Source organism: Macaca thibetana, chromosome 6 (assembly GCF_024542745.1).
Source record: "Macaca thibetana thibetana isolate TM-01 chromosome 6, ASM2454274v1, whole genome shotgun sequence".
In the NCBI taxonomy this organism is placed as follows: domain Eukaryota; kingdom Metazoa; phylum Chordata; class Mammalia; order Primates; family Cercopithecidae; genus Macaca; species Macaca thibetana.
The window spans coordinates 123,899,049-124,142,841 of record NC_065583.1 but is presented as its reverse complement, the minus strand read 5'-3'; the positions used below and the strand labels follow the sequence as shown (position 1 = coordinate 124,142,841).

At 41.9% G+C, this 243,793-nt stretch overlaps 2 protein-coding genes and 1 pseudogene across 4 annotated transcripts; 1 reads left to right on the top strand and 2 right to left on the bottom strand.

Moving 5' to 3' along the window:
* Positions 1–764: 764 nt before the first annotated feature.
* Positions 765–1,984, bottom strand: LOC126956309 (heterogeneous nuclear ribonucleoprotein H-like; annotated as a pseudogene). Its single transcript, XR_007726298.1, has one exon. The product of XR_007726298.1 is annotated as a heterogeneous nuclear ribonucleoprotein H-like (transcript).
* A 98-nt stretch (positions 1,985–2,082) lies between these two features.
* IL31RA (interleukin 31 receptor A) lies at positions 2,083–82,200 on the top strand. The gene is made up of 17 exons (XM_050793150.1): positions 2,083–2,619; positions 6,362–6,628; positions 15,436–15,677; positions 22,359–22,436; positions 31,207–31,324; positions 34,600–34,781; positions 45,656–45,807; positions 52,969–53,134; positions 59,060–59,139; positions 62,352–62,568; positions 65,781–65,963; positions 67,036–67,137; positions 67,946–68,092; positions 69,864–70,004; positions 72,836–72,929; positions 74,200–74,281; positions 75,998–82,200. The coding sequence occupies exons 4-17, from the start codon at positions 22,364–22,366 to the stop codon at positions 76,481–76,483; spliced, it is 2,223 nt and encodes a 740-aa protein (XP_050649107.1). The 5' UTR covers positions 2,083–2,619; positions 6,362–6,628; positions 15,436–15,677; positions 22,359–22,363; the 3' UTR covers positions 76,484–82,200.
* A 13,714-nt stretch (positions 82,201–95,914) lies between these two features.
* Positions 95,915–154,421, bottom strand: IL6ST (interleukin 6 cytokine family signal transducer). 2 transcript variants are annotated; one of them, XM_050795574.1, is made up of 17 exons: positions 154,212–154,421; positions 142,342–142,429; positions 135,527–135,605; positions 128,854–129,159; positions 127,561–127,681; positions 123,566–123,732; positions 122,764–122,918; positions 119,893–120,052; positions 116,686–116,768; positions 115,506–115,716; positions 114,283–114,465; positions 111,751–111,852; positions 111,431–111,577; positions 110,960–111,100; positions 106,653–106,749; positions 101,865–101,946; positions 95,915–101,041 (listed from the first exon to the last, which is right to left on the bottom strand). In XM_050795574.1, the coding sequence occupies exons 3-17, from the start codon at positions 135,588–135,590 to the stop codon at positions 100,304–100,306; spliced, it is 2,757 nt and encodes a 918-aa protein (XP_050651531.1). In that variant the 5' UTR covers positions 135,591–135,605; positions 142,342–142,429; positions 154,212–154,421; the 3' UTR covers positions 95,915–100,303. The 2 variants fall into 2 exon arrangements, with proteins under 2 accessions (XP_050651531.1, XP_050651532.1); XM_050795575.1 differs by lacking the exons at positions 122,764–122,918; positions 123,566–123,732; positions 127,561–127,681; ... (2 more) ...; positions 142,342–142,429; positions 154,212–154,421 and adding an exon at positions 119,120–119,165 and having other exon boundaries at positions 119,893–119,952.
* Positions 154,422–243,793: the final 89,372 nt, after the last annotated feature.

Below are 243,793 nucleotides of genomic sequence, written 5' to 3'. Positions count from 1 at the left end.
ATCCTAAAGTATTGGTATTGCATCTCAAATTTTTCCCATTAATTAAAAAAAAAAAATCCTAAATTTACATGCCTTACAGGTTATTAAATAAAACTAGAATTAACAAAGATGCCAAAATGTTTCACTTTAATTGTAGACAGACACACACACACACACAAAACCACGTCTTTCAGCATGCATCTACACAGTGTACAATGTAGCAAAGGGCAACAGTGAACATAATTCAACTCCTTTTACCTCAATACACTTTCTGCTTAAGAACATCCTAGGCCGGGCGCGGTGGCTCACGCCTGTAATCCCAGCACTTTGGGAGGCCGAGACGGGCGGATCACGAGGTCAGGAGATCGAGACCATCCTGGCTAACACGGTGAAACCCCGTCTCTACTAAAAAAAAATACAAAAAACTAGCCGGGCGAGGTGGTGGGCACCTATAGTCCCAGCTACTGGGGAGGCTGAGGCAGGAGAATGGCGTGAACCCGGGGGGCGGAGCTTGCAGTGAACTGAGATCCGGCCACTGCACTCCAGCCTGGGTGACAGAGCGAGACTCCGTCTCAAAAAAAAAAAAAGAACATCCTATAATATAACTAACTTGAGCAAAGCTGGAACTTGTTTAACAGTTATAGTTTACTCAGCTTCACTGTTACATCCTAGATGAGTATTGTGTTAAAAAATACTGAGCCTTAAGTCTTCGTAACAATACTGATTTCCACTTAGAGAGTAAGCATAACTCATAAGCTTGTGTTGCAGAAACTGTTAAACTGAAGTTTTGGGTTTTTCTTTAAAAAAAATTGAGCAAGAGTCAGTGATCAATTATATTCCCCATCCACCACTCATAATGGACATGGTAGACATCCCTCCCATTCCATTCATGCCTATAGATGCACGGCTTCCATTACTGTAGTAGCTGCTGTTCATTGCTCCTTGGCTGCCTATGCAATGTCTGAGAAAATCACATAAGTTTTCCTGTAAAACTTGGTCATATCCACTCATGCTGCTGTGGCCACCACAGCCACCTCCATAACCACCTCTCAGCTGCTGGCTGGCTGGGCCACCATAACTGGACTGGATTGACAAGCCCATGCCCCCCATCATTTGGCTACCGTAAGCACTACTGCTGGCTCCTGCTGTAGAATTCAAGAAGGGTTCTACATCGCTGTGTTGCATATTTGCTTTGTCTTTTGACATAGCTGCCACAGCATCTTCATGAGTTGCAAACTCAACATCTGCTTCACCAGTTACTGTGCCATCAGGACTAGTTTCAATGTGTACCCTCACAGGATTGAACAGTGAAAAAAAATTACAAATGTCATTCTCAGTAGCTCTGTAAGGTAATCCACACATGTGTACACTGCGTCCTGTTGTGCTCTGGAAAGTAGAGCCACCATCCCCATATTTGTGATCAGACATTCCTGAAAAACAATAATTGAGGTCTTTTCCAAATCTATCTGACCCAAATCCATAGCCATAGCCATTATAATTATCATTGGCTCTATATCCTTCACTATAAGTAAGCACCATGCCTCATCCTCTCAAAGCCAGCTCCTCTGCCAATGCTGTTAAACCCTCTGCCAGACCCAGGTCTATCATGGGACCTGGCCTCTGCATGGCCATAAGCTTTTATGGTGGATTGTAGTGAGTTCTAACTTCAGTCCTGCTGCTCTTAAAGATTTCAATATACTTGTGCCCTGTTATTTCCTTGTGTTTCTTTAGAGAGCCTTTTCAGTTATTTCCTGTGAAGCAGACTGCACGAAGGCCTCCCCTGTACTCCTCCCCTGGAGTCCACCGGCAGTGTTAACCCATTTGGCACGATTTCCAACCTTGAGAAGAACTGAGCAATTTCTTCCTTGCTGCATTCAAAGGGAAGTCCTCTAAGCTGTACAAAGCCATCATTGGCTTTGTCAGGACTATTTGGACCAGTATGCTTCAACACCCAATCCATTTCAACGTTGTTTGACTTGAATGCTTCAACAAAACTGTGTCCCATAGTTTCTCTGTCTTTTTTTCAGGGCCAATTTGACTTCATCTTCTGATTCAAGTTCAACAAAAGCCTTGCCACCCAGCCTGCCTTCTCTGGTGTAGATGAAATGAATACCTTGAGCCTCATTTTGGATTTTGCAGTCAGAAAAAAAAAACAAAATGCTGCACTTAATCAGCTGAGCAAGACCAGGGCAGGCCATGGACCTTCACCATAAATCCCTCTCTACCTTCAGTGCACAACATCATTGTCTCTTACATGGTCTGGTGTCAAAACAGACCAGACACTCGACTTTGGCAGGGCTAAAAAGAAATGGCCCACTTCTTAATTATTTTAGTAGACTTTACTAATATCTATGCTCCTGAGATTATGGCTGTTGCATCTGTGTGGCGGAAATACTACATAATGGTGTGTACTACTGTTCATCTCTTTCCAACTCAGCAGTCACACTGGTAGACTGAAATTGGCCATAGTGGGAGTACTTACATCACAGAAATCAGCAAAGGCAACAAATTGGAACTTTTGAAAATTTTTCTGGAGAACCTGTTGTTAAACATTTACCAGCACACTACTGCCTGGAAGCCAAGAGAAGATAGAGTGTCAAGGGGAGAGGAATCAATTGTGTCAAATGCTGCTAAGATGAGGTTAGTAATATAAGATTTGGGAATTGAACACTGGATTAAGCTCCATGGATTTCACAGGGACTAAAAAAGACAAAATCACCACCTTTGTGGAACTTACATTCTGATGATTGACTTGGAAATTTAATAGCAAATAGAACAGAAAAGAAAAAAGTCCTGCCTTCATGGATTGGGATGTAGTAGGCATTTCGAAGGACCTGCTGTTCTTGGAGTAGGAAATTTCATTTTCTCCACCTTCTAGGCTTTGTATGTTCTCTGTGTTTAGACTGCCCTTTGCTGTCTTATTCCGCTGGTGTACATCTGTCTACTCATTTCTTTAGGATTCAGCTCAAATGTATATTCCTTTGAGTAGCTGTCTCTGAACTTTGTAGGCAAAATTAAATGCTTGCCCTGAACATTCCTGTGTTTTTCTTATGCCTGTATTTTTCTCACAGCTGTGATGATGGCCCGTTTCTACATCTTTCCTTGATGAGCCCACCGACTGATAGTGGCTGGGATCTTCATCTTCGTATCTCAGGGCCTGCCACCATCCTTGGCACATAGTTCATGCTATGTGTCTCTACATCTTTAGAGACTGAAGGAATCCATTAATTAATCTGGGATTAAGATATTGAGACCTGATCCAAGGCAGAGGGACCACAAGACCTACTCCATGGGGGGGATGTAAATGGTTTTCAGTAGAACTGTGCTTGTTTCTGTCTCTGGACCATTTGATACTCTCTCTTTATCATTCTCCTGATTTGAAGATCTAATCTGGAGCTTGAAACAATCAATGTGCTATATTATAAAATAAAACTTGCTTGTTTTTCTATTCAGAGACCTTTTATTGCTAAAATTTTCCACTTGCTACCTTTTCTTTCTCAATCATCAATTTACACTTGAATTTATTCATTTGTTAAGCAATTTCCATTTTATTTTCACCTCCTCATGGTTTCTTAAAACTAAGTTACTTCTTAGCATCATGGTTATATCAGGGATCATTTGGTTGCAAGGAACAAAAACATGTTCAAGCTACTTTAATAAGCAGCATTTTACTGCATTGATATAATAGGCAATGTCATGGGCATCCATAGGCAGGGACTTAATACAATAGGGTCTCATGTGTTCCACATGAGCACCCATACTGAACTGTCAGTCATCACATGGACTCTCACCCTTGCTTCTCTCTTTGCTTTTTTTCACTCTTCTCTTGGCCATCTTTCTTTTCTCGTATGTCTAAAACAGGGCTGCCAGAACCCATCACCTGATAGCTCCACTCAGCTGACTTTGTTTCACATTCCCAGGTGAGAGGATCCAGTGACTTAGCCAGGTCTATGGACCACATGTAACCTGGGATCCTATCTTGATGAAAGGGTGTATTCTTCATTTCCTAGGGATGTTGTAGCAAATTACCACAAACTTGGTGGCTAAAAACAACAGAAATTTATTCTCTCACAGTTCTGGAGAACAAAAGTCCAAAATCAAGATGTCAGCAGGGTTCTTTCTGGAGTCTCTGAGGGAGAATCTGTTCCATGTTTTTCTTTATAAAAAAATTTTTTTAAAAGAGATGGTCTTGCTATGTTGCCCAAGCTGGTGTTGAACTCCTGGCCTCAAGCAATCCTCCCACATCAGCCTCCTAAAATGCTGGGATTACAGGTATGAGGCACTGCCCCTGACCTTATTTCATGCCTCTCCTTCTCCTAGCTTGTGGTGGCTCCAGCAGTCCTTGGTGCTTCTTGATTTGTAGACACAACATGCCAATCTCTACTTAGTCATGTGGCTTTTTCCTTGTGCCTTTCTGTGTCTGTCTCTTCTGTTTCTTACAAGGACACTGGTTATTAGATTAAGGGCCACACTAATCCAGAATGATCACATTTCAAGATCTTAATTACCTTAATTATATCAGCAAAGACTCAATTCCAAGTAAGGTCATATTAGGGTACCAGGTAGACATATCTTCTGTGGGCCACTGTTGGACCCACTGTGGGAGGTGTATGGGACTATATGCGAGGTATAGTCAAAGGCTACCAGCATGGCTTTGAGGCCCCATTGCAGGTGCCAGTAAATGCCTAGTTGTTCCACACCTCTACCAGGAATACTTGTCACTTTATCATTTTGAACATTTACTTTCAATTAACATAGTCTGCTGAAATGTCCCTTTCTCTAAGTAACTTTCAGGGACTCACATCACTTAGGGTGGAATTAATGACTTCCCTTTCCCATTTCCCATAGCATTTTATACACACCTCTGACAGCACTTGCCATTTTCATTTATAGCACTTTGTTTACATGTCCTTTTTCCCACTTAAGTTGTGGACTTTTCCTAGGTGGGGCCTGTTCCTTACTCAGTTTTGCTTCCACGGTGTCAAGCACAGGATCCAACTTTGAGTTATGTTTGTGGAATTGCATTGAAAGTCTGGGCTTCGTGGATTGAATCTCTCCCCTTCCAGCCTTAGTGTTACTTGATTCAATTGTGTTAATTGTCCATTCCAGCCAGATTCGTCTGCGATTGTACCCTGTTGTGTTCTCTGTTACATGCTCAGCTCTGCCCCACCTTGCTGCTGCCACAACCTATGTTAGCCCTCATCAGCATGTTTCTGCAGCCCAGCTTCTTTAGGCCCTGCATTCTCAAGTTGTCCCCACCACCCGTTCTGTTCAGGTTAATCTTCCCTTTTGCATGCATGTGCCCACACATGGGGATCCACTTTACATGTTTATCTTAGCCATGGTTGGTGCAGTTAGGATTCCCAAATTACATTATCAGTACCAAATTAGATTTGAAAAAGGAGAGGGAGCATTTATTTCTATAGCAATCTTATCACAGTGTTTCCTGTGGTCCCAGAAATCATGGTGGAAAGAAAATTGGGATTTCAGAAAACATTGCTTGATTCTGCAGGAAGTGAACAACGTTTTCTAATGATTTCCAGAAAGAGAAACATGTCATATTTTTCTGGAGTGCTTTAGAAGGAAGTAGTGCAGTCAGTGGTGGGAAATATGTCCTCCACTCCCTGTTAAGTTCTCTGTGGCAGATCTTACATATTGCCGGTGAGTTCCTGCTCTTATTTACAGAATGAAGATAATGATATTCTGCAGCTATGAATTTTGAGTTCAACTATGTAGTTGCTGATCTTCTGCCTATTGGGTTGGTCCACTTCCAATAGAGGGATGTCAATATCTTCACCTGTCATAGTGAATTCTTCTATTTTCCATTGTAGTTCTGTCAGTTTTTGCCTCATGTATTTTGATGCTCTGTTGTTAGATGCATACAAATTAAGGACTGTTATGTCTTCTTGGAGAACTGGCCCCTTTACCATTATATAATGTCCCTCTTTATCCCTGATAACTTTTCTTGCTCTGGAGTCTGCTTTTTCTGAAATTAAGGCAGCTATTTCAACTTTCTTTTGATTAGTGTTAGCATGATATCTCTTTCTCTATCCATTTATATTTAATCTATATGTGTCTTTATATTTAAAGCGGGTTTCTTTTATTTCCTTTTGTTTGTGTGTGTGAAATGCAGTCTTCCTTCTGCAGCTTTCTTTATTGAAGTGTTTGGTATATATTTGGTGCAAGCATGGCCATTGCTAATTCATGATTTTTTTTTTTTTGCTTTATTTATTTGTAATTTCAACTTTTAGTTTAGAATCATGGGGTACATGTGCAAGTTTGTTACATGGTATATTGTGTGATGCTGAGGAGCCAGAGGGGGAAATAAACCACCTTTCCTATAAAGGCATAAATAAAATAATTACATCCAATGTCTCCTCAGAAATCATATACGGAGGAAGAAAGTAGAATGAAATATTTAACGTGTTAAGAGAAAAACAACCCCACCAACCTAGAATTGTTTATCCTATGAAATTATCCTTCAAAGTGAAGGAGGAATAAAAACTCAAATAAAAATTGAGATAATTTGTTGCCGGTAGACCTGCCTTGCAAGAAACGTTAAAAGTTCTTCCAAGAGAGATAAATAATATGAGTCAGAAACTCAGATCTACATAAGGAAAAGAAGAGATCACAGAAGAAATAAGTGAAGGTAAAAGAAACACTTCTATTTTTCTTATTGTGACTTGACCTAACAGATAGCAGTTTGTTTAAAGTAATAATAATTATAACAATGTATCTGATTAATATTGTTTATGTGTAAGTGAAAAACAGTAGTTTTATTTTTCATTTTCTACAGTTTTAATGATATACCTAGGTGTAGTTTTTCTGGAATTTATCCCACTTGGTGTTCTCTGAGTTTATTGGATCCTTGGTTTGTTGTCTGATGTTAATTTGGGAAAATCTCTGTTTTTACTGCTTTAAATATTGTTTCTGTTCTTTTTTCTTTCTTCCCTTTCTGGTATTCCCATTATGAGTCTGTTACACCTTTTGCAGTTGTCCTGCAATTCTTAGACACTGTTGTTTGTTTATTTTTAGTTTTTTTCTCTTTGCTTTTCCACTTTGCAAGTTTCCATTGTCACATCCTCAAACTCAGAAATTATTTCTTCAGCTATGTCCAGTCTACCTATGACCCTAATAAAGGCAGTCTTCATTTTTGTTATAGTGTTTTTAACCTCTAGCATCTCTTTTTTATGCTTACTTAGAATTTCCACTCTGTGCTTATGATATCCATCTGTTCTTGCAAATTGTCTACTTTTTCCACTCACCCTTAGCATATTAATCATAGTTATTTTATATTTATAGTCTGATAATTCCAACATCCCTACCATATCAGGGTCTGTTTGTGATTCTTGCTTTGTCTCTTTAAACTGTGTTTTTTACCTTTTAGTATGCCTTATAACATTTTGTTGAAAGGTGAACATGATGTACTAGGTAAAAGGAACTGGGGTAAACAGACCTTTAGTGAGGTAATGGTAAGATGTGAAGGGAGAGGAAGTATTTGACAGCCCTATGATTAGGTCTCAGTCTTTTAGTGAGCCTGTGCCTCTGGACTGTGAACTTCACAAATGATCCTCAGTTTTTCTTTTTTTCTCTACTGCCTTAGGTGGTACAGGATGGCAAGAGGGGGCTATAGTGGAGTATTTTCTTTCCCATTAGGTTAGCCTCTTGTAAAATAGTTTCTCTTGAGGGCAGGTAATATGGTTTGGCTGCGTCCCCACCCAAAATCTCATCTTGAATTGTGATCCCTGTAATCCCCACGTGTCAAGGGCAGGGCCAGGTGGAGGTAATTGGAACACGGGGGCTATTTCCCTCATGCTGTTCTCATGATAATGAGTGAGTCCATCCTGTTGCCCTGTGAAGAAGGTGCCTACTTCTCCTTTGCCTTCTGCCATGATTGTAAGTTTCCTGAGCCCTCCTGAGCCATGTGGAATTTATAAAGGAAACCTCTTTCCATTATAAATTACCCAGTCTTGGGTATTTCTTCATAGCAGTGTGAGAACGGACTAATACAGCAGGCCTTGTTAAGAAGAACAAAATGTTCTAGTGTATTTCACAATGTTTACTCCCCTCTGTCCCTCTGCTACCTGCTATTTTTCTCTAATCTTTGCTATGAGAACTTGGTGGTTCTCATACGAGCTCCTGGAAGTAAAACTCACAAAGTGTGAGGGCCTCTTTACGACTTGGCCTCCCTGGAGTTTTTGACTCTTATACTTTTCCACACTGAACCTTGAGTGATTTAACAATGATAGTTCAGGTTTTCCTACCCTGGTACTGGTTCCTGTGGAAATGGGTTTGTGTTCTGGTGAGCTGTGATTCTCTGTATATCCACCTGTCTGTCTCTCCAATTTTGGGGACAGTGGTTTTTCTAGTGACCTCACTTCTCTGATGGATCTAAGAAGAATTGTTGATTTTCAGTTTAACTTTTTACTTGTTGTTAGGACAGAGTTACGCTGTTTAAGCTCCTTACATGGGGAACCAGAACCTGGAAGTCCCAGCTGTAAATATTGAAGGCATAATGATTTCTTAACTTTTTTATTCTGATTCCTATTGTTTGGTTCTCTGCCTCTCCAAAATAGGAATTGACCCCATAGTATTTCTGTACATTTTAACTGGGAACGTTAAGACCTGGATAAATTCTAATCTTGGCTCTGCTGCTAATGATTTACCTTGGGCAAATCAGAGACTGAGTTTTCTCATCTATAAAAGTGAAGGGTGCAGACTCATTTCTAAGTCTCCTTCTAGCTTTAAAATTCTGAGGTGGGTGGATCACGAGGTCAGGAGTTCAAGACCAGCCTGGCCAACATGTCTCTAGTAGAAACTCCGTCTCTACTAAAAATACAAAAATTAACCAGGTGTGGTGTCATGCGCCTGTAATCCCAGATACTTGGGAGGCTGAAATAGGAGAATTGCTTGAACCTAGGCAGAGTTCAGTGAGCCGAGATCATGCCGCTGCACTCCACCCTGGGTGACAGAGCAAGACTCCATCTTGGAAAAAAAAATCTATATTTATGATGTTACAAAATATTCTCTGATTTTGAATACTAGTACCAGTACTCTGGGTAACCTGTGTGCTCAAGCAGGTGACCTATTATACTTTCTGGAATTTAAAAATAAACTTTTTATTTTGGAATAAACTTAGATTTATAGAAAAGTTGTTGGCTGGACATGCTGGCTCACACCTGTAATCCCAGCACTTTGGGAGGCTGAGGCAGGTGGATCACGAGGTCAGGAGTTTGAGACCAGCCTGGCCAACATAGTGAAATCCCATCTCTACTAAAAATACAGAAATTAGCTGGGCATGGTGGTGTGCACCTGTAATCCCAGCTACTTGGGAGGCTGAGGCAGGAGAATCACTTGAACCTGGGAGGCAGAGGTTGTGGGGAGCCGAGATCGCGCCACTGCATTCCAGACTAAGTGACAGAAACAACAACAACAACAACAAAGAAAAGTTGCAAAGATAGGGCTGGGCGCAGTGGCTCACACCTGTAATCCCAGCACTTTTGGAGGCCAAAAGGTGGGTGGATTACTTGGAGACCAGCCTGGCCACCATGGTGAAACCTTGTCTCTACTAAAAATACAAAAATTAGCCGCGCATGGTGGTGCATGCCTGTAATCCCAGCTACTCTGGAGGCTGAGACAGGAGAATCGCTTGAACCCAGGAGGCGGAAGTTGCAGTGAGCCAAGATCGCACCACTACACTCCAGCCTGGGTGACAGAGCGAGACTCTGACCCCCTACCCCACCAAAAAAAAAAGTTGCAAAGATAATACAGAGAGTTCCTGAATACCCCTTACTGTTTTCCCCATGGCAACATTTTATATTATTATGGTACATTTGTCAAAACTAAAAAGCAGATCATGAATGGTACATTACTATTAGCCAAACTCTAGACTTATATTTGGATTTCACCAGTTTTTCCACTAATGTCCTTTTTCTGTTCCAGGATCCAATGCAAGCTATCATATTACACTGAGTCATCATATCTTCCCAGTCTCCTCTGGTCTGTGACAGTTTCTCGGTCTTTCCTTGGTTTTCATGACCTTGACGGTTTTGAAGAGTGTTGACTAGATATCCTGTAAAATGTCCTCAAACTTGGGTTTTTCTGATGTTTTCTTCATTGCGAGACTGGGCTTGTGGGTTTTTGGAAAGAAACCACAAAGATGAAATACCTTTCTTGTCACATCATATCAGGGGTTGGTTATATCTATATAACATCACTGGTGATACTAACTTTCATTAATTGGTTAAGGTGGTGTTTGCCAGGTTTCTCCACTGTAAAATACTATTTTTGTCTTTCCCAACTCTGTTCTTTGGAAGTGAGTCATTAAGTCTAGCATACCCTGAAGGTGGGAGAAGAGAGGGAGTTAAGCTTCATTCACTTCTTAAAGAGAGCAGCATCTACAGATCACTTAGAATGTGTCTGTAAGGAAAATTAGTCTCTTCTTCCACATTTATTTATTCAATCATTTATTAATATTAATATGAAGTAATGTATATTTATTTTATACTTTGGATTATAATCCAGTATACATTGTTTACTTTTTTGCTTAAATTGTTCTGGCTTTGACTGTAAGTTCTTTCAGATTGGTTCCTGTGTCCCTTTGATATGCTCTATCCTTTTGCTTTTTCAACATTTCCTTACTTTCTGGTACTACAAAGATACTCCAGGTACATTCTGTATTTTCCTTTTTCAAGTCCTCAAATCAACCATTTCTCCAAAAAGCTCTGGGTTTTAAAACAAATGACAATTTATCTGTTTTGGTATTTATAAGCATTGTCATGGTGACCATCCTTGATGATATATCTCTGGAAAACTCCATGATTATGTCTTTTAGATAAATGTCTAAAAGTGGAATTCCTGGATCAAAGGCATCTAAAATGCTTTTACTATGTTTTCCACTAACAAGGCATGAGATGGGGGGCTGCCTCAGGGGCTGCACCTCAAAGCCCACTTCAAATGGGAAACACTATCCATCCATCAACCAATTTATCTGTCTTAGAACTCTCTTTCTATGACTTTCTTATTTTCAAAACAAACAAGGAATAAAGAAAGAACAAAATGAAACGAACAAAAGACCTCATCTAGACTCTCTCACCACACAACAAATCACAACATTGCTCCTCATGGGAGGAAATGGTTGAGGTGTCAGACTGAGAATGACATCTGTTTCCCTTCATGGGGAGAGCACTTGTTAATTCACCTATTAATTCACTTTTAAAATATAATTTTACATTTTATCAAAGTAATACGTGTACATAGTTTAAACATTCAAGTGGCACTCCAAGACTTAAAATGAGTAACAGCAATACAGTGCTACATCCCTTCCCATTGCTAAACTTTCTTCACAGAAAAAATCACTTTCAATTCTTTTAGCTTTTTTTTTTTTTCTGGGGTTTATTTCCATATCTATAAAGAACATGCTTATACTGCAATTTTAAAATTTTTTCAATTTTAGACATTATCTATTGACTTCTTACTTACTATGGAAGATAAAGACTGAAGTCTCTTACCAATCCTATACACAAACACACATACATGTGCATCCTTTCCTAACCCCATCCTTTCAATATAGTTATAACTTTTGTTAAATCCATTAATGTTTTCGTTGTTGTGATTCTGTAGTTATTCATAGCTGAGCCACATATTGGACTTTAAATATATTTTCTTATATAACATTGTCTTTTTCCTGGAATTAATAATTATGCCATTGTTTGGTTTCCTTAATTTACTAAGCCTATTACTCATCCTTCTCCAAACTTTCCAAGAGCGCTGCAAAACTTTTCAAGTTTCAAGTTCCAACATCTGTCACATCCATTGGGTCCTCTCCATGTATTTTCTCATTGGAAATATCCCTCCTTGAGCCTGGCGCCTGCCCCTCACTTGGGCTAGTTGCTCTCCAAGCCTGCTGCATTCTTGTCATCTTGGGATCTCCCTTGGCCACCATTCTTGGAGTTCTCTCTCTTATATTTGAAATTTCCTGTTTTCGGGAGCCCATTTTTCCTTTTTGTTTTGGCTTATGCTCTTGTTTTGGTAGTCACTTTTTTCACTAACATCTCAAAAACATGGGAGATAAACATGTTGGAAAATGCAAAGTTCCAAGAACTTTATTTTACCTTTCTTTCTGACGGATTATTTTGATGGGTAGAGCATCCTAGGTGATAAATAATTTTCCATTAGAGTTATAAAGGAATTGATCCATTGCTTTCTAGCTTCTGATTTTGTTATTAAGTCTAAAGCCATTCTCATCCTTGATCCTTTATATATGACTTACTTTTTTTCCTATCTGGAAACATTTTTTTCTGTTTATTCTTGATATTCTGAAACTTCACTGTTTTGTACTTCAGTGTAGATTTATTTTCATTTATTATGCTGTTTACAGTGGGCCCTTTCAATGTGGAAACAAATGCTCCTCAATTCTTGGGAATTTTATTGTATCACTTCTTTCATTATTTCTCCCCCTCCGTTCCTCTGTTCTGTGTTTCTGGACTGCTAGTAGTCAGATGTTGGCTATTCTTCATCTCTTCGTCTTTTCTTCTATCTTCTGGAAGATTTCCTCAACTTTATTTTCTAGCCTTTAGACTTCAGCTCTCATATTTTGAATCTCCAAGAGTTCTTGTTCTCTAATTAGGCCTTTATCATAGTATCCTATTTATATTTTGTGGATACAACATTTTTTCTTATTTTCTATGAAGGTTTAAGTAATAGTTTCTTTTAAAAAAATATTCTGCTTTCTGCATTGCCTTTCTTTCAGGTTTTTTCCCCCCATCTGCTGTTGGGATGGGAGAAATTTAATGAATTTGGCTTTGTGGGGTTAGGATTAGGTAGTCTGTTTCTTTATCAGATTTTCAACCAATCTTATGATTTTTGTTTCAGAGGTACAGTCAATTCTCATTATTCCTGGCAATTATGTTCAATAAAGTCGCCACAAACACTGAATTTGAAAATACTGCCCGGCGTGGTGGTTCACGCCTGTAATCCCAGCACTTTGGGAGGCCGAGGTGGGTGGATCACCTGAGGTCAGGAGTTCAAGACCAGCCTGACCAACATGGAGAAACCCCATCTCTACTAAAAATACAAAATCAGCCGGGCGTGGTGGTGCATGCCTCTAATCCCAGCTACTAGGGAGGCTGACCTGAGGCAGGAGAATCACTTGAACCCAGGAGGTGGAGGTTGCGGTGAGCCGAGATGGTACCACTGCACTCCAGCCTAAGCAACAAGAGCAAAACTCCATCTCAGGAAAAAAAAAAAAAAGAAAGAAAGAAAGAAAATACTGAATTATTCTCTGTAGGGGAAATATAGAGTTAGGTGCCTGTGAGCCTCTGGTCACAACATTTTTGTCAACTAATCAATACATAACCTTGTTTTGTGTGTGTTTCTGTTTAAAGACACCTTAATTAATATACATTGTTGATTCATCAACATTGAACTCATGGCCAATAACAGTACTATGCCTCATGCCTGAATAGACCTTATTTAACATGTATTTTCTCCATGAGGTACAGCCTTCTTGTGCTTAGGAACACCAGACAGCACTCCAGCACTCTGCTTGGGGGGCATTTGAAACAGCAAAGTCACTTATAAGAGGCAAAAAATTGCAAAAAAAAAAAAAAATAACCAGCATGGCACTAAATAGACCATGAAAAGACTTGTGCATGCAGTATGAAAATTGAGACAGGAAGGCAGAGCGTCAGCTTGTTCCACCTCAGCTAGGAATGTGCATCAGGCAACTCAAGTTTTTCACCACGGCATGTGTCTGTGAATGACCGCAAAACATTGTGAGTATTGATTTGGGAGTTACAAATAATTCCTAGCAAGTAAGTGAATTCACAAATAAGGAAGTTGTGAGTAATGAGGTTTGATTGTACCTACCTAGTGTTTCCAATTCCTGAGCCATATGAGATTCCGTGGCAAAATTATGTTTGCTTCTTGTTGGCAACCTTATTAGGCATTTTTAGGTTTCTGCTTTCTCATCTTTACCAGTTCAGTTATGGCTTGATTCATTTCTCATTTTCCAAAGATTTGTTGACATCTCTTATTTGCTGTTGTCTCTTCCCATTTGTTTTGTCTTGCGGTTCTATATCTTTACTATATTTTTTGTGGAGTTTCCTGAGAGAGTGGAGACAAATGTATATGCTCAATTGGTCATGTCTTAACCAGAATTCTATTTAATACACAACACCTTTAGTGAAGTGTTATGCATGTAATAGGTGTTTACTAGGTATTGGTTGAATAAATTAAAGAAATGCTTGCTATTTTTATGCTAGCATTTAGCTTTTCTATAGAGTATGTTATAATAGAATTTTATTTTATTTATTTATTTTTTGAGATAGAGTTTCGCTCTTGTTGCCCAGGTTGAAGTACAATGGCGTGATCTTGGCTCACTGCAACCTCTGCCTCCTGGGTTCAAGCGGTTCTCCTGCCTCAGCCTCCCAAGTAGCTGGGATTACAGGTGCCTTACACCATACCCAGCTAATTTTTTTGTATTTTTAGTAGAGATGGGGTTTTGCTATGTTGGCCAGGCTGGTCTCGAAGTCTTGACATCAGGTGATCCACCTGCCTCAGCCTCCTAAAGTGCTGGGATTACAGGCGTGAGCCACCACGCCTGGCCAGAATTTTAAATATCTCATAATTATAATCTGCTAAGTAAAAGACTAGCTCTCTTTCTCCCCCTTGTTCCTCCTGCTTAGTGAAACATTGCCTAAGGAAGATGCGGGATGGGTTAAGAATTAAAATGTGGGGCTGGAAACCATAGCTTGTTTTAAAGCTTAGTTTTCTTTCCTTTTGCATCATAATCTCTTCCCTAGTCTATTTATTTCTTTGTGGTTTTGTCAGTCTGTTACAAAAGGTTGCAAAATTGTGGTACTAGAAGGGATCCTAGAAATAATCTAATTTAAACCTTTGATTGCTAGGAAACTGAGAGTCAGGCTACCTTGGTTCAAGTCCTGGCTCCACCACCCATGTAGGACAAGTGGCTTATTGTTTTGACCTCAGTTTCCTTGCCTGTGAAGTGGGAATAAAAATACTCCTGATGTTATAGGATTGTTGTGAAGATTAAAAGAGATAATTAATGTGAAGTTGTTAGTACTATGCCTGACACACAGTAATTATTAATTATTAATTATGATGATTATTAGTGGTTAAGCTCGAGCTCCTGTTTCTCAGTTCAGTGTTTTTCCTTTATATATAAATAAGAATTTGTAAGCCTCTTTTTTGAATCAGCTACCATTATTTTCTTTCCTTCATCTCCTTCATTGTCTAAAGACAGTTATATGATTGCATATTTCTCATTTCAAGCTAAAGATGCTCTCAATGTTTCAGCTATTACCACATTTGTAAGGACTTCCTGAAGAGAAAATTTAAAAGTTACTCACTTCTTTTAGCTATTTCTGGTCTTTCAGATGATACTTTTTTTTTTTCTGTAAAGTTGAGTGTTTTTGTTTTTGCTTTTGTTTTTAGTTAACAATAATGCAATCCATTTCCCAGCATAAGTGGGTAAGTGCCACTCTGACTTGGGCTGGGCTTAAAAGCACAAGAAGAGCTCCCAGACAGAGTGGAAACACTCCCAAATCTTAGTGTGGATAAATTAAAGTCCAGATTGTTCTTCCTGTCCTGACTCGTGCTGTGGGAGTTGGAGTTGCCTTTGATGCAGATCCTTTAAGCCAGCAGAACATCTGTGGAACATCCCCTGGTATGTGAAGGTGAGTGCCAAAGCATTCAGAGAGTGATCATTTAAATCATCTTTTTCTACTCTGTATAAGTCTTTTTCTGTTTTCTTCAGTGAAATTATGGGTCGGACCCATCACATGAACTCCTTGAACTGGTTGTTGATAGTTAAGGGAATCTAATCTTTTGGCAGGCATATCTATTTTAAAATGCTGAGATCAGAATGGAGAATCATGAGTGTTGGAGGTGAAGGATTGGGGAATATCTGAAATAATGGATTTATCTTTCAGGAAACTCTAGGCTAGAGAAAATTAGACCTAGAGGATTCAGAGGAAAACCCTTGCGTGTACTGGTATTTCATGGCAGGAGAGCTGAGAGAGAGTAAATCACTAATAGCTACCACATGATTTTAGTGGAACGAGTTCAGGTTTGGAATCAGACAGTCGTGAGTTTGAATCTCATTTATGCTGCTTACAAACTATTATTTTTGGACCATTTACATGATATCTCTTGGCCTCCGATTCTATATCCGTAATCTAGAGATGAGTAATACAAAGCCTACAGGGATTTTTAGAAGTACAGGATGTAATTTGTATAGTGTAATTAGCACTTTACAGGCTCTCACTGTTCCATCATGATAGTGCTTTTGCCAGTCTCACTGCTGGCTGTCTCAGAATGTTCTTTAAATGAAGGCAGCCCACAACCCAAATGGGTTTATAGACTTTGAACCTGGAGGTAGTCATCTGACAGCTCATAATCTCATCTTGGGCAATGTATATATAATCAATATCCTCATCCAAAAAGTAAGGATGTCATTATTTTATTAGGCTGAAATTGCCAATATTTAACTGTTTTTGACTTAATAAAAATAGCAATTTCATTTGGTTTAACCTAAAACATAATATAGAAATAAAATTTAAAATATGCAGGCCGGGTGCAGTGGCTCACACCTGTAATCCCAACACTTTGGGAGGCCAAGGCAGGTGGATCACCTGAGGTCAGAAATTTGAGACCAGCCTGGACAACATGGCAAAACTCTGTCTCTACTAAAAATACAAAAATTACCTGGGCGTGTTGGCGGGTGCCTGTAGTCCCAGCTACTCAGGAGGCTGAGGCAGGAGAATTGCTTGAACCCGGGAGGCAGAGGTTTCAGTGAGCCGAGATTGCACCACTGCACTCCAGTCTGGGTGACAGAGTGAGACTCTGTCTCCAGAAAAATAAATAAATAAATAAATAAAATATAAAATATGCAACTATAAATAGAAAATATAAAAATATGTCTCATTTACCTGAAGGGTGACAAGAATATAAGGAGATAATATACATGAAAGTGCTTGTAAATCTAAGGCCATTATTATTGTGACTATTATATTATCATTACTGCAAGCTCCAAATAAATATTTAAAAGAGACTGAGAACAGGGTACCCTTCTACTTGATCAGTGAAAGTAAAACTATAAACCAAGTCCTGTGGGTCTCGAGGAATTCTGAGGCACTGAGGGAGGCTGGGCAGCTCATCGCTTGGCTATCTCCCTCTCAGTGTTATGAGTCTACAGGTGCTTGAACTTATGGCCATAGTGCTGGCCCTAGAAGTTACTCCCTCTTCTTTTCCATTTTTTATTTTTTTATTTGAGACAGAGTCTCCCTCTGCTGCCCAGGCTGGAGTGCAGTGGTATGATCATAGCTCATTGCAGCTTCAAACTCCTGGGCTCAAGTGATTGTCCCACCTCAACCTCCCGAGTAGCTTGGACTACAGGTGCACCATGACGCTCAGATAATTAAAAAAAAAATGTTTTTAGAGACAGAGTCTTGCTATGTTGCCCAGACTAGTCTTGAACTCCTGGGTTGCCATTCTTTAAAAACCCAGTTCTGTACTGCAGGAGATAGTGTTTGGCACAAAATGCGAATCAACAAATAATAGTTGAGTGAACATATGGATGAATGAACCAAAGGAAGGCAAGCCCTAGGAAAATCGCGTAGTGGTACATTCTTGTACAAGTGAAATGAGATGAAGCTCAGCATCCAGGACACAGCCTTGAATGGGAACTGAATGGCCAAAGAGCACCCTGTGAGGTATCCATTTGATGAGGGATTGCAAGGGAGTAAAACAGCCACATTCTATTTCCTTTTCTTTGGTCCTGTGAGGCAGGATGTGGGGAGGCAGGGATAATTTAACATGCTGAAATGTGTAGCGTTTCCCAGCAGAGGCAGTAGCTCCCGTCTTTGCTTTCTTCTCGTGGTGTTCCCAGCCACTGCTGGTAACCAGTAATAAGTGGTTGGATTTGTTTGCAGTCATTTGTCTCCAAACAGTAGCTGCTACTAGGTTTATATCTTTTTTGTTGTTGTTTTGTATTGTTTGTTTGTTTGTTTGTTTTCAGATAGAGTCTTGGTCTGTAACCCAGGCTGGAGTGCAGTGGCACAACCTTGGCTCACTGCAACCTCTGCCTCCTGAGTTCAAGCAGTTCTCCTGCTGTAGCCTCCTGAGTAGCTGGGATTACAAGTGTGGGTTACCTTGCTCAGCTAATTTTTGTATTTTTCATTCGGATGGGGTTTTGCCATACTGGCCAGGCTGATCTCAAACTCCTGACATCAAGTGATCTGCCTGCCTTGGCCTCCCAAAGTGCTGGGATTACAGGCGTGAACCACCATGCCTGGCCAACATCTTTAAACATAGGACACCACTAGTTACTTAAGTGGCATCACTGTATATTCTAAGAGTCCTTTAGTTCAGTATGGCATATTTGTAGTGTTGTTGGAAGATTTTAAAGCTCTGCTAAATGCTGTACTCAAATGAGATCCCACCAATGTGAGATTGTTTCTAGGAAATGACCTCTTTTTGAAGACCAGTTATTCAAAACTGCTGCATTTCAAAGTTAAGGCTGATGACCCAGGGATGCAGGAAATGGTTGATGGTTCTCCTCAAGAGCACAGCAGAATCTTTGGGAATTTCTTATGGCCCAGATTTGGGGAGGCTGATTCACCTCATTTAAGTCTTCAAGAGACTGATACATTGAAACCAATAAGAAATCGTCTTTCTAATGCCTGGAAGGCTCCTATTCTTTGTTCAGAGCCTCCTTCCGTTAAATTAGTAATCAGAGAGGGCATCAGAGAATCAGAGCAATCAGAAAGAGGGATTCGGGGTTTTGAAGTATCTTTCATCAGGTTTGTGGTGAGGTCTTGTGGCTGCCCTGTCAGAGTCTTTTGCTCCAGTGACAGGAAATTTCATAATTTCCTTTCATAGATAGTACTGGATAAAAACTGCCAGCTTCTGTCTTTTTTAACCATCAATGTTTTACATTCTAAGCTGACCTTTCCTTTCTGTCCTCAAAGTCTTCTGTTTAGGATACAATTAGTTGAGTAGATTCCTGCAACTAAATGACAGTGAAGGTTTTCCAAATCCAACTCTTTGAGATTACACACAGATTTCTTTGACTGGAGTCCTGAATGAACTCAAGCTTATCAACTGCACATCTACCCACCACAGATAACTAGAATCACCTTGAACTCTCAACTGGACTTATTTCTAAGCCCCTGGGAGGCATCTCACCTTTTTGCATTTTTTTTTTGAGACAGGGTCTCACTTTGTTGCCCAGGCTGGAGTACAGTGATGAGATCACAGTTCACTGCTGCCTCGACCTCCTGGGCTCAAGCCATCCTCCCATCTTAGCCTCCCAAATAACTGAGACTATAGGCACATGCCACCATGCCCAGCTAATTTTATTGTGTGTTTTGTAGAGATGGGGTTTCACCATGTTGCTCAGGCTGGTCTTGAACTCCTGACCTCAACTGATCTACCCACCTCAGCCTCCTAAAGTCCTGGGATTACAGGTTGTGAGCCAGTGCACCCAGCATTTGTTCACTTTTTTTTTTTTTTGAGACGGAGTCTCGCTCTGTCGCCCGGGCTGGACTGCAGTGGCCGGATCTCAGCTCACTGCAAGCTCTGCCTCCCGGGTTTACGCCATTCTCCTGCCTCAGCCTCCCAAGTAGCTGGGACTACAGGTGCCCACCACCACGTCCCGCTAGTTTTTTGTATTTTTTAGTAGAGATGGGGTTTCACCATGTTAGCCAGGATGGTCTCGATTTCCTGACCTTGTGATCCGCCCGTCTCGGCCTCCCAAAGTGCTGGGATTACAGGCTTGAGCCACTGCGCCTGGCCTTTGTTCACATTTTTTACCAGCAAGCAGTCCTTTTTGTGGTGGTTCTCTAGTGTGAGAGGAGAAAGTGGGAAAGGCTGTGGAGGACAAGCAAGCATTAGAATGAGAGATTTCATCCTAATGGCAAGGCTTGTTGACTTCCCACAGTCATTAGCTCATTTCTGTTTTTGGATGCTCTTTGTGCTCATTGCACTATTGTAACTACAGCACTTACTATATGATATGTGAGACTACTGTCTAGGCTTCTGTCTCTGCAAGTGGACCAGTGGTTCTCAACCCATTTCTGTTCAAACCCACTGCAGAAATATGACATGAAAGTCCTCGGTAACAGCAGCTCACTCTGAAATTGGTAGTTTCCAAAAATATCACTGCCATCCTCTCCATCCTTTTCCCCCTTCCCATTGTTAAAAATCACTGAACTTGAATATGAGCTTTTTGAGGTCAGAGATGTGCTCTTCCTTGATTCCAGGCATCTAACACATGGCTGGGACAGTGCTGAAAGCATAGAAGAATGCCTGAGGTCACCAGTTTGTTTGTGAGAGGGCCAGGACCACAACTCGGACAGTCTCAATTTCTAGAATGCTACACTCTTCAACTACTGTAACTTTTCCAGTTTTGTCTCTGGGATGATTTAGTACTGTTGATTTTTTTCTAAGGTTTTTTTTTTTTAATTTCACAAATAATAGCTGAATATTTTTATTGTAAAGGAGTCAAGCAATAATTACCATTAACTTAAAAATATTTTAATATTTTATTCAGCATTTAATATTGATAGGATTTTAAATGCAAAACCACTTGCCAGAATAACAGTTTCAGTTTAGCATCCATCATTATTCATTGATTCACTTATTAAGACTGCCAGCATCTTGGCTTTCATAGTCTTCCTTTTTAATGTGCCTTTAGGACTTGTAAATAATGTGAGCTAGAACTAAAGGCGTGTCTTCTGCCTCACAGATGGAGAAAATTAAGACAACATCCTGAATAATTAGACACAAAAAAGAATGTTCTTAGGGTCATAGTTATTTTTAAAGACACATTTTTTCTTAATTGAAAAATTAAAATGTTTCCCTTTGAGTTATATACCCATTTAAATCAAAATGGCTATCTCTTGAGAGGAAAACTACTGCTACTGAGTGATACCAGCACTTGCTGCTGTGTGACCAGTCTTTTATTATTTCATCATGGTGTTTTTATTATTGTGGCTCCAAGTTCTCACTCTGCTTTATTATCTTAGGCATTTCCAATTTGCTAAGGATTTCAGTTGGTTCGAGTGTAAGAAAACGTTATCTCTGTAATTTTCTCCAGAAATCCTGCATGCACATTTTTCTAAAGTAACTTATTTTGTAAAGAACCCTTTTCTTTTTTTTTTTCTATAATCATTTGGCAGATGAAAATATAACATCATTTATTTCTTCCTGAAATGAATGACTGGTTTTACATTTGCTTTATTCTTAGACTATCCCACCATCTCATCTTAGATGAGATGAAGAACTAGCATTCTTTTTGTTCCAATAAACAAGTAAATGCCACAAACAGTATTGTCTACCAGGTACCAGGCACTGCCTTAGATACCAAGGCTTCGAAGAGGAAGAAGAGAGGTTCCACTCTTAAGAAGGTCCCTGTAGGTAGGAAAGTCGTCAGGTAAATTGCTGATCACCATTCTTGTGGCAGATGCTGTAGGACACATGATATAGTGGAGCATGGGGCACAAAGGAGGGACTGACTGGCAACTCCGTGTGGGAATTCAGAGAGGGCGTCTTAGGGAAGGAGAGCTTTGAAATGAGTCTGGAAAGATGATTACTTTGTCAGAAATAAGGGGAAAGGAGCACCGTGGGCATGCACAGAGCATGGAGATGTGAGATAGCATGGTGCTTGAGGAAACTGTGAGTTGTTCCATTTGGCTGGAGGGCCTAGGCACTGAGGCAGGGGCCAGAGGATGGCCTCAGAGCTGCACAGACTCATTTTTTTCTGGAGCATATTCTTGGTAGTTGGCATACTTTTCATAAGACATAGCCGAGGCCGGGCACGGTGGCTCAAGCCTGTAATCCCAGCACTTTGGGAGGCCGAGACGGGTGGATCACAAGGTCAGGAGATCGAGACCATCCTGGCTAACACGGTGAAACCCCGTCTCTACTAAAAAAATACAAAAAATTAGCCGGGCGTGGCGGCAGGCGCCTGTAGTCCCAGCTACTCGGGAGGCTGAGGCAGGAGAATGGCATAAACCCGGGAGGCGGAGTTTACAGTGAGCTGAGAGCCGGCCACTGCACTCCAGCCTGGGCGACAGAGCGAGACTCCGTCTCAAAAAAAAAAAAAAAAAGACATAGCCTAGTGGACTATGGATGAAGGAAAACATGTTGTAATTGCAAATCTTTAAAATGTTGACTGGGGTTGATGGAGTAATTATGAAGGATCTAGGTGATGATAGTCAACAAAATAAAATAAAATAGGCTCCTTCCTCCCTCCAAAATCCCCCGAATCTATTTGCCACTGGAAATAGACCTTTTGAAAAGAGAGATGAAGCAAACCAACTCTTGACTGATGTCATTTTCTGTTCTCTCCCCAGCCTTCATGGTTAACCTGGGGATGATGTGGACCTGGGCACTGTGGATTTTCCCTTTACTCTGCAAATTCAACCTGGCAGGTAGGTTGGCCTGGGCCCTTTTACGGGTCATGTGATTATTATTGCCTTCTTTGGACAAGCGTTGTTAACTTTAAAACGACACTGGACTATGGACATCCACAGATAGAAAAGGGGACTTGTGAACACCCTGAATTTGCATGTGTGTCTGTGTGTGCACACATGCATGGAGTTTCACATATACTCATGCATTTGCAAATGTGGCAAGATGGCTTACCATATTTTCAAAGGGAGATACGACCCCAAAAGTGCTGACATCTACTGTTTTAGAATAGAGTAGTCTCCCCTTATCTGTGGGGGAATATGTTCCAAGATCCTCAGTGGATGCCTGAAACTGTGGATAGTACCAAACCCTATATATACTATATTTTTTCCTTCACATACATACCTCTGATGAAGTTTAGGCACGTTTGGGCATGAAGAGATTAAAACACTAACTAATAATAAAATAGAGCCATTATAATAATTTAGTATAATAAAAGTTAGGTGAGGTCGGGCACAGTGGCTCACACCTGTAATCCCAGCACTTTGGCAGGCGGAGGCGGGCAGATTATTTGAGGTCAGGAGTTTGAGAGCAACCTGGCCAACATGGTAAAACCCCATCTCTACTAAAAATACAAAAATTAACCAAGTGTGGTGGCTCATGCTTGTAATCCCAGCTACTTGGGAGGCTGAGGTGGGAAGATCACTTGAACCTGGGAGGCGGAGGTTGCAATGAGCCGAGATCATGCCACTGCACTCCAGCCTGGGCCAGAGCAAGACCCTGTCTCAAAAAAAAAAAAAAGTTATGTGAATGTGGTCTCCCTCTCTCTAAATATCTCATTGTACTGTACTCACCCATTTTCAGATGGCGTTGATCACTAGTAACTGAAACCACAGAAAGTAAACCCACAGAAAGAGGGAACTACTATGATAGGAAGTGCTTAGCTCCATAGTTTTTGTGTTGTTGCTATGGCTTCATATAATACACATATATAAATACAAAAATAATCAGTTTTCATACTATTTGCCATAAATTCCAAGGATATAAAGGGAAATAATGAAACAACATATTTCTAGAGTGTTCCAACTCAAGACTACAGGCCTAATATCCATACAATGGCTTGTAGATCTAAGATCCATTAGTTTGATTATATCTTATGTTTAAAAAAACATTCAGAGCAGAGACACTGGTCTGGTAGTGGGAAGGTGGGGAAGGCGTCATGTAGCATATTCATGTGCTTAGGCTGACATAACAAAATACCTCAGACTGGGTGGCTTAAGCAACAGAAATTTATTTTCTCACAGTTCTGGAGGCTGGAAGTCCAGTGTCAAGGTGGCAGCTGAGCTGGTTTGCAGGTGGCCATCCTTTTGCTGCCTCTTTACATGGTCATCCCTCTGTGCCCACACAACTCTTGTGTCTCTCCTCCTCCTAGGGATGCCAGTCAGATTGGATTAGGGCCCATTGTAATCATCCCATTTTAACTTAGTTACATCTTTAAGTGCTCTATCTCCAAATACAGTCACATTTTGAGGGACTGGGGGTTAGGGCTTCATTATATGATTTTGGAGAGACATTATTTAGCCTATAACATGTACTAATTGGAGTCACCAAGAGGCCAGTCATGACCCAGAGATAATGAGAATGCCTTCAGACTTCTGTCCTGGCATGGCCTGCCTTAGCCCCCTGGGGTTACACCTGTGGCACTCAGGAGCTTGATAGACCAGGGGTCCCCAACCCCCAGGCTGCAGACTGTGTTAAGAACTGGGCTACACAGCAGAAAATGAGCTGCTGGTGAGCCGGAGTTACTGCCTGAGCTCTGCCTCCTGTCAAATCAGCAGCTGCATGAGAGTCTCATAGGAACACGAACCCTATTGTGAACTATGCATGTGAGGGATCTATTGATAGATTGCGTGCTCCTTATGAGAAGCTAATGCCTGATGATCTGAGGTGGAACAGTTTCATCCCGAAACCATCCGTACCCCAGGTCCATGGAAAAATTATCTTCCACAAAACTGGTCCCTGGTGCCAAAAGGTAGGGGACTGTTGTGATAGAAAATAGATGATACAGGCAGACAGGACTGTTGCTCTCCCTCTCATCAGCAATTGCTCCCAGTTATCCAATCTAAACTTCTAATTACAGATACTGTGGCTCCTATCAAGTCACCCTTTCCCTCAACTTGTCTTTTTCTGTCTTCTATCTCTGTTTTCCACTCTTCTTATGTTGCACATATACCAGCTCCTACAAAACTGGCTCCAATATCCACCATTGTTTTCATCTAGAATATCCTTCCCTTGGTCCTGCTTAGCTTTGCTTTTCTTCTAGGTCAAGATATTTTTCAAAACACTGACTTTGCAACAGCACCAAAGTGATATGAGTATAGAGGGAAGGAGGGAGATGGAGAACATCTTTATAATTTTGGAAAACGTTCTTCTTGCATACGGGAAATTCTCTGATAAGCAAGAACATTCTCCCAATTTTTCTTAGAGGAAAGTGATGAATGTTTTTTCCCTTATTTCTAGAAATAGGGGGATATTGCTATGGTTTGTATTTTGAGGGTGTAGGGAAAGATAGATGGGAGTGACCAGCATCTGAGATGGAGTCTCGCTCTGTCACGCTGGCTGGAGTGCAGTGGCACAATCTCAGCTCACTGCAATCTCTGCCTCCTGGGTTCAAGCGATTGTCCTGCTTCAGCCTCTTGAGTAGATAGGATTACAGGCGTGTGCCACCATGCCCGGCTAATTTTTGTATTTTTAGTAGAGATGGGGTTTCACCATGTTGGCCAGGCTGGTCTCCAACTCCTAACCTTATGATCTGTCCATCTTGGCCTCCCAATGTTGGGATTACAGGCATGAGCCACTATGCCCAGCCTGAATGATTTCTTTGTATTCCAGAATCCAATTTAGGGTACCATATTGCATTGAATTGTCATGTCTCCTTGGTCTCTGCTGGTCTATGACAAATTCATAGTCTTTCCGTACTATTCATGACCGTGGCAGTCTTAAGGAATACTGACAAGTATTTCTGGGTTTAGGGGGGAAAATACAACAGAGGTGAAGTGTTCTTCATTGTGCATCACAGTTTTACTCATGTTTGTGACAATCTTCTGATGGAGAATTGAGTAAGACTTAAAATAGGCATACTGATTGCCAACAAGGAGGAAGGCAGGACAACAGATGTGTAGGCTCTGCCAGCCAAGGCAGTTCTAGTACATAGAGCCAAGGTTGTTCAGCTATGTGGAATCACTCTAGATAACTGAAACTGGAAATGGTAAAGAAAAGCAGGAAAGTAGAAGTGAAGTCTAACGTTGATTTGGTTCAGTTTTTATTCCAGTTCCCCTCAACCCCCTAATCTGTGACAAAATGAATCTGAAATCCTCATATGCAGAATTAAAATGTCACGAGGACACAAAACTAGGGAAAACTACTGTTAAGTTCCTCCTGCAAGTCTGAGAATACTGGAGAGAGCAGGCTATTTAGATATTAGTCAGGGAGAGTTGTTTATGCTGTAATAATAAACAAGCCTAAAATATTAGTATTTAAAACAGCAAACTACATGTCCGCCACAGGTAAGTAGGGACCCAGGCTGGTGGGGCTCTGCTGTCCTCACACACACCATGTCAGCATGCGTTTTCAAGGTGTGCAGTGACAGGAGGAGGAGAGAGAAGAGAGTCATACACCAGCCCTTGGACGCTTCCTCTCACATGACAAAGGCCAAGGCAAATCCCATGGCCACCCTATGGAGGAGCACTGGAAATATTGGTGAGCATTCATTTTATCTACCACAGATCTATTTCGTAACACCAATGTCAAGAGAGCCTTTGTAAGACTATTGCTGTCTCTCACCATATGCCACCCAGTAAGGGAAAAACAAGTGTAGTCTCATAAAAACAGCCTGGGTTGAGTGGAAAATCATTTTGGGAGCCACCTCCTCTTCTCCTGGTGGCTCCAAAAATCATTGACACCTGGTGACACTTTTAATGGTTCTGAAAAACAGATATTTGACTCTCTTTTTGGCTGATGGCTTCTAATATATGTTACCAAAGCTTTTGAAGAAGCTTGGGAGAGGTATTTAAGGAAGAACAGGAAAGAGCAGGATTCACTTAGGTTTGACTGGGGTGTATTTAGATCTATGAGGATCTATTCCTACACTGATATCTTGGTGGCTGGCTTTGGATTCAACCAACACAAGGGAGAGCAAGAAGGAAATAAAATAAAATATGACCACAGGAGGCCATAATGAGAATAGTATAAGACTAAGACTATTCTGGGGAAACAGGGAAAGGCTTCTTGTTTCCTTGTTCTCTGGCCAAGAATCAACTTTGAAATCCTCCTGAGAGTTAGTGTGACGAGTATGAGTGAAATGGGGGTGGGGCAGGCTACCTCTGTGTGAATATGTGTAAGAAACTTGGCCAGGGACTAAGGATAGACCCACATATATACACACAGACACACACACACCACACATACCGCACATATACATCGCACACACCACACTACACACACCACACATACCACACATATACATCACACACACCACACACACACCACATACCACACATATACATCACACACACCACACTACACACACCACACATACCACACATATACATCACACACACCACACACACACCACATACCACACATATACATCACACACACCACACTACACACACCACACATACCACACATATACATCACACACACCACACACACACCATAAACATACTACACACAGCACACTACACACACACTATAAACACATTACACACACTACACATGCCACACATATGTCACACATACCACACAAACATGTCACACCACACACACATCGTAAACATACCACACACACCACACATATGTCACATATATCACACAAACATATCACACTTACCACACACACATCATTTACATACCATATACACCACACACACACCAACACACACACTTCAGCAGACACACACTATACACACATTATAAACACATCACACACACTACACACATACTGCACATACACCACACATACCCTGCACACACTACACACACACCCCACATACACATCCACACTACACACATACCACACACACTACACACTCATACCATTCACACATATACTATGCACACATACTACACATACCACACACACATCACACACATTATACACATCACATACACACCACACACTACACTCCCCCCCATACACACACATGCACTGTGCACGCACTGCCCTTATCTTGAGCCATGGAGACAGGGAGTGAGTGGGACAGTGTGTGAGTTATTCCTCCTGGGTTGCGAGCTAACGCTTGGTTCACCTCTTGTAGGACTTTGCACTTCCTCCTGACAGTTGGGAGGCATGGGGTCTGTTAACATTCTGCTTGTTGACCCCAAAAATCCCCAGGGAGTGTTCCAAGCTGCATGGGCTGTTTGAGAAATGTGTTAATGGTGTAGCTTTCAATCTCTATGTAACATGCAGTATTATTTGATTCAGGTCCAGTTAACTTTGGTCCTTTTAAGCATTTGGATCTGGAGATCACTGGCTTTGTCATGGTTTTCAGCGTGGAAGTAGTAAAGATAGAAAGCCTTTGAACTGCTTGTTGGATGGGTGCTGTGGGTGCCGGGCTCATGTGCAGGACTAGGAGGAAGGCAGCTTCTCTGGAGAGAGCTAGAAATGTTGACACAACAGGAAGCCATTTAGCTCTCCCTCACCCTCATTTGTCATTCTCAGTGGCTCCTTTACACATGTAGACAATGCTTAGTTCATAGACCAAATGCATGAATGTATATACAAACACACATTTACAGCCCTTTTAAAATCCCAAACGTAAACAAAACAATGAATGCCACCCATTCTGGAACCCCTTTATACCACCTTCGTGTTATAGGGTAACACCTCTGACAGAGTTGAAATATATATAATATTATTCAGATATGCAGAGAAATGGAGCATCCCTATTTTCTATGATCAAACAAATCAATTTCTAAAGTCCCCTTACCACTGGAAAGTCAGGCAAGGGTGAGAAAGAGGAGGGTGTGGGTAGCACTTAAATTTGTTAACATTGTGTCATTTCTTCTGGTTTAAGATGTCTTTGGCTAACTCAGTCTCTTGGGGTTCCTGTCTTGCTCTCTGCTCCTCCTTAAGATGGTGTCTGAATAGATGAGCAAGGCTTATGTGACTGCAGTCTTGGATGTGTGGGAAGAAGTCTTTGTGTTGCCCTCTGTCTTTCCTGAACTGTCTGGTGTGGTCTGATCCCCCTCTGCCATCTGCCATGGGACAGCTGGCTTTGGCTGTGCTTTGAGCCATAGCTTATGCGCCAGTTGTTTGCCCATGGTCCTGAAGTTCCTCTGTGGATAGAAGCTGCTTCATCCTCATCCCAGGCCTGGTCCGGTCTCACAGCTGTATCCTCGCCCCCCACTCTGAGGGCACAGGGAAATTTCTGGATCCCTGTGTGCTACATTCACCTGCATGGAGCTCACGTGAAGAGTTGCACCAGGCCACCCTCTGCCAGCACATTGTTAGGACTTCCATGCCACTGTAGAGTTGGTGCTTAGTGGAACATGAGGCTTCCCCTAGACTAGTGGTTCCTAGCCTTTTTGGCACCAGGGACCAGTTTCATGGAAGACAATTTTTCCATGGACAGGGGGTGGGGTTGGGAGTCAGGGAATGGTTTTGGGATGAAACTGTTCTACCTCATATCATCAGGCATTAGTTAGATTCTCATACGGAGCGAGCAACCTAGATCCCTCGCATGCGCAGTTCACAGTAGGGTTCAGCTCCTATAAGAATCTAATGCTGCTGCTGTTCTGAGGTAGGGGTGGGGGTGGGGGTGGGGAGCTCAGCTGGTAATGCTCACTCAACTGCTGTTCACCTCCTGCTGTGTGGCCCCGTTCCTAACAGGCCAAGGACCCATACTTTGCCCAGCGATTGAGGAATCCTACTAGACTACAGCCTGGCAATCTTCCCCAGGCTTGCTGTACCCGGTGAAATAGGCTACCAGCCAGATGACCTTGGTGCATGGAACCCATCCGCTTGTTTGTACCGCTCTATCAAGAACACTGACATCAGAATTCTTTCTTTTACCTTCCTTTCATTCCCTCCCCATCCCTGCCCCCATATTTACTTGTTAGAAGTGATCAGCTTTTTCCTACTTCTTATCTGGTAGAGACTTCCTTCCTAGGAAGCACTAGAGCTTCCTTTGATATGTAATTTAAGAAGTTGCCCTCCTCTCTCAAAAATGCCTGCTTCTTAAGACTATGATCTTGCCAAAGGTTCAACAAAGAATTGAGTGTAAGCCTCAGAGCTGAACATGGCCCTTTGTCTAAAATTGCTCTTAGTTCTTAGTTGTGCGTGTGTGTGTGTGTGTGTGTGTGTGTTTATGATCAACCCCTTGGTCATCTAGTGAAGTCTGTGGGCTAATTCTCAAAACAATGTTTGTAAATGCACAAATAAAATAAATAGCATTACAAAGATACCAAAATATACTGAAATGAAATCATCAAAATATTAAAGAAACAAATTTGTGATCTGGTAATATGTGGTCTTCATTATTAACACATTAAATAAGAAGACCTAATAATTGCCTTAATTTAGATCTAATATTAATAATTACCTTAATTCAGAAATAGTGATAATTTTTTCAAATCGTATTAGTCCATTTTCACACTGCTGATAAAGACATACCGGAAACTAGGAAGAAAAAGAGGTTTAATTAGACTTACAGTTCCACATGGCTGGGGAAGCCTCAGAATCATGGCAGGAGGCAAAAGGCACTTCTTACATGGCAGCAGCAAGAGAAAATGAGAAAGAAGTAAAAGCGTAAACCCCTGATAAACCCATCAGATCTAATGAGACTTATTCACTACAATGAGAATAGCACAGGAAAAACCAGCTTCCATTATTCAATTACCTCCCCCTGGGTCCTCCCACAACACATGGGAATTCTAGGAGATACAATTCGAGTTGAGATTTGGGTGGGGACACAACCAAACCATATAAATATTTTAAGGTACCTGCAGCAACCAAAATATGATATGAAAATATTTGTGATTTATAATGGTGACAAAGTCACAGGCAATGATGCTATTACTGTGGTTTGCTGATTACACTTATGATGGAAGAAAATTCTAAATTTCAACAGTAGGTTAGTGAAAATTAAAAATGTAAATTTTCCCCATTTAAGTTCATGGACCCCTGAATTCTACCCATGAACCCTTAAAGGTCTAAGTCCCTGTTCTAGATGGTAGTATCTGGTTTCCCTATGAAAGTGTGGATGCTATGGAGTGGGGAGCTCTCAGGAGCAAGATTTCTAAGATATGGAGATACAGTTGAAGATATTTCATAAATTACTGTACAGTCTTCTGGAAAAGAAAATTGTTGATACACATGGGTGAAGTGTGGCATGGTCGTATTCTTGCTTATGCCCTCATCATCTGTTACCCATGGGTTATCCAGGGTGATTCTACCATTTGATGCTTTACTGAGTATATCACAAATACTTTGTATGTATTTCTTGGTGTTTTAAAAATGCTTGCTTCTCCAGTGTTACTTTTAAGTAAGAATGTAAAAAAGGATTTCTTAAAAAAGTAGAAATCTAGCTCTTCAAAGGGAATAATTAAAGAGATGAAGTTAGATTCTTTCCATTGAACCTAATTGAAAGAACCCATTACATCTAGCCACTAACCAAAAAAATCTAGCTTTTGATCAGCATATTTTCCATTAAAAATGTTCAATGCTGGCAATATTTATTGTATACTGAAATTTTTGTGTTTGTGTGTGTATGTTTTTAATTTATTTAGCTCTGCCAGCTAAGCCTGAGAACATTTCCTGTGTCTACTACTATAGGAAAAATTTAACCTGCACTTGGAGTCCAGGAAAGGAAACTAGTTATACCCAGTACACAGCTAAGAGAACTTAGTAAGTACAGGAGCTTGTGTTTTATCAGTTGGGGCATGGGGGAGGCAGAGGCTCCTGATTCATTCATGATTCACATCCCAGATGAAGCAAAAAAGTTTCCTCAGTGACAGCTTCTGGGTGATCTCTGTGTGCATCCAGTGGCTTGTGGACGGGATCTGGAGCTGCAGAGGGAGGGGAGGCATAGCCAGTGGTGACCTCCTCCTGGATTCCCCATTGGCTGAGATCAGTCACAGTGGAAAAATCTGTTTATTTACTCCACCCAACTATACCCTGCCTCTTCCCAGAATGTGTTATAAAACTGTTCATTCTTTCTGGATCCAGATATAGTAAGTAGGGTTGTAATCCCAGAACCAAGAGGCAATTGACCATGGTCTGCCACTAATTTGCTGTGTGACCTCTGTCAAGCAGTGTTCCACAGGACAATGATTCCCCAATTTTTTTTTTTTACTACCTTAAGCATCCCTCTTTATTCCAATTCTGTAGAATGAAAATTTTATAATTTTTAATTATAATTCTAGCCAAAAGTTAGATGTTTTAAGTAAATATTTGCAGGTTAAAAAAAATTTTTTTCTTTTTTTGAGACAATCTCACTCTGTCACCCAGGCTAGAGTGCAGTGGCGTGATCTCAGCTCACTGCAACCTCCATCTCCCAGGTTCAAGTGATTCTCCTGCCTCAGCCTCCCAAGTTGCTGGAATTACGGGTGCACACCACCATACCTGGCTAACATTTGTATTTTTAGTAGAGACGGGGTTTCACCACGTTGGCCAGGCTGGTCTCCAACTCCTGACTTCAAGTGATCTGCCCACCTCAGCCCCCAAAAGTGCTGGGATTACAGGCATGAGCCACCGTGCCTGTCCTTTTTAACAAAACTTTTTAACATAGCTCATTACTTCCTTCTTGTGAATAATGAATAAGGGGGCCCATGTTGGGAAGCATTGTAAGATGATCTTTAGTCTGTGATTGCAAATTCTTTGTTTTTAAGCAAAATCTCATGTTGCAAGGGAAGTCCACTTTATGTTTTCAGTGGAAAAAATGAAAAAAAAAAAAAAAACAAGCAGTATTCTCTGCAGCACTGATATAGCTATGAGCACCTATGTCAGAGAGATGCTTTAAAATAGGAGTCAGCAAACTTCTCCTGTAAAGGGCCACATGGTAAATATAGTAATATTCAGAAGGAGATCGGTCTCTGTCAGAACTTTTCAACACTACTGCTATAGCACTCACACAGCTATAGGCAATATATAAACCAATAGGCATGGCTGCTTTCCAATAAAACTTTATCCATTGACACTGAAATATGAATTTTATGTAATTTTCACATGCCCCAAAGTATTTTTCTTCGTTTTATTTATTTTTCAACCATTAACAACATGTAAATAGTCTTAAGCCTACAGGCTGTGCGAGAGCAAGAGATGGGCTATATTTGACCTACAGACTGTCATTTGCTCATCCCTGTTTTAGAAAATAAGAATGATAGAGGCCTAATAACCCGTGATCCAAATGACTTTTCTTCCAGATTTGTCAGTTCTAGTCCCAGTGTTGAATAATCTGGGCACCTTTATAGGTTTACTCCTATTTTTCTGTCTTATAGAAATATTTCCCCTCTTCCTCCATCTTTCCCTTTGGGTTGTCATTATTATCACCAGTTGGACATGGAGAAATAGAAAACACCTGGGCGTCCCCAGGCCTATACACAGCTCCCCTTGATGGCCTCAGGCCAGCTAGGCTCTCCAGAACTCCTAGACTGCTTGCATTTTTGCAAGAGGATCTCTTCCAGGCAAAGTGGAAGGGTTTCCCTGTGGATGGCCTACCTGGGAGCACTTTTCAGTGGGTCATGTTTCTGATGTCCAGAAACAATAGGAAATAATTTTTCCTGGGGAAAAAAGGAGGAGTTGGGGATGCCTTCATGGAGATAGTGATTTTTGAACTGAGGCTGAAAGGAGGTCTAGAGGTGTGGAAAAGGAGAGAAAGGTCATTTCTCAAAGGTCACAGCATGAATAAATGCAGAAGCATTCAACTACAATAACAGTAGTAACAGCTCACATGTATTGACTCTGTGCTGGACATTTTAAAAGTGCCTTATGTGTATTAGCTCATTTCATCCTCATAACCCTATGCTATAGATATATTACTGTCTTCATTTTACAGATGAGAAAACTAAGGCACAGAGAGGTTAAAGAACCTGCCCAAGTCACACAGTTAATAGGGGCAAAGCCATGATTCAAACCTGGTCTGATTCTAGAACCTGTGCTTATAACCATGACACATTGCCCTGGAGGCCATTTTTGTGCTGTAAAATAACCATCAACCACTCTTGAGGTCCATTCTAGTTTCAAAATTCCATGATTCTATGTGACTATGTTTTCCTGTATGACTTCTTCCTGCACACCAGCAAACACTGGTACCTTGCAAGGTGGGCCTTCTTTTCTGTTCTCAGCCTGCTTTATCTCCTCCACAATCCCCAGAACCATGTGGACTATAGCTAGAACCACCCATCTGATTCCCACTAATATGTGTATTTGTTTTCGTTAAGTTACAGCTTGATAGTATATATCTAATCTATCATCAATCTATCTGTTTTAAAGATTTGTCTGAAAACAATATATACTAATGTTCAAAAATTCAACCTGAAAAATTATAAAGAATGTAAAAAGTTACCCAGAATCCCACTGCCAAAGGTAACAACTTGAACATTTTGATGATCTCTCTAGATATCTCTACAAATAGTTATGTAAATATCTTTATATTTATGTAACTATGATCGTTCTATACATGATATGCATCCTACTTTTTTCACCAGCAATAGATGCATCTTTCCATATCAATCAATATAGTATGTTAAAAACCATCATTTTAAATTCTATTTATGTATCTACCGTAATGTATTTAACAAATCCTTATATATATAAATATATTTTTACATACATATGTAAAAGAATAAATTTTTAAGGCTAGAATCTGGCTTTTTCAGGAACCTACCCATGATTTCTTGCCAATAGGACATACACTGCAACTGTAACTTTTCATGACTTACAGGGATCCAAAGAGGTTTTCATGGCTCCTAAAGCATCTCAGGTGGCAGAAAGCAGGTAACCTTTACCTTTCCTTGGAGGTGAGGAAGGAAGTTGGAAAGAGGACAACCAAATATCCTGGACTATACAGTTCTCAAGAAAAACCCAGAGAAAAACTAACAAATACTGCTTAATACATTAAATATGGCTAAGTTTCCAAACCATTGTACTAAACTCATGTTGAATAACTTTTTCCTTCAAAGCGCTTTTGGAAAAAAACATGATAATTGTACAACCAGTAGTTCTACAAGTGAAAATCGTGCTTCGTGCTCTTTTTTCCTTCCAAGAATAACGATCCCAGATAATTATACCATTGAGGTGGAAGCTGAAAATGGAGATGGTGTAATTAAATCTGATATGACATGTTGGAGATTAGAGGACATAGGTAAGTGTTATTTGATATTTTATATACTCTTTATTAAATGTTTACCTCCTTCTTTGTTAAAGAGGTATCTGTGAACTCAAAAGTAGGCTCATCAAGTTCAAGGATATAATACGTGTTGTGGGTATACAGAAAGTTCATCTTCTAATTAAAGAAGAAAGGAAGTGGGGGAGGGAGGGAGGGAGGGAGGAAAGGAAGGAAGGGAGGAAGGAAGGGATTCACCAAATGAGAAAAAAGGAATGAGAAACAAGAGCTATTTTGTGGGCCACTGGTTTCCTCTTGTAGTTTGTAATTGCACTCAAAGAAACAAAAAGGTCTCTCCCCACCACCTCACCCTGCCAATGTCATTGCTCATAAAGGAAAAGAGCATAAAATTATTCGTTTTTAAAATGCCTCACTACTTCTGACTTAAAAAAAATATTTTCCAGCTGGGCGCGGTGGCTCACGCCTGTAATCCCAGCACTTTGGGAGGCCGAGGTGGGCGGATCACAAGGTCAGGAGATCGAGACCACGGTGAAACCCCGTCTCTACTAAAAATACAAAAAATTAGCCAGGCGCAGTAGTGGGCACCTGTAGTCCCAGCTACTCAGGAGGCTGAGGCAGGAGAATGGCGTGAACCCGGGAGGCGAAGCTTGCAGTGAGCCGAGATGGCGCCACTGCACTCCAGCCTGGGGGACACAGCGAGACTCCGTCTCCAAAAAAATATATATATATATATTTTCCAAAGACTCATTTTCACCACTTTTAAAATTATAACTGTATTGAGATATAATTCACATTATGTAAATTTCACCTTTTTAAAGTGTATAGTTCAGTGGTTTTTATTGTATTCACAAAGTTGTACAAATGTCACCACTAATTCCAGAACATTTTTATTGCCCTCAAAAGAAAATTCATACTCATTAGCAGTCAGTCCCCAATCCTTTGTTTTCTCTTTCCTTCATTCCCTGGCAACCACTAATCTATTTTCTGTCTGTATGGATTTGCCTATACATTTTATAAAAATATAATGATAAAATATGTGGTCTTTTGTATCTAATTTCTTTCACTTAGCATAATGCTTTCAAAGTTCATCAATGTTGCAGCATGTATTAGTGCTTTATTTCTTTTTATAGCTAAATAATATTCCACTGGATGGATATACCACATTTTGTTTACCTGTACATCAGTTTATGGACATTTGGCTTGTTGTTACCTTTTGATTATTATGAATAATGTTGCTGTGAATATTTGTGTACAGTTTTTTGTGTGGACATGTTTCAATTCTCTTAGATATATACCTAGTGAAATTGCTGAGTCACATGGTAACTCAATGTTCAACTTTTGGTAGAACAGCTAAACTTTATCAAAGTGGCTGTGCCATTTAACATTCCCACTGGCAATTCATAAAGGTTATGATTTCTGCATACCCTCACCAACACTTGTTATTGTCCATCTTTTTATAATTATAGCCATCCTAGTAGGTGTGAAGTGATACCTTGTTATGGTTCTGATTTGTATTTATCCAATGTCCAATGATGTTGAACATTTTTCATGTGTTTATTGGCCATTTGTATATATTCTCTGGAGAAATGTTTATTCAAATCCTTTGCCTACTTATAATTGAGTTGTCTTTATTGTTGAATTTTAATAATTCTTTATATATTCTTGGCACAAGTTCCTTATCAGATATGTAATTTGCAAATATTTCCTCCCTGTTTGTGGGTTTTCTTTTACTTTTTACATGGTTAAGGTAGAAAAATATTTATATGAAGTCAAAAATGTATATTTTTTTCTTTGATTGTTTGTACTTTAGGTGTCATATCTAAGAAACCATTGCCTAACCTGAGGTCAGAAAGATTTACTGCTGTAGTTTTTTTCTAAGAGTTTTAAAGTCTTAGTTCCTACATTTGAATTGTTGATCCATTTTGAGTTAATTTTTGTGTATGGTGTTAAATAGGGGTCTAACTTTATTCTTTTGCATGTGGATATCCAGTTATCCCAGAACCGTTTGTTGAAAAGATGACTTCTGCCCCTACACACCCCCCACCATGTTGTTGAATTGTCTTGGCACCCTTGTAAAAATCAATTCATTCACCATAAATGTAAGGTATTTTTCAGGGTTCTCAATTTTATTCCATTGAACTATATTTTTGTCATTAGGTCAATAGCATACTGTCTTGATTACTGTAGCCTAATGATAAATTTTGAAATTGGGAAAGTGGGTCCTCCAACTGTGTTCTTTTTCAAGATTATTTTAGCTGTTGGGTCCCTTGCATTTCCATATAAATTTTAGTATTAGCCTGTCAATTTCTGCAGAGAAGGCAGCTGCAATTTCAATACGGATACTGTAATCTTCAGAATATACAGTCTTCCAATCCATGAACATGGGATATCTTTCCATTTATTTAGGCTGCCTTCAGTTTCTTTCATTAATTTATTACAGTTTTCAGTGTAGAAGTCGTACACTTATTTGGTTCAATTTATTCCAAAGTACTATATTCTTTTAAATGCTATTGTAAATGGAATTGCTTTCTTAATTTATTTTCAGATTGTTCATTGTTAGTGTATATAAATACAATTGATTTTTGTATATTGATTTGGTAATTGGATGTTGAACTTGTTTATTGGTTCTAAAAGGTTTTTCAGGTGGATTCCTTAGGACTGTCTGTATACAAGGTAATGTCATCTGCAAACATAATTCTGTTTTTTCCTTTATGATCTGGATACATTTTATTTTTCTTGTCTAGTTGCTTTGTCTAGAACTTTTAGTATAGCATTGAATAAAAGTGTTGAAAGCAGACATCCTTTTCTTGTTCCTGATCTTAGGGGGAAAGCATCTAGTGTTTCATCATTTAAGTTTGATGTTAGCTATGGATTTTGTAGATACCCATTGCATTGAGAAAATTTCCTTCCATTCATAGTTTGTTGAGTGTTTCCTTATCGTGAATAGGTGTGGGATCTTGTCACATGCCTTTTCTTTATCTGGTGGGATGGTCATGTGGTTTTGTCTTTTATTAAAATGGTGTCTTACATTGAATGATTTTCATAAGTTAAACAAACCTTGTATTTCTGTAATAAGTACCACTTAGTTGTGGTGTATAATTCTTTTTATATGTTGCTGAATTTGGATTCCTAGTTTTTTGTTGAGGATTTTTGCTTCTATATTCAACATGGATATGGTGTGTAACTTTCTTGTGATATCTTTGTTTTTGGTATCAGGGTAATATTGGCCTCATAGAATGAGCTAGTAAGTGTTTCCTCATCTTCTATTTTTTGGAAAAGTCTGTGAAAGACTAGTGTTAATTATTTTTAAATCTGTCATAGATTTCCTCAGTGAAGCCATTTATGCCTGGGCTTTCTTTGTGGGTAGTTTTTGACTTGGTTTCTTTATAAAACTTTTTTTAAGAACTCCCTTTGGAAGACACTCCACACTGTAAACATTGTTGTTAATTCACGGTGATGGGCCTGGAAAGGGACAAGATTATTTACTTTTTCTCAAAAACCTTATTATTATTTTTACTTTCTTAAAATAAGTGTATTATTACTTTAGCAATTAAAATATTAAAAAACAAATTCAGTTACAAAGAAAATGCAAAACAAAACAAACTTTCTAGTCCCTCTTTCAACCAGATTTAGTATCTATTTAAATATTCTGTAATTGGCACTGCTTAAAACTTTGAGGAGGAATTTTGGCCTAAATTGATACAATACTGGAATTACAAAATTAACCTCTGAAGAAACTCTGTTTTTATTATATGTTTCTAGGACCTGGCAAAGTGTTGCTAAGTACTAAGATTTTTTTTTTGGAATCCTTTAATAAAAGCATATAATATCAGAATAATAAGCATAATAATTTTATAATTTTTAGGTTAGTACAAAAGTAATTGTGGTTTTTGCCATTACTTTCACTAGAACTTTTCTAATTTAAATTCAAGTGGATAGAACTATGACAGTACTTTTAAGAGCAATTAGAAATATTTTGGGCCAGGTGCGGTGGCTCATGCCTGTAATCTCAGCACTTTGGGAGGCCAAGGTGGGCGAATCATGAGGTCAATAGATTGAGACCATCCTGGCCAACATGGTGAAAGGCCGTGTATACTAAAAATACAAAAATTAGCTGGGCGTGGTGGTGCGCACCTATAGTCCCAGCTACTCAGGAGGCTGAGGTAGGAGAATCGCTTGAACTCGGGAGGCAGAGGTTGCAGTGAGCCAAGATCACACCATTGCACTCCAGCCTGGTGACAGAGTGAGATTCCATCTTTATATATATATATATATATATTTGATTTCTAATTGAAATATGTCCCCCCTACCCCCAATTTACAGTGGTAATTTGCTTAAACCTTTTTTCACAGATAATGCCAGGGGTTACTTTGGTCCAGTCTCTGACACAAATTATTATAATTAGTGGTACCTAAATGAATAAACTTTTGCTATGTTTGATATGCATCAGTTTTTGACTTAAAATCTATTCTGTCTGATTTTAGTATGCCCACTCTGCTCTCTTTTGGTTACTATTTGCATGGAACATCTTTTTTCATCCTTTCACTTTCAATCTATTTGTATTTTCAGATCTAAAGTTAGTCTTTGTAGATAGCATATAGTTAGATCTTTTTTTTACATTTAAAAATTTTATCTTATTTTTTATAGAGACTTGCTATGTTACCCAGGCTAGTCTTGAACCCCCGGCCTCAAATGAACCCTCTGCTTTGGCCCCCCAAAATGTTGGGATTACCAGCATGAGCCTTTGTGCCCAGACAGTTGGATTTTTTTTTTTTTTTAATTATTTGCTAATCTGTGTATTTGGGCTAGAGAGTTTAACCTATTTACATTTAAAGTAATTATTGATAAGGAAGGACTTACTTTTGACATTTTAAAAGTTTTCTTTATACTTTATAGTTTTTTATCCCTCATTTTTTTCATTATTGTCTTCTTTTGTGTTTAGTTGATTTTTTATGGTGACATGTTTTGACTTCCTTTTGAGGATTTTCTGTAGATACTTTCTTTGAGAGTACCATGGGGACTACAAATAGCATCTAAAGTTGTAACAATCTAATTTGAAATGATATTAACTTAACTTCAATTGCATATAGAACTCTACTGCTACACAGCTTCATTCCCCACCTCCACTTTATGTCATTGATGTCACAAATTATATCTGTATCCATTGTATACCATAAAGCTGTAATTGTTTTTTATGCATTAATCTTTTAAATTCTTTGGAAAATTAAAAGAGGAATTATAAACCATAATTACAATAATACTCGCTTTTATATTTGCTCATGTATTTATACTGGAGATCTTTATATCTTCATCTGATTCCAAGTCAATGTCTAGTGTCCTTTCATTTCTACCTGAAAGACTCCTTTTAGCATTCCTTATAGGGCAGGCCTATTGGTAATGAACTCTCTCAACTTTTATTTATCTTGGAATGTCTTAATTTCTCCCTCATTTTTGAAGAACAGTTTTGCCAGGTGTATAATTCTCATTTGACAATTCTTTTTCTCTTTCAGCACTTTAAATGTATTAGCCCACTGCCTTCTGGGCTCTAAGGTTTTTGCTGAGAAATTAGTTGATATTATTATTGAAGATCCATTGTATGTAATGAGTTGTATCTCTCTTGCTGCTTCCAAGAGACTGACTTTCTCTTTCTGGGGTTTGGTTGTAATGTGTCTTAGTGTGGGTCTCTTTGGGTTTATCCTACTTAGTATTCACTGGGATTCTTGGATTTGTAGATTTGTTTATTTCATCGAATCTGGGGACTTTTTAGCTAGTATTTCTTCAAATAATCTCTCCACCACTTCCTCTCTTCTCTTTCAGAAACTCCAAAAATGTGTTTATTGGTTGGCTTGATCCTGTTCCACAGGTCACTTAGACTCTGTTTATTTTTCCTTATTCTTTTTTCTTTCTGTTCCTGAGACTCAATACTTTCAGTTGTTCTATCTTCACCTTTACTGATTGTTTCTTATGCCTGCTTAAATTTACTGCTGAACCCCTGTAGTGAATTTATATTTCAGGTATTATGATTTTCAACTTCAGAGTTTTTGTTTGCTTCTTTTTTTAAAAAAATTTCTGTATCTTTGTTGATATTCTCATTTTGTTCATGTATCATTTTCCTGATTTCCTTTAGTTCTTTGTCCGTGTTTAACTTTAGCTCTTTGAACATATTTAAGATGTTCATTTTAGGGTCTTGGTCTAGAAATTCTGATTGCTGGGCTTCCTCAGGGACAGTTTCTGTGGTTTTATTTTGTTTACTTAAACGGGCCATGTTGTCCTGTTTCTTTGTATGCCTTGCAATTTTTGTTGTTGTTAAAAATTAGGCATTGGAAAAAACAGCTACCTCTTCAAGTCTTTGCAGACTGACTCTGTTCTGGGGCTGTTCTTCATAGATTTGTTGGGCTTACTCTGAGCCTAGGGATTAGCCCTAGGTGAAAACTTAAAGTCTTCTCAGTTCTTTTCTGAGTATACATCTTGCCTAGGTCTGGATGGTGCTTTCTCAGTCACACTATGTATACACACAGCTGCTTTTTTTCTTCGTTTTTTGAGACAGGGTCTGGCTCTGTTGCCCAGGCTGGAGTTTAGTGATGTCATCATAGCTCATTGCAACCTCCCTTTCCTGGTCTCAAGCCATTCTCTCACCTCAGCCTCCCAAGTAACTGGGACTAAGGTACACACCACACCCAGCTAATTTTTATATTTTTTTGTAGAGGTGGATTTCACCGTGTTGCCCAGGCCAGTTTCAAACTCCTGAGCTCAAGCGATCTGCTTGCCTCGGCCTTTCAAAGTGTTGGGATTACAGGTGTGAGATGCTGTGCCCGGCCATAGCCGCTTTTGAATGTCTTAATTTTCCAAAGAGTCTTACCCAGTTTCTCCTTATGATTTTATATAATTTATTGTATGTCTCCTTATATAATCTCTTGCCCCAGGCTTCCACGAATCCGTAGTCTCCCTGTAGCTTTTATGAGCACTGCCTGGCTCTTTTCCTGCCTAAGATTAAAGTTAGGCAAAACAGAGACCAGTCGTTTAGTCTGCCCTCCAACAGGCTGGAATGTAAATAAGTATTCTTTGTTCTCTCCAGTTGGTAGAAGGGAAATAAGAGCAGAGATGCCACCTTCTCCAAACCAAGACCACTGATGTTTCAGGCAGAGGGTGGGGCAAGGGCAAGTAAGACAGCCACAAAACTATTTTCCTGCCACTTTGAAGGTGACTTTGTCTTTATTTGGTGTTTATTATGGTTATAAACCTTGGGTTGATTTCCAGAGCTCCTACAAGTTTAGTTCAGCCAGTGTGTGTCCCTTTTTTTTTTTTTTTCCTGAGACAGAGTCTTGCTCTATCTCCCAGGCTGGAGTGCAGTGGCACAATCTCAGCTTACTGCAACCTCTGCTTCCCAGGTTCAAGTGATTCTCCTGCCTCAGCCTCCCAGGCAGCTGGGACTACAGGCACGCACCACTTTACGTGGCTAATTTTTGTATTTTTAGTAGAAACAGGGTTTCACCATGTTGGCCAGGATGGTCTTTTTCTCCTGACATTGTGATCCACCCGCCTTGGCCTCCCAAAGTGCTGGGATTACAGGCATGAGCCACCACTCTCGGCCCTGTCTTTTTTTTTTTTTTTTTTTTTTTTAATCTTTTCATGGAAGAATAAGAACGTAGAGCTACCTAGTCTGCCATTTTGCTGATGTCACTTGATATAAATCAGTTCTTAATGAGGTATTCTGAGAGCCATTTTTATTCAGAGGAGTAACTAATACTTTCTATCTTCTTGGTGACAGAGTGTTAGAGTTAAGTGGAACTACACTAGGTATTTGTGTTTATTCTGACTGGAGGTAGTTTAGTGTAATGAGTAAGGGCAGGAACTTTGGTGTGGATACAAATGAGCCTTAGATTGGCTTCTTATTAGAAAGTTATTTTCCCTTTTCCAATACCAGTTTTATCTTCTGTAGAATGAATATAATAAATGTTAGGTGGTTGAAAGGATTCAACAAAATGATTCACCTAAAAAAATACTTATCAAGTGCTCAATACATATCAATAATTTTATGGAAATATTTAATATGTTTATTGTATACAGCTCTACTTACTAGTGGCCACACGGATTGATGATCACCCTTTAGTCCAGGCATCAGTACAAATTATTTTTTGAGTAGCTAACAAGAGCTTTCTGAATATTTTTACCCAGTTAATGTTTTAAAGTCCATGTCTCTAAGTAGGGATTTTGCTTTCCAAAACTCTTCAAGAATTACAAAGACCCCATTCTCCATGATGTGATTATTTTACATTGCATAAAACAGCTCATATGCTCCATAAATATATACACCAATTACGTACTCACAAAAATTAAAAATTTTAAAAATTAAAAAAACAGTATTACAAAGACTGAAAAGATAATACTATTCAATTCTAGCCAGCAAGAGTGTGGTGAATGGGTATTCATACAATGTTGATGGAAACTGAAATTAGTATAACCTTTCTGGTAAGCAAAATGGCACTGTGTGACAGCAGCCCTAAAAACGGTCATGCCCTTTTACCCAGTCAGCTAGTGCTAAGGGGTCTAAGGAAACCATCAGAGATGTAAAGGGAAATTCAACTATCATCCATTTACTCATTCACTTAACAAATACTTGATACCTGCTAAATGTCAGGTGTTAATTCTAGACTCTGTGATCAAGTCCAGCCTTTGTCCTTAAGAAGTTTTAAATGAAAAATTAGAAACACTATTGTTAGTGGTGGAAGTTATCTGAGTTACCTGCAGCAAATCCAAATGGGTCTGCAGTAACCTCAGTTCTTGCCTCCTCAGAAGAAAGAATTCAACTGAGGGGCATAGGACAGAAGGAGAAACCGACACATGTTTTACAGCAGGAGTGGAAGTTTATTAAAAAGCTTTAGAGGCCGGGTGCAGTAGCTCACACCTGTAATCCCAGCACTTTGGGAGGCCAAGGTGGGCGGATCGTGAGGTCAGGAGATCGAGACCGTCCTGGCTGACACGGTAAAACCCTGTCCCTATTGAAAATACAAAAAAATAGCCAGACATGGTGGTGGGCGCCTGTAGTCCCAGCTACTTGGGAGACTGAGGGAGGATAATGGTGTGAACCTGGGAAGTGGAGCTCGTAGGGAGCCGAGATCGCGCCACTGCACTCCAGCCTGGGTGACAGAGCGAGACTCCATCTCAAAAAAAAAGAAAAAAAGAAAAGAAGTTTTAGAGCAGGAATGGAAAAAAGGTAAACAGCCCTTGGAAGAGGGCTAAGTGGGCGTCTTGGCAGTCAGGTGCCCCATTTAACCTTGGACTTAGGGTTTTCCATGCTGGCCTACTTCTGGCATCTTGTGTCCCATTTCCCTTGATTCTTCCCTTACGGTGATCTGCCCACTTGCACGTTGGCCAGCTGGCACTTAGGAAGTGAGCATGCGCAGTGTGTTTACTGGAGTCGTACGCATGCTCACCTGAGGTGTTCTTCCCTTTTCCAATGGAATGCCCCCAGAAGCTCATATACCAGTTAAACTCTGCCATTTTGCCTCTTAATGCCCATGCTTGAGCCTACTCGCCCAATTCCTGAGTTTTTGTTTTGTTTTTTTTTTTTGAAATGGAGTCTCGCTGTGTCGCCCAGGCTGGAGTGCTGTGGTCCAATCTCAGCTCACTGCAGCCTCCACCTACTGGGTTCAAGTGATTTTCCTGCCTCAGCCTCCTGTAGCTGGGATTACAGGCACCTGCCACCACGCCTGGCTAATTTTTGTATTCTTAGTAGAGATGGGGTTTCACTGTGTTGGCCAGACTGATCTTGAACTCCTGACCTCTTGATCCGCCTGCCTCAGCCTCCCACAGTGCTGGGATTGTGAGCCACTGCGTCCAGCCCAATTCTTGAGATCTTATTTTGGAGCTGCCAATCACTAGTTACAGATGTTTTTATTTATTGGGAAACTGCCTTTCCCTGTTGCTGGCTGCAGCCAATTATTAGGTTTGCAAGGCAGCGTGACAACTGTCTGAGCATCACCTGATGGTCACCTGACTTTCCTGGTGGTGTGTAGGGGGAGCCCTCTCCTGTCCTGCTCATGCCTGATTAGCTACCTACTGTAATACTGTGAATGTGCAATAATAGAACATAAGTCAAAAAATTATGTTAATCCATAAAGTAGAATATTATGAACCTTAAAAATCATGTTTTGAAGAACTATTAATAGAAGGTGATATATGCTGATTGCATATTTTAAAAAAACAAAAGCTTTATTTAGCATATCAATTTTGTTTAAAGGATAATGCAAATAATTACGCAGAAAACAGCTGAAAGGAAATATACCAAAATGGTAATAAGGGTTATCTCTGGTTGGTGGGATAATGGATGATTTTTAGTTTTTCTTGGTATTTTCTACACTTAAAAAATGTTGTATAATGAGCATATGCTACTTTTATAACTAGAAAAATGCATATTTTCAAAGAGAGAAATTTGGGGTTAGAATGTTTGCAGTGTGGAAGGAAAATGAGAGTTATTTGATAGTGTTTATAGTGGGTATTCCATCATCCTGGAGGTCAAGGAAGGAGAGGCCTAGGGGAGGTCAGAGTAAATAAGAGAGACAGCCTATTTTCTGGTTCTGTGGTCTCTTTTTACCTCCTTTCTGCTTGGCATAGCATATGATGACCCAATCAATAAGAGGCTGATTTGTTGAAAAATCACAGGAATGCATCCTTTTTTCACTGGGTATTCCTTTTTCAGAGGTGTTGGGGTTGGGGGTGGGGGCGACATTCCTTTTGTACTGCCTTGCAAATGCCATCTGCATTCATATAGCAGACCACAAAGCACTATCATTTCCTTTCTAAGGTTTTTTCTTTTTTCAATTTTGGATGGATGCTGTTAGCAAATTCTTATCTTTTTGCAAATATGAGAGTTGTATGATTTTTATTTTCAGCGAAAACTGAACCACCTGAGATTTTCAGTGTGAAACCAGTTTTGGGCATCAAACGAATGATTCAGATTGAATGGATAAAGCCTGAGTTGGCACCTGTTTCATCTGATTTAAAATATGCACTTCGATTCAGGACAGTCAATAGTACCAGCTGGGTAAGTTATGCCGTTATAATAATGTTCCTATTAGAGGCCCAGAGGAAAAGAATCATTGACAACTATTGTTGACCTGGAATCATTATTTCACTTTTTACATTGAAAATAGAAGAGAGACACTAGGAAGTATTTCTCTTCCTAGTGTTCCATTTTTCCTTCTGGACCTTTTAGATTGGAAGAGTGTTCTACAATAGGCATTTTTGCCTTCTGAGCACAGGGACACAATAAAGAGTGAGAAATTTACTTCTGCATTATATCCAAGTTTGCGTCTGGCTGTGTGGCTACCAGAGAGTCTATGGTTTGGCCATTTTATTTTTTATTTTTCTGACCCTTTATAAAATCATGAGGTATAACATACATTTGGAAAGGTGAACAAAACATAAATATTGCATTTAACAAATTACTAAGTCAGTGCTCATGTAGAAACCACTGCAGTCAAGAACAGAACATCTCCAGGATGCCAGAGCCCTCTGCTTGCCCTTTGCTCATGACCTCCGTGAGAGCTAACTATTGCCCTGATTTTCATGGTAATCTTCTTTGCTTTCATTTTTTTACCATTTAAGCCTGCATCACTGAAGAACATAGTTTAAAAGACTATGCCCTCTTTCCTTGAGCCCTCCTCCTTCATCCTGAAGGAGCGCCCAGTAGAAATAGAGGAGCATATAAAGGGAATCCATACATTTTGTATTTTCTAATGTTTGGCTTCTCTCTCTCAATATTGTGCTTTTAAGACTTATTCATGCTATATAATGCTGTAGTTTATAAATCTTCATTGCTGTGTGGTATCCCATAGTCTGAACATGATGGAATGGTGACTTTAATTTGCATTTACTTGACTTTTAATGAAGTTACACACCTTTTCATATGTTTATTGGCCCTTTGGATTCCTTCTTCTGGAAGTGCTGATTTAAGCCTTTTGCATGTTTTCTCTACTGGCTGGTCTGCCTGATTTTTCAACTGCTTTGTAGGCATTCCTTATATATTCTGTTTATGAGTCTTATTTGCTACGTGTATGGCACACATCTTTCACTATGTGGCATGACGTTTCACTCTCTTAATGGTGACTTTTGAGGAACAGTCACTGAATTTTAATATGGTTAAATTTTATCTGTCTTTATCTTTATGCTTATGCCTTTTGTGTCTTAGGAAATGTTTTCTTACCTCAAAGTTCAGAAAATTCTGCAGTTTCCATCAATGCAGCCTGAAATTGTATCACCTTTTTGTAATCATCTCATATTTATTGCCTTTTTATAAATTTTAGACAGGGTCTCACTCCGTTACCCAGGCTGGAGTGCAGTGGTGTGATCGCAGCTCATTGCAGCCTTGAACTCTTGGACTCAGATGATCCTCCTGCCTCAGCCTTTCGAGTAGCTGAAACTACAGGCATGTGCCACCATGCCTGGCTGATTTTTAATTTGTTTTTGTAGTGTTGCCCAAGTTGGTCTTGAGCTCTTGGTCTTAAGTGATCCTCCTCCCTCAGCCTCCCAAAGTACTGAGATGACAGGTGTGAGCCATCGTGAGCAGCCACATTATTGACTTCTAATCAACTATTGGCTAATTAAACCTTTAAGACTTTTTACCTCCTGAAGACTTGCTAGTAAAACATACCTCTACTATCTTATCGTTTGTTGATTTTTAACCTAAGTTCAGGTGTTTTATTTATTCTTACTGAATTTCTTCATTTTGGTCTTATCTATCATTCCAGCCTATTTAGAATCCTGTTTGGTCCAAAACTTATGATTAACTTTTTACTTTTTAACTTTTCAGTATCTCCAGATTTGATAACACTTCCTTCTATACCTTTATCTAATTATTAATAAAAATGGTGACTACATCAGAGCCCTGTGGTAAACCAGTAGAAACCATCCAGAGGATCAACCCTTCTTTTGGATATGGTCATTTATTCAGGGTTCTATGAATATACCTAATTACCACTATCGTCATTCAGGCTACTTTTTTTATCTTGTCCAGGAGGCTATCATGCGACCCTTTCCCTTGTGGAAACCCATAGACACCCTATTTACTGCAGCATCGTCTCCTTGTCTGGAACTCTTTCAGTAAAGCATTATTTGTCCTATTGATGCAGAATTTTTGAGCCTTAGATCAGCTAAATCCGGGTTCTTGTGTCACCAAGAAAAATTAGGCACGCGGACACATTGAAGGGTGAGGAGAGAGGAATTTATTGGGTGAAAAGGAAACGAGAAAAAAACTCTCAGCAAAGCAAGATGGGCTCCTACTAACAGGCTACCATCTCACAGATTGAATACCAGGCCACCATACAGGAGCTGAAGAGTCCAGGCTCCTTCTCCCTGCACAAGGTGTGAACTTCCCGTGGCTCCACCCCATTCTCCCAGTGCACAGACGGATCCCCAGTCCATTGTGGGCATGCGTGGACAAGACCCTGGGCAGCTTTCCCCATCTGCACAAAAGCATCTGATGTAAACACTTGTGGGGCGGGTCGGAGATTCTCTGGGAACCCCCCTTATCTGCCTTCTGCCTCTATCACTATGTTCAGAGAGATGGTAGTGGCCACTTCTCCCCCCAGCTTCCTTTCTAAGCCAGCTCTGGAACCATTCTCTTTGAACCTGCCTACGTGGAACATTAGATTCAATAATCGTAGTTTGGGGAACCCCTAAGTGGGGCAGTCCCTGGTACAGCACAAGCTCCTCTTCATACCACATGTCATGGTCTCCGTGAACCTGAGAAACTTCTGGGATAATCTACTGGCTATAAACCCTTAATTCCTTCTATTTGACGAGCTCAGAGTCACTACAGCTGCTGGGATAGGATTCAACAAGAAAAATAAACCAGGACTAGAGTCCCTCTGGAAAATTACTATACCACATACAACACTAAGTGAGGGCAACAAGTATAAACTACCCAACCTTTGGCAGCCTGTACGCTGTCTCTTTGACAAACTCACCTACATCTGTACTCTTCTTCTACATCTGCTTCCTTCCTTCCAGTCCCCAAGGTAAAATGTCCTGCCTCCTGTTTTCCTGGAGGATGCAGGAAGGAAGGTGGAAGTCTGTACTACTCTTTCTCTCTCCTTGGATTTCTTTCTTTCTTTCTTTCTTTTTTTTGTTTTGAGATGGAGTTTCACTCTTGTTGCCCAGGCTGGAGTGAATGACTGAATGGCACAATCTTGGCTCACTGCAACCTCCACCTCCGGGGTTCAAGTGATTCTCCTGCTTCAGCCTCCCAAGTAGCTGGAATTACAGGCTTGTGCCACCACACCTGGTTAATTTTTTGTATTTTGAGTAGAGATGGGGTTTCACCATGTTGGTCAGGCTGGTCTCAAACTCCTGACCTCAGGTGATCCACCTGCCTCGGCCTCCCAAAGTGTTGGGATTATGGGTGTGAGCCACCATGCCTGGTCTTCTCCTTAGCTTTCAAATACATGCAGTTATCCTCAGTTGTAATCCCAGCTAAACCCAACTCAGCTCTTCCCAACCTTCTATCAAAGATTTCCATTGTTGATGGAAAAGGGTCCAAATTGTTAACCCTGTGAGACCTGGCTTCTACTGACCCCTTCACGCTCTCTCTCTTGCCTCTCTGGTCATTCTGAATTGCTTGTTTCCCTTGCATCATGTTCTCTCACTCTTTCTGTGCCTCTTCCTAGAACACCCTCTGCTTTTGCATCTCTTCTCCTACCCCAGTTTCTTCACCTTTCAGAACTCAGGACTGACATATTTCCTTCTGAGGACCTGGGCCTGGTCCCTCCTCTGCATGCTTCTGTCATTGCACTTAACAACAACGCATTTCAACTTTCTCTTCCAGTTAGACTGTAAGTTCTTCAAATGCAGGAATCTTTGCTTTCATCTGTTTTCCCTTTGCCTGGTACATGCCTGTGCTCAATAAATATTTGTTTAAGTGTAGCCGTGTAAAACTAATGCTAAAATTCCAACATGTCCATATAACAAGACCCATATTTGTATGATATGTGAGTAACAAAGAGCTTCCTTATACTCCAAATTATTGAATCCTTGCAAATATCCTGTAATTGAGGCCTTGCTATCCCCATTTTTGCAGATTAGGATATTAAGATGTTGAAAACTTAAATGATCTATTCAAGATCACAGGGCTTGTCAGTTGCAAACCTAAGCTCAGGTTTTCTGTCTCCCAGGTTTGCCATCCATGTGACCATACCTCAGCAGCCTCCAGATTCTTTTGTGGCCCTAGTTTAAAGGGTTTGCACCTTTATATAATAAAGCCATGTGAGCCTCTTAGAAAGGGATCTCAAAACTGTTTTAAGAATTTGATGTATGGACTGGGTGCAGTGGCTCACGCCTGTAATCCCAGCACTTTGGGAGGCTGAGGCGGGTGGGTAATTGAGGTCAGGAGTTAGGGACCAGCCTGGCCAACATGGTGAAACCCTGTCTGTACTAAAAATACAAAAAAATTAGCCAGATGTGGCTGGGCGCGGTGGCTCATGCCTGTAATCCCAACACTTTGGGAGGCCAAGGTGGGCGGATCACGAGGTCAGGAGATCGAGACTATCCTGGCCAACACAGTGAAACCCTGTCTCTACTAAAAATACAAAAAATTAGCCGGGCATGGTGGCAGGTGCCTGTAGGCCCAGCTACACGGAAGGCTGAGGCAGGAGAATGGCAAGAACCCAGGAGGCGGAGCTTGCAGTGAGCCGAGATCACTGCACGCCAGCCTGGGTGACACAGTGAGACCCTGTCTCAAAAAAAAAAAAAAATTAGCTGGACATGGTTGTGCGGACCTGTAGCCCCAGTTACTGGGGAGGCTGAGGCAGGAGAATCGCTTGAACCCAGGAGGCAGAGGTTGCAGTTAGCCAAGATCGTGCCACTGCACTCCAGCCTGGGCAACAGAGTGAGAAACACATACACACACACACACACACACACATACACACACACACATATACACACACACAGAATTTGATTTAGGTTTTGTATCAGAACTTCTGACTCATCTATTAAGACAAACACTTTGGGTGAGTTAGGATTTGGCACAAAGCATAGATTGTTAACAATGAACCTGATGAAGCTAATTAGTGTTTTGGTAGGGTTCCATTGCCTGTGCAGAGTTGGGGAAGTTTTAGATCTAAGCCTGTATATAAAGGATCAGTTGATAGAGGATCTTGGCTGGACAAAATAACAAAGTAAAGGAGCCTTACAGGCACCTTGTTTAAAAGACTGAGCAGTGGTTTCATCTCCTCTGAGGCTCAGGCTGGGAGGAAGAGGCTTCCGTGGCTACATTAGGCAGAACTTTCTGAGCATGAACATGGTAAGAACCACCACACAGGCTGAGCATGTGCTAAGGGTACAAAAAAGCAGGAGGAAAAATTGAAAGATTAGAAAGAATATTATGTATTTTTTAAAGTGTGAAAAGTAAAATAGAGCTTTATTAGACTTCCTTACACTTGCTGTATGGATTAGTATTTGTATTTTAAATCACGTATGGAGGGCACCATGTGGTTGGGCCTTTCCTGGCAGTCTTAATCCTTTTCTAACTGGATCCCTAACTAACAACAGGTTGTCCCAAGTTATGCTCCCCACAACCCTAGTCTGCCGTCACAGCATCTCCAGGGCCTGTTTGAAGAGGATGCTCAGGGAACCTGGGATTTAGCCCCCAAAGTGTCATTGCCTCTTCTTGTTCCACCCCCATCTCACCAGACTGGGAGTTCCAAAGACCGTCTGCAGCTGGACAGAGTTCCAAAGTCCATCTGCAGTTGTCAGCTTTCTGCCATAGACACATATCCTCCTTCTGCCCAATTTCCTTAAAGCACAGGAGCTGCAATTAGGTACTAATTTTCACAGCTGGGACATAGATGTAGTAGTATCAGGACTTCCTTCTCTTGCAGGATCCCATGGGACTATGCTGTGTGCATAGTAGTTAAATAGACATGTCTATTAGTGCAGTTTATTTTATTAATTAATTAATTTATTTATTTATTTAGAGACAGAGTCTCTCTCTGTAGCCCAGGCTGGGGTGCAATGGCGCGATCTCGGCTCACTGCAAGCTCCACCTCCCAGGTTCATACCATTCTCCTGCCTCAGCCTCCCGAGTAGCTGGGATTACAAGTGCCCACCACCACGCCCGGCTAATTTTTTTTTTTTTTTTTTTTTTTTTGTATTTTTAGTAGAGACGGGGTTTCACCATGTTAGCCAGGATGGTCTCAATCTCCTGACCTCGTGATCCGCCCACCTCAGCCTCCCAAAGTGCTGGGATTACAGGTGTGAGCCACTGCGCCCAGCCAGTGAAGGTTATTTTTTATTAATCAGCTCAAAATAAGCTATATAAACCTTTAGGTTTTGGGTTTTATAACTTTAGGTTTATAAAGCTTATATTGAGCTAAATGTTTATATTGAACTAAAGGTTTATATTGCAGCAACAATGACTGTGTTCAGAAAAGGAATAACTAAATGTTTAGTTTCTCTTGGAGAGCTGAGTCCCAGAAATTGCATAAAGCAACACCTTCACTTTACCAATCAGAAGCTGACATCTAGAGAAAAGAACTGATTTATTTACCTCTTCCCTCCCCAAGAGAGTATCAAAATCAATTTATACATTCAGGCTGTTGAGACTTTCAGCAGCTTGACTGGTCACCCAAAGACCAATGCTTTGAAATGAAAGATTTGGGTAAAATGAAAAAGCCTAGGGGTGAAGAAATCTATGTTCCGGTCCTATTCTGCAGATCTTCTAACTTTCATTTAAATGGTTATTTAACTTTCCTGGGTCTCATGCATGACGTGAGTGCAGCTAAGGTCTCTGTTCCTGCAGTTCCATGAGGCAGTATCTCTAGGTGTTGGAGTCACCTCCTAGGCTCAGGTTGCCCTGGATCTTGAGGCTTGCATCTTCTAGAACAGCAAGCAGCAGAGCTCTGCTCATTCAGACAGGCCAGAGGCAGGAATCTCTGCCCCATAAGCTTAGATACAGGAAATGGGGAGGGAGGTGGTGGTTCACGGAGATGTTCATATCTATGTAGGTACCAATTGTTCCCAGGCACATATGAAAGTCTGTTAATGAAAATGATGTATTTTAAAATTTGATTTAGAGTGTTACTAGTTCTAAAAATGTAAGAGTAAAGAGTAGTAGTTCTAAAAATGTAAAACCTGGGTAGTGAAGAGGAAAATGGGAGGATAACATGTGTGGTCTCCATTTCAGTTTAGAACTGTCTCTGTCTTGTAGATGGAAGTCAACTTCGCTAAGAACCGTAAAGATACAAACCAAACCTACAACCTTATGGGGCTGCAGGCTTTTACAGAGTATGTCGTAGCTCTGCGATGTGCGGTCAAGGAGTCAAAGTTCTGGAGTGACTGGAGCCAAGAAAAAATGGGAATGACTGAGGAAGAAGGCAAGCTGCTCCCTGCGATTCCCTTCCTGTCTGCTCTGGCGTAGGGCTGCTTTGGGCTAGACTTGGTGGGGTTTGTCAAGTGTCCTGGTTGGGAATCATGGAATCTCATGACCCCAGGGGGCCCCTGTACCCTCCAAGAGTGAGCCTGCACAACTTTGTGCCTCAAAGGCAAAGGGTCACATTTTAATACTCATAAGATTCTTGTACTATACATGAAAGGGTATCATTTGTTTTGTTTTGTTTTGTTTTGTTTTTGAGATGGACTCTCGCTCTGTCACCCAGGATGGAGTGCAGTGGTGTGATCTCGGCTCACTGCCACCACCACCTCCCGGGTTCAAGAAATTCTTGTGCCTCAGACTCCCAAGTAGCTGGGATTATAGGGGCCCACCACCACACCCGACTAATTTTTGTATTTTTTGTAGAGACGTGCTATCACCATGTTGGCCAGGCTAGTCTTGAACTCCTGACCTCAGGTGATCCGCCCAGCTTGGCCTCCCAAAGTGCTGGGATTACAGGCGTGAGCCACTGCGCCCCGCCAGTATCATATCATTTGAAGGTATCCTGTGATAAATTAAAGATATATATTGTGAACCCTGGAGCTACTACTCAAAATAAAGGTGTAACTAATACAAAAAAAAAAAAAAAAAAAAATCACATCTTTAATGACAGTGAGGAAAGGAAAGAGGCGTGGATTGCTGGTTGATCAAGCGCTTACTAAGTGTCAGTATGGTCATTAAGAGCAATGCTTCCCGTCAGTGGGCTTGGCTTGAATCCCAAGCCAGGTATCTTTGGGCAAGACACCTAATCTCTCAGTCCATTCTCAGAAGTTTCCTCACATTTGTTCCCCTTTTCTATATTGAAATATAAGATGTAAGTTAAGTTTGTAGTAGTACCTATTTTTTTAGCATTATTTTAAAGATTAAATGAAATAATGTGTTTAGCCCATAGTAGATATTCACTAACTGCTAGATTTCCTATTCTTATTATTTATCCTACTATTATTATTTTTAATCCTCCTAAAAGCACAATAAAATATGTAGAGTCATTCCCATTTTGGAAATGAGGAAACTGAGTTTCAGAGATGCTAATAAATGGCTCAGGGTCACTCAGCATGTGTTACTTTTCTCAAGAGTCTTGCCCAGAGTCTGACCCTCAGTAGGTGATCAATAAATGTGTGATGAATGTATCAGTTTTCTATTGCTGCTGTAACAATACAAATTTAGTGGCTTAATGCAACACAAATGTATTCTTTCATAGCTCTGGAAGTCAGATGTCCAAAATCAGTTTCACTGGGCTAAAGTAAAGATGTCAGCAGGGTTGTTTCCTTCTGAGACTCTGAGTGGAGAATCTGTTTCCTTGCCTTTTCCAGCTTCTAGTGGCTGCCTGTATTCTTTCTTGTGGTCCTTCCTCCATCTATAAAACTTATCCCCCCCATCATCACATCACCTTTCCCCGCTCTTGTGTGTCAGACCTCTTTGCCTCCCTCTTATAAGGACTTTTGTGATCACAGTTAGGACCCACCTGGCTAATCCAAGATCATGTCCCCATCTCAAGATCCTTAACTTAATCACATCTGCAAAGTGCCTTTTACCATATAAGGAAACATTTACATGTTCCAGGGATTTGGACGAGATATTTTGGGGCCATTTTTCAGCCTAACACAGTAAATGAATGATTAATTGGATACACACCCAGTGATGGCCACACTTCTTCTTCTGAATTATGGACAAGAAATTTTAAAATGCCCACCCTTCTAACCTTCCTCTGAGGCTTTAACCTTATTTATTTATAAGGGATGTGAGTTTTAGAATATGAATTCCCCCATTGCCATGATTTAAGGCCTCATGATTTCAGGTGGTTTAGGGATACCCATATTGTAATAGAAAATGAGATTTCAGTCTCATACCCAAGTTGCAGACTAGTCTCAGATAACATCTGGGGTCAACTTCTGTGCTACCTCATCCACACAATAATGATTTGTTCCTTTGGATCCTGGTTGAGTTTCCAGTATTAACACTAGTATTAACAGATGTTTGGTGCATTCACCCCTATGGTCAGATGTCTGGAACCAATCTGATGCCTTCTGAATGTTGTGTTCCCCACCAGAGATGTTCATGCAGTATCACTCAGCAAATAGCTCTCTTCCTTTGCCTCACTCTTCAGCAGGCAAGCTGATGATTAAGTGCTCCCTTGGGTGCCGTTGTGTTTTACCTAGCTCTTCCCCTGCCATGGCTGTCACTCTTCTCTCTAGTGACCTCCTGGTGCCATCGTGGCTCAGAGTCTCAAGCTCCTCACAGACCAGCCAGTCCCTTGTGTCAGTTTTCTCAGCTTGTTTTGCTGCCAAAAACAAGATGTACTATTTCATCTGATTTATTAGTTCAGCTAACTTGATTTAATTAGCAAACACCAGATGCTGGTGTTACCTATGCCTTTTGCTAATTAAACCAAATCAACACTTATTTATCCAAGTCACCACTAGAGAACTTTTGCTTTTGTCCTTCTTCCTTTTTTCAGGATCCCAGAAGAAACTGATTAAAATGCACCCCCCTGCCCCCAGCAAATCCTCATTTGTTGTTTTCAAATTTATAAACCACGTGTTTTCCTATTTCAATGAAATGCCACTTGTTTAATGCATACCACTTCAAACCTTTCTAATTGTTTGAAAACATGTATTCTAAGTTGAATGTGAAGCACTGACTATTTTCTTTTGGATTTCAATATATTGATTATTAAAGTTATTTACCTATATTTAGACAATCTACTCACTACATGATACAGATATAATTTGATTCAAATCCTGGCTTTATTTCTTAAAAACTTGTGATATTGAATACCTGCTTAATTTCTCTATGCTTCAGAAATGACAGGACTGTGGGCATTAAATGAGAAAATTCACAGAAACTGACACTTGCTGAGAGTTAGCTTTTCTGATTGTTGTTCTTCAGCAGGGGTACCTGCATATGTCTAACTGGTGGTCGCTGTGGGGATACCCATATTGTAATAGAAATAGTACAGCATCAGTTGTTGCTGTATCAATCCGGAGAAGTGATGCCTTCGAATACATAGATGTTTTGGTTGATTTGGAAAATTTTAATTTTGTTATTTTTTTTTCAGAGTCCTTACTTTTCCCCCTCTGATTAAACTGAAAATCCATTATCAATTTATGGTTAATGGAAAGCTGGCTATAATAACCATAGAAGACTTACATGCTAGTGAGGCAGTGGTTTCACTAACAGTTGCATCTGTGGGAAGTCTATACTGAGAAGACTGTTTCTCTTTGGACCATATTTGCAGGAAATAGTGACCTCGATGAAAGAAGAAAATATCCATTTAAACTCATTTATCATTACCATCTATGAAAACAAATGACTGCCTATGGGGATTTTTTTTTTTTTTTTTTTTTTTTTTTTTTGAGACAGGGTCTCACTGTGTCACCCAGTCTGAAATGTAGTGGTGAGATCTCAGCTCACTGCAGCCTCCACCTCCCAGGCTCAAGTGATCCTCCCACCTCAACTTCCCGAGTAGCTGGGACTGCAGGCGTGTGCCACCATGCCCGGCTAGCCTATGGGCTAAATCCAAGAAGAATTTCACTCATATTTCTAGTCAAGTGCCTGGAATGATTATTTAATAATCAGTTTAGTTTTGCCTGTATCTGTCCTTGAGATGAATATTTAGGACTGGGTAACAATGAACACCTTGTCTGTAGATTTTTTTTTTTCTTACTCTCAATATTACTGGCCCTGAGTTTGACTCTCCACGTGATTGGAACAGAGATTCTGCATGTGAGAGATGGAGTGAATGTCCCTCTAATCTTGTGCGTTTCCTTGGAAGGTCTAATGACTTTGTAGCCCTGTACAAAGGCTGTCTTCTGGGAGGAACTTGGCCACTGCTTACATCTCACTGAAACCAGTCTGTTGCTTCCTGTCTGAGAAACTTGAGTACTGGCTGTTCTGTCTTCTGATTCAATAAAAGCTTTTGAGAAATCAGAAAACTCCTGGCAGAGCTTTTGAGACAACACGTCAGCGGGATTTAGATGAAGTAATATGTAAAGTCAACACATTTCAACCTCCTTATAAACAATTCTAATAGAATTGCATTTAATATATCTCATTGGGAGATCCTGGGCCTAACAGCTAGACTGTGTTAACTAGACTTTAGCTTCTGCAAGAGTATTTGTAGAAATGTGACTCTCCATTGAAGGCAAAACAAGTCATTAACTCAATTGTACTTGGTACATTTTCCTCATTATAAGATTGTCTTTAGTTGGAGTTCAGCAATTTTACTTTTTTTTTTTTTTTTTAAATTTTTTGAGACATGGCTCCCTCTGTTGCCCAGGCTGGAGTACAATGGTACGATCTCGGCTCACTGCAATCTCCGCTTCCTGGGTTCAAGTGATTCTCCTGCCTCAGCCTCCTGAGTAGCTGGGATTACAGGCACACACTACTACACCCGGCTAATTTTTTATATTTTTTGGTAGAGACAGGGTTTCACCATTGGCCAGGCTGGTCTCGAACTCCTGACCTCAAGTGATCCACCTGCCTCGGCCTCCCAAAGTGGTGGGATTACAGGCATGAGCCACCGCACCCAGCCAGTCATTTTACTTTAAGATATCCAATCACCTACAATTTAAAAGATCCCTGAAGACAATCTCTTACTTCTAAAAAATAGTTTAGATCTTGGTCTGAGTGGTAGACTCATTCTTTGTGGACCTAATTACATTATCTGCAGCCATGTGACTTCCTCAAGAAAAAATTCAGAGTGCAACTACTGCAGCTTTGACTAGGGACATTTACTCTCTTCTCCAAATCGTGGGCCACTAGCCTTCTTGACATTTGTTTAGAACTCTCTGCTTTCCTCTCATGGCTAAAGTGGGTGGGTCATTCTTTAATCAGTAGTTCAGTATTTTGATATCTCAGGTGCATGTCAGGGCGTTCAACTAGAAATTGCCAGTGAGCCATCTCTTGACAAAACTTGCTTGAGACAGGATATTTGAGAGATACAGTCCAGAAATCAAGTGAAATGTAAATTCCTTGTTTTTTGTAAGTTTCATCCCTGTATGATTAGATCATCAGAAGCCTGTACACTTGGACTATTGTCTCAGACGTGTTGTTTACTGGAAAAAGGCATGTGTCAGGATTTACGCCCTAGCTATTTATAGAAAACAACTATGAAAAATGCACATATATGATATTTCTGTGCTTTTGCTCTATTGGGATTGCAGATATTGGCTTTTACGTTACTCTGTGTCCTTTTTGAAGAGATCCACGTGATAAATTCCATTTATGATTTCAGTGTTCGTAGCCAGAAAATAGTTTTCCTTCATACAAATTTCTAGGTTTCCTTTTTATTGGGCCACAAGAAATAGGCACCTCAATGTGATTCTTTTTTATTTTGGAAAAACCAGCATTAAATTTAGAGCTCAAGGAGGGACCTAGTGAAGCTTATTTTCTTGTTCCTTTGTCATTTAATTTTTTCTTATATTTTATAACATCTTAAGTATGTAGTTTTATTTTTTTGGAAGCAGACTTGGTATAAATTGTATATACATATATCTCCTTGTGAGTTATCTGTGTCATTCCCAGCTTTAATATATATGTTATGTCTAGAGGACATGAGATAGTCACATTTTGATCTAGATTTGGGAGACAAATTATATTACAATGGGGCCTATTATGCTTCTCCTTTAGCTTACGTTAAATCATCAGACTCAAGAGCGGTTTTATTTTTTATCTTTGGGTGATTCCAGTTCCTTGACCACAAAATGAAGACATCTTTGGTCATTGCAAGGCTGCCATCCCTCCGCTCCTCACCTTATTCCTACTGGCTCCCTCGAGCAAATCCTTCCCAACTGCCCAGCTCACCTTCCCTGTCTCCTTTGCAACTCCCTTCTCTCTGGGTTGAGTACCTCATTCTTGTTCCTTACAGCTCCATGTGGCCTGGAACTGTGGAGAGTCCTGAAACCAACTGAGGTGGATGGAAGAAGGCCAGTGCGGTTGTTATGGAAGGTGACCTCCCTCTGGGTTATTTTTCTCTCTCTTTCTTCCCCTTCCCTCCCTTCCCTCCCTTCTCTCCCTTCCCTCCCTTCTCTCCCTTCCCTCTCTTCCCTCCCTTCCCTCCTTTCCTTCCCTTCCTTCCCTTCCTTCCCCCTTCCCTTTCCCTCCTCTCCCCTCCCCTCCCTTCCCCTCCCCTCCCCTTCCCTCCCTCCCCCTCTTGCCTTCCCCTTCCCCCTCCCCTCCCCTCCCCTTCTTTCCCTTTTCTTCCCTTCCCTTCCTTTCTCTCTCTCTCTCTCTCTTTCCCTCCCTCCCTCCAACCCCCTGCCTTTCTTTCTTTCTTTTTGACAGAGTCTTGCTCAGTCACCCAGGCTGGAGTGCAGTAGTGAAATCATAACTCACTGTAGCCTTTAACTCCTGGGCTCAAGTTATCCTCCCACTTCACCTTCTCAAGTAGCTGGGTAGGTGTGCTAGTACACCCAGCTAATTTAAATATATATATACATACATATATGTATACACATACATATATATGTGTGTATATATATAGTAGAGGCTGGGTCTTGCTATGTTGCCCAGGCTGGTCTCAAACTCCTGGGCTCAAAAGATCCTCTTACCTTAGCCTCCCAAAGCATTGGGATTATAAGCATGAGCCACCATGCCCAGCCTGTTTCTTTATCCTGTTTAAAAGCCTTTGGTCTCTTACCCTTCCAAAAACTGTGATTCTTGAAATTTTACCTCCAGAATTTCCTTCCCTAGAGGGCTTTATGATGCCCCAAATCTCACATTGGTTGGCCAGCTCAAAAAAGCCCTATAGGTCATCTTGCAGATGGCCCAAACATGACAGACCCTGGCCCCCGTCCTCTTTGGTCTGAAACATTAACATTTGAGGAAGGTAGAAAGTGAAAGTGCAGGAGGCACCATGGCCTTCTGGAGGACACTATCACTGACAAGCCTCTGCTGACTAGTTTCTGGAACCCCCCTCCCGACCCAACCATCTAAGAAGAGCTCTGATCAGGGTCAGCTTGCTGGTGTGTCCTCGAGTCATTGGCAACATATATGGCACACGTGTGTTGAAACAGTGGGGCACAAAAACAGAAGAGGGACCACATGGTCCTTTCTAGGATGGAGGCCTGGGAGTGAGGAACAGAAGTCAGGTGGGGAATGCAGAGAAGAGGAGGAGGAAAGAGGACCTGAGAGAAGAAAGTGAGAGAAGGAGTAGAAAATGGGGGGACAAGGCAATAAACAGGAAAGGAAAAGGGCAGATGGAGAAAAAAAGAGTGAAAACGTGGGGAAGAAGAAGGAGGAGAGGAGGGAGATGCCAGAATTCCTTCGTGTACCTCCAGAATTCCCAGGAAATGCTCACGATGTTAGCTCACATTTGCTGAAGTCCAGGCAAGTTCAAAATCCTGTTGAAAATGGAGCAAGTGTCCTGCTTTGCCAGATGACATTCCAATTACCTCAGGGTTGGAGGCTCCCGCACCATCGCCCACTCCCTCCACACCTGCAGGCTATGGGACTCCCTGGGTTGCCAAGGCTCTACCGCCACATGGGACAGCAGCCAGAGATGCTGGGGAATCCTAGAGAATCAATCCCAGATGCTGTACTGTCTTTCTCAGCCATCAAGAATGAAAACAAGTGATTTTGGCAACACATTTTTAGGGGAGGAAAGCCAACAACCGCACACGCCCACATGTGGTCTTAGCTACATAGCAGTGGCGAAGGGCCAAGTAGGGCAGCTTGTGAAGTAGAGAAGATGGGTTTCAGTGCCCACCTCCTCCCCACCACTTGGTGGGTCTGGTCTTTTTTTTCCCCCTCCCACCTTCAAGAGGAAAGAGCTCGCTAAGAATTTGAGTTGGTTAAAAAAGAATGTACTAAAATGCTCTAAAATTAAATAATAGTGATAGTTGCATGACTGAACATACTATTAATAAAAGCCATTGAACTCACATTGAAACAGTAAATTTTATGCAATGTGAATTATATCTCAATTTTTATTATTATTTAAAAAAGAATATGTTATTTAAAAAAGAATTGGGGCTGTAATGTCACACCTGTAATCCTAGCACTTTGAGAGGCTATGGCGAGGGCATCACTTGAGGTCAGGAGTTCGAGACCAGCTTGGACAACATGGCAAAACCCTGTCTCTACTAAAAGTACAAAAATTAGTCGGGCATGGTGGTGCACGCCTGTAATCCCAGCTACTTGGGAGGCTGAGGCAGGAGGATCGCTGGAATCCAAGAGGTGGAGGTTGCAGTGAGCCAAGATCAGGCCACTGCACTCCAGCCTGGGTGACAGAGCAAGACCCTGTCTCAAAATAAATAAATAAATAAATAAATATAATAAAATAAAAAAGAAAATGGGTCATCTTTAGAAATAAAAGGCTCCTGGTCATTAGGAAGATTCTAGCTGACCTTTTATGCCAAGGCAAGTGTGAAGGAAATTCCTGAACTGGGAAGGCACTGGGACAAAGTGCCTGCTAAAGTCCCACTTGTAAGTCCTGGACTTACATTCAGGCATTCCGCTCCATCTATGTGTGTAATCAGTAACAGAAAGGGAAGCCCTATAAATTCTGGGAAATACTCACCATGCTGTCTTCTAGGCAAATACTGGTGAGTGGGCCCAAGTTCAAGGCAGAAAATAAGAGTTTAGCTTAAAGTCCTCAGGATTCTACCTTAAACTTCTCGCCAAGCGCTTGGGACTGGTAGGGCAGCGCTCTTAGCTAGGATGCCGGGCTGGGGTGCCTGGTCCAGGGAAGCTGGCTCCCTTCTCAGAGGGAGAGGCATGGAAATAAAAGACTAGGGCATAGGGTGCTCTCCAACCCTTGGATACTCCAGGCAAGAGATGACTCAGGGCCAGACCAGACTTGGGATGGGCTCAGAGGGAATGTATCAGCTTTTTAGCCCTTACTCCTCTACATGAATAGGATGGAGGGAAAGAAACAGGCAGAAGGAAATAAGGGTGGCTTGTTTACATTGTCTTGGGCATTCTTCTAGTTTAGCCTCATGGAATTAGTCAAAATTTAGTAAATCCCCTCTTCTGGTACTTGAAGGGTTAATATCACAGCCAAGGATGTGTTATTCATCCCTGGAGGGTAATTACCTCATTGTAGTTTAGTATCTAATAGTTAGCCTTACTTCCCACCCTCACCCCCACTGCTTCTCACTGTCTCAATGCCTTTCTTTTTCTTTGTTATTGGCAATAAATTTTGTTTTCTTTGGGTTCAGAAGGCAAGAGGAGCCCCAGTCCTAGAGAAAACACTTGGCTACAACATATGGTACTTTCCAGAAAACAACACTAACCTCACAGAGACAGTGAACACCACTAACCAGCAGCTTGAACTGCATCTGGGAGGCGAGAGCTATTGGGTGTCTATGATTTCTTATAATTCTCTTGGGAAGTCTCCAGTGACCACCCTGAGGATTCCAGCCATTCAGGAAAAGTGTAAGTAGAGCATCAGCTTCTTCCTTAGGTGCCTGGTCCCATCGACTGGCCAAGGAGCAGTCCCTGGGCTCTCAAGGGTGGCTGTTTCTCTTGAGTCAAAACAAAAATGGAGTGGGGCCTTTTATGTGGTGGTGAAGCAATGAGAATTTGCTGGTAATTAATGAACCACTTGAAGTCATGTTCCTTTGGAACAAAGTCTGTGTTGAAAATCAGAAACCTTATAAATTACAGAATAGAAAGCCATATGCCTAGAAGTTCTGTGTGCAGCTTTGATTTGTTCTGGTCTGGGTGAATGTAAGCTGGGTCGAGTCCTGTGAAACTGTCCTCTTTGTCACATCTGTCCTCCGTGACCGAAGCTGCTCTTGAACTCTTCTCCCCACAGATGGGGACTCACCACATCCCCATCCTTGGTTTAATGCTTGCTGTCCTGTTTTCTTCCTTTTCCCCTTCCATTTGTCACTGTGGAAAAATTCTAGTGTTTATACTTGCCAATAAATTGTTCATTACAGTTTTGGTTGAGTAGTTTTTGACGTATTACTGCTCCCAGGCAAACTCATATTTATCCTGTTTTGGAATAAAAAAACTTTCGTTCAAAGAATTGCAGACAATAGATTTCCTCTTTTCTCTCTTATTTTTCTCTTTCAAACTTAGTGCTATCCCTTATTCTATAAATTATTTATTTTACGACCTTTTTCTTCCTCAATAGGATGTAAGCGTCGTGAGGGCAGGGATTTTTTGTCGATTTTTCCTTTCTTTTTTTTAACCTAATTCCCAACACTTAAAATAGCATGGAGCTATTTTAATCTTGGCTTCTTCAGGCCAGGATTTGTGGGCAAGTCATTTTTAAAAAAAAAAAAACGCCTCCAGGGAGATGAGAAAAGGAAGCTGCGGAAGCAGGCCAGGACACGGCAGAGGCTGAGACGAAGGTGGGCTTTCAGGGCTGCCAAAACAAAGCACTGCAGACTGGGGGGCTTCAAACAACAGAACTTTATTGTCTCATGGTCCTGGAGGCCAGAAGTCCCAAGTCAAGGTGGTGGCTGGCCATGCTCCCTAAAGTCTCTAGGGGAGAATCCTTCCTTACCCCTTCCAGCTTGTAGTGGCCCCAGGTATTCATCAGCTTGTGGTAGCTCCAGTAACTCCCATAAATCCAATCTTTGCTTCAGTCTTCACATGGCTAGCTTCTTGTGTGTCTCTGTTTCCATGCCCAGATTCCTCTTTTCTTATAAAGGGCCCGCTGTCTTAACTAATTACATCTGCAGTGGCCTATTTCCAAATATGGTCACATTCTGTGGCACTGGGGATATACTTTGGGGGGATACAATTCAACCCATACAGGTACAATCTGAGATAAAAGCCCCAGGGAGGGGGGTTCCCACTGGATCTTGCAGGGGACTCTAGAGTGTAAATGACGTCTCATAGTCATCGCAGTCAAGCAAAACACATGCACACAGTAGGAAGGAAGCTGAGTGGGTCTGGGTGGAGCACCAACATTGGCTGCTAGAAGAGTCTAGTTACATCTCCAAGGCTCCAGCAGGGACTTTCAGCCAGGACTGGCTGGGGAGGCTTCCAGGTGGTGAGCAGGGGAAGGCTGGAAGGAGAAACTCAGAGCCCTAGGGTTAGGTGGGGTCGATCTCCAGGCTCTGTGCTTCTTGCCCCGGCCTCTGCTCCTTCTGTGGCTTCACATTTCCTCCATGCCTCAGTTGTCCTTCTCAGAGTTACCTTTTCAGGTTGACAAATTACCTGGCCTTGCTGCTAGGACTAGCCCCTGGAGTGTCTCATAAGGGCCCTGTTTGGGAAAAGGATCCGTCTACTGTGGCTTACAAGAACAAGACTCCTAAATATACACACAGCCTGCTGGGGTTTGTTGCCAAGGAACAGCAGGATGCAGGACCCCCGGTCCCCACCCCAGATTCCTACATGTGGCCTTGGCTTCCAGCTTCAAAAGGCTTTTGGGGTTTTTTTTTTGCAGGACACTTTTGTGCCTACATCCAGGATCATCTCTGGCATTCATTGAAACACTCTTCCCAGCTGGGCACAGTGGCTCATGCCTGTAATCCCAGCACTTTGGGAGACCGACTGAGTTGGGCAGATCACTTGAGGTCAGGAGTTTGAGACCAGCCTGGCCAACATGGTGAAACCCCATCTCTACTAAAAATACAAAAAATTAGCCGGGTGTGTTAGCATGCACCTATAGTCCCAGCTACTCAGGAGGCTGAGGCACAAGAATCACTTGAACCCAGGAGGTGGAGGTTGCAGTGAGCCAAGATCACACCACTGCACTCCAACCTGGATGACAGGGTGAGATTCTGCCTCAAAAAAGAAAAAAAAAGAAAAAAAGAAAAAGAAACGCCCTTCCCATGGATTCCAGTTTTGCAGGCTGAGGAGTGCTAAGCTGGTGAGGATTGGGTGAGGGGAGAGCATGCCCTGGAATTTCTGAGCCCCGCCCAGTTTGTACCTTCCACTCTCTGCCTCGCTATACCTCCAATAGATCTCTTCTCTTCTGTGTGTTCGAACATTTTCAATAAGATCTCTCTCTGATTCATATTAAGTTCCAGATATTGGATTGGAAGCCACACACTCAAATTTTTTATTAAATAAATCCTTGTGACCTGTTTCCAGATTCTTTTAGCCAGTCCCGCAGAAAATGTTGCCATTTATGTATTGATCCATACTGGGTAATTTGGATGGCAGTGTCTTTATCTTTCTGGTACAAACGCAATACTTGCTGCCTTGAGGATAGGAATTCATATCCAGCTTGTGTAGAGCCAGACTATACAGTGAAAGCGTGAAGCCATCTCCCTGGTATGATTTTAGGGTCTCCATCTCCCAGCCTCCCAGCCACACAATTCCCAGAGCCTGAAATTCTACCTTTGGAGATTCTCTGTCTCAGGTTTCCTTTCTGTTTGACTTGCAGAGACGCCTGTGGAAGGTAAGTCTTTTTAGCCATCAACTCTCTAGTGAGATCCTTTTCTGCAAACAGGTTAATTTGGGGTAGGTAAAGGAAGATTAAGAAGCCACTTACTCCTCAAAGGTGTTGTGTAAGGAAAAAGGATGCAATAAGAGGAGGGAAAAGGCGCCATCCGGGGAGGCTGCCGTGGAGATCCTGAACTTTGGCCTTGTTTTACAGTTGAGGCAATGAGGATGCCAATGTGGTTGTTGCATTTGGGGAAGGAGGTGGGTAGCTATGAAGCAGTCCTTTTCTCTCCTTTCAGCATTTCGGTGCATTGAGGTCATGCAGGCCTGCCTTGCTGAGGACCAGCTAGTGGTGAAGTGGCAAAGCTCTGCTCTAGACGTGAACACTTGGATGATTGAATGGTTTCCGGACGTGGACTCAGAGCACCCCACTCTTTCCTGGGAATCTGTGTCTCAGGCCACGAACTGGACGATCCAGCAAGGTAGCCAGGGAGGAACCCACAGGTTCCCTCAGTGCAGGGTTTAGTTTCATTTTCATCCAGTTTTAGATCTTTAACTTTGACTTCAAAGCTGTTAGTGTGGTTAATAGCATTTGACAAGCTTGTGCAAGCTTAATGAAGTGACACGCTTCTTGGTATTTCCAAGGCGAGGCTGGCACAGAAAGCTGTGGGTGACAAGCAGACCAGGTATCTGACCGGTCTCCAGGTGGAAAACACCATCTTAACACCCACCATCAGAGAGCCCTTCCCGGACAGCTGGGTCATCCCACGGGTAACTCCAGAGTGTGGATCCCAGCTGGCCTACCTAGGATACTTCCTTCAGTTCTGGTTGCCTATTTAAGAGTTAGGCCACCTTCCCAGGTGATTGTTACAGGAATAGCCTTCTTTTCAGGAAAGTCCATGCCCTATGTAAGATACACGAGTGAGGCTTTACTCTTTATTTTTAATTTTGTTTGAATTTTTATTTTCTAGAGACAGGGTCTTGCTTGGTTGCCAAGGATGGAGTGCAGTGGCACGATCATAGCTCACTGTAACCTCAAACTCCTGGGCTCAAGTGATCCTCTTGCCTCAGCCTCCCTAATGAGGCTTTACCCTTTTAATCCTGTCACTACAATCATTTCTTAATGCTTCAAACATCCATATTAAGAATAATACACACACAGGGATGCAGGCAAGTAGAGGAGATAGAATTCGAAGTGTTTGAGATCCACAGGGTGATGATATGTTGTTCTAGGACTTAATTAGGCAGCGTGTTCAGCGATCCTGTGGATCTCTCTGCTGCAACAGTATTTGGTCAGAACAGACCTGGGGATTCCCTGCCTCCAAAAAAGGAAAAGCTAAAAAGTTAAATTTTAAAATAAGAATTAATTAGAAAACCTGAGAAAAGCAATAGATATTAGAGACCATTCAACCTAACCTGTTTATTTTCCAGAGGTGGAAACTGTAGAGAAATTGACTATCTTCCGTAAGTGTTTGGCCATAACTCAGTCTAGTATTCCTTCCACTCTGCCATGCTCTGCACTTACGCTTTTTTTTTTTTCTTTCTTTTTTACAGATAAATTAAAACCTTTCTGGTGCTATAACATCTCTGTGTATCCAATGTTGCACGACAAAGTTGGCGAGCCATATTCCATCCAGGCTTATGCCAAAGAAGGCAGTATGTATGGACAAGGCCCTGTGGGGAAAAGGAAACAGTGGGACCTGTCCAACATGTGAATAAGGCTGCAAGTGCCTGTAGCTCATTCCCAGCCATCTTAGGGCTCATTTGTGCTTCATCTTGTAGTGAGCTCTGTATGTTATGAACTTGCTGAATTCTGAAGCTGGGGTAGACATTAGAGATCATTGAGTCCAATCCCCTCATTTCACAAATGGAAAATTAAAGCTCAGAGAGGTGAAATAACTTGCCCAAAGTCACAAATAAACAGTGCAAATAGAGCTGCTACCAGCAATAACACTGAATTAAGACCACATCAGGGAGCCTACAGAGTTCATCCTAAGCTAGGGATGTTAAAAAATTATTTTTAATTATGTAGCAATAAGCAAGGGCTTTACTGGTGAATTGCTCAAGCTTTACTTTTATCTTTTTGGAAGTTCATGTCTTCCAGATTCAACATTGGAAAATATCTTCTGCCACTCAGAGGTAGCTTATGGAACCATATTCTTCAACTATTTGATAATAACTACACTTTACAGATATGAATGAAAAAGCTGGGTACCAAATTGGAGTGAGCCGTCTATAAGAAAGGACTTTTTCAAGTGGTCTTGATGCCACTTCTCTTCTTGCTTAAGAGAGATGGCTCTAGAAAATAATTTTCCCAAACAAGCTGATTCATCAGTTCCTTACTCAACCCTCGCCCCTCGCCTCCCGCACTGTGGTCTGGTCTGAGTACTGGCCAGAGCCTTTGTAGGGGAACGATCTCCTGGAGTGTGGTCAGTGATTATCATTTATCCCCCGTCCCTTCCAGTTCCATCAAAAGGTCCTGAGACCAAGGTGGAGAACATTGGCGTGAAGACGGTCACGATCACATGGAAAGAGATTCCTAAGAGTGAGAGAAAGGGTATCATCTGCAACTACACCATCTTTTACCAAGCTGAAGGCGGAAAAGGATTCTGTAAGCGCACCTGTAGCCAAGTGGGAAAAAACCCCAAGCCCCAGATAGATGCTATGGATAAATCTGTCATAGGCATGGCTCCCCCACCTCATTGTGACCTGCAACCTGGCATGAGTCACTTAGCTTCTTTAAGTCTCTCTGAAAATGGGGCCAAGAGTACCCGCCTTTTGGGGTTTTGGGGGTTAAATGAGAGTGAAGTGACAGTACCTGAGAGGAGAGTCCTGTGGGAATGGAAGGAGTTGATATAATTTGTCCTGGTTGGGCCCTGCGTTGACCTCCCGGGAGCTCCCCGACCATCATTCCCAGGAATGGCGTGCCTGGCTTAAAAAGTGAGGAGGAACAGACCCTGTCACCATGACTTCTACTGCCCCTGCCAAATCATGCTTTTGTTCTTCAGTCCACTGTATCTCCTGACATCTTAAATACTGGGCAAGGCTTGGATTCTTGCTGAGGCTAAATAATTTTTTCTTATGGTAAAATACATGTAAAATATTTTTCCAGTTTAAACATTTGAAAGTGTACAATTTAGTGGCTACTGTGAATTTAGGCTACTGTGAATAGGGCTGCTATGAACAGACGTCTGCTACGAACATATGCTGCTATGTACAAATATCTGTTTGAGTTTGTGCTTTTCATTCTTTTGGGCATATACCTAGAAGCTGAATTGCTGGATCATACGGTAACTCTAGTTTAACTTATTGAGGAGCCACCAAACTGTTTTCCACAGTGACTACTCCACACTACACATTTCTTACTAGCAATGTATGAGGGTTTTCATTTCCCTGCATCCTTGTCAATATGTGTTATTTTTCATTTAAAAAAATTATTATGGCTGTCCTGGTAGGTATGTAGTGGTTATCTTGTTGACCTGCATTTCCCTACTGGCTAATAATGTTGGGCATTTTTTCATGTAGTTTTTGCCTATTTGTATGTCTTTTTTTTTTTTTTTTTTTTTTTTTTTGAGATGGAGTTTTGCTCTTGTTGCCCAGACTGGAGTGCAATGGCACGATCTTGACTCACCGCAACCTCCGCCTCCCAGGTTCAAGCAATTCTCCTGCCTCAGCCTCCCAAGTAGCTGGGATTGCAGGCATGCACCACCATGTCCAGCTAATTTTGTATTTTTAGTGGAGACGGGGTTTCCCCATGTTGGTCAGGCTTGTCTTGAACTCCCGACCTCGGGTGATCTGCCCACTCCGGCCTCCCAAAGTGCTGGGATCATAGGCGTGAGCCACTGCGCCCGGCCAGCTCATTTATATATCTTCTCTGGAGAAGTGTCTTTTTAATCTTTTTTCTTATGTTTAAATTGGGTTGTCTTTTCATTATTGAGTTTATAAGAGTTCTTTATATATTTTAGATGTAAGTTATTTATCAGATATATGATTTGTAAATATTTTCTCCCGTTCTATGGGTTGTCTTTTCATTCTCGATATTATCTTTTGATGCACAAAAACTTTGAATTTTAGTGAAATCCAGCTTAACCTATTTTTTTCTTTTGCTGCTTGTGCTTTTGGCGTCATATCTAAGAAACCATTGTGAAATTCAAGGTCATGAAGATTTATCCTATGCTGTCTACTAAGAGTTTTTATAGTTCTAGCTCTTATATTGAGCTCCTTGGTCCATCTTAATATTTAAGCAGGACATGAATAGGGGTCAGACTATGAGACAGCTGAGCTTGGAAGCACAGGTTCCAATGTTCTTATTTTGGTGCTACTGGGACACAATTTTCAGTCTGGTTTGACTGTGGTGTTTGATCTCTGTATTTTTGCTTTAGCCAAGACAGTCAACTCCAGCATCTTGCAGTATGGCCTGGAGTCCCTGAAACGAAAGACCTCTTACACTGTTCGGGTCATGGCCAGCACCAGTGCTGGGGGAATCAATGGGACCAGCATAAATTTCAAGACATTGTCATTCAGTGAGTATCTCCTTCAAGCCTTAAGTACCTCTCCCTCACGTTTACCTTATATCAGAGAGAAATGACATCTGCCAAAGGCTGGAGGAAGTCAAATGAAAGGGCAGTGCCTAGGTGAAAAGAGCCACCCTGCTCTCTGGCTCACCAACCTTCCTGGAAAGCATATAGGTGAGGAGATGGAGGGGAGAGAGCAAGCAAGTTGAGAGCTGAATTTGGAAATGCTGGTCATTTTGGTCGTTCCTCTTGGGCAGCCACAAATCATCTGGAGGAGGAGGTGTCAAATTAATGCCAACTTCAGTCTTAGCACCAAACCAGCTCCCGTCTCAAGGCTGTCTCCCCGTTCACAGTCACCAGTTTCTGCATGTCATAGGTTACGGTATGTATTAGTCTGTTTTCATGCTGCTGATAAAGACATACCTGAGACTGGGTAATTAACAAAGAAAAAGAGGTTTAATGGACTCACGGTTCCACGTGGCTGGGGAAGCCTCACAATCATGATGGAAGGCGAAATGTACATCTTACGTGGTGGCAGACGAGAGAATGAGGACCAAGTGAAAGTGGTTTCTCCGTATAAAGCCATCAGATCTCATGAGATTTATTCAGTACCATGAGAACAGTATGTGGGAAATTGCCCCCATGATTCAGTTATCTCCCACTGGGTCCCTCTCACAACATGTGGGAATTGTGGGAGCTATAATTCAGGATGAGATTTGGGTGGGGACACAGCCAAACCGTATCACTGTACAACAGGGCCTTCAAGGGAAAACCTTGGTTAACACAGGACCACTGACCCATAGGAAGGGGCTTAACCTCATCATTTTGGAGGCTTTTTTTGAGCAAAAAGGCATATGATATATTTAACTTACCCACTTTTACTTTTTTACTTTAAAAAATAGCAAGAAAAATTTACTACAGACAACAAATAATGTAAAATAAAATGTAGCTTCATATGATGGCTGGTTAAGGGAGATATTTGAGAGGGAGGCAGATGGAATGAGGAGGGGGATGAAGCAGAAAGTAGGAAGGAGAATGGGAGAAAGAGAAATATGTTAATTTTGCTAAGTCCTTGAGTGACAGAGATTTGATTTTTAAGTACGTACTAAAACTGTCTTAAAGAATGAACAACTTTTTAGATCAAAAGTGAAGGGACACTGCCAAGTTTTTGCAATAACTGAGGCAAGCTAAAAATTGCTTGAAATATTCTTGAAAGCCTCTTAAGCATCACATTTTTCAAGAACAAAATTGCTTTATGACTCTGGAAAAATGTGAGTATGACATTTTTTTTTTACAGAGAAAACATATTCTGTTTTGATGGACTAACATTGCCTTCTAGGAACTCTCTTTGATATGCTGTTTAAAATTTTTTAAAGCTATATTGAAGTTTTGCAACACTGGGCACAAATTTCATCAGCTCAAGGAGTTTTCTCCAAGAGTTAAATGAAAGCAAGATCCAGCCCTGGAACCTAGAAGTTTCCTACCCTGGTCTATAGATTATAAATCACCCTGCTTCCGTTTTTGATAATCTATAATCCATTTTCCACACAGCAGCCAGAGTTTCAAACCCTGAATTCTCTGCTTAAAAGCCACCAGTGACTTTTATTATATTTTAAAGAAAATCCAAACTCCTTCCTATAACTTTCAAGGTCTTTCATCATCTGTCCCTTACTGACCTCATTTTTCCTACTGCTTTCTGCCCCAATTTATCTTCCTTACCTTGTTCCTGCTTCAAAGCTTTTGCATCCACTGTTTCTTCTGCCTGGAATGCTTTTCTCCATGGTTTTACATGGCTGGATCCTTCTCACTATTAAGATCAGCTTGAATTTTACTCCTTCCTTGGACACCTTAGCTAAAGTTGCTGTCTGGACACAGTGGCTCATGCCTGTAACTCCAGCACTTTGGGAGGCCAAGGCAGGAGGATCACTCAAGGCCAGGAGTTCAAGACCAGCCTGGCCAACATGGTGAAACCCAGTCTCTACCTAAAATACAAAAATTAGCCGGGCTTGGTGGCAGGCACCTGTAATCCAAGCTACCAGGGAGGCTGGGGCAGGAGAATCGCTTGAACCCAGGAGGCAGAGGTTGCAGTGAGCCAAGATGTACCACTGCACTCCAGCCTGGGTGACAGAGTGAGACTCCTTCTAAAAAAAAAAAAAAAAAAAAAAAAAAAAAAACCTAAAAATTAGCTGGGCATGATTGATGGCTTGCACCTGCAAGTCCTAGGTACTTGGGAGGCTGAGGCAGGAGGTTACTTGAGTCCAGGAGTTTGAGGCTACAGTGAGCTATGATCATGCCAGTGCACTCCAGCCTGGGCGACAGAGCAAGACCCATCTCAAAAAATATATATAAAAATTAAAAAGTAAGTGCTAAATAAATATTCACTGAATGAATGCTGTTGGAATGAATGCTGCCGGGAGAAGATGCCTAGATGGGGAGCCAAAAATTCTGTGTTTTGTTTTTGTTTTTGTTTTTGAGATGAAGTTTAGCCCTGTCGCCCAGGCTAGAGTGCAATGGCACGATCTCGGCTCACTGCAACCTCCACCTCCCAGGTTCAGGCGATTCTCCTGCCTCAGCCTCCTGAGTAGCTGGGATTACAGGTGCATGCCACCACACCCAGCTCATTTTTTGTATCTTTAGTAGAGACAGAGTTTCACCATGTTGACCAGGCTGGTCTCAAACTCCTGACCTGGGGGTTTTTTAGTGGAAAGAAATGGAATTTAATTGAAAGAAAACTAATAAGAAATTGTGTTGCTGAAGCTACTAGAAGAAAAAGTTAATCATTGATTTTTGTAAAGGAGGTGAGGAACTCACTACTGACTTTTGTTCTTTCTTTTTCAAAGGTGTTTTTGAGATTATCCTTATAACTTCTCTGATTGGTGGAGGCCTTCTTATTCTCATTATCCTGACGGTGGCATATGGTCTCAAAAAACCCAAGTGAGTCTGCAGACAACAGTGGGTGCCTTAAAAATCAGGGACAAAAAGGGGTTGAAGTCATCATAGGTGCTTCGTAGGAGAGGGCACTCTACCATTAAGGGGTGTTCATTCATTTATTAACTTGGTGCATATTTATGGAGGTTATTAAAGGCCACGCTCAGTGGCTCATCAGAATTCTTACCAAGCAAAAGCACTTTCGTTTCCCAGAGCTCCATGCCCAGGTCTAGGCCTTTTTGAGGCCAGGAGAGTGCCAGCTGCCCCACAGACTCTGTCTGCTCCATTTGCCATCTGAGACTGGAGTTGGAGAGCAGGCCCTTTCTCTCAGTGTCTAGCGGGGCCCCGGCTGCAGCAGGAGGCCTTCTTGCAAGCTTCTGTCTCAGGCAGAGCAGGGAGCAGCGTCTCCATGGTGTTGGAGTGCTGGCCAGTCGTCTGCAGGTGCAAGCTTGTTGCTTGCTTGCAGTGCAGTGAGGGTCTGGGTGCAGGGGCCTTTGCCCTGCTTGCCCTGGCCACTGTGGGGAAGAAAGCACATCTTCAGGGTCTTACACTTTCTCTCTGCAGTGAGCTTTATGGCACCCTAATGGTCCTTCCCTGGTTGAACTGGCTCTCCAAATTAGACAGCTGTGAGTCATCTCTGTCAAGCAGCTGCACTTAGTTAAGCTAATATCAACCTCAGTTACCAACTGTAGGTGGTAACCAAGCCACCAGCATAGATTCTTGTACATTATACACTTAAGTAATCATTTTGATCTTAGCATGCATCAGAATCAGGCCTCATCCCCAGAGTTTCTGATTCAGTGGTTCTAGGGTAAAGCCCCAAATTTGCATTTCTAACAAGTTCCCAGGTGATGCTGCTGCTGCTGCTTGGGACCACACTTCGAGAACCATTGCAGGAAAGTGTGGGTAGCTTATAAGGTTTGTAAAACCTTATAAACTTGTCCTTCCCAGAGGATAAGCCTCAAAGGAATGACTCTGTGATGGTGCAATTTACAGCATTGGGGTAGGTATGGAGATGCCCGGATGGGAGAGAGGGGAAGATAAGCTTTGTATGGGGAGTCTCCTTTGATCACATCCCACAGAGAACTTGCAATGTCACTCCCCAGCACACAACGCAGAACAACTCCACTTTCCCAGATTCTATCAGGCAGACATGCCCTTATTTAGGAGGGAAACTTACAATTCCCTTTAGCACAGCCTCAGTCTTTTGACTCAGCCATATGGTGCTAATGCTTCTTGGATTCACCTCCCATCTTAAAATCTTCTCTCTCATTAGCAAATTGACTCACCTGTGTTGGCCCAGTGTTCCCAACCCTGCTGAAAGTAGTATAGCCACATGGCGTGGAGATGATTTCAAGGTAAACTCTTCTGTTTTTATTAAGGAAATCATCGTTGTGGGAGGTAGACAAGGTGAATGGAGATGGGGAAGAGTCCTAGGCTGAGCTTTTTTCGAGGTTCACATCAAGAGAACTCGAGTTGAAAAGTCTCAGGGAATGGCAGGTGGGGCAGATGGAATCAGCCTTCCTGGAACGACTTTGACCTCACGCTTTGACAAGAGGAAAGGCCTTCACCAGGCTCGTGAGGACCCAGTGTGTTCCCAGGTGGAACTGGTCCCATAAAGGATGCTGCAGAATAAAGACACTGGCCCTACCCTTCCTGACCCGATGGGCTAGAGAGAGAGACGAGGCCTGGCTATAGGATTTGAAACCATTTACAAAGCAGCCAAGAGCACATTAATCTGAAGACTGCCTAAATATCACCAGGGAATGCTGATGGGCATGGCAGTCTGAGTCTGCCTCATGTTGTTTTTCTCAGGTTGGGGACATCAGAGTCAGGCTTTGGCTTTATTTAACTGGCACTGGGGTTTTCTAGTGAGTATTCCTTAACTAGAAACCCTCCATTTTCATAAATTTTTAAGTGGAAAACTGTTAGGGAAATTTTAAGGTTTAATTTCTTGCTTACGTAGAAACAAGCCCAATCAAATATAACCTTTAAATTCTTACTACTGAAAGGCTGTTTCCAGTTTTTCCTTGATGCACAAATTTTGAATATTAGTCCTTGTTCCAACTCAGAAGTCTTTTTTGAGCATGGGCATTTTGTTATAATGGGCTTTCTTTCTATTTCCTCCTCTTACCAGTCCGGTATACTAGACTGATTTATACCATTTACTTTCCTGCTTATTTAATGTCATTTAGAGAGTAAACGAATTCATAGGCAGTGCTCTCTGATAACTAACATGCTTTTTGAATAATCTGCAGGTTGGGCCTCTAGAGTCAGCACTTATTAATCACTCACTACATGCCAGGCACTGGGCTAGGCCCTAGGGATACAAATGACAGAGTCACTGTCCCTGCCATGAGGCCACCTCTGATATTCTGGTGAGGTTGAACAAGTCTGACTCTATGATGTGGTTTTTCCATCCCTAAGAGTTGTAATTTTGGTGCTTCCATCTTAACTGGGGTTTTGTGAGCATGGGATGATGTGGAAAACAGCCTTGCACACTCTAGCAGAATACATTGTTTGAATTGGCTGGGTGCGGCGGCTCATGCCCATAATCCCAGCACTTTGGGAGGCCAAGGCAGCAGATAACTTGAGCTCAGGAGTTCAAGACCAGCCTGGGCAACATGACGAAACCCCATCTCTACAAAAAATAAAAAAATTAGCCAGGTGTGGTGGTGTGCGTCTGTAGCCCCAGCAACTCAGGAGGCTGATGGGGGAGAATTACCCAAGGCTGGGAAGTTGAGGCTACAGTGAGTGGTGATTATGCTACTGCACTCCAGCCTGGGCAACGGGAGTGAGACCCTATCTCAAATAAAAAAAAAAGTTATATACACATGTATAAATATATTTAAAACATTGTTTGAATTCAGGGCACTGTTTCTCAGGAAATGTGCCACTCCTTCCAAGCTCTGTGGAAGGGCATATGGAGAGGGTTGGGCACCACTTCTGGGCCTGGGAGGAAGGTGGGGGCTGTTCCGGAGGTGGGCATTTGCTGTCCCAAGCCTAACAAGTTTTTGGCTATGTTATGTGTGACTTCTAAATGACTACTTGGGATGTCCCTTTTTCTTTGCCAGGATAAGCTAAACCTGAAGGAGTCTGATGACTCTGTGAACACAGAAGACAGGATCTTAAAACCATGTTCCACCCCCAGTGACAAGTTGGTTATTGACAAGTCGGTGGTGAACTTTGGGAATGTTCTGCAAGAAATGTTCACAGATGAAGCCAGAACGGGTCAGGAAAACAATTTAGGAGGGGAAAAGAATGAGTATGTGACCCACCCCTTCAGGCCTGACTGTCCCCTGGGGAAAAGTTTTGAGGAGCTCCCAGTTTCACCTGAGATTCCTCCCAGAAAATCCCAATACCTACGTTCGAGGATGCCAGAAGGGACCTGCCTAGAAGCCGAAGAGCAGCTTCTCGTTTCTGGTCAAAGTCTAGAAAGTCTAGCACCAGACCATGTGTGGGAGGCAGCGGCCCCAAATCCGTATTTGAAAAATTCAGTGACAACCAGGGAATTTCTTGTGTCTCAGAAACTTCCAGAGCACACCAAAGGAGAAGTCTAAATGCGACCATAGCATGAGACCCTCAGGGCCTCAGTGTGGATGGCCCTTGCCAGAGAAGATGTCAAGACTCAGCATGCAGCGCTTGCTTGGCCCCGCCACATCCTGCCTGGGTTAAAGTCTCCCCTGCCCTTGAGCTGCCAGTTGAACTTGGTCGGCACAGGTGTGACCTTGTGCTGGGAAGAAGGGATGGTGATAAGCCCAAGTTTTGGAAAGGAACAGCAATCTCTTTTCTTTTGTTCAGATACCAAGCTCTCACAGAAGCTGTGCCTCCTGACAGATTGGCTTTGGAGGAAGGGCCCAGGTTCTGAGCCCAAAGGACCCCCAAGGTGGACATACCTGGCCTCCTAGGAATTGGGTCATGGTGCCAGCCTTTGCTGGGGCTACGCCTCAGAGTTCCAGAGGCCTTTCCCTGCTGCCAGAGGACAGCTGTTTTGTTGGCTTTTGGGTGGTTTGGGCTCTGGGCTTCCCCTACGAGGTAGCCCCGAAGCCTTCCTCTCTCCCCACCGTTGGGGCTGGAGGTGGAGTGGACCTTCCTAAGGGGGTGCCTGAGGCTCCTCACATCCTCTTAGATCTCAAGTGTCTGTAGCAACACCACACCTGAGAATCCTCACCTCCAATTTAGAGTGCATTGACTACTAAAAAATCAAGGAATGGGGAGGGCCCTGGGGAATGCACGCTGCCGGGCACAGCTCTGTCCAGTCTCCCGGGGCCACTTCCCAGCTGCCGCTGCCCTTCTATTCAGCACCCAGCCTGGGAGCAGAAAGGCACCTGACATTGCAGTGGTTGTCAGTATGAGGGGACGCTGGCCCCTCATACTGGCTCAGAGCCCAGGAATGCTTACTGAACATATCCTTAAAAGGCCTCTTCCCGGATGCAGCAGGGCAGGGCCTGGGAATATGCAATGCTTAGCAGCTTTGCAACCCCAGCAGGAGGACTTCTTCTCCTTCGCTCTAGCTGAGCACAGAGCTTGTGACTATTAGTGGAGCCTTTCACGAAAGTGTGGATTGCTGGCTTCAGCACTGAGATGATACTGGGCTCCTCCTGTAACTACAGTGACAGAGTCAGCTGTGACTCCCTTGACCTTTGTGGGAGGTCACTAGGAGCCTGGTGAGATCAGGGCAGGCGAGACAATGAGTGAGTGGCCCAAGGTGCAGTGAACCTAGCACTTGCCAGCCAGGAAGACTGATGGTATTTTTTCTAGGCGAGTGTGAGGAATCAGTACTAGGATTGCAAGTGTGAACTTCGCAAGCCACCCACTCAGGTGTGCAAAACATCACTTTACTTTCCTAAAACTAATTGCTAGCCTGAGACCTGAAACTTCAAAGTAACCTCAGCCCAGTATGATGATTTCGGAGTTGTCTTGGGTTTGTGACTCAGTCACATTTGGGGTTTTGCCCTCCCGTGTCCTGCCTGGGACTGGCTCTGAGTGCCGAGGATGTTCAATGGCGCAGCATCTGTCGGGCAGTTGGTCACTCAGTGGAGTCCTCTGGGTCATGTATTTGTCCGGCTGTGGTTTTGACTCTGGCCTCGTGTATTTACTATGGTCCCTCCTGTCCCCGTTGGGTCACCTGCCATTCACCTTAGCCAATTGCTGCCTCGTTGCTATGGGTACAGGAAGGTGTGACTGCTCTCTCAAAGCTCCGTCCTCATTAACATCTCCAGCGGCTGCAGCCATCCCCCAACCACCCCACCCAGGACTCGGTACTGCGGTTTACAGAACACTGACTTCTGGTACAGCAAGGAATGAGGGAGGCCCTAGGCAGGGCACTGGGGAACAGGACGCTAGGGCAATGCCCCTGATGCTTTGTCCTGCACTCAGGTCCAGGTGTAGGAAGGGACCAAACAAAAGGGATGCGTCCTATTCTCACACCGCCCCTGATGTCTGCTCTCCCTGCTCGCCACCCCTTCTGTGGTGTGGGCTTTTCTGTGAGCCCACTGTCCCCAGAGTTCCAGATGGAGCCTTTGGCAACCCCACCTTCGGATTCGTGAACATACGGGGAGATTCTAGCCTTGCCTCCTGTCTTGGTCCGAGGATGGGGGAGGGCACAGGTACTCCCACAGCTGTTCTTTCAACCCTCCTGCCCACCCGTAGTTGGGGGAATTTTCTCAAATTCTGTGGGAGGTGGGTGAGAAGAGAGCCTGGAATTAGTTTTCACAAACTTGTCTGTCTCACACCTGGATGTAGATGCTTTTGAACCTAAAATCTAAGAATTTGATGGGAGAGAAAATGGATCCCCAGTGGCTTCTGTGAGTAGATTCCAGAGATAAGTACGTTGCCCTCTGGCCTCTGCTCCTTCATCATCAAAGCCGGAAGCGTCTCCTCCTGGACAATTTGCAAATCCACACCCAGGCCTTCCTGTTTCATTTCTTCTTCCTTTCTCTCCTCTTGCCCCTATCTTCTGCTTTGTTCCCCCACTGCCAGAGCTTCTCATCTTTTAACACTTCCTATTGTTTTTCTTGTTTCTTTTCATTCCTTTCTCCCCTTCCATCAGCCTCCTTTGATCATTTTCCATGGTTTTATTACCTTTGAGGGGTGGGAAGATGGTGTCTGTTTCTCTCTAGATGGGAGGAGCTGTTTCTGTGAGTCCCCAAAACACACTGGTGGGCCACACACTTAGCTCTCTTGAGCAGATTCACAGGATGCGGGCTCAGAGTTCAGAGCGCTGGTTTCTTCCTCTCCTGGATCGAGTCACCAATTGTCCCAGCTCTGGGCACCCGGGACTGCCTCTGTGACTGGAGAAGGGCATCTGTGTTTTCCCTGTTTACTGTCAGAGACATTGTGAGGACACAAACAGGAAGACTTGTGTTTTAGCAAGGTCATTAAAAATGGATAAAATTCCTGTTAACCAGTTTTCTGAGTCCCTGGGATCCATGCAGACAGCTAGGTTAGTGGCCTTTCTTTAACAGTAAGAGCAGAAAAATTTTGAAGAATGACAGAGAAGCCAATCTGTGGCTTAAATAAAAAGACCACAAGTTCCTTCTGGTGTCTTGGGAGGCAGCGGTGTGAAAACAGCATGCAAGGGTCTGAAGGAGGCAGGAGATGGGGAGTGATGAAAAAGGAGAGGCCCCCAGTATGGATCCCTCCGGCCACTCTGCTGATGCTCCGGGTGCAAGGAAAGCCTGTGCTGGCCAGTCCACCCCAGTCTCATTCTGTCCCCATTTCCCACATGCCCCTAGTTACTCCTGCTGCAGGAGGCACCCTGCCGCCCAGGGCACTGGCCCACAGGCCAAATCCAGGCCCTGTTTTTGTAGGTTCATGAACTAAAAGCCACAATGACCCGTTTAGATGGTTGAAAACAAAAAGAATAACATTTTGTGACAAGAGGAGTCCATGAAATTCACATTTTAGTGTTGACAAAGTATAATTGGAACACAGCCATGCCCATCGTTGACCTATTCCCTGTGGCGGCTTGCCCCTACAAAGGCAGGGTTGAGTAGTTTCAACAGAGTTTTTCCCACAAAGCCGAAAACATTTATCCTTTGCAGAAAAAATTTGTGGACAATTTTTTGTGGGGTACGGTGGACACCTACCGCAACCCACAGACGTGAAACTCAGACTGCCACTGTGTTTCAACTTTGAAATTAGCTGCAGATTAAAAAGAAATCAGGATATGTCATTCTGAATTTCCGACCAAATAGGGACTGCCTTCTTTGAAGGGCCCACACACACTGGTTTTCCACCAGCCCTCCTAAATTCCCGTCCCCTTCCCATAGCTAAGGTTGAGAGTTGGTGGCTTACACCAGTGGTTTTTCAACGGGAGTGATTTTGACCCCCAGCCTCCAAACCTCAGGCATTTGGTGATGCCTGGAGATATTTTTGATTGTCACTACTGGGAAGGTGCTACTGGCATCTAGTGGGTAGAGGCCGGCAATGCTGGAAATTATCTTACAATGCACAGAACAGCCCTCACGACAAAGAATTATCTGGCAGAAACGTCAGCTGAGGCTGAGAAGTCGTGGCCTGAACTACCTTCTGCCTTCTAGATCCACACACAGCATTTGCATGGGTGAGACTCACCTCTAGGTGTCCCCTCTTTTTTCTAATTTAAAATTTGTTTTAAATTCAACTTTACAACAATAATCCCAAGAGTTTTAAATAGCAATTATTTGTCATGCTTAATTAACTCCTGACGTGATCTGTGTGAACCTGTACACATTTTCAGCTAATTGCAAATCATACTGAATACATTATGTTCTCCCTTTACTTTCAGTTATTTCATATATAAAAATTCATGCATGAGCAAAGCATTTTGAACGTCCACGAAGAACCCCATGGCATGCTGGCATGGTGTGGTTTGCTAAGGCATCCCTTGGTCGATAGGATTCGTTTAAAGTCCTCCTAGTATACAGTGCAATGCAATACACATTTATCTTTTCTCACCTTTGTCCTGTCTCTTTGGGGCTGTTTTTTCAAAAGTGGAATTGCTGGGTCAGAATTTTATGGTTGTCATATTTTGCATGACTGTGTCGCATCAAAGGTTATGCTGATTTATAGTATCACCAGACATGTCTGACGGATCCTTTGTCCTTTTCCACTGAGAATCAGCTGTCTACCACTGTGAACTTGATTTTGTCAATTTATCGGGAATAGTTAATGAAACTTTATAGTTATTTGTATTCCTTTAATCCTTGTGAAGCTAAACTTTTCCCATTTTTATTTTATTGTTGCCATGTCCCAGTGTTGACATTACAGAATGTTCTCTGCCTCCATGCTCCTGGGGGCATTGAGAGACCAGCTGAGTTGCTAGAAATAAGAGGGACTCAATAGGCCCTCAGCACAGCGGGTGGACTTTGCCACTTGGGTGACTTTTAAAATACTTGTTTTTGTAGGGCATTTGAAAAAGAAATTTCACACTGGTGTATTTTGTTAATTGTTTTTATGTAAATGTTGATTATTGACAAGCCTACCTGTAATCAAAATATGTAGTGTGGTCAGTGTCTTGCACTCTTATTGTGGCGGGTGGGGGGTGGTGGTGGTCCTGAAGAGTGGAGTATGACAAAGGATAACAGCAGTCCTCATTCCCTCTGGACACTGGAGTCAGTGAGGAAAGAGTTTGCTCTGAAGCACAAACAGCTTCAATCTATGCTGGAAGAGTCCCCTGGCCACACTAGCCCTTGACATAGAGCTCTATGCAGGGCTGTCCTGCCCAAGACGCTTGCTGTGTGCTGATGAGAAGGGCTGGGGAGAGGCGAGGGGCAGGGGAGGGGCAGAACTCCACAAGAGGGCAAAACCTGCATTCAGCAACGCTCTTGTGGCTGTTCATGGGAAGTGAGATACATGTACTATGCATTTCATTTTTAGGAATAGAATTCTCTCTTCCTGCCCAACTTCAATATAAGTGTGGACTAAAATGCCAGAAAGGTGTCCTGTGGTCTGCACTTTAAAGTGGAAATTAAAATATGCAAACTAGAAAGGACATGCAGAGTTTTCCGACTAGGAAGACTGAGTCTGTGGCCCCAAGAGAACCATCTCTGAAGACTGGGTATGTGGTCTTTTCCACACATGGACCACCTACGGATGCAATCTGTGATGCATGTGCATGAGAAGTCTGTTATTAAGTAGAATATGAAAACATAGTTATGCTAATAGGAACAGCTTTTAAAATGCTTTTGTATTTGAGCCTTCCATACAAAAAAGCCATAATACCATTTTCATGTAATGCTATACTTCTATACTATTTTCATGTAATGCTATACTTCTATATTAAAGTTTTACCAACTCAGCCAGGTGCAGTGGCTCACGCCTTTAATCCCAGCACTTTGGGAGGCCGAGGTGGGTGGATCAGGAGGTCAGGAGTTTGAGACCAGCCTGGGCAACATGGTAAAACCCTGTCTCTACAAAAAATACAAAAATTAGCCAGGCGTGGTGGTGGCGGGCGCCTGTAATCTCAGCTACTCAGGAGGCTGAGGCAGGAGAATCACTTGAACCCAGGAGGCAGAGATTGCAGTGAGCCAAGATCATGCCACTGCACTCCAGCCTGGACAACAGAGCAAGACCCTGTCTTAAAGTTTTACCTACTCAGCTATCTAAACTGAGACTCCACAATGTAAATATGTGAGAGATCAGGGGAGCCTGGTGGCTATGGGAAAGGGCTCCAGGTGACCAGGACTCGGCAGCTCATTACACTCTTTGCTGCAGGAAATGACTCCTGCCTGCATTTCCTGTGGAGGATCCGGGGCCCACACCTGGGCTCTCATTGTCTTCCTATTCCAGACTCCTTCCCACTCCTGGAGCTCCTCCGGGTCTCAGCTCTCTGCTCTGAGGCAACACCACCCGTGGAGCTCCCTGACTTGTTCCTGTTCAGGCTTCCAGGAAACCTCAGAGTGGCAGGTGCCTGCTGTTTTCTCTGTCTCCCGCCCACCCCACCATGGCCTCTCCTGTGCTTTCAATTTCTTTTTCTCTAGCCATTCCCTCCCTTCAGCTTCTAAACACACTTGGGTCACCTCCATTAAAGAAAGAAAGAGCCCCTGGATCTTCCTCTCCCTCTGGCTTCCCACAGACTCTGTCACAGTGCAGGCTGCGGTTTAAAGGGAACGGGGTCCACAGCCCATCTGGCAGCTTCTCCAGGCAGCTAAACTTGTTTCCGTTTTTTTGGTAGTGAGACAATTGCACTGCTAGAACTTTCTAGAGGTGTAGAAAGCAGTGAGTCACTCTGAACCCATTCTGGTTAGGGGGACTGCCTGATTAAAAAAAAAAAAGTGTAGAAAGCAAGCCCTTGAGAGCAAACAATTTTGGAACAAGGAATAAGGACACCAGAACAGACTGGTAAGTATCCAAATATATGCCGAACATTCATCATGGTTCTAGGAAAAGCCCTGGGGCAGGGCGACATTCACACGCAGTGACCCCTGTTCACCACTAAGCTTATGAAGAACCATTTACTGGCATTTAGCGCTAGGTGCTGTGCTCAGGGCATGGCACGCAGTACCTGGTAAGCCTCACAACTGCATTGTGAGTAGGTAGCTCTGGCCAGTGGCAGATGAGAAGGCTGAGCTCAGAGGCTACATGACTTGGCGGAGGCTCTCTGAGGCTGTACACGGGAAGTGGGGGGGTTGGAGCCCAGACCTTTGACTTTCCTTGTGCTTTTCTACCTCGGGTGAGTAAGATGACCAAGGGGTCGGGGAGATCAAGAGGAGCGGAGACTCCAAGGGGTGCAGGGCCTACAAGGACCTCTTTTTGGTGAGACATGTAGACCATTCCCCTCTCCCCTGGGTGCCTGCAGAGCTCTTGATACTGGTTTTAGAGCCAGTGAAGTCTAAGAGAAATGCTGACGGCAGGTTGGGGGGTGTGGGAAGGGGCACCATGTCCATATTCACAGCCCCGGTGACAAGAAGACAGAAGCCCTCAGGGACCCTGAGCTTCAGAAGGGTTTACAATGGCTCCAGAAGCAAGAAGTTCCATGAGAGTGTAGAATCTGTAAGCACCCCGAGGACCTGGGCAGGGCAAAAGCAGGTCTGCTGGAAGAGTGGATGTCCCATGACTGTTGGAACAAGGTGCCTCCTCCCAATCCTTGGGGCAAAGCGAGACTCGTCTCAAAAATAAAAATAAGTTATTGGCTCATGAGTTACACTTTCAAAGAGTCCACAGACTTAGTAAGGATTCGTGTCCTCTTGCGGCTCTAACACATTTCCATAAGCTCAATGCCTTAAACAACAGGAATTGATGATTTCACAGTTCTGCAGGTTGGAAGTCGCACTGGGCTACAGTCCAGGTGTTGGCAGGGCTGTGTTCCCCTCTGGAGGCCATAGGGAAGAGTCTTCCTTGCCTCCTTCAGTCCTAGGCGATGCCTTTATTCCTTGGCTTGCGGCTCCTTCCTCCGTCCGTGGACCAGCACAGACGGCTGGCTCTCAGTGTTGCGTCTCTCAGTTCTACAGTCACACTTGCTCTGCTTGCAGGGCCTGGGCCGCATAGCATGAAGGCCCCAACTAAAGCCTCCCTGTCTGTGTGGGGACTTTCTCCTGAGATGCCAGGTTTGTCCTCTTAGGAGTTCCTGGCCCATAGAAGACTGTGGCCATATAGTCTTACGTGAGATCAGAACCCAACGGGAGCTTGATGGGAACTGAGCCCAGAAACCCATCAAAATCTCATCTTATTGTTGTCAAAGCTATAGAGCCTAGAAAACCTGGCCTTAGATCCATGGCCCAGGGGGCTCACTAACAGTGCCCCTAGAATTAGACATCCCAGGTCCCTGGCCCAGCTGGATTCCCGTAGGCCTTGCTCTGCAGGGACAGGATCCTGAGAGAACAGGAGGAGCAGGCTCTAGGGGTAGAACCAGGGGCTGCCTTGGCTGACTGGGCCAGTGGAGGCCTTGGCCCATCAGAACCTCAAGAGCGGGCCCCTGGAAGGCTGAATAAGGGAAAGTCCAATAATAGTAAGGTCCAAATGAACTTTCATCTGAATTCAGAATTCTTCAGGATTAGCAAGTGCTGCAGTTTGTGCAGTGCTCAGGGGTCCATGAAGGTGTACCCCAGTTAGTGAAAAGCCTAGGGTGCTGGTTTAGTCAAAACCACGACTGCATACGTGCACCTCACACATCTCCCAGGGACTTGATTTCAAATGTTCCTTCACAGGAAACAAGCCACTGGACACAAAACACTTCCAGTTGGCCTTTTGAAAGAATAATATGTATTTACTTAGAAACAAAATTGCAGTTTTCCCTATGAGTCAGCAAATGCTAAGGATTCTGGATGTCAAATACCTCCCAAGCGTTTTATCAGCCAGACTTTGTTGTCCTTCAGGAAAAACTATGAGTTCCAGGAAAAATGACAGGCATGCAGGATGCCGATTTCCTTCCTGATGGTAAGAGAGCAGCCTCCTAAACTGACGATTTCATGACATCTCAGGGGCTGGTTCCAGAGAACACCTTACTTTAACCAAAGGGAGAATGTGCTGTCCAAAGGCATCTTCTCTTGAACCCAAAGCAGTGTTTTCCCATCATATATCAGAATTTTCACTCTTTTCTAGATCCTTATCCCCTCAGTACCCCTTCCCCACCAAAAATATAAAACAAGAAATTTTTTTTAAAAGTCTTTTTTTTCTTAGAAACATGGTCTAACTTTGTGGCCCAGGTCAGAGTACAGTGGTGGGATCATGGCTCACTGTACCTCCATCTACTGGGCTCAAGGAATCCTCCCACTTCAGCCTCCCACATAGCTGGGATTATGCCACTACACCCAGCTGATTGTTTTGGTTTTTTTTTAGAGATGGGGGTTTTGCTTTGTTACTCAGACCAGACTGGTCTTGAACTCCTGGCCTCAAGCAATCCTGCTGCTTCAGCCTCCCAAAGTGCTGAAATTACAGGCATGGAGCCACTGAGCCCGGCACAAAATCTTCCAAAAAACAAAACAAAATGAAAACCCCAGGAGTCCTGAATATCATCCTTCAAATCCTCCTGACCTCCTTGTTTGGGAGAGCCCTGAGTGAAGGAGCTCAGGACGGTACCCCTGAGGCCTGCACTCCAGCCTGGGTGACTGAGCATGGGTGACCCGTCACTGTGCTGCTGACAGCAGAGTGGACTTGCAGGGCTTCCAGATGGGCACCTTCCCTGTGAGAGCATCTTAATGCCTTAGGCTGAGTCCCTTGTCAGAGTCAGGGCTTAGCTAACTTAACAGGTGGGAAGCTAACTTAACTCACGGCATGTTTACAAGTGTGATAACATTTATAAATTCTAAAATAACAAAGCTAATTGTATTAGTCTCTTCTCACACTTCTAATAAAGACATACTCGAGACTGGGTAATTAATAAAGGAAAGAGGTTTACTGGACTCACAGTTCCACGTGGCTGGGGAAGCTTTGCAATCATAGTGGAAGGCAAAGGGCATGTCTTACATGGCAGCAGGCAGGAAAAGAAGGATAACCAAGTGAAAGGGGAAACCCTGTATAAAACCATCAGATCAACCAGAGGCCGTGGCTCCCGCCTGTAATCCCAGCACTTTGGGAGGCTGAGGTGGCGGATCACCTGAGATCGGGAGTTCGAGACCAAGCCGACCAACATGGAGAAACCCTGTCTCTGTTAAAAATACAAAATGAGCTGGGCATGGTGGTGCATGCCTGTAATCCCACCTACTCAGGAGACTGAGGCAGGAGAATCACTTGAACCTGGGAGGCGGAGGTTGCAGTGAGCTGAGATTGTGCCATTGCACTCCAGCCTGGGTAACAAGAGTGAAACTCCATCACAAAAAACAAACAAACAAAACAAAACAAAAAAAAAACACCACCATCAGATCTGGTGAGACTTATTCGTTACCACGAGAACAGTATGGGGAAACTGCCCCCATGATTCAATTATCTCCCACCTGGTCTCTCCCCACAACACATGGGAATTATGAGAGTACAATTCAAGATGAGGTTTGGGTGGGGACACAGCCAAACCATATCACTGGCCTGGGAGCCTGCCTCTCTGTTGCCAGCTGGATAGAATATCTCTGGCTGAGTGTTGCAATGCAAATACCCTGCTAGCATCTAATTGGAGACCATTGCGGAGGCCACTCAGGGAACTGCTACTTACTTGGAAGCAGGGTGGTCCCAGGTGGAGGGCATGGGGTTGGGGTCAACTTGGCCTGTGGGTGGAGAGGCAGGAAGGCACCTGCAGGCTGACAGGACCCAGCCGTGGTTTCCCCTCGTCCATATTTCTTGTTAGAGCTGGTCCCAGACTGGGTGGTGTGACGCATTGACAGGTAATCCTGATGGGCCCTGCTGGAGTTTGCTAAAATGAGGTCTGGTGAGTGAATCTGACGCTTTGGGTGGTTCTGTGTCCAACCATCACCTGGACCCTCCTGTGAACACCTTCCCACTGTCACCGAAGGTATCGGGCCACGCCCAAAGTGTCCCAATTCTGAATGCTGTATTTGTACAGGGATGAGGTTAGGAATGGAATCTCAGGTTAAGTCCCCCAAAAGCAAATCCTGAGACAAACATCCAGGTGTAACTAATTCATCCAGGGCATATTCCCAAGAGAAACTGGTGAGCGAGTGAGGGAGGCCTGAGAGGAGGGGAAGATGCCAGGGCAGGGTGGGGTTTCAGGCAGAGCCCTGCAGGGCAGCACCAGTCTCATTCCCAGATGATGCTGGAGGTAAGTGACTCAGTCCTCGGCGTGTGTCCTCCCCAGGCAAGGGGCCTGGGCTGTCACACTCCTAAGCTCCTCAGTCATTAGTAACAGCCATCCCCACAGGGTATGAAACCTCCAGGCACCTTCGACTGTGTGCTTGGAGGCCCGGAGTCAGGCTCAGGTAGCCCGAGGGAAGCTGTGGAAAGATAGCTGCAGGTGCCCGCAGTGGGAAGCAAAGCCCAGGGAAGCTGGTGGAGATGGGGGCGGATCCTGTTGCCAGATTTGGCAACACAAAATGCAGAGCACGTATTTACATAACACGCACCAGGTACTAGCCTATGTGTTTTTCAAAGACTATCTTGTTTAATCCCAGCCTGGCCAGCTCTGGAGTCGGTGCTCCCCTATTTTTTTTTTTTTTTTTTTGAGACAGAGTTTTGCTCGTTGCCCAGGCTGGAGTGCAATGGTGTAATCTCGGCTCACTGCAACGTCTACCTCCCGGGTTCAAGTGATTCTCCTGCTTCAGCCTCCCGAGTAGCTGGGATTACAGGCATGCGCCACCACGCCCGGCTGATTTTGTATTTTTAGCAGGGACAGTGTTTCTCTGTGTTGGTCAGGCTGGTCTCGAACTCCCGACCTCAGGTGATCCACCACCTCGGCCTCCCAAAGTGCTGGGAGTACAGGCGTGAGCCACTGAGCCCAGTCCAGTGCTCCCCTATTTTGAAGGTAGAATGTAGTCGTTTGAAGCAGGAGCACTGGGGTCAGACCAAATTTTAAGTCCCAGCTTTGCTCCCTGCTCCTCTGTTGCCTTCCACGAGTTCCTCAACCTCTCTAAGCCTCAGTTGCTTTATCTGTAAAATGGGTGAAATAGTATCACCACAACAATTGGGGCAGTGAAATGAAGCCATGATTCTACCACTTCTTTCTACCACTGTCTGCTGCACATGGTGCTTGGCACATGGTGAGCGCGGGGGGAATTACAGGGGCGCTTGTCGTCATCACCACAGATGAGGTAACTGAGGTGAGAAAAGCCCATGCTGTTTCTAAAGGGCGGCTTTGCATTGGTTTTCATTTCCGTGTGGGGCCAGGGGAGGGGCGGACTCTGGGGAAGTATGAACCCAGCTGTGAGTGTCTAGGGCAAGAGTCCCCTATTTTCCAGCCCTCTCTCAGGGTCACCTTCCTGATACTCTCCACAAACAAGAAGGGGTCTGCCCAGGCTGGAGGACCCCAGAACCTCACGGCAGGCCTGGGGGAGGCTAGGCGGTGGCGCTGGAATAAAGGAGGAGGCATGGAGGAGAAGCTGGGCAGGGGATTGTCTAGAATTGTCCAAAAAGAGGAAATGAGCTATTTCTCAGCTATTTGCCTTTAGTGCTCATCTGGAGATGCCATTGTTAGGGTCCCAGGCCAGTCCCACAATCTAGAAACCCTCCCTCCCCACCTCTGGTAGACACAGCCAGAGTCGTGGCGTGGACACCGCATGAGCCTCTGCAAGCAACGCACAGGCCTCCTCAGGAGGGGAGGCGCCACCTGGTTTCTGGAGCCTCAGGCCTCCCTCACCCTCTGCAGGATGCTTCTCCTTGGACATGGTATCCCCAGGCTTGGGAGCAGCTACCCTTCCTTCGCGTCCCTGGCTCGTTGCCCCTCTCTTTCCCTGGAGCCTTCAGCTAACCAGTCGCCTCATCTGGCAGCGCTGCTCCTGAGCTGGCTTAGATTTCCTATTTTCCTCCTGGCCTCAGCCCCCTTCAGACTTCACTCCGATGAGAAAAGTGCTCGTGAGTAGTGTCCTGTCCCAGGCTTACCCTCTCTAGTCCATTCCTCAAGTAGGTGCCACAATAATCTCAAAGACAAGAAATGTGAGAACTGGAATAGTCCCCATCTCATGGGATGAATGACAGAAAGCCCAGCTCCCCAGCTGATGACATCGTCACCAAGCAGGGCCTGGACTGGGGCGAGTCTAGGGCTCACAACAGAAGGAGGTGCTTGCTCTCGGGGTCGGCCAAGGGCACTGAGTGCCTCCCATGACTGTGTGCCCTGGGTACCTCTCTTGGCTCACCCACTGTGTTTCTTACTCTTCTCTCTGCTACGGGAGGCCCTTTGACATCACCAGATTGTGACCTTTCGTTTATCATGGAATCAGGAGAAAATCTGACACCTGCAGAATTATCTGCACAAAGAAAGCCTCCTGGTTTGGAAATGGGGCTGGCTTACATTCACACATGACTCTATTGGAGAAGACAGAAACCTGTTTGATGTTGCCTTGTGGTTGGGTTGTGGTTGGACGGGCACAGTGGCTCACAACTGTAATCCCAGCACTTTGGGAGGCCAAGGCAGGAGCATCGCTTGAGGCCAGGATGTTGAGGCTAGCCTGGGCAACATAGTGAGACCCTGTCTCTACAAAGCTTTTTTAAAAAATGAGCCAGGTCTGGTGGCCCACGTCTGCAGTGCCAGTTGCCTGTGGGGCTGAGGCAGGAGGATTGCTTCAGTCCACGAATTCGAGGTTGCAGTTATGTAAGAGTGTATCACTGCACTCCAGCCTGGGCCACAGCGTGAGTCTGTGTCTCAAAGAAAAGGTGGTGATTAGACGTCTCTTTTGAACCTGCCTCAATTAAGGTCAGAGGTCTATGATTAGGTGCCAGCTTGGGCATTCATTTCTGTCCTGGGAGCAGGACTGTAAGATGACCTCCCCACGAGCACTTGAGCATGGGTTGTAGATAAACTCATCTGTGTCCCTGCTGGGGCTGATGGAGATACGAGGACTGAGGGATCCTCCTTACTTGAAGTCACATCTTTGGCAAAGGGCTGGAAGAGGGCAGGGAATATCTGGATGTTGCTCAGAGGTCAACCAAAATTCTTGTGGCCAGTCCTGAAATATAAGTCTCATTGTAACAATAGGAATTATAGTTTAGTCTGACCCAGAGAACTGAGGCAACATTAATTGAAAATAGTTTGTGCACACTGCTGGCTCTCCTCGTCACCAGCTCATGCCTGCATGACAAAATTCTACAGAAGAGGGCATCCCAGATGAGCACAGCTTTTTGCCTGAACGTAAAATGTTTTCTGAAAAATCTTTCCCCCAAAAAGAGGGAGTCCTTTAGCAAAGTACTTACAAAGTTTCTCATATCACAGTTTCTCTCTTCTTGTTTATTTATTTATTATTTTTCTGAGACAGATTCTCACTCTGTCACCCAGGTTGGAGTGCAGTGGCATGATCTCGGCTCACTGCAACCTCCACCTCCTGGGTTCAAGTGATTCTCCTGCCTCAGGCTCCCAAGTAGCTGGGATTATAGGCACACACCACCAAGCCCTCAAGCAGTCCCCTAATTCAGTCAGCCGGGCTAATTCTTTTACTTTTAGTAGAGATGGGGTTTCACCATGTTGGCCAGGCTGGTCTCAAATTCCTGACCTCAAGTCATCCACCTGCCGCGGCCTCCGAAAATGCTGGGATTACAGGCGTGAGCCTCTGTACCTGGCCTCTCTTCATTATTTAAACACAAAAGTTCTGTTTGTGAAAGACCCATTCACCAAAATGACGTCATCCAATGTTAATTTTTAATTTCGAGAGGCTCATGGAGATCACCAGAAGGAACTGGCATAAAAGGAGACAAAGTCATAGAACAGGGATTTAGTCATTATTCCTGGGATATGATCTCAATATTAACTAGGTTAGATTTCAGTGTAAAGTTTTTTAAAGACCATTTTAAAAAGCAAAATGATAAGAGGTTACATTACTGGGATGGGGGAAAGTCTCTTAAGATAAAAGTGGATACTTAAGGCTTGAATACTGTTTTCCATGACAGCATCGTCTGCTGTCTCTCACACAACTAGATAGAAATGTTAGGAACGAGCTCCCAAAACCTGTGCCGATGATTCACAAAGGGGATCTGGTAATGATGAGGAAGGACCTCAGTGTCCAACTGCAGGTGAAGAGTTGCATGGAACTATCATGAGGTACGAGTGAAAAAAATCAATTCTGTATTTCTGCATTGTTCCACATCATCTTACTTAAAATACAGATCATAGGCAGACATCTATTTAATCAACATCTGTAAGGCTTACACAGTTAAGTTGTCCAAAAACTTTTCTTAGGATCTTCTCATTGAGGAATTGGGGGATTGTTCTGTATTTGGGGCTGCCTGGTGTTTGGCCAGGGGTTAGTCGTAGTCTGCTTTGTGTGGCCCGAGCCTGCTTGCACTTTCCGATGTGTTCTTAAGGCGGAGCCTGATCCTGGTTCACTCCGTCTTCCTCGCTAGACAGTAACTTCCCAAAGGGCAGTGCTGTCCTTTTATAACCCACAAACCCAGCCTTTTCTCCTGTGCTGTTGGAAAGTTTACTGGCCCCTCTTCTCTGGACCTCATTTTCCTTGTCCAGGATGAGGAGTTTGGACAAAATGATTAGTAAGGATCCATCCAACTTTAATTTTCTCTAAATTTTTGCTTTTGGATTGAGTATGTATTTTGCTTCAAATGAAAGCTCTTGCCGAGGCATGGTGGCTCACAGCTATAATCACGGCACTTTGGAAGGTCAAGGATGGAAGATGGCTTAAAGCCAGGCATTTGAGACCAGCCTGGGCAACACAGTGAGCCTGTGTCTACAAAAAAAAAAAAAAGAAAGAAAGAAAAATTAGCCAGGCATGGCAGTGCTACTTGTAGTCTGAGCTACTTGCAGGCTGAGGTAGGAGGACTGCTTGAGCCTGGGCAGCAGAGCAAGACTCTCTCTCGGTGGGGGTGGGGGAAGCTCTTGCCTGTAGCCAGGGTGGGATGGGAATCAGGAAATGATCCCAGGTTGGAGGTGCAAACGAGGCAGATTCCTGACTGCCCATGGCACTGTGCAACTCTGGATTAGATGAAACCTGAGACATATTTTAAACATTTTTTTAAATTAAAAATAACCTGTTTATTCACCCACTTACCTCTTCATATAAGCAAGCTCTGCCAAACACCAAGCACTATGCTGGGCCAGGAGAGGACTGAGCCGGGGCCTCTCTCCAGAGGCCCAGCAGTATGTGTCAGGGTATAGAAGGCCCTTAACTCAGGGGGAAGGAGAGAGGAGAATGGAAGATTTCCCTGAAGAGGGTATCTATTTAAGTTGATTTTTGGTGAACCGGTAAGAATTTCCCAGCTTAACAGGAACTAGGGACTGGAGAACATTCTATGAGAGGAAATCATGTGCATGGGCTAGGTTAGAAGAAACTCAGTATGTTCCGGAAACTATAAAGTGTGGAGCTAGGGGGTTGGAAAGGTCTAGCGAGGCCCCAAAAGGACAGAAAGCAAGCATGGGGAATGAGGTTAGCACAGCGGGACAGCAGCAGGCAGCCCCTCTGGGAGTGGCAGGAGATGGAGTGGAGTGGCTGGCGGCATTGTGAAGGTGAGGCAGGCTGGGACAGGTGCTTGCGCTAGGCAGCAGGCCCGGGGAAGTCTGCCGACAGAACCACCTGGGACTGGATCGTGGACTGAGCACCCAGGAAAGGCCCCTGCCAGAGATCCTCCTGTCACTAGTTGCCATGGGCTAGATTCCACCATTAGAGGAGTCTTTCTTTGGCCAGAAGAATGAGACTCTAGGGGTCATGTGAGGGTGCATTCTCAGGAAAGTGGGACACATTGACGTCTTTGCCAGGTGTTGCTCTATAGGGTCAGAGCAAATGTATGTGCTAGTAGGGGTGGGGAGCCGGCCGAGGAGTAAACCTTGAGGGCATAAGGAGAAACACTGCTCTGGGCTCAGTTAGGACACCTCAAGGTAGGCAGTGGCAGGGGGCTGCTTGAGGGCATGAGGTGCCTCATATTCACAAACAAGGGTGGTGGGGAGGGAGACGACGAGGGGAAGAGAACCTCAGAGGAGTTTGAAGGGCCTGGGAAGCAGATGTGCATTCTCCACAAGTTAGCCAGGGCATGACATCATCAAGGATTTTGCTTAAGTGGTTGGGTACAATTGGCGTACACATCAAAGAATGCGGACTTTGGATCAGGTTGGAGTTGGAACTCCACTGTTTGTCAACCACATGACCCTGGGCAAGTTATTCAACCTCTTGGAGCCTGCGTTTGTAAATGGTGCAGGTATTTACCTCATAAGTTTCTAGGATTTCATAACCCACAGTAAACACTTCATAGATGGCATGTATTTGCTCACCTTTGGACACCCTGCTCCGGCATGTGGCCCCCAGCAGGTGATCAGAAAGGTCTTCTGGTTCATTTGAAGAGGAGCGGTCCTGCACCCCCAGCAACAATGTCTAGTCTCGATTCTGACCGTGGCAGTTAAGAGTTTCTTGGGGGTCCTTTCTAGGCACTAATGCTGGCTGGGTAGCCCTGGTGTTCATGTCTAGATTGAACAACTGGCAAAATCCACACTGACCTGAAGAGTGGCTGACTTTTCATTCTCGGAATGCTTATGCAGAATTATGGTTTCTACTGTCAGAATCTCAGTGCCTTTTTATTTAAATATTCCCCTTCACGCCATGTATTTAAAAGCATTATCCCTCTCATAGAAGCTTATAGAGCCTATTTGCTAAAATTTTCTATGAATTCATTTAAAAGCTATCATTAGTCAACAGGCTGCTTCTGGCTACAGGCAAGACTGCAAGGAAAACCCTTTCCTACAGGGACAGGACCCAGATGTATACTTAATAGTTGTGTCTTGGACCTGTTACTAAGTGAAGAGTGTTCTAGGAAAGTAGGCCTGGACTGAGGTATTAGATTTCTAGTCAACAGGCCAGTCTCATTCAGTTCAAACCAGCACTCTGGGGGAGAAACCACTTGTGGCCATTGAATTACTCTGGCTAGCCTGTCTTAGGACCATCCACAGCCAGGGCTAATGAGACAGCTGAAGAGAGAGAAATACTTTACCTGAGGGTTTTTTGTTTTTTTTTTTTTTGGGCTTTTATTTTTGTGTTTGTGGATTACCACCATATATCTCACCATGTTATCCCAGAAATACTCCAATTTCATACAGAATGCACAGATGTTTAAGTAAGAAGCCATTTAAGTGAGGGGATAACTCTCACTAAAAAAACTCAAAAATAAGAAATGACAATTCTAGATAAACTTTTTTGACATGTAAAATGACATAACCATAGTCACAGGGAATAGAAGAATCAGGTTTGAATGTCCACAGGTTTCTAAAACTAAGCTCTGGCTTCATATCTGTCGAAAATCTTTAGTGGTTGGGGAAAATAGCTGTATTTAAAAATAAATATTGAATTTTGAGTTGAAAGGTAGATTCTCCTCCCTCGATGGAGACAGAACTTTTAAGCTATGGAGAACCCAAGCAGCCTTTCCATGATCTAAGTTGTCCAAGAGCCAACCCCAATCAGCAGCAACAAGACTCGAGCTGTTCACCCTGATTCCGAGTTGGCTGAGCTTCATGCTGCTTTCACACATTCTTCTTTTTCTACCTCAGTTCCTCTTTGCTCGTATTCTGTTCACTCCATTAACTTGCCCAAGCACTGGACTTAAGTATGGAAGAGCCTATACATAGTTGTAATATGTTTCATATTTTGAAAGTGTAGAAGTTTGTATTAATTTAAAAAGAAAAAGCTTAAATGGAAAGTTAAGCAATCCTGAACAAGGAAACTGTTTCATTGCCTTTGGGCTAGGGAAAGAGGATGCTCTCAAGGAATTACATATCTTTTCCAAAGCAGGATGGACTGTATCCATCACAAATTAGGATAAGATGAGCCACTCACACCTTAAAGAAATCAGGCTTGAGCCTACACAAGCCATAACCAAATAGAAGATTTTAAACAAAGGAGCATATAGCCCAAAGCTGACATGTTATTTCTATAAACTGGTATATATGTGAAGGACTTACTGTTGGCTGGCTTGTGGATTTTTTGACTCACTGCATTTTTTTAGATAAAATCACAATGTGAAGGCACATTAATAGTTGAGATTTTCTTTTCCTTCCAGGTGGACTTGACTGATTCGTTTCATATAATACTTAGTAACCTCAAGAAGTAGCAGGAGGATGCCATGTATCAATCTCCTTCAAGTCTCACTGCAGCAAGGATGGAGACTCCAGCAGTGTGGGGTGGGCACAGACGGCCACAAGATGGCGTAGCACCTCCATACTTGGGCTCTTGACAACCAAGTAGATTTTTTTTTTTTTTTTTAAGTCCACTAGGAGGTAGGATGCTGCGATTTCAGACCTCAGCTATTAAACAGTAAATCTGGAAAACTAGTGGATAAATCTGCCATCTCCATTCTATGTTATTAAGGCCAAGGTAGTGTACTGGTTTTCTTTTAAATCACATTCCATTATGTCAAACATTTAAAATGTCACAAAACCCACATGAAGCACCTCATATATGCTAAGATGCTTATTTACCTAACACCACTAATGATAAATGCTGTTACAAATATGCGTAGTCAGATGATAGTAACCACATACAGAAAACAATTTGAACAAGAATTTATTTCTTAAACTTTACTTAAGGGATTAGAGCTGATATGTAATAGAACATTTAATATAACATTTGGAGTTATGTCAACATAAAAATAGCTGTGGTTACAATTAGCACATGCAATTCACTGCAAAGGTAAAAATACATGCTATACTCTAGACAAGCCTTCCAAATGCAGTTAAGAGTAGATGGAATAAAACAGCAAGTGAACATGAAAGGATTGCACTTAGAAGAAAGTGGGACACAGCTAGGATATAAAAGAGACATACCTAATGCTAATCACTGCATTGTCCTACTAGCAAATTGCACATTTATTTTTAGAGTATATTCAATACACATATACATTGAGACTAGAGAATTTTCAAATACCTACCTTTGAAATATCCCTTTGTTTCTAACACATCACATTATGGTATTAATGTAACAGCACTTAAAACCTGTAGTTATCATTCAAAGCTTGTGTTTAAGAGATAAAAGAGTATCATTCAGACAAAGCTTGTGTTCAAGAGATAAAAAAAATCTATCACTATTGGCCTTAAATGCATCTTATCACGATCCATCAACTTTAATGAAATGGGTAATGAAGTTAAACTAACCAGTTTGTACAAACTATTGACTGAGAAAAAGCCCTTAAAAATTTAGGAACAAATGAATAACAGAAGAGCTCACCCTGAGCTGCCACCTTTTAAATATAATGTATATGAGAATATCATGCTAATGCACATACTAGTATCATGTATGATGGAGAAATAGGTTAATGCAAAAGATAATATGCTTGGCTTTGTGAAGTTTTGTTTTGACTTACATCTATCTGAATTCTGTTTGAGTCTGAAAAGGAACTGCTGCCAAGGACCAGTCCAAAGATTAGGCTGTAAGCCTGCTAGTTCATACCTTCTTTGAAATCGATGACAATGCCCAATTTTAGGCTAACCCTAAAACACGTGCCATTTTATGATTCCATATTCTTTTATTTTACAGAAAAGTACAAACTTTTTAGAAAGTAATCTTACCAGAGCAATATAATCTAACAATCCCTATAATAGAAAGCTATCCCAGTAAATTTTTTTGAACAATTGAACTTTTGTCTTATGTAGCTTATAACTTTGATATTTTATTCATCTCAACAAAATAAAACTTTATTGAAATAAAAGTGTATGGTTTAGGAATATGCTCTTAATAATAATTGAGCAAAATTAGAATGATGTGGACTATAACAGAATGAAGGAAGATCTCTCTACTTGATGTACTTGCTCAATGTTAGTAAACAGAAACATTTTAGGGAATTCTGTATGATTATTCTACTTCTACATTTACATGTCATGGTTTTAACTAGTTAAATGGGTAGAAAAAAGACATCTTTAATAATTGATTTCTATTTCTCAAACTAGATACTCTAAATATGAGCTTTGATTAATGTTTTGTAACATTTTTAAGTTGTAACATTTGTAATTATACTCCACTAACTTCACAGTAAGAGCTAGGGACACTGGATGACTTCATGTGGTAAAATCCCTTATCAAGGAACAAGGCTGAAATTAAATGAACAATTAGGTAGAGAAGAGAGATGAACACAGAATATGTGAATGAAATTTGCTTTTTTTCCTTGCTGCTGTTCGAGTGCTGACTGATCCATCATAAAAAAGGATAGGATTAAAATTTTAGGTCTTAATGGTACAAAGTGTGAAGTTTTATAGTTTTCTAATAATTATTCAGTATTATCCCTTTCAGAGGTGAGGGTAGGATACTACAGACATCAGTAACTGACAAGTTATAATATCAACACATGTAACATTTGGGTCCTTTTTCTATAACCCTGAAGGGAGCAACTGCAGTTGCAGAAGCAGTGAGTGAACTAGTTTTGTCCAGACAAGGTTCTCTGATGTGCTAGTGTTACTTTAAATACCACTTTTAGACTCTAAAGATTTAAAGTGATAAAGTCACTAACTTTATTAGATTAGTTTTTACATAAATAACCAGATTTGTTTCTTTGCCTACCTAAAGTACAATTTACATGCATCAACACACAGATTACTCTAAGACATGCTCGGGAAAGTAATTTTGAATGTAAAACAAGTTTTATAATTTATTTTCTCCTTAGGGCAGAAGATGTACATTATATATTAGTGCTCAAATGAATGTTCATTTCCGGAATGCATTTCTGGACAGTAATCATATACCCATTTAATATGTATCAAGTGTTCTTGGGGATGGGGGTATTCACTCACTGTACCATGTTTTATACAGGCTTTAACATGTACATTTGTTTGTATCATGGCCTTCAATGATCCTCCATTCTCATTCCCATAGATCAAGAGTTCACATTGTATAACTGACTCTGAAATGTACAAACCTCACACTAAAACATTCTTCATGACACTATTTGTTATAAGTTGCAGCTAAACATTACAGTCATGTGACTTATTTTGAGAAAATGGAAAATGTAATAGGTATAAATTTCCTGACACATATAGCAAGACAAATCCAGCCCAGCCTTTGATGACCAACTTAAACGGTGGCAATATCATTATCTTGTTGTGTAAATTTGGGTCTATCTCTACCTTTACTTCTCTGTGCCTGATTTTCCTCATCTACTTTGAATTAGTGACTCTATTAATCTAATTTTGTCTCAAGTGGGAAACTGAATATATCAGAAAAAAGCATTTTTTTTCATAAAGACGATCATATAATATGTGAAAGAACTTTGAAAGGATCAGGTGTTATATAAATGCAAGAATATAAAAGATAAACAGGAAGCCTAATGTGAATAATATTCTGAGAGTAAAAAGTGTAATTATATTTCAATTGTAAATGTATACCAAGTTTTCTTAGCTTTCTATTCTCCAATAACCTCTAAAAACTATTCTAAGCATGCCTGGTTTCTGTAACTTAAATATGGCATTAAAAATCTGTTTCCTTTGAATTCACTTGATAGCAGTAGTCAATCACTAATAATGCTTGCTAATTTCCTCTTACTTTCTTAAGAAAGCCCCTATATTTAGCCTCTGTCTCCATAATGCCAAGTGGTGGTTAGGGGACAGCATAAGTACACTAGTGGCTTTAGCATTAAACTTGAGGCCTGGGTCACTTCTCCCTTGAAGAAAAAGGGTTTTAAAAATTCCTAAATCACAATGTAGAACTAAGTTCCACCCTACCTCAGAACTGCAGATATTAAAATACCATCTCTTTACTGTACCTACAATAAGGATATTTGCTAAGATCAAGATGTACATTTTTTGGGGTTCTGTTTTGTTTTGGTAAATATTGCCCAAGTCATCTTAGTTTGCTTCAAACATTCACTAAAAATAAAAAGTTTTAAATCTTTACCTACTTAAAAATTTTAAAAAGTACTCTAAACAAATTTAAGCTGAAGATATATACTATATAAAGTGCTTCATCTACCCAATTCTCTGAAGTCTTAAGGTCAATGATATGTGTGTATATATGTGTGTGTGTATATATATATAAACATCAGCAATTTAAGCCTTTAAAAATGCCATTTTTTTAGATGCTTTGTTTTTTTTTTTCCTCTTTACTACCACTTTCTTTTTCCCCCTTTATTACTACAATTTAAGCCTTTAAAAATGGCAATTTTTTAGATGCTTGAGATAGTTTGGGGGATCCCTAGCTCTTATCATGGCACTCTGTTGAGTTTGTGAAATAGTTCTTCAAAGAGGTTGTCAATAATATGCAAATTTTTGAAAACTAGTGAGATTACTAATTATTGATGAATAAAAAATGAGTACTTTTAACCTGCCAAGTTAAAGCTCTAGAATTCCTTTTCTCCAGTAATAACTGGCAGCATCACTACCAATGGAAGGGACCTAAGGAATATTGTGTACATTGATATACACGAGGCTGCTCATTTTTTTTTGGCAGATTACAACAGCTGGGCTCATATAGTTATGGCCTATGGATCTCTTTTTAAGTTATTTTAGCTAAAGTAGATGGTCTACACCTTGCTCCTCTAATCTTTTATATTAACTGTCCCTAAGCCACTTTGATGACTCATCAAAATCAGTATAGCTGTGCTCACTAAGCATATCACTGCTTATTATTTAAATACCTTGTTTTTTATGTAGCAAAACAAAAAGTTTTATAAATTTCAGATAAGCTTTCTATTTTTCTTCAGTGCAAACATCCTGAAACAGCACAAAATCATTCAGCTAGTCTGAGGATGAAGTCAGTTTATGTAGTGCTTAAAGTAGAATCCCAGATATTCTGGAATGGAAATAGCTCATGTGAAACTTCAGTTCATTTTTGTCCTTAAGGGCAAATGATCATCTTCAGAGAGTGAAGACTTTTTGAAATCTGAATTCACAGATAAAATAATTTTAGCTTTACTTTATAGGTACTGCTGAAGTTGCAGCAGGAACTACTAGTCCTTCACTGAGGCATGTAGCCACCTTGCCGTACAGTCTGTGGTAAGTAACTTTTAGGCATTCCTTCATCAATGGCAGCCTCCATCCCAATTGTTTCAAATCTTTCTATTTGTCCCTCAGTACCTGGACCAAAAGGATCTGCTGCAGAAACTTCCTGAAACATTTTCATTTCCCCAGATCCACAGGATTGTGAAATATGATCTGAAATCTGTTGTTTAAGTCTAACAAAATCTTCCTCATTGACTGATGAAACTTGCTTTGACCTTTCAAAATGTGAAATATCGGGACTGGATTCATGCTGACTGCAGTTCTGTTTGAAGTAGTGTTGCCTGGGCAAAATGTCATCACTGCCATCTACATGATCTACTAATTGTAGATCTTCTGGCCGCTCCTCTGAATCTAACAAGGGCTGGGTAGACTCGGATCTTGAGAAGACTTGCACGGATGGAACTTGGTGTCTGTAGCCACTGTGCACCACAGTAGAATACTGGACAGTGCTCGAAGTGTTTTGTGAAGATTCATTTTCATCACTGCTAGAAATGCTTGGCCTAGAAGATGACATGCATGAAGAACCCCCAATACCACTGCTGTGTCCTTCAGTATTAATTTTTTCCTTTTTGAACAGGTCCAATGATTTCAGATCTTCTGGAAAAGGTTTTTTGTCATTTGCTTCTATTTCCACAACACTTACATCAGTGAAATTGCCATCTGAATACATTTGATCTTTTGAACTAAAGTTGTGCTAAGGAAGAGAGAAAATTGTATATGGCAAGTATTAGTTAAAGCCACAGAGTTAATGCATGTCTGAAACTTCCCAGTAACTCTCGGTGGTACAGAAATAACCTGCATTATGTCACTAAGTCACTGTCAACTACCCAAAATGCAGATACTGTAAAATGAGTCTAAGTAGTCTAAATCAATATTGTTGGTGCTACATTTTGATAAGCTAATGGTCTATAAATAGTATTTAATATTTCATGCCTAGACTAGGCAGCCTAGGATTAACCAGACAGAAAACTAGAAAACATTAAGGAAAATCAAATCTGAATTATGGAGATTTTGTAGAATATAAAAATACATAATACATTTTACTCTGTTAATATAAATTTTAAGGACTACTGGAGGATAATAAATACAAACGAGTTCCCCTTTGGGGCATATTTAAAATTCAGAGTTTAGAGTAGGTTCCCAGAGATCATTTCATCAGTGCTAAAATGATAGACTGTTGAACTTGGTCTTAATACTCAATCCAAAATGCTTGCCTTGAGGTAGTTACCATCACATAGCAGTTTCAGCACCTCAAGTTTTCAGTTTGCAAGTTCAACCAAACATCTGTAATGTTTACTAAACAATTTAAAATATCAGAACAAATACGCTATGATGGTGATACACCCCTAAAATGTGTCATACATATTAAATTTTGATTAAAATTTTCATTTATGTACCATTTTATTTTCATTTACTTTTTGACTCAGCTTGAATATCTTTTGGTACATCTGTAGATACTCAATATACCTACTAACATGTCGGTATATTATAAGCAACTCAGAAGCATTTTCTCTTACCCTTGGAGGAGTGTGAGGTGACCACTGGGCAATATGACTCTTTGAAGGATCTGGAACATTAGGCCAGATGTGTTTTTTAATTCTGAAGAGAAAAGAAAAATGGCCTATGTAAAACCACACATAATAAACGATGAACAGTCCCTATTTCTAAACATGTTCATCAAAAACTTACAAACCAAACCAATCACCTAAATGAACAAAAAATACCTACTCTACCCCAAACAAAAATTATTTTTCTTATAAGGATTGTAATGTATTCACAATGAATTAACAAGGCTAAATCTAATCAGTGTTCAATTTTTTTTTTTAACTCTCAAAATTCTGCAATTAAAACAACTTAAAATCTTTATCCAGGCCACATGTTGTGGTATTCCAATTAAAAGAATCCAGATAACAAATTAATGTTCCCACTGATACCAAATTATTTTTAATAAGAAAAGGCTAACAATATTTAAAATTCATTTAGGATATCCATATAATCAAAAACCTACTGAAATATGTCTTCCTTACAGTTAATACAGTTCCTAGCTCAAAGACGTTCATAAGTGCACAGGAAATGGGTCATCTTGAGAATAAGTTCAAATATAAAAATCAAATTTTAAAAAGTGACTACTGAGAATGGTACTTCAAAGAGTGAGAGCCTACCAGACTGACTCTCCTGTAGGAAATACCTATAACATTTGGAAGTAATATAAAAAGCAGTAAAGCTGACAACCTAGACAAACCCATGAATGAATCCTCGAAAGACACAAATTACTAAAACAGACTGAAGAAAAAGAAAGCTATGATATATTTATAAAGAAATTGAATTTTAATTAGAAACCTTCCCACAAAATTCTGGGCAAAAGGAAATAATATTAACACTATACAAACTCTTCCAGAAAATAGAGAAGGTAACATGTTTCCATTCATTTTATGAGGCTAGTATTATCCTGATTTTAAAACCAGACAGACAAGGCACAAAGACAGACTAACTTCACTCAAGAACACAGACACGAAGAGTATTAAACTGAATACAGCAAAATCCAAGGAATGCAAGGATGATATATGAAAATCAATAAAATTCACCATATTCATGGAAGGAAGGAGAAAAACCATATCACCTCAACAGATTCAGAAAAAGCACTTGACCAAATTGCGACACCCATTCATGATAAAAATTGCTAGCAAAGGAAAACAGAAATAAGAACTTACCCCTGGAAGTAGTAGTAAAGGGGAAAAAAAACCCACAAAGCAGCCGGGCATGGTGGCTCAGACCTGTAATTCCAGCACTTTGAGGCGGGTGGATTACCTGAGGTCAGGAGTTTGAGATCAGCCTGGCCAACATGGTGACACCCCGTCTCTACTAAAATACAAAAAAAATCAGCCGGGCATGGTGGTGTATGCCATGTAATCCCAGCTACTCAGAGGCTGAGGCAGGAGAATCGCTTGAACCCAGAAGGTGGAGGTTGCAGTGAGCCAAGATTGTACCACTGCACCCCAGCCTGGGCAACAAGAGTAGCAGTCAGTCTCAAAAAAAAACAAAAAACAAAAAACAAAAAAAACCCCACAAAGCAAAAACTTCAACCTACAGCTAACATCACATGTGATGGTGAAAGACTAAATACTTTCACCTCTAAAATTAGGAACAATGCAATGCTCTTATATGGTCTAGATATATGTACTAGAGGTCTTAGCCAGTAAGAACTAAAAGCATAAAGATTAGAACAACTATAATTACTCCCAAGAAGCATGAATGTGTATGTAGAAAATCCTAAAGAATCCAAAAAGCTACTAGTAAATGAATTTATCAAAGTCTCAGTATATATGATGAATATATTTTAAAAAATCAATTGCATTTCTACATACTAAGAATTAGAAAATATTTTAAAATATTCCACATATAATAACAAAAAATACTTTTGTCATGAATTCAAAAAAAGTTATGTAAGGCCTGTCTACTGAAAACTACAAAACACTGCAAAAGTAAATTAAACAAAACCCAAATACATAAAGAAATAAACCAGGTTCACAGACTGAAAGACTCAATAGCGTTAAGATTGCAGTTCTCTCCTATAGATTCAATAAAATCTGATCTATAGATTCAACAAAATCCCAATCAAAACTATAGTTTTAAAAAAAATTGACAAGCTGAATTAAAATGTATATGAAAAAGCAAAGAAATCTAGCCAAAATAACTTCTTTTAAAAAAGAACATACTGGAAGAATTCTACCTATTTTCAAAATTTACTATAGAGCTATACTAATCAAGACAATGTGGTACTGGCAGTACTGGCATAAGAATGGACATATATACATTTATGAAACAGAACTGAGAGTATGGAAATAGATACAGACTTATAAGGACAATTGCTTTTGGCAAAGGTACCAAAGCAATTCAATGGGGAAAGACAGTCTTTTCAAAATAAATGACAATGGAATTAGACATCTGTAGGAACAAAATGAACCTTGACGCTGACCTCCCACCATGCACAAAAATAGCCTGAAATGGATCATAGACTAAGAGCTGAAACTATTGCACTTGTGGAAGAAAACATGAGAAAATTTTTTGATACTGGGTTTGGCAGAGACTTCTCAAACAGGACACAAAACTCAGGAACCACAGAAAAAAACTGATAAAATGAACTTCATCAAAATAAAAAATTTATGCTTTTTTTTTTTTTTCAGATGGAGTCTCACTCTGTCACTAAGGTTGGAGTGCAGTGATCTTGGCTCACTGCAACCTACGCCTCCTGGGTTTAAGCAATTCTCCTGCCTCAGCCTCCCAAGTAGCTGGGACTACTGGCGCATGCCACCATGCCCGGCTAAGTTTTTGTATTTTTAGCAGAGATGGGGTTTCACTGAGTTGGCCAGGATGGCCTTGATCTGACCTTGAGCCGCCAGCCTCGGCCCCCAACGTGCTGGGATTACAGGTGTAAAACTTCTGCTTTTCTAAAGCCACAGTTAAGACAAAAAGGCGGCCGGGTGTGGTGGCTCATGCCTGTAATCCCAGCACTTTGGGAGGCCAAGGCGGGCGGATCACAAGGTCAGGAGATCGAGACCATCCTGGCTAATATGGTGAAACCCCGTCTCTACCAAAAATACAAAAAATTAGCCAGGTGTGGTGGCAGGCGCCTGCAGTCCCAGCTACCAGGGAGGCTGAGGCAGGAGAATGGCGTGAACTTGGGAGGCGGAGCTTGCAGTGAGCCGAGATCACGCCACTGCACTCCAGCCTGGGCAACAGAGCAAGACTCTGTCTCAAAAAAAAAAAAAAGACAAAGAGCAAAGCATAGACTGGACAAAAGTCTGTAAAACGTATTTAATAATGTTGTAATCAGAACATATAAAGCACTTTTATAGCTCAATTGTAAACAAAATAACCAAATTTGAAAATGGGTAAAATATTTCAATAGACACATCACAAAAGAAAATATGTAAGTAACACATGAAAAGATCCATTACTAGTCATCAGAAAAATTAAAATTAAAATGATATAGTATTACACACTCACTAGAATGAAAGAAGTCTGACAGCACTAAGTGTTGGTAATAATATGGAATACCGTTGGCGGCAATCCAAGATGGTGTAGCCACTGTGAAAAAGTTTGGCAGTTTCTTATAAAGTTGAACATATACTTACCATATGACCCAGCACTCTCACTCCTAGTTATTTGTTCAAGATAAAGGAAAACACGCTCACAGTTTTGTATGTGAATATTCATAGCAACATTATTCATAATAGCTGAAAATTAGAAACAACCTAAACTTCCATAACAGATGAGTCTAAAAGTTTTGATGTATCCATACTACAGAATACTAGTCAGCAATAAAAAGGAAAAAGGTAGGCCAGGTGCGGTGACTCATGCCTGTAATCCCAGCACTTTGGGAAGCCGAGGTGGGTGAATCACTTGAGGTCAGGAGTTCGAGACCAGCCTGGCCAACATGGTGAAACTCCATCTCAACTGTAAACACAAAAATTAGCTGGGCATGGTGGCAAGTGCCTATAATCCCAGTTACTCAAGAGGCTGAGGCAGGAGAATCATTTGAACTCAGGAGGTGGAGGCTGCAGTGAGCCAAGATCATGCCATTGTACTCCAGCATGGGCAACAGAGTGAGACTCCATCTCAAAAAAAAAAAAAGAGAGAGAGAAGTATATGCAACAACATGGATGAATCTCAAAAATATTACGTGAAAGACATACACAAAAGACTACATGCTACTTATTTGTATTTATATAAAATTCTTGGCCATGGCTCATGCCTGTAATCCCAGCACTTTGGGAGGCAGATAAGGGTGGATCACTTGAAATCAGGAGTTCGAGACCAGCCTGGCCAACATGGTGATACCCCATCTTTACTAAAAATACAAAAAATTAGCTGGGTGTGGTGGTGGACGCTTGTAATCCAGCTACTTGGGAGGCTGACGCTGGAGTCTGAATCAGGGAGGCAGAGGTTGTAGTGAGCTGAGATTGCACCGTTGTACTCTATCCTGGGCAACAAGAGTGAAACTCTGTCTCAAAATAGATAAATATATAAAAATTCTAGAAAAGGCAAAACTATCGTTACAGAAAAGCAGATCAATGACTGCCTGGGGTTGGGTTGTGGAGAGGACAGATTATAAAGGAGAACAAGGAAGCTTTATAAAAGTGATGAAAATGTTCTATATTGTGATTGTGGTGGTAGTTATACGTCCGTATGTAATTACAAAAATTCATCAAACTGTACACTTAAAATGGATAAATTTTATTGCATGTAAATTACAGCTCAATAGAGCTGGGAGAAAATGCAAAAATATGAATAAGGGTACTTACAGGTCTCGCTTATTAAAGCAGAACAGCACTCCCAGAAGAGTTGTCAATAGGAACGCTAAGCAAACAGGCACGACTATGGCTTCAATTTCTCCTTGAGCTTAAAAAAAAAAAAAAAGGTGTGATGGGAAATAATTGTTGACACATGCACTAAGGAGATATATAATACAACTTCCCAACCAGACTTGCTGTTGAAAAGATAAAATACAATCCTAATTATTTTTCAAGGTCTCTTCAGACTTGATGTTTTTTACCCTCTTCTGTCTTTGGTAAATCACATCCCAACCATTTATGTCTTTCAGTAACCTGGCCGCATAGCATAAAATGTTGGTTGGGGGATAAAAATGATCAGTGTATTGGGTAATCTACTGGGTAGGTTAGAGCTTTCAAACATAACCATTTGTAACATTTATGATCTGCATTCGGTAGAATCTTAGTAAAAGTTTATCTCTCAGTTCTAATATTGTATAACAGAGAAATTATGTCAGAACAAATATAAATACCGGGTAAAATGGAAAAGCTATAAAAACATAATTGAACTACACATTTAACCTTCTAAAAAAATAAAAATGCACTCTCAGAATTTCTAAGAGTTATTTACCATTTTTCAAAAAGACGACATATCTGATACAGGGCTAAGAATTTTAGGAGCTGCTCAACCGGCATGAGGAGTGGCACAAGTAGGAATAAACTAAAAAGTAAACAAGCCTAAGATCCCTAAATACCACAAAAATCCTCATCTGCATTTAAAAGAGGACTTATTCATCAAATTAATCACTAATTGGGATAATTAATATTGGAGATTTTTTAAATGACTTTCCTGATGGTTGTTTCTGGTTAATTTTGAATTTTAATTAGTCTTTTACAGGAAAAATGTATGAAAGTAATATTGCAGCCATATACTACTCACTTAATTTTATCCTTCCACCACACATATCCCTTTGTAAGTAACTACTATCCTATGAAGCTCGGTAGAAATCAAGAAATCAGATAAATGCTTGAGAATAAACTATGGGTTGGCAAATATTAACTCTTTAAATGCTAAAGATTATATATATGGGTGGACGTATATATATTTATGTGTGTATATATACTGATATATGTGTGTATATATATTGACATGTGTATGTATGTTTGTGTATATATATATATAAAATGCCAAATCTAATTTAGGCAGAAACTTTTATTTATTAAATATCTGCTTTTATGTTTTCAAGCCTGTGCCTTTGCTCATGCTGCTAAGATGCCACCTTCTTCCTATTTGTCCACATATTAACTCAAGGCTCAAGTATTTTCTTCTCCATAAAACCTTCTTTGAAGGTAAAATTATCTATTACTGGTATATTTACATTCCTACTCTATTTACTGTCTACATAGTTCACAGGTTCTCCTTTTTCTGATTTACTTATGCAAAATTTCTTCAACTAAGCTATAAGGTCCTCATTGGCAAGACTCATGCCATGTGAAGAAGCCATAATGGATCCATGAGACTATACATAGAGAACTGAAAAAAGTAGGTTATAAAGTAACACTAAGTATAATTTAATTTTTGGAAAAAATATATACAGAGAAGAGACTAAAAGGATATACAAATATGTTATTTTGGGGTAAGGGACTAGGACTAATTTTTCTTTCTACATTTTACTGTACAGTCTAAATTCTCTATAATGAACACTGTTATAATAAAAAAATGTTAGGCCGAGCATGGTGGTTCATGCCTGTAATCTGGCACTCTGGGAGGCTAAGGCAGGGGGACTGAGGTCAGGAGTTCAAAGCTAGCCTGGGCAAGATAATGAGATTTTATCTCTACCAAAAAATTGTTTTAAACTAGCCAGGTGTGGTGGTGCCTACCAGCAGTCTTAGCTACTTGGGAGGCTGAGGCAGGAGGATCACTTGAGCCCAGGAATTTGAGGTTACAGTGAGCTGTGACTGCACCACTGCACTCCAGCCTGGGAGACAGAGCAAGACTCTGTCTCAAAAACAAACAAAAAATATATATGTGGGTTTTTATGTGTGTGTGTGTATACACATACATATATACAGAGCTCTGTAGAGATGGCTGGTCTCCACAGAAATACGTAAAATATACATTTTTATTTTTTAATTTTTCTCAAGATTATGGTATAAAGTTTTATTTTAAATAACATATCTATTAACATGCCACCATATGGGACCAACCTTATCCCAGAAACTATATTCATTACTGGCCCTAACAGCAGAGCTCAGGATCTTTTTTTATCATTTATTTTATGTAGTCACTCATTCATTTATTCTCTCATTCAGCAAGTATTCAACCAACAAAGCACATGGAACTTACTACTTATCATTCAGTAGGTTGGCACTTGGGGGTGGGGGTTACAATTATGGTAAAATAAGGTAATTTTCTATAATGATTCAAAATGTAGTGGGAACAAGAAAGAATGTTGGTTAAGTTTGCTTTAGGGAAGATACAGAACAGCCAGATGATGAGGTGAAGACCTCACTGAGGGCAACGCACTAAGAAAAGAAAAGTTAGCACAAGGAGCTTGCAGTTGAAGTAAATGATGATGAAAGGGTACGCACAATCAATAGGACTTGACACTCAGCTTATGTGAGAGAAAAATACATTTATTGTAATCACATCTAAATTTCTGGCTTTGGCTAGGAGTTGGATAGTTGTGGCATAGAACGAAGGAGGGGAAATGTATTTGGGAAAGAAAGAGAGGATGGCTAAAGCCATGGACAGAGTTTGAATAGGCAAGTAAGAAAACAGGGTCAAGTGCGGTGGCCCACGCCTGTAATCCCAGCACTTTGGGAGGCCGAGGCGGGTGGATCACGTGAAGTCAGGGGGTCGAGACCATCTTAGCCAACATGGTGAAAACCCATCTCTACAAAAATACAAAAAATTAGCCAGGCGTGATGGTTACTAACCCCAGCTACTTGGGAGGCTGAGGCAGGAGAATCACTTGAACCTGGGAGGTGGAGGTTGAAGTGAGCTGGGATTGCGCCACTGTACTACAGCCTAGGTGACAAGAGCAAAACTCTGTCTCGAAAAACAAAAACAGAAAATAGGGTCAAGAACAGAGCTCTGAGGAAAACAAACCATTTAAAAGTTAAAAGTAGATGCCAGCCACAGTAGCTCACGCCTGTAATCCCAGCACTTTGGGAGGCCGAGGCAGGCACAACACAAGGTCAGGAGATTGAGACCATCCTGGCTAACACGGTGAAACCCCATCTCTACTAAAATAATACAAAAAATTAGCCAGGCGTGGTGGCACGTACCTGTAGTCCCAGCTACTTGGGAGGCTGAGGCAGAAGAATCACTTGAACCTGGGAGGCGGAGGTTGCAGTGAGCCAAGATCGCACCACTGCACTCCAGCCTGGGTGACAGGCTTTTTTTTGGTCTCAAAAAAAAAGAAGAGCAAAAAAGGAAAAGGAGAAGAAAACAACAGAGAAAAAGGAGACTCAGGAGACTGTACTAGTAGAAAAAGTATGGTTAGAAAACCCAAGGGAGGAGGGAGTTTCAAGGATGGAAGGCCAACAGAGTCAAATGTTGAAAGAATAGAAAGGCTGGAGGCAGTGGCTTATGTCTGTAATCCCAGCACTTTAGGAGGCCAAGGCAGAAGGATCACTTGAGCCCAGGAGTTCGAGACCAGCCATCTCTACAAAAAAAAAAACTAGCTGGATGTGGTGGCGCTGGTCCCAGCTACTTGAGAAACTGAGGTAGGAGGATCACTTGAGCCCAGGAGGTCAAGGCTGCAGTGTGCCATGTTCATGCCACTGCACTCCACTGTAGCTTGGGCGACAGAATAAGACCCTGCCTCCAAAAAAAAAAAGTAGAAAAAAGATGAAAACTAAAAAGCATGCAGTAGATATGACGATCAAGAGGTCTTCTGAGTGACACCAGAGAGGTTTCAGTGCAGGGGTAGGGCTGGACCCCTAATTTCAGTATGCTGAAGACTGAGAGGGAGGTATGGAAGTAAAGAATAAAGTGGACTAGTCCTTCAAGTAATCTGTCTATAAAAGAAAGAAATGAGGATAGAGAAGGAAAGAACACACCCAAACCAGTGAAAAAAATGAACCCACTTGGAAAGATATACGAATTCTTTTGGGATTTTCAGTATAGCTGAATACAGTCAGAAGTTGTTAATAAAATACCAAAAAGGTGAGAAATAACACTTTCTATAAAGAAACAACCAACCAAAGCCATATAATATAAAAATCATAATGACTCCAAAGATGTACTTTTTAACACAATTTTAGCACATAAACTAAGTTCATTTCTAATCTAAGTTTGAGAAAGAAAAAAACCAAACTTCATTATTTCTTACCAAACTTTGGGGTAGTAAAAGTGAATTCTGGACCATCCTTCCCACCTTCATCTGTGTATGCTGCCATTCGTACCATGTACAATGTGTCACTAGTCAAAGAGGACAATGTATATTCTGTGTGGGAAGAATCCACATTCACAGCTAGAAGAAATAAAGAACTGTGCTTCATTCAACCATTCAATGCTTTTGCTTAACTGGCCTATATTCGGTATTGTGAAAGTATTAAAGAAGCGAAGTATTTTTGTCAGAAAACAACGTTTATAATGTTCTGACATAATTTTATGTTCTAAAGCACAATGCAGTACTTTTTAAATAAATCCATGAAAACCACCATAAGGCAAATTCTCAGGTGTCTCCTGAGGCCAACATACTATAATAAGATGTATAACATAAGAAGAACAGACTTAAATTAGTACTTAAAAGCTTAAGGAAAAAATAACTGATTCTTAATAACTGATACAGTTTTATTACCGGTTTCATTTCCAATGATGGTTCTATAAAATATAGTATAATTTCTGATAAATCCATTCTGAACATCAACAGGAAGTTGGTCCCACTCTAAGACAGCTTCGTTTTTCCCTACTTTCTTTGTCCGAACAGTAGGTCCTTTGGAAGGTGCTGTAAGAAAGTAAACACATTTGCTAACTGAAAATCATTTAGAATCTAGTAAAATTTCCTTGTCATAAAATTATTTGAACATATGAGATACATCTTTATTCAAAAGTGATAAAATGTGTTTGTTAATACAAAGCCCTAAACTTTTTTTTTCAAAGAAGTGAGTTTGGACTTACGAGCTTGTTTAAGGTATGCCTTTATGGATTCAGGGCTTCCTGGTCCGTCAGCATATACTGGAGTAACTGTTATCAAATAGCATTTGCTCTCTGCTAAGTTCCCTAAAGCAAGAACAGCAGATTAAGCATGTTTTTCCATAATGAAAAAGTCAAGTTAAAACCACAATTTATTTTACATTGTAATTTCATGACCACTTAATTTTCTTTTAAAACTGCAGTTGTCTAAGTACGCATTGCCTTTTGTGTACCGGATTCAAGCTTAATCTCTGTAAAAGTATTGCCAATGCAGTGGATAAAAAAATATATTGTTAAGAATAATGATGGTATTTATATCTGTAATTTATAAAACAACGATCTCAGATTACTCTGGATCTTACAGAGTCTGACAATTTTTGTATGGCTTACCTACAAGAGAGAACAGCCTAAGGAGCAAGATGACTAAACTAGTAAGACCTAGGGGAAAGCACTAATGGCCCTAGTTTATCAGGTGAGTTGGAAAAAAGGGTATCTTAAAAAACTTCCTCGGCCGGGCACCGTGGCTCACGTCTGTAACCCCAGCACTTTAGGAGGCTGAGGTGAGTGGATCACTTCAGGTCAGGAGTTTGAGACCAGCGTGGCCAACATAGTGAAACCCCACCTTTATTGAAAATACAAAAATTAGCTGGACACGGTGGTGGTCCCAGCTGCTTGGGAGGCTGTGGCAGGAGAATCACTTGAACCCAGGAGACGGAGGTTGCAGTGAGCCAAGATCGTGCCACTGCACTCCAGGCTGGGCGGCAGAGTGCCTCTGCCTCAAAAAAAACAAAAACAAAAACAAACTTCCTTTATTTTTATCTTTTTTAGCATGTACCACTAAAATTTTTTTTTATACAGTATATTATCTGTACATATTAGAAAATGTTTTACTGAAATTTATACCTTCAACAAGAATGTATATTCCTTAACTATTACGCATGAAGTTACTTGCTCCTTTATCTTCTTAAACAGTGATTTTACCTTTTCTTGATGACTCAGTATTACCAAAAAATGAACAATTTCTATATTCTACTCTAACGTGATGCTTTTAGGGTTACTGAGCAATATACGACTACCTACCCAAACTTAATGTCTCCACAACCTATGCTAGCTTCTATTTTTTTTGAGATGGAGTTTCATTCTTGTTGTTCAGGCTAGAGTGCAATGGCGCGATCCTGGCTCACTGCAACCTCCGCCTCCCGGGTTCAAGAGATTCTCCTGCGTCAGCCTCCCAAATAGCTGGGATTACAGGCATGTGCCACCATGCCCAGCTGATCTTGTTTTAGTAGAGATAGGGTTTATCCACGTCGGTCAGGCTGGTCTCAAACTCCTGACCTCAGGTGATCTGCCTGCCTCAGCCTCCCAAAGTGCTGGGATTACAGGTGTGAGCCTCCACACTGGCCGCTTCTTTAAAAAGTTTCTATTGGCTCTGAGCAGTGGCTCACGCCTGTAATACCAGCACTTTGGGAGGTTCATGTGAGAGAAATGCTTGAGGCCAGGTGTTGGAGATCAGTCTTTGCAACACAGTGAGATTCCCTCTCTACAAAAAAATAAAATAATTAGCTGAGTGTAGCATGTGCCTGTAGTCCCAGATACTCCAGAGGATGAGGCAGAAGGATCACTTCAGCCTGGGAGTTGAAGGCTGCAGTGAGCCATGATCATGCCACCATACTCCAGTCTAGGCAACAGAGTGAGACCCTGTATTTATTTTTTTAAAAAAAGTTTCTATAGTTATTTCCAGCCTGTTTCCTCCCTAAGCTCTACCACGTTTTTAATTTGATAAAGTCAGTAAACTAGAAAACCAAGCTTATTAAAACTGTATACTAATACTGTGTTATGACTAAAGTTCAAAAACTTTATGGCAGGAATCTCTCTGCTTAGGGCTTTTCTCTAACTAGCCATATTATTCACAGCTGAATTCTAATTATTAATTATCCTTCTTTATCAACAAAAGAACATAAACTGAATTTTTTTCTTTTCAAAGTTGTATCACTTTATAACCACTTAAGCAGCACCGTAACACACAGACTGGAGCGCTATGACTCATTACTTCTGTCCTTTGTTACTACTTCCAATTGAAAGACAAGGAAATCTGAGTTCTAGTTCTGCTTCCCCTATCTGACGGCTCTAAGACATTAAACAAGTCATCCAGATGCTCTAGGAAACTATTTTCTCATCTGAAGAATGAGGGTGTTCGGTACAGAGAACATACAACTATCAACAGCAAAGTTCGGACTATTATATTTCTCTATACTCTGTAGTTTTAGGAGTTTCCCCTTGACGATAAAATCATATTGGGGTACAAAAAGAAGAAAGTATTAACCCCACTCTGTTCATAAAGAGACTGTAATTCAGAGAGGTTAAGTATGACTTGCAGAAAGTCACACATCTAGTAAGTAGTGAGGCTATGATAAACTGGAAGCCTTTTCAATGGACCACAACACTATAAGCAAAATAAAAAGCTGCCTAAAGAGTTAGAAAAAGGATATCAACTTAAATGTTTCTAGTCAGGTATACCTCTTAAATGGGTGCGATGCACAGTACCATCTTCCTGTTGCCAGTCTGCGATACAGGGCGCTTTATCTGATAACACACACCACTCAAGTATATATTTCTTTACAGATTCCCTTGGAGTAGTCCATTCTACCCAAAGCATGTTATCTTTGGGGAATGCTTTAAGATCCATTACAGGGTGAGTAGCTTTAAAACAAAGTTTGAATATTTAAATAATAAGTATTCACAAATTTGAAATTTCCATATTTTACAGTCATTTCCAAAACATGTGGTTTATCAATTTTTGTAGCATATATTTCCTTGCATAAAAGCACTTTATTATAACTTACAGGTAAAGTAGTCGATTAATTTTTAAACTTAAATTTTGCTTCCCCGCTGGGCATTGTGGCTCATTCATGTAATTCCAATACTTTGGGAGGCCGAAGCGGGCAGATCACTTGATGTCAGGAGTTCGAAACCAGCCTGGCCAACATGGTGAAACCCCGTCTCTACTAAAAATACAAAATTAGCCAGGCATTGTGGTGCATGCCTTTAATTCCAGCTACTTGGGAGGCTGGTGCACAAGAATCACTTGAAGCCAGGAGGCAGAGGCCGAGATTGTGCCATTGCACTCCAGCCTAGGCAAAAGGGCAAGACTGTCTCAAAAAGAAAAAAAATTTGCTTTCCCTAAATTCTTCAAATGTTTTGTAAGTTTGTAATTGCAATTTTTCTTCTTTGAAAGCTACAAATAAAACTACAGATAAACATATTTCAGTCGTATGTATACAAAGTTCTCAAAATCTTGAAATAATATTTTAAAAACCAGGTAAGTAACCAGAATATGCTTAAATGAATGAAGTAGCTTACTGTGAAATTTAAGTGAGCATGTAGTGATGGAAATGTTTCTTCCATCCTGATGAAATTTGTCTGCTGACTGATTCCTAAAAATGCAATCATTGGCTGGGTGTGGTGGCTTATGCCTGTAATCCCAGCACTTTGGGAGGCCAGGGGAGATTGTTTGAGCTCAGGAGTTTGACACCAGCCTGAGCAACCCGACAAAACCCAGTCTCTAAAATAAAGAAAATAATCATTATTTATAAAATTTTAAAAATTAAAAAATAAAACAGTGATTATCCCTGATACTGAGGAGACAGTCTTAGATAACTCATGTTTTTTATGGGAGCCCTGTCCATACCTAACCACCACTTTTCCATCCAAGAGTCAGGCTCCATCTCATAGATACAAACCTTGAAAGTCACAGGCAGGGATAGTTAAAACAGCTGCATCTGATTTGCCAACAAGATTTCTTGCTGTTAGGGTTGCTACATAGCGATCATTTGTGAGATTTACTGTCAGTTTTGTGTCATTAACTGTATAATTTTGTAAATGTGATTTCCATCTTGTGAGAGTCACTTCATAATCCAAGATTTTTCCATTGGCTTCAAAAGGAGGCAATGTCTGTAATAAAATAGTTTATTTTTAAAAACAATTTCATAAATCTTGAATAAAAATCAGTTTTTCTTCATATTCACAAATCGTGCCATCATGTCAAATCTCTAAATATTTAACTGCAAAGGATTCACAATCTCATTTTAAATTCGGTTCTGAAATAAAACTAGTACATACTAAATGAAGAGTAAAAGCATGACCTCAACTAAAAGAGGGTAAGTAGCATCATTCTGTTAGCTTTTGGTTCTGTATGCAATTCTGCACTGTGGCTATGTAGGCCTAAATTATTTATTTTATGCTTGAGTATTTTTCTACCTTCTTTTTTAGTATGATCTACTCATGCACTTATCAGCATACATTTTAATTATCACAAACTTTTATTATTTTCTGAGGTACTCCGGAAAATTCCAAAGTACAAAACAACATCCCTCTTCTTATAGAACTTACACTTTCACAGAACTGTAATTAAATACCTGTAAGGTATTATTTGTAGTTCATGAACCTGACTTCTACATAATATATATAAAGCATTACCTTTCTATTTAGTAAAAATAGTAATCAAATGCTTTGCTATTAAGATGAATAAAAATTTATTTAAAAGACCTCCACTCATAATACCATACAAAATACATTTATAAGGGCTGGGTGTGGTGGCTCACCACCTGTAATCCCAGCACTTTGGGAGGCCCACACAGGCAGAACACGAGGTCAAGAAATCAAGACCATCCTGGCCACCATAGTGAAACCCCATCTCTGCTAAAAACACAAAAATTAGCTGGGTGTGGTGGCGCGCACCTGTAATCCCAGCTACTTGGGAGGCTGAGGCAGGAGAATCACTTGAACCCGGGAGGCGGAGGTTGAAGTGAGCCAAGATCACGCCACTAAACTCCCGCCTGGCAACAGAGTGAGACTCCGTCTCAAAAAGAAAAAAAAAAAAAGATTTACAAGAGATAAAGGACTATAAATGTGGTTTTTTACCTTCCACATGAGTTGTACAGTTCTATATCCTTGAGCATGGGATGGATCTATTTTATACCAGAAACTTGGTGCTTTAGATGGTCCTAAAGAAAAGACATAAACTTCTTAAAATAAAAAGGTTTTAACAGTAAAATAAGATTCTGCAAATTATTTTTACTTTGTTCTTAGTACTCTTGCCCTTCAACTGCATGGTGTCTCTACCTCTTTATACCAGCATTTTCCCACCCCAGCATAACACACCGGGCTCTTCCTTTAGTCAGGGTGATAGCCTGATGATTCCAATTATACTGGAACTCTTTTCTAACCTCAAAATTGTAAAGGTAAAAATGTATCCTGAACAACAACTAAATACGCATCATTCTTTCTTATAACTTCATGCTCTTTATTCTGTTTGCGTACTGCACTGTATTCTTGTGTATTTATCTACTTGAATCTCCTGTACCAGCAGCCTTTTCCCAGCCTTCCTGGGTCTGCCTGTCCTCACTTCTGTTTTGTCATCTGTAATTGCCTCTTGATGATCAACACATCACTGCTTAGATTTTATTCAACTCCTCTCTTATTCTATTAAATACCAGGTCTTCTGATTATAAAAATTTTGAAAAATTAGTTTGTATGATTTTTAAGGAAAAAATGAACTTTTTGAAACAAAGTTTTTAACAGTGAAAAATAAAAATGAAACAAATATAAATTGATACTACTTATCGCTGAAAATCAAACTGGAAAATTTACTTAAACACATTGCTTACCCCTAAATATTCATAGGAATAATAAAACAAATTAAGATAAATGTATTAAAATAAGTTTATTACTTTATGTAAGGATGATTGAGAGTGATGGGATGTAATAAAAACAAATGCATAGTATTGTTATGATAATCACTAACCATCTGAAAAAGCACTCCATAAAACAGTGTTTTTTTCCAGAGACAGTGTCTGGCTCTGTTGCCCAGGCTGGAGTGTAGTGGATGACTGTAGTGCACTATAACCTTCAGCTCCTAGGCTCAGGTGATCCTCCCACCTCAGCATCCCAAGTAGCTGGGGTGTGGCCACCATATCCAGCCAAAACATAAATTGTTAAATACCAGTAATTAAATTTGGTTTTAAAAATACCTGCAGTATTTATTTTTTAAAACTTTTATAGTAGCCATTAAATGTAGAGTAGTATATAATTTTTAGCAATAAGTAATATCAACTGACATTTCATTTTTACTTACCATTGTTAAGCTTTTTATTGTAAAAAGTTTGTCTTTAAAAAATCAATGGCATTAACTGGTTTCTCAAAATTTTTATAAATATAATAGCAAGATATGGTAGTCAGTAGAATAAGAAAGGAGTTGAATAAAATCTAAGCAGTGAGGCTGGGTATAGTGGCTCGTGCTTGCAATCCCAGCACTTTGGGAGGCCGAGGCATGTGGTTCACTTCAGCTCAGTAGTTAAAGACCAGCCTGGGCACCAAGGAAAAACCTTGTCTCCACAAAAAAATGCAAAAATTTGCTGGGCATGGTGGCGCGTGCCTGTAGTCCCAGCGACGTTGGGGGCTAAGGCAGGAGGATCGCTTGAGCCTTGGAGGTTGAGGCTGCAGTGAGCCGTATTCATGCCACTGCACTCCAGCCTGGGCAACAGAGTAAGGCACTATTTCCAAAAAACAACAAAAAAATCTAGGTACTGATATGTTAATCATGAAGAGGCAATTACAGACAACAAAACAGAAAGGATAGGACAGGCAGACCAGGAAGGTTGGGAAAAAGGCTGCTGGTACAGAAGTTCAAATACATAAATTCATATGACTACAGTGCAGCACCCACACAGAATAAAGAACATGAAATTACAAAAAAAAAAAAAAAAAAAAAAAAAAAAATGAGCTGGAAATATTTCCTAACATAGAGAGAACCCAGAGACTTCATTCACTCATTGATTTGACAAAGATTATGTACATTTGTCCATTAAAAATGCACACAGGCACTAACCACAATATTGTAAGTATTTCATTAACTCCTCCCCATGTATCTCATTTTAAGGATTCCTGGTTAAGACAAAGCAATCTGGCTGAGGACTCCCAAAGCAGCAATAGCAAAATTGCTTTCTTTCTCAGCATTTATGAGTTAGAGAAAATTCTTAGGGGAGGAGGGTACTTTTCTGCCTTTGACATTCTCAAGTCACATGACCTAAACCTCTAGAAGAGCTGGAAGTAAAGGGATATAGGTGGTAGGGGACTTTTTTCAGCCACAGCTACTGCCACTGATAACTAAGAGATGAGTCTGTGATAGGAAGGTCTCAAAATGAAAAATCTATGCCACAGGATTATTTCTTGAACTTAGTAACATCAGCTGCTTTGCAGTGAAGATCTTACTTTAGACTGTACACTCTTTTTGTGCCTTTTAAATTCTATACCATATACATTATCTATAGGAGAAAAAGGGAAAATAAAAACTAACCAACCAAAATTCCAGGATCAACCGCTTCCCAGGGGCTTATCAAATGCTATTAGAAAAAAAATGAATAAAAGGTATAATACAAATATCTTTTTGATAGTGAGGATCTAAGGTATAGTTTGCTAGACTGTGTGATTTTAATGATTCAGGATGATTCTCTAGTTAGGAGTATCTCTGGAGAAGTCTCCTTGAGTAAAATGTTCTAGACTTATCAACAGTTAAGTCAACGGTTTTCTGATTATCTAAGTCACCATTCCATGATGACTTTTTTTTTTTTTTGAGACGGAGTCTCGTTCTGTCACCCAGGCTGAAGTGCAGTGGTGTGATCTTGGCTCACTGCAACCTCCGCCTCCCAGGTTCAAGCGATTCTCCTGCCTCAGCCTCCCGAGTACCTGGGACTACAGGCGCCCGCCACCACGCATGGCTAATTTTTGTATTTTTAATAGAGAAGGGGTTTCACCATATTGGCCAGGCTGGTCTCGAACTCCTGACCTTATGATCTGCCCACCTCAGCCTCCCAAAGTACAGGGATTATAGGCGTGAGCCACCCCACCTGGCCTCCATGATAATTTAATTAGGTATCAAATAGACTTATACTATCAATGATCCATATTAAATTTTACATCTTAATGTCCTTAAAAATGAAAACATAAAATACTGCAGTTTGAATAAAATGATCACAAACCAAGAAGCAATGAGGCTATATTATTAAAACCAGAACCAATTCACAGATGGAATTCCAATAGCTTTACTTCTTCATATACTTATTTACTTACTATCTTCATAGGTGATCCCATTTGCTTCTTCACTCCAGTCACTCCAGTATCCCTTACCATCTTCCTTCATACAGCAAATCCTAAACACATATTCTGTAAAAGGTTTAAGGTCTTGGACAGTGAATGAAGATCGGGTGGATGCTGTATCTTCAGGGGGAATCTGAAAAAAAGCAAATCAACCAACAGAAAATCTCAATTAGTAAGGTCTTCTAAGTTGTGTTAAAATTTAGAAACTTTTTTTCTGCGGCACAGCCTTGCTCTGTTGCCCAGGTTGGAGTGCAGTGCTGTGATACTGGTTCACCACAACCTCTGCCTCCCAGGTTCACGCGATTCTCCTGCCTCTGCCTCTGAGTAGCTGGGATTGCAGGTACCCACCACCACTCCCAGCTATTTTTTGTATTTTTTAGTATCAACGAGATTTCACCATGTTGGCCAGGCTGGTCTGGAATTCCTGACCTCAAGCAATCCACCTGCCTCGGCCTCCCAAAGTGCTGGGATTATAGACGTGAGTCACTGCGCCCAGCCTAGAAACTATTTTTATTTATTTATTTTTGAGACACAGTCTCCCTCTGTGGCCCAGGCTGGAGTGCAATGGCGTGATCTCAGCTCACTGCAACCTCTGCCTCCTGGGTTCAAGTGATTCTACTGCCTCAGCCTCCCGAAACTATTTTACTGAAACAAGACTAATACATTAAACTCAACCTCTGGAGAGAAATAAGTGTAAGTTAAAAAGCAGTCCAAATCAGTAAAGTTATTAAGTTTGAGGAGTATGGAAACATCTATTATCTTTCCTTTTTTCCCTTTATTTCTTCCACAGGGCCTATAGCTTAGGATTTCTGCAGGAAACAGATGGCACACTCCACTTAGAATAATTCAAGGAGGGCTTCATAAAGGGACTACGTGCAGAGTATATGGATCCTTAGAGAGTGCAGTTAGTACTCTGGTGCTTAGAGCTGTTTCCACCTCTAGGCCCAAAGGGATGAGGAGAAGTACCAGAACCTGAAAGAAGGTCAGCTAGAGAGGGCTGACTTGACAGGCAGTGACCTTAAGTTGAAAGACAGCCAGCCGGGTGCGGTGGCTCACACCTGTAATCCCAGCACTTTGGGAGACTGAGGTGGGTGGATCACCTGAGGTCAGGAGTTTGAGACTAACCTGGCCAACATGGTGAAACCCCATCTCTACTAAAAATACAAAAATTAGCTGGACATGGAGGTTACAGTGAACCAAGATCATGCCATTGCACTCTAGCCTGGGTGACAAGAGTGAAATTCCAACTCAAAAAAAAAAGAAAAAAAAGACGGTCAGCTCCCAGGAAGAAGCGGGGAAAATCAACATGCCAATTTCACTGTTCTTCTATCTGTCTTCTCTCTTGCCTAGTCCCTTCCTTCCATTAACCAGTCACAAGGAAGCTACAAAGAATGGGAATCCACAGATGAAATCTATACAGGTCAGCATGACACAACAAAGAGAAGGGTACAGTATAGATGTGGATGGGCAAAAGGAAGATATCCAGCCCAAACAAGAAAAACAAAAGTTTTCCTGGCTTTTAAACTTCGCTTTCAGATAAAAAGAGGTGATTAAATATAGATAAATAACTGGTCATATCACTCTAATAATTTAATATTGGATACAAAATAAATGTCAGTCTTTTTTGTAGCACTGAATTAAGATACTGTACTTAATATCACATTTTGAAGAACTTCAGGTATGTATATTCTCTGTACAACATGAAGCATTAATCCAATTTTGTTTTATTGCTTTTTCTGATTGTATTCTCAGCCCTTTAGATAAGTGGGGTAAGGAGACAAGTAGTAAAGTCATCAGCCCAATTCCCTTACAAGTTCACTGTGACCAGAGCAACAAAAGCAAAGACATACTGTTTGTGATAAATGGAATCAAAACAGAGAAGAGTATGGATAGCTGAATGCTATGGTGATAGCCTTTTTAAAAGCTCCAAGTATTTCTTTTGCCAGCAGCATCATCTATCCTTTTCAGTCCTACAAGTTCCCTATCAATCCCTTCCTCTACCTCAGTGGTTAACAAACTTTCTATAAAAAGGTAGATAAAATATTTACTAATATTTTAGGCTTGTGGGCCAGACAGTCTCTTTGTAACTACTCAACAATTCCACTGTAGAATAAAAATAGAGACAATATGTAAAGAAATGAGTGTGGCTGTGTTCCAATAAAACTTTATTTACAAAAACAAGTCACAGGCTGATTTTGGTGAACTACAGCACACCAATCCCTACACTAGCTACCTTATCCTTATAATCTCTTTATTTTTGCTCCTCCACTTAACTTGCTTCTTATTACTTGTATTGTTTGTATCTCATATCAAAAATGCCATTTCTAGGCTGGTAGTGGTAGCTCAATCTGTAACCCCAGCACTTTGGGAGGCCAAGGTAGGATAATCGCTTAAGGCTAGCAGTTTGAGACCATCCTGGGCAACATGGTGAGACTCCATCTCCACAAAAATATAATAATAATTTTAAAAAGCCAGGTGTGGTGGTGCACACCTGTAGTGAGACTAAGGAAGGAGGATCACTTAAGCTCAAGTTTGAAATTGCAGTGAGCCAGCGGCCTGGGCAAATGGACACCTTGTCTCTAGAAGAAAAAAAAGAAAAGCCATTTCCTATCACCCTATATCATTTTCATGTTTTACTTAAAGGCTACTGTATTTAGCAAAGCTGTATTTTCTATCTGGATATCTTCCTGATTCCCCTTGTTTGAAATAAAGACCCAGAAGAGGTGTCAAGCAAAATATTTCACATAACCAGAAACTTAAAGACATTTAGAAAATGACTGAACCTTTTTAAGATTAGAGGGCTGAAAGAAGGACTATTTGAACAAACAGTAACTTTCAATTTACCTGGCTCCAAGTTGAGGCATCTTTGGTCCTATATTGAATGTTATATTTTAGTCTTATAACACTCTTAATACTTGGGTTGGTCCATGTCAATTTTAAGATACTAGACAGTTCCTCTGAGTTGATCACTGATAAATTATGTGGCGGATTGGGCTTCACTGAAAAATAAAATAAATCCTAAGGTTTACTATGTTTTACAATTTCATATAGAAACTCAAATATACTCTTTATATTGTCCTTCCTTTATTTTACAATATTCGTTTATCCTTACCAAATGAACTAAATTCTCTGAAAATTATGCTATGCTATATACCTTATAATGGAAACAAAAAAGACTTCCAAGGAATCTTTAGTTTTCCTTGTTAGTTTACTACATTTGTTAATCTCTTCAGGTTCATATGTCAAAAGACAAATACCTATGATATCAAATTTTTAAAAAAGAGAATAAAAATGGAACATACATACTGTAATTACAATGGTGTAAGATGTTTGAGAACAGAAAATATTCAAAGTGAAAACAGCTGTTAAGTGTGGTTGGATTATGGATATTTTTCTTTTTCCCAATTCTATTTGATATTATTGATAAAATTACTTCATAAAAATCACTAAGATAAATAAATGCTTGTTTCTACATTAATTAAAATCTAAAATCTACATTAATTAAAATCTAAAATTTAAAATCTAAAAACTACATTAAAATCTAAAAATCTACATTAAAATCTAAAAAAATCTAAATATAAAAACTACTTTAATTTATAAACTACTACAGTGTCAAATAAACTCTCAAATTCAGGTTTATAACTACCTTTATATACAGGATCAAAATTGATATGATCTGATGTAACCTTCCCAAGGGCATTCTCTGCTTCTACCCAGACTTCAATGTTGACAAAATACACAGTAGAATAATCAACAGTGCATGAGGTGGGGGTGTCACGTTTTGCTTTGCAATCAGCAAACTTGTGTGTTGCCCTAAATACAAAAAAATTGAAGAATCAGTCATTAAAAACACATCTGAAAAAATCAGAGTGAAAAAAACTACTTGCAAAGAATTTGATGAGAGACTTAGATTGTTGTCGCAAACTTTGCAATAAATTGTTGATCACTAACAAAATTTCTTAAAAATTAACCTTTCTTTAAAATTGACTTTGATCTATATCTTAAGACATAAAATTTTCAAATTTGTAGTCTAAAAATATTGTGCTTTAAAATTTTAGGCTCCATCCCCACTGATTCCTCTCCAAAAATTATTTCCTTGTGATCCTAGTGCTGTTTTTTCTTTTTCCTAAAACAGAACCCTTACTGTACCAGAAATTTCTTTAAGCACAATATGCTAGGTGACAGGAGGTTAGGGGTAAGAATTTCTATCACCCCTGCGCCTTTAGTCTGAGAGCTAAAGTCTCTTGGCCTCTTTCTAGTCAAACTTAGGCAACTACTTTCTGATTTCTATCACTATGGAAAGTTCCAAGCAATATTACTATATTTATTTTTAATTATATAAATTATGCCTCAATTAAAAATATTTATGTATAACACTCTTTTTAAAAATAGAAGGATAAACCAAACCCCAAATTGAACCAAAAGAAAAACAGTCAGCCTCTAAGGAGAAGAAGGAAATAAGGCAGAGGATTCAGGAATAGAATATAGACTTTTCTGAACATGTCTTAATACTATTAATATATTTGACTTTTTGGATTGTTTTATATAATTATTAAGAAAAATTCCTAAAAATCAAAAGCAAAATGAAACGTAAGAACTTGTGTACTGAGGATGTAGTATAACCACATAGAAAGGAACTATTCAAGTAACATTAAAACACAGTAATTTGACTACTACACATCCTTCATAGAGAAAAACAGTCTTAAAATCATTCTTAGTAATCATTTTGTTGGTGCTAATACTGGTGTTATTATTCTGCAGCTGCTGTATTAACCATAGGTTAAAGCAAATTAATAATTATGTTAGCGTTGTTGTGAACTATGTTTTTCAGTTCATAAGAAAGAAGATGTAGATGTCAGGTGAATGTAATTATGTAAAAACCTATAGTCCTAATTTTAAACTGAAAATATCAGTATGAATTCATATTTTTAAAAGCTGTATTATATCTCATATCACAAAACATGTCCTAACTCTTTTGACTGAAAAAAATCTAAAAACTATGACAAACCAGTAGCGATGAATTCCTGTAGCACCCAGATTGTAATCTATAAATATTATTTCACACTAAATGAAACCAGAGAGTTTTGGGAAAAGGTTGATTCCAGGTCTGGGTGAGGAAATACATAAGATGAGCCTGTAAAGAAGCATGTTGTATCAGAGAGCTATTAAAGGCTAAGGAAGTTGTGTTAAGTGGTGGTGGGTGCCTATAAACCCAGCCACTTGGGAGGCAGTGAGCCAAGATCACGCCACTTCACTAGAGTCTGGTCAAAACAGCAAAACTCTGTCTCAGAAAAAAAAAAAAAAGGATGAACAAGCCAATTTGAATAACGTGCCACTGATCAAAGATGCGACAATCCATAATGAATTAAAACACAACAAATATGTTTAAATATAAATTCATAATGAGAAAGAAAAGCCCGCATTATCTACCTTTGGTACCTTTGGAGGATACTAGGTAATTAACTAATTATAAAACTGGTAATTAACGAAAAATATTAAACCTATCTTGCTTCTCTTAGCTGAACTGTACTTCAGGGTAAACCACAGCTGATAAAGGCAAGTTTCTCTTTAAGTATTTCAGCTAAAACAAACAAAACACAGAATACCACAGTTTTGTAATTTACATACAAATTATAATCAGGATGACTGCTCAAAGCTGTAAGGTAAATACTAGTGGGAAAATAATATGGTTAAATTTTGGAAACATTCTGTTGAGTTATAAAACTTTTCACAAAAGAGTATATACTATATGATCCCATTTATATGAAACATTCTGTAGCAGGAAAAAATAATCTATGGTGAAGAATATCAGACAGGTAGTTGCTCATGGGGTGGGGCAGTTGCTGAGACTGGCTGGGAAGGAGCAGGAGGGAACTTTCTGGGTGTGTTAGTAATGTTCTATGTCTTGATACTGATTTGAGTTACACAGGTGTCTGTACTTGTCAAAACTCACTGAATGACACACTAAGATCTGTGTTTTCACTACATGTAAACTTTATCTGAAAACTATACTGAACTCTAGTTCATGTAAATACCGAAGTGATTAAGAATGAGGTATATTAATGACTGCAACTCACTATGAAATACATAAAAAAGAGATCGATTGAGAGATGGAGAGAAGGATGCACAGATAAATAGGTGATAAAGCAAATACAGTAAAATGTTAATTGTAGAATCTAGGTGATGGGTATGCAAGAGTGTTCACTGTAAAATTCTTTCAGTTTATCTGCTTGGAAAAAACAAATGGGAAACTTAGTAAAATAAAGGAATAAGGCTGACAACACCCAAAACCACTGCTCAATCTTAATATCAGAAAAAAGAAAAACAGTGAAACATTATCTGGTCATTCCTGATAGAAGTACATATCACTCCTACAAAATATTTTTTTGGGGGGGGAAAAAAATCAAACCCAAATCTGATGAAATTTGTAGATCTAACAGCAATTTTTTGGAAAGAAAAAGACAAGGGGGTCAGGTGTGGTGGCCACGTCTGTAATCCCAACACTTTGGGAGGCGGAGGCGGTCAGATCACAAGGTCAGAAGTTCGAGACCAGCCTGAACAACATGGTGAAACCCGTCTCCATTAAAAATACAAAAAAAAAGTTAGCTGGGCATGGTGGCACACGCTACTCAGGAGGCTGAGGCAGGAGAATTGTTTGAACCTGGGAAGCTGAGGTTGCACTGAGCGGAGATCACGCCACTATACTCCAGCCTGGGTAACACAGCAAGACTCCATTTCAAAAAAAAAAAAAAAAAAAAGACAAGGGAATATGTTAAACAATATACAATGTATAACAGTTTAACAACTGAATTGTAAGGAAAAAGAATAGAACCTATAGTTTAAGAGACACATGACATAAATTCACATATACACATATTTATGAAATGAAACAATGGGGGAAATCAACACTAACTGAAAATGTAATATTTTATATTTGAGTGTAACAATGGTATGTTGTTACACTTTTTTTAAAATGTCCTTATCTTTTAGAGATGTGTACTGAAGTATTTTTGGATGAAATGATATGATATGTCTGCGATTCTCTCTTCAAGACAATATGGGCAAAGAGTACCTTTGAAATAAGACTGGTCATGAGCTGACCAGTGTTGAAGCTGAATGATGGGTACGTATGGGTATTTATTATGCTATTCTTTCTACTTTATTTATCTGTTTGTATATTTAGAGATGAAGTCTCATTCTGTTACCCAGGCTGTACTATAGTGGCGTGATCTTGGCTCAGTGCAACCTCCACCTCCTGGATTCAAGTGATTCTCCTGCCTCAACCTCTGAGTCACTGGGAATACAGGAACCTACCACCATACCTGGCTAATTTTTGTATTTCTGGTAGAGATGGGGTTTTGCCCTGTTGGCCAGGCTGGTCTTGAACTCCTGACCTCAAGTGATCTGCCCGCCTCAGCCTCCCAAAGTGCTGGTATTACAGGCGTGAGCCACCATGCCTTGGGGATTACAGATGTGAGCCACCGCGCCTGGCCTCTTCTTTTAGATTTATTTGAAATGTTACAAAATAAAAATTTAAATGTTTTAAAATAGCATTTAATATTATTACTTGGTAAAATAAAAATTCCAGCAAAAATTACTAACTTAATAAATCTAACATGAAACAAATTTAAAATAACATACCATTCAGATTTTAAAGTGAAGTTTGTCTCCAAGTGTGTTTCCCTTCCACGATTCCACTCACACCTCATTTTCTTTCCCTCATTCACAATGCAACTCAAATTTTTAGGTTTTTCTGGAGGCACTAAAAGGGATTAATTAACATCTTTCAGAAAGCTTTGTATCCACAAATATTATGCAATTTATATACTACCCAAGGCATTTGTCATCTAGATTAGATGAAAAAAATCAAACCCAAGCAGAAAGTATGAACACAACGAAAGGTTGATGAAAATTTCTTTTCTATCCCAACTCTTACACTTCTTTTTAGGTAGTAATACATATACATCCATCCTAACTGTCATCAACTGGTTTGCTTCACATTAATTTTCTACGTAAAATCAACTTTCATTTATAACTGGAAAAAATATCAACTGATTTCTCCATTAAGTGTATTTTTAAAAGTAATATTTACATGTTTGTAAGAGGCAATTAAGTAGAAGTCAAAATGATTCATTTGTATTTCTCTTCTTATTGCTTTCCCAAACTCTGCTGGAAGAAAAGCAAATGCCAAAACAGTCAAGTCTGGGTGATCCACAAATTAGATAACCCACTTTTGGATCACAGTAAGTTTATTTTGTTTACTTTGTTACTCCAAGGCCAGGCACAGTGGCTCACGCCTGTAATCTCAGCACTTTGGGAGTCTGAGGCAGGTGGATCACCTGAGGTCAGGAGTTTGAGACCAGCCTGGCCAACATGGCGAAACCCCATCTCTACTAAAAATATGAAAAATTAGCCAGGCGTGGTGGCTCATGCCTGTAGTCCCAGCTACTTGGGAGGCTGAGGCAGGAGGATTGCTTGAACCTGGGAGGTGGAGGTTGCAGTGAGCTGAGATCACACTACTGCACTCCAGCTTGGGTGACAGAGTGAGACTGTCACCAAAAAAAAAAAAAAAGAAAAAAAGAAAAAAAGGATTTACTCCAGTATTTGTTCACTTTCTTCAGGTAGCTGCTTTACATGTGCATTTTCTCAGCAATTAAGGGATACTGAGAATTACCATCATTACGTCAATTCAACAATACTTTCTTGTGGTGGGGGGTCTCATGTCAAATATTTCTCTAGTAAACTGAAACTGCTTCACTTTCAGGAAAGACAGGAGACTTGTAGTTCCTACTTCTAAGCTTATTTTTTAAAAACCAAACATGTCCAAGTCACTAAGTCCACAATTACTACATTTTATAAAGAGGAAAGGACAACATTAAAGATGCAGTTCAATAGTCATGACAAAGTCTGAAATAAGACAAAAACAAAACTTACAGCCTGAAATTATTGTGATTCCATAAACATTCTGTTCAAGCTGTCCAAATGTAAGGATGTTGCAAGTGAGCTGAATATTTAATGAAGATATATCTGTAAAGGTGACACTGGAGGCTGTTCTGTTTATGATAGTATATTGCTCCTTAGGAATAGTAAAATGGTTTGTTTTCCAGACAATGTAATTAGCATTTACATGAAAATAATCCATACATTTTTCCTTCAGCACACAAACTGCAGTGAAATTAGAATGAAGTTGTACAACTGGAGATTCAGGACTGATATAACCACATGGATCTAGAAGTTCACCTAAAAAGGAACAATAGAAAATATATAAATGGACTGAATTTTTCTGGTACAAAATGATTATCTAGCTGGTAGCACTCAATATAGAGTCAGTCCCTCAACCTTCACTAAAATATCCCTAAAGACACAGAAAAAGACGATATACAACTGAAAATTAATATGGTTAGAATTTAATGCCTGAGTTTGTAAAGAAATACAAAAATTATAAGGATAATAGAGCTGAATTAAGAAAAACCCATGCTTTATAGCTCATGGTATAAACTATTTCTTTAAGAAACACAGACTGCCTGCAGCATTATTCATACTTGCCCCACAACCTATCCTGTCCCTCCATTTAGACCCCAGGTCTAAACTGAGCTCTCCAGAAAACAGGCAGTGGTAGTCTCCTCTACAGTCCTGAATGCTATTGTGGAGTACAGTTGGGGGTCACAGACCGACAGTATACATTGTCCACACATCAAAACTCAGACAACAAAGGAAATAGCAAGGGACCAATACAAAACAGGAAGAATAGAACAAGATGGCCAAATAGTTTAGTTTTAAGAATAAATGCATGGGCCCGGGTGTGGTGGTTTACGTCTATAATCTCAGTACTTTTGGGAGGCCGAGGCAAGAGGATCGCTTGAGTTCAGGAGTTTGAAACCAGCCTGGGCAACATAGGGAGACGCCATCTGTACTAAAAATAAAAAAAAAATAGAAGAGTATGGTGGTGCACGCCTATAGCCCCAGCTATTCGGGAGGATGAAGTGGGATGATGGTGTGAAGCCAAGGGGTCAAGGTTGTAGTGAGCCACTGCACTCCACCCTGGACAACAGAGTGAAAATAAATGCATGGGATGAGATCCCCTATTTAAAAACAAAGAATCAGCCTGACCAACATGGTAAAACGCCATCTCTACTAAAAATACAAAAATTAGCCGAGTGTCGGGGTGGGCACCCGTAATCCCAGCTGCTTGGGAGGCTGAGGCATGAGAATCACTTGAACCTGGGAAGTGGAGGTTGCAGTGAGCTGAGATCATGCCACTGCACTCCAGCCTGGGAGACAAGAGTGAGACCCAGTCTCAAAAAAGAAAATAAAACAAAGCAAACAAAACACAAAGAATCACATCAGGTAAAAAAAAAATTAAACACAACTATACACTTTACCTATCACCTACTCCACGTTGATGACATCTCAATCCCCATCTGTAAGCACTAAACCCCCATGCCCATTAGACATATATCTTCAACAGCCCATTAGACATATATCTACCTGAGCTATCCCATAGCTATTTTTAAATAAGCCTGTCCAAAACTATATGTATTATAATCTTTTCAAACTTACTATTTTTTATTTTTATTTCTCTGCCTCTGCTAACACTACCACTCCCATCCAGACATCTAGGCCAGATACTCTGTAGTCATCTTCCAACATCTCTCATCAGCCTCCTCTAACCTCCAACTTAACAATATTGCACTTTGTTGGTTCTATATGCTTAATAAGCATCCAACCTCTTCTTTCCAATGCTACTTTGACTGCTGAAGCACAGGGCACTGTATTATATCAGTCTGACCTCCTTCCAGTTTATCTTACATACTATTGTCATGGTTACTGTTCTAAAATAATTATGACATTTTTCTACTTTAAATTATTTAGTGCCTACCTATTATCAAGACAAAAGTTCCAACTATTTGACATGGTTTCATTCTTTTTCTCTAGCTTCAATGTCCACAATTTTAAGGTGGCTTTCCTCAATGAATCCTATTTGCTGTAGGGTTCCTGGGTAGTTACCCATGAAGTTTTTTTGAGATTAAAAATTACTAGCCTGGGCAACATGGCAAAACCCCATCTCTACAAAAAAAATACAAGTATTAGCCAGGCATGGTGCACATGGCTGTAGTCCCAGCTACTTGGGGGTGAGGGTTGGGTGCTGAGGCAGGAGGATTGCTTGAGCCCAGGAGGTCAAGGCTGCAGTGAGCCCAGGAAAAATTAAAAACAGTTTTTGCAGTCAAAATTGTATCCCCAAATGGAATCCCAGGACCTCTCATAAAGCTGGTAAAACCCAGAGCTGGAATGTGTATTTCTTTGTTTCAAACTTATAATGTGGCCTGTTTATATCATCTTGCTGTTATTTATACATGTCTACTGTAAATCTTAGTGCATATATTACTCTCAGTTTCCAATAGTATGGTCCTTCATCTAGTGGAGAATCTCTACTAAGTTACTCTGTGATACTGGGTCAGAACTTACAACTCCCTAGACATCACTTTATTCTTTGGCAAAATCACTTGTTAAACTTTCTTTAAAGTAATTATAGGGACGTTAAATATAAAATATACTCTAGAGTACTAAAAACATAAGATATAATTAGAGACTCAATATGATTAATTTTTACACACAGAATAAGAGAAATATTAAAAATGGGCAAATGGGTTGGGCACGGTGGCTCACACCTGTAATCCCAGCACTTTGGGAGACCGAGGCAGGCAGATCACGAGGTCAGGAGGTCAAGGCCATTGCGGCTAACACGGTGAAACCCCGTCTCTACTGAAAATACAAAAAATTAGCCAGGCGTTGTGGTGGGCACTTGTAGTCTCAGCTACTTGGGAGGCTGAGGCAGGAGAATGGCATGAACCCAGAAGGCGGAGCTTGCAGTGAGCCAAGATCACACCACTGCACTCCAGCCAGAGTGACAGAGTGAGACTCCATCTCAAAAAAAAAAAAAAACAAGGGCAAATGTTCCGTTTTTCAAAGTGAGACACAGCTTCACTAAAACCATCCCATGCCAAATTAATTCCATTTTATAGGGCTACCAGGCTGAGATTAAATTGTAAAAAGAAAGTATTTTAATTAAGAAAGGTATCTGACAAAGTTATTTTGAATGTTTATAGGGCAAGATGAAGAAGTGTGAATTAGAATACACTATAACTGAGTTGGACGCAGTGGCTCACATCTCTAATCCCAGCACTTTGGGAGGCCGAGGTGGACGGATCACCTGAGGTAAGAAGTTCTAGACCAGCCTGATCAACGTGGTGAAACCCCGTCTCTACTAAAAATACAAAAGTTACCCGGGTGTGGTGACCCGCACCTGTAATCCTAGCTACTCAGGGGGCTGAGGCAGGAGAATTGCTTGAACCTGGGGGGGCGGAGGCTGCAGTGAGCTGAGATTGCACCACTGCACTCCAGCCTGGGCGACAAAACAAGATTCCATCTCAAAAAAAAAAAAGAGAAAAAAGAAAAAAAAGGAAAAAGAATATACTGTAACTGATATTACAATGAACATTAAGATATTACTATTTTGCTACTTTTATAGGTTCATACTCATATTTATATTTGATTACTCATATATAAAAATATTGACTAAGAAAAAAGTCAATCAGAGGGTAGTCTTAAGTAGAATATGCTGAAGTGCATGCCCTCAATTCTTGGAGAAGACTGTATTTTAAGAATGGCCACACCTACATATTTATCCCATCCCACATATTCTTCTTACAATGTCACGCATACTCTTTTCATGAAGAGGTGGGGACTGCATTTCCCCAACCACATCAGATCTGTATGGGTGCCTTGTGTTCACTCCAGCCAATGGAGTGCGCTATGAGACTTCAGAGGCTAGATCATTAAAAGAATACAGACTCCAATTAGCTTTCTTTCTCTCTCCTGGGATATCTGCCTTTAGAACCCAGTCACACATTGTAAGAAAGCCAAGGCCATAAAAAGAGGCCACGTATGGTGTTTTGGACAATGGCCCCAGCAAAGCCCTCAGCCTGCAGATACCATCAACAACAGATATATAAGCGAAGGAGTCTGCAGATGACTCCAGCTCCCAGTTTGAATATTGCAGCTGAGGCCCCAGACATTGTACAACAAAGACGAATAAGTCTGATTGTGCCTGCCTATCTATAGTCCTGTCCTACACAAACCATGAGAGATATTATTATCATTTTAAGCCTTGAAGATTTGGAGTATTTGTGAGGGACCAACAGGTAACTAATGCAGTCCTGTTATTTTCAACATTTTAATCCACAACTTGGGAAAAGATAGACACACGTGCTTATCAAATTAGCAGAGGACAGGACTAAAAACAGCTGCTGACACTTCAGATGAAAATGTTGGGATTCAAAACTATGTTGAAAGAGTAGAACAACAGGCTAAAACTTATAAAATGAAATTAGCAACCGAGGAAATATACCCTATTTAGGTAATAAGAAACATACATAGGGTGAGGGAGAACTAGTTTAAGAGTAACTCATGTAAAAACCACCTGAGAATTTTCACTGATCATTAGCTTAACATGAAACAAGGGTATATCTCAGCTACCACATAGTTACATAACTTTACAAAAATGATGTTCACATCAAAGTAAGTATGAAAGCCACTGTAGTCAGACTGGTTTTGGTATATTACATTTATTTTTTTCATAAAGAACCTTTTATTCAAAGACAACAATAACCTTTATAATAAATATGCAGTAACTATCATTTTTATAATGCTTATTGTAGGCCAAGCACTGTCCACGTTTCCTCTATATTAACTTATTTTTAGTTGTTTTTTGAGACAGGGTCTCACTATGCCACCCAGACTGGAGTGCAGTGGCACAATCTCCACACACTGCAACCTCTGCCTCCTGGGTTCAAGTGACTCTCCCACCTCAGCCTCCCAAGTAGCTGAGACTTTCAGGCATGTGCTACCAAGCCCAGAATTTTTTTTTTTTTTTTTTTTTTTTTTTTTTTGAGACAGGGTTTCACTGTCACCCAGACTGGAGTGCAGTGGTGCGATCTTGGCTCACGGCAACCTCCACCTCCCAGGCTCAAGCGATTCTCCTGTTTCAGCCTCCTGAGTATCTGGGATTACAGGCATGTGCCACTACCGCCTGGCTAATTTTTGTATTTTTAGTAGATATGGGGTTTCACCGTGTTGGCAAGGCTAGTCTTGAACTCCTAACCTCAAATGATCCACCCAACTCGGCCTCCCAAAGTGCTTGGATTACTGGCATGAGCCACCATGCCTGGCCTCTATATTAACTTCTTGAACCCTCACTAATAATCCTAGGAGGTAGTGACCATTATTATCACCATTTCATAGATCAGGAAATTGAGGCACAGAAAATGACTGACCAAGGTCCTATAGCTAGTAAGGGGGAGAGCTGGAATAGTATTATTTATATATATACACACACACACACACACACACGTACAGGTAAGTATTTTTCACGAGACAGGGTCTTGCTCTGTTACCCAGGATAGAGTGCAATGGCATGACCATGGCTCACTGTGACCTCGAGGTCCAGGGCTCATGATTCTCCTGGCTCAGCCTCCAGAGTAGTTGGGACTAGAGGCGTGACATGGTTTGAATCTGTGCCCCCACCCAAATCTCATGTCATATCATAATTCCCAGCGTTGGAGGTGGGGCCTGGTAGAGAGGTGATTAAATCATAGGGGTGGATTTCTCACTTGATACTGCCTCGAGATTGTGGATGAGGAATGAGTTCTTGTGAGCTCTGGTCATTTAAAAGTGTGTAGCACCTTCCCTTTCTCTCTCTCTTCCTCCTGTTCTCGCCATGTGAGATGCCTCACTACCCCTTTGCCTTCTGCCATGATTGGCTACTTCCCAAAGCCTCCCAGAAGCAGATGCCACCATGCTTCCTGTACAGCCTGCAGAACTGTGAGTCAATTAAACCTTTTCTTTATAAATTACCCAGTCTCAGGTCTTTCTTTATAGCAGTTTGAAAATGGACTAACACTTGGCTAATTTAAAAAAAAAAAAAAGAGATGGGGCCTTGCTTTGTTGCCCAAGCCGGTCTTGAATTCCTGGACTCAAGTTATTTTCCTGCCTATGCCTCCCTAAGTTCTGGGATTACAGGTGTAAGCCACCATGCCCAGCCAGTATTCTATTTTAAATGTAATACAGGCAACTAAGTGAAGAATCAGTAGGGTAATCAGCATGCACAGGGTTAAAAGCCAGATCCTATAGAATGACTGGATATCTGGGTAACTGTAGTTTGGGGACGAGGACTTAAGAGACGCAAGAAAGCAGCCCTTCAATACTTAAAGAGCATGTAGTATGAATGATGTAAAATTTAATAAGATTTAACTAATTTTCTCCTGTTTACTGAAAAACAGAACAACCCACACACTTTTTTCCTTCCCCATTTTAAAGTTATTAGTATTGATATACAGCATTTAAGATTACTGAATGACTGTTAACAACTCAAATTATACAAAAACATTATTGAGAATATTTTTATTAAAATCAATTTAAGATATTATTCTCTCGATTATCCTAGAATATATGAACATAATAATTAAACATAAGCTTAATTATATAATAATATAAAAATATATATACCTAATTTGTGAAGTTAGAAGATAGGGTATTTCATGAACCTTACCTATTGATTCAGTGGTGAGAAAAATAAACAAGGCTTGCACTACCCAAGTCTGCAACGTCAACATCTTGTGCGGATATTTCTGCAACAGACACATGTAATATTACTTTTAATGTTCTTTCTCTTATATACACATAATTTAAGACACAATCTCGTTTCCATGCTGTAGCTATGTTTCTAAAAGGTGGTAACATTCTTACGCGAATGTAGAAAACTTGTCTTCACATTATTTTTCTTTATTCCCACTGAAGTTATGGCTACGGAAAATACTGCTAGAAAACATAATCTATACTTTAAGGTTAATTAAAAGAGATATCTTGTTTCTTATGTGAAGTCCTGTATTAGTAAATAACTGTGAGGTTAAGAACTTCAGAGTGACAAATTTCTACATGGCAAAACTCACCATAATATGTCTCCTTAAAAGATACCTGACAAATGGAAAAAGAAGTCTGTAATTCATAGCACAGTCAAAAATTTTCCCTGATATATAAAGAATGCCTACAAATCACTAAAAAATTCTATCACCTAATAGAACAACAGGCAAAAAGATTTGAATAGTTTATAGAAAAGGAAATACAAGTAAATCAAGCATACGAAAAGATACTTTCAACCTCACTCAAAATGAGAGATTAAAAATTGTAACTATTCAGATAGGAATGCAAAATGATATAGACACTCTGGTAAACAATTTGGTAGTTTGTTACCTAGTTAAAAGCACACCATAAGACTTGGTATTTCCACTCCAAAGAGTGTACTCCCCAAAATAAAAACATATGCCCACACCAAGACTTATACTCAAATGTTCACGGCAGCTTTATTCTTAAGTCGCAAACTGGAAACAATCCAAATGCCCACCAAATGCTGAATGTATAAACACACATCCAAACAGTGGTAGAGGCATAGAATACTAATCAGCAAACAAACAAAAAAAAGAGTATGAACTAGTGATAGACGCAGTAGTATAAATGAATCTCAAAAGCATTACACTGAATAAACGAAGCCAGATACAACAGGCTATATATTGTATAACTCTATTTACAGGAAATTCTTTTTTTTTTTTTAAGAGATGGGGGTCTTACTATGTTGCCCAGGCTGTCTCAAACTCCTGGGCTCGAGTGACCCTCCTGCCTCGGCCTCCCAAAGTGCTAGGATTACAGGCATGAGTCATTGTGCCACTGTGCCTCGGAAATTCTTGATACGGCAAAACTAAGGTGACAGAAAGCAGATCCAGGGTTGCCTAGGGCTGAGGTAGAGGCGGCACATGTAAAGGGGCATAAAGGAAATCTGGAGTGATAAAAATAGTCTATGACTTGATTGTGGTGGTAACTATAAGACTCTATACATTTGGCAGGGAGCAGGGGCTCACGCCTGTAATCCCAGCACTTTGGGAGGCAGAGGTGGGCAGATCACTTGAGGTCGGCAGTTCAAGACCAGCCTGGCCAACATGGTGAAACCCCGTCTCTATTAAAAATACAAAAATTAGCTGGGCATGGTGGCAGTTGTCTGTGATGCCAGCTACTCAGGAGGCTGAGGCAGGAGAATCGTTTGAACCCGTGAAGCAGAGGTTTCAGTAAACCTAGATCACGCCACTGGACTCCAGTGTGGGCAACAGAGCAAGACTCCTGTCTCTCTCTCTCTCACACACACACACACACACACACACACACACACAAATGAGCCAGGTGTGGTAGTGTATGCCTGTAGTCCCAGCTACTCATGAGGCTTGAGGCAGAAGAACTGCTTGAACCTGGGAGGCAGAGGCTGCAGTGAGCTGAGATCGCACCACTGCACTCCAGCCTGGGCAACAAAGAGAGACTCTATTTTAAAAAAAAAGACTACATTTGTCAAAATTCACTGAATCCTGTGTCAACTATTTCAAAGGCACTGAGATTTTACCTTTCTTTCAAGCTAACAAATCAGCCTACCACAGTGTCATGGATACTGGCAAAAGGCATGACATTTTTGAGTCAGAGACAAAGGACTGTATTACTCATAACAGTAGTCAGAGTATCAGCATTTTCTTGTGCCAGCTGCTTGAGTCCCAACTGCCACAGGGTGTTGTGAAGTCAGATGACACCTGAACAGGCTATTTCACAGGAAAGACAGACAGACCTTAAGTAACCCCAGACTTGAAAAATGTGCAGGAAGCATATCTGCCGTTTACTCTAGAGAGAGACATTATCTCTATCTTTGAAGACTGTAAGTAAACCTGTCCTTTGCTTCATGGCTCTGAGAGTCTACCTTCCAACATTCTTTAAAAGGTTAAGTTGGCCGGGCATGGTGGCTCACGCCTATAATCTCAGCGCTTTAGGAGGCTGAGGCAGGTGGATCACGAGGTCAGGAGTTCAAGACCAGCCTGACCAACATGGTGAAACCCCGTCTCTACTAAAAATACAAAAATTAGCCAGGCGTGGTTGTAATCCCAGCTCCTTAGGAGGCTGAGGCAGAGAACTGCTTGAACCCAGGAGGCGGAGGTTACACTGAGCTGAGGTCACGCCACTGAACTCCAGCCTAGGCAACAGAGCAAGACTCCGTCTCAAAACAAAGTTCAGAAAAAAGGCAGCCATCAGGGTTTTTGCTGATAAGGAATGCAGAAATGTTAGACTCGTGGGTTTCCTATCAAGTTGTAACTAAAAAATGGTGAATTTTATTGTTTATAAATTAGACCTTAAAAACAAACAAAATCTGCCCAGATACGGTAGAGCCAAAAGAAATGAGTGCTTAATACCTCCAAAGACATGTACAAGAATGTTTACAGAAGTTTTATTCAAAATAGATGAAAAATAAAATCAACCAAATATCTATTTAAACACTAGGACGAATTACGGTATATTCAAGTAAATGAATCACAGCAATGAAAAAGAGTAACAGATACATGCATCATGGATGAATCGCACATATAATACAGAATGAAAGAAATCAGACAGGCTGGACGCAGTGGCCCACACCTATATTATCAGAACTTTGGGAGGCTGGGGGGAAGGACTGCTTGAGGCAAGGAGTTTGAGGCCAGTCTGAACAAAATAGTGAGACCCTGACTCTACAAAAAAATTTAAAAAGAGAAAAAGGCAAGAAAGTATGCTCTGCATGATTTATTTTATAGAAGTTCAAAAAGAGGCAAAAGTCTACCATGTTTGGTGAGAGGTCAGAGCCGTTGTTTTCGTGAGGAAGTGTATTTTTATAAAAGGGGACATTCTGGGTACCGACCATGGTCTTTATCTTGATCTGGACAGTGATAAACTCACTGAGCTGTACACTTATGAGTTCTATTTTACAGTATGTAAAAAAAGGTAAACAAATCAAAAATCATCCCAATACCATTCTTACATATTATTGTTGGTAAAATATAAAAACCCAAAAGGTATCAACAGGGTGTTATGAAACTAAGCAATAAAAGTATTGTTACACACTACAGGTTATAGTGTAAATTGGCATAGGCTTCCCAATACATTGTGCACTTTAAAAACTGTCAGTTTTGTTGTTTGTAAATTAGACTTCACTTAAAAACAAAGAAAAAAGCTCTACCCAAACAAGGCAGAGAGCCAGTTTGGCAGTATGAATCAAAATTAAAACACACACATTTGAATCTAATGATTCTACTTTATCCTATAGATATGAATAAAATAACACAGGTACAAAGTTATTCACTGCATTGTTTTTAATAGTAAAAGACTGAAAAAACCTAATTATGATGGGACACTAAATTATGGTATACCAAAACCAAGTAAATGTAAATACTTGGGGCGCGGTGGCTCAAGCCTGTAATCCCAGCACTTTGGGAGGCCGAGACGGGCGGATCACGAGGTCGGGAGATCGAGACCATCCTGGTTAACACGGTGAAACCCCGTCTCTACTAAAAAATACAAAAAACTAGCCGGGCGAGGTGGCGGGCGCCTGTAGTCCCAGCTACTCGGGAGGCTGAGGCAGGAGAATGGCGTGAACCCGGGAGGCGGAGCTTGCAGTGAGCTGAGATCCGGCCACTGCACTCCAGCCTGGGTGACAGCGCGAGACTCCATCTCAAAAAAAAAAAAAAAAAGAGGACGCTCTATATGTACAGAAACATAAAGTTATCTAAAATACACTGTTACATTGTTAAGGTACAGAACAATGCATATGCTGTTATTTGCGGGCAAAATAACACACAAGAAAACAAAACACACATTCGTTTCTTTATATATGCATACACTATCTCTAGGAGGATAAAAGTTCAAATACTGGCTGTGACAGGGTATTTGAGAGATCAGGGTGGGAGGGAGACTTTCCACCATATACTCTGCAGCCTTCGAATGTTGACCATGTGAATCTTTAGTACTTATGCAAAAAATAAATTTAAATTAAAAAATACTTAATGTTGGCTAGGTGCAGTGGCTCGCGCCTGTAATCCCAGCCTTTGGGGAGGCCGAGATGGGTGGATCATCTGAGGTCAGGAGTTCTAGACCAGCCTGGCCTACATGGTGAACCCCGTCTCTACTGAAAATACAAAATTTAGCTGGGCGGGCGCCTATAATCCTAGCTACTTGGGAGGCTGAGGCAGGAGAATCGCTTGAACCCGGGAAGCGGAGGTTGCAGTAAACAGAGATGGCGCCACTGCACTCCAGCCTGGGCAACAGAGTGAAACTCTGTCTCAAAAAATAAATAAAATAAATAAATACTTAATGTTGAAACTATTGGGTACTATGCTCACTAACTGGGTGACAGTTCAATCGTACTCCAAACCTCAGCATCACACAATATACTCATGTAAGCTGCACATGTACTCTCTGAACCTAAAAGAAAAGCTAAAATTATTAAAGACAAAATACTTAATGTGTAATTTTTTTCTTCTAAATAAAACTATTAACTCTTCTTGAGAAATGGCTTCCTAGTTCTACACTTGGAACACAATATTGTTTTATTAAATATACATACTAACTTGATTTTATGCATTCCCTAATCATGTAACAGCTTGCCAGCATGCCCAGCTAATTTTTAAAAAAATTTTCTGTAAAGACGGGGGTCTTACTATGTTGCCCAGGCAGGTCCCAAACTCCTGGCCTAAAGTGATCCTCCTTCTTTGGCCACCTGAAGTGTTGGGATTACAGGTGCGAGCCACTGTGCTAAACCAAATGTACTATATTCTTGCAACAAAGCTGCTCCAGAACAAGAGGTCCATGAAGAATTTATGATTACTTCAAAGCAATTAGATTTGTTTGAGTAGTACCATGGAACACAAGTAAAGGGAACTAGGCAAAGGTAGATTTCACATTTCACATTTAGAAAGTAATCTTTCCTAATTTTTAAAAGATTGTCATGGAGAGGTGATGAAGAAACATCTATTATGGGACTTGATTTCATAGTCCAAACCTAAGAGATGAAGACACAGTAACACTATATAAAATATTTTATGCAATACAGTTAACTTCACTTGGGGCTTGTTTAAAAATTGATAGAATTATGGCCGCGTGCAGTGGCTCATGCCTGTAATCCCAGCACTTTGGGAGGCCGAGGCAGGCGGATCACAAGGTCAGGAGTTCAGGACCAGCCTAACCAATATGGTGAAACCCCGTCTGTAATAAAAATACAAAAATTAGCCGGGTACGGTGGCGTGTGTCTGTAGTCCTAGCTACTCAGGAGGCTGAGGCAGGAGAATCACTTGAACCTAGGAGGTGGAGGTTGCAGTAAGCCAAGATCACGCCACTGCACTCCAGCCTGGGCGACAGAGTGCGACTTCATCTCAAAAAAAAAAAAAAAAAAAAAAAAAAAAAAAAAGACAGAATTGACAGTACTTTGCTTACTTTTTCCCTCCTTTCCTTCTGTTGACACCAATACTTAATTTAAAATTCTATTAATAGCACTATTGCCTCACCTCTTGCAGAGTTTTCTAGGCATATATTATAACCATACATTGTATACACTATCCTTCCTTGAAATCTGCAGGTTATTTGAGAAGCTTCTATGAAGCCAAAACCTAACTAGTAACCATAAATACAGGAAAGATTATTTCTGAAAACCAAATGCTGTAATATTCCTCAACTATGGTGATATAACATGGTAGTGTGCAGAAAGGAGCTAGACGATGTATAACAAGTATCGCTACTTTTAATGTTAGAGAAACAGAGTTTATAAATGATTTACTTAAAATAGAACAAATTCAAGATTATCCCTATAGTTGTTCATTCGCGTTTCATTTCCATATATTTTCTCAAGTGGGAGAAAAAGCAGTAGAGTTACAATTGATAAATATTTAATGGTTTTTATAAAACCTTATAAATTATTTTTGTCACCTATGGATTGTGATTTTTTTTTTCATTTTCTAACTTAACCTAAGGATGAAATAAAAAGCATGAATATACTTAGATTTACATTGCAGGTGAAAATTACATTGTATGTCAATATAAACTTTATTACTATGGTAACATTACTATTACAATTGTAGAATAGTATATGAACTAAAATTGCCAAATAGAAAGGCCAAATAATGCTTGTTGAATGAGTAAGTTGAGTGGGGATCAAGATGAAGAAAATTTCTATATATCTTTCACGGTACAGTGTTACTGTGAATGAATTGCCAGAAATTGGTAATACCTACACTAAATTAACTAATTATTAGTTTTTAAATTATCCAATTATCCACATTCTGTTCTCTTCCATTAGTATCAATTATGAGTTCATAACAATTAACACTAAGATACTATTTTATATTACACAAAATGTTTTCAAATAAATTATTTTACTTTAGTCTTCTAATATCCTAAAGAATTAGGTGAGTAGGGCAGGGATTATTTATTGGAACTTTACAAAACAAAAAATAAAAAATTCAGACAAGACCAATTACTTACCCAAATCACAAAATCACTAAGTAAAGGAGTAGGGATTTGAAGCTAAGTCTTCTGCTTCTAAATGTCATGCTTTTTCCATTGGGTTTCACTGTAAAGAGAGGAGAGTCTTGTTCAGAAGGCTGGCTTTGATAATTTTATTACATAATATGTATACTTTTAAAATCCCCGTCTGCTCTTAGGCTTTCGGGTTTGCAGTAAGTATCCCACTTTAGATATGTTCTGAGCTTCAGAATAAAATAAACCCATAAACACTTGTATAAGAGTATTCAAATATCCTAGTGCTTTTTTTTTTTTTTGAGACAGTGTCTCACTCCCATCACCCAGGCTCCAGTGCAGTAGCACAATCACAGCTGACTGCAGCTTCAACTTCCTGGGCTCAGGTAATTCTCCCACCTCAGCCTCCCAAGTAGCTGGGACTATACGTGGCACCATCATGCTTAGCTAATTTTTTAATTTTTAGTAGAGATAGTGTTTTGCCATGTTGCCCAGGCTGAGCTCAAGCGGATGTGACCATCTCGGCCTCCCAAAGTGTTGGGATTACAGATATAAGCCACCACGCCCAGCCATACTGCTATGATTTGATATATACTTACAAACATTATTGGCTCACCCACACCTAATGCAAACTTCCCTGATGTCTATGTAATGTCACAGAAACATGAAAGGAACATTTATGACAGAAGGAGTTCTTTAACAATCACATCTTTTTTCTTCTACTAGCACTAAATTAAGCCTGCTAACAACTATTCTATGTAACCAGAGATAAAAATTCATTTTAAGATTTGTTCACTTGAATTCTAGCTTAAGTACTAGTGCTCCTCTTTGAAGTAACTTGAAACTTAGGCAAGGAGTTGAATCTTCCATTATTGTTTCATACACATTAAGTCTTTGATATAACTTAAAACACATAAGGAATTAAATTTATAAAAATATTTTTTAAATGTCTAATGAAAAGAAATTGAAAAAATGCCATGTGAAAGTGCACTATAATCCCACCAAGAGATAACCACTATGAACATTTTGGTGGATATTCTTGCAAAATTTTCTGTACATGTATTATATAACTTTATATTGTATAAATATACACTTTCCTATTTTACAAAGATGAAATCATATTAAGTGAGAAATGTTTTATAACGTTTTTCACTTAACACTATATAGTGAACATCTTCCTAAGTAAATATTAATATATATGGAATAATTCCTTGTAGCCTTTGCTCAAATTCACCTCCTCATAGAGATCTTCCCTAACCACCCTGTGTTGCCTACACCCCTTTCCTGTTTGTTTGTTTTTTTCCTACAACACTTAACACCTTCTAAAACAGGCTAGCAAACATTTTCTATAAAGGGCCAGATAATAAATATTTCAGGCTTCACGGGCTTTAAGTTCTCTCTTGCAATTAGTTAACTCCATTATTAAAGTGCAAAAGCAGCCATACACAATATGTAAATATTAAGTGGGCATAGCTATATTCCCATGCAATTTTATTTACAAAAATGGCCGCAGCTGGATTTGGCTTATGGGCTATAGTTTGCCAACCCCTGTTCTAAATACAATACAATTAACTTGATTTTCTTATTGTTTGTTACGGGCTGAATTGTTCCCCCAAAAAGATAAGTTGAAGTCTTAACCCCAGTACCACAAAATGTTACTCTATGGGCAGATTTAATTGGATGTTACATTGGAGGATAATAGGCCTTTAGTACAATATGACTGGTGTCTTTAAAGAGACAGAGCCAGGAAGAATACCATGTGAATACAGAGGCAGACATCGGAGTTATGCAGCTGTAAGCTAAGGAATGTCAAGGACTGATGGCTACCACCAGAAGCTAGGAGAGGCAAAGGAAGATTCACAGAAACATGAAAGAGTTTCTGTGTTACATTAAGTCCTAGCCTCCAAAACCTTGAGAGAATAAATTTGTTACTTTGAGTCACCCAATCTGTGGTACAGGTTGAACATCCCAAATCTGAAAACTGAAATGCTCTAATTCCAAAACGTTTTGCACTCTGGCATTTTAGATTTCAGATTTTAGGATTTGGGATGCTCAACTCTAAGTATATAATGCAAATATAACACAATCTGAAAAAAAAATCCAAAATTCAATATACTTCTGTTACTATTTCAGATAAGGGATACTGTAACAAAGGGATGCTCTATCACAGCAGATCCTAGGAAACTAACACATAGTCTATGTCCCCAAACTAAAAGGTAAGTGAAGAGTGGAATGGCTAGGCCCTATGGCAGGTGTGTGCTTGGCTATATCTTCTTTGGTGATGTGTCTGTTCAAACATATTGATCAACTGGGTTTCCTGTTTTCTTATTAAGTTTTGAAAGTTCTAAGAAGATACTCTGGCCTTTATTAGAAAATGGATTATTGCATTCTTTTCTTGTATGCTTGCCTTTTCATTCTTTTAACAGTGTCTTTTGAAGAACAGGAGGTTTAATTTTAATAAAGTTCAATTCATCAATTTGTGTTTTTGATGTATCTAAGAAGTCTTTGCTTAATCTAAAATCACAAAGGGCCCGGTGCGGTAGCTCACACTCGTAATCCCAGCGCTTTGGGAAGCCGAGGTGGGTAGATCACCTGAGTTCAGAAGTTTGAGACCAGCCTGGGTATATGGTGAAACCCTGTCTCTACTAAAATATTTTAAAAATTAGCCAGACATGGTGGTGCACATCTGTAGTCCCAGCTACACAGGAAGCTGAGGCAGGAGAGTTGCTTGAACCCGGGAGGCAGAGGAGGATGCAGTGAGCAGACATAGCACGACTACACTCTAGCCTGGGTGACAAAGTAAGACTCCTTCTCAAAAAAAATAAAATATAAAAAATAAAAATAAAGTCAAAAAGGTTTTTTCCTATGTTTTATAGTTTTAGAGTCATTTAGGTCTCAATTATTTTAAGTTAATATTTATGTATGGTGTCAAGCTGAAATTTGAGTTATTTTATATATATATGGATAATTATTTCAAAACTATTTGTTGAAAAAACTATCCTTTCTCAAGTGAATTGCCTTTACGCCTTTGTTAAAAATCAGCTGTTCACATAGGTGTGGGTTTATTTGGGTACTCTCAATTCCAGGGTGGGCAAGCTTTTCATGTATGAGCGAGGGGGTAAATATTCTAGGTTTGTGAGCCATAAGGTCTCTACTGGAGCTACCAATCTACTGTTATGACACAAAAGCAACCATAGAAAATACATAAACAAACAGGGGTGGTTGTGTTCTAACAGTACTTTACGAAAACAGAAGGTAGGTTGACTCCTACTCCATTTGTTCCACTGATCAATTTGCTTATTTAAATGCTACCACCACACTGTCATGATGACTGTAGCCTTATAAATCTTGAAATCAATATGCTGTGTGCACTTAAAAAGCACTGCTGTTGCTGGTAGAGTGTTACATAAATGGCCATCACATGAATTTGGTTGATAGTGTTCAAATCTTAGATATCCTTACTGATTTTCTGACTATCATTGTTCAAAAGGGATATTGAAATCCCTGAGTATAACTGTGTATTTATTTCTCCTTGCAGTTTTTACCCTGTGTGTTTTGAAACTATGTTATTTGGTAGATCCTCTTGATAAATTGACCCCTTTATCATTAGGAAATACCCTTCTTTACCACTAGCAATATTCTCTCAAATCTACTTTGACATTACTATAGCCAATTGTGTCTTATTTTGATTAGTGTTATCATGATATATCCTCTCCCATTCTTTTTTGTTTAATCTGTATGTTTCTTCATATGTAAGTGGCACAGGTAGGGGGGAGGCTGCATGTGATTGTAGCCAATCTGATAATCTCTGCTTTTCAATTGGATGTTTAGACCATTTACATTTAATATAATTTGTGATATGATTAGGTTCAAAGCTATCAGCTTCATATTTGTTTTCTACTTGATTGTTCTTTGTTCCTATTTACTTTTCTGCACTTATTTTTGTTCATTATTTTTTATTTTCTTTTCCTTGTTAGCATTATAATAAGCTATAATTCTTTGTTTTCTTATTGGTTGCTTTATGTTTATAGTGTACATCTTTAACTTCTCACAATCTATCTTCAAGTAATATTATGTCACCTCATGCATAGTATACAATAGTATACTTCCATTTCTCCCCTCAGACCTTTGTGTTATTTTAGCATACATTTTACTTTTGCATATATTAAAACTTCACATTGGTGGCTCCCACCTGTAATCCCATCACTCTGGGAGGCCAAGGCAGGAGGATCACTTGAGCCCAGAAGTTTAAGACCAGCTTGGGCAATATAGTAAGACTCCCGCCTCTACAAAAAATAAAAAGTTAGACAGTTGTGGTGGTGCATGCCTATTGTCCCAGCTACTTAGGAGGCTGAAGTGAGAGGACTGCTTGAGTCTTGGAGGTCGAGGCTGTAGTGAGCTGTGGTTGCACTACTGCATTCCAGCCTGGGTGACAGAGTGAGACTGTCACATATTTACTCATGTGGTTACCATTTCTAGAGCTTTTAATTTCTTTTTATAGATCCGTATTTTCATCTGGTATCACTTTCCTTGGCCTGAAAAACTGCCTTTAACATTTTTTTGTAGTGTGGGTAGAGAAAAGCCTAAATAGATTTGAAAACAAAACCAAAGTGTGAATGCTAAGAAGTATTTAGCCTAAAATAACAAGCACAGTTCCAAGTGAGAAAAGATACTGCTAATTACTATATTAACGGATCAAAGGAAAATGACAGGGTCATTCCAACAGATGTTTGAAAAGCATCTGATAACACTCAACATTCAACAACTGTTCATTTAAAACTTAAAAATAACAACAAAGTGGCCGGGCGCGGTGGCTCAAGCCTGTAATCCCAGCACTTTGGGAGGCCGAGACGGGCGGATCACAAGTTCAGGAGATCGAGACCATCCTGGCTAACACGGTGAAACACCGTCTCTACTAAAATACAAAAAAATTAGCCGGGCGAGGTGGCGGGCGCCTGTACTCCCAGCTACTCGGGAGGCTGAGGCAGGAGAATGGCGTGAACCCGGGAGGCGGGGCTTGCAGTGAGCTGAGATCCGGCCATTGCACTCCAGCCTGGGCAACACAGCTAGACTCTGTCTCAAAAAAAAAAAAAAAAAAAATAACAACAAAGTGTCAGAAAACTAAGACTGAAAGAGACCATCCTTACCTTGGTGAAGGATAACAAAGAAGATACAGGAACTGTAGTACCAGATTGCCTGTTCAAATTTCAGGCCCTATATTTTAACATCTTAGGCAAGTTTTTAAATAGCCTTCACTTTTATTTCCTTTATCTGTAAAAATGGGGTACCACCACCATCTACCCATCTTGGAATGTTATGATTAAATAAGTCAATATACATAAAGCGCTTAGAATCATTTGGCTCATTGTAACTACTCAATAAAAGGTTAACAGCTGTTATTATTAGTGCAGCTTTTGCTGTTGCTGCCACAGGTACTACTACAAGAAACCCATAAGGCCAGGCATGGTGGCTCACACCTGTAATCCCAGCACTTTGGGAGGCTGAGGCGGGTGGATCACAAGGTCAGACCAGCCTGGCCAATATGGTGAAACCCTGTCTCTACTAAAAATACAAAAATGAGCTGGTCATGGTGGTGGGCATCTATAGTCCCAGCTACTTGGGAGGCTGAGGCAGAATTGCTTGAACCCGGGAGGCAGAGGTTGCAGTAAGCTGAGATTGCACCATCACACTCCAGCCTGGGTGACAGAGTGGGACTCTGCCTCCAAAAAAAAAAAAAAAAAGGAAGAAAGAAACCTATAATAAGCATCTATAGGTTTACAGATAAAAATCAGAAGCATTCCTATTAATGTCAGGATTCAGACAAGATGCTTGAAGTCATCACTTATTCACCACTGCTCCAAAGGGCTTAAGCAAAAATATAATAAATAAGATCTAAAAACGGAAAATAAACTGTGAATGATATGATCATCTATCAAGAAAGAGTGAGAATCACATGACAAACTATTAGGACTATTAAGAATTTAACACAGTAGTCAAACAAAACATCATCAAAAAACAGCTCTCCAGCTGGCGCGGTGGCTTATGCCTATAATCCCAGCACTGCGGGAGGCCGAGGCAGGCAGATCACCTGAGATTGGGAGTTCCAGACCAGCCTGACTAACATGGAGTCCGTCTTTCCTAAAAATAAAAATTAGTCGGGAGTGGTGGTACATGCCTGTAACCCCAGCTACTCAGGAGGCTGAGGCAGCAGAATCACTTGAACTCAGGAGGAGGAAGTTGCAATGAGCCGAGATGTCGCCATTTTACTCCAGCCCAGGCAGCAAGAGCAAAACTCCGTCTCCAAAAAAAAAAAAAAAAGCTCTCCTACATACCAGTAATAACTAATTAGAAAATGTAACAGAAGGCTGGATGCAGTGGCTCACGCCTGTAATCCCAGCACTTTGCGAGGCCGAGGTAGGTAGATTTCTTCAGCCCAGGAGTTCAGACCAGCCTAAGCAACATGGCAAAACCCCATCTCTATAAAAAATTAAAAAAAAAAAAAATTAGCCGGGCATGGTGACGCATGCCTGTAATCCCAGCTACTCAAGAAGTTGAGGTGGGAGGATCACTTGAGCCTGGGCTACAGAGGCTGCAGTAAACTAAGAAGCCAAGATTGTGCCATTGTACTCCAGCCCAGGTGACAGTGCAAGACTCTGTCTCAAAAAAGAGGTCTCGCAAAAAAAAAAAAAAAAAAAAAAAAAAGTCTAAAGGTAAACATAGCACTGATTGGCAAATGAATAGACAATTAAATCAATGGTACAAAACAACAGTTGTGAAAGGCTTCAGAAACACTTGTGATATACATAGTCAAAATGGCTACAGTCTCTTTTTTTTTTTTTTTAACTGTGGCTATCTGGTATATCTTAGTAAGATTTAATAAGAAATTAGTTGATTGACTGTGAATAAGAGCTACATCAGTTTTTTTTTTTTTTTTTTTGAGACGGAGTCTCGCTCAGTCGCCCAGGCTGGGGTGCAGTGGCCGATCTCAGCTCACTGCAAGCTCCGCCTCCCGTGTTCATGCCGTTCTCCTGCCTCAGCCTCCCGAGTAGCTGGGACTACAGGCGCCCGCCACCGCGCCCAGCTAAGTTTTGTATTTTTAGTAGAGACGAGGTTTCGCCGTGTTAGTCAGGATGGTCTCGATCTCCTGACCTCGTGATCCGCCCATCTCAGCCTCCCAAAGTGCTGGGATTACAGGCGTGAGCCACCGCGCCCGGCCAGAGCTACATCAGTTTCTATGTAACCAAATAATGTAGTTGAATTCTTTCCTTTATCCTCTTTCTTGTCTCCTTTACTGAATTCTCTGCTAGCTTTTATCTCCGGGCTATGAAGGCAGCAAAAGATAAAAGTATTGGGCATCAACTTTTCTTTTTTTTTTTTTTTTGAGACGGAGTCTTGCTCTGTTGCCCAGGCTGGACTGCAGTGGCCGGATCTCAGCTCACTGCAAGCTCCGCCTCCCAGGTTTACGCCATTCTCCTGCCTCAGCCTCCCAAGCAGCTGGGACTACAGGCGCCCGCCACCTCGCCCGGCTAGATTTTTGTATTTTTTAGTAGAGACGGGGTTTCACCGTGTTAGCCAGGATGGTCTCAATCTCCTGACCTCGTGATCCGCCCGTCTCGGCCTCCCAAAGTGCTGGGATTACAGGCTTGAGCCACCGCGCCCGGCCAACTTTTCTTTTTAAATACCAACTTCTTTGAAGACATATGACTTCAACTACTACCTTCAAACAACATAATTTCAAGAATTCCGGCTTGGATCTTTCTTTTAATTCCAGTTACATTTCATCTTCTTATTCTGTCTCCGAGTCTTATCAATTTAAGAGGTCTAAAACCAATACACACAGATACATGCTCATGAACACATATACACATAAATGCCCACACTTTTAACACTTTAAGTTCTAGGGTACATGTGCACAACGTGCAGGGTTGTTACATATGTATACATGTGCCATGTCGGTGTGCTGCACCCATTAACTCGTCACTTATATTAGGTATATCTCCTAATGCTATCCCTCCCCCATCTCCCAACCCCACGACAGGCTGGTGTGTGATGTTGCCCACCCTGTGTCCAAGTGTTCTCACTGTTCAATTCCCACCTATGAGTGAGAACATGCGGTGTTTGGTTTTCTGTCCTTGCGATAGTTTGCTCAGAATGATGGTTTCCAGCTTCATCCATGTCCCTACAAAGAACATGAACTCATCCTTTTTTATGGCTGCATAGTATTCCATGGTGTATATGTGCCAATTTTCTTAATCCAGTCTATCATTGATGGACATTTGGGTTGGTTCCAAGTCTTTGCAATTGTGTATAGTGCCGCAATAAACATACGTGTGCATGTGTCTTTATAGCATAATGATTTATAATCCTTTGGGTATATGCCCAGTAATGGGATGAATGCCCACACACTTTAAAAAGTCACAAGGACTTACCGTTTTTCCCTATCTACAAACAACTTATCCTCTTCAACTGCCTAAGTCAGTGGAGTTCATCATTTCTCTCACTTATCCCGTACATTTTAGCTTTTCTCAGTTACAAATCTTATCCTGTCTTCTTTCCCATAATATCTTTTCCACCCGTCTCTTCTTTTTACCCTCTACCACAAACTAACCTAATTTGGACATTGATCAACTCACTAATTTCATCTGTGTTCCTGCTTCCGGTTGTTTTCCCCCCTCCCAAGCATTCTCAAAATTGTTGGTGGATCACTCGCTCTAAAACATAACTAAACCTGTCATTCTTTTCCTCAACAGCTTTTTAAAGGGTGAATAATAATGCCAAATATTTTAACTATTTAAGAACCTAAAATTTTGGCTTTGGTGTGCCTATCCAATCTATCTTTTCCAATATTCAAGTTTCTCTATTCTAAAAAAAAAAAAAACCAAAAAACCTTTCCTCTGACTTCTCCCTCGAGCTACCTTACTACTATACTTCTAGAGAGAACTGCTTGCAATTGCAAGCAATCTAGCTTTTACTCCAATCATGCTGAAATCATTCTTGTAGCTTCCAAATTGCAAAGCAAATATTTAAGCTCCTCATTTTGCTTGACCACACCACGCCATTTATAATTTGGTCTTATCTTTCATCACTCCCTACTAACCATCCCTGTAGACTCAGCAAACCACTAGACTTCCTCTAACATACCTTGTTCTTTCAGTGTGTGCTTCTACATGTATTATTCCTTGCCTCTACAAGGCCTTTCCTGACTGCTGTGCACTACAAACTGCTTATGAAATATCATCTCTTCTATGGAATTTCCCCCCACTTCATAAACATCTTTGCTCTCAGTGTACTCTCACATCGTTCCCTAATAGGATTCAGAACGCTGCACAGTAATTGTTTCACGTATCTTGATATCCTCAGAATCTAACATAGTTTGAGGCATCTAGTGGACAATTAAGGGTGGGTTTTTAAAGACTTTCTGGTATGATCTTATTATTCTATCTACTCACTGTTACTCAAGTACACTGGATGAAGGGGCAGGATGTATCATGGTTAAGAGGTCAGATTCTGAAGCCAGGCTATGTATGACCTTTAGATCTACCACTTAGCTGGGCAAATTAATTAACCTTCTTGTGCCTGGGTTTCTCTAGGTGTAAAAAGAGGATTATTATCCTATTATTATTAGACTTACTTCATAATATTATGAAGATTAAATGCCTTAATATGGGCAAAGTGCTCAAAACAGTGACTGGCACAACATAAGCACTAAATATATATCACCTGTTTTAATTAATAGACCTTAGTTATTGCTGATTATTTCCACAAGTTAGTACTATATTATGTTCGATATTCTCCATTCTATATTATGTCCTCCATGTGCTATTATAAATGGGCTCTCTTCATTTTTCCCTTTATCCAAATCTTACCCAGGTTTCAAGGCCAACTTCTGGTAAATCCTTTGCTCATTCCAATCCTTAAATGTTCATTCCAATCCTTAAACGATCATTCCCTAATTTTAACATCTACAGGATTTTCTGCATCACTCTGCATTTAATTAAAACTGCTTTGATTCCTTGTAGTTTTTCTCGTATAAGTTTGTCAATTCAATTGTTAGAAACTCTTTGAAGGTCCTGATTACATCTCCTGCACCTTTGTGAGTTCCTATAGCAGGTAGTAATTGCTTAGTATTTGCTGTGTAAAATAATAAAGCACAATAGGAACCTCAACTCTGATCGTTCTGCCTTTGCAATCAAAGAAAGGGAGACGGCTGTGAGAACATTCCATGCTTCTCCAGGAGCCAAGCTGCAAATATATTAGGGCCAGAGAATTCTGACTCCCATTAAAATGAGCAGCTCTGAAAGAGGGAGGGGGGGAACCCTTCCTGCCACTGTAGAGGATTTATGGGTAGCCCTTAAGTTCCCAACCCAAATTGTGGCACTGGGTTTTTTATGAGAAATGTGTCAACATGACAAAATGATTCAGAGCACAGGATTTGGAGTCACACAGATCTAGGTTTCAGAGGGACTCCTGTTTCCTTCTCTATAAAGGGAACATTTTAACACCTACTTCACAGGTATTTAACTTTCATCCTAACACTGAACTGAAGTGCAAAGCCTTGGAAACAAATTTAAATAAACTGAAAACACTGCAATTCACAAATAAAAGTGAGAACATTTTTAGTTACATAAGAATATATTATATTAAATTAGGTGGCGGGAGTATTTATAATAATCTAAATGGCCTGTGAGAAAATTAAACTGGCATTGTCAATAATACATACTTGAGAAAAAAAATCCCACTACAAAGTTTGTCCTTTTTGACATTTTCTCCTTCCTGTAATTTTTTCTTTCACTCAAGATCAAAAATGTTCAAGATTATCCCCAAAGATAAATAGTTGGGCAAGTTGGTTCTATAAATGTAGTATTTCAGTTCATAGTTCAAAAATACTTCAAAATAGGAATTAACATGAATTTAAGAAATTAACACAAGACAGCTAAACTGATGATCTGAGTTCGTAATTTCAAATTAAGATTTGTTCCAACTTGAAGCTGGCAGTCATACAGTTTAAACGGTTTGTTAACAGCACTGACAAAAGCAAATACCACAATCTTTCAGAAAATTCACCCTGAAATTCTAATAACTAGTTATTTTAAGGCAGTATAATTGTTGGTATACTTCACGAAATGCGTTTCCTTCTGAAGGCAAAAAAAAAAAAAAAAAAAAAAAAGTGACGAGTCTTATTTTTAACCTGTAATTTTTTTTTTTTCAGTTTCGGATTATGAAATAAAATGCTGTTCATCCACTGAAGGACAGACCCTTGCTTCCTGGACTATCTTCAGGCTTAGGTCGCACGAGCTAAAATTTTAAAAACAGATTTGTTCTCCTCGGGATACAGTGGGATGTGGAATTCGTTAGGAATGACAATTACTAATAGAAGAGATCAAAAGAAGGAAAGAAATGTTAATAATGTTTACAAGCATTGTGAACTTTCAACAATGTTGAAACGTTACGATTTCAAGATGAAAAAACGGCTTTGGGGAAGGGAAATCCACCTCGAGAATAAAGACAAGTGCGGAGCGAATAGAATTTCAGGGGAGATGTAAAGGGGATTGGGAAAAACGTGGGATCTGGTAACAAAAAGGGGGGTTTGTTCTTGAAGGGCGTTCTGCGGGGCGGGCGTAAGAGGGGTGCGTGCGTGCGCGTGGGTGAGGTTTGTACTCAGGGCTGAGATAATCGAGGTGACAAAGTTGTGGAAGTAGAATTCAGAGGTGCGGGAGCAGGGAGGGGAAGGAATGTGGGGATTTCCAGGCTGGGCTGACAAGTTCCGGGCGCTGCTCTCAGGAGGAAGGGAGGTCTCCTCGAGTGCCAAATAGCCCGTCCGCAAACACCAACCCTCTCCCTCCAGCTACGCGGCCCAGCACCCGGTCCCTCCTCACCTCAGGCCGCGCCGCCTCGACCCTCCGCGTCTCCACAGCGCACGAAACCCTTGGCGCCAGGCTGGGCCAGAGCCGTCGGCCTGGCAGGCACGGCCCCCGGTTCAGCTGCACCGGGGCGGCCCAGCGCGGCTCCGCGGGCCTTTTGGCTGCTCGCCCCGGCTCCGGAACGCTCGCAGATCCTTCTCCGCAGAGGTAGCGCGCCGCCCCAGTCCCGCGGCGGGGCGGGGCGCTCCCCAATCCCGCCCAGCTGCGTCCCCCGCCGGCCCCCTTTGCGCCTCGCCCCCAACCGGGACCTAGGCGCTGATTGGCCCCTGAGAGACCCTTTGCGCCCAGGCATTGGTCCAGCGGCCGCCCGTCGACGAGGGGGCGGGACTCCGAGGGGTAGCGATTCCCGTAACGCGGCTCCCCGCGTCCCGGATTCCGGTGGCTGCGCCCGCGTCGCCTCTCCCAGACTAGATCTAAGGGTTCCCCCCACCTCCCCTCTGTGGGCGGAAAGAGCGGAATGTTCCATTTTTCTGTGGAATAACGGGGTCATGAACTGAAGCCCGGGTGCTGCCCGCTGCCCGCTGCCCCCGCCCTCCCTTCTCGCCAGGGCGCCTGCGGCCTCTCTTCGCGGCCTTCCCCTAGGGACTCGGAGCGGCGAGGGACCGCCTGGCTCCCTTGGGGACGGGGGAGGCGTGGGAGCCTCTTGGGGAAAGTGAAGAGCTCGGTGGCCGTGACTCCGCACGAGACTGCGGCAGATTGTGGCGGCGGCTTCGCTCCAAGACTTATGTAAACGAACCTTGCCACAGTACTTTTTTAAATTAGTAAATGAGTTTGGGTGCGATTGATCAGTGAGCCCCAGAGCTGCTGGCCTACCAAGCGACTGGTGTTTCTTTGCGGTTTATACCTCCTTGTTTATGGTAAAAAATACCGGGTAAAAACCTATTCATCCCCCCTCCCCACCCCGCCTCCGCCCCCCTCTTTCCCTCAGAAAATGGACCTAAAGGCTCACGATGTTTGTTTCTCCCCAAAGGAAGACGAGAATCTCGAGTTAAAAGATAAGGCGTGTGCATGCGTGCGTATGGGGTGTGTGAGTGGGTGTCTGTAAAAGTAAAGAAACACCCAAAGGTAGAGGCTTTTGTGGAAGAATGAGAGGATATAGGAAGGAAATAATGGTTTAATGAACTTGAATTATATCTATAAATGAACAATTATAAAGTTTTTCATTATATTGAGGATTCAGATAGAGTAAAACGTAGATCGAATTATAATCTCTTAGTTGTTGATGAGGTAATTTATAAAAGGGAAAAGTGGGCCTGCTAACAGAGTCGCAGGCAAACTAGATGGTGCTACAGCTGATGTGTTCAGCTCTTGCTGCTCTCTGTCATCCTATATCTAACCTATAGATTGTTACCAGATTGTATTCTGGCTTTGCCATTTAGAGGGGTGTTTATTTTAAAACAAACTTTTATAAAAATTTGTTAAATTGAAAATTTTGTATAGATCCAGGAAACTTGATTTTTTTGTTGTTACTGTTCAGTCTCATTCTGTCACCCAGGCTGGAGTGCAGTGGCTGGATCATGGCTCAGCGCACGTTCAAATTCCTGGGCTCCAGCGATCCTCCCACCTCAACCTCCCAAGTAGCTCAGACTTCAGGTGCCCCTACAATACCTGGCCAATTTTTTAAATTTTTGGAGAGACAAGATTTTGGTATGCCGCCCCAGCTGATCTTGAACCCCTGGCAACAAACGATCCCCTGGCCTTGGTGGCCTCCCAAAGTGCAGAGATAACAGGTGTGGTGCAAAGATGAATTTAGGGGAAAATGTGTAGTGGTTAAATGTACTCTCTGGTTCTAGATTGCCTAGGTTTAAATGCTGATGCTGCTATTTCCCATCTCTGTGACCTTGGGCAAGTCTTTTTAAGTTTCTTCATCTGCAAAATGAGAATAACAATACCAACCTTATGGGATTGTTACAAGGATTAAATGAGTTAAAATACATAAAATGTTTAGCACATAATAGGTGCTCTGTAGATGTCAGCTATAATCGTCATTGAATGTCTACTTGGTCAACGCTTCTGAAATCTTTTAGTATCACAACATATATTAAAAATGATATTTCGCTGGACAGGGGAGGGCAGGTACACAGAAGTAGATTGATATGTCACAACACACCAGTCTGCCTTGGCACCATTAGGAAAACAAATGACTGAGTTAGTGCTTTTATGGGTGTCTTTTTATTGGCTCAGCTCAGGTCCTCCTCCCAAGAAACTCACATTTTATGGGAGTGGTTAAAGTCTGAGGACAAAAGGATGAATCAATATTGGAGAAGTATTTTTCAGAACAACAGGACAGGAGACCTCTGTTGTGTTGGAATTACATGACTTTGCAGACATCTCTGTAGAGCACTGGCCTTGAAATTACCAATTTCAGATTAAGGATTTGTTATTAGAAAGCCTTGTCAAAATGCAAATTACAGTAAGTAGAGGAAAGTGGTATATTAATGGAGAACTCTCCATTTGTGTCCTGTGACCATTTGGGATTTTAGATATGTCAAGAGCAGGCTGGGTGCAGTGGCTCACACCTGTAATCCCAGCACTTTGGGAGGCTGAGGCAGGCAGATCACTTGAGGCCAGCCAGGAATTCAAGACCAGCCTGGCCAGCATGGTGAAACCCCGACTCTATTAAAAATACAAAAATTAGCCAGGCATGGTGGTGGGTGCCTGTAATCCCAGTTACTTGGGAGGCTGAGACACAAGAATCACTTGAACCCAGGAGGAAGAAGTTGCCGTGAGCTGAGATGGTGCCACTGCCCTCCAGCCTGGGTGACAGAGCAAGAATCCTTTTCAAAAAAAAAAAGAGCAGAGATTGGGGAACCTGTACAGTGAGAAAGTAACATGAAGGCACCGAAATTACAATTACTTGGGAGTAAGTGAGCAAAGCTTAGGAAGTTGTGCCATGGAACAAAGGTGATAAATGTCAAAGACACACTTTGCCTGCATTTCTATTTCCCTAAATCTGGCACTGACTAGGAGATCTCTTTACTTGCTTGTCTGTGCCCAGTTATGTTTCTGAAACTCTGTGTCAGCCCTGGAATTATCCTCATGTTCTGCATCAACTTAATGATTGAGCATCCATGTTCATGACTCATTAGCACTCTGATCTCACAATTTCTCATGCTTTTCTTTTCCAATCATCTTCAACCTCACTCTGTATCAGCAACCCACAGATGGAGCCACACCCTCAACCTAGTCATCAATTAAATTACTTCCCCTCCAAAGTGTTGGATTGTGAGTTTCCCTCTCTACCTACAGCCACTTACCCCCATCTACCTCTATTTTGTGTTCACTCCCACTGAATCCATAATTTGTCCTCAATGTGACAGCGTGACAGCCAGTCTTTCTTCTCATAGTTTATCAGCTGTTTCCTATCTTCTTTTATCATACTTATCAGTAAGAACATTTTTTTTTTTTTTTAAGACAGAGTTTTGCTGTTGTTGCCCAGGCTGGAGTGCAATGGTGCAATCTTGGCTCACCGCAACCTCCGCCTCCTGGGTTCAAGAGATTCTCCTGCCTCAGCCTCCCGAGTAGCTGGGATTACAGGTGCTCACCACCATGCCCGGCTAATTTTTGTACTTTTAGTAAAGACGGGGTTTCACCAAATTGGCCAGGCTGATCTCAACTCCTTAAAGTGCTGGGATTACAGGCGTGAGCCACCGCCCCCCAAGAACCCTTTTATCAACCATTTTAACTGCACTCTATTATCTTGAGTTCCCTTGACCTTCAGTTATGTTTACCTTATAAGGCTATTTCCTAACTATTTCCTTTTTCCTTGAGCTATCAGCCCCACCCTAACATTTATTCTTAGTACAGAATCTTGTTTTACTCCCTTAAAATCAAGACCATCATTTGTGAGCATGCTTAACTTTTCTCCAACTTAGGAAGCAAGTGTATATTTATCCTCTTTCTCTTTTCCCCATTCAGAGGAAAAAAGGCTCCTTTACTTTTAAAAGGTTAATTCCTCCTCCTCTATTCTTCGTACTACTACTAAATTTAGTCCCCTAGTTTTATGTTTTTGATTATTAACACTAAATGTCTTTGAAATGTTTAAAAATTAAATATTAACTCAGTCGTGAATTGAGGACAGCCTCTCTGCATGTGTTAAAACCTTTGTAACCTGATAGCACCTAATTCACCAAAATTAAAAATAATTAAATGGGCCAGGCGCGGTGGCTCAAGCCTGTAATCCCAGCATTTTGGGAGGTCGAGGCGGGCAGATCACAAGGTCAGGAGATTGAGACCATCCTGGCTAACACGGTGAAACCCCGTCTGTACTAAAAAATACAAAAAATTAGCTGGGTGTGTTGGCGGGTGCCTGTACTCCCAGCTACTTGGTAGGCTGAGGCAGGAGAATGGTGTGAACCCGGGAGGCAGAGCTTGCAGTGAGCCACGATCGCGCCACTGCACTCCAGCCTGGGCGACAGAGCGATACTCCATCTAAAAAAAAAAAAAGGAAATAAGCACTGCTCTGTAAAGGTTAAACACAGAGGAAGGGATCTAGCTCAGAGATCTCCATACTCTACTTCTAGGGAAAACCCTGGTCAAATAGCCGTGGGCTGGTCAATGATCTTGAGTTACTCTTTCAGAGGGAAACTTGGCTTCAGAGAAGGAAAGGCCAGTGCAAGACATGTGAGCAGCAGTTAGGTGCATCCTATTCCCAGACACACACAGGATAAGGAAGTCAGGTATTGGGACTGTAGCTTTGGAATGGACTATACTTGCTTCAGAATATTATCATGGGGAGTTTGAGAAGCAAGGGCTTTCCTTTGTTGATTCTCCTTTCACCAATCTTCCTGGAAAGAATATTCTGCAGTTACAAAATAGGTTCCTTGGCTGCAAGTCTAATACTTATGCTAAAACCAAATAGATAAAAAAGTATCAACATTAATTTTTTAAAATATATTGTGTAAGCTTGTATAGCTAAGAATTCCCAGCCCCCTACATAGGATCTGAAGAAAGATCTAGTACTAATTGTATTAAATAATGGTTTAGGCAAATGTGTATCTGTCTCCTTAAGAGAGGAAGGCAGTCCCTACTGAAAAGTAAAAATGAAATGGATATACTTCCTGAGAGGGCTAGAATTTTCTGAAAATTGTCCCCTCTGATTTTTCACAGTATTTAGGGAATGGCCATCTTCCGTAATTAACAAATAAATAAATGAAATTTTATGTCAGGGTCAAATGAAACTGGAAACAAAGCTTATCTGGTGATATGTCAAATTAGGAAAGTCATTATTTGGATGTAAAGATATATGACAGACTTTTAGGGGAAATGCTATGACCTCCTGCTTCTTGGTATTCCTTGTGTGATTTCCTCCTCTTGAGTGTGAAGGAATGTATGTCATTGGGTTATATAAGATAGTGCCCATCTTGCTGGTGTCTCTCACTCTCTTGTGGCTCTGAAAAATCAAGCTGCCTGCCATGTTTGAGCTTCGTTATGGAAAGACCCACATGTTAAGGAACTGAGGGCAGCCTCTGCCAACAGCTAGCTTTGAAACTGAATCGCTCGGCCGGGCGCAGTGGCTCATACCTTTATTCCCTGGACTTTTGGAGGCCAAGGTGGATGGATCACAAGGTCAGGAGTTCAAGACCAGCCTGGCCAAGATGGTGAAACCCCATCTCTACTAAAAATACAAAAATTAGCTGGGTGTGGTGGCGGGCGCCTGTAATCCCAGCTACTCGGGAGGCTGAGGCAGAGAATTTCTTGAACCCAGGAGGCAGAGGTTGCAGTGAGCTGAGATTGCGCCTGCACCCCAGCCTGGGTGGCAGAGTGAGACTCCATCTCAAAAAAAAAAAAAAAAAAAAAAAAAAAACCAAATCTCTCAGTCCTACAGCCTCAAGGAATTGAACTTTGCCAACAAAAGCAGATCCTTCCCCAGTCAAGCCTCAGATGAGACAGCATCTGTCAGGCCTCTGAGCCCAAGCCAAGCCATCGCATCCCCTGTGACTTGCACGTATATGCCTGGATGGCCTGAAGTAACTGAAGAATCACAAAAGAAATGAAAATGCCCTGCCCTGCCTTAACTGATGACATTCCACCACAAAAGAAGTGAAAATGGCCGGTCCTTGCCTTAAGTGATGACATTACCTTGTGAAAGTCCTTTTCCTGGCTAATCCTGGCTCAAAAAGGTCCCCCACTGAGCACCTTATGACCCCCACTCCTGCCTGTCAGAGAACAACCCCCCTTTGACTGTAATTTTCCTTTACCTACCCAAATCCTATAAAACGGCCCCACCCATATCTCCCTTCGCTGACTCTCTTTTCGGACTCAGTCCACCTGCAGCCAGGTGAAATAAACAGCCATGTTGCTCACACAAAGCCTGTTTGGTGGTCTCTTCACACGGACGCGCATGACATTTTGGTGCTGTAACTCGGATCGGGGGACCTCCCTTGGGAGATCAATCCCCTGTCCTCCTGCTCTTTTTGCTCCATGAGAAAGATCCACGTACGACCTCTGGTCCTCAGACCAACCAATTTTAAATCGGGTAAGTGGCCCCTTTTTTACTCTCTTCTCCAACCTCTTTCGCTATCCCTCAACCTCTCTCCTTTCAATCTTGGCGCCACCCTTCAATCTCTCCCTTCCCTTAATTTCGATTCCTTTCATTTTATGGTAGAGACAAAGGAGACACGTTTTATCCGTGGACCCAAAACGCCGGCGCCAGTCACGGACTGGGGAAGGCAGCCTTCCCTTGGTGTTTAATCATTGCAGGGATGCCTCTCTGATTACTCACCCACGTTTCAGAGGTGTCTGACCACACTGCAGGGACGCCTGCCTTGGTCCTTCACCCTTAGCGGCAAGACCCGCTTTTCTAGGGGAGGGGCAAGCACCCCGACCCCTTCTCTCCGTTTCTACCCCTTCTCTGCTTTTCTGGGGGAAGGGCAAGAACCCCGACCTCATTTTTGCGCCCCCAACCTCTTATTTTTGTGCCCCGACCTTATTTTTGCACCCCCAACCTCTCATTTTTGCGCATCAATCCCTTCCACGCCCCGACCCCTTTCCCGCTTTTCTGGAGGGCAAGCACCCCTGAACTCCTTCTCTCTGTGTCTCTACTCTCTCTTTTCTCTGGGCTTGCCTCCTTCCCTATGGGCAACCTTCCACCCTCCAATCCTCCTCCTTCTCCCTTAGCCTGTGTTCTCAAGAACTTAAAACCTCTTCAATTCACACCTAACCTAAAACCTAAACGCCTTATTTTCTTCTACAATGCTGCTTAACTCCAATACAAACTTGACAGTAGTTCCAAATAGCCAGAAAACAGCACTTTAGATTTTTCCATCCTACAAGATCTAAATAATTCTTGTCGTTAAATGGGCAAACGGTCTGAGGTGCCTGACGTCCAGGCATTCTTTTACACATCGGTCCCTCCCTAGTCTCCGTTCCCAATGCAACTCGTCCCAAATCTTCCTTCTTTCCCTCCCGCCTGTCCCCTCAGTGCCAACCCCAGGCGTCACTGAGTCTTTCTAATCTTCCTTTCTACAGACCCATCTGACCTCTCCCCTCCTCAACAGGCTGAGCTAGGTTCCAATTTTTCCTCAGTCTCTGCTCCCCCACCCTATAATCCTTTTATCACCTCACCTCCTCACACCCGGTCTGGCTTACAATTTCATTCCGTGACTAGCCCTCCCCTACCTGTTCAGCAATTTCCTCTTAAAAAAGTGGTTAGAGCTAAAGGCATAGTCAAGATTAATATTCCTTTTTCTTTATCCAACCCCTCCTAAATCAGTTAGCGTTTAGGCTCTTTTTCATCAAATATAAAAAAATTAAATTCCGGCCCTCAAACCCCACAACAGGACTTAATGAACCTTGCCTTCAAGGTGTACAATAATAGAGTAGAGGCAGCCAAGTAGCAACTTATTTCTGAGTTGCAATACCTTGCCTCCACTGTGAGACAAAACCCAGCTGCATCTCCAGCACACAACTCCAAACGCCTGAACCGCAGCTGCCAGAGGTTCCCCCAGAACCTCCTCCCGCAGGAGCTTGCTACAAATGCTGGAAATCTGGCCGCTGGGCCAAGGAATGCCCGCAGCCAGGGATTCCTCCTAAGCCGTGTCCTATCTGTGCGAGAACCCCATGGAAATCGGACTGTCCAACTTGCCTGGCAGCCACTGCCAGAGACCCTGGAGCTCTGGCCCAAGACTCTGACTGACTCCTTCCCACACCTTCTCGGCTTAGCGGCTGAAGATTGATGCTGCCCCATAGCTTCGGAAGCCTCCTGGACCATCACAGATGCTTTGGGTAACTCTTACAGTGGAGGGTAAGTCTGTCCCCTTCTTAATCAATACAGAGGCTACCCACTCCACATTACCTTCTTTTCAAGGGCCTGTTTCCCTTGCCTCCATAACTGTTGTGGGTATTGACGGCCAGGCTTCTAAACCTCTTAAAACTCCCCAAATCTGGTGCCAACTTGGACAACATTCTTTTATGCACTCCTTTTTAGTTATCCCCACCTGCCCAGTTCCCTTATTAGGCCAAGACATTTTAACTAAATTATCTGCTTCCCTGACTATCCCTAGGCTACAGCCACACCTCATTGCTGCCTTTTCCCCCAGTTCAAAGCCTCCTTCACATCCTCCCCTCGTATGCCCCCACCTTAACCCCCAAGTATAAGATACCTCTACTCCCTCCTTGGTGACTGATCAGTCACCCCTTACCATCTCATTAAACCCAATCACCCTTACCCCACTCAACGCCAATATCCCATCCCACAGCACGCTTTAAAAGGATTAAAGCCTGTTATCACTCGCCTGCTACAGCATGGCCTTTTAAGGCCTGTAAACTTCTCTTACAATTCCTCCATTTTACCTGTCCTAAAACCAGACAAGGCTTACAGGTTAGTTCAAGATCTCTGCACCTTATCAACCAAATTGTCTTGCCTCTGGATCTCAAACATACTTTCTTTACTATTCCTTTACACCCTTCATCCCAGCCTCTCTTCGCTTTCACTTGGACTGACCCTGACACCCACCAGGCTTAGCAAATTACCTAGACTGTACTGCTGCAAGGCCTCATGGACAGCCCCCATTACTTCAGTCAAGCCCAAATTTCTTCCTCATTTGTTACCTATCTTGGCATAATTCTCATAAATACATACTTACTCTCCCTGCTGATCATGTTCGGCTGGCTAATCTCCCAAACCCCAATCCCTTCTACAAAACAACTCCTTTCCTTCCTAGGCATGGTTAGTGCAGTCAGAATTCTTACACAAGAGCTGGGACTGTGTCCTGTAGCCTTTCTGTCCAAATGACCTTACTGTTTTAGCCTTGCCCTCATGTCTGTGTGCAGCGACTGCCACTGCTTTAATACTGTTAGAGGCCCTAAAAATCACAAACTATGCTCAACTCTCTACAGTTCTCATAACTTCCAAAATCTATTTTCTTCCCCCAACCATCGCTCAAGACAATGCTTACGCTGATAAGTTAGCTAAAAAAGCAGCTAGCATTACAATTTTTATCCCTCAAGGCAGTTTTCCTCCTTCACATCGGCCACTACCACCTACTCCCCCGCTGAAACTTCCACCTATCAGTCTCTTCCCACACAAGGCAAATAGTTCTTAGACCAAGGAAATTATCTCCTTCCAGCCTCATGGGCCCATTCTATTCTGTCGTCATTTCATAACCTCTTCCATGTAGGTTACAAGCTGCTAGCCCACCTCTTAGAACCTCTCATTTCCTTTCCATCATGGAAATCTATCCTTAAGGAGATCACTTCTCAGTGTTCCATCTGCTGTTCTACTACCCCTCAGGGATTGTGCAGGCCCTCTCCCTTTCTTACACATCAAGCTCGGGGATTTGCTCTGCCCAGGACTGGCAAATTGACTTTATGCACATGCCCCGAATCAGAAAACTAAAATATCTCTTAGTCTGCTAGATACTTTCACTGGATGGGTAGAGGCCTTTCCTACAGGATCTGAGAAGGCCACCATTGTCATTTCTTCTCTTCTGTCAGATGTAATTCCTCAGTTTGGCCTTCGCACCTCTATATAGTCTGATAACGGACCAGCCTTTACTAGTCAAATCACCAGCCTTTACTAGTCAAATCCCCCAAGCAGTTTCTCAGGCTCTTGGTATTCAGTGAAACCTTTATATCCTTTACCGTCCTCAATCTTCAGGAAAGGTAGAATGGAATTCAGGCCTGTCCTCAGAATGCTACAGGTTCCAGCCCATTTGAGCTCCTGGGTGGACACTCCTTTTTATTAGGTCCCAGTCTCATTCCAGACACCAGACCAACTTGGACTGCACCCCAAAAAACTTGTCATCCCCACTATCTTCTGTCTAGTCATACTCCTGTTCACCGTTCTCAACTACTCATAAATGCCCTGCTTATGTTTACACTGCTGGTTTATACTGTTTCTCCAAGCCATCACAGCTGATATCTCCTAGTGCTCTCCCAAACCGCCACTCTAAATTCCTTCTTAAAGTAAATAAATAATCTTTGCTGGCAAGGCTATGCTGAGCCTCCTTAGGCACTCTCTAATTAGATGTCCTAAGTCCTCCCAATTCTTAGTCCTTTAATACCTGTTTTTTCTCCTTCTCTTATACAGACTTTGTGTCTTCCATTTAGTTTTTCAATCCATACAAAACCACATCCAGCCCATCACCAATCATTCTATGCAACAAATGCTCCTTCTAGCAACCCCACAATATCACCTCTTATCACAAGATCTCCCTTCAGCTTAAACTCTCCCACTCTAGGTTCCCACGCTGCCCCTAATCCCGCTTGAAGCAGCCCTGAGAAACATCGCCCATTCTCTCTCCATACCACCCCCCAAAAATTTTTGCCACCCCAACACTTCAACACTATTTTGTTTTATTTTTCTTATTAATATAAGAAGTCAGGAACCTCAGGCCTCTGAGCCCAAGCCAAGCCATCGCATCCCCTGTGACTTGCACGTATATGCCCAGATGGCCTGAAGTAACTGAAGAATCACAAAAGAAGTGAAAATGCCCTGCCCTGCCTTAACTGATGACATTCCACCACAAAAGAAGTGAAAATGGCCGGTCCTTGCCTTAAGTGATGACATTACCTTGTGAAAGTCCTTTTCCTGGCTCATCCTGGCTCAGAAAACTCCCCCACTGAGCACCTTATGACCCCCACTCCTGCCCACCTTTGACTGTAATTTTCCTTTACCTACCCAAATCCTATAAAACAGCCCCACCCTTATCTCCCTTCGCTGACTCTCTTTTCGGACTCAGTCCGCCTGCAGCCAGGTGAAATAAACAGCCATGTTGCTCACACAAAGCCTGTTTGGTGGTCTCTTCACACGGATGCGCATGACAGCGTCCTCAGCCAACAACTTGTTTGCAGCCTTGTGAGAACTGAAGCAGAGAACCCAGCTAAATTGTGCCTAGACTCCTGACCACGGAAACTGAGATAATAAATGTGTGTTGTTTTAAGCTGCCAAATATGTGATAATTTGTTATGTAGTGGAGAACTAATACAACAGGGAAAAGTTAAAAGCTATTCACATAAATATTTATAATGGATATTATTTCTACACATTTAAATCAAGCTTTTCTTAAGTTCATAAGAAGATATGAATCTGGAGAAGGAAATTATATCAAGCAGAAGGCTGCTCTGGTGTTGTGAAGATGGGATCCAACCATTCGAATGTATTCAATTTATGTATTCAATAAGAATTGAGCATCAACTATGTTCCAGGCACTGAGATATTAATCGAAGGAAGACATATGTGTCATCCTCATTGAGGACCTCAAAAGTCTAATACATAAACTAACAATCATACAAAAATCATAGCCATGTTACAGTGCTATGAGGAAGATGTTAAGAGAATATTCTGGAAGTACTCATACATGAATACTTCAGAAACTGGGCATTGTAAGAACTCAGTTGCCTCTATCTACTTTCAGTTCTACATCCTTGTACCTTGTAGTGGATTTAAAATGGCCACAAATTCTTCAATACTCTTCTGTGGAAAGATTTGAGGGCTATTTCCCTTCATCTTGAATTTAGGCAGGCTTTTTCAGGGTCCAGCTTTTAAGAGGAGCTTTCACCTTGGTCTGTGGAAGTCCTGAGTCACTGTGTACAAAATCCATCTACCTTATTAGACCATCTAGAGAGAGCTGAGACTACAGGGAGATGGGGAGTGACCCGGCTGATCCCAGTCTTCCTAGTGACCCTGCCCAGGAACTTGGCGTGTGAGTAAAGCCATCTTGGAACTTCCATACCAGACCAGCCACCAGATGATTAATACTAACTGATCCCAGTCACTGCCACATAGAGCAGAAGAACTGCCTAACTGAATTATTTCCAAACTGCTGACTCAAAAATTTGTATGATATATAATAAAATGTTTAAGTCACTGTTTTGTTAAGAGTAATAAGCAACCAGAATAAAATTCTAATCTTTATCATGTACCATGCTGAAAATCTGACCATCTCACTCTCCTTAAAACTCCGTCAGTGCCTTCCCATTACCCAAATCCTTCTTGTATGTCATAGAAGTCCCTCATTACATGACCTCTACCTACTTCTCCAGTCTTACCTCCTAACATGGCCTCCAACTCCAGGCTCTCATATTACCTATTCGCTAATGGTTCCTGGGCCAACATCCAACATACTGTTCCCTGCTTCCATGCCAAGAGGAGACAGCTTATTCAGCTTCCTTGGCCGGTCATTGTCTTCTTCATTTGCTTTGCGTAACTTGCTCACCGTGTAAAAATATTCATCTAAGTAGTTATTTCCTCCCAGAAGTCTGCTCTAGGCCATGAGAAACTCACAGCCAAAAATGCAAATGATTACAGATGATCATTCACTGTAGAAAAGGAATTGAGGGGCTGAGCGTGGTGGCTCATGCCTGTAATCTCAGCACTTTGGGAGGCTGAGGCATTAGGATCACAAGGTCAGGAGATCGAGACCATCCTGGCCAACATGGTGAAGGCTAGTCTCTACTGAAAATACAGAAAATTTGCTAGTCGTGGTGGTGGCACATGCCTGTAGTCCCAGCTACTCAGGAGGCTGAGGCAGGAGAATCGCTTGAACCTGGGAGGCAGAGGTTGCAGTGAGCTGAGATTGCGCCATTGCACTCCAGCCTGGCGACAGAATGAGACTCCATCTCAAAAAAAAAAAAAAAAAGAAAAGAAAAGAAAAAAAGAAAAAAGAAAGAAAAGGAATTGAGGAAGAGATTTCTAGACCACAGAGCAAAAAGGGAATGGGGGAAACCAGATAAAATGGCAGACTGAAAAAATTCTTTGCTCTTTAGGTTAGTCTCTCCCAACATATACAATGTCATGGATGCTGTATTAGTCATTTGAACAAAGTGCTATGTTAATTCAGAAAAGGGACAATTACTTTTCCCTGGAGAGACTGGAGATGCTTTCTAGAGGAAGTGTGATATTGAAGCAGGTTCATGAAAGATGAGTAGGAACTCACTAAGGGAGATAATGGAGGGAAGCAGTTCTTGGCAGAGGGAACAGCAAGAGGAAGCAGTGGGAATGTGAAAGGGCAAGGTATTACCAAGAGGTCTGGTGAGAGGAGAGCAGGGAGTGCAGGTTGAGAAAATGAGACAAGAAAGTGGAGACCTTCCTTGAAAGCCATGCTACACAGGGGATTTGCACTTTATTTTGTAGGGAGATATTAGAGTTTTTAAAGCAGGATACTGTTGTGAACAGATTTGTGATTCATAAAGCAAATTCTCTTAATACTGTGGAGGATTAATTGGGGGAACGAGAAACTGGAAGAGAGCTTGAACTAGAGTAGCTCCTTATCTTGGAAGAGAAGGAAGAGGGTGTTCTGAATAATGCTAGGGAGATAGAATGGCAAGACTTGACAGTGGGATATGGTAAGAAATGTATGGACAGATCTGTGATCAAAGCCTGGGTTAATCATTGCTGATGAGCTGTATATTCTTAAGTAATTTCTTCCCCCTCCCCTCTCTTCTCCTCCCCCCTTTTGCTCTTTTGTCCTCCTCTCCCCTGTCCTCTCCTCTCCTTTTTTTTTTTTTTTTTTTTTTTTTTGAGACAGGGTCTGGCTTTAATGCCCAGGCTGGAGTGCAGTGATGTGATCATAGCTCACTACAGCCTCAAATTTCTGGGCTCAAGCGACTTTTCCACCTCAGCCTCCTGAGGAGCTGGGACTATAGGCACGCACCACCACGTGTGGCTAATTTTTTTGATTTTTTGTAGATACAGGGTCTCACTTTATTGCCCAGACTGGTCTCAAACTCCTGGGCTGTCACTCTAGTTGTGTCCTTTGTGGTTCTTGGATGTCATCACCCCCACATTAGGCACCTGCAGGGATGTTCTTGTCTGCATCTGGGCTCTGGATGTACATTCCATGCTACTTTCCACTTTTGTGTCTCATGGTCATGACTATAAGTCTCCTTGGACCCTTTGTCAGCTAAATTATGTGTCTTTCTTGAGGGCCCTTTAGCTTTTCTGTGCCACTCTGGGGGCTGCAAAAGATTCAGAGGGACTGCCTCAGACTTTCCCTACCTAGGGCACTGTATGTGGCCATCTTTACCTTCTGTGACAACACTGTGGTCTAGTAAACATCTGCTAGACTGCTGCCTCCCAGGATTCCAGATGTTAATAGATTCCCAACATTGTCATGAGCCTCCACCATGTCTCCCCACCTTGGAGCTAACCCCAAGTAAGAGGCATGGTGGAGGACCCTTTTCTTAGATCTTTACTACCTAAAGTTATTTTGCTTAACACTTGTTTCTCTACTTTTGCCCTCCCCAATTTGGAAAGTCTTTATCTAGCCTAGGGTAGGGGGGTTGATATTAGTGGGAGGGGCAATTAAGATGGGTCAGCAAGTATCTCCGCAAATCTTTCTGCCTTACTACTAAGGCTTTTAAGTTTGAGAGTCCAAGGGTTTGACATCTTCATTCTCTGCTAGTCAGTGGGTTTTTGTTGTTTGTTTTTCTAATGCAATCAGGGAGAGTTGTTAAGAGTGTAGAGAGAAAAAAAAATCTGGAACAAATACTTTACTTAAATATCTTGATATACTGAAATAAAGTTTTTGTCTCTTCCAAATATATGCACCGTCTTCTCACATCTGCCAAGACAGTCATAGGTAAGAAACCTCAAATTAGAATAAAGAGTATCTGCTTCCTTAATCTGATTTGTGTGTGCGGATAATGAGAAGAGACGAAGGATGAACCAGATTCTGTAAACTTGCTTTCAGGTACCAGCGGCCAGAGCATAAAACTAGATATTTTCCCAGGATTGACTGATGTGGGAACTCAGCCTCAGGGGTCACATAGAAAATTCCCCAGTGACAGTCGTGGAAGCCCATACTCTATTGTGTAAGAAAAGAGAAAAACTAAAAAAACTGCCAGGTGCCGAACTTCTCCTTGTGTCCAGTTCTGGTTCTGCCTTGTGGAGCTGTAGGAGAGGATCACCAATGCCCAGACATGCCACTACACCTTCCCTTCTTTTGCCCACCTTCTTACCTCTTAACATCATTCTCATGAATTTTTTTTCATATACTCCCTACCTTTTTCTAAGTTTATAAAGACAGAAAAAGAAATGAAGAATGAATCATCTGTCTTGTGTGTTAGATGTCATGGCAGGAGATAGAAAGGAAACTGAATATGTCTTTAACCCCTGGAGCATCTAGCTACAGATGGACTAAATGGTCCAACCCAAATGCAGAAAACCAGTGTAAACCACTTAGACTGTGATTCTGATTTCAGTAAAAAGTGATTTTTTTTTTCAAGTAGGAATATGTTAAGCTGTTTTCTCTAATCAGAGACAAATTTTCAATGCCTGGATAACAACTATTCTCCTAAGTGCTACCCTTTTTTGTATGCCAGCTATGTGACAGGAACTCACTATACCATACACTTTATATCCCAATTAATTTTTGCAACAAACAGGGCAGGAAATAGCAGTTGTTCACTGTACTCACACTCTAATGACCTAGAAGTGTTAATGTGTATATATATGTGAATTATATATCTTCCTTATATATTATAAATATATAATTTAAATAATTATGATTTGTATAATTATATATTCCTCATATATTTTATTATATATTTATATATAAATATTAAATTATATATATAAAGAAACACGTTCTTTCTGTCATGCAGTGGCTCTATCATAACTCACTGTAGCCTCAAACTTTTAGGCTCAAGTGATCCTCCTGCCTCAGCCATCTAAGTAGCTGGGACTACAGGTGTGTGCCATTACACTCAGCTAATTAAAAAAAATTTTTGGCTGGGCGCGGTGGCTCAAGCCTGTAATCCCAGCACTTTGGGAGGCCGAGACGGGCGGATCACGAGGTCAGGAGATCGAGACCATCCTGGCTAACACGGTGAAACACCGTCTCTACTAAAAAAATACAAAAAGCTAGCCGGGCGAGGTGGCGGGCGCCTGTAGTCCCAGCTACTCGGGAGGCTGAGGCAGGAGAATGGCGGGAACCCGGGAGGCGGAGCTTGCAGTGAGCTGAGATCCGGCCACTGCACTCCAGCCTGGGTGACAGAGCGAGACTCCGTCTCAAAAAAAAAAAAAAAAAAAAATTTTGCTAGAGACGAAGTCCCCCTATGAACTCCCGGCCTCAAGCAATCCTCTTACCTTGGCCTTCTAAGTTGCTGGAACTACAAGCATGAGCCGCTACACACAGCTATTTTGGTATATTTCTAATATCTTTTAGATGCATATAATTTTTGCTTTGTTTTGTCAGTTACCACCATGGCCTACACAATTTCCTGTGTTTTTAAAAGCTAATTTTACTGACTACACTCATGACGTTTTTAATAGCTCATTGAAATTTTCCAATACATTTCACAGATATATTGGGAGTAGACATAGCAGAGGGTATGGTAGCCTCAGATTAGCCTGGGTGTAGTCTTGGAAGGAGGCAGCTGCCTGGCTGCTCCCTCTACTTTTGCCTTTCCTGTAGCCAAGCCTCAGGAGAGGCTTTTTTGCATGGCTTCCAGGGTTTGGTTTGTGAGGGAAGATGAACATAAAGTCAACTCAAACTTCATGGCAGCATTGTGCCCACTTTGCCCTATCACTGCCATTCTCCGGCAGAAACACTTTGTACACCGACACATGCTCCCTCGTGAAGAAACTTTCTAGTTTAGGTAAAAATACCAAAAAGTGGGGAAAAAAAAATAATTAGAAATATGGAGATCATGGGTGAAAGGAGCTACCATGGCATGACCCTGAAAGCCCTCAGCATACTCTGGCATGGATCTCTGAGGAAATACAGGATGGCCTCTGTGCGAGGTGTTTTTCGTGCTGGTTGGAATTTTCACTGGTAAGAACGCCAGTACCTTTAAGCTTTGGCCAGAAGGTTTCAGATCTTGAATGGGCCCAAACTCATTTGTACTTTTTCTAAGTAGAATAGTCAGGCTGAACCTGTGGATCAACAGTCGACATTATGCCAACCAAAATATTTCTCTTTTTGGAAGCAACTAATGAGTTTCAATAATTCATCTTGAGTCTTTTTCACATAAGGAAACAGCACACATCATTAAAATTGCCTTGGAGGAAATTATATGATAGCCTTTGTAAAACTAACATTCCAGAAGGGAGGGGACTTTACCAATGCAGGGGATTATTAATAGCTATTTTGTGCCTTCAGATGCCATGATGCTTTATGTGTTAGTGAATTTCACAGGATCACATATGTGCAAGGGGGCTGGGCTCAGATCAAGGGGGTGTGTGGCTGCTGGCTCTGATTTTTGTTCTGCTGGGCCTTGGTGGAAGCAACCAGTTAGGCAAATAGAGCCAGACACACTATCCTTAATGTATTAGACAATTGGTAATTCTTTGTTGTTTATGATGATGGGTTTGAGAGGAATCTCTGGACATGGAGATAGAAAACCTTAGGTGTCTCTACCATTTATTAGTTCTATAACTATAGACAGATTACTTGTCTCACCTGAACTTCCATTTCCTTATCTGTAAAATGGAAATAAAATCTCTTCTCTTCAATAAGTTGCTATGAAATCTAAATAAGATAATATATGTAAAAGTGCTAAACATGGAAAAATCTTTTACAATTTTTAAGGTATATTATTATTGTTGTTATGATTATTATTACTAGTAAGTTTAATCATGGAAGACTTACAGACTGACTGGTAAACTAGGATAACTTAGTGGGGATCTGTGGTTTAGGGTCTCAAAATAACAATGAAAACCTAAATGTCAGACCTTTTTTTTTTTTCCCCGAGAGAGAGAGTTTTGCTCTTGTTGCCCAGGCTGGAGTGCAGTGGCACAATCTCAGCTCACCGCAACCTCTGCCTCCCGGGTTCAAGCGATTCTCCTGCCTCAGCCTCCTGAGTAGCTGGGATTACAGGCACCCGCCACCATGCCTGGCTAATTTTGTATTTTAGTAGAGACAGGGTTTCTCCATGTTGGTCAGGTTGATCTTGAACTCCCAACTTCAGGTAATCTGCCCACTTTGGCCTCCCAAAGTGCTGGGATTACAGGCATGAGCCACTGAGCCTGGCCCAGACCTTTGTTTTACACACACACACACACACATACACACACATACACACACACTGCAGTTTGTTTCGTTGAAGACATGGAGACTTGGTTTCAATTAGTTTCTGGTTCAAACAATTAGTTAAGGGCAGGATCAAGATGATAAACCACTGTTTTGGCCAGGCACAGTGGCTCATGCCTGTAATCCCAGCACTTTGGGAGGCCGAAGTGGGTGGATTACTTAAGGTCAGCCTGGCCAGCATGGTGAAACACCATCTTTACTAAAAACACAAAAATTAGCGGGATGTGGTGGCAGGCGCCTATAATCCCAGCTACTTGGGAGGCTGAGGCAGGAGAATCACTTGAGCCCGGAAGGCGGAAGTTGCAGTGAGCCAAGATCATGCCACTGTACTCCAGCCTGAGTGACAGAATGAGACTGTCTCAAAAAGAAAAAAAACAGCAAAAAAGATGATAAACCACTATTTCAAGTAAATGTGAAATAGGACTGAGTGTTGAAGCAGCCTGGGTCTGACATTAAATCCTATGGTGACCTATCACATGGAGACACAGAGGCTTGCAGGCAAATAACTGAAGTTCTTGATAACTAAGCTTGTTGGAGGACACAGAGAGATTGTTCAGGCTAAGAATCACCAATGGATTTTTGTCATTTCAATGGTATTATTAATCTGTAAAAGAATTGTTTAGAAAACATTGCCATCATATAATTCTTGTTAATTGCTTAGGATAATAAATAATACCTGCCATTTATTATTAATCACCTATTACATGCCAGGCATTCTAATTAAGTCATGTCACTTAATCCCTTTGGCCATCTGGAAAGTGGCACTACTGTCCCATTTTACAGATGAAATCAAAACTCAGAGACACTAGGGAACTTACTCAAGGTCACACAGCTGGTAAATGTCACAGCCAGCATTCTAATGCATGTTTGTATGACACTGAAGCCCAGGCCCTTTCTATCACTTACAGTTAATGAGTATGGATGACCCAGAGACTAAGATTGTTTCCTTCATGGTCACATCTTTAATTTCTGCCAATCTGAAAACAAAACTTCGGCACAAGGATTAGTGTCCTTAACTGGAGCTGCTTGCCCAACACAGTCCACACTGTTAAGATTCTCTACTGCAAACAGGGCTTTCGATCCTTCCCTTTTACAGTGAATTCACACTCAGTTTGACCCCAGCTCTCCAAAGCTTTCTATTTGATCTCGTTTTCTTTTTTCAGTTTTCATAAGCATGTCAGATTCCTTTCTTGAATGTGAAAGGGAGGAAAAGAATCATTATATAGGCCAGGCGCGGTGGCTCATGCCTGTAATCCCAACACTTTGGGAGGCTGAGGTGGTCGGATCACCTGAGGTCAGGAGTTCAAGACCAGCCTGGACAACATGGTGAAATCCAGTCTCTACTAAAAATACAAAAAAATTAGCTGGGCCTAGTGGCAGGCACCTATAATCTCAGCTACTTGGGAGGCTGAGGCAGGAGAATCACTTGAGCCTGAGAGGCGTAGGTTGCAGTGAGCCGTGATCACGCTGTTGCACTCCAGCCTAAGCAACGAGAGTGAAACTCCATCTCAAAAAAAAAAAAAAAAAAATTCATTATATAGAGTCAAGTATGGATACCTTTGGTTTGATTAAACATGAGAGGTAGAGATTAGGGCAAACACTCAGGTTAAATTGGATATGGCTACTGCTTAGAGTTAAAGCATGACAATAAATACTTTTTAGACAACTAACTGAAAGACAGGTCTGTCCTCTCATTTTCCTGAGAAGCATATACATACTTGAAGATTAAGCAATGGGTCCTGGAGAGGGAGGTAAGAAGTTTTTCACATTTCTACAATTTTGCTGAAATAATCTTACATGTAGAACATATACATCATGCTTTTCTTTGGAAAACCTCATTCCACATGGAGGGCATTTGGGCTGTGATGGGGTGGGCAGATAAGTAAGTTGGAGTCAGAACATCTCTATTTGAGCTCTGTAACTTCCTGACTATGCAGCCTTTGGCAAATCACATAATCGCTCTGAATTTCACTTTCCTAATCAGTAAAATGTGACTAACAACAGCTATCCCTGGCTACTGCAGAAGGATAGTATGAGGGCCAAATGGGAGAAGAGATGGCAAAGGGCTTTCTAAACTCTAAAGTGCTGGGCAGATGTTGAGAGTTAATGTCAACTCTTGGAGAACATCCTAGCTTTGTGTATTACTATGCGTGAGAAGGTGTCAGGCTGCGGAGGTGGTAGGTGTTGTGCTAAGGAGGATACTGGCAGTTTTTATATTCAGATGCTAAATCACAGCTGTTGGGCAGGCAGAAAGCCAGGGCAAAGCCTGCTCTCTCTAGCTGCACCTGAAACCCCAGTTTCCTTTACACTATTCACTAATTGCCCTGCCTATGAGCAGGGAAGTGTAAGGCCCTTCCCCTCTCCCACAATCACAAGCAGGAGGGAAGAAGCCAGCACTGAGCCACAGAGAGGCTGAGTCACTAATAAAAACTACAAATTATCAAATGCTTACTATGTGCCAGGCATGATTGTAAGCATTTTACCTATATGATCTTACTTATTTCTCATATCAGAAATATGGCTGATCTGATTATTATCCCCATTTTACAGATGAGGAAAGTGAGTGTCAGAGAAGTCAAATGACTTGCCTAGGATTATAATTAGACAGGAGTCTCTACCAAGAGTCAAATCCAGGAGGTCTGATCGTAAAACCCACATCCTCAAACACTAAGCTATACTGCAACCTCTGGTTGTAACCTCACATACTCAGCTTCCTGCCACCAAACACAACTCCATTGGTGGTATCCAGTTTCCAAAGACAGCAAATACAGAAAAGGAGTTTGGGTGTGATGTTGGCCTGGCAACTCCATTTCCTACTCACCACACAGACCTCCCTTGGTACAATAATGTCCTAACTTGGGGAGTGACCAGGCATTTACCTGATAACCTGTATCTTCTCAATGAGGAAAGAAAAGGAGAGCAGAAAATGTTTGCGCCTGGAGTGTCTGGCTAATAGTTGTCGTAAAGTTGTTTAAGTCTAGTTAGGCCACAGCAGAATTAGAGTTATAATTAAGGCAGGACGTGGTAAGGTGATCACAGCCAAAAGTCCCACTGTGACCTGGGAATGCGGTTGTTGCTAGCAGCGGCAGCAACTCGTACTTCACCCAATCCTTCATCTCCGTAGATCAACAGAATCGCCATCTATAGCAAACATTAACTTAGCATCTGTGGAGTGCCATGCTCAATATCAGGTGCCAGGAACATACACATAATAAGGCACTTCGACATGAGAAAAAGCAGTAGAAGGAAGTATATAATAATAGCAGATTGGTGCTTCAGAAAGTACGTGAAATTGAATTCTGAAGAGGAGGTGATATGGTTTGGCTGTGTCCCCACCCAAATCTTATCTTGATTTGTAGCTCCCATAATTCCCATGTGCTATAGGAAGGATCTGGTAGGAGGTAATTGAATCACAGGGGCAGGTCTTTCCCACGCTGTTCTCATGATAGTGAATAAGTCTCACATCATCTAATGGTGTTATAAAGGGGAATTCCCCTACACAACCTCTCTTGCCTGCTGCCATGTAAGATGTCACTTTGCTCCTCCTTTGCCTTCCACCATGATTGTAAGGCCTCCCCAGCCATGTAGAACTGTGAGTGAATTAAACCTCTTTCCTTTATAAATTACCCAGTCTCAGGTATGTTTTTATTAGCAGCATAAGAACAGACTAACACAGGAGGTGGTGACAATTTGGGGTGGAGTAATCAGGGTAACTTTTATGAAGGAGGGAGTGAATAAGACTTTGAAGGATGGGTGGGACTTGACTAAATGAGAAGGGATGGGATTGAAAGGAGAAATGTCAGAAGAGATGACATTGTGGGTGAAGGTCTAGTGCAAAGATAGGTTCAAAACAAGTGAGAATGAGCACTAGTGTGTTAGAATGCTTTCAGCTATTTGAAATAGAAATGGCTTAAACCAATTAATTTTTTTACATAGTCCAGAGGTAAAATGGGCTTCTGATTTGCTTGATTCAGCAGTCAAAGTGTGCCATGAAAGAACCAAGTCCTTTTCAGGTTGCTGCTCTGCAGTTCGCAGAGTCATCTTCAACAGCCAGGCAATATGCTCCCTTGGTTCACTTCCAACAAAAGAGAGATTGATGTATCTTTCCCAGAAATCACAAACTAGCCCCTCTCTGTATGTCATTGGGCTCAGGCTGGTTTGGGATCTGCTTATTCCTAAACCAATCATTGATAAAGGAAATTAAATATTTTAATTGGCTTAGACTGGTGGACTAAAACTTTAGCCTCCATTGGAATCACCTGGAGGGCTTGTAAAACCATATTGGTTTCTTTTTTTTGGCTTTTTCTACCTAAAGGTTACCAAAGACTAAGTTTGAAATTATCTTGCATATTAGATACCGCCAATCTTGTCATGGAATTAGATTTAATCTCTTTAAGGTCTTTCTTCAGAAATTGATTGCAAGCCGTTTGGGATGCCACTTAAGAATTTGCTTAAACCACTTCCTCCCAACCCCACAAAAAAATCACAAACCCAAGCACAATCCAGATGAGAATCATAAACATCTCATTGCTCTTTGCAACAGCATGAATTGTGAAATTTTAGTTAATCCAAGAATTTTTAAATGTTGTTGTTTTAAACCTTTTACTAGATTTTCTTCTTATGCCAAAATAACCACATATGGTTCCAGTCTTTCAGGATAAGGACAATTTGGGGTGATTCTAATAGAATAGCAACATTTAAAAAGTTCAAATATGGTAGAATTGTTTTGTTTTGTTTATATGGTAGAGATAAATTTATGAGTTAGAGAGATCTAGCAGTCTTCTGTTCTAAACTTACATTCATTGTAGGAACCTCCTCAACATCCCTGAGAGAGATGGTTCTTTAAACTGAATTATTAATTCCAGTAATAGAAAGGCTGCAGCCTGACAGGGAGGGATGGTATCAGTTTTATTGTAAAACTGCTTTAGCTAGTTTTCTTACAGTGAGTTACACAGTGTCTCCCAGTACAGTTTGTGTTAGAGGACTGTAGACTATGCTATAGACTGTACTGTACCCTCCTCAAATTGATTTGTTGAAGCCCTAACTCCCAATGTGACTGTATTTGGAGATAGGCCTTTTAGGAGGTAATTAAGGTTAAATGAGTTCATAAGAATGGGATCTTGGCCAGGCATGGTGACCCACGCCTGTAATCCCAGCACTTTGGGAGGCCAAGGTGGGTGGATCATGAGGTCAGGAGTTCGAGATCAGCCTGACCAATATGGTGAAATCCTGTCTCTACTAAAAATACAAAAATTAGCCAGTTGTGGTGTCACACACCTGTAATCCCAGCTACTCAGGAGGCTGAGGCAGAAGAATTGCTTGAACCCAGGAAGTGGAGGTTGCAGTGAGCCGAGATTGTACCACTGCACTCCAGCCTGGGTGACAAAGTGAGACCCCGTCTCAAAAAAAAAAGAAAAAAAAAAAAAGAAGGGGATCTCTCCATGGAAAGGCCATGGGAGGACACAGTGAGAAAGTGTGGCTATCTGCAAACCATGAAGAGAGAGCTCTCATCAGAAACCAAAGTGGCCGGAACCTTGATAGTTGGACTTCCCAGCCTCTAGAACTGTGAGAAATAAACCTCAACTGTTTAAGCTACCACTGTGGTATTTTGTTATGGCAATATGAGTAGACTGATATAGGCTATATGTACTGCCTTTTCTTATTTATTTATTTATTTTTTGAGATGGAGTCTCACTGTGTCACCCAGGCTGGAGTGCGGTGGAACGATCTCGGCTCACTGCAAGCTCCGCCTCCCAGGTTCACGCCATTCTCCTGCCTCAGCTTCCCAAGTAGCTGAGACTACAAGTGCCCTCCACCATGCCTGGCTAATTTTTTTGGATTTTTAGTACAGACAGGGTTTCACTGTGTTAGCCAGGATGGTCTCTATCTCCTGACCTTGTGATCTGCCCGCCTTGGCCTCCCAAAGTGCTGGGATTACAGGTGTGAGCCATCACACCCAGCCTGTACTGCCTTTTCTATACCGCGTTTCTCAGCTATCAAGCCCATCCTAACACATTTATTCTTTAAAATTAAACTTCACAGGCCAGGTGCAGTGACTGACGCCTGTAATCCCACCACTTTGGGAGGCCGAGGTGGTTGGATCACCTGAGGTTGGGAGTTCAAGACCAGCCTGGCCAACATGGTGAAACCCTGTTGCTACTAAAAATACAAAAATTAGCTGGGCATGGTGGCGGGCGCCTGTAATCCCAGCTACTTGGGAAGCTGAGGCAGGAGAATCACTTGAACCTGGGAGGCGGAGGTTGCAGTGAGCCGAGACCACGCCATTGCACTCCAGTCTGGGCAACACAAGTGAAACTCTGTCTCAAAAAAAAAAAAAAATTAAACTTCACAGTGAGTTCAATTTTTCTTTATTTGATACGATTTCCAGATTGTTGTTTCAACTTGCTGCCCACTTTGAGATCACATAAGTTTGTGTCTACCTCATCAAAATGATGGTGTCTAGAACTGAACATAATATTTGAAGTGAACTCTGATCAATGCAGAATATATTAAAACATTACTTTCTATGAGCTGAATTCCATATCTTCTTGTGGGCCACATATAATATAGTGTTGGTTTTGCTTTTTCAGGAAACACATTATATGCAGGTTAAACTTATTGTCACATACAATATGCGTATTTTTAAGATGAGCTTTTTTTTTCTGGGCTTTGTAATCCAGTAGGCTCTTGGATTACCACGTATAAAACATACAAAAAAGTGCAAACATTTAGAGAGAACCGATATTATTTCACCATGCAGATGTGAACTCCATAAAAGAAGAAAGAAGAAACAACAAAAACCAAAAAAAAAAAAAAAAAGAGTTAACTCCAAGAGCTGGTTGGTTTAATGGTAAAATGAATTCTGTATTTGAAACCTGGCCTAGTACACATAACTTCCTACTCAAAAATTGATGCTGTATAAAAAACGTTAGACTGAGTGTTAGAAGAGATGAATTTAAATCCCAGCTTTATAAGTGATGAGCTAAGTGGCTCTTGGGAAGTTACCTACTCTAAACCCGAGTCTCCTTATCTCGTCGTAGCATACCTCTCCTAACATACAGGAAAACACACACACACAAACACATGCTACCAGTTACCATCTACTCTCACGACTATTTTACCAAATAAAAACGTTTTAACACCCAAAAAAAGGAAGAACAACAGAATTTCAGGATGACAATTGGCAAATATACATGCACATTTCCTTTAAGGCCTGGTGAAAACTGTTACTTACTAAAGGACCTTTTGGAAACTACTGAATTAGATCAGTTCTAAGGTCTTGTCCAGACCCTCAAGTTGGGTGTGGGGCTTCTGAACACTGGATAGCAGTGAGATGATACATTTGAGGGTGTAAAGTTATTCATTAATCCATTCATGTGTTAAATCAAAAAATATTTATTGAATACCCACTATGTGCCATATATTTAAAAGCTGGGATATATCAATGAACAAAATAGACAAAAATGCCTGTCCTTGTGCTACTTATATACTGGAGGGAAGAGACAGAAAACAAGTAATAAACATAAAACAGAAGGCAATTATAGGCCAGGAGCGGTGGCTCACGCCTGTAATCCCAGCACTTTGGGGGTCGAGGCAGGCGGATCATGAGATTAAGAGATGGAGACCATCCTGGGCAATATGGTGAAACCCCATCTCTACTAAAAAATATAAAAATTAGCTTGGCATAGTGGCATGTGCCTGTAGTCCTAGCTACTTGGGAGGCTGAGGCAAGAGAATCGCTTGAACCTGGGAGGCGGAGGTTGCAGTGAGCCGAGACCACGCCATTGCACTCCAGTCTGGGCAACACGAGTGAAACTCTGTCTCAAAAAAAAAAAAAATTAAACTTCACAGTGAGTTCAATTTTTCTTTATTTGATACGATTTCCAGATTGTTGTTTCAACTTGCTGCCCACTTTGAGATCACATAAGTTTGTGTCTACCTCATCAAAATGATGGTGTCTAGAACTGAACATAATATTTGAAGTGAACTCTGATCAATGCAGAATATATTAAAACATTACTTTCTATGAGCTGAATTCCATATCTTCTTGTGGGCCACATATAATATAGTGTTGGTTTTGCTTTTTCAGGAAACACATTATATGCAGGTTAAACTTATTGTCACATACAATATGCGTATTTTTAAGATGAGCTTTTTTTCTGGGCTTTGTAATCCAGTAGGCTCTTGGATTACATGCACCACTGCACTCCAGCCTGGTGACAGAGCAAGACTCAGTCTCAAAAAAAAAAAAAACGACCAACGATAAAAGGCAGTTATATACAGTGTACTACTTTGGAAGACGCTGACTGCTACGGAAAACGAGAGAAAGCAGAGCAGGAAGGTTAGGCAGGGAGTTTGGGGACATTTTTCTGGTCACAGCACAGCAAAGAGCACTGGATCTCATTAACATGATAGTCATTGGCTTCTACTTATTGCCTCAAACCTAGCCATGAGTAAATTGATTAATTTAGAAATTTATTACTTATTTCACGTATTTAATATCTCTAATGCAGGGTTGTTGTAGATCATAGTAATTAATTCAGCTTGGGAAATTGTCACTGAGTTATTTATTTAGAATAACAGCTTGTGATTTTATTTATTAGGGGTATATCTGATTTTGAAAATGCCTTAATTCAATCTATTGATTAATCATTTATCATTTAGTCAATAAATATTTATGGACTGCTTGTTATGCAGAAGGCTGAATTATATGTGCATGTATTAAAGTTATAACTCTAGAATTATTAACTCCAGAATTCCTGAGTGTTTATAAAGGTGGAATTAGTTGCTGTGAAGTATTACCAAGTTAAAAACGGCAGTATTTTTAACCCAGAGAATATAGCTGTATTTGTTTGTTACTTTGCTTTACGATTATCTAAGAACATGTTAGTTGATCTCACAATACTTCTCCGGTAGATAGGGTAGCATATTTTCCTTATTGTATATGTAGGGAGACTTGAGAGTCCAGGAAGTTAGATGCCTTATCCTTAGTCACTTAGGGAGGGTAGTGTCAATATTGCAACGAAGACCTAGGGTTTCAGGGGTCGTTGTTTAGCAACATCTGATCTGGAGCCAGTTGGGATAAGAGGATACATACCTTTGGTTCCTGATCTCTCTGGGAGATGAGGGTCCTTTAATGTGCCGACCCAGAGCTCCCCTTCCACAGCACCCACCTCTTTCTGGGTTCTACATCTTTGATGTCAAAAGGCCTCAGATTTTGAAGATTCTCTGGTGCTTCAGGTCTTCTGTCTCAACCAATGGGGTTCGGGCCTCCCTCTGGTCTAGGTGTCAGCAAGTACAGAAGGAAGGTGGAGGGGTAAGAAAGGGGGCAGAGCAAAAGGCCAAATGAGGGAATCTACCATGTTCATTTCAGCTCTTTCATCTTCCTGCAGCTCGCAGCTTACTACATATTCTTCTCCTGTCCAATTACAGAAAAAAGAGAAAGGATCATCATAAAGGGATTCTAGAAATGTGACCCTGACCATTTAGCTTTTGGGAGTGACATGTCCAGCCTTAACTTTTGGACATTTTTAGCTGGCGATTTTCAACCTGGTTACAAAATGAGCAGAAGGAATATTACCCTATAAAGGAGATTTTTTTTTTTTTTTTTTTGAGTCGAAGTCTCACTCTGTCACCCACGCTGGAGTGCAGTGGCGCGATCTTGGCTCACTGCAACATCTCCCTCCTGGGTTCAAGCAATGTGAAAGAGATGTATTAAAAATATCTGAAGGGGGCCAGACATGGTGGCTCACGCCTATAATCCCAGCACTTTGGGAGGCCAAGACGGGCAAGTCACTTTAGGTCAGGAGTTCAAGACCAGTCTGGCCAACATGGCGAAACCCCATCTCTACTAAAAATGCAAAACTTAACCGGGCGTGGTGGCACATGCCTGTAATCCCAGCTACTTGGGAGCCTGAGGCAGGATAATCGCTTGAACCCAGAGGTGGAGGTTGTAGTGAGTTGAGATCATGCCACTGCACTCCAGTCTGGGTGACAAAGTGACACAAAAGTCCATCTCAAAAAAATTTAAAAAATTAAAACAAAATAAAAATAACTGAAGGGAGGTTGTCAAAATATTAATCTCCCCTCTCTCCCAGGATCTTATTCTAGCAAAAGTTCTCAGCCTTGGCTACACATTAAAATCACCTGGAGAATATTCACAAAATGCCCAGGTATAGAGCCCACCTCTAAGAGATATCCTGAGTTCATTGTTCTGGGATATAATCCTGCTGATATTGTATTAAAGCTCCAGGTACTTTTAAGGTGCAGCCAGGATCACTGCTCTGGCGATCCTGAATTATTGACAGGAGTGTGTCCTAATCCCGGTGTGCTGCCCCCAGGTGTGTTGGAGTGTGGAGAAAAAAACTCGAGAACCATTCATCCAGTGTTCCTCAAAGGGTGGTCTGCAGAACAGCAGCATCAGCATTGCCTGGGAACTTACTAGAAATGCAAATTATTGGGCCTAATTCCAGAACTACTAACTCAGAAGCTCTCTCTGAGTCACTCTCAGGGTGTGACCTAGCAATCTAGGGTTTCAGGAGCCCTCAGGTGATTCTGATGCATGTTGAATTTGAGAAGCACTGTCCTAATCTAACCTATAGTATTCTGAACTGATAATCTGAATATAATTGAGTTAGATATCTTCTTTTTTTTTTTTTTTTTTTTTTTTTTTTTTTTTTTTTTTGAGACGGAGTCTCGCTCTGTGCCCAGGCTGGAGTGCAGTGGCGCGATCTCGGCTCACTGCAAGCTCCGCCCCCCGGGTTCACGCCATTCTCCTGCCTCAGCCTCCCGAGTAGCTGGGACTACAGGCGCCCACCACCTCGCCCGGCTAGTTTTCTTGTATTTTTTAGTAGAGACGGGGTTTCACCGTGTTAGCCAGGATGGTCTCGATCTCCTGACCTCGTGATCCACCCGTCTCGGCCTCCCAAAGTGCTGGGATTACAGGCTTGAGCCACCGCGCCCGGCCAGATATCTTCTTTTCTGATAAAAAGAACATTGTATCTATAAGCAGGTGCAGGGAGCTTTGTTTAGCTAAAGAAATTAAAGTGCTACAATAGGAATGTCAGACATTAACTAGAAAGGAATCTGGGAATAGGGGCAGAGGTTGTATATGATTTTCTTTCTGAGGTACAGGATCCTTCCCAGAAAAATCACACCATGTGGTCAGACATCTTCTCTCCTTGAGCTAAAGCTCTTTTTGTGTTGACTATGAGTTTATATTTTAACCTACTCCAGGCAAACTCTTCCCCATAATCAAATAAAGTTTTCAAAGACAGTGAAGATTAGCAAACAAAGCCTTGCATTAGACAGAAGGGCTGGGAAACACTAAAAGCAAACTTGAGCCAAAATAATCTCCCTAGTAATCCAGCAGGTCCACCGCAAGGATAACAAAATAACTCCAATAACATCATGGCATGATGTCTGATGACTCTGGGTCACCAGAGTAGGGGCCGAAGAGTGAGTTTTTCTGATCCACTGATTCATTTGGTCCTTCAGTGACTCCTTTGGCTCTGATAGAATCTTTTTTTTTTTTTTTTTCTGAGAGAGGGTCTGGCTCTGTCATCCAGACTGGAATGCAGAGGTGCAATCTCGGCTCACTGCAACCTCTTCCTCCTGGGCTCAAGTGAGCTTCCTGAGTAGCTGGGACAACAAGCATGTGCCACTATGATCAGATAATTTTTGGGTTTTTTTTTTGGTAGAGATGGGGCTTTGCCGTATTCCTCAGGCTGGTTTTGAACTCCTAGGCTCAAGTGATCTGCCGGTTTTGAACTCCCAATGTGTTAAGATTAAGGTATGAGCCACTGTGCCTGGCTCATAGAATTTTTTTTTTTTTTTTAGACGGAGTCTCACTCTGTCACCCAGGCTGGAATGCAGTGGCGCGATCTGGTCCCACTGCAAGCTCCGCCTCCCGGGTTCACGCCATTCTCCCGCCTCAGCCTCACAAGTAGCTGGGACTATAGGTGCCCGCCACCATGCCCAGCTATTTTTATTTTTTATTTTTTTTATTTTTAGTAGAGACAGGGTTTCACCGTGTTAGTGAGGATGATCTCCATCTCTTGACCTCGTGATCTGCCCGCCTTGGCCTCCCAAAGTGTTGGGATTACAGGCGTGAGCCACCGTGGCCAATCAATTCAGAGAATCTTTAGAGAAGAATCTTTGTAGGTGGGATGATACGTGCTTCTGGATATCCTGTGAATCATCATATTTCCAGCTTTCAAGCATATTGATGAGGATTTGAACAATGTCTTAAAGCAGGAGTACCGTTCTATTATGAAAGAAGCTTCCTAGTTGACAAACTTTTCATATAGAGTCAAACTTCATTCTAATGGCAATGATTATTTTATTATAAGAAACTAGGGGGCCGGGCGCGGTGGCTCACACCTGTAATCCCAGCACTTTGGGAGGTCGAGGCAGGCAGATCACGAGGTCAGGAGATCGAGACCATCCTGGCTAACACGGTGAAACCCCGTCTCTACTAAAAATACAAAAAATTAGCCTGGCGTGGTGGGGGGGCGCCTGTAGTGGTGGTGGGCACCTGTTGTCCCAGCTACTCGGGAGGCTGAGGCAGGAGAATGGTGTGAACCTGGGAGGCAGAGCTTGCAGTGAGCCGAGATCGTGCCACTGCACTCCAGCCTGGGCGACAGAGAGGGACTCCGTCTCAAAAAAAAAATAAATAAAAATAATAAAAGAAAAAAAGAAACTGGGATCATGTTAATTTGCCTGAAACAAATCCAAAGAGTTAGATTGCTTCAGAGCTCACCTGACAAATAGCTCATACATTCTCTAGGAGTAAATCACTCTTACTAGGCCTGAAGACATGCTTCAAGTCAGAATGTGATAGTAATGATTCACTCTGGGATTTCATTTCAAGCCACAGGAACTAAAAATGCAAGTACAGTTCCCAAGGCGAAACACAACCTGTAATCTTAATCCATTTAACTTCCTCAAATTGCTGTATTACTCAAAACAGCTGATTTCTTCATGGAGCACAGATGAATTTCCTCTGTGGCAAATGTCACCGTCTGACCCAGTGATATGTCTAGGCCCTCCTCACCACCTGTGAGCTCTCCTTCAAGGAAAGGCCATTGAGCAAGCCCAATTGGTCTAGTTAAGAGCATGTGCTTTGGAATCAGATTACCTGTGTTGGAATCTACCAATATGGCTTGGCAGGAGCATATTTTTGGATGTATCTCTTAACCTTCCTAAACTACAATTCCTTCAACTGGAAAATGGAGAAACAATAATACTGACCTCATAGTATTAGCAGTTGCACAGCATCTGGTATAAAGGTGGTCAGGTATAAAAGTGATCAATAAATATTAGCTCTTATTTAAGGAGGCAATAGTATAATGGTTAAGAGGAGGATTTCAAGGCCAAATTGTCTAGTTTGAATCCCAATTCTGCCACTTACTTTGTAAAAGTTACCTAATCAGTTGGGGCCAAGGTTGGGGACAGGTGCTTGGGAAACACTGGGAAGTGCTCCAGAGAATAAATGAGAGGCTCCGATTTTTATTTTTATTTATTTATTTATTTATTGAGACGGAGTTTTACTCTTTTGCCCAGGCTGGTGTGCAATGGTGCGATCTCAGCTTACTGCAACCTCCGCCTCCCAGGTTCAAGTGATTCTCCTGCCTCAGCCTCCCGAGTAGCTGGGATGACAGATGCCTGCCACCACGCCCAGCTAATTTTTGTATTTTTAGTAGAGATGGGGTTTCACCATTGGCCAGGCTGGTCTCGAACTCCTGACCTCAGGTGATCCGCCCACTCCCAAAGTGCTGGGATTACAAGCGTGAGCCACCGTGCCTAGCAGAGGCTCCAGTTTTTAAAGAAAAAAGGACAACTCAGGAAAAGGGATTGAATGCAAAAGTTGTTCATCATGAATTCTCATTAGTTTACAGGAATAACACTGATTAGTGATTGGCTAGACATTGCTGAACTGTAGGCTATGAGTTATGGTGTCCAGTGTGTGGCATTTTTTGACTCCTTTGTGTCAGTCTAGAGCTCATATAGCAAGTGGCTTCAAGAAGTGATTCTTTAGCCTAAGGAAAGAGTGATACTCCTGTCACATTTCAAATGCCACTCTGGGCGTGATAATTTAAAGGGGCTTGCCTGCCTCAGATGCAAATTTCTGTTTTCTTTCTCAAAGGGCACTAGGAAAGAGTACAAATGAGGCCCACCTATGGTTTTTTTTTTTTTTTTTTTTTTTTTTTGAGACGGAGTCTCGCTCTGTCGCCCAGGCTGGAGTGCAATGGCCAGATCTCAGCTCACTGCAAGCTCCGCCTCCCGGGTTCCCGCCATTCTCCTGCCTCAGCCTCCCGAGTAGCTGGGACTACAGGCGCCGCCACCTCGCCCGGCTAATTTTTTGTGTTTTTAGTAGAGACGGGGTTTCGCCGTGTTAGCCAGGATGGTCTCGATCTCCTGACCTTGTGATCCGCCTGTCTCGGCCTCCCAAAGTGCTGGGATTACAGGCTTGAGCCACCGCGCCCGGCCGGGTATTTTAAATACTTAGAAGTTGTACATCAAGCTAAATAACTGTTAAATAAAGTGTTTTCCGGCTGGGCGCGGTGGCTCAAGCCTGTAATCCCAGCACTTTGGGAGGCCGAGACAGGCGGATCACAAGGTCAGGAGATCGAGACCATCCTGGCTAACACGGTGAAACCCCGTCTCTACTAAAAAATAGAAAAAACTAGCCGGGCGAGGTGGTGGGCGCCTGTAGTTCCAGCTACTCGGGAGGCTGAGGCAGGAGAATGGTGGGAACCCGGCAGGCGGAGCTTGCAGTGAGCCGAGATTGCGCCACTGCACTCCAGCCTGGGCAACAGAGTGAGACTCCATCTCAAAAAAAAAAAAAAAAAAAAGTTTTCTCTTCTCCTATCTTGACAAATATACCTTCATAGCAAACTAGGTTCAGGTTCAAATGTAGAATTTTTAGAGTTCCACACCAGAAGTTGGCAGAACAGAGAGAGCCAGCCCCTGGACACTGGGTCCTGGCCTCCAGCTACTTCTCTTGTCCAGCTTCTTCCTGCACTTCCCTGGAGATTTCCAGATAGCATACTGTTACCACAGGTATGTGTATGGGACTGGGGCTGGGGAGCCCTGGATACTAGGGCTGGGTGCCTAGTGCCTGGAAGTTGCTGTGGGCTCTTTGGGCAAAAAAAATTCCAGAGTCAGCTGGGCACGGTGGCTTACACCAGTAATCCCAGCACTTTGGGAGGCCAAGGTGGGCGGATCACAAGGTCAAGAGTTCGAGACCATCCTGGACAACATGGTAAAACCCCATCTCTACTAAAAATATAAAAATTAGCTGGGTGTGGTGGCACGTGCCTGTAGTCCCAGCTACTCGGGAGGCTGAGGCAGGAGAATTACTTGAATCCGGGAGGCAGAGGTTGCAGTGAGCTGAGATTATGCCACTGCACTCTGCATTCCAGCCTGGTGACAGAACAAGACTCCGTCTAAAAAAAAAAAACAATTCCAGAGTCCAGGAATGCATTCTGAAGAGGAGCATTATGGACTAAATGTTTGTGTCCCCCCAAATTCCTGTGTTGAAGCCCTAATCCCCAGTGTGGCTGTGTTTGGAGATGGGGCCTCTAAGAAAGTAATTAAGATTAAATGAGATTATAAGGGTGAGGTTCTGATCTGATAGGTTTAGTGTCCTCATAAGAAGAGACTCAGAGAGCAGTCTCTGTGCACAGGCACTGAAGAAAGGCATGTGAAGACAGTGAGAAGGGGTCACCTGCAAGCCAGGAGGAGGGTCATCACCAGAAACAGACTATGCTGGCATCCTGCTCTTGGACTTCCCAGCCTCCAGAACTGTGAGGAATACACTTCCATTGTTTCAGCCACCCAGGCTGTGGTACTTTGTTATGGCAGCCTGAGCTGACAGTGAGTGTGCGGCGGCTCCTGGGGGATACACCCCTGCAGACCTCTTGGTCCATGAGGAAGAAAGGCAACAAGAGAAAAGCTAGAGTCTCCTCCAAAGAGCAGGCCTTGGTATAGGGACCCCCTTCAGCTGTAAGGACAGAACTGCTCTTCAAAGGTGCTAAGGGAGAAGTGGAGAAATGTTGAATTTCATGTATACTTGGCTGAGGCAGAGAGACTCAGTGTGGAAATGCAGGCCAAGAACTAAGTGGACCTGACAGTTATGGTCACAGGCTGTTTGGCTAGAAATTATCTTAGAGGTCATCTAGCCCTCATACAGTTAGAGAACTGAGCTCCAGGGACTTTCCAAAGGTTGAACAGAAACTTGTTGAGATCATGGCTCTGTAAAATCTCAGGCACATACCTTTGTATATGTTAGGTTATAAAAGTTTCCCAATTTGTGGATTAACTTTCAGTGGCCTGCTGAATTTGCTAGGAGGAGAACTTTGAAGAATGCATTAAGAATTTTTGCCTCACTGCAGGCCAGAGCAACTTGTATTTGCCTAACCTGGAGCTGATGAAACAAAGCATCTGGTTAAAAAATTATACATAAGGCCAGGTGCAGTGGCTCACGCTACCTCGGGAGGCCGAGGCAGGTGAATCATGAGGTCAGGAGTTCGAGACCAGCCTGGCCAACATGGTGAAACCCCATCTCTACTAAAAATACAAAACATTAGCCTGGCGTTTTACAGGTGGCAGGCACCTGTAATCCTAGCTACTTGGGAGACTGAGGCAGGAGAATTGCTTGAACACAGGAGATGGAGGTTGCAGTGAGCCAAGACTGTGCCATTGCACTCCAGCCTGGGCAACAGAGCGAGACTCCGTCTTGAAAAAAAAAATTATACATAGCCACTGGTATAATTATTTGTATTTCTTTTAACACTTATTAACTAAAGAAAAAGTGCATAATAATATTTTGGGGAGTGACGCTTTGGATATCCACAGGCGGTTATTCAACCCAATCAGACAACATATGACTAACAGAACAAATATGACCTTATGAGGTTCAAATGCAATATTTGTTTATGTTAAAAATCTATTCAAGTTACATGAAGGAAGCAGATTTTGAAACTGCAAAGAGGTGGCCAAGCTGTAGTTCAGATCCCTTTACATTCCTGAGGGCCAGAGGGTCAGGAGCTGGGCGGTCAGGACTTCAAAGGACTACAGTCTAAAGAAACAGAATTAGCATCCAGCACACATATAGTTCTTTTAAAAAAATGTTTCATGACAACGAAAGTCCTTAGCAGGGAGAAATGTCTAATTATAACATATTTTCATTTATCTAGGATATTTTCATTTTCAAATAACTCCTACACATTTGAATGCATTTGAGTTGATTGGCCATGCACTTTTACTTTTCCTCCTTGAGAAGTGACAATATTAAGATTTAGAGAAATTAAATGATTGGTGCAAGTCATAAACTAAGAGTTGAATCCATGTCTTCTGACTTTAGTGTGCCATAAAAATAATATCCAGAGGTCGGCGCAGTGGCTCACGCCTGTAATCTCAGCATTTTGGGAGACTGAGGCAGGTGGATCACCACCTGAGGTTGGGAGTTCGAGACCAGCCTGACCAACATGGAGAAACCCTGTCTCTACTAAAAATACAAAATTAGCCAGGTGTAGTGGTGCATGCCTGTAATCCCAGCTACTCGGGAGACTGAGGCAGCAGAATCGCTTGAACCTGGGAGGTGGAGGTTGCAGGGAGCCAAGATGGAACCATTGCACTCCAGCCTGCACAACAAGAGCAAAACTCCGCCTCAAAAAAAAAAAAAAAAAAAAAAAAAAAAAATCCAGAGTATACAAAGAGCTCAAACAACTCAGCAGCACGCATGCACACACACACACACCCCAAATAATTCCATTAAAAAGTGGACAAAGGACATGAATAGACATTTCTCAAAAGAAGACAACAGTTGAAACACATGAAAAATGGTCAACACCAGCCTGGCGCGGTGACTCACACCTGTAATCCCAGCACTTTGGGAGGCTGAGGCAGGCGGATCACGAGGTCAATAGATCGAGACCATCCTGGCCAACACAGTGAAACCCCGTCTCTACTAAAAATACAAAAAATTAGCCGGCGCTGTGGCGGGCGCCTGTAGTCCCTGCTACTTTTGAGGCTGAGGCAGGAGAATGGCGTGAACCCGGGAGGCGGAGCTTGCAGTGAGCCAAGATCGCACCACTGCACTCTAGCCTGGGCGACGGAGCGAGACTCCATCTCCAAAAAAAAAAAAAGAAAAAAAAAGAAAAAACCACTTACTAATTATCAGGAAAATGCAAATCAAAACCACACTGAGATATTGTCTTCCCCCAGTTAGAATGGGCATTATTAAAAAGACAAAAAAACAAAAACAAAACACATGTTGGCAAGGATGGGGAGAAAAGAAAACTCATCCCCACTGCTGGTGAGAATGTAAATTAGTACAACCACTATGGAAAACAATGCAAAGATTTCTCAAAGAACTAAAAGTAGAACAACCATAGCATCCAGCAATGCCACTACCGGGTATTTATTCGAAGGAAAAGAAATCAGTATGTTAAAAAGATACCTGTACTTCTTTATCAAAGCAGTATTCGTAATAGCAAAGATATGGCATCAACCTAAGTGTCCATCAGTAAATGAATGGATAAAGAAAATGTAGTATATATATACAATGGAATACTATTCGGCCATAAAAAGAATGAAATAATGTCATTTGCAGCAACATGGGTGGAACTGGAAGTCATTTCGTGAAGTGAAATAAACCTGGCACAGAAGGATAAATACTGCATTTTCTCACTCATATATGGGAGCTAAAAAAGTTGATCTCGTGGAGGTAGAATAGAATGATAGGTATCAGAGGCTGGGAAGAGTGTGTGTGTGGGTGGTGAGGATTAAGAGAGGTTGGTTAATGGTGAAAACATACAGTTAGATAGAAGGGATAAGTTCTAATGTCCAAGAGCCGAGTAGTGTAGCTATAGTTAGCAACCGTGTATTGCATATTTCAAAATAGCTAGAAGAGAGGACTTGAAATGTTCCCAACACATAGAAATGATAAAGACTCAAAGTAATGAATACCCTAAATATCCTGACCTGATCGTTACACATTCTATACATGTAACAAAATATCACATGTACCCCATAATTATGTATCAAAAAATGATCAGAGTATAAACATACCTTACTCAGACTTTACCTATGCTTATCCAATGAAATTATTTTTAAGACAGAAAGCAGGCTAGGCATGGTGGCTCACGCCTGTAATCCCAACACTTTGGGAGGCCGAGGAGGGTGGATCACTTGAGGTCAGGAGTTCAAGATCAGCCTGGTCAAGATGGTGAAACCCCATCTCTACTAAAAATACAAAAAAATTAGCTGGGCATGGTGGTGGGTGCCTGTAATCCCAGCTACTTGGGAGGCTGAGGCAAGAGAATTGTTTGAACCCAGGAGGTGGAGGTTGCAGTGAGCCAAGATCATGCCATTGCACTCCAGCCTGGGTGACAGAGTGAGACTCTGTCTTAAAAAAAAAAGACAGAAAGCAGATATATTTGTTCTTTTCCCAGTAGAGCTCCAAGTTTGTGGATGTTTTCTGCTTACAGCTTGGACAGTCCAGGTAGTTTCCAAACCTTTCTCTTCTATCTCCAGAACAGAGCTGTGGCCTTTTTCCTTCACAGTAGCTCTGCCTTGGACAGAAATGATCAAGGGCCACTGCCACTGCTCTTAGGTTTGAGTAGATAAGATTTGGGGGGCATCTCTAACTGGTGGTCCGTTTATCTCCCCAAAGGAATAAAAGTGGCTCAAAATAATGTTCCAGATAATTCTCTCAAAACAATATAAGGTTAATTGGCTTTTTCTCATTATAAAAAAATTTTTTGTTTTGTTTTGTTTTTGTTTTTTGAGATGGAGTCTCACTCTGTGGCCAGGCTGGAGTGCAGTGGTGCCATCTCAGCTCACTGCAACCTTTACCTCCCAGGTTCAAGCAATTCTCCTGCCTCAGCCTCCTGAGTAGCTGAGACTACAGGTGGGCACCACCACACCCAGTTAATTTTTGTATTTTTAGTAGAGACAGGGGTTCACCATGTTGGCCAGACCAGTCTCGAACTCCTGATCTCAAGTGATCCGCCCAACCTTGGCCTCCCAAAGTACTGGGATTACAGGCGTGAGCCACTGTGCGCACCCTTGTTTTGTTTTTGAGACAGGGTCTTGCTCTGTCGGCCAAGCTGGAGTACAGTGGCACTATCATAGCTCACTCCAGCCTTGACTTCCCAGGGTAAAGTGATCCTCCTGCTTCAGCCTCCCAAGTAGCTGGGACTACAGGCATGCACCACCACACCTGGCTAATTTTAAAATTTTTAGTAGAGAGGGGGTTTTGCTATGTTGTCTGGGCTGATCTTGAGCTACTGAGCTAAAGTGATCCTCCCACCTTGGCCTCCCAAAGTGTTGGGATTACAGGCATGAGGCACCATGCTGTCCAATAAATATTCTTAACAAGATTCTCTATTTTTATCTCTAATATCCTTAGGATTGATTCTTAGAAGTGGAGTTATTGTGAAAGAGCCTTAATACTTCAAGTCAAATTGCTTTTTGAAGAGTCATTATCATTAATTCCAGCAGCAGCAGCAGTGTAGGGTATTGCTTGTTTCACTATATCCTCCTGGATAGACTCTTGCCTGTTAGTGTAGCACTGGGATCTGGCTTCTGAATCAGCCTGTCTGGAATTGAATCCCAACTCGACCACTTGCTAGCTGTGTGGATTGGGAAAAGTTGCTTAGCTGCTCTATACCTTGGTTTATCTTTGTTTAAATAAGCATGGTAATACTGCCTACTTCAGAGAGTTATTATGAAGTTTAAAATAATGTATTACAGGTACCCAATAAAGGCTAGTCTATTACATTAATAAAATTCTCTTCCAATTTGACATGTGAAAAAACTGTACTTCATTATTGCCGTAAATTGCATTCTCTGATTACAACTGATTATAAACTTTAAAAATGTTTGTTGGCTAATTTGTGTGTGTGCCTGTGTGTGAATTGACTATTCATTTCCATTGACTCCTCCTAATAGTGGTTGGTGTTTTCTTGTTATAGATTTGTTGGAGCTCTTTATATATTGACATTAATCTCATGCATGTCATATACACAAATAGTTTTCATAGTATTTAATTTGCTTCTAATCTTTATGATTTTGGGGGTTATGTAAATGCTTAAATTTCTATGTGGTAAAAAGTGAAATCAAATATGATAATGTTTTCTTTGATTTTTTTTTTTTTTTTGAGGCAGAGTCTCGCTCTGTCGCCCAGGCTGGAGTGCTGCGGTGCGATCTCAGCTCACTGCAAGCTCCACCTCCCGAGTTCAAGCCATTCTCCTGCCTCAGCCTCCCGAGTAGCTGGGACTACAGGCGCCCGCCACCATGCCCTGCTAATTTTTGTTTGTGTTTTTAGTAGAGACAGGGTTTCACTGTATTAGCCAGGATGGTTTTGATCTCCTGTCCTTGTGATCTGCCTGCCTCGACCTCCCAAAGTGCTGGGATTACAGGCGTGAGCCGCAGTGCCCAGCTCTTTGACTTTTTTTATTGCTTTTTTATTTAGAAATCCAGCTCTCTTCCCAGGTTAGTTTTTTTGTTTTTGTTTTGTTTTGTGTGTGTGTGTGTGTGTGTGTGTGTGTGTGTGTGTGGAGAGACTAAGTCTCGCTATGATGCCCAGGCTGGTCTTGAACCTCTGGCCTCAATCCTCCTACTTCAGCCTAGCAAAGTGCTGGGATTACATGCAAAAGCCGCCATGCCCGGCCCCATGTTAGTTTATAATACATAATTTATTATTCATAAATTGAATTTTTATATAGTCTAAAGTTTGTTTTGAGGTTCCCTAAAAGATTCTGTTTTTTAATCAATACTACTTTAATTATTCTAGGTTTAGAATAATTAATTAAATAATAAATAATTAAATAAAACTATAGTTAAATATTAACTGTTAATTAAATTATAGATTATATATTTATATTTTCTTAATATATAATTTATTAATAATTATACTTATAAATTAAATTATAAATAGTTCATTACACTATAGTTAATACCTGATAGCCTTTTTTTCAAATATTTCTTAAAAATTCTTGAATGCTTGTTCTTTCAGTTTATTTTTGTATTTTTTTTTTGAGACGGAGTCTCACTCTGTCGCCCAGGCTGGAGGGTGAGTGCAGTGGCGCCATCTCGGCTCACCGGAACCTCTGCCTCCCGGGTTGAAGCAATTCTCCTGCCTCAGGCTCCCAAGTAGCTGAGACTCTAGGCGCGCACCACCACATCTGGCTAATTTTTTGTATTTTTAGTAGAGACGGAGTTCACCTTGTTAACCAGGATAGTCTCAATCTCCTGACCTTGTGATCTTCCTGCCTTGGCTTCCCAAAGTGCTGGGTTTACAGGCGTGAGCCACCGCGTCTGGCCTCTTTCAGTTTACTAAGCATTGACAGATGTTAACATCTTGACAAGATGTTAAATTTTAACATCATGTTAAGTTCCCACACGTGATTTTTTTTTTTTTTTGAGACAGGGTCTTGCTCTGTCACCCAGGCTATAGTGCAGTGGCACGATCTCGGCTCACTGCAGCCTCTGCCTCCCTGACACAAGGGATCCTCCCACCCTAGCCTTCTGAGTAGCTGGGACCACAGGTGTAAGCCACCACACTTGGTTAATTTTAAAATTTTTGTAGAGATGAGGTCTTGCTATGTTGCCTAGGCTGGTCACGAACTGGCCTCATGTAATCCTCCTGCCTCAGCCTCCTGCAATGCTGGGATTACAGGAATGAGCCACCACACCTGGCTGACAAATCTTTCAAATTAGATTTTTTTTTTTTTTTTTGAGACAGAGTTTTGCTCTTGTTGCCCAGGCTGGAGGGCAATGGCCCGATCTCAGCTCACTGCAACCTCCACCTCCCAGGTTCCAGCGATTCTCCTGCCTCAGCCTCCCGAGTAGCTGGGATAACAGGCATGAGCCACCATGGCCGGCTAATTTTGTAGTATTTTTTTCAGTAGAGATGGGGTTTCTCTATGCTGGTCAGGCTGGTCTTGAACTCCCAACCTTAGGTGATCCACCCAGCTTGGCCTCCCAAAGTGCTGGGATTACAGGCGTGAGCCACCGCGCCTGACCTTAAATTAGATTTGACTTAAACCTACATATTAATTTTGTTTTAGGAACATGGAGTATTTCTTCATTTACTGCAATTTTATTTTGTAAAGTTTTGCAAGTTTGTTGTTGTTTTTGTGGTTGTTTTCACACAAGCATACTCATTTCTTGCTAGGATTATTTCTATAGTTTGAAATATTTTTGTATTGTATTTGGGCTTATTACTCCTATTAGGTTGTTTACCTTACTGATGGTATATGGAACATTTATAGATATCTGGATATTTTGTATTTGGTGACACTGAAGAACTTTCTTAGGAATTCTGAAAGGCTTGTAGTTGAGCCATGCTGGATTTTCTAAGTGCATAATCCAATCATCTGGAAATAACATTAATCTTTTCCAAATCATTATGTCTCTTATTTCTGTTTCATGAATATTTTCAGTTGCTGAAAATGTGTGAAAAGTGCACTGTCAAAAGCAATACTCTTTCCTGCTCTGTTCACTCCTACAACAAATACAGTGAACTGAGGATGAGGTTGGGGGAGCGGAAGAAGGAGAGGAGCAGGGCTGGTGCTTCTCTGGAAAGGGCAGAAGATGCCTTCGGGCTGTAGGCAGAAGTTTCTGCAGATCTAAGTGCTGACCAGGGGCTTCCCAAGGCAGCTGTGGTCTGAGCTCCTGATTTGCTGTATCAGTGATCTGCCACCTTCCTTCCCCTTGTTTTCTCGCCTTCTGTCTCAGCCTTGCTCCTTTCTCCCCATCCTCCCTCCTCAGCTCTGCTCCTCTCTGTCTCCTTCTTCAGTAGGGATATGGTAGTGGCCACAGCCTCTGCACTGAGGAGAGAACTTGCCAACATGCTTTTTGCTCCAGGAGGAGCTCATTCATCTGTGGCCAAGATCAGACCTTGGCTCGGTGGCATGGGCTGCTTAGTGCACCTACCTTGATGTAATTCCTCCCTCTCTCTGTCTTCCCTGCTCCCAACTTCCTTTGAACCATCATCAACTCTCACCTTGACTCCTGCAATAGTTTTCTAAATGGCTCTCCTCCGATTCATTCTTTTCACAGGGAAATATTTTAAAAACATAAATCAGAATGCACTCCCTTATTGAAAACCTTTCAGTGACTTCCCATAGCACTTAGAATAGACATAAACTCCTTAATGTGGCCCTGTGTGATTGGTCTCTTCCAATCTCTCATAGCATCTTGTACCACCTCTCCTCTTGTTCTCTGAAACACCACTCTGTTTTCTTTTCTGTCCCTGGAACACACCTAGAGCCTTTGGACTTGCTACTCACCCTGCCTGGAACATCTTCTCCTAGCCCTTGGTGTGTGTTTGCCTCCTCATTACTCAGGCCTCATATGCAATATCCATATTCCCACCCTTTCTGCTCTCAGAGCACCCTGTTTGTGTTCTTCATGGCATTTACCATAATCTGTAATGATCTTGTTTATCTGTTCACTTATTTGTGTCTTTGCCACCTGGAATGTAAACTCTATGACAGCAGATAATTTTGTCTTGTTTACTTCTGGTTTCCTGAAATCGAGAACTGTGGCACATAGAAAACACTAGAAAAATACCATTTTTGCATGGGTTCCCTCTATAAAATAGTCTGTTATCAGGGGTTGCATGCATTTTGGGAAGTGAATCATGCAAGAGGAATGAGGTTAGGGAAGTAAAACAGTGAAGGAGGGGAGGCCAATACTGATGTCTGTTGTAAGTGGTCACTGCAGTGGATCACCCAAGACTGGACTGTGATGATGGGCATCTTCTGTGAAGCCATGTTTCTAAGAACTGTGCATTCCAGGGACAGTAGAAGGCATATCTACCCACCAGATTCTGTTTCAGCTTTGGGTCAAGGGCTTATGTTTCCATGGATGCATGTAGGACCAGCGACATGATTTGCAAGGCCCAGTGCAAAATAAAATTACAGGTCATTGTTCAAAAAGTATTCATAATTTCAAGATAGAGATAGTAGGGCCCTAAGCCAAGAATGAGGCCACTCTGAGCACAGGGTCCTGTGCCATCACACAGGCCTCATGCCCTTGCCCTCATGCCCTGAGTCAGGCAGGTTCCTGCAGCATCCCACTGATGTCAGAGTGTCAGAGAAGCACCAGAGCATGAGAACTGGTGTGATGAGGCATGGCTGAAGTCAGGTGCTGTCACATTACACCTGTAGGAAGCAGGTTGAACAGCAGTGGTTGGAGCAAAAGATGGAGTGAGAGGATGTCAGGCCGTGTCACTTGAGGTATCAAGATATCCAAAACAATAAATGAGTTTAGAGTTGCTATGGCTCACTGTCATTTGCCTAAAATTCCAAAAGACTTAAATGGTAATTTTGAGAGTAATCATTCTTGTAGTTTTGATGATGCTAATGGATGGAACTCTTGTGCTTTCCCATTGAGTATGATCATGATATTGATTTAAATGACTATATTTCCTATGTGAGAAGCCCTATTCCTTATTATTATTATTATTATTATTTTTAATTGAGACAGGATCTCACTCTGTCACCCAGGCTGGAGTGCAGTGGCATAATCTTGACTTACTGCAGCCTGCACCTCCTGGGCTTAAGCAATCCTCCCACCTCAGCCTTCCAAGTAGCTGGGACCACAGGTGCACACCACTACTCCCGGCTAATTTTTTTTTTTTGTATTTTTGGTGGAGACAGGGCCTCACCATGTTGCCCAGGCTGGTCTTGAGCTCCCGAGCTCAAGCGATCAGCCCGCCCTGGCCTCCCAAATTGCTGGGATTATAGGAGTGAGCTATTGTGCCCAGTTCACAATTTTCTAAGGCATCCTAGAGAGAAACTCTGTCCAATAGCATGTTCTGTGGTGATGAAAAAGCTCTTGTCTACACGGTTTAATATGGTAGCCAATAGGCACATATGGCTATTGAGCACTTGACCTGTGAGGAACTGTTGGTTAAATTTTATTTAATTTTAATTCATTTAGGCGGGGCACGGTGGCTCACACCTGTAATCCCAGCACTTTAGGAGGCCAAGGTGGGTGAATGATGAGGTCAGAAGTTCTAGATCAGCCTGGCCAACATGGTGAAACTCCGTCTCTACTAAAAATACCAAAATTAGCTGGGCGTGGTGGCCGGCACCTGTAATCCCAGCTACTTGGGAGGCTGAGGCAGGAGAATCCCTTGAACCTGGGAGGCAGAGATTGCAGTGAGCCGAGATCGTGCCACCGCACTCCAGCCTGGGTGACAGAGCAAGACTGTGTCTCAAAAAAAAAAAATTAATTCATTTAAATTTAAAGCACCATGTGGCTAGTGGCTACTGTATTGCAGAATGCAGCTATTGATAGTAAATGACACTTGTACATTCCACCAATGGTAAAATTCAAGTCTTTACTTCTGTTCAGTCTCTCTGTGAGCTCCACTAACTCAAACATTTATCTCAAGCCTGCTTTATTTTAAGGCAATAGATTCTAGATCCAGGAAAAGAAGTTCTATTTCCCTACTTTGTGTCCAAGACAGACATAGCTGATTGACCATGGCATTTTTATTTTCTCTGAGTTTAGAAGTAGCTTTGTCATCTTTCTCACAGTGAGGCTCTGGAAAGCCACTGCTCATTGAGAGGGGGTAACAATAAACTCATATTTATTGAGGGCTAACTGCGTGCCAAGTACTTTAAGTTACTTTAGAAGTAAATCCCAGTCCCTCCAACCACACAGATCTGCATTGTCTTCTTTGTATTGGACCAAGATACTCTTCCAACTGGGTTGGATGTCAACCTGCTCAGCCATCTCCATAGGACAGACCAGTCAATCATTCAAAGGACAAAGGAGTTTATTTCTCCCCTCACAATATTTGACAAAACTTAAAACACTGATCTTTCCATCTTCATTCCACTACAATAATTGTATGTTCATAATGGAGGCTGGACATGGGGAAAGCAAAGTAAAAGAACATTTACTACGTATCAATGTCAGCACTGTGTAGGATGGTTTAGGCATTTTTGTCATTTAGCAGCTATAGGAACAACACGGACAGGATAGATAAAGCATCTTTAGTTTGTCTTTTCTGCTGTGCCTCACAAGAAGTGAGTAATTAATTTTGTCAAAGGAAGTTTAATTTGGTTAACTTATTAATTCATTTACTAAGTCAATGATATTAATTAAGTGTCCAGTAAGTGCAAAAAGCCACGCTAGGTTCTGGGAAGCCACACAGACATCAAGGTCCTGGCCTCAAGACATTCAGCTTTGTGGACTATAAACACAGTATAATGAGCCATGGCGATACAGGGAAGAGAGAGTTTGAGGAGATAAGGACGTCTGCAAAGAGAAGGTGGCCTTTGAACTGAGTGTTGAAGAATAAAAAAAAATCACCAGGTAAGAAAGGAGATTCTAGACTGAGATAAAATTATGTGTAATAGCATAAACACAACAAAACTGTGTGGAATATTTCAGAAATGGCAAGTGTTTTAGTGTAATTTACCAATACTAGAAATTCTGCTCTTGGAGTGATGTGTATCTACTTATAATGGTACATTGTAAATTACTTTGCCATTGCATGATGAACTCAAAGCGTATATAAGTTAAGCTGTCAAGGAAATATCAACATATTATTGAAGTAAAATCAGAGGGAAAGTGATCTGCTGCTAACTAGCTATCTGACTTCAGGCAAGTAAGCTTGGTTACTTTAGGTTTTAGTTGCCTTATTTATAAAACGAAGAGGTTAATGTATTATTTATCCTCTCCACTATTCTAAGAAGCAACAATAATACCAAGGGCTTATTCTCAGAATGAAGAAAAGAAGAAAATCAGCAGGTATTTACTGAATCTGCCCCTAGTAAGTTGACAAACAAAGGAAAGGAGGTAAGTATATATTCGTTGTCAATTTGCACAAAACAATTAAAAGCTGCTAAGAAGATATTAAGGTGTTAGTTTGAACTTCTGAATTCTAATGGCTGGGGGAGGGTGGGACATGGTAAGGAAAAGTATAAATATGAATCTAAGAGGCTCGTTTTGAGGAAGGACTGCCAGATTTGTACAAAGCAATCAGAAAAAGGATACTACCATACTCTTTCAATATCTTGTTCTTAAAAAACAAAAGTGATCATTCCTGGAACTCTGATAAGAAAGGTTCCAGTAGGCAGGTCAGCGGAGGTTCAGCAGGAAGGCTGTTTATTTACTTAACATTGCCATTGCCTGGACTGAAGGGAGATAATCACTTTTAGTTTCAAACTCCATCTAGTCTCTAACACATGGAAAGGGATTTCGTGTGTTTTCTAGGAAGAAACAGATGTTACCCATAAAAAACAAAACAAAAACCCCAAAAAATCTATATTGCTATTGCAAAATTCGAGTATGAGAATTCATGTCATATTCATACACGATAAACGCCATACGTTCTTTGTATAAAGAAAGGTAATAATGCATTTTCAAATAATGTAAAATAATTTTGGTTGGTCAAAACTGTATTAGAAGGTGAATTCTCTGAGGCCAACTGGTGACTATCTGAGGCTCCCACATTTACAGATTTTATGTTATTTCAACAAATATCCATGGGGTGTGGGAGAGGCACTGTACTAGGTGCCAGATATACACTGGAGGATGAAACAGACACAGCCCTTGTCCTCACGGAGCTTAGAGTCTGGTGGGGACAACATACCTACAAAATAAACACCATAATAGGTATTTCATTCATGCCTTAAACGAAAACAACAAAGGTCGGGGGTGCGGGAAAAGTAATTCAGGGCAGGGCAGCCAGGAAAGCAGAGACCCTGGCTACTCTCTTCACTGCCAGTTAAACAGACTCATTCAGCTGTCCGCCAGGAATTTCTCAGTGTAACTTTCAGCTTAAGAGTAAAACAATTCATTTTTCAAGAGACAGAGTATCACTCGGTCTCCCAGGCTGGAGTGCAGTGGCATGATCATAGCTCACTGTAACCTCAAACTCCTGGGCTCAAGTGATCGTCCCACCTCAGCCTCCCAAGAAGCTAGGACTCCAGGAACATGCCACCACACCCGGCTAGTTTTTAAGATTTTTTTGTAGAGACAGGGTCTTGCTGGTCTTGAACTCCTGGCCTCAAGTGACCCTCCCACCTTGGCCTCCCAAAGTGCTGGGATTACAGGAGTGAGCCACTTCACCTGGCCATAAAACAATTCTTTAAGCATCTAAGGGATTTAAGTATCATTTCAGGGTTCTGTGGTCACAAGAGTTTTAAAATCTCCATCCTTGACATATGAGTCAAAAACTATTCTCATTCATGGCACCCTGAACCACATAAAAATAACAATGTAAACCATACATCATTTGGGGGTTGCTGGTTGCCTCAGATTTAGATAAGGTTTCCTGAAACCTCCCTCTTCCCATGCTCAGTAGAAGTCAAGGCCCATTCCAATACTTCTGCAAATTCCATAGGAGTGGCTCTGACTCTGAACTCTTTGCTTTTGTAAATGGGTTTAGATCATGGAACATGTTGCTTTACTATAAATGTGGTTTGTGTTTCATGCCACGTTAACCTAGATGTGAAACACAGTCTCCTTTTGATTGCCACAGAGCTCTTTTTTTTTTTTCTTGAGGCAGAATCTTGCTCTGTCGCCAGGCTGGAATGCAGTGGCGCGATCTCAGCTCACTGCAACCTCTGCCTCCCAGGTTCAAGCGATTCTCCTGCCTCAGCCTCCCGATTAGCTGGGACTACAGGCATGCGCCACCACGCCTACCTAATTTTTTTGTATTTTAATAGAGACGGGGTTTCACCATATTGGCCAGGATGGTCTCCGTGTCTTGATTTTGTGATCCACCCGTCTCAGCTTCCCAAAGTGCTGGGATTACAGGCATGAGCTACCACACCCGGCCAGAGCTCTTATAAGACATTTGTATGTATAGTCGTTTTTTTTTTTTTTTTTTTTTTTTTGAGAGGGAGTCTTGCTCGCTCTCTCGCCCAGGCTGGAGTGCAGTGGCACGATCTCGGCTCACTGTAAGCTCTGCTTCCCAGGTTCACCCTATCCTCCTGCCTCAGCCTCCTGAGTAGCTGGAACTACAGGCGCCCGCCACCACGCCCAGCTAATTTTTTGTATTTTTAGTAGAGACGGGGTTTCACCATGTTAGCCAGGATGGTCTCAATCTTCTGAGCTCGTGATCCACCCGCCTCGGCCTCCCAAAGTGCTGGGATTAGAGGCGTGAGCCACCGTGCCTGGCATAGTTTTTTTTGAAAAAGATTTCAGAGGGGATTAAGTGAAGAAGAGGTTTGTATTAATCAGGATAAGTCAACTGCTGTAACAAACAAGCCCTATTGCAGTAACTTAGCAATAACAACAATAGGATTCTTTCTTCCTGATATCACTGTTCAGTGGGGGTTGAAGAGGGCCTGATCCATATAGTCCTTCACAGACTGGAGCTCTTCTCTAGTGGCTTCAGAATCTTGTAGGGTATTAGAGTCCCCCACTTGATCCTCTGCAATCAGCCTGCAGGAGAGGGACAGGCATGTGGAAGAACTGCCAGATTTGAAGGGAAGTGTTTCAAGAGACAAGGAAGGCTGCAACAAGATACTTTGCGAGTTATATTGGCAACGTCTTGAGGTGGCACACACCACTTCTGCCCACTTTCCATTGACTCGTAGTCACATGGCTATACCTAACTACAGTGGAGGCTGAGAAATTTAGTTTAGTTTTGAGGCCAGGATGAAAACAGTTTTTGTAATCTGTCTTTGCCACAGGATTTGTTCTATAGCAGCACAAACAACTTCAAATTTAACATTTAATCTCCTAGTTTTTAGGAAGTCCTTGACTTTCTCACTTCTATGGAATTTTTTTTTTTTTTTAAGACAGAGTCTCATTCTGTCACCAGGCTGGAGTGCAGTGGTATGATCTCAGCTCACTGCAACCTCCACCTCCCGGGTTCAAGTGATTCTCCTGCCTCAACCTCCTGAGTAGCTGAGAGTACAGGTGCGTGCCACCATGCCCAGCTAATGTTTGTATTTTTAGTAGCGACAGGGTTTCATCAAGTTGGCCAGGATGGTCTCGATCTCTTGACTTTGTGATCCACCCACGTTGCCTCCCAAAGTGCTGGGATTACAGGCGTGAATCACCACGCCTGGTCTACTTTTATGGATTTTTAATGTAATTTTCAGACTCATGCCAACTCCTCTTCCCCTCTGCACTTTATTCCTTCCTTCCTTCCCTTTCTCTCTTCTCATACACTAATATTTTTGTTATTCTTTTTCTGGCAGAGTGTATTCAATGACCCCTCATTGCCTTGTCCCCAACAGGCTACTGATGTAACTGGGCAGCTTAACTTCAACATGCACCTTAAAACCTTTTTTTCCTTTCTCTTGGGTTTCAAGATATAACCTTGACATAAACTGCAGAAGCCCTTTCCCTTAGCCTTAAGATATCCATGTCCCTCCCCTTCTCACCATATATACTCCCTTCACATTTACCTAATTGTATGCTAGTATCTAATTATGTGCCTTCTTAGAAGTTCCAGGGGCTAATCTTGAGACTGGCAGACCAAACCTGAAGACCCAGCTGCAAAATTTGAGAGATTACTTCTAGGCAACTAGTCAACAACCCAACCATTTTTGAGATGATGCCAGCCTGCTCTTCAGGTAGACTGGGACCCAAGATAGCCACCAGAACAAGACATGCTGACATTGTACTCAGCACAATTCTTGCCTGCCTTCCATATCAAGTTTTCCCTTTTTTTTTTTTTTGACATGGAGTCTCGCTCTGTTGTCCAGTCTGGAGTGCAATAGTGTGATCTTGGCTCACTGCAACCTCTGCTTCCTGGGTTCAAGTGATTCTCCTGCTTCAGCCTCCCAAGTAGCTGGGATTACAGGCACCCACCACTATGCCCAACTAATTTTTTGTATTTTTAGTAGAGATGGGGTTTCACCATGTTGGTCAGGCTGGTCTCAAATTTGTGACCCCAGGTGATCCACCCGCCTAAGCCTCCCAAAGTGCTGGGATTACAGGCGTGAGCCACTGTACCCAGCAAAGTTTTCCCTTTTTAAGCCCTTGCCTTTCCCCCCAAAATCAAAGTGATTACTTTGGAGGGCATCAGGCTACTTCCCCATTACTAGATTTGGTTAATGAAGTCACTCTCTTTCTAACATACCTCACTCGTGTTAACTGTACTCTGCAAATGACGAGTGACCAAACCTGCACTGAGTTACACTGAGACTCTCACCATCCATCTAAATGTCTTATTTATACAGGTAGGAGGTGGGAAATACTGGGTAGAAGAGGGCAGGGTGCATGGTGAGGGTTTCACCCTCAAGCATGGACCTATGGCCCTAAGTGAGCACACGCATTCCTGTTTTCCCATCTGAATGTTGCCTTTTCCAAAACCACCCTGGCCTGCCATGCCCCCAACCCTGTACCCATAAAAACTCCAGGTTCCACTGTTAGAGGAGCAGAATGGTGCAGCAGAGAAAGAGAGAAGTGTCTGAATGTTGAGAGGAAAAGAGGGAGCTGGACACCAGAGACTGACTTGGAGGGGAGTTTGACTGGGGATGGTCAGAGAGGAGTTCCTCTGGGGACGGCCAAACTCCAAGGGAAGATTATCTTCCCACTTCATCCCCTTTCCAGCATCCTATCCCACTGAGAGCCACTTCCATCACTCAGTAAAATTCTCCACATACACCACCTTTCAGTCCTGATTCTTCCTGGATACTGGACAAGAATTTGGGACGCACTGAGTGCAAGCATCCAAAACGGCTGTCACACTGACTCTTCACTGAGATGTTTAACCCTTAAGCCCTCTGTGGATGGCAAAAGCTAAAAGAGCATTGTTTATAATACATGCTTTCTGGGGCTCCAGAGGTCCTGGGCAACACCTAGATGCTGCTGTTGTCTGGTATGGGGCTTGTTCCTGCCAGTACCCAAAGACACTCACCCCAGCTCCTGCACCCGCTCACCTGTGGCTCCCTCTCTCACAAGGGAGTTGAGCACGGAGGTAAACAAGCCACGCCCCTGTAGAAAGGCCTGAGAAGGGGTCAAGGGAACTCTCCCATCTCATCATCAGAGAACAAAGGCAGTTCTTCACTAGAGAATTCATTTATAGGACATCACATTTGAAACCCTCTGAGGCCTATATGACATATGGCATATGTCTGTATTTCTCAAACTGACGTAAAGTATATTCTTCGGACTGTGGGGCTTTATGCCTGGAAATTCCTGAAGCCACAAGCTAAAAACAACCTGTTTTTTAGCTCAGAACAGTTCCCCCCAGGGCCGTGTCTGTGCTCTTCACCTCCTTTTGGGGGAATTGTTCCTTTTCACCCTACTGTTCTAATACACAACCTGAATCTTCTAAATATGATGGTTGCGTTTGCATATGTATATTACATTAATTCTTTTAATTAACTAAAACTGAAATATGGGCCCACAAATCCACTGCCTATATAAAGAAACAAAAACAAGAAGTGGAGAGGAAAGGTTTTCTTGTGGTTGTAAGCTTTTCTTTTTTTCTTTTTGAGACGAAGTCTAGCTCTGTCACCCAGGTTGGAGTGCAGTGGCTCAAGCTTGGCTCACTGCAACCTCCGCCTCCTGGGTTCAAGCAATTGCCTCAGCCTCCTGAGTAACTGGGACTACAGGCGCCCTACACCACACCTGGCTAATTTTTTTGTATTTTTAGTACAGATGGGGTTTCACCATGTTGACTAGGCTGGTCTTGAACTCCTGACCTCGTGATCTGCCTGCCTCAGCCTCCCAAAGTGCTGGGATTACAGGCATGAGCCACCGCACCTGGCCTACAAAGATTTTTTTTTTTTTTGAGATAGTCTTGCTCTGTCGCCCAGGCTGGAGTGCAGTGGTGCGATCTTAGCTTACTGCAAGCTCCACATGCCAGGTTCACATCATCCTCCTGCCTCATCCTCCGGAGTAGCTGGGACTGCAGGCGCCTGCCACCATGCCTGGCTAATTTTTTGTGTTTTTAGTAGAGACAGGGTTTCACTGTGTTAGCCAGGATGGTCTCGATCTCCTGACGTCCTGATTCGCCCGCCTTGGCCTCCCAAAGTGCTGGGATTACAGGTGTGAGCCACCGCGCCTGGCCGGTCATAAGCTTTTCAATCACCCTTTCCCTTGTCCTTCCTGCTTATATGAAACAATAGGTGCCCTTTTGTTTCTAAGCTATTTAAGGTCATATTTCAGTTCAAAATATGGTCTGTCACAACCAAAATAATTCTGATTCATATAATAAACATAGCAACTTTCCTGAAGAGTCATTTTTTCTATCAAAATTTTTGCAAATCTTCCAATGTCATTTTTATTTTAAACCATAGATATACAGTTTTTATTCAATATCCATGATGGAGATTGGTTCCAGTACCCCATGTATACTAAAATCCATGATGCTTAAGTCCCTAATATAAAGTGGTGTTGTATCTGCATGCAATCTATGCAGATCCTCTTGTATTCATACAATGCAAATGCTATGCAAACAATTTTTATGCTATATTGTTTAGAAATAATAATAAGAAAAAAAGGTATGTACATGTTCAGTACAGATGCAGCCATCCTTTTTTTTTTTTTTTTTTTTTTTTGAGGCAGAGTCTCGTTCTGTTGCCCAGGCTGGAGTGCAGTGGTGCCATCTTGGCTCACTGCAACCTCCGCATCCCAAGTTGAAGCAATTCTCTGCCTCAGCCTCCCAAGTGGCTGGGATTACAGGCACCCGCCACCATGCCTGGCTAATTTTTGTATTTTTAGTAGAGACAGGGTTTTACCATATTGGCCAGGCTGGTCTCAAACTCCTGACCTCGTGATCCACCCGCCTCCGCCTCCCAAAGTGTTGAGATTACAGGCGTGAGCCACCACACCTGGCAGCCATCCATTTTTTTCCTCCTGAACATTTTCCATTGGCAGTTGGTTGAATTCATGGATGCAGAACCCATGGATATGGAGTGCCAATTGTATGTTATTAAACAGAATGTCGACTATGCTCTAGGTCTCCAGGGCTGTGCATTCCTACCTACAGGCGCTTAGGTGAGAAAGTTGGAGGACTGCTGTCACTGTTTTAAGCTTAAGACAGGGTCAAATTACTTTTTTCCTTCTTGTGTATTCCTTGAGGGGAGGAACTTTTGCTGGGAACCTGTGAAATGATGAGGTTTTTATGCACTTTCTAGTTGGATGCATTGTTGAGATGTGGGGCAACAGAAGCAGGAGCCTGCAAGAGAGCAGCAACATCTGAAAAGTCTGCTGAGCCATCTGGCTTCAGAAGAATTTGCTTAGTTTGCTTCCTGGAAGTTGTGATAAAATTTATAAATAATTTATAACACAAGGACTTCAAGAGAGGCATATTGGAAAACTCAATGCTATCTCAAACTGTCTGGAGCAAATTATAAGCCTCAGCTACCTCCCCCACTACAAAAAAAATTGCAAGTTTTGAATGGAAAGGAAACACTTGTAGCTCCATTTCCTCCCAGGCACAAGCAGCTCTAAAAAAAGAAGCAATGTGAACAGAACGTTTCAGACAGAGTTGCAGCTATTGTTTGCAAAGTAAGGAGGAAGCAAAGCAATAGTATTAACAGAAATAGTTTGAAAATAGAGCAAGCAGGGAGAATTGCAAATTAGAAAGTATACATAACAGGGTAGAAACATCAGATAGGATCTACCTCAAGGCATGGAGAGATCTTTGTTTGTTTTGTTTGTTCCACAGTTGAAATTATCTTTATCTTCCAATCTAAACATTGCCTACTTTTTGTTTCTTTTCTTCTTATTTTATGTGGGAGTTTCTATTTGAATTTTAGTCATGTTGTTTTGAGTGGAGGATCAGCCACAGCAGGATATGCCTTTTTTTTTTTTTTTTTTAAGTGAGATTGAACACAAAGTTAGACGGTAATCAGTGAGGCTGGTTATATACATAAATATCTGCACATTATTTTAATGTTTTCTATAGTTGTAAATTTTCACAAAGAGATCCATGATTCTATGAGGAGTCTATTATAAAATATGCTATCTACTCACTTTGAATCTTGTCTAAGTAAACCTCTTTTCTTTTCTGTAAAATAGGTATTGAACTTTATGAAAAGAATCAAAATGATCTTCACTGGAGTTGGTTAGGATCATTAGCTTTATCACATAAAAGCTTCTGGATTTTTTTGTTTATTTGTTTTTTATTTGGGGTTTGTCTTAGTCTGTTTTCTGTTGCTCATACCAGAATACACGAAGCTGGGTAATTGATTTAAAAAAAGGAATTTATTTTTTACAATTATAAGAAATGAAGTTATTTCTTACAAGACTGGCAAGAAGGTCAAGCCTGAGGCTGACAAGTCCAAGGTCAAGAGGCTGAATCTGGTGAGGGCCTTCTTGCTGGTGGGGACTCTCTGCAGAGTCTTGAGGTGGTACAGGGGCTGAGTGTGCTAGCTCGTCTTCTTCCTCTTCTTGTAAAGCCACCAGTCCCCTCTCATGAAAACTTGTTGATCCATTAGCCCATTAATCCATTAATCCCTCTTGACCCAATCACCTCTTAAAGGCCCCACCTCTCAATACTGACACATTGGGGATTAAATTACAACACGAGGCCAGGCGAGGTGGCTCACGCCTGTAATCCCAGCACTTTGGGAGGCCAAGTCGGGAGGATCATGAGGTCAGGAGATTGAGACCATCCTGGCTAACCCGGTGAAACCCCATCTCTACTAAAAATACAAAAAATTAGCCGGAAGTGGTGGCATACATCTGTAGTCCCAGCTACTTGGGAGGCTGAGGCATGAAAATCGCTTGAACCCGAGAGGCAGAGGTGGTGGTGAGCCGAGATTGCACCATTCCACTCCAGCCTGGGCAACAAGAGCAAAACTCTGTCTCAAAAAAAAAAAAAATTACAATACGAGCTTTGGAGGGGATAAATATTCAAACTATAGCAGGATTGATCTTAAAAATCAGTTGCTAAACATTATGTTTTGTTAAACATGTTTCAGTTGTTCAATACGTTTTGTGCTAAATTCATAGATTGTATTTTGATCCCATCAGTGGAAATGACTTTCATATGAATGGATCAAGATTAATTTGATGAAGAGATAAAGTATAACTCATTTTAAAGAAAATTCTAAAGTCACTACATATGGTGTGGTGATTTCAGCTTGGCAAACACTAGAACAGAACCATTACGTAGCCAATGCTTTGTGGCCTGTCATATACTCAAATACATACCATATATGTTGTATCAGCATGCCAGATTACTTTTGTACCTCTAGTCTGTGGAAAATATTCAAATACTATGACAATGACCAGAGAAATAGTAATGATAAGTCAATGAGTCCCAAGTGTCCAAAGTGTAACTTGAATGGATTAAAGAATAACTAGGTTGCCTAACATCACCCTGATATGGACAGGAGGCAGGGAAATACTAGGTAGAAAAGGATGGGGTCCCTGGCAAGGGCTCTACTCTCAAGCCTGGACCCACAGCCCTAAATGAGAGCATGCATTCCTGTTTTCTCACCCAAATGTTACCTTTTCAAAACCACCCTGGCCCGCCACACCCCCAGTCCTGTACCCATAAAAACCCCAAGGGTCACTGGTAGAGGAGCAGAGTGGAGTGGCAGAGAAGGAGAGAAGAGAAGAAACAGCTGGACATTGGAGAAAAGCAGTTTACTTCAGAGGGATGGCTTGATGGGTGGGACTTTGGGGAAGAGGTCGGCTGAGGATGGCCAAACTCCAGGGGAAGATTATCTTCCCACTCCATTCCCCTTCCAACTCCCCTTCTTGCTGAGAGCCACTTCCACTGCTCAGTAAAATCCTCCTTGTCCACTACCCTTCAATCCATTTATGTGACCTGATTCTTCCTGGATGCCAGACAAGAACTTAGGTACTAAGAGGGCAGGGTGTAAAAGGCTGTCACTTTGACTCTCCATTAAGCTGGTTAATGCTTAAGCCGTTCACAGACGGCAAAGCTAAAGGAACACACTGTAACACGCACCCTCTGGGGCTCCAGGGGTCACGGGCAATCCCTAGATGCTGCTGCAGGCCGGTAGGGTTTTCGTTCCTGCCAGTGCCCAAAGACACTCACTGTGGCTACTGCACCCACCCACCTGTGTGCTTTGCCTCCAGCAAGGAGTTTGAGTGCTGCAGGCTGAGTAAATGAGCCACCCCTTCCCAAGTCCTGTGAAAGAGTTAAGGGAATGACTGGAAAGAGTCCTGGAAACCACTACTCTGTTCTCCTTCACTATGGTTTTGCATTTTCCAGTGTGTCATATAAATGGAATACAGTATGGAAAATGGATTGTATCCCTTTGTATAATACACTGGAGAGTCATCCTTGTTGTAGCATGTTTGCTTTTTTTAATTGTTGAGTACTATTCCATTGTACGGATATATCACCATTTGTCTATGTGTTTGTTACTCAACTGAGAGACATTTGGGTTTTTACCAGGTTTGGGTGATTGTGAATAAAAATATTATAATTATTCATGTATATAGTTCATTGTAGGAACATGTTTTCACTTATCTTAGGTAACTACCTAAAAGTGAGATACCTGAGAAGTTTTGAAAAATATTCCCCTTCCCATGGATTTGCAATTTCTTCAGTATGGGGCTTTGGAATATAGACTTCTAAAATGCTCCTCTCGTGTAAGTTTTTTGTTTTTTGGAGACAAGAGTCTTGCTCTGTTGCCCAGGCTGGAGTGTAGTGGTGCAATCTTGGCTAACTGCAACCTCTGCCCCACTGGTTCAAGCGATTCTTATGCCTCAGCCTCCTGAGTAGTTGGGATTACAGGTGTGTACCACTGTGGCCAGCTAATTTTTGTATTTTTAGTAGAGACGGGGTTTCGCCATGTTGGCAGACTGGTCTTGAACTCCTGGCCTCAAGGGATTTGCCTGCCTTAGCCTCCCAAGTGCTGGGATTATAGGCATGAGCCACAGCCCAAGTGTGATTTTTTAATGGGTAAGGAATGTCCTTGTGAGTGGTGAAACTTCTTGGAAATAGGTAGAGGTAATGATTGCACAACATTGTATATGTACTAAATGCCACTGAATTGTACGCTTTAAAAAGGTTAATGGTTAATTTTATGTCATGTACATTTTATCTCAATTTTTAAAAAACCTAAAAAAATGTACTCCTGGATCATTCTGATATTTGGAAGATCTGGCCTTGGAAGGTTGTACCTGACTGGGCTTTATGTTAAAAGATCGTTCTTTTCTTTTCTTTTCTTTTTTTCTTTTCTTTTCTTTTCTTTTCTTTTCTTTTCTTTTCTTTTCTTTTCTTTTCTTTTCTTTTCTTTTCTTTTTTTTTTCTTTTCTTTTCTTTCTTTCTTTCTTTCTTTTTTCTTTCTTTCTTTTCTTTCTTTCTTTCTTTCTTTCTTTCTTTCCTCCTTTCCTCCCTTCCCTTCCCTTCCCTTCCCTTCCCCCTCCCTTCCCCTCCCTTCCCCTCCCTTCCCCCCCTCCCTTCCCCTCCCTTCCCCTCCCTTCCCCCCTTCCCCTTTCTTTCTTTTCTCTCTCTCTCTCTCTCTCTCTCTTCCTTCCTTCCTTCCTTCCTTCCTTCTCTCCTCTCTCTCTCTCTCTCTCTCTCTTTCTTTCTTTCTTTTTTTTTCTTTCTTTCTTTCTTTCTTTCTTTCTTTCTTTCTTTCTTTCTTTCTTTCTTTCTTTTTCTTTCTTTCTTTCTTGATGGAGTTTCATTCTTGTTGCCCAGGCTGGAGTGCAATGGTGTAATCTCGGCTCACTGCAACCTCTGCCTCCTGGGTTCCAGAGATTCTCCTGTCTCAGCCTCCCAAGTAGCTGGGATTACAGGCGCCCGCCACTGCACCCAGCTAATTTTAAAAGATATCTATACTGATCTCAGCCTCTGGGTCTTGGTCCAGTCTCCTCCTTGTGAATCTGTAACAAACTGAATTCTCTTTAGAAAGTTTGAGGAACCTTAAAAAATTGTTGGTGGTTAGCAGGTAAGCCTGTAGCTTTTGTGCTGTCTTGGAGATTGCTCCTGGCTCACATGGACCCAGAGTTCTGAGGTCATCATCTCTGCTCTGGTCTAACCAGACCTCTGAGGGCTCAGCATGGGTCTGGATCCAATTTCTCTCTGAGTGGAGTAGCATGGGTGAGATCCTTCTTACTAGAGGATTAGCAAGGATAGACTAGTCCTAGAGTCTGTTGAGACAGTCTACAGAATAATTTTGAGTGCTTGGGATGGGTTGGCTATCAATTTGCATTTCTCTGGGTTTTTACTATTTACCAATAGATATACAACTGGTTATTGCAGCATCAAAATAGATCACATCTCATTCATTGGCACAAGTTATACCATAGAAGACCTTATATTCATAATCTTGACTGTGTTAGAGTATGGCCAGGCTTACAGATATGAGAAAAACTAGCCAGACATCCTTATGAGACAGAGTTGTGATACAGAAAGAGCATAGGATGATGATAGTCAAGATCTTGGTTCTGGAATTTTCTTTGTCTTTAAAGACTAAAGCAGAGGCACACAGTCAGAGAGTACTCCCTGTTCTCTATGGACATCCATTCTCCATTCCAGCCTTTCTTAAGCCTCTGTTGCTATAGACACCCCTATGTCCTTATACTTCCTGTTTTTGTCTTTTCTGTACCACTTGAACTTTGAGTCATCTGTCAAACCAGAGGATCTTTATGCCCGTACACTTTCTTCTTCTGGGATTTGTGTGTGTCTAGCCACTTTGAGGATGAGGGAATAAGCCAAAGGGAGAAGGTGGTTGGGAGTTGGAGTTCAGAGTTGAGCCCTGTCCCTGCGGAATTTCCTAAGCTGGCACCACAGTGGGGTGTGGGGAGTGCTTCTGAAAGACAGGCATCATCCCAAGCCCTGTGCATCTCAGGTAGGACTGAGTCTTAGACTATGAGGGAGACATAGTTTGAGCTCCTTATTACTGGCTCCAGAGGACCTAGTATCTAAAGGGAGTCTTTTCTCTCCCCTTTTCTTGCCCTCTGGAATGGAAGCCTCTTCGGATGGATTCATCTCATTGTTGCAGAATTTTAGATGTTTGTCTTTTCCATTTGCTTGGTTATCTTGCTTTTTCCCATTAGGTTTCATGACTTGAATCATGAAAGGGCAGAAAAGCAGACAGTACTCTACTTAAAATAAAACAGAAATGGAGGGAGGGTCCTGGAGAAGAAGAAGCATCATTGTCTATGATGCTGGGGGGAGGAAAGAAGAGATGAGGGAACCGGGGTTGGGACCACAGAGAGCTTATAGTTCTGACCTGAACTTGTGAAGAAGAGATCATTGATTCAAACGTTCTGCCATCTGCTTAGATTGCATTCGAACATGAGTAAGAAGATAAAGTTACAGCCCACCACATATAACTCGCCTTTTCTACCCTCCCTCGATTTCTCAGACTGACTCAGGTACTGGAAGCATTTACTGAGGACTTGGCTATGGGAAATGAGAGACCACCAGGTAAACTCGCAGGGAAGATGATTTGTTTACTGTCTCTTTACTTCTCTTTCTGAACCTCTCCCCCGAGAACCTGGAGTCTAAAGATTTCCAGAGTAGAGAGCTCTGGCTATCTACTCTAGTAGGACTTTATGTACTGGACCATTTCTGACCACTTCTCTTTTCTCAACATTAGCTTTTCTGTCTCCTATCTTCCCTCTAGAGCTGGTGTGAAACTGGACCTAAGGTGTAGTGAATGGCAGGGTCTTGACGTGTTTACCCTTTCTCAGTTTCCAGGTGATAGTTTATTCTCTCCTCATTATTGCTAGAAGAAATGAGCTAGGCAAGGTGTGAGGAAACATAGTAGGGCTGTTGGCAGAGATCTCTTTTGATAGGGGAACATTTAAATGCACATTTTGAAGGACATTGACTTGAATATGTTGACCTGTCTATATAACTGATCAAAATTCTAGAGTATTACCGGGTGTGGTAGCCTGTGCCTATAATCCTAGTACTTTGAGAGGCCAAAGAAGGAGGATGGCTTGCGGCTAGGAGTTTGAGACCAGTCTGGGAAACATAGTGAGACCTTGTCTCTAAAAAAAAATAAAAAATACACTGGGCGCAGTGGCTCATGCTTGTAATCCCAGCTCTTTCGGAGGCCAAGGTGGGCAGATCACAAGGTCAGGAGATCGATACCATCCTGGTCAACACAGTGAAACCCATCTCTACTAAAATACAAAAAATTAGCCGGGTGTGGTGGCAGGTGCCTGTAGTCCCAGCTACTCGGCTGGCTGAGGCAGGAGAATCACTTGAACCCGGGAGGCAGAGGTTGCAGTGAGCTGAGATCGTGCCATTGCACTCCAGTCTGGTGACAGAGTGAGACTCTGTCTCAAATAAATAAATAAATAAATAAATAAATGTTGTGTGTGGTTGTGCACCTGTAGTCCCAGCTACTTAGGAGGCTGAAGTGGTAGGATCATTTGAGCCCAGGTGTTTGAGGCTGTGGTAAGCCATGATTGCACCACTCTACTCCAGGCTGGGCCACAGTGTGAGACCCTGAGTCTTAAAAAAATTTGCCAGGCACAGTGGCTCACGCCTATAATCCCAGCACTTTTGGAGGCCAAGGCAGACGGATCATGAGGTCAGGAGATCGAGACTATCCTGGCTAACATGGTGAAACCCCGTCTCTACTAAAAATACAAAAAAACTAGCTGGGCGTGGTGGAGGGCACCTGTAATCCCAGCTACTTGGGAGGCTGAGGCAGGGGAATGTCATGAACCCGGGAGGCGGAGCTTGCAGTAAGCAGAGATTGTGCCACTGCACTCCAGCCTGGGTGATAGAGCGAGACTCTGTCTCAAAAAAAAAAAAAAAAAAAAAAATTCCAGAGTGTTATATGGAAGCATAGTTTTAACATTGCCGGTCCATTCATCCATCCATCCAGTAAACGGTTATGGAGCTCTCCTATAAATTACTGACTCAAGGCAATTATTATCTGGAATTTAACGAGAGAGAGAGAGAAAGGGAGAATTTGATAAACTTGGCTGGTATACACACTGATGATCCTTAAGGAAAACAATAAAAGTGCCTCACAGGCTGTGAGGGAAAGCACACAATGTAATGACATCTTGGCAAATCAATAGCACAGTGCACATTTCCCACAAGGCTGTGGTTCCTCGTGTCCTTACCCGCTTTGATTGTAATAGTGGCTAGCAGGCCATGTTCCATCATTAGTGGGAATAGTGGTGTAATTGTGGACAGAAGTTCATGTTGAGTTCTATTTATAGCTTCTGGTGACTCATTAGTATGTTACCTTAGCAAAGGATAGCTCCAGAGCCAGCCTTTTATTACTGTATTAGTCAAAAACATTATCACTGGGGTATTCTGATAAAATGAAAACCAAACTGTAAAACACTTCTAGCAATTTGCATGTCAGCCTTTTAATTGGTGTCATATTAGCATCCTTGCATGCAGTATTGCAAGCTACAATTGTCAAAGGTACCCGTGTCTACAAGTGCTTACTAACATGTAGGTTTTGTGTTAAGGGAAAGAAAAAAGAATCCACTTGTAGTCTTCTGAAGAGTTAAACTCGCAGTTGATCTGGAAAATGTGTTAACCAACCTTCAAAAGTATTTCCGCTCCCGGAAGTCTTTGAGCCCTCTGTGACTATGCCCTTTGTGACATTTTCACACATGTGACCTTCACACTCACCACTTTGATTCCAACAGCGAAGTCGTGGTCAGGGGTAAGATTGAGCTGGGTAGAGATAGTAAGGTAAGACTTTGAAGCTGCTGTACTTTTATCAATTCAGTCTGAAAAACAATCTCTGTGGTTAAGCACGTTAAATCCCCTGTGCTTTCATAGCAGCTTGGCTAAAGGTTATTACTATGAAGGCTGGAGGGAGACTGGGAGATAACTTCTACCAGAGAGCTCTCGCTGAAATAGGTTCAAAGGAGTTACTCGTCTTCTATTCCCTTTTGCGGAGCCTCATAATCAGATAGCACTTACTCTGTGCTTTGGTAAAAATATAGCATACAGGCTGGGCGCAGTGGCTCACATCTGTAATCCCAGCACTTTGGGAGGTCTAGGTGGGCAGATCAACTGAGGCCAGGAATTCGAGACAAGCCTGACCAACATGGAGAAACCCTGTCTCTACTAAAAATGCAAAATTAGCCGAGTGTGGTGGCACATGCCTGTAATCTCAGCTACTCTGGAGGCTGAGGCAGGAGAATCGTTTAAACCTGGGAGGTGGAGGTTGCTGTGAGCCAAGATCACGCCACTGCACTCCAGCCTGGGCAACAAGAGCAAAACTCCGTCTAAAAAAACAAAATGTAGCATGCGATGAAGCTACCAATATCAAGTGCTAGCAAGGATTTGGAGCAATTGATATTTGTAAGAACTTTCTTACATTGCTGATGGGAGTGCAAAATGGTACAGCCACTCTGGAAAACAATTTGGTAGTGTGAAAGGAAATTAAATCTTGGGACCCCAAACTCATTAAGCCAAAGGGAAAAGTCAAGCTGGGAACTGGGTCACACAAACCTGCTTCCCCATTTTTGGTTCCTAAATAAGATGGCTACAAGATGAAAAGCTACAAGCCTTCCCTACATTTTGCCTACAAGGAAATTCCTTGTGAGCTGCAAGATCTTCTAAGGTGTTTCTGTTAAAGTTTCACCATGGCAATGTAAATTGATAGCTTATCGTTATGGATGCAGTCTCCCCTGGCCCACCAGACACAAATGCATATCTGATTGTTCCCCTGCCCCATTTTTGTCTATGTTATCTTATGTAAAATGCAGATTCCTGGCCGGCCGTGGTGGCTGACACCTGTAATCCCAGCACTTTGGGAGGCAGAGGCTGGCAGATCACGAGGTCAGGAGTTTGAGACCAACCTGGCCAACATAGTGAAATCCTGTCTCCACTAAAAATACAAAAAGTTAGCCAGGTGTGGTGGCAGGCACCTGTAATCCCAGCTACTTGGGAGGCTGAGGCAGGAGAATCGCTTGAACCTGGGAGGTGGATGTTGCAGTGAGTCGAGATCGTGCCATTGCACTCCGGCCTGGGAGACAGTGTGAGACATCATCTCAAAAAAAAACAAAAAAAACAAAAAAAAAACAGATTCCCTGCATTTTTCCTCTGTCCCACTTGTCTATGTCATCTTATGTAAAAACTGCAGATTCACTGAGCCAGACAAAGGCATGAATGGCTATTTTTCCTACCCCGCTCTTACATGAAAATTGTGTACATCTCAATATCCTGCCCTTTCCCCTTTAAATTTGGAGGCCTCAAAAATCATCTTCAGAGAAAGGCATAGATCTGTCTCCCAGGTGTGCAGCCTTAACTTTGGCAAATAAACCTCCTAAAATGATTGAGACTTGTTTCATCATTTTTCTTGATTGACAGTTTCTTATGAAGTTAAGCATACACAAAGCATATAACATAACAATCTCACTCCTAGGTATTTACTCAACAGAAGTGAGAGGGGAGCGGTATGAGGTAGATACAGAGCATTCAGGCAGAGAGGACCACCTGCAGGAGCATGACAGCTCTGAGGAGCTGAGGAGACAAGGCATTGTCATAGATGGAAGCTTATGGGGAGGCAACGAGATGAGGCCGCAGGCTGGGTTTTGTGGGCTGTGGTAGGGATTTTGGTTTCTAGTCTGAGAATGATGAGAAACCATTAAAATGATTTAGGCAAGAGGGTGACATAATCAGATGTACCTTTTTAAAAGATCAACCTGGCTGCAGTGTGGAGAGTGGATTGGAGGGAGGCAAATATGCCCAGGGAGGTCATTGAGTTGTCTGGGAGAATTCCTGATGGGGCTTGGAATAGGGCTGTAACCATAGAGATGTTCTCTTTTAATGCCCCGTATACCCCTACGAAGGTTTGCACCGATGTCTTTTATATAATAATATTTCTAGTAGAAACAAGAATAATGAATCATTTCTTTTCAAATACGGATTATAAAATACTCCATATATAAAAAAGAATTTATGTGACATTAAGGGGAAATTAAATAACATAAAAAAAAATCAGGACTTTCTTCCCTTTCTTCCTTTCTCCCCTCCCCTCTGCTTCCCTTCCCTTGGGGTCTTGCTCTGTCACCCAGGCTAAAGTACAGTTGCACAATGTTGCCTCACTGCAACCTCCGCCTCCCAGGTTCAAGTGATCCTCCTGCCTCAGCCTCCTGAGTAGCTGGGATTACAGACAAGAAGCATGCCACCACACCTGGCTGATTATATTTTTAGTAGAGACGGGGTTTCACCACGTTGGTCAGGCTGGTCTTGAACTCCTGACCTCAAGTGATCCACTGGGCTTGGCTTCCCAAAGTGCTGAGATTATAGGTGTGAGCCACCACGCCCGTCCCGTTATCAGGACTTTCTAATAGTTAGAGCTTGTAAGCATTGGAAGAGGCTGACTTGGGAGGTGACGGGAGGCCAAGCTGTTGACAATTTGTGTAAGGGTGTTGAAGAAGGATTCCCAGGAGAGGAGAGAGGTTGGGTAGTTGACTGCGAAGGTACCAATCCTAAAATCCTCCACCACAATGTAACAAAGAGCATAAATATTTGTTACAAGCAAAGCTCTTAAGGGGCATTTGAAAACCTGGGGTGTTGGTTTCTTAAAATCAAATGTGGAATTGTAGCTCCTTTTTTTGGTTAGTCCTTTGATTTTTGGAACATATAAGATGGAACCATGTGCATACGTATATTCACTTACATAGCAATAAATGTGGTGGAGGTATTTTAATTTCTTGAGCCCCAGAGGTAGTAGGTTAAGAGCAGGGTGAGAGATTGGATAGAGTTTTTGAATACTAAGGAGACAGTTAAAACAATTCCTTTTACTATTCCACAGAAGGAGCTTGCAGACAACGACTTGCGGGCCAAATGGCACTTGTTTTGTATGACCCATGAACTAACAATGATGTTTACATTTTGTTTGATTAAACTTTTAAATTTGAGGTAATTCTAAATTCACTTGAACTTCTAGAAGACGCAGTTCAGAAAAAAAACCGATAAAATATACTTCATCAAAATTAAAAATTTTTGTGCATCAAAAGACACTATCAACAGAGTGAAAAGGCAATTCACAAAATGGGAGAAAATATTTGCAAATAATAATCTGATAAGAAGTTAATATCCAGAATATATAAAGAACACTTATAAATCAACAACAAAAGCCAAACAACCGTATTAAAATATGGATAAAGGACTTGAATAGACAATTCTCCAAAGAAGGTACACTAATGGCCAATAAACAAATGAAGAGATGATAAAGACAAATAATCATTAGAGAAATGCAAATCAAAACCACTTCACATCCATTAGGCTGGCTGTCACCAAAAATGTTGATGAGGGTGTGAAGAATTGGGAACCCCTGTGCCCTGCTGGAGGGTATGTAAAATGGTGTGGCTGCTCTGGAAAACAGTATCACATTTCCTTCAAAAATTAAACATAGAATTACCATATGATCCAGCAATTCCACTTCAAAAGAATTGAAAGAAGGGACTTGAGCCCGGTGTGGTGGCTCACACCTGTGATCCCAGCACTTTGGGAGGCCAAGGCGGGCAGATCACCTGAGGTCAGCAGTTCGAGACCAGCCTGGCCAACATGATGAAACCCCCATTTCTACTAAAAATACAAAAATTAGCCGGGCGTGGTGGCAGCCACCTGTAATCCCAGCTACTCAGGAGCAGGAGAATCCCTTGAATGTGGGAGGAGGAGGTTGCAGTGAGCCAAGATCGCGCCACTGCACTCCAGTCTGGGTGACAAAGCGAGACTCCATCTCAAAAAAAAAACAAAAAACAAAAAACAAAAAACAAACAAACAAAAAAACCAGGAAAGCAGGGACTTGAGCAGATATTTTTACAGCGATGTTTATGACAGCATTATTCACAATAGCCAAAAAGTGGAAACAACTCAAATGTCCATCAATGAATGAATGAAAAAACAAAATGTGGTATATACCTACAATGGAATGTTATTCAGCCTTAAAGACAATGAAATTCTGATACATATTACAGCATGGATGAATCTTGAATACATTATGCTAAGTGAAATAAACCTGACACAAAAGGACAAATATTATGTGATTCTACTTACATAAAGTGCCTAGAGCAGTCAAATTCACAGAGACTGAAAAGGGGCTGTGGCAGGGAATAATGAGGAGATATTATTTAATGGATACAGAGTTTCATTTTGAGGTGATGTTAAAGTTCTGAAGATGAATGGTGGTGATGGTTGCATAATAATGAGAATATATTTACTGCCAGTAGATTATAAATTTTTAAAAATGTTAAAATGATAAATTTTATGTTATGTATATTTTACCACAATAAAAAAGAAGTAATATAGAGAGATCCCATGTGCTGTTTACTCAGTTTTCCCCAATGGTAACATCTTATAAAATTATACAATATAATACACAACCTGCCAGGCATGGTGGCTCACACCTGTAATCCCAGCACTTTGGGAGGCCAAGCCGGGCGGATCACCTGAGGTCAGGAGTTTGAGACCAGCCTGCCTAACATGGAGAAACCCCATCTCTACTGAAAATACAAAAATTAGCCAGGCATCATGGCACTCGCCTGTAATCCAGGAAATTGACAGTTAAATAAACCCAAATCTTATTCAGACTGCCTCAGTTTGACATATATTCATTTGTGGTTTTTTATTTTAAAATTATTGAAAAGATAAAAAGTAATATTTTGTGACACATAAAATTGATATGAAATTCAAATTTCAGTATTTATAAATAAAATTTGATTGGAGCATAACCACATTCCTTCATATAAATATTTTCTTTTTTTTTTTTTTTGAGACGGAATCTCACTCTGTCACCCAGGCTGGAGTGCAATGGCACAATCTCAGGTCCTTGTAACCTCTGCCTCCTGGATCCAAGTGATTCTCCTGCCTCAGCCTCTTGAATAGCTGGGATTATAGGCACATGCCACCACACCCAGCTAATTTTCATATTTTTAGTAGAGACGGGGTTTCGTCATGTTGACTGGCTGGTCTTGAACTCCTAACCTCAGGTGATTCACCCGCCTCGGCCTCCCAAAGTGCTGGGACTGCAGGCATGAGCCACCGCGCCCAGCCCATTTATGCATTTTCTATGGTTACTTTTGTGGTGTAGTGACAGAGTTAGGTAGTTGGGACAGAAACCTATAAAACTTGAAATATTTATTTTCTGTCCTTTATAGAAACAGTTTGTTGACCTCTGTTCTAGAGTATAATCAGCTGCCAAAAAGAAAAACAAGGTTGTGAGTATAAAATTACTTAAGGGAAATGACTGGATAACGTATATACATTTAGGCAAATGAATCATAATAAAAATGGTAAATTGTCAAGAGTGGTATTTATGAAACTTAGGTTGGTGCTACTTGGCCTTGTTGGGAACTTTGTTCCCAAGATGCGTATGCTTAGCTCTTCTCACCAGGGCGAGTATTGAGTATTGTGCTTTTTGGTTCCCATGCCTTTGTACCAATAGATATGCTTTGATGCAAGTAATAGAAAACATGACTAAACATAGTTTAAATTTAGAAATTTGTAATACCCCTCATTATAATTTTAGAAGAAAGGGGATTCTGGAGCTGATTAATTCAACGGCTCAAAGATGAGATCAGGGACACAGGTTCTCTCCACTTGTCCGCTCTGCCATTTGCAGCTTGTTCCTAGGTTCACACCCCATGTCCTCAATGTGGCTGTGGTAGTTCATCATGACCTAAGACTGGAAGAGGGGAAGAGGCCTGTCCTTTTCTTCGTGTTCCATTGTAACATGATGTGATGAAAATTATTCCAGAAGTTCCCTACAGACCTCCTTTCTGAGTTACTTCCCATATCTCTTCTAGCCTTGGTAAGGGGAATAGAATACCATGATAAGGCCTAGACTAATCAGAATTCATCCCTAGATAGAAAAGGGGGCCGGGCCCAGTGGCTCATGCCTGAAATCCCAGCACTTTGGGAGGCTGAGGCAGGTAGATCACCTGAGATCAGGAGTTCAAGACCAGCCTGGCCAACGTGGTGAAACCCCGTCTCTATTGAAAATACAAAAATTAGCCGGGCATGCTGGCACGTGCCTGTAATCCCAGCTATTTGGTAGGCTGAGGCAGGAAAATTGCTTGAGCTTGGGAGGTGGGGGTTGCAGTGAGCCGAGATTGTGCCACTGCACTCCAGTCTGGGCGACAGAGTGTGATTCCGTTTCAAAAAAAAAAAGGTAAAGGGCCCAATATGTCTGAAACACACAAAGTTATCTACTTCTCGGAAAAAAACTGGGATTTTGCTAGCAAAGAAAAATGTGGGGGGATGGGTGTGGTGGCTCACACTTGTAATGCACTTTGGGAGGCTGAGGCGGGTGGATCACCTGAGGTCAGGAGTTTGAGACCAGCCTGGCCAATATGGTGAACCCCTGTCTCTATGAAAAATACACAAATTTTTTGGACATGGTGGCTCGTGCCTGTAGTCCCAGCTACTCAGGAGGCTGAGGCAGGAGAATCGCTTGAACCCAGGACGTGGAGGTTGGAGTGAGCTGAGATCCTGGGCTGCACTCCAGCCTGGGTGACAGAGCAAGACTCCGTCTCCAGAAAAAAAAAAAAAAAAAGTGAGAGAATGAATGTAATAAATGGTGTCTGCCATAGCCGTAACTTGATGTCTGCAACCTTAGTTGCGGCGTTCACCATTTTCACTAAGCACAGGTGTGTAAAAATAATGTGCATATATTATTTTATTTTATTTTTGAGATGGAGTCTCACTCTGTTGCCCAGGCTGGAGTGCAGTAGTGCCATGTCGGCTCACTGCAAGCTCCGCCTCCTGGGTTCAAGCAATTCTCCTGCCTCAGCCTCCCGAGTAGCTACAATTACAGGCACATGCCACCACACCTGGCTAATTTTTTGTATTTTTAGTAGAGATGGGGTTTCACCGTGTTAGCCAGGATGGTCTCAGTCTCCTGACCTCGTGATCTACCCACCTCAGCCTCCCAAAGTGCTGGAATTACAGGCGTGAGCCGCCTCTCCTGGCCTGTGATGTGCATATATAAATGAGGAAATCTAAATGTCTAGACTTCCTTTGTTTTTTCCTCCTCCTTCTCTTCCTCTAAAAACTGGAAGCCAACATGATGTGTCTTCTAGGGGCATGAGAGATGGGGAAAGAAAGCCTCAGCTTCCATGAGACTTCGTTTGGTGCTATGATCTGAATGTGTTTCTGCCAAATTCCTATGCTTTCTGAAATCCTAACTCCCAAGAAGATGGTACTAGGAGATGATTGGAAGGTGATTAGATCATGAAGGCTCTGCCCTCACGGGATTAGTGCCCTCATAAAAGGGGCCCCAGAGAGCTAACTGCCTTACCCTTTCCCCATGTGAGGATGGAATGAGAAGGTGCCCTCATCCAAACACTGAATCTGCTGGTGCCGTGAGTTTGGACTCCACAGCCTTCAGAACTGTGATAAATAAATTTGTTTTTTTGTAAATGTCTCCATCTATAGCATTTTGTTATAGCAGCTTGAAAGGACAAAGACATTCAGTTTAGATCATGAATACAGACCCATTTGTACCAAAAATTAACACAGCAACAAATCTTTACTGAACACCTATGATGGGCCAGCTTTTGGGGACATAGCAGTTATAAAATAGAAACCCCCCCAGCCCCTATGGAGCTTACATTCTACTGGGCAGATTCAGTATATTACTCTCTAATGTGTCAGTTCACTATCTCCTTCCAACTGGGTCTTAAAGGTTTTTGATTTTTGGTTTTTTTTGAGACTGAGTCTCGCTCTATTGCTCAGGCTAGAGTGCAGTGGTGCGATCTCGGCTCACTGCAACCTCCGCCTCCCAGGTTCAAGCAATTCTCATGCCTCAGCCTCCCAAGTAGCTGGGATTACAAGCACCCACCACCATGCCCGGCTAATTTTTGTATTTGTAGCAGAGACGGGGTTTCACCATGTTGGTCAGGCTGGTTTCAAACTCCTGACCTCCAGTGATCCGCTCACCTCAGCCTCTCAAAGTGCTGGGATTATAGGCGTGAGCCACCGTGCCTGGCCCTAAAGTATTTTTTTGAATGTTGACTTTTCTTTCTTAGGTGATGTAACTCAGTAGTAGTCATCTCAATTTGTGGGTGGAAATACAATGCTTAGATCATTCTGGTTTGTGCGGAATCTCAAATTTACCCACAGCCAACCTGCCACCTCTTTTTGAAAACAGTAGGAAAAAAATCCGAGAAAGGGATCTCCGATTGAAATAAAGAAAGAGGATCAGCGGTATCAATGAGAAGGTTTCTAGGAGAGTGCAGCTGGTGGGGGTGCAGGATGCTCTGAAAGGCGTTTGGGGGCTGAACACTTACGTGATAGGGGCACAGGGCAAAAGGACATCAGAACGAGAAATTCAGGGGTCATGGTGAGACTGTTCTCACTCTGACTTGAATCTGAAATCTTGACTAATGAGAAGTTTGAGACGGGGGCCTAGTGAGGTCGGACCCTCCAAAGGAAGACTGGCTTGACCTGGGTTAACCCAGAGACTCCTTCCTCTGCTAGGCCGCTGCTTTCCCCACCCTCACGTCTGTCCTTGCCTGCTCCTCCAGGAGGTCTTCTGTGCCCACAAACATAGCTCAAGTCCTGAAGCACATCAGGGGGTTTGCGCTTCCCCCTCCCACGGTCAGATCTCTTTCCCGTCTGAATTACTTGAGATGCTGTTGCTAGGGCCAGAGTGCCTTCCCCACTCTTCCAGACTTGAGAACCTTCCCTGAAAGTTCATTTGTATCCACCTGAACCTGGACACACGGGATTGATATCCTGAGTGCAACTGGGATCCTGTAGGTGCCCTTAGAGCATCAGGGCGTTATTAGAAATGAGGGCGGGGAGAGATTTGTGGGGAGTAGATTCTGAGTGTGGCAAAGATAGGTTAGAAGCAGTTGTCATCATTAATATTCTCTGAGGTTAGTGACAAAATGCTGGCACACTTGACACTCGCAGTGAGCAGGCAGAAGTATGAGTGTGAACAAGGGAAGTGGGAAGGAACAGGAGGATAACATCAGGTCCCAGTCACCTTCTTTCTTTTTTTTTTTTTTTTTTTGAGATGAAGTCTCACTTTGTCACCCAGGCTGGAGTGCAGTGGCACAATCTTAGCTCACTGCAACCTCCGCCTCCTGGGTTCAAGTGATTCTCCTGCTTCAGACTCCTGAGTAGCTGGGTCTCAGCTACACATGCCACCACGCCTGGCTAATTTTTGTATTTTTGGTAGAGACGGGATTTCACCATGTTGGCCAGGCTGGTCTCGAACTCCTCACCTCAGGCAGTCACCTTCTTTCAAAATCTTATTATGATTATTTTTTGGTGTTATGCAAAGATTTTTTGGTACAAATCCAGATACCCATGATGAAACTATAACCAGAAAGTCTTTATGAATGGTTTATTAAATCATATCCCTACTCTCTCGGGAAAGGATATATAAAATATAACAACATATCATGAATAATAATTAGAAATAAAGGAATAAAATGGAGTCATGAACGTGACTACAAAAACACACCATAATTACTAGGCATGACCTGGCTGCAGACTTAACTCTGGGCTTACTAGCAAACAATTCAAAGTGAGAACTGTGGCTGGTTATACAATTCACACAGTTGATAAGATTAAAAGGCCAGTGGCCCAAAAGAAGTACAATTATTCCTGGAATGAAGACTAGAAAAATTCTTTGGAGAGGCCCCGCCCGGAAAAGACAGGGTGAAATGCTGAATAACATGCTCAACTGTATCCTTAGAGGAGATTCAGTGACAAGCTCTTTCTAACAGCATCTCTTGGTCTGGCAAATTCCTGGGACAGGGTGGGTAGAGGTGGCGGTTTATTTGAAGTATCAGTCTGTGTCCATAACTCTGAAGAACAACAAACATGCTGCCAGTTTAGGACATGTCAATGTTTTAGCACGGAAAAAATGTAACAGTCTATTTTCTAGTAGAAGGAGAAAGCCCTGCCTTCCAAGCCCTAATATCACTGATTCCCCCGCCAACACACACACACACACACACACACACACACACACACACACACAGACACACACACACCCCTCTCTAAATGTTCAATCCATAGCTTGACTGAATGAAGGAAATGTTTTAATGTAATATGGGAGCCACCAATTAAGGAAATGAGGACCTGAGACTAGGCAATACATTGAAATTAAAAATTATTCATTCTTAAATAATGGTGGAGCCAGATTTTATGTGAGGCCTGAAGCTTATACAATTTTAGGCACTCTCTTTAAGGAAAAGAATATACAGTTATGAACATAAAAGATGGTATGAAAATAAATATATGGAAAAAGGAAATAAATCACAACAAATGACTGGAGCCACAGAGATCTACGTCCTTTTCTTCTGAGATTAAGTACTTTACCAGAAATGCTTAGAGAGAAACACTTCCTGATTGTAACCTGCTGTCCCTTCCCACCAGTAATGAATCCCCAGCACTAGCGGGTGGGGTGGGGGGCCTGTGCAAGTGAGGCCCCCCCAGCCAAGCTTAAGTTTCATTAACTCATGGCTATATAGAAAATCGTCTTAATTCCCATCACTGAGTCCATCATCATTTCCTAGAAGACTAAGCTTCTTCCTTCTCCTTGATACTGCACACTTTGAACTGTTGTTGACAAGACCCCAAATAAATCAATGCCTTTATTTCTTTGAAAATGACTTCATATCCATCTGGAAGAAATAATAGTTCACAGTCTCATTCTTTTTAAAGTGATCGTGTGTCCCCATTCAGCACGCACGGCTCTAAATTTGGGTATCCTTGGCTGTCATGTGACAGAATTTCCCTAGAAGTGTTTTGGGACTAAACGGGAGGAATGTGAGATTTGCTCTGTTTTGTAAGGCAAACAGCAGGAAGCTGGGAAAGTCTGACAAATCTGAGTGCATTTTCTGTACCATCTTGTCCTCTATTCAAATCAATTTTACTTTTTCTTCTTGGATGAGGAGCCATAATCAGGTTTCCATTGACAAGCTGTGAAAATGTTGACTTCAGTTTTGTAACGGAGTTGAAAGCGGAAAAGCCAGATGAAAAAACAATCTCCAACCTGAAAAGTAAAAAGCAAAATGTACTTCTAGAAAAATATTGCATGTGACTTGGAGAAAAATTAGAATAGGATCTGCCTATTTTAAAATGAAACCTCAAGCATGTGGTTTAGGCTTAGGGTGTTTCCTCTTTTTTTCTTGTAATTTTACTCTGAGATTGAAGCAGTGTTGGCATATTTGCCACACAATAGGTTTCCTGTAGTAGGAGGAAAGAGTCATAGGTTGAGTTTATATGAAAAAAGGCAAGGCTCACTGATGATTGTTTAACACAGAATGTAAAGTGATCAGATTTTTAAAAAGTAAAATATCAGTTGAACACAGGAAGATTCCCAGATATGCTATGGTGCCTTGTAGTAACTGAGTCCTTGCAGCTGTTCCCTGGCAGTGATTCCCTCCAGGCCCCCAAAAGGTTGTATGTGCCGGGGAACCAGGTAAGTGTGAATACCCAGTAGGGACAGGGCTCTGATCCAGGGCTGGAAGGCAGGGCCTGGAATCCTCAGGGCTGATTTAACCTTCTGATCCATGGGTCTCTGGGGAAACATTTTAGAATTGACATCTTTGCTTGGGAGACTACAGAGCTGCCGATAAGAACATAGCAAGCTTATCCACAAGTGTGTTTTTATAGGAAATTTTGTGTGGGAAAGGAATGGGGAGGAATATACAAGAAGAAAAGAAAAGAAGGAAGGGAAAGCAAACCTAAGTTCAGGTCCAACTAGGGAGAAGAAACACTTGCTAATTGTTTTGAGGCATACAACTACAATGAACTCTCAGTAACTTTAGTCTCAAAGAGATCTGATCTGAATTAAAATGTAAACTAGACAATAAGTTTTAAGGTAAATATAAATTTATTAGTTTAAGGAGTATTCCTTAATAGTTAAATAGCTGAGAAAACGTAGAAATCCTCCTGGGATTGCTCGAATGCCTAAAGGAAAAAAATTGTAATGAGGTCAATTAATTGTTCTTATCTAAATAGATGCTGCTAAAATTACTTTAAGTGTGAAAACTTTGTTTCCTTAAGAAGCTAAACATGATTTCAGCATTGCTTTGCAAATCTTACTTTTAAAAATATTGCTTTGGCAGATTTTGGCTTTCTACTGAAGTTATAAATTATTCTGTACTCTTTTAGCAGGGTGAGAAAGAATGTGGTCTTATTCCATGTGGGATAGATTAGCATACTGTAGCCATGTGTGTACTAGGCTCTGTACTGGTCTCTTTTTTTTTTTTTTTTTTTTTTGAGGTGGAGTCTCCCTCTGTCACCCAGGCTGGAGTGCAGTGGTGCGATCTCGGCTCACTGCAACCTCTGCCTCCTAGGTTCAAGCAATTCTCCTGCCTCAGCCTCTCGAGTAGCTGGGATTACAGTGCTCCTGCCACCATACCTGGCTAATTTTTTTGTATTTTTAGTAGAGACGGGGTTTCACCGTGTTGGCCAGGCTGGTCTCGAACTCCTGACCTCAAGCGATCCACCTGCCTCAGCTTCCCAAAGTGTTTGGGATTATAGGCATGAGCCACCAAGCCCGGCCTGGATTTCTCTTTGTGTTTATTTTTTTGCATGTTTTTTGAGATTAAATTTTTGTTTTGAATTGGTAAAACATTTAAAAGAAATGGAAGAAATCCAGTAAAACATTAAAAGAAATTAAAGGGCATGAAGTGAGATGTACATAAAGTAAGTCTCCTTTCCATTCTTGTTCCCTAACCTTTTTCCCCAGAGTCCCCTACAGCTCACCAGTTACTTATGTGTGCCTTCTAAGATATTGTGCTGAACATTTAAGATACAATAGCTCATTTAATCTCATGCAGTAATTTACTACATATTATCATCTTCATTTAATAGATGAGGAAACTGAAGCACAGAGCATACTTGCCCCAGATCACAAGGAAAAAAGAGAACCAGGATCAAAGCCCGCGCCAGTGAATCACTGCTTTACATCCTCCACATTATCTTCACTCCAGATGGCCACAAAGCCTGGTCTCTACTTTCTTGTCCCCACCCCTCTGCTTGTTTAAAATGTACTCATGCTTTAAGGCCTTGTTTAGAAGAATGACAGCATTTACTGAGTGCTGAGTATGTGCCAGGCACTTATATACACTATCTTATTTAATCTTCATAATAGCCTTAGGAGGTAAGTAACTGTTATTATCCCCATTTAAGAGGAGTGAAGCTGAGACTTAGAAAGCCACATAGCTAGTAAGTGGCAGCGTAACACTGCCATGCTGGTCTGATCTGAGGCCCTAGCCTCCCACCTCCGGCCCATTCACTCACAAAGTTCTCCCCAACTTGCAGTGATTTCACTTCTAGGAATAGCCTTAGCACTTCTTATCACAAACCACGATGGTATTTGCTTGCAAATTGTTCTGTATTGTTCTTTGGCAGTTTAACTTCCTAGATTCTTCTCTTTCAACCTTGCTGTCCACTTCTAGAAAGCAAAGATTCTATTTGTAATGCTCAATCATAATGCAGTTGTACAAATCCTACTGAGACCTTACAAACTAGAACAAGAAAATGGACTAATGAAAATGGAACTTTTTTTTTTGAGGAGTCTCCCTCTGTCGCCCAGCCTGGAGTGCAGTGGTGTGATCTCGGCTTACTGCAAGCTCTGCCTCCCGGGTTCACACCATTCTTCTGCCTCAGCCTCCTGAGTAGCTGGGACTATAGGTGCCCGCCACCATGCCCGGCTAATTTTTTGTATTTTTTTTTTTAGTAGAGATGGGGTTTCACCGTGTTAGCCAGGATGGTCTCGATCTCCTGACCTTGTGATCCGCCTGCCTCGGCCTCCCAAAGTGCTGGAATTACAAGCGTGAGCCACCGCGCCTGGCCCTAAAATGGAACTCTTTAAACTTCCGTCTGGAATTACACCACTGGCATATTTAGCTTTTGAAAAATCAAATATATGTGCACCAGAATAAGTGAGAGAGGAAAAAGCAACTTGGTGAAGTGGTACTGTCTGCCATTGCTCTCCCTGGCTCATGCCCCAAGGTATGCACCAGGAGACTGGCACCTGCCGTTGCTGGATGGGCTCTCCATTCCATGGGTTCAGAATGCCTAAGTACCTGTCGCTGAGTGTGACTCTATTGCTTCAAGATGAATTTCTCTCTCTCTCCCTCTCTCTGTCTCTCTTTCTTTCTTGTCTCACTTTGTTGCCCAGTCTGGAGTGCAGGGTACAATCATGGCTTACTGCAGCCTCGACCTCCTGGGCTCAACGGATCCTTCCACCTCAGCCTCCTGAGCTGCTGGGACCACAGAGGCATGCCACCATGCCTGGCTAATTTTTTTATGTTTTGTAGAGATGGAGATCTTGCTATGTTGCTCAGGCTGGTCTGGAATTCCTGGTTTCATGCGATCTTCCTGACTCGGCCTTCCAAAGTGCCAAGATTACAGGTATGAGCCACCACGCCCTGCTTCTTTGTAAAAAATACAACATTGGCTGGCCAAGGTGGCTCATGCCTGTAATGCCAAAACTTTGGGAAGCCGAGGTGGGAGGATCACTTGAGCCTAGGAGTGCTAGACCAGCCTGGGCAATATAGTGAGACCCTGTTTCTACAAAAAAAATTTTAAAAATTAGCTGGGCATGGTAGTGCATGCTGGTTGTCCCAGCTTCCTTAGGAGGCTGAGGGACGAGGATGGCTTGAGTCCAGGAGTTTGAGGCTGTAGTGAGTTATGATCATGCCACTGCATTCCAGCCTGGGAGACACAGTGAGACTCTGTCTCTAAAACAACAACAACAACAATGACACAGGGCAAGCAGGACATGGAACTAGGTTCATATGCTGGAAGAAACTCTGACTCTGTATTTTACTTTTCGGGAAATTAAAGGGATCTTAAAATTGAGCATACACATTTTCTACCTTTGGGACCTAACCCAATCTAAGGTGGCTGCATTGTACCCGAAGTTGAAGGATTGTCCCTAGCCAGAAAAACTTCAGATCCCTTTAGTTCACATTCCAACATGGGAAAATAAACTTGAAAAGTATTTTCCTTAGCAAAGAAAGATCTGGGTGTGAAATGAAGTTCATTTTGTTTTGTTTTGTTTCGTTTTTTTTTTGATCATCAGTCTCCAGTGCCAATGTCTCCGTTGCAGACTAGCTGTAATTACATGTGTGGCCTCTCCTTAGGAGAAACAGCAACACACTCTCTGATGGATCAATTTGGCATAAACTGTGAAGTAAAAGGGATTCCATGCTGGGTGGAAGGTTGGACTAGAAGTTCTCCAAGTTTCCTTTCAGACCTCTCTGTGGTCGTATTCCAGCTGTCCTGAGGCCATTGTAAAAGGTCTTCTAAGTGATTTATGGCCTCTTTTTTCCTTTAACCAAGCACATTAGATGATCTCCAGATGTCTCTGCCATTCCTTTTGGAAGCAGTAGGGTCCTGGATCATTAGCTGTGCTGTGGGGACCGCTGCCTGGGAACTGTGAGGACATATTTAACCTGCTGATCTTGAATGTCTCCAGTTCCTCACTGATCTTGCCTGCCTCTTGCTAGGTCAAGGCACTCATAGGGAGTGGATTAGTTGCATTTAAGGAGAATTAAGTGTTGTTTGAAAAAATATCTGGACCCTGGGGCCCCAAGCGGGGGTAGAGATTTACTGCGGAGCTCTTTCCTGAAAGCAGAACAGGGATCTGGAACTCAAGGCCAGGGCCTTTGGTTTAGGAAAGTGGGGCACCAGGATGGGTGATAAGATTGGCTGGGGAGGGCTACCAGCCACTGCCTTAAATTTTGGGCCTGCCCAGCCGTCTCTGTGTCACTGTTAAGGCCATCTTCACCTTGTGGTGACCCAGTTTTGGCTTTTCTGAGAAAAGGCTTTGTTGAAGCTGGGCGCGGTGGCTCACACCTGTAATCCCAGCACTTTGGGAGGCTGAGGCGGGCGGATCACAAGGTCAGGAGATCGAGACCATCCTGGCTAACACTGTGAAACCCCATCTCTATTAAAAATACAAAAAATTAGTTGGACGAGGTGGCGGGCGCCTGTAGTCCCAGCTACTCGGGAGGCTGAGGCAGGAGAATGGCGTGAAGCCAGGAGGCAGAACTTGCAGTGAGCCGAGATCGCGCCACTGCCACTCCAGCCTGGGCAACAGAGGGAGACTCCATCTCAAAAAACAAAAAACAAAAAAACAAAAACAAAAAAAAAAAGAAAAGATTTTGTTGGCCAGTGACCCCTACACAGAGACCCTCAGAAAACTTGTTCTCCACTGCCACCTCCTCTGATGACTCTCTTTCCGTATCCCCTTTTCCACGTGTGTTCTGCCTGCCTTTCACACTAAACCGTTATCTCCTGAAGAAAAAAAACCGGATTTTGCCAGGGGAGGCGGCTCATGCTTGTAATACCAGCATTTGGGATGCTGAGGGACTATTGCTTGAGGCGAGGAATTCAAAACCAGGCTGGGCAATAAAATGAGACCTTATCTCTACAAAAAAAGTTAAAAAATCAGTGGGGCATGCTGGTGTGCACCTTTAGTTCCAGCTACTCGGGAGGCTGAGGTGGGAGGATTGCTTGAGCCCAGGAGGTTGAGGCTGCATTGAGCCATGATCATGCGACTGCAATCCAGCTTTTATCCAGATTTCCCTTGATTGCAACACTTGCCATATTTACTTCATCTGTTCTTTTTGCCCAAATATTTAAAAGTAAATTTCAGATATAATGATATTTTACCCCTACATACTCATGTATGCATCTCTAAAATTAATTAATGTAATAGTTCCTGGCTGGGTGCAGTGGCTCATGCCTGTAATCCCAGCACTTTGGGAGACCAAGGCAGGTGGATCACTTGAGTTCAGGAGTTCGAGACCATCCTGGGAAACAGTGAAACCCTGTCTCTAAAAATACAAAAATTAGCCTGGCATTGTGGCGCATGCCTGTAGTCCCAGCTACTCTGGTGGCTGAGGCAGGAGAATCGCTTGAACCTAGGAGGCAGAGGTTGTAGTGAGCCATGATCGTGCCACTGCACTCCAACTTGAGCGACAGAGCGAGACTCTGTTTAAAAAAAAAAAAAAAATCCTAAATATCGACTACCCTCAGAAGGTCTTTTGTAACTGGTTTATTCAAACCAGAATCTTCTCATGGGCCACACACTGCATTTAATTGTTTTGACTCTAGTTTCTCTTCCCCTTTTCCTCCATGCTATGTTATTGACTTGTTGAAGAAATCAGGCCAGTACTTTTGAAAGTCCCATTTTCATGGTGCTATTTAAACTTCACCAGACTCCCAAGGCAGAGTTGACTTAAGGAACATTGTAGCCACCACTGTGGGAGTCTTCTCCACTCTAGGAACCCTCCATTTCCTTCCTTCCTTCCTTCCTTCCTTCCTTCCTTCCTTCCTTCCTTCCTTCCTTCCTTCCTTCCTTCCTTCCTTCTTTCCTTCCTTCTTTCCTTCCTTCTTTCCTCCCTCCCTCCCTCCCTTTCTTTCTTCTTTTTTTGACAGAGTTTCGCTCTTGTTGCCCAGGCTGGAGTGCAATGGTGCGATCTGGGTTCACCACAACCTTCACCTCCTGGGTTCAAGCTATTCTCCTGCCTCAGTCTCCTGAGTGCTTAGGAGCCCTCCATTTCTATCCTCCTCTTTGCTCCCATCATCCAGGAGCAAATCCCGAGGGCACTGAAATCCAAGGCTAAAGGCTCACCTATCCAGTGCTCTCTCACCTTTTGCTCGGAGGTCCATTTCCTGGCCTTGCGGTCTGCTGGTGTGAGCCTTCCAGTAAAGCAGGGCCTGGACAGCTCTCCCTACAGCTGCCAGCAACAACCTCAGGAAGCCCCAGGGTCCTTCACTTAAGTTGCTGACAAAGCCTTTGAACTTGGGGCTCTGGGGCTTCATTATGGGTAGCAGCAAACGGCAGCCACCATTTTTCAAAATGAAGTTAAAATCCTCTCCTTCTAACTCAATACATCTCTTAAATTCATCCCAGAAAAATAACCTGTTTTCCAAGTGACGTAAGATTCAGCAGCACCACCCCTACCCTATTGCCCCTGGGACTGATGATCTCCAGGCAGATGCTTCTCACTAGTGGCTGCTCCTGCCAGTAAAAAAAAAAAAAAAAAAAAAAAAAAAAAAAAAAAAAAAAAAAAGAGGTTTCCATTGATTTACTTGAAAAATATAAGAGTCTGGGGCCATAGTTCCTGCCACAAGGTCAATAGAGAATTGTCTTGCCTGAGGTGCCCCAGGAAATCAGCCAGGAAAAGCAGGGATCTACTTTTCATTTCATAGGTAAGGGAGGGGGTGGGAGGCTGGGGCAGGGAGAGAATGGAGGAGGGGAAGGTTCAGATAACTGTGTGTTTAGATCAGAGGACTTGGGCTAAGGTCAGCAAGAAAACATGAACATTCCAAGCACAAAGAGGAGTGGAGTTACGCCATCAGGGGTGTGGGCTGGAAACCCTAAAAGCACAGTTTCCTCCAGCTTGACACGAATGTCTAGCTGTTTACTTTGGCTCACTGGATTTCTCTTTTTTTGAGACAGAGTCTCACTCTGTCTCCCAGACTAGAGTGTAGCGGCTCCATCTCGGCTCACTGCAACCTCTGCCTCCCTGGTTCAAGCGATTATCTTGCCTCAGCCTCTCTAGTAGCTGGGATTACAGGTGTGCACCACCATGCGCAGCTAATTTTTGTAATTTTAGTAGAGATGGGATTTCAACATGTTGGCCAAGCTGGTCTTGAATTCCTGGCCTCAAGTGATCCTCCCATCTCGCCCTCCCAAGTGCTGGGATTACAGGCATGAACCACTGCACTTGGCCTGGACTTCTAATTGTGTTTATTTATTTATTTTTTTTTTGAGATGGAGTCTTGCTCTGCCGGCCAGGCTGGAGTGCAGTGGCATAATCTCAGCTCACTGCAAGCTCCGCCTACCGGGTTCATGCCGTTCTCCTGTCTCAGCCTCCCAAGTAGCTGGGACTACAGGCGCCCGCCACCACGCCCGGCTAATTTTTTGTATTTTTAGTAGAGACAGGGTTTCACCGTGTTAGCCAGGATGATCTCGATCTCCAGACCTCATGATCCGCCCGCCTTGGCCTCCCAAAGTGCTAGGATTACAGGCATGAGCCACCGTGCCTGGCCTATTTGTGTCTATTTATTTATTTTTACAAGGAAAAACTCTCCAACAGCTACGTTTCTGTGGGGGGAGTAGATCACATTTTATTCTTCCTGAACGTGGTAAAATGCTTCATAGGCAATTAAGGGTGGAGAAGAGAGAACTTTATACTTCTAACTAAATCCTCAATTTATGGATCAGTTAAACCTTTTCATATTTGGCTCTTCCTCTTAATTCTGTTTCTCGTTTTTCCTTTCTCTCACTGCAAGGCTCCCCTTTTTGTCCCCCACACTCTACTTTATTTTCCTACTTTTATTTCAGTGGCTGGCAAAAGCAGAGCGTTATTTGATTTTGAAAGAGTCACTGCGGAAGCTTAGGCAATCTTTTTCTCTAGAATGTTGAGTAAGGTGGGTCTGAGCCTGTTCTCTTTGCAGCAACTTAGGGAGGGTATGTGTCCATATGTGTGTGAGTGTAGGAGGGGATGAGGGAACCCAAGGCACCCTCTCTTTGCGAGACACAAAATCCCGATCCCCAGAGTGGGGGCAGAAGGCCAGGAGTGGGAGAAGTTTCTCTGTTTACGCCTTAAGATCTGGTGGTTAGGGGCTGGGTGCGGTGGCTTGTGCCTGTAATCCCAGCACTTTGGGAGGCGGAGGCGGGTGGATCACCTGAGGTCAGGAGTTTGAGACCAGCCTAACATGGTGACACCCTGTCTCTACTAAAATTACAAAATTAGCTGGGCATGGTAGCAGGCGCCTATAATCCCAGCTTCTCAGGAGGCTGAGGCAGGAGAATCACTTGAACCCGGGAGGTGGAGGTTGCAGCGAGCTGAGACTTGGCCATTGCACTCCAGCCTGGACAACAAGAGCGAAACTCCACCTCAAAAAAAAAAAAAAAAAAAAAAAAAAAAAAAGATCTAGTGATTGGGGCATTTTGGCAAATAGCTTGGCCACCACTTTATTATATGGTTAGTTTGGAAAGCAGATCACTGAGAATGGCAATGAAAGACAGAACTTACACTTTGTTTTTTAAGTGAGAAGAGCAAGGCAACCTGTCAGCATCTCTGAGTTCTGGATAACCTGCAGTGTGGGCTTCAGGAAATTGACTGTGGGAATCTGAGAGTAGATGCACTGGCCCTCTCTAGACTTCGACCTTTAGGTTCTTTTCCCCTTTTCCTTTGCCTCTGCTTCTCTGAGGTCAGCACCCACTTCAGTAATCCTGTCCCAGGGCCACCAGATGTCCTTGAGCTTCAGAAAACCCTCCTCTCACTGTCCTTCCCCAACGTTTCAATGAATGAAGCCTCACTGAGCATACGGCAATCAAATCTGTGATCCAGGTGGCACTCAGAATTCAGCAGTAGCAGTGGTGGTTCCCACACTGCTCACTAGACCTTGGCTAAGACATCACCTGGGACCACAGTTGATGGCTGGGTGTTAAGACCTACCTATTGAAGGAAGAAAAGAGAACAATTTAATGGCAAGTTTTGTTTTTACTCCTAAGTGAAACCACAATCAGGGATAATTTGTGATCGTAAAGTTGGCACATATACTTTTTTTTTAATCAGGGGAATTTTTCTTTTACTTTATAAGAGAAAATTAAAAGCCACCAGACAGGAACTCACTCAAATTCTTGCCACAAACTTATCTGCAGAGGAATCCATCATTTCCTTCTTCCCCTCCATCATAGTGAAAGAGACATTTCATTGACAAAGCCAATTCTGAGGCTCTAAATCTCTCTTGCAGTCTCATTGACTTCGCTGCATTGCAAGTTCCTTTTCTCTCCTGATGTTTCCCTTGCTGCTGATTCATTGCCATCAGCATTTAAACAAGTGTCTTCTATCCTTAAAATTGTACCCTCCCTAGCTTCCCCAGCCCTTTAATTCACTTCTTTATCTGACTTGTTTCGGTTACAGTTGAGTTTATTGAAACAGGTGTCCATACTCACCACAACTTCCTTACCCTCCACCCTGAAACTCTCCTTGAAATCTGGCTGCTGCCCCAACGTTCCTCTGACCAAGTGAGAGGAACTTGGTCTGGTCCAGCCAAGATTACTAACAACCTTGTTGTTCAATTTTAAGGCTGTTTTCCCAGCATTATGTGACTTGAGCTCTAAGTAGGTGATACTGGTGACCATGGCCTTCTTGAAAGTGTCTTCTAGCCGGGTAAGTGGCTCATGCCTGCAATCCCAACACTTTGGGAGGTTGAGGTGGGTGGATTGCTTGAGCTCAGGAGTTCAAGACCAGCTTGGGCAACGTGGTGAAACCCCGTCTCTACTAAAAAACAAATTGAAAAAAATTAGCCGGACACGGTGGCATGTGCCTGTAGTCCCAGCTACTCAAAGGCTAAGGTGGGAGGATCACCTGAGCTGGGAGGCCGAGGCTGCAGTGAGCTGTGATTGTGCCACTGCACTCCAGCCTGGGTGACAGAGTGAGGCCCCGTCTCAAAAAAAAAAAAAAAAAAGAAAAGAAAAGAAAAGAAACTGTCTTCCTTGGTTTGGTGACATCTATCTTTCACCACAACTTCTTAGAATCCTTTGTGGGCTATTTTTCGGTTAATATGTTCATTGTAGAATCTTTGGGAAATTAAAAAACAATAGTCTACTTGTTATCTCCACATTGGAAGTCCTTTTTATTTTGTTTGAGACAGGGTCTCACCCTGTCACCCAGACTGGAACGCAGTGGCATGATCATGGCTCACTGCAGCCTCAACCTCCCAGGTCCAGGTGATCCTCCCACCTCAACTTCCTGAGTAGCTGGGACTGCAGACATGTGCCACCATGCCAGGCTAATTTTTCTTTTTCTTTCTTTTTTTGTGGAGACAGTGTTTCCCCATGTTGCCCAGGTTGGTCTTGAACTTCTAACCTGAAGCGATCTGCCTACCTTGGCCTCCCAACATGCTGGGATTACAGGCATGAGCTACCATGCCGGCCCCCACATAGAGGTCTTAGCAGCATTTTAGAATGCGGACATCCTAAATAGAGCTCATCATTTCCATTCCTGGGCCTTCTCCCCAACTATAGTCTCTTTCTCAGTGAATGGCTCCATCCTTTCTCCCATTGGTTGCTCAAGCCAGAGTCCTGATGTTATCCTGGACTCTTCCCTCTCCCATATTTCTCATGCCCAGTCAATCATCAAGACCCATCAATTTTATCTCTTGAATCTCTCCAAATCCATTTATAGTTGACCCTTGAACAACACAGGTGTGAACTGCAGGGAATCACTTTTAGATGTATTTTTTTTCAACCAAACGCAGAATGAAAATACATTATTTGCAGGATGTGAAACCCACTCACATAGAGGGCATATATGCAGGTTCTGCAGGACTTGAGTATTCATAGATTTTGGTGTGGAATTGGGGAGTTCTGGAACCAATTCCCTGTGTATATGGAAGGTATGGAAGGACAACTGTACTTTCTTTCTTTCTTTTCTTTTTTTTTTTTTTTTTTTTTTTTTTTGATGCTCTGTTGCCCAGGCTGGAGTGCAGTGGCACTATCTCGGCTCACTGCAATCTCCGCCTCCCAGGTTCAAGCAATTGTCCTGTCTCAGCCTCCCGAGTAGCTGGGACTATTGGCGCGTGCCACCATGCCCAGCTAATTTTTGTATTTTTAGTAGTGATGGGGTTTCACCATGTTGGCCAGGCTGGTCTCGAACTCCTGACCTCTGGTAATCTGCCCCCCCTTGGCCTCCCAAAGTGTTGGGATTACAAGCGTGAGCCACCAAGTCTATTCTTTCTCTTTTTTTGGAGAGGGAGTCTAAATCTGTTGCCCAGGCTGGAGTGTGGAGTGCAGGGGCGATCTCGGCTCATTGCAACCTCCGCCTCCCGAGTTCAAGCCATTCACCTCCCTCAGCCTCTCGAGTAGCTGAGACTACAGGCGCACGCCGCCATGCCCGGCTAATTTTTTTGTATTTTTAGTAGAGACGGGGTTTCCCTGTGTTGCCCAGGCTGGTTTCCAACTCCTGAGCTCAGGCAATCCGCCCGCCTCGGCCTCCCAAAGGGCTAGCATTACAGGCGTGAGCCACCGCGCGCGCCTCCACCGCGTCTGTTCTTACTGCTTCCGTGTTGGTTTGGGTTCCTCTCTTTCTCGCCGAGTCAATTTAACAACCTCCTAACTAGTGTTCCTGACTCCATTTTTTGCCCCATTCCTTTCCATTCTTCTTACTACAGCCAGCCTCCTCTGAAACAGTCATATCTGAGCGCATCACCCCGCCACCCCTCTATTACAGAAACCCTTTGATAGAGGGTAATCCTCAGGACAAACTCTACATTTCTCAATGTGACCTTCAAGGATCTACATTTTGTGTTCTTTGCCTGCCTCTTTGGTCTTTTTTCCATCACAACCATCCCCACCCCTTTCAGCCATACTGAACTAATTTTACTAGCCCCTTCTCATCTCCCAGATTTTTTGTTATTGTTGTTGAGACCGAGTCTCGCTCTGTTGCCCAGGCTGGAGTGCAGTGGCGTGATCCCATCTCACTGCAAGCTCCGCCTGCCAGGTTCAGGCCATTCTCCTGCCTCAGCTCCCCGCAACCCCCCACCACCATAGCTGGGACCACAGGTGCCCGCCACCACGCCCAGCTAATTTTGTTTTTGTATTTTTAGTAGAGACAGGGTTTCACCGTGTTAGCCTGGGTGGTCTTGATCTCCTGACCTCGTGATCCGCCCGCCTCGACCTTCCGAAGTGCTGGACTTACAGGCGTGAGCCACTGCGTCCAGACTCATCTCCCAGTTTTTTATGTGTATTTGTTGAAATTTTTCTTTTCTCCTTCCTGGCTAACTGAAGCTCATTTGTTGTATTTCAGGTTAGAGATATGAACCTCTCTTAAAGCCTTTCCTGAGTTTTAGGTGCTCCCAGGGCCCCCATCAAAAGTGTTAAGCTTTATTGTCAATGTCTGTCTGCTAATGATTGTAAGCCCCCAAGGAAAGGAATATGTCTGGTTAATGGGATCATTTCCCACACCTTGCACAGTGTGCAGCACAAATAAAAAAATAGTTACTGAATATATGATTGTGATTCCAACCACTGCTTGTGGGGAAAAAGCAGTTCAATGACATGGTCTGTCCTGGAACATTAAATTTTTTATCCTCACGTTCTTCTTTTTTTTTTTTTGAGACCGAGTCTTGCTCTGTTGCTCAGGCTGGAGTGTAGTAGGGCAGTCTTGGCTCACTGCAACCTCTGCCTACCGGGTTCAAGCGATTCTCTTGTCTCAGCCTCCTGAGTAGCTGGGACTACTGCAGGCATGGGCCACTATGCCTGGCTAATTTTTGTGTTTTTAGGAGAGACCGGGTTTCACCATGTTGGCCAAGTTGGTCTCGAACTCCTGACCTCAAGTGATCCGCCCGCCTTGGCCTCCAAAAGTGCTGGGATTTTAGGTGTGAGCCTGAGCTCCGGGCCCCCTCATGTTCTTTTCATCATAAAGAATAATATTCATAGAGCACTTTACTGGGGGCTATGCTATTTTCCAGGGATAGGGACAGAAGCCAAACAAACCACTTCCTTGTTTCTTCAATTGAAATGATATTGAAATAAAGTCACTTTCATTTGTTTCCTCCTTTTATTCCAGTGGTGATTAAAACTGAAATCACTTTTCCAGGGATTGGTACATAAAAGCCCCAAGGACTAATCACTGATATTAAGCAACACTGACCTCAGGGTGATAGGTTTCCTGCTTATCCTTGATATATGTTGACAATATGCATCTAGCCATTCACTAGATGCCTGGAAATGTTAATGCAAAATTAGCATCACTTAACAACGGTAGTTGTTTAGGAATTGTTTTTAAAGTTTTTGAGCTGGTCCACTTGTTTCCTATCTCTAGTAATTAAATGAATAATAAACAAATAAGCTGTCTTTTGGTTTGCTTGTGGGAATGCAATTGCTAGTGTGTACTGGGTAAAAGGAGGTCATTGTGGGGCACAGTGAAGTCATTATTTATGAGTTAGTGGAATTTTCAGTGGTTTCCTGGAGCAAGTAGATGTTTATATGTCTGATATTTTGAGCATATCTGGCAGAGGCTGTAAATAATATTGTATCTTACACATCTGACTTTTGTGGTTGACATCTAGGGGGCCCTTTTCCACGCTTACCATAGAACAGTATGCAGAGACCTAACAGGAACGACCAGGCTCCCTGGATTAAGCTACTCCACATCGATCTTCATAGAGAGGCAATTGTACCATGCAAAGCTTCTTACTTAAACCACCATTCAGACCAAGGAGAAAGGTGTCAATAAGGTCAGTGCTATAGTCAGGATCTGAACTGAAAGCTGAATAAACAAAATATCCTGAGCCAAATCAAAATATTATTTTTATTTTGTTTTATTTTACTAGATCTTAGTTACTTTTTATTCTTAAACTAAAAAAAAAAAAGCATTCAGTGGAATAATGTAAATTCAAAATTGGGTCATCAAACTTTTTTTTCCTCTAGAAATGTTTGAATTGGAATAAAATTGAAATATAGAGCTTGAAGAGTTGTTTTATGTGAAATCTTGGTTATAACTGAAGACAAATGACCCTTTGGAAATTTAAATTTCTCGGGCGTTCAGCTGCTTTCCTGTTTGTGAGTATCATCAAGAATGAAAGAGTCAGGCCCGGCTCGGTGGCTCACGACTGTAATCCCAGAGCTTTGAGAGGCTGAGGCGGGCGGATCACGAGGTCAGGAGATGGAGACCATCCTGGCTAACATGGTGAAACCTTGTCTCTACTAAAAATACAAAAAAAAAAACCAAAATTAGTAGGGCGTGGTGGCGGGCACCTGTAGTCGCAGCTACTCGGGAGGCTGAGGCAGGAGAATGGCGTGAACCCAGAAGGTGGAGCTTGCAGTGAGCCGAGATGGTACCACTGCACTCCAGCTTGGGCGACAGAGCGAGACCCTGAGAGTAGGTGTCAAAAGTCCCTTCCTTCTAAACTGAGATGCTGGAGTTCCCAGCCAGGCAGGACATGCTAGGAAGTATGAACCAATTAGCCCATTATCCCCTCTAGGCTTCAAATGAACTGGTTGTGAGGTTGGGAAGTTGAAAAGTTGATGGAGGCCGGGCACGGTGGCTCAAGCCTGTAATCCCAGCACTTTGGGAGGCCGAGACGGCCAGATCACGAGGTCAGGAGATCGAGACCATCCTGGCTAACCCGGTGAAACCCCAGCTCTACTAAAAAATACAAAAAACTAGCCGGGCGAGGTAGCGGGCGCCTGTTGTCCCAGCTACTCGGGAGGCTGAGGCCGGAGAACGGCGTGAACCCGGGAGGCGGAGCTTGCAGTGAGCTGAGATCCGGCCACTGCACTCCAGCCTGGGCTGCAGAGCGAGACTCCGTCTCAAAAAAAAAAAAAAAAAAAAAAAAAAAAAAAAAAAAAGAAAAGAAAAGTTGATGGAGAGAATGACCTGGGGAAAGCTGGACTGCTGGGACCTTTCCCCTTCATTCTCCAGGGAAGTTTCAAGTCCTCCCCCGCCCCCACTTCCCGCCCACCACCAACCTCAGCCCGAGAAAGGTTTCTAAGAGATGGCCATCAGGAGACACTCACCTGGGAGTAAAGAAGGTGTCTCAGGAGCAAGCTGCAATAGTGCGTATTTCCTGAACACCAAATAGGAACCAATATCATCTTAAAATGAGTCTTGCTCAGGAAAACTTCCAGAACAGAGAAGGGGCCCCAAAAGAAGCACGAATAGTCAGAATCTAGGGACTAGTGGAACATGCAAGCTGCCAGTCAGAGAGGAATTGTTCCCAGCATGGGTGATTGAGTGAGATGATTTTTTTTTTTTTTTTGAGATGAATCTCTTACTCTGTCACTCAGGCTGGAGTGGAATGGTGCGATCTCAGTTCACTGCAGCCTCTGCCTCCTGAGTTCAAATGATTCGTCTGCCTCAACCTCCCAAGTAGCTGGGATTCCACGTGCACACCACCACGCCCGGCTAATTTTTGTAATTTTAGTAGAAATAGGGCTTTGCCATGTTGGCCAGGCTGGTCTCGAACTCCTGACCTCAGGTGATCCACTCGCCTCAGCCTCCCAAAGTGTTGGGATTATAGGCATGAGCCACTGCACCCGGCCAAGTGAGATGATCTTTTTTTTTTTTGAGACGAAGTCTCACTTCTTCACCCAGGCTGGAGTGCAATGGCGTGATCCTGGCTCACTGCAACCTCTGCCTCCCAGGTCTAAGCAATTCTCCTGCCTCAGCCTCCCCAGTAGCTGGGATTACAGGCATGTGCCACCACGCCAGGCTAATTTT

Bases quoted from the DNA above. Each gene is read 5' to 3' on its own strand.
- IL6ST (XM_050795574.1), bottom strand. From the start codon at position 135,590: ATGTTGACGTTGCAGACTTGGGTAGTGCAAGCCTTGTTTATTTTTCTC. The intron at 129,160-135,526 runs GTAAGGTTCATG...GTTCCTTTTTAG, and splicing joins TCTCACCACTGAATCAATAG to GTGAACTTCTAGATCCATGT. The intron at 127,682-128,853 runs GTAAGTTTTGTT...AATCCCTTTTAG, and splicing joins AATCACAATAATTTCAGGCT to TGCCTCCAGAAAAACCTAAA.
- IL31RA (XM_050793150.1), top strand. From the start codon at position 22,364: ATGGTTAACCTGGGGATGATGTGGACCTGGGCACTGTGGATTTTCCCT. The intron at 65,964-67,035 runs GTAGCCAGGGAG...TCTTTTTTACAG, and splicing joins GAACTGGACGATCCAGCAAG to ATAAATTAAAACCTTTCTGG. The intron at 67,138-67,945 runs GTATGTATGGAC...CGTCCCTTCCAG, and splicing joins GGCTTATGCCAAAGAAGGCA to TTCCATCAAAAGGTCCTGAG.